The following is a 288,358-nucleotide window of genomic DNA, read 5'->3' as shown; positions in this document are numbered from 1 at the left end:
AATATTCAAACTGCTGCAGCAGAAGAGCTATGGTTTTGGAACTTTACTGCAGTGGTTCTCTAACGTCTTTCATTATGCTCTAGCCCACTTATGAGGCCTTTCACAAAAAGAAAAACATTGTCTTACATCACATTCCAGTGTCTAAAAAGGGTACATTCAGACAGTGGGTCACAATTCTGACCTCAGTCTTTTAGGGCATGGTTCTATGCCATCTATAAGAAAAACAAGTGCTCTTAAGCCAGTAGAGAGGCTCCCCTTTCAAGGACAGGGACATAGCACATTAGAATACAGAGTTAACAGTGAGGAAACACTGTAGTCATTCTGCAATCAGAAGACTTGATTCCTGCTTGGACAAAGGCTTTGTGTGTTACTGTGCTTGTGTGTGTGTGGCCACATTTCTGCATATGTGTGCATGTACTGTATGTCGGAGGAGCTGAATTGTTACACAGGCCTTACTTCTTCTGTCAAACAAAACCAGCCATGTCACCTGTGATACAAGTCAGTATTTGACATCCATCCATGTCTGAGGACGTCAGGAGATGACGTGGAAACCGGCCACTAGGGGCAAAAGTGAACATCTGTTACCTTCAAGTAGCTTTTGGTTTTGCTAGTGTTGTGGATGGGTATGGTGGATGGGCGTAAGAATTTGCCTCTGATTGCAAAGATTGAAAGTTTGAATTTTTATTTTAAGCCTATCCCAAACCTTCACCCTTACCTTAATAACCATTCGGAGTTAATGTCTAACCTTAACCATTCGGAGTTAATGTCTAACCTTAAGTATTTGGAGTTAATGCCTGAACTTAACCCTAACCTTATAAATTCAGAACAAATGTCTAATCTTAACCTTAAACACTTAAAAATGTTATGTTTGGAAAAACTAATTCTGACGTGAAACAGTGAGAGCTGGTAGAACTAAGCACTGCTCACACACCGATAACGCATGGCACACACAAAACATACAATGATAACGAAATTAGTGACTATACAGGGACCACCAAACTGCTTCTGCTCTACTTGGGCCACTGCACTCCAAGGCCCAGATTTCAAAAGTTATCTATCTGGATTTTGCCTACTGGATAGGATTACATGTATAGAAATAGAATGAATAGATTGGACAAATCATTGACTTAATGGGGACCCCATTTATACTAATTATATTTCTATGAATTGAATCCTATCTAATAGGGGAAATGCCCAAAGTGTGTGTGCAGCCAGGTCGCTCAAGATTCACTTCGAAATTGGACATCTGTCCCTGTCTTGAGGACATTGGGAGATGCCTTCAAAACACACCATTAGGGGCAACTTGAGCCATCAAGAAGGTTGAGTCTGTGTGTGTGTGTGTGTGTGTGTGTGTGTGTGTGTGTGTGTGTGTGTGTCTGTGTGTGCATGTGTGTGTGTGCATAAGTGTGTGCAAGTATGTGTGTGTCCGTGTCTGTCTGTGTGTGTGTCTCTGTGTGTGTGTCTGTGTGTTTGTGTGCTTGGGTATGATGTGATAGGTTGTGTTTGTATTTACAGTATGACAGTATTTGCAAGAATATAATGCATACTGTATGTATAGCGTGTGTATGTGGGTGTGTTTGTTTTGAGATCTAGCATGTGTGTGTGTGATGTATTGCTAGCGTGAGTGAGCCTGTGTCCTCGTTGCTTCCGTGACTTGCCAGGGAGTCCCCTGCTGTGCTACTGAGTGCCTCCCCTTCAGATGCATTAAAATATGATGTGTGTGAGTGTGTGTGAGTGTGTGTGTGTGTGAAAGAGAGACATTTCAAGTGCACATACAGTATATCGTGAGTTTATTTACACACACGTCTGCCAGTGCGCATGCGTGCCTCTGTGTCTGTGATCGTGTGTGTCTCAGGGCCATTAAAGTAAGATGAGAGCCATGAGGGAAAGGAGGAAGAGAGGATAGAGGGAGGGAGGAGGATTGTACTTGGTGGGTAATTGTCTCTTAAGTGCTGCACATGCCTTTACCCAAGAGTCTCTTCTCCACAGCTCTCATGGCCGTGGCAAACTCCAACCACTTATCCTCTCCACTGGCAGTCACTACAACACACACGTACAGACACACAGACACACACAAACATGCACACACACATGCGCACACAGACACATGCACACACGCACACACACACACACACACACACACACACACACACACACACACACACACACACACACACACACACACACACACACACACACACACACACACACACACACTCACACAAACAGACACACGCACACAAACAGACATACGCACACACAGACACACGCACACACAGACGCAGACACTGCTGAGACAGCCGCTGAGGGACTAGGGGAGATGCAGTGGGGCTGATAGAGAAGTCAGAGGAGGGCCATGGGAGGAGCACTTGAAGGACACTAGGGAACATTAAACTGACTGTTACTGTCTAAGCTACTAGACCTCTCCATTCATATTTATACTATCCGAACTAGGGCTGTGGCGGTCATAACATTTTGACAGCCGGTTATTGTCATGCAAATAACTGCAGGTCTCACGGTAATTGACCGTTGATGAACATAAACAGTTTTAGCATCTCCAGGCCTCCAGGCCTCCAGGCCTCCAGGTGTACAAGTCGCTGACGTGCGCCTTCGGAACATCTGCATTTTATATACAGTATCATAATAAATCCATTATTTCATTTAGGCAGGTCTAAAGAAACATTATGTTATGAAGAAAATGTATTTCAGTAGAAAATAATTTTAATAAGCCTACTGTATGTTATCTGTCAATGCGCTGTGCGATAGGCTGTAGGCTAGTTCAGTTAGTAGGCAAGACATGCTTATAAGTCCAGTGCCATTATTTTATATTATATGATTTTATAGTAAGAAGAATATTAAAATTGAACTTAGCTGAATAAAACGTGTGCATATGAAGTGGCTATGTTGAGCATAAAAGTGAACATTTGAAACAGGTCCTATATACTAGATTTAGAGTTACTTGGCAACTTTATTTGTTTAATAATACAAACTGTCACACTAGCCTTCGCTTAGGCTCCCCCTCCTGTCCAGCTCAGGTGTTTGGCATCGCCAGCCTTCTAGCTGCTGCCGAACCTGCTGCTGGCAAACACCCTTCACTCATCAACCCTGGACTTGTCTTGTCATCATTACACACACCTGGTTCATATCCCCACTCTATCACTGTATATATACTCCCTCGGTAATTTGTCTTTGTCGGTCATTGTAAATGTTGCTTGTTTTCTTGAGAGGATTCTCTCCTACTAATTCCTGAGTACTTTATTATTTTGCACATTGGGTTTCGTCCTGTTTTTATATATGGTGCTTTAATAAATTCAGTAGTTCTAAAACTGCAACTGCCTTCTGCCTACTCCTCTCTAGACTTGTGACAGAATGACCGACCCAAGAGAACAAGAAGCAGCAGGACATCCCGACCTCCGTGCTATAGGAACGAAGCTCCTCCACCACGACTCGTGCCTGGAGCAGCTTGGGACTGCCATGGACGAGGTGCTCCAGACCGTACGCCAGCTGCAGGCTACACCACCACCTTCCCAGCTGCCTGCGGTCGTTCCAGCCACCCCACCACCATCTACATCACCCGGTCCGATCAGCAACGTCCACCTGCCCCTCCCGGAGCGGTTTGACGGCACCCCAGCTCACTGTAAGGGGTTTCTCTTGCAGTGTGAACTCCACCTTGCCTGTCATGCCAGGATGGCCTCCGAGAAGGACAAGGTGGCCTTGGTGATCTCGGTGCTGACAGGCCGGGCTCTGGAGTAGGCGCACGCCTTCTGGGAGAGGGACGGTCCAAAAGTGCAGTCCTTTGAGCGCTTCACCCAACTCTTCCATGCCATTTTCGACCACCCTACAGAGGGCCGAGAGTGAGGTGAGTGTCTCCTCCATCTACGCCAGGGGTCCAGGACAGCATCTGAGTACGCACTGGATTTCCGGACGGTGGCTGCGTCCACTGGCTGGAACGACCAGGCCCTGATGACGGTTTACCGCAGCGGGCTACAGCCGGACATCCAGACTGAGCTGGCCTGACGCAATGAGGACCTCAAGCTGGACCAGCTTGGATAATCCTGGATAATCTCCTGCGTGCCTGTTGTCGCCAATCCTGGGGGTTCAGGTCTTTCCCAGGAACCTTCCCACAGAGGAACGTCAACGTCGCTGTCAACAGAGTCTCTGCTCCTACTGCGGGGAGTCGGACCATCCCTGGAACACCTGTCCCAGAAGGAGAACCAGGCGCGGAAGTGACAGGCCGAGGAGCGCTCCTGCACCTTCCCAGGTAGGCGTGGATGTGCCTTGCTCCTCTCTGACCACCCAGTCCATCCTCCTTCCTGTCACCTTCTAAGACTATCCTGGCCCCCCATTGAGTCCTGCCCTAGTGGACTCAGGTTCTGCAGGCAATTTCCTAGACCGGTCAGTGGCCTTATCATTATGCATTCCTCTAGTCCCTTTACAACCCCCATCCCAGTCAATGCCTTATGGCCTGACAAATGTACCCTCGGTGTTTCAATCCTCTATTAACGAGGTGTTTAGAGACATGTTGGGTCGCTGTGTAGTGGTGTACATAGACGACATCTTGGTGTACTCCACTACACTCGAGCAACATGTCTCTCATGTCAGGTCCGTTTTGGAGTGGCGGATAGGGCATGACCTGTACGCCAAAGCGGAGAAGTGCCTTTTCTTCCAGCAGGCAGTCTCTTTCCTGGGCTACCGGATATACACCGCGGGAGTGGAGATGAAAGAGCAGAGGTTCAGTGCAGTATGGTCGTGGCCTGTTCCATCCAACATCAAGGCGATGCCACGCTTCATAGGTTTGCCAACTATTTCAGGCGCTTCATTAGGGGTTTCAGCACAGTGGTGGCCCCTCTCACCTCCCTCCTGAAGGTTGGTCCTCGACAGCTGCGCTGGACTGAGAAGGCCAACGAAGCCTTCCGTGCGCTCAAGGAACGTTTTACGAACGCACCTGTTCTGGCCCATCCTGACCCGTCGCTGCCCTTCATCGTGGAGGTGGATGCCTCCAAGGTTTGAGTAGGGGCTGTTCTCTCCCAACGCACTGGATCGTCGCCTAAACTCCATGCGCCTTCTACTCACAGAAGCTGTCTCCCGCGGAGCGGAATTACGATGTGGGGGATCGTGAGTTGCTGGCCATCAAGAAGGCGCTGAAAACATGGCGGCACTGGCTGGAGGGTGCTCAACACCCATTCCTGGTTTGGATGGACCACCGGATCCTAGAGTATATTCGAGCAGTGAAGAGGCTAGGTGGGCCCTATTCTTCTCCACGTTTGACTTTACCCTCTCCTACTGGCCGGGATCTAAGAATGTCAAGGCCAATGCGTTGTCCCGGGTGCATGACACAGAGGATCGGATGGAGAAAGTGACACCTATTATTCCCCTGTCCCGCATTGTGGCTCCTGTCGTGTGGAATGTGGACGGGGACATCCGTCGATCCCTGGAACATGAGCCCTCACCTGCCCACTGTCCCGAGGGGCATACCTACGTGCTCTCTGATGTGCGGGACCGTCTCCTCGCCTAGGCACACACAACACCTGTGTCGGGGCACCTGGGTATAGCCTGTACAATCGACTGTCCCTCCGCCAAGTACTGGTGGCCCACCTTGGCCCAGGAAGTCCGGGTTTACGTCTCTTCCTGCTCCGCCTGCGCACAGAGCAAGACACCGAGACACCTCCCTATGGCAAACTCCACCCGCTGCTGGTTCTCTCTGCATGCTCAAGAAAGGAATGAAGGAGAGAGAGATGAAATGCATGGTGGTGATATTCTGTAGCTAATGGTAATGTGTCAGCTTGTTAATTATGAAAATATAAAAAAGGTCCTATTACTAGGCAATTCAAAATCAAATACAAATTCACAATAATTGTAGGCTAACTCTGTCAGCCATCCAATCAACCAACAACATGGCCTAGGCCTATACATTCTCTCTAAGTCTCATGGATAGAAAGTTTGGAGTGTAGCATCAGGTAACCCGTTCGTCTAGCATGCATAATAATACAGTCCACAATCAAAGGTGATTACTAGAATGTGTTTAATTTTGGAGAATATTTTAGTATTTTTTATTTCACCTTTATTTAACCAGGTAGACCAGTTGAGAACAAGTTCTCATTTACAACTGCGACCTGGCCAAGATGAAGCAAAGCAGTTCGACACATACAACAACACAGAGTTACACATGGAATAAACAAACATACAGTAAATAATACAGTAGAAAAAGTCTATATACAGTGTGTGCAAATGAGGTAGGATAAGGGAGGTAAGGCAATAAATAGGCCATGGTGGTGAAGTAATTACAATATAGCAAATGAAACACTGTAATGATAGATGTGCAGAAGATGCATGTGCAAGTAGAGATACTGGGGTGCAAAGGAGCAAGATAAATAAATAAATACAGAATGGGGATGAGGTAGTTGGATGGGCTATTTACAGATGGACTATGTACAGGTACAGTGATCTGTGAGCTGCTCTGAAAGCTGGTGCTTAAAGCTAGTGAGGGAGATATGAGTCTCCAGGTTCAGTCTTTTTTGCAGTTTGTTCAAGTCATTGGCAGCAGAGAACTGGAAAGAAAGACTGCCAAAGGAAAAATTGGCTTTGGGGTGACCAGTGAGATATACCTGCTGGAGCGCATGCTATGGGTGGGTGCTGCTATGGTGACCAGTGAGCTGAGATAAGGCGAGGCTTTACCTAGCAGATACTTGTAGATGACCTGGAGCCAGTGGGTTTGGCGCCGAGTATGAAGCGAGGGCCAGCCAACGAGAGCGTACAGGTCGCAGTGGAGGGTAGTATATGGGGCTTTGGTGACAAAACGGATGGCACTGTGATAGACTGCATCCAATTTGTTGAGTAGAGTGTTGGAGGCTATTTTGTAAATGACATCGCCTAAGTCAAGGATCGGTACGATAGTCAGTTTTACGAGGGTATGTTTGGCAGCATGAGTGAAGGATGCTTTGTTGTGAAATAGGAAGCCGATTCTAGATTTAATTTTGGATTGGAGATGCTTAATGTGAGGCTGGAAGGAGAGTTTACAGTCTAACCAGACACCTAGGTATTTGTAGTTTCTAATATGCTAGACCAATTATGTACCAAAGATATCTTAAATCAATGTTTTTTTCTTCTGCTGTGCCTAATATGCCGTAGGCTAATAGGGTATGTATTGTATAACAGCACAATCATTATTTTAATTCAGTTTTTTTTCAGGCTTGGGCTCATATATAGGCCATGCATATGGGTTTTCTGAATTAATCATCATGCACTGTCCATTTCATTGTGTTAGGCTTTGAAACAACATCCACAACGACCATGCTTTCCACTCACTTTCAACCTGTTGTTGAACTTCTTTCTTCAAACTGATTGATCACAATCAGGTGAGTTTAAAATCATGATACTGTTTTGATTATATGTGTTTGATGTAATTTTCAATGGGATTTGAACTGATGTTAGAGTGGTTAGCAGGTCAAAAGAACACTCAGTACCAGGTCATTAGCGACCTGCCGGTCGTTAGCGAGTTGGGTACTACCAACGGATGTTCAGACTGCATAAAAGGAGATTACCGTGGCTCAACAGTCACGTGGAATTTGACTGCGGTCATGACTCATGACTGCCGGCAGTGTGGCGGTAATACAGTCACCGCAACAGCCCCAGTCTGGACATTTTCAGTTCCACTCTACAGAAAATGTGTATTTACAATGTAAACCAACACATGCAAATCCCATGAAACAACTTTTCACATGAGTAAAAGGACCGATGTTGTTTAAGCATAAAGCTAAAATAGCGCTGATCAAGGACACATACAGCACCACTGAAGCGGACAGCGAAGTCATTGGAATTCTGAAGTACAGCACATTACAATGGACAGCGACCATTTAAAATGCAGTCAGCCAGTTACTTCCCTTGGGAAGAATACCTGGAAATATATCCAGGAAGTTTTAACCCGGAAGTGAGAAGCATGGAAGCCTGGACTGTGAACTCTGTTTGCTAGCCTGTGTGACGAAAAAGATTGTTATGTGACTGAGCAAAGTAGTCAAAGCATCTGTGAAGTTTTTCTGGGCCACATGAGAAAACACTCAAGGTCTCTCCCACTCCCTCTTTCTTTGTCCCTCTCTCTCCCACTCCCTCTTCCTTCGTCTCCCTCTCTCTCCCACTCCCTCTTCCTTCGTCTCCCTCTCTCTCCCACTCCCTCTTCCTGCGTCTCCCTCTCTCTCCCACTCCCTCTTCCTTTGTCCCTCTCTCTCCCACTCCCTCTTCCTTTGTCCCTCTCTCTCCCACTCCCTCTTCCTTTGTCCCTCTCTCTCCCACTCCCTCTTCCTTCGTCTCCCTCTCTCTCCCACTCCCTCTTCCTTCGTCTCCCTCTCTCTCCCACCCCCTCTTCCTTCGTCTCCCTCTCTCTCCCACTCCCTCTTCCTTCGTCTCCCTCTCTCTCCCACCCCCTCTTCCTTCGTCTCCCTCTCTCTCCCACCCCCTCTTCCTTCGTCTCCCTCTCTCTCCCACTCCCTCTTCCTTTGTCCCTCTCTCTCCCACTCCCTCTTCCTTCGTCTCCCTCTCTCTCCCACTCCCTCTTCCTTCGTCTCCCTCTCTCTCCCACCCCCTCTTCCTTCGTCTCCCTCTCTCTCCCACTCCCTCTTCCTTTGTCCCTCTCTCTCCCACTCCCTCTTCCTTTGTCCCTCTCTCTCCCACTCCCTCTTCCTTCGTCTCCCTCTCTCTCCCACTTCCTCTTCCTTCGTCTCCCTCTCTCTCCCACCCCCTCTTCCTTCGTCTCCCTCTCTCTCCCACTCCCACTTCCTTCGTCCCTCTCTCTCTCTCTCCTTTACCCTCCCTCTTCTATATACTCCCTCTTTTTCCTTCATCCTATGCACACACACATATCTAAGTGTTAAACAGTGGGAGAAGCGCTCTTTCATGAGCTGAAATAAAACATCCCAGAAATGTTTCATACGCACAAAAAGCTTATTTCTCTAAAATGTTGTGCACACATATGTTTACATCCCTGTTAGTGAGCATTTCTCCTTTGCCAAGATAATACATCCACCTGACATGTGTGGCGTATCCAGAAGCTGATTAAAAAGCATGACCATTACACAGGTGCACCTTGTGCTGGGAAAATATAAGGCATCTCTAAAATGTGTAGTTTTGTCACACAACACAATGCTACAGATGTCTCAAGTTTTGAGGGAGTGTGCAAATGGCATGCTGACTGCAGGATATGTCCACCAGAGATGTTGCCAGAGAATTGAATGTTCATTTCTCTACCATAAGCTGCCTCCAACGTTGTTTTAGAGAAATTGGCAGTATGTCCGACCAGCCTCATAACCTCAGACCATGTGTAACCACGTCAGCCCAGGACCTCCACATCCGGCTTCTTCACCTATGGGATGGTCTCAGAAGAGCCACCCGGACAGATGATGAAACTGTGGGTTTGCACAACAGAATAATTTCTGCACAGAAACCTTCTCAGGGAAGCTCATCTGCGTGCTTGTCATCCTCACTAGGGTCTTGACCTGACTGCAGTTCGGCGTCATAACCAACTTCAGTGGGCAAATGCTCACCTTCGATGGTCACTGGTATGCTGGACAAGTGTGCTCTTCACGGCTGAATCCCGGTTTCAAATGTACTGGGTAGATGGCAGGCAGCATGCATGACATGTTTGGGATGCTCTGGATCAAAGTGTCCAACAGCGTGTTCCAGTTCCCGCCAATATCCAGCAACTTCGCACAGCCATTGAAGAGGAGTGGGACAACATTCCAAATCAAATACAATTTTATTGGTCACATACACATGGTAAGCAGATGTTAATGCGAGTGTAGTGAAATGCTTGTGCTTCTAGTTCCAACAGTGCAGTACTATCTAACAAGTAATCTTAACAATTCCCCAGCAACTACCTAATGCACACAAATCTAACAAGTAATCTAACAATTCCCCAACAACTACCTAATACACTCAAATCTAAAGGGGTGAATGAGAATATGTACATATAAGTACATGGATGAGCGATGGCCGAACGGCATAGGCAAGGTGCAGTAGATGGTATAAAATACAGTATATACATGTGATATGAGTAATGTAAGATATGTAAACATTATTAAAGTGGCATTATTTAATGTGGCATTGTTTAAAGTGACGAGTGATCCATTTATTAAAGTGTCCAGTGATTGGGTCTCAATACAGTATGTGATATGAGTAATGTAAGATATGTAACATTATTAAAGTTGCATTATTTAAAGTGGCATTTTTTAAGTGACTAGTGATCCATTTATTAACCCCTGTGCGGCCTCGGGACGGACATCCAGCGAAAACTCCTATCGCCATTAGCATAACAAAATGTAATAATTTTTTTTTTTCATTTTTTTTTTCAAATTATATCGTTTCATAGATACACCTCTCCTGAATCGAACCACGTTGTCCGATTTCAAAAAGGCTTTACAGCAAAAGCAAAACATTAGATTATGTTAGAGGAGTATATCGTAAAAGTAGCCACATAGCCATTTTCCGACCAAACACATGCATCACAAATAACCAAAAAACAGCTAAATGCAGCACTAACCTTTGACAATCTTCATCAGATGACACACCTAGGACATCATGTTACAGAATATATTGTCTGTGATGTGTACCCTCAGGAACTTAAAACTTTCCACCTTCCACTGCTGTCCCTTCGATGTGGATAGGGGGGTGCTCCCTCACTGTTTCCTGAAGTCCACAATCATCTCCTTTGTTTTGTTGACGTTGAGTGAGAGGTTGTTTTCCTGACACCACACTCCGAGTGCCCTCACCTCCTCCCTGTAGGCTGTCTCGTCGTTGTTGGTGATCAAGTCCACTACTGTTGTGTCGTCTGCAAACTTGATGATTGAGTTGGAGGCGTGCATGGACACACAGCTGTGGGTGAACAGGGAGTACAGGAGAAGGCTGAGCACACACCCTTGTGGGGCCCCAGAGTTGAGGGTCAGTGAAGTGGAGATGTTGTTTCCTACCTTCACCACCTGGGGGTGGCCCGTCATAAAGTCCAGGACCCAGTTGCACAGGGAGGGGTTGAGACCCAGGGCCTCCAGCTTGATGATGAGCTTGAAGGGTACTATCGTGTTGAATGCTGAGCTGTAGTCAATGAACAGCGTTCTTACATAGGTATACTTTTTGTCCAGATGGGATAGGGCTGTGTGCAGTGTGATGGCGATTGCGTCATCTGTGGACCTGTTGGGGCAGTATGCAAACTGAAGTGTGTCTAGGGTGGCCGGTAAGGTGGTGGTGATATGATCCTTGACTAGCCTCTCAAAGCACTTCATGATGACAGAAGTGAGTGCTACGGGGCGGTAGTCATTTAGTTCAGTTATCTTTGTCTTCTTGGGTACAGGAAGAATGGTAGCCATCTTAAATCATGTGGAGACAACAGCTTGGGATAGGGAGCAATTAAATGTCTGTAAACACACCAGCCAGCTGGACGCGGCTAGGGATGCCGTCTGGGTCAGCAGCCTTGTGAGGGTTAACACGTTTAAATCATTTACTCACGTCAGCCACTGAGAAGGGGGGGGGGCGGAGTCTTTTTTAGCGATCCGCGACGGTGGCACTGTATTATCCTCAAAGCATGCAAAGAAGGTGTTTAGTTTGTCTGGAAGCGTGAACTGGGGTATCCGTGGCGTGGCTGTTTTTGTTTTTGTAGTCTATGATTTCCTGTAGAACATGTCACATACGTCTCGTGTCTGAGCCGTTGAATTGAGACTCCACCTTGTCCCTGTACCGGCATTTCACTTGTTTGATTGCCTTGCGGAGTGAATAACTACACTGTTTATATTCAGCCATATTGTCAGGCGGTGGGTGTAGCTGGTGCATGAAGTCAGGCGCAGGAGAGCAGAAATGAGTGAACAACGCACTTTACTTGAGAAATAGCACACAGTAAACATACCAATGTGCGAACAATAACGCTTGCCACAAAACACAGGTGAAAACATCACCCGGGAAAAAACTGCCAGAAACGTACCAACCTGAACAATAAACAATCACACACAAAGACATGGGGGAAACAGAGGGTTAAATACATGACCAGTAATTGGGAAATGAAAACCAGGTGTGTGGGAAACAAAGAAAAAACGAATGGAAAATGATAAGTGGATCGGCGATGGCTAGAAGACTGGCGACGTCGACCGCCGAGCGCCGCCCAAACAAGGAGACGAACCGACTTCAGCGGAAGTTGTGACACATATCTCCAGACCTCTTTCCATTATTAAATGCGGTGGATCGCGCTTTCAGGTTTACGCGAATTCTGCCATCCATCCATGGTTTCTGGTTAGGGTAGGTTTTAATGATCACAGTGCGAACGACGTCTCCAATGCACTTATTTATAAACGCACTCACCAAGTCAGCGTATATACTCTGTGACTGATCGGAACATAATCCTTGTCCGCGTGATCAAAACAATCTTGGAGCGTGGCTTCCGATTCGTCAGACCAGCGTTGAATGGTTCTCGTCACTGGTACATCCTCTTTGAGTTTCTGGCTATAAGCCGAGACAAGCAAGATGGCGTCGTGGTCGGATTTGCTGAAGGGAGGGCGGGGGAGGACTTTGTATGCATCTCGGAAGTTAGAGTAGCAGTGGTCGAGAGTATTAGCCCTACGTGTTGTGCAATCAATTTGCTAATAAAATGTAGGTAGCATTGTTCTCAAAATTGTTTTGTTATAATCCCCAGCTACAATAAATGCAGCCTCCGATATATAGTTTTCGGTTTACATAGAGTCGAGTGAAGTTCCTTGAGGGCCGTCTTGGTGTTCGCTTGAGGGAGGATGTTCACAGCTTGACTATAACTGATGAGAATTCTCTTGGTAGGTAAAATGGCCGACATTTGATTGTAAGGAATTCTAGGTTGGGTGAGCAGAAGGACTTGAGTTCCTGTATGTTGTTATGATTACACCAAGAGTTGTTAATCATAAAGCATACACCCCCGCCCTTCCTCTTCTTAGAGAGGTGTTTATCTCTGTCGGCTGAACCGATTCTGACAACATATCCTGAGAGAGCCATGTTTCCGTGAAACAGAGAATGTTACAATCTCTGATGTCTCTCTGGAAGGCAACCCTCGCTCGAATTTCATCTACCTTCTTATCAAGAGACTGGACATTGGTGAGTAGTGTACTCTGGAGCGGAGAGCGATGTGCCTGTTTTCGAAGCCTGACCAGAAGACCGCTGCCCCTTCTGCGTCGGCGTTGTTTTCGATCAGCTGCTGGGATTAGATCCATTGTCCTGGGTGGTGGTCCGAAGAGAGGATCTGCTTCGGGAAGTCGTATTCCTGGTCGGAATGTTGGTAAGTTGACGCTGCTCTTATATCCAATAGTTCTTCCCGGCTGTATATAATTAGACTTAAGATTTCCTGGGGTAACAATGTAAGAAATAATACATAAAAAAAAAATACTGCATAGTTTCCTAAGAACGCAAAGCAAGGTGACCATCTCTGTCGGCTCCATCTTACAACTTACAACTCCACAGGACACAATCAACAGCCTGATCAACTCTATGCGAAGGAGATGTGTCGCGTTGCATGAGGCAAATCGGGGTCACACAGATACTGACTGGTTTTCTGATCCACACCCCTACCTTTCTTTTAAGGTATCTGTCGTCAACAGATGCATATCTGTATTGCCAGTCATGTGAAATCCATAGATTAGGGCCCAATTAATGTATTTCCACTGACTGATTTCCTTATAGGAACTGTAACTCAGTAAAATATTTCAAATGGTTGCATATTTTTTTATATTTTTGTTCAGTACAGCAAAAGATATGAACAATACAAAACTAATTCCAATAATCTCTCAAACAATGACCATTTATCAATATTCTACAGCAATCTTTACATTATAGCTTTAGTCTCACTACTTCCATGCACAAAATTGTGCCTCTCATGTGAAGTCCCTAGTAATAACACGCTAATGCACACACATAAGCACACACGCGCACACACACACACACACACACACACACACACACACAACACACACACACACACACACACACACACACACACACACACACACACACACACACACACACACACACACACACACACACACACACAGTCTTTGACATGCGATGTGCATCAAACACAATCTCTTTCTCTCTTTATGTCTCTTTCTCTTTCTTTCTCTCTCTTTTTCTCCGATGACATCACTACTGGTTGTATCTAGATTTCACCCTTGATGGGGCAGAGTGTAGAGTCACAAATATGTGAGGAGGTGCCTTTACAAACTGTACCTTGCAGCAAGTTACCACACGAGTCCTCCCCTTCTCCGGTCACACACACAAACACACACCCACACAAAGCCGACCCCCTACAGTGGGCTCAGCAGGGGTTACACACGCTCCCTCAGACAGCACGAGACCCTTGCACGCCAGACAAGCAGCAAAGTTCTATACACTTAACACACACACAGCCCTGCACACTTGTCAGCAAAATTGCATACACACTCACCCTGCAAACCAGACAAAAGTTGTCCACCCTGCAGCCTTTTAGTTAATCAGTGAAATAGGGCATGTTTAAAGTGTATTGTCTCATCCTTAGCAAACATTTCTTTCCTTTGCACTTACATGTTACATGCTAAACCCTGTTTCATCTGAGCAGCATGGGTTATGCAATGACATGCAGACTACATGCTTCAGGGACACGCTACATGGAGAGGGCAAACATAACAAGGAAAGGTCTATGACAACACGCAACATGACTGTGTGTGTATGTGTGGGTGTTTGCGTGTCTGTGTCTGTGTCTGAGTTTCCGTGTCTCACAGTCAATAACGCCCATGCCACCCCGACAACACGACTCATTAATGATTCATGATTTAGCAGAAATCAGGTCCAACTCTGCACATGCAATCGCTTTTACTCTCCTTCAAACCTCTCTCCCTCATTCCATCTCTCCTTCCCTCCCAGACAGTAATAACAGCTTTAGACTTGACTACTTCCTTAGAATTCAATGACTGATAAGCTGCTCTGGTTTGCAGTCTGCAGTGATAAATGGCTACTGGAAATTTTTCCTCAACAATGCCGGAGAAAAGCTTGTGTTTATGATTTTTCAAAAACAAATTTATTTCTGACCTCTCGAAAATCCTCGGAAATCCTTTCAATTAGAGAATGGGGAAGTTCTCCCATTACTGGAAACTCCAGTCTAAGGCAAGTGCAGGCAGAGGCAGGGAGTGGGAGATAATTGGCCAATAAAAATGTAAATAGGGGAGCGGAGTAAACCAGCGTGTTGTGATGTGTGTGTGCGTGTGCGTTGGGGGATTGTTGGGCTAAGCCATTTTGACAGGTTTGTTGGTTGCTAATTGGATCCTAGCAGCCCCCTTTTTGCACTATTTCACTAATACTGTGCGCCCGTCATCTTACACCTAAGTCTAAATTGTATTACTTTTATTTCAATAAACAATTTTGACAGTAACTATTCTTTTTAAAGTCCTCATGTAGCAAGTGAAGTGTTTGTGTTGTTTACATGTACAATTTACAGTACATGGTAGTAGGTGACTCAGAGAGACAATATATAGTTGTCATACTTCTAATTGGCCTATTTCGCAGTGGTGCCGGCGCCAGCCCGCCTCGGACTCATCACCTAATTGGCTATCAAGTTGAAAAAAGTTAGGTGAATCAGGTCAGATTGTATGGAGAGTGAGTGAATCGTTCAATATGGATAAACAAAAGGCAAGACCAAATGGTGCACAAAAACACTGCAAAAAAGCATTATCTGATGTCTCAAATTACATAAGATAACCACATCAGCAAAGCTACTGCCTTGTCCTCGACAAACAATGCACCATCGCAGGGGGAAGCTAGTAGACCAACTCATGCAGCAGTTCGCACCAGCAGCCTCCCAGTTCTGACAGAGACCTCACCGCATGGGCCCGACAATGACAGTGGTCTTGTTTCTCCTCTTCTTTCTCCCCTCAAATATAGTAACAGTTCCTCTAGTGAGAGTGCTGACCGTCCTTCTCCTCCTCCTCATCTCCCAGAAAACCAAGATGATGACTGCCAGAGACCCAGCAGTACTCATGAGAGCGACCCCCCTTCTGTGAACACTACAAGTGATGAGACGGATAGCCCTGACAGCGTGGAATCTGAGTTCCAATGTGTAGTATAAACATAGATAGGCTAGTAGTCTAGACTGCTTTGTCTGTATAATGAAACAATCCCTAGTAAGATATTGTTTTGACGGTGGACTGATTACTTTACTTGGCATTAATAGCCTGATTTTATGCAGCACAGTCATTCTATCCAAGATGTGAGACAGCACGAGGACAGCTAAGGCAGACTATATTCTAAACAAATCTATTGGTTACTGATTAGTATGCTATTGCATCGAAAATGTATTTTACAATCTGCAATGTTTTAATTTTTAAACATAAAGAAAATGACAACCAAATAAATGACGACCAACTAAAAATAAACATTTATCAATTAATTAATGTTACGCTACTAAAATATAAATATCATACATTTGTCTAAACCAATCCAATCTGTTACTTGTATTTATTGCACCCATTACTGAAATGGTTTTTCCAGTTTAAATGCTTTAGGTAGTCTCATATCTTACTCTTTTCAACCCTGGCAGTCATTCTGAATGCAGGTTGCGGGTGAATACAAATTCCAATTTTTGAATATCCACATTCTGGCTGGATTCCAATAGGAATTACACATAATTTTGCAAGCCAACATAATATGACTTTCAGTTCTGATGTGTCCTGTAAACAATGAGTTTCAGACCACTGTATTAGAGTAAAACTAGACCCTCAAAATAAGAATGAAAGTTTTGGTTTCAAGTTTTATTAGTCATATGTACGGGATATGTATGGTATACATCATCCAATGAAAGGCTTACTTGCAGGTTCCTTCTCGATAATGCAACAACAATAATAAAATATAAGCATACGAACATAAAGTAAATGGCTCAGTAGAATATAATAAACATTTTGGCATAAGTATAATACAGGAAGGAACACTTTCTAGTCGAATATTTACACGTACACTACCGGTCAAAAGTTTTAGAACACCTACTCATTCAAGGTTTTTTCTTTATTTTTACTATTTTCTACATTGTAGAATAATAGTGAAGACATCAAAACTATGAATTAACAAATATGGAATCATGTAGTAAAAAAGTGTATTTGAGATTCTTTAAATAGCCACCCTTTGCCTTGATGACAGCTTTGCACACGCTTGGCATTCTCTCAACCAGCTTCACCTGGAATGCTTTTCCAACAGTCTTGAAGGAGGTCCCACATATGCTGAGCTGCTTTTCCTTCACTCTGCGGTCCGACTCATCCCAAACCATCTCAATTTGATTAAGGTCAAGGTGATTGTGGAGAACAGATCATCTGATGCAGCACTCCATCACTCTCCTTACACAGCCTGGAGGTGTGTTGGGTCAATGTCCTGTTGAAAAACAAATGATAGTCCCACTAAGTCCAAACCAGATGTGATGGCGTATCGCTGCTGTCACGACTCCCGCCGAAGTCGACCCCTCTCCTTGTTCGGGCGGCGTTCGGCGGTCGACGTCACCGGCTTACTAGTTGCCACCGATCGATGTTTCACTGTTCGTTTGGTTTTGTCTTTATTGTGTACACCTGTTTTGATTTTCCCTAATTATGTTCATTATTTAAACCTCTGCATTTCCTGTTTGTCTTGTCGGTGATTGTTTGTCTGTTTTGTGTAGTTGGAGGTGTTTTCTCCAAACTATGTATTTTGATGAGAAGATTGATGGATAATTTTAGTAAACACGTTTTGTTTACCTTTATCCCTGTGTCCTGCGCCTGACTCCTCCACTTATCTAAGAAAACCATTACAGAATCACCGACCAGCAATGGAGTCAGCAGGAGCAGCCAGTTCTCCTAGTCATATAGAGGAGCGTGTTCAGCAGCAGGCGAATATGATCCAGGATCTTATGACTGCCATGGATTGTGTGCTGCTGACCATGGAGAGAGTGGAGAGGAAAGGATGTTCCGTCGACCCAGCCGCACCACCGCCCGGCACATCTCTGGATCCTATCCAACCGTCGTCTGGATCAAGTGGGATTCGGCTCTCGCTCCCGGGAGCGTATGACGGAGCAGCTGCCGGGTGTCAGGGGTTCCTACTCCAGCTAGAGCTCTACCTGGCGGCTGTCCGGCCGCCGCCCTCGGGACGCGAGAGAGTGAGCGCCCTCATCTCCTGTTTGACTGGTAAAGCCCTAGAGTGGGCCAACGCCATCTGGGAGGTGGAAGACCCGACTCGGGAGAACTACGAGGATTTCTCCCGCCGCTTTCGGGCAGTATTTGATCATCCACCAGAAGGAAAAGCGGCGGGAGAGCGCTTGTTCCATCTAAAGCAGGAGATGAGGAGCGCTTGGGAGTTTGCACTGGATTTTAGAACTCTGGCGGCTGGTGCAGGATGGAATGAGCGGGCCCTGATCGATCACTACAGGTGTGGTTTGCGAGAGGACGTTCGTAGGGAGCTAGCCTGCAGGGACACCACCCTCCACCTGGACCAGCTGATGGACTTATCTATCCAGCTGGATAACCTGCTGGCCTCCCGTGGACGTCCGGATCGGGGTCCGTTGGTTCCATCCTCCAGTCCCTTAGACCCAACACCTATGGAGTTGGGCGGGGCTGGTACTAGGGAGACCGGAGGGTGAAACCATTCCATGCACCAGAGGTGACCACAGAGGACACACTGCTGGCCGGTGCTGGGGAGGTTTTCCAGGTAGTCGAGGTGGTAGGCGGAACACTGGTGGTTCATCTCAGGTGAGTAGGCACACGACTCACCCAGACCCCCCTGTTGCTCACATGTGGTTATCTATAAGCTTTCCGGGGTTTTCCCCGCATTCCCAGCATAAGGCGCTAGTAGATTCAGGCGCAGCTGGGAATTTTATAGATCGGTCTTTGGCCAATAGATTAGGGATTCCTATTGTTCCCGTTGATGTTCCCTTCCCTATACATGCCCTAGATAGTCGTCCTTTGGGGTCTGGGCTGATTAGGGAGGTCACAGTTCCCATTGCTATGGTGACGCAGGAGAGTCATGAAGAGAGTATTAGTCTCTTTCTGATTGATGCTCCTGCGTTTCCCGTTGCGTTGGGGCTTCCCTGGTTGGCTTCTCATGATCCTATTATTTCGTGGCAACAGAGGGTTCTCAAGGGATGGTCCTGTCAGTGTTCAGGAAGGTGTTTAGGTGTTTCCTTAGGTGCCACTATGGTGGAAAGTCCAAACCAGGTTTCCACCATGCACATTCCTCCCGAATATGCCGATTTGGCAATCGCCTTCTGTAAAAGGAAGGCGACTCAATTACCACCCCATCGACCGGGGGATTGTGCGATAAATCTCCTGGAGGGTGCTGCACTTCCCAGGAGTCACGTGTATCCTCTGTCACAGGAGGAGACGGCGGCTATGGAAACATATGTCGCTGAATCTCTGGGACAGGGATACATTCGGCCCTCCATTTCACCTGTCTCCTCGAGCTTCTTTTTTGTGAAGAAGAAGGATGGAGGTTTACGCCTGTGCATTGACAATCGAGGTTTGAACCAGATCACTGTGAAATACAGTTACCCGCTACCTCTGATCGCCAGTATGACAGAGTCATTGCTCGGGGCGCGCTTCTTCACAAAATTGGACCTCAGGAGCGCGTACAACCTGGTGCGTATCAGGGGAGGGGATGAGTGGAAGACGGCATTTAGCACTACATCTGGACACTATGAGTACCTCGTCATGCCGTATGGGTTAATGAATGCTCCATCCGTCTTCCAATCATTTGTGGATGAGATCTTCAGGGACCTGCACGGGCGGGGTGTAGTGGTGTATATAGATGATATTCTCATATACTCCACCACCCGCGCTGAGCATGTGTCTCTTGTGCGTACAGTGCTTGGTCGACTGTTGGAGCATGACCTTTACGTCAAGGCGGAGAAATGTCTGTTCTTTCAACAGTCCGTCTCCTTCCTTGGGTACCGTTTGTCCGCGTCAGGGGTAGAGATGGAGACTGACCGCATTTCAGCCGTGCGTAATTGGCCGACTCCAACCACGGTAAAGGAGGTGCAGCGGTTTTTAGGGTTTGCCAACTACTACCGGAGATTTATCCGGGGCTTTGGCCAGGTGGCGGCTCCCATTACCTCCTTACTGAAGGGGGGACCGGTGCGGTTGCGCTGGTCGGCTGAGGCGGACAGAGCTTTTGGTAACCTGAAGGCTCTGTTTACCACGGCTCCAGTGCTGGCGCATCCTGATCCCTCCTTAGCGTTCATAGTTGAGGTGGATGCATCCGAGGCTGGAATAGGGGCTGTGCTATCTCAGCGCTCGGGTAACCCACCAAAACTCCGCCCCTGTGCTTTCTTTTTGAAGAAGCTCAGCCCGGCGGAGCGAAACTATGACGTGGGGGATAGGGAGTTGTTAGCTGTTGTCGGGGCTCTGAAAGCGTGGAGACATTGGCTTGAGGGGGCTAGACACCCTTTCCTCATTTGGACTGACCACCGAAATCTGGAGTATATTCGGGCAGCGAGGAGACTGAACCCTCGCCAGGCTAGATGGCCATGTTTTTCACACGCTTTTCTTTCACTCTTTCCTATAAACCAGGTTCCCAGAACGTCAAGGCAGACGCACTGTCCCGGCTGTATGATACAGAGGAGCGGTCCACAGAGCCCACTCCCATAATTGCAGCCTCATGCCTGGTGGCACCGGTGGTATGGGAGGTGGACGCGGACATCGAACGGGCGTCACGTGCAGAACCCACTCCCTCCCAGTGTCCCGTTGGGCGCGTGTACGTGCCGTTTGATGTTCGCGATTGTTTGATCTGTTGGGCCCACACATCACCCTCCTCTGGTCATCCTGGTATAGGTCGGACGGTGCGCTGCCTTACGGGGAAGGACTGGTGGCCCACGTTAGCTAAGGACGTGAGGGTTTATGTCTCCTCCTGTTCGGTATGCGCACAGTGCAAGGCACCTAGACATCTGCCCAGAGGGAAATTACAACCCCTTCCTGTTCCGCAACGACCGTGGTCACACCTATCGGTGGATTTCATGACGGATCTTCCCCTGTCACGGGGTAACACCACGATCCTGGACGTTGTGGATCGGGTTTCTAAGTCCTGCCGTCTCCTTCCTTTGCCCGGTCTCCCTACGGCCCTACAGACTGCGGAGGCCCTATTCACCCATATATTCCGGCACTACGGGGTGCCTGAGGATATAGTCTCTGATCGGGGTCCCCAATTTACGTCTAGAGTCTGGAGGGCGTTTTTGGAACGCCTGGGGGTCTCGGTCAGTCTTACCTCAGGGTTCCACCCCGAGAGTAACGGGCAGGTGGAAAGAGTCAACCAAGAGGTGGGTAGGTTTCTGCGGTCCTATTGCCAGGACCGGCCGGGAGAGTGGGCATCATTTATCCCTTGGGCGGAGATGGCCCAGAATTCCCTACCCCACTCTTCCACTAACCTTACCCCTTTTCAGTGTGTGCTAGGGTATCAGCCGGTCCTGGCACCATGGCATCAGAGCCAGATCGAGGCTCCTGCGGTGGATGAATGGTTTCGGCACTCGGAGGAGACATTGAACGCTGCCCATGTACTTCTTCAACGAGCCATCAGGCGGCAAAAGGCGAGTGCCGACAGCCACCGCAGTGAGGCCCCGGTTTATGCACCGGGGGATCGGGTCTGGCTCTCGACCCGAAACCTGCCCCTTCACCTGCCCTGCCGGAAGCTGGGTCCGCGGTTTGTGGGGCCATTTAAAGTCCTGAGGAGATTGAACGAGGTTTGTTATAGGTTACAACTTCCCCCTGATTATCATATTAACCCCTCGTTCCATGTGTCTCTCCTCAGGCCGGTGGTGACTGGTCCGCTCCAGCAGTCGGAGGTACGGGAGGTTCCTCCGCCCCCTTTGGACATCGAGGGGGCCCCGGCATATGCCGTACGAGCCATTACTCCAGACGTCGGGCGAGGGGCCTTCAGTACCTCGTGGAGTGGGAGGGGTATGGCCCGGAGGAGCGAAGCTGGGTACCGGCGGAAGACATCCTGGATCCGTCGTTAATCCAGGATTTTCACCGCTTCCGTCCGGATAGCCCTGCTCCCCGTCCTCCGGGTCGTCCCCTAGGCCGGTGTCGGCGCGCTGCTGGAGCCGCGCGTCAGGGGGGGGTACTGTCACGACTCCCGCCGAAGTCGACCCCTCTCCTTGTTCGGGCGGCGTTCGGCGGTCGACGTCACCGGCTTACTAGTTGCCACCGATCGATGTTTCACTGTTCGTTTGCTTTTGTCTTTATTGTGTACACCTGTTTTGATTTTCCCTAATTATGTTCATTATTTAAACCTCTGCATTTCCTGTTTGTCTTGTCGGTGATTGTTTGTCTGTTTTGTGTAGTTGGAGGTGTTTTCTCCAAACTATGTATTTTGATGAGAAGATTGATGGATAATTTTAGTAAACATGTTTTGTTTACCTTTATCCCTGTGTCCTGCGCCTGACTCCTCCACTTATCTAAGAAAACCATTACAGCTGCAGAATGCTGTGGTAGCCATGCTGGTTAAGTGTGCCTTGAATTCTAAAAAAATCACAGACAGTGTCACCAGCAAAGCACCCCCACACCATAACACCTCCTTCTCCATGCTTTACGGTGGGAAATACACATGAACAGTTGATGTTGAGATGTGTCTGTTACTTGAAGTCTGTGAAGCATTTATTTGGGCTGCAATTTCTGAGGCTGGTAACTCTAATGAACTTGCACGCTGACCACACTGTCTTGTTTAGCATGCTTTGTACAAAATAATAAAATGCAGTACGACAGGATATTTCTTAATGTAGCTCTTTATTAGCTAGTTATAGCTGGCATGTTCACGTGTCTCATACCATGATCAACTGACCATTACCTCACCACCTGAGTGGTCTTAACCAATCATAGCGCAGTATGGTATGATGGTAAAATGCATCCAATTACAATTCAGTATGTTTACACATATGAATATTACATCCCCCTTCTTTTAAAACAAAAATAAAAATGTTTTACATATTCTAAGCGTTTCTTTTGAATACATGCTCTGTAGTTTGAACTCAAGGTAAGTAACCATTTATACTGCATACTGCACCAACTGAATCAACATGACAGACTCTGAAACAATGATTCAGCATACTGTTACTTTTAGAACAAGGGATTCTCAGCATCTCAGTTTTCACTGTAGCAATGACATCTTAACATTTCAAACAAATACAATACCAATGCATTTCAAGTCAACTTTTCAATAACAAGTTTACAGTCGGGAACTCTTTTAGGGCAGCGATCCGCCTACACCCTTTGACATTTCACAAGTCTACGACAGTTCTGGGCGTGACCTCTCTTCCTGACCTTGTGTGATATGGTGCTGAGCATGCTTCTGTGTCAGTCAAAAGTTCTTGTGGTGTTGCAGGTAAGTATGGTGTATGTTGTGTTGTGTGTGTGTTTAGTCTATCACGTTCTCTTTCAGAGGAACAGTTCATCTCGTCAGTGTATTGTTCTTTTGTGTTCAGTAGGTGACGATGATTGCAGCGGTACACCGCTCCTTCTGCGGTGCGGACGTGATATGAACGTTCAGTGTCAGCTGGCTGGATGACGACTGCTGGCTTCCAGAGGCCATGCTCCTGGATTCTAACTGACTCTCCGTCGATCAGTGGTGGCAGTGGTCTAGCTGACCTGTCGTAGTATAGCTTTTGTTGTTGTTGTCTCTGTGCACGGTTTTCATGCATTTCCTTGTAGCTGACGACCTCAGGTTGCAGCTGTTGGTTGGTGCTGGGAAGGATAGAGCAAAGTTTGTGGCTCATCAACAGCTGGGCTGGTGATTTGAAGTTGTCAACTGGAGTGCTGCGGTATACAAGGAGACTGAGGTAGGGGTCTCTCGTCTGCTTTTGCTTTGTCCATAAGTGATTTAGCAATCTGAACAGATTTTTCAGCAAGGCCATTACTTTGAGGGTAATGTGGGCTTGTGGTGACGTGTGAAATCCCATGCTTTTGTGAAGGATTCAAACTCATTTGATTTGTTACAAGGGCCATTGTCAGATATTAAAGTCTATACAATGCCATGCCTGGCAAAGATTGCTTTCAGCTTGTGTATCACAGCTGCAGATGTGGTGCTGTGAAGCTTGTCGAGTTTGAAGTATCTGCTGTAGTAGTCCACTGTTACGATGTAGTCCTCGTTGTTCTAGGTGAACAGATCGGTTGCCATGACCTGCCAGGGTCGGTCTGGGATACAGTGAGGTAACATTGGTTCTTTGGTGTTTGATGGGTGTCTTTCAAGACAGGTGGTGCATTTACCAACAATGTCCTCTATTTGTTTGCACATTCCGGGCCAAACAAAATGTCCCGTGCTCTCTGATCGCATTTTTCCATGCCCATGTGTCCAGCATGGATCTTTGTCAAAATCTCTTCTTTTGAGACTGGTAGGAATTATGATTTTCTCTCCTTTGAAAATGATTCCGTTGATCTGTGATAGTTCATCACGATGGTTCCAGAACTCTGAGATGCTCTGAGGGCATTTTCTCCTCTTCTCAAGCCATCCATCCTGTATGACTTTCCTCAGCTGTGTGAGTTGTGAGTCCTTTTCTGTTTCTGCTCGGATCTCCTTCAGTTTTTTTGTCACTAACTGGTAAGTTGCTGTACACAGTGTGCACTTGCATGTCCATGCCTTCACTAAGGCTGCTGTCCTTGTAGGTAAGAAACTTCCTGGAGAGTGTGTCTGCGACAGGGATGTCTTTGCCTGGACGGTGAGTGATTGTGAAGTCGTATTTTTTGTAGTTGAAGGATCATTCTCTGTAGCCTTAGTGGGGCTGCGGCTAGTGGCTAGTTTCCTCATGATTGACTCGAGGGGCTTGTGGTCGGATTCCACAATGACTTGTCGTCCATATACGTACTGATGGAAATGCTTACATCTGAACAGAATAGTGTAGAGCTCCTTTTCGATTTGAGCGTAGTTGATTTCACAGTCTGTGAGAGATTTGGAAGCGTAGCCGATGGGCTTTCCTTCTTGAAGTAGCACTGCACCTAGTCCATACTTCGAAGCGTCCACTTGGAGTCTGAGCTCTTTGTTGGGGTCGTAGTAGGCAAGGATTGGTCCTGGTTCTCTTGTGATCAAGTCTTTCACTCTCTGGAAAGCAATGTTGTGTTGCTTGTCCCAGAGAAACTCACTGGACTGCTTTAGCAGCTGATGCAGGGGTGCATTTGCATTGGAGAGGCTGGGTGCAAACTTGGCTAAGTAGTTGACCATGCCAAGCACTGTTTCCAGCTCTGCATGGTTATTTGGTGGCTCCATTTCTTTAATGGCTGAGATCTTCTGTGGATCTTGCTTGATTATATTTGCTGTGAGAAGATGTCCGAAGTAGCTGACCTCTGCAGCGCCGACTGTGCTCTTCTCAGGGTTGAGCTGGACTCCTCTCTCGCGGGACCTTTGCAGCACCGTGTGGAGGTTTCTGTTGTGTTCCTCTTTGGTTCGACCATAGACAAGGATGTCGTCCACAATTGCCACAACGCCGTCGAGGCCTTCGTACACTTCGTCAATCTTTCGCTTAAACTCGTCTTGGGCTGAGATAATCCCAAAAGTCAGGTGACAGAACCTGTAGCATCCAAATGGTGTGTTGAACGTTGTGAGCTTTGATTACTCTTTTGTGAGCTTGATAGCCCAGTAGCCTGATCTGGCGTCAATGACACTGAAGTAGTGTGCTCCCGCTAGCTTGTGTGTGATGCCATCTAGCTTAGGTAAAGGGTAATGGGGGTGTTTGATAGCCTTGTTCAAGTCTCTTGGATCTCCACCACCACTAACGAGTTTACCCAATCTGTTGGTTCTGTAACTTTGGTGATTATGTCAGATTGCTCCATGCTCTCTAACTCTTTCTTCAGATGGGCGTGGAGAGCAAGGGTAATCTTTCTCGGTGGGTAGACCACAGGGGTTGCGTCTTGGTCAAGGTGAATGGTGCATTCTTTTGGGAATAGTCCTATTCCTGTAAAAACATCAGCAAACTCCTCCATTACATTTTCTGTCTCTACTGGTGCTGTCACTGATAAAACTAGCTTGATGAGGTCCATGTCTAAACATGCTTTAAGACCTAGCACTGCAGGTGCTCGAGTTTCAACAAAGTAAAAGTCCAACATCATGTCAATTTCCTTGTATTTCCATTTGAAAGTGCACGTGCCTTTTACTGGGAGCTGTTCACCACCATAACCAGTCAGTCTGCACATGGTGGGCTGTAGCTCGCACTCAGATGTCAAGCTGCGGTACTTATTCAGAGGAATAATGTTTACTTGTGCACCAGTGTCTAGTTTGAACTTTAGCTCTGTGCCTTGTGTTCCTATCTCAATGTCAGCAAAGGCTTGCTCTGTCTCTGATATTTGATTTTCTGTGTCAATGAATCAATAAACAGTTCATCAACATTTTACTCTTTGACTAACATTTCATCTTCACTCACTGCATGTACTGTTTTTCCACGGTAAGCTCTGCACACTTTTGCAAAGTGATTCCATTTTCCACATTTAGTACACTGTTTGCCTTTAGCTGGGCAATTTCCCTGTTCGCCATGCACTTTGTATCCACAATATCCACATGTTTTGGGACGTTTTAAGTCTGTGTCGCTCTGTTTTGTAGTTATGTCTCTCTCCGTTCTGAAGCGCACTCTCTGGGCACTGGCACTGCTTGTTCACGTGATGCGCTCGTGCTGCCGCCCAAAATGTTTTTTATCTGAACCTGTGCTAGCTCGTGAGATCTGGCTATGTCGATAGCTTTGTCCAGCGTTAGTTCAGACCCAACATTCAACATTTTCTCTCTCACTCGCGGTGAGTGTATTCCAAAAGCATTACGGTCCCTGACCAACTCATCCTTATTTCCATAATCACAGTCTTTCACAAGCAGATGCAGCTCAGTCACAAACTGTTCAAATGATTCGCTAGCTCCATGTGCTAGCTCATGGAATTTGTACCTAGCGAAAATCCTATTGGTCTTCGGCACAACATATGCTTCAAAATGATCGTAGTATGTTTTCAGTACATTTGATTCAGCCTCGGTAAGTGTCCATGTGTTGTAAATGTCTCTCACTTTTTCACTGATCCAGAGGAGCAGATAGCTGCACTTTTCCTCTTCTCCTCTTTCCTTCAGAGGACCCGTGAACATTAGCTCCACATGTTGTTTGTCCTTACGCCATGCATCGGGTAAGTTTGTAGACTCCCAGTCCATCCGAGGTGATGGAACTCCAGCAACATCCATCTTTTAGTCCTTTTACTCTGACACCATGTCTTGATTTGCACGCTTTGTACAAAATAATAAAATGCAGTACAACAGGATATTTATTAATGTAGCCCTTTATTAGCTAGCTATAACTGGCATGTTCACGTGTCTCATAGCATGATCAACTGACCATGACCTCTCCACCTGGGTGGTCTTAACCAATCATAGCACAGTATGATACGACAGTAAAATGCATCCAATTACAATTCAGTATGTTTACACATATGAATATTACACACACCGCTCGCGTTGCAAAATAAATTTAAACATACATGTTATTCACTTATTGCACCCACACTGCTCGCCCGCGCCAACGAGCATCTGCGTTGCCAAGGGCTGAAATATAAGTCAGTTCTATTTGTGACGCTGATCGTGGTGCAAGTCCTGCCTCTCCCATCTCCTCATTGGTTTATAGAAGCAGATACCCACGTGGGTGATTGAAAGATGAGCTGAGTTCGGTCGGTCGTCGTGGTAGCTATGAGATGCCAATCGCAATATAAAGTCCAAAGAAGAAAAAGCCTGGAAGGAGGAGAGATGTCTAGAAATGATTCGGTTGACCATTTTATGTGTGGATTAATTGTCGGAGTAGAGGAGCTTATGCATTTCAGGTAAAATAACAACTCAACGTTTATTTCCCAGGACAAATTAGCTAGCAACAGCAAGCTATCTAAATTGGACAAATTAGCTTGCAACTGCAAGCTAGCTAGCTAAATTACCATAAATGTTTAATACTTTTCGACCTGTCCCCAAATTAATAGAATTGGTTCAGAGTTTGTTTCGATATTTTAACCTGCGTGTCGTGATTGCATTTGGTGTGGGGGGGGGGCAAAATTAATTTGCGCACGATGGCGCATGATAGCGCCATCGGTTTGGGTACAGTGTTATCCTCTGCAGCAGAGGTAACTCTGGGTCTTCCATTCCTGTGGCGGTCTTCATAAGAGCCAGTTTCAACACAGTGCTTGATGGTTTTTGAAACGGCACTTTAAGAAACTTTCATAGTTCTTGAAATGTTCCATATTGACTGACCTTCATGTCTTAAAGTAATGATGGACTGTCATTTCTCTTTGTATATTTGACCTGTAAAAATATATGGACTTGGTCTTTTACCAATAGGGCTAACTTCTGTATACCCCTCCTACCTTGTCACAACACAACTGATTGGCTCAAATGCATTAGAAGGAAAGAAATTCCACAAATTAACTTTTAACAAGGCACACCTGTCAATTGAAATGCATTCCAGGTGACTACCTCACAATCTGGTTGAGAGAATGCCAAGAGTGTGAAAAGCTGTCATGAAGGCAAAGGGTGGCTATTTGAAGAATCTCAAATATAAAATACAGTGGAGAAAAAAGGATTTGATCCCCTGCTGATTTTGTACGTTTGCCCACTGACAAAGAAATCAATTTATAACATTTTTGACATGCGTTTATCTGAATTTTTTGTTGTTATTCTGTCTCTCACTGTTCAAATAAACCTACCATTAAAATTATAGACTGATCATTTCTTTGTAAGTGGGGGATCAGCAGGGGATCAAATACTTTTTTCCCCCACTGTATATTCTGATTTGTTTAACACTTTTTTGGTTACAACATGATTACATATGTGTTACTTCATAGTTTTGATGTCTTCACTATTATTCTACAATGTAGAAAATAGTCAAAATAAATAAAAACCCTTGAATGAGTAGGTCTTCTAAAACCTTTTACCGGTAGTGTATATTTGGGAATGGGCAGTGTATAAACTAAGCAGTAAGTTAGAGTCTGGTAGCAGCAGTTGTGATGTGTGTGTGTGTGTGTGTGTGTGTGTGTGTGTGTGTGTGTGTGTGTGTGTGTGTGTGTGTGTGTGTGTGTGTGTGTGTGTGTTTTCTGTGTGTGTAATTGTGTGCATGTGTGCTAAAATGTGGCAAATCAGAGCAGGTGGTCAGTCCAGTTCAAGTGTACAGCAGTCTGATGATTTGCAGATAAAAACTGTCTCTAAGCCTGTTGGTATCAGCCCTCATGCTCCAATACTGTCTGCCTGATGGTAAGGGAGAGAACAGCTCATGGCTGGGGTGTGTGGGGTCTTTGATGATGCTGCATGCCTTCCTCAGGCACCGTTTTAAGTAGATGTCCTGGATGGGTAGGAGCACGGTCCCAGTGATGTACTGGGCCGTCTTCACCCCCCGCTGGAGGGCCTTGCAGCCGTGGCGGAGCAATTCTCATACCAGGCCATGATGCAACCAGTCAGGATGCTCTCAATGGTGCAGCGGTATTATTTGGAGAGTATTTCTACAGCCGCCTTAGGAGGTAGATATGCTGTTGCGTATGCTGTTGCGTACTCGAAATACAGGAAACTGCAAAAATAATGGAAACACTTGAGTAAATGAGGGATACAAAGTTTATTGAAAGCAGGTGCTTCCACACAGGTGAGGTTCCTGAGTTATTTAAGCAATTAACATACTATCATGCTTAGGGTCATGTATAAAAATGCTGGGCAGGCCATTATTTTGGTCCCAATAGGATGACAATGCCCCCATCGACAGGGCACGAATTGTCACTGAATGGTTTGATGAGCATGAAAACGATGTAAACCATACATATGGCATGGCCATCTCAGTCACCAGATCTCAACCCAATTATACCCTTATGGGAGATTTTAGAGAAGCGCCTGAGACAGCGTTTTCCACCACCATTAACAAAAAAACAAATTATGGAATTTATCATGGAAGAATGGTGTCGCATCCCTCCAATAGAGTTCCAGACACTTGTAGGTTCTATGCCAAGGTGCATTGAATCTTTTCTTGCTCATGGTGGCCCAACACACTATTAAGGCACTTGTTGGTGTTTCCTTTATTTTGGCAATTACCTGTATGTATTGTATAGTCTTAAAGACTTGAAAATATATTCACATATGATCTCACTTGGTGAAAGCCACAGGACTGAATATTTATAAATGCAACAACCCATCCCAGCAAAACAGGAACATTCCCAGAACATTAGCTAAGACTCCCATTAAGTTTTCTCTAACATTAGCATGATAACATCCCAACAACATTTAAATAAGGTTTTTGAAAACACATTTTTTTTATTCAGAAAATGTTTTCAATGAAATGTCCTTTGAATGTTCTCCTAACATTCACTAAAATGTTTTGCATAACATCTGTAACAACTACCACAGAATATTCCCCAAATATTCTCATTAGGTTTCCAGGTAATGATAAAACACAATGTACCAGTAATGTTTTTAGAACATTCTGCCGCAACGAAATGTGAGAGCAAAGTTCTGGGAATGTTCTTGCAACATCAGGTGAATGTTTTGTACAAACATTGCATAATCATCAGCACAACTGGACAGTTTTCGTGTTATGATAACATTTTCCGCAACCTAACAAATGTTCTGCAAACTTTCATTAAACCAGTTTTGGTTTGCTGGGATTTGTCTGTCACTTACAAATACAGCCATGTGTGGTAACTCTACAATTCACTCGAAAGGCAAGGCAACCTGGGAAATATACAAATAAGGCTTTACACTTAACAGTGTGTGTAACGGCTGTCTTCAGAAATGGACCAAGGCGCAGCAGGTATGTGGATACTCATAGTTTAATTAAAAAAAAGAGTAAAGCATCCACGGTGAAAAACAATTAACAAGACAGCAGCAACAGTTTTACAGGCTCTACAAACGCAGTGCAAAAACAACCACCCACAACCCCAAAGAAAAACACACACACCTATATAGGACTTCCAATCAAAGGCAACTCAACACACCTGCCTTCAATTGGAAGTCCCAATAAACAATACAAACATTCCCATACACAAAACTGCCACGTCCTGACCCCTAAGCTAAAACAATAGCTCCATCTGCTGGTCAGGACGTGACAGTACCCCCCCCCCCCTCAAGGTGCAGACCCCGGAATGCACCTACCAACAGAAAACACCAACCAAAACCCATAAACAGGGCAGGAGGACCACTCTGGCAGATCAGGGCAGGCGGGCACCTCTGGCAGAACCGGGCAGTCGGGCACCTCTGGCAGAACCGGGCAGTCTGGCCACCTCTGGCAGAACCGGGCAGTCTGGCCACCCTGGCAGAACCGGGCAGTCTGGCCACCCTGGCAGAACCGGGCAGTCTGGCCACCCTGGCAGAACCGGGCAGTCGGGCCACCCTGGCAGAACCGGGCAGTCGGGCCACTCTGGCAGAACCGGGCAGTCGGGCCACTCTGCGGGCGGCTCTGGCGGCTCCTGACTGGCGGGCGGCTCTGGCGACTCCTGACTGGCGGGCGGCTCTGGCGACTCCTGACTGGCGGGCGGCTCTGGCGACTCCTGACTGGCGGGCGGCTCTGGCGACTCCTGACTGGCGGGCGGCTCTGGCGACTCCTGACTGGCGGGCGGCTCTGGCGACTCCTGACTGGCGGGCAGCTCTGGCGACTGTTGACTGGCGGGCAGCTCTGGCGGGCACCTCTGGCAGAACCGGGCAGTCGGGCACCTCTGGCAGAACCGGGCAGTCTGGCCACCTCTGGCAGAACCGGGCAGTCTGGCCACCCTGGCAGAACCGGGCAGTCTGGCCACCCTGGCAGAACCGGGCAGTCTGGCCACCCTGGCAGAACCGGGCAGTCGGGCCACTCTGGCAGAACCGGGCAGTCGGGCCACTCTGCGGGCGGCTCTGGCGGCTCCTGACTGGCGGGCGGCTCTGGCGACTCCTGACTGGCGGGCGGCTCTGGCGACTCCTGACTGGCGGGCGGCTCTGGCGACTCCTGACTGGCGGGCGGCTCTGGCGACTCCTGACTGGCGGGCGGCTCTGGCGCCTCCTGACTGGCGGGCGGCTCTGGCGACTCCTGACTGGCGGGCGGCTCTGGCGACTCCTGACTGGCGGGCAGCTCTGGCGACTGTTGACTGGCGGGCAGCTCTGGCGACTTACGCCTGGCGAGGCTGGGCTGACGCACTAGACTCCTGATGCATGGGGCTGGTACTGGACATGCCAGCCTGGAGACACGCACCTCCATGCTAGTGCGTCTAGCGGGAAACACCGGACCGAAAGGGCGCACTGGCGGTCTTGAGTGCAGGGTTGGCTTCACCCCTTCCGGCTCGATGCTCACCTTGCCCTGGCACCTGCGGGGCGCTGGTACCGGGCGGACTGGGCTGTGCGTCCGTATAGGCGAGATGGTGCGTACCTCAGCATAACATGGCGCCCTCCACCTCATACGCACCTCCCTGTAGTCACAGGTAGCTGGCTTACGGCTCTTCCCTGGCCTGGCCAAGCTACCCGTGTGCCCCCCCCAAAAAAAATCTTGGGGCTGCCTTTCGGGTTCCCTTAGCTCCCTTAACTTGTCCTCCCAGAATTGTCTTTCGTCCTGCCAGGTCCATTCCTCCATTTTTTTCTCCCGTGGCTTCCTCTTCTGCTGCTTGGTCCTTTGGTGGGTGGTTCTGTAACGGCTGTCTTCAGAAATTGACCAAGGCGCAGCAGGTATGTGGATACTCATAGTTTAATTCAAAAAAAGAGTAAAGCATCCACGGTGAAAAACAATTAACAAGACAGCAGCAACAGTTTTACAGGCTCTACAAACGCAGTGCAAAAACAACCACCCACAACCCCAAAGAAAAACACACACACCTATATAGGACTTCCAATCAAAGGCAACTCAACACACCTGCCTTCAATTGGAAGTCCCAATCAACAATACAAACATTCCCATACACAAAACTGCCACGTCCTGAGGGGGGAAGAGAGGTAGGAAGATGGGTAGATCAATGGGACCGGAGTAGGGGGAGAAGGAAAGGAGCGGAAAGGAATGTGTTTGATAAAGTTGAAGTTGGAAGTTTACACACACCTTAGCCAAATACATTTAAACTCAGTTTTTCACAATTCCTGACATTTAATCCTAGTAAAAATTCCCTATTTTAGGTCAGTTAGGATCACCACTTTATTTTAAGAATGTGAAATGTCAGAATAATAGTAGAGAGAATGATTTATTTCAGCCTTTATTTCTTTTATTACATTCCCAGTGGGTCAGAAGTTTACATACACTCAATTAGTATTTGGTAGCATTGCCTTTAAATTGTTTAACTTGGGTCAAACGTTTTGGGTAGCCTTCCACAAGCTTCCCACAATAAGTTGGGTGAATTTTGACCCATTCCTCCTGACAGAGCTGGTGTAACTGAATCGGATTTGTAGGCCTCCTTGTTCGCACATGCTTTTTCAGTTCTGCCCACAATTTTTCTATAGGATTGAGGTCAGGGTTTTGTGATGGCCACTCCAATACCTTGACTTTGTGGTCCTTAAGCCATTTTGCCACAACTTTGGAAGTATGCTTGGGGTCATTGTCCATTTGGAAGACACATTTGCGATCAAGCTTTAACTTCCTGACTGAGGTCTTGAGATGTTGCTTCAATATATTCACATAATTTTCCTGCCTCATGATGCCATCTATTTTGTGAAGTGCACCAGTCTCTCCTGCAGCAATGCACCCCCACAACATGATCCTGCCACCCCCGTGCTTCACGGTTGGGATGGTGTTCTTCGGCTTGCAAGCCTCCCCCTTTTTCCTCCAAACATAACAACGGTCATCATGGCCAAACAGTTCTATTTTTGTTTCATCAGACCAGAGGACATTTCTCCAAAAAGTACGATTTTTGTCCCCATGTGCAGTTGCAAACCGTAGTCTGGCCTTTTTATGGCAGTTTTGGAGCAGTGGCTTCTTCCTTGCTGAGCGGCCTTTCAGGTTATGTCGATGTAGGACTCGTTTTACTGTGGAAATAGATCATTTTGAACCTGTTTCCTCCAGCATCTTCACAAGGTCCTTTGCTGTTGTTCTGGGATTGATTTGCACTTTTCACACCAAAGTACATTAATCTCTAGGTGTCACGACTTCTGCCGAAGTCGGTTCCTCTCCTTGTTCGGGCGATGTTTGGCGGTCGACGTCACTGGTCTTCTAGCCATCGCCGATCCATATTTCATTTTCCATCTGTTTTGTCTTGTCTTCCCACACACCTGGTTTTCATTCCCTCATTACGTGTTGTGTATTTAACCCTCTGTTCCACCCATGTCTTTGTGTGGTATTGTTTATTGTAAGTGCTTGTGCACATATTGACTGGTGCGCGATGGGTTTTGTTCCCATGTCTTGTTATTTTTATGCTGTTGGTTTTGATATTAAACTGCTCTGGCTATTACCTAGTTCTGCTCTTCTGCGTCTGACTTCCCTGCTACCGGTTACGCACCCCTTACACTAGGAGCCAGCACGCATCTCCTTCCTGAGCGGTATGACGGCTGCGTGGTCCCATGGTGTTTATACTCGCGTACAATTGTTTTTACAGATGAAAGCAGTACCTTCAGGGGTTTGGAAATTGCTCCCAAGGAGGAATCAGACTTGTGGAGGTCTTGGCTGATTTCTTTTGATTTTCCCATGATGTCAAGCAAAGAGGCACTGAGTTTGAAGGTAGGCTGACTTGCCAATGCTATAGTTTGTTAACAAGAAATTTGTGGAGTGGTTGAAAAATGAGTTTTAATGATTCCAACCTAAGTGTATGTAAACTTCCGACTTCAACTGTATTTCCAAAACGATTTCTGGTGCTATGGATGATATATTTATCAGAAAAGGTCAAGGAAGTGTCAGCTTACCCTAACCCCTAAGTAAGCTGTTGCACCATGGCAATTTTACTGAATGCATTGAATAGAACAAAAGGCAGAGAGGAATAATGATACATTCAGTTGGTGTGCTCTAAACAGCTCCGTCACTGGTTATATTTAGCCAACAAAACACCAGCAAGCACAGCGACAAACGGCTACAAACTGACCCCTGCCATCTGCCCCCCCCCCCCTCACACACACACACACACACACACACACACACACACACACACACACACACACACACACACACACACACACACACACACACACTCACACACACACACACCTATGTGTTCCCCATCCCCTTTACGTAACAGGGTTAGTTATGTTTCCACATGGTCTGCGTTTGTAAGACCGGTTGGACGTACAGCCAAATTCTCTAAAACAACATTGGAGGCGACTTTGGACGCTCCCTCAAATTGCACACTCCCTCAAACTAGAGACATCTGTGGCATTGTGCTGTGTGACAAAACCGTACATTTTAGAGAGGCATTTTATTGTCCCCAGCACAAGATACACCGGTGTACTGATCATGCTGTTTAATCAGCTTCTTGATATGCCACACCTGTCAAGTGGATGGACTATCATGGCAAAAGAGAAATGCTCACTAACAGGTATGTAAAGAAATTTGTGAACAAAATTGGAGAGAAATAAGCTTTTTGTGCATATAGAAAATGTATGCAATCTTTTCAGCTCATGAACTTTACATGTTGCATTTATATTTTTGTTCAGTATATATACACTATGTATACAAAAGTATGAGGACACTCATAGTGGATTTACGATTGTTAGTGGATTTGGCTATTTCAGCCACAACTGTTGATGAAAGGTCTATAAAATCGAGCACACTGCCATGCAATCTCCATAGACAAACATTGGCAGTAGAATGGCCTTACTGAAAACCTCAGTGACTTTAAACGTGGCACCATCATAGGATGCAATCTTTCCAACAAGTCAGTTTGTCAAGTTTCTGCCTTGCTAGAGCTTCCCCGGTCAACTGTAAGTGCTGTTATTGTGAAGTGGAAAAATCTAGGAGCAACAATGGCTCACCAGCAAAGTAGTGGACAACACAAGCTCACAGAATAAGGCCACCAATTTCTGAAGCGCGTAGCATAGAAAAATCGCCTGTCCTCGGCTGCATCACTCACTACTGAGTTCCAAACTGCCTCCGGAAGCAACGTCAGCCCAATAACTGTTCGCCGGGAGCTTCATGAAATTGGTTTTCATGGCCGAGCAGCCACACACAAGCCTAAGATCACCATGTGCAATGCCAAGCGTTGGCTGGAGTGGTGTAACGCTCGCCACCATTGGACTCTGGAGCAGGGGAAACGCGTTCTCTGGAGTGATGAATCACGCTTCAACATCTGGCAGTCCGATGGACTAATCTGGGTTTTGGCAGATGCCAGGAGAACACTACCTGCCAGAATGCATAGTGCCAACTGTAAAGTTTGGTGGAGGAGGAATAATGGTCTGGGGCTGCTTGTCATGGTTCAGGCTAGGCCCCTTAGTTTCAGGGACGGGAAATCTTAACGCTAAAGCATATAATTACATTCTAGGCGATTCTGTGCTTACAAGTTCATGGCAACAGTTTGGGGAAGGCCATTTCCTGTTTCAGCATGACAATCCCCCATGCATAAAGCGAGGTCCATACAGAAATAGTTTGCAGAGATCGGTGTGGTAGAACTTGACTGGCCTGCACAGAGCCCTGACCTCAACCCCATCGAACAGCTTTGGGTTGAATTGGAACGCTGACTGCGAGCCAGGCCTAATTGCCCAACATCAGTGGCCAACCTCACTAATGCTCCTGTGGCTGAAGTCCCCTCAGCAATGTTCCAACATCTAGTGGAAAGCCTTCCCAGAAGGGTGGATTCTGTTATAGCAGCAAAGGGGGGACCAAGTCCATATTAATGCCCATGATTTTGGAATGAGATGTTTGACGAGCAGGTGTCCACATACCTTTGGTCATGTAATGTATATGTGTAGGGTACCTGTTAAATATTTGGGTCTTACTGTGATGTGCTTTTGTATGTATGATTGCTGTGCAAGGCAGTTAGCCAGCATGTTCGAGATGTAATGGTCGCATTAGCCCCTGCTAATTCACAGTTTTTTCCATACTACAATCTACAGCCATCAACAATCTTCTGTCCGGCACATTTAATATGCTTCCTTGTGTCTATTGTCAGGAATAAACACCAAGAGGCTGCAACATGTGAGGGTGAAAGATGTGTTTTGCTGGTCGAATCACCCATTCGACCTTGAGAGCTGCTCACCACCAGTTGAGACTGATGCCTGTGAAATCAGCCAAGACCTCAGAATTTTTTAAAAATATTTACAAACAATAGTATGCAAGTATAAATACCAAGGAAACACGCAGCCGTCATACCGCTCAGGAAGGAGACGCCTTCTGTCTCCTAGAGATTAATGTACTTTGGTGCGAAAAGTGCAAATCAATCCCAGAACAACAGCAAAGGACCTTGTGAAAATGCTGGAGGAAACAGGTACAAAAGTATCTATATCCACAATAAAACTAGTCATATAAATATAACGACAACCTGAAAGGCCTCTCATCAAGGAAGAAGCCACTGCTCCAAAACCACCATAAAAAAGCCAGGCTACTGTTTGCAACTGCACATGGGGACAAAGATCGTACTTTTTGGAGAAATGTCCTCTGGTCTGATGAAACAAAAATAGAACTGTTTGGCAATAATGACCATCGTTATTTTTGGAGGAAAATGGAGGAGGCTTGCAAGCCGAAGAACACCATCCCAACCGTGAAGCACGGGAGTGGCAGCATCTTGCCCAAGCTACTTGCCCGAGCCTCTCCAGCTTCTCCTTCACCCAAATCCAGATCGCAGATGTTCTGGAAGAGCTGCTAAACCTGGACCCGTACAAATTGTCTGGGCTAGACAATCTGGACCCTCTCTTTCTAAAATGATCTGCCGCCATTGTTGCAACCCCTATTACTAGTCTGTTCAACCTCTCTTTCATTTCGTCCGAGATCCCTAAAGATTGGAAAGCTGCCGCGGTCATCCCCTTCTTCAAATGGGGTGACACTCTAGACTCAAACTGTTACAGACCTATATCCATCCTGCCCTGCATTTCTAAAGTCTTTGAAAGCCAAGTTAATAAACAGATCACTGACCATTTAGAATCCCACTGTACCATCTCCGCTGTGCAATCCGGTTTCCGAGCTGGTCATGGGTGCACCTCAGCCATGCTGAAGGTACTAAACAATATCATAACCGCCATCGATAAAAGACAGTACTGTGCAGCCGTCTTCATCGACCTGGCCAAGGCTTTCGACTCTGTCAATCACCGTATTCTTATTAGCAGACTCAATAGCCTTGGTTTTTCAAATGACTGCCTCGCCTGGTTCACCAACTACTTCGCAGATAGAGTTCAGTGTGTAAAATCGGAGGGCCTGTTGTCCGGACCTCTGGCAGTCTCTATGGGGGTACCACAGGGTTCAAATCTCGGGCCGACTCTTTTCTCTGTATATATCAACGATGTCGCTCTTGCTGCGGGTGATTCCCTGATCCACCTCTACGCAGATGACACCATTCTGTATTCATCTGGCTATTCTTTGGACACTGTGTTAACTAACCTCCAAACGAGCTTCAATGCCATACAACACTCCTTCCGTGGCCTCCAACTGCTCTTAAACGCTAGCAAAACCAAATGCATGCTTTTCAACCATTCGCTGCCCGCACCCGCCCGACTATCATCACTAGTTTGGACGGTTCTGACCTAGAATACGTGGACAACTACAAATACCTAGGTGTCTGGCTAGACTGTAAACTCTCCTCCAGACTCATATCAAACATCTCCAATCCAAAATCAAATCTAGAATCGGCTTTCTATTTCGCAACAAAGCCTCCTTCACTCACGCCACCAAACTTACCCTAGTAAAACTGACTACCCTACCAATCCTCGACTTCAGCGATGTCATCTACAAAATAGCTTCCAATACTCTACTCAGCAAATTGGATGCAGTCTATTACAGTGCCATCCATTTTGTTACCAAAGCGCCTTATACCACCCACCACTGCGACCTGTATGCTCTAGTCGGCTGACCCTCGCTACATATTCGTCGCCAGACCCACTGGCTCCAGGTCATCTACAAGTCTTTGCTAGGTAAAGCTCCGCCTTATCTCAGCTCACTGGTCACGATAACAACACCCACCCGTAGCACTCGCTCCAGCAGGTATATCTCACTTGTCATCCCCAAAGCCAACACCCCCTTTGGCCGCCTTTCCTTCCAGTTCTCTGCTGCCAGTGACTGGAACGAATTGCAAAAATCACTGAAGCTGGAGACTTACATTTCCCTCACTAACTTTAAACATCAGCTATCTGAGCAGCTAACTGATCGCTGCAGCTGTACATAGTCCATCTGTAAATAGCCCACCCAATCTATCTACCTCATCCCCATATTGTTTTTATTTACTTTTCTGCTCTTTTGCACACCAGTATCACTACTTACACACCATAATCTGCTCATCATCATCTGCTCATCTATCACTCCAGTGTTAATCTGCTAAATAGTAATTACTTTGCTACTATGGCCTATTTATTGCTGTACCTCCTCATGCCATTTGCACACACTGTATATAGACTTTCTCTTTTTTTATATTGTGTTGACTGTACGCTTGTTTATTCCATGTAACTCTGTGTTGTTGTTTCTGTCGCACTGCTTTGCTTTATCTTGGCCAGGTCGCAGTTGTAAATGAGAACTTGTTCTCAACTAGCCTACCTGGTTAAATAAAGGTGAAATCAATAAAAATAAAATAAATAAAGAATGTTGTGGGTGTGCATTGCTGCAGGAGGGACTGGTGCACTTCACAAAATAGATGGCATCATGAGGCAGGAAAATTATGTGGATTATGTGGACATCTCAAGACATCAGTCAGGAAGTTAAAGCTTGGTCGCAAATGTGTCTTCCAAATGGACAATGACCCCAAGCATACTTCCAAAGTTGTGGCAAAATGGCTTAAGGACAACAAAGTCAAGGTATTGGAGTGGCCATCACAAAGCCCTGACCTCAATCCTATAGACAAATTGTGGGCAGAACTGAAAAAGCATGTGCGAGCAAGGACACCAGCTCTGTCAGGAGGAATGGACCAAAATTCACCCAACTTATTGTGGGAAGCTTGTGGAAGGCTACCTGAAACGTTTGACCCAAGTTAAACAATTTAAAGGCAATGCTACCAAATACTAATTGAGTGTATGTAAACTTCTGACCCACTGGGAATGTGATGAAAGAAATAAAGGCTGAAATAAATCATTGTCTCTACTATTATTCTGACATTTCACATTCTTAAAATAAAGTGGTGATCCTAACTGACTTAAGACAGGGAATTTTTACTAGGATTAAATGTCAGGAACAGTGAAAAACTGAGTTTAAACATATTTGGCTAAGGTGTATGTAAACTTCCGACTTCATCTGTAGGTACTTACAATATGTATGAGTTCACTATGTACATTTCCTGATGTATGTACTGTATGTGTACGGTACCTGTTTGATATTGGGGGCTTCCAGTGATGTGCTTTTGTATTTATGATTGCTGTGAGTTAAGTGAGTTAGCTAGCATGTTCAAGCTGTAATGGTCGCATTAGCCTCTGCTAATACACAGTTGTTTCCATGCTACAGACCTATCTACAGCCATCAACAGACTTCTGTCCAGCACATCTATATGCTTCCTTGTGTCTATTGTCAGGAATAAACACCAATCAATTGGGATCACTGGCTGGACCTTCTTTATTTATTATACAACGCAAGAGAGTTACGAAGTACGATCACATCTGTTACACGATCACACATTCTTCCAATGTCCTCTTCCTCACTGCCCTGTATTGTCTATATGCAGTGTATTCCTCTGTCTGTGTACAGTCCTACTGCAGTCCTACTGTCCCGTCGCTGTCAACACCACTGAAACACAGAATGTGGAGCATGAGGAGGAGAGAGGAAAGATGGGAGAGCTGCTCAGGGTTTTAATAAGCTGCTGTGTTTCGGAGCTAAAGACGGATAGACAGACAGAGCATCACTCTGATTATATCTGACAGCACTCACACTGCTAGAAATTCCCTCACTGATATCAAACATAAGGACTCTATTTATAATGATTTTAAGGCTTTCGTCCTGGTAAATATGGAAATATACTATACTCTCTATGGTAGACAAAGGGGTACCTTTCTAGTTTGGTGCTATGGGATTAGGGCTGTGGCGGTCAAACATTTTTGTCAGCCGTTTATTGTCATGCAAAAGTTAGCATCTCCAGGCCTCCATATGTACAAGCTGCTGATGCATGCCTTTGGGACATCTACATTTTAACAAGTCTAATAAATCCTTGTAATTTACACCATCACAATAAATCCATTATTTAATGTAGGTAGGTCTAAAGAAACATTATGATATGAAGAAAATGTATTTCAGATTAACAGAATATGAGTTGGCCAATTATGTTATCCATAGGCTGTAGGCTTGTTCATTTAGCAGACAAGACATGCTTAAAAGTCCTGTGCCATTATTTTAAATTCTATGATTTTATAGTAAGATGAATATAATTGAACTGAACTGAATAACACAGAAATTATATTTTTTTCCAGAGCGAGTGTGCTGATGAAAACTATGTTCAGCGTAAAATTTAGAATTGGAAACAGGTCCTACAGGCTACGCTATATTTAGTTATTTGGCAACTTTATTAGTTAATGATACAAACCTTAGAATGTCTTAGAAATCAAAACATACAGTATATGGGCTGCAGGGTGTGACTATGGGCTACTGATGATTTGAAAAAGTTGCAAAAAAAGCTTGGGCTCTGTTCCTTGCCTCAGGCAGCACAGCTGTTCTCTCATCAAGTGATCATAGTATCACCCATTAGACTATTCTCAATGTAACAATGTCTTACTAATATGTTGAATTAGTTTTGGCCCATTATTAAATGGGTAGGAACAGGGGCAGGGGAAAAAAAGACATGTCATCCGCCTATGCACACGTATAGGGAATGGAAGCAGCTTTCCCACTTATTCCTTTTGGTAGGCTACTCTGGTTATTTCACTCCAGGCACCAACCACTGCTGGAGGATCATGAAGCCTCTCGCTGCGCAACGGGTGATATTCCGTCCCAACTTTGCATGTCATGGGCTTCAAAACCCTGTCTCGGCAGCTACCAAGTGCTTCATTTTGGAAACCATGTGAAATCTTTTCGGGAACATCAAAAGTAACATGTTTTCACAACAAAACATATTTAATTAAACTGTTGACAGCTCTTCTCTCTGCTTGAGAAAGTGAGGAGATGAGAAGATGGAAATGCACAGTGGCGAGATATTCTGTAGCTAAAGATAGCTTAATGTGTCATCCTATTAATTATGAAATTATAAACATTCCCTTTACTTTGCTATTCAAAATCAAATACAAATTCACAATAATTGTAGGATTACTCTGTCAGCCACTCTGCACAATGAATCAACCAATAACATAGCCTAGGCCTATACATTCTCTCTAAGACTCATGGATAGAACGTTTGGAGTGTAGCATCAGGTAACCCGTTCATCTATTATGCATAATAATACAGTCCACACTCAAAGGTGATTACTAGAATTTGTTGAATTTTGGAATACAGGCCAGTTCAATCAGTTTCTTTTAAAATGTTTTTCTGCAGTGCGTAATATGCGGTAGGATATGTATTGTATACGGAATGGCACAATCATTATTTAAATTCTGTTTTTTTTTCAGGCTTGGGCTCATATATAGGCCTATGCCTATGTATAAGCTTTAATATGTGTATGGTTGTTAAGAATGAATCATCACCTTAAAAAGCGCTGCCCATTTCATTGTGTTTGGCTCTGAAGCACTCAGTTTCAACCTGTTGTTGAACCTCTACCTTAAAATTGATCCATCACAGTGAGGTGAGTTTTAAAAGCACAATACTGTTTTGATAATAAAAGTTTGATGTGATTTTCGATTGCTTTGATGTCAGAGTGGTTAGAAGGACAATAGAGCCCTGAGTACCAGGCCATTAGCGAGTTGGATACTACCAAAGCATGCCCTGAATGCATAAGAGGAGATTACCCAGACTCAACGGTCACATGGAATGACTGATGACTGCCAGTGTTGTGGTAAAATGGTCACTGCAACAGCCACATATTGGATGGAGTACTAAGAATAGCCCTTGTGTTTCCTTAAGTAATATCTTTGTATGTCTCACATCATCCCTAAAAACAAATAGAAACAGTCAAAATACACTGACTGTGTGGTCTGAAAATGGCACATTTCTTGTTTCAAGCAACAATGATTTAAGCTTATTGATACAGTGAATACAGTAAGCATTATGTTCGAAAATCTAAATTTGGTGAGACTGAAATTGAGGTGAAATGAAGAAGAGGTATAGATGAGATGAAAAGAGGTTGAGTTGAGTTCTCCTCCAGGGTGAGATGAGTTCTCCTCCAGGGTGAGATGAGTTCATCCTCCAGGGTGAGATGAGTTCATCCACCAGGGTGAGATGAGTTCTCCTCCAGGGTGAGATGAGTTCATCCTCCAGGGTGAGATGAGTTCATCCTCCAGGGTGAGATGAGTTCTCCTCCAGGGTGAGATGAGTTCATCCTCCAGGGTGAGATGAGTTCTCCTCCAGGGTGAGATGAGTTCTCCTCCAGGGTGAGATGAGTTCATCCACCAGGGTGAGATGAGTTCATCCTCCAGGGTGAGATGAGTTCTCCTCCAGGGTGAGATGAGTTCATCCTCCAGGGTGAGATGAGTTCTCCTCCAGGGTGAGATGAGTTCATCCACCAGGGTGAGATGAGTTCTCCTCCAGGGTGAGATGAGTTCATCCTCCAGGGTGAGATGAGTTCTCCTCCAGGGTGAGATGAGTTCATCCTCCAGGGTGAGATGAGTTCATCCACCAGGGTGAGATGAGTTCATCCTCCAGGGTGAGATGAGTTCTCCTCCAGGGTGAGATGAGTTCATCCTCCAGGGTGAGATGAGTTCTCCTCCAGGGTGAGATGAGTTCATCCTCCAGGGGAGCTGTCTTCCTTGAGTTGTAGCCTGCATATCCCAACTCCCCCTGAGAGCCGGGTCATTATCAACGATAACCCTGGACCAATTAAGGTTAAGTGCCTCCCTCAAGGGCACATCAACAGATTTTTCACCTTGTCATCTCAGGGAATAGAATTAGCGACTTTTTGGGTACTGGCCCAATGCTCTAACTGCTAGGCTACCTGCCATCCTTGCTGTGTGTGTGTTTATATTTGTAAGTGTCTTCCCCTCCTGTATTAAGACGCTGCACGTAGGCACGAGGCACACTAAACATGATGAGGGGGAACCATTGTACCCCCCCCCCGTGTCCGTTTGCCTGGGGAAGGGTTTGGCAGGCTCACCATTGCCCGCATTTGGCCGTGACGCTCATCTCCTCCATCCCTCCCTCTCTCCATCCCTCCATCCTTCACTCAGTCTCCCTGTTCACAAGGCCAGCTGCATGCACACACACACACACACACACACACACACACACACACACACACACACACACACACACACAGACACACACACAGACACACACACACACACACACACACACACACACACACACACAAACACACACAGTCTTCTACAGCTAACCTTGTGGGGGCACACAATTCAGTCCCATTCCAAATTCTATTTTCCCTAACCTCTAACCCTAAAGCTAATCCTAACCCATACTCTTACCCTAACCCTAACCCAACCTTAACCCTAAATCCTAACCCCACATGAATAGTTAAGCACGACCACACACAAACACAGTTGGTGACCTTTTGATAGTGGGGGTTAAAACAGAGAGACTACATTGCTTTCACCAAGAGCAGTGTCCTCAAAAAACTGTGCTGTGATTGATGGGAAGACAGCCAAAACCCTTGATCCAGTCAGCCATTAGCTTCTGCAATCAGACAAGCTGCAGTTTGATGCCAAGTTTCTCTGCATCAGTAGGATCCATAGATGATAATTGTCCTTGATTCACACGCAGGCCCGTATGCGCTCGCACGCACATATCCTTCAGTAATAATGTCATTGCCAAGTGAAGCTTCCCTTTGTCAGAAGGATCAATATCTGATCATTGTCCTTGAATCTAACACTCCCACACTCACACACTCCCACCAGGACGTCTGACTCTCTGAATCAGAAATTCGCCGCAGGGAACATTTAGGATTTGGCTGTTTGGAGCAACAAAAAGCTTACACACACACACACACACACACACACACACACACACACACACACACACACACACACACACACACACACACACACACACACACACACACACACACACACACACACACACACACAAACGCACGCACGCACGCACACACACACACAGATGGACGCACATGCAAGGGTGCACACACACACACCTCTAATTATTGATGACCTTCAGTTGAGCATTCTCCTATATTCCACTGTCTCAATCTAAACAGTGTTGAAAGAAATACATTGAATTGTGATTTCCGTTAATATCAATAGGGAACCTTTTTCTAAAAGAAGAAAAGCTAGTGGAATATGTTCTATGTTGTGGAGTTGTCTTGATATCCAAGAACAGACACAAGACTGGGACATTTGTATGTAAAAAGGACAGAAAATATTATGATAATTAGTTACAAGTGTTTCTTAAAGGATTTGTAGAAGAGTACAAAAAAGAAAGAGGGGGGAGAGGTGGAGTTGAGAGAGTGAGTGAGTGAGGGAGGGAAAGAGGAGTAAGACAGCAAGCGAGGCAGAGAGGGAGTCAACAGAGTTGGGAGGGAGAGTAAAAGAGGAGAGATCGAGATGTAGAGAGTGAAAGAGCGAGAGAGAGGCAGAGGACAGTCGAAAGTGCATGCAGGAGTGAGAGAAAAAGAAAGAGAGCGGGAGCATCAGAGAGAGAGCGAGAGAACACGTTAGAGATTGAGAGAAAGAGTCTCTAAGGTAGGATAGGTAAAGGTGAGGTATCGTGAGAGTATTTGGTTAGTGGACCTTCAGAATCCTGCCCTCTAATTGGTTACTGAGAGTTGGAGTGACAGTCTGGTCCCTCCCCTGAGTGTGTATGTATGTGTGAGAGCAGACAGAGAGGCTGAGAGGCACAGAGGCAGTCTCTAACTCTATCCCAGCCCTCAGCCCCTCAGACACACTCTCTCTCACTCACTCACACACACACTCTCAGCGCTGGCTCGGGCTCCGCTTCAACACTGGGACACAGAGAGAGGCAGCAAGAGTCTGAGGGAGAGTAAGAGCGAGGGAGTGAGAGAGAGGAAGAGAGAGGGAGATCGGTAGTGTGTGAGTGTGTGTGTGTGTGTGAGTGTGTGTGTAAGCACAATGTCTTCAGACCCAGGGCTCATAGCACTGTTTCTATGGACTATATCACTACAGACACTGGGCACCGCCGGAAACAACAATAACGACAACAATGAAGGTAAGGCAGGAGTGTGAGTCTGTGTGTGTGTCTGTGTGCACTTGTATGTGTGTGAAGGTATGAAACTGACAGCAGGGGAATACACACTGGCACTCACACTTATATTCACGTGGACAGGTGTGAATTATTTGTGTCTCATGCCTTCAGCCAGCATTCATTTATCATGTGTGGAGCTCAGCTGAATTACGATGCACATATATACGTACATACGTACATACGTACATACGTACATACATACATACATACATACATACATACATACATACATACATACATACATACATACATACATACACCCATGCCATCAAACCCTATCTGAACTTCCTATCTGTTAGAATGTTTATCCTGGCAAGGTGATGTGAGTCATAGGCAAGACCTTACGGGGATGCTCTCTGTGTGTATGCTGATGTGAGCCTATGTGGGTGTTTGCGCACATGCTGAGATTTTCAAGTTGCTTGGATATGCATGAGCTAGTATATGAGTGTGTATCTGCATGAGAGAGATTGGATATGTGTCTCTCTGTCGCATGCCATCTAAATACAGTATTTCCTTAACAAAGTGTTATCTTGGAAAAAGCCTGTAAACCAGTCAGCGCTGGGCAGTAGGCCAGGGTTAGAAGATTACAGAGAAGTTGATTGATGTGTTCAGTGACAAAATGACACAGGGACAACATGCAGTGACAATAATCATGCCTCAAATCCACAGTAGTATTTCCCTATGAGTCCTCTGTAGAATAGACCATGCTGATGGTCAAATCCTGTGAGTGGGATCTTTCTTGGTGTTGTTTTTCAGACAGCCTTGTGTTCATGATACAACTGAGAGATGAATCACTGTGTTTCTGAGGGGCCCCTAGACAACAACAGATGCTAGGCAAAACAATACCATCCATAACCCTGTGAGAAATATTAGGGTTTGTTTATGTCCTTCTTCCTGTCCTCCGTCCTACGATCTCGTGACAGCATCCATTTGTTTTCACTTGTTAAGCTCGTGTCACTCATCCTCTGGGTTGTTTGTGTGCATGGGTGTGAGCGTGCCCGTTTGACCCAGTGTGTGTGTATGTCTGGGTGTGTGTGCGTGTTTGCGTGCGGTCGTCCGTGTGTGTGTGACATGATGGGTCTCTGTCCTTGTCATGGGTCCTGAGACTCAGAGCAGAGTCAGCCTTGGCGTGACTGTCACACCCACGAAAGAGTGATGGAAAGAGAGAGGAAAGGGAGGGGGAGAGATCTCATTATTTATCACAGAAAAGAGAGAAGTAAGCACACAGGACAGAGGGATGATGGGGAAAAGCGAGGATGGCAGTTTATCCTCAGTTTAGCACAGTGAAGAAAGGAGAGAGAGGGAGAGAGGAGTTCAGTGATAGGCTGTAACGAGGGTGAGACAACGGTTGAATGTTTCAGGGCCATCTTTTTCCTTCTCACTCTTTCCATTCATATCCCTCTCTAGAAGCTAGCAATGATTACAAAAACATAAGAGACAAATGTGTATACAGATGTAGGATCTTAATTTGGTCACCCTGTTGCGGGAGAACTTGAAACTTTGAAACTTGTATCGTATTTGTACTGTAATTTCCACTTTTAGATTTCAGACATTATTTTCCCTTACAAAAAAATATTTCAACCGTCATAAAACATTTCCATTAATTCTAATCCACATAATAATTCATATTTAAAATTAACATCCTACATCTGTAGTTCTACGTTCCTCCACTAAAATGAGACCATACAGTTTAGACTACTACAACTAATCGTTCCAGCTAGTTTCAAGTTCCTGCTTTCAGTTGGTGATGCAGCGTGTGTGATCTAGTCTGAAGTCTCACCACTGCTGATCACGCAACCCCCTGACCCACTCACGCTAGTGGCTGCTACAGTGCAAAGGCATGCTCGCTCACACACCAGCCAGGTCACTCAAGATCCACTTCGAAATCCAACATTTGTCCAGGTACCCAGGACATCGAGAGATGCCTTCAAAACTGGCCACTAGGGGCAACAGTGAGTGCTTTTACCATCAAGTAGGCTTGGGTTTTGCAAGGTTGTTGTGGACTGGGGTGACAGAGCAGAGTCAGCCTTGGTGTAAACTCCAAGGGTCAAGTGTTCAATCCCAGTGATAGGAGCTAGATTTTTTTTAACCCTATTGCAAACCTTAACTGGGACAAGAATTTGTATCCACACCAGCCCACATCACTGCGTGTGCCGCCAACTCACTCTCTCATCACATAGCCTACACCCTGACCTTACACACCCTATTCATACACAGGCAGTAGTGCTGACACATAACAGAGGCAGTACAGTACAGTGTTCCTCAACTATTTCTGTACCAGTGACTGGTGGGACATGGACACCACTGGAGATACAACTCACCACTATAATTGTGGCTCCACTTTTGTGGCAAACTGTGACAAACTTGTAACCGCACATTTGAGAAAATGGCCCGTGAATGTTTTGGTACACCTACTGGAGAGCTCTTCTTTGTCTACACCCATTCAGCATCGTTCACACCCTCTTAAGCCTTAGCCCCACCCATCTTTTTCAGGATTCACAGTGTAGTAAACAACCAAAGATTTGGTTGTAGTAGAAAGTAGCAGTAAAAATACCAAAAGTAGTAGTAGAAAGTAGCAGTAAAAATACACTTTAACAAGTTCTTTGCCTATATCCTAATCTTTCTTTGGTGCAGGTCATGTTGTTCTTCACATTACTGTCTCTGGTAAACACACACTATATCAGAGACAATCAATGTTTATTTGTCACATGCATAGGATACAGAAGGTGTAAACGGTACAGTGATATGGTTACTTGCATAGTGGATTCTTTTGTTTAGACATGTAGCTAGCTAGCTAAACAATGAACCATAATCCCAACTCCAACTTCTTCCGTGTCCTCCAGCAAGTAGTCCATCACAACTTTTTCCCATGGATCTTTGTCGATAGTGCTATTATCTTAAGGGCAGCAATGTTGAGAGCGGTAGCATGATATCTTTCAAAATAAGCTGCGATAGAAAGGATTGTCCACACATACTGAGCAGCTCATGTTCTCGAAAGAAGCATGCTACATGGCAGACGAATACGAACTCATCTCTTGGCTGAATGGTGGCTTTGCAGGCCCTGGCTGAAAAACATTAGCGCGTTTGGATAGTGGTCGGTCAGAGTACTATGAGACTGAGGCGCGTGCACGAGTCGACTCCATGTTTACTTTCTCTCTCTTTGAACGAAAACGACGTCTCCCGGTCAGAATATTATCGCTATTTTACGAGAAAAATCTCATGAAAAAATAATTTTAAACAGCGTTTGACATGCTTCGAAGTACGGTAATGGAATATATGGATTTTTTTTGTCACGATACGCGCCAGCGCGTCACAATTTGTTACCCTTCGGATAGTGTCTTGAACGCACGAACAAAACGCCGCTATTTGGATATAACTATGGATTATTTGGAACCAAACCAACATTTGTTGTTGAAGTAGAAGTCCTGAGACGCATTTCGTGACAAAAAAATTCTAAATGTTCTATTACCGTACTTCGAAGCATGTCAACCGCTGTTTAAAATCAATCTCGTAAAAAAGCGATAATATTCCGACCGGGAGTCGTTGTATACGTTCAAAGACGATAGAATAAAAACATGGTGTCGTCTCGTGCACGAGCATGAGTCCCATTGTCCGCTGATAGACCAAAAGCACAAATGTGTTTCAGCCTGGGGCTGCCTCGATATCATTCAGCTTTTTCCCGGGCTCTGAGAGCCTATGGGAGCCGTAGGAAGTGTCACGTTACAGCAAAGATCCTCAGTCTTCAATAAACAGAGACAAGAAGAACAAGATCTTGTCAGAGGGGGCACTTCCTGTAAGGAATCTTCTCAGGTTTTTGCCTGCCATATGAGTTCTGTTATACTCACAGACACCATTCAAACAGTTTTAGAAACTTTGGAGTGTTTTCTATCCAAAGCTAATAATTATATGCATATTCTAGTTTCTGGGCAGGAGTAATAATCAGATTAAATCGGGTACGTTTTTTATCCGGCCGTGAAAATACTGCCCCCTATCCATAACAGGTTAAGATTGTCTAGCTAGCTACATTTTCAGATATTACACATTTCTAATTTTGACAGAAAGGGGTTTCATTTCAAGTTAAAGTGTACTGTTAGCTAGCTAATGTTAGCTGGCTGGCTCGCTATCTCAGAGCCATTTGCTTGGCTAGTTATAGCCTAATGTGAGCTAGCTAACATTGAACCTGGTTGGTTAGCTACCTGCAGATTCATGCAGGGTAGTAACGTCATGAGTTGGAATTATGGTTCATTGTTTAGTTAGTTTGCTAGCTAGCTACATGTCTTAACAAAAGACTCCACTATGCAAGTATCCATTTCAATAGAATGTCACTGCAAAAACTGTTGATGGATGTACTAGCTTGTAAATTTGCTCTGGCTATCTACTCCGATTTCAGACCACAGATAAGATAGTCTAGCTAGCTACATTTTCAGATATTACACATTTCTAATTTTGACATAAAGTCTTTTAATTTCAAGTTAATGTGTACTGTTAGCTAACTAAAGTTTAAGAGGGTGTGAACAATGCTGAATGAAAAGAAGAGCTCTACAGTCAGTACCAAAACATTCAAGGCCATTTTCTCAAAGGTGAGGTTACAAGTTTATCAACTTTCAAAGCAGAATTACTTTCCCATTGTTCCTCAAATGCAGTGTATGATATACCATTTTGTAGCTCTGTGTCTCTGCTATTATCCAATGTACAAAAACACAATTTCAAATTTGCTACATAAGACAGATTTGAGCCGGTCACAAATTGCTTGTGAAACCATTCTGAACTTACATTGTAATTCTCACACATAGAATAGACCTAAAAATGTGTTCGATTTATGCTTGAAAGTTGTTTTGATTTGACTTCAAGAATTGTTCTTGATTATTTAAAAATTCTGGTTATCCATTTTCTCTCAAAGGGAGGAGAGTTTAAGAGTTTTGTCTCAAATATACTGTCTTTGAGATAGTGATCTTTGATCATATTTTATGTATATTTGACTGATTTGATAAAACTACATTTTAAGTTGCTATTGACCAATCCAATCAGATAAATAGATGATTGTATGTTCATTGAAATGTTAATTAATCTGTGATATACCTTCAGTTATGTGTTTTGCTTTTACAAAGAAAAATTGAGAATTCCTTTCTAGCTTGCTTGCAGAAAGGTGTTACCTAAGGACATTTGCATGTCTAAAGAAGAAGACAATGCTAAGGCACCAAAAAGGACACACCTGAAGTGATGCTGCTAGGACCATGAACTGCTGGTCTGAAGATTGTCTACAGTAACTACAGTGCTGGCCGTCCGGTTTTGTACACTTCTCTCTGATGTAGAATCAGATAAGAACAATCTCTGTGTTGGTCTTGCCAACCCCCATTGTCACACTTCTGAGAAGCAGAGGTTACATCATGTAGGTCTGATTTCTGATTGGAGATTAACTTTACATTAATACTATTGGTCAGCAATTCAGGTTTTGAATCCAAACAACTCAGATGCTTATAAAAGGGTCTACGGTTCATTGTTCTTTCTCTTATTTGTTCCTGAACTGCTGTGGTGAGATACTCTTTTTTTCATTCATTCTCTCTCTCTCTCCACCCAATGGACTATTACTGTAACTCAGCTATGATGTTCTTGCATATTGCTAAATAATCTTTATGGATAAATATTTGAATAGTCTAATTGCTTAGTCTTATCATGAGTCCCATGTGATGTATTTATAATATACACATATCAAAAATAACTGCCCGCTACAAAACCAGGACAGTGAATCCTTCTAATAAGTTTTGTTTTAATAAAATGTAATGAAAAACAAGCAATTTGTTTGTTGTTTCAACAATAAATACATGTAAAATGTAATCATATCACAAAATCGACAGGATAAAAAAAGATATGACACATTGCTGATGTAGCAGCCTTCATTATAGTAGGCCTAGGGTAAGTAAGGGTAGCCTATGATGGGCTTGGGTTTTAAAAATATGAAACAGAAAACAAACAATTTGTACAAGAAAATAACTTCTAAATATGAGGTTCCCCGGTATTCACCGAGGTTCAAATCTCTTGTTTCATGATGGGCATGAACACATGTAGCCTACATCATGGAGGGGGTTTTATGCACATCCAAAGCATGCCTAAAATAATGTAGGCCTTGCTACAATACATAGATAAAAAGGGAAAATCAACTCACTGTTTTGCTCCTCTCAAACTTGATCTTTTAATAAAGCTTGGGTGATTAAGATTTATTTCCAAGTGTTCTCACGAGCGAAACACTTTATCAACGACCTTGACTAGCCAACTTGATCACATTGGGCGAGAGGAGGGGGAGGCTATCCTTGGTTTTTAAACAAATAAAAAGAAATGGGAAAAAACATTATGTTTCATGTTTCTAAATACGAAGTATACAGGCACCAAAAGCACATCTTGTTCCATGTGCATATGGGCAGTGTGCGTCACGGCTGGATAGGCTGCATTTCCACCGTCCAAATTCATGCTATAACCAACTGCGTTACCGCTAAAACCAGCTTTTGGTTGGTCTTAAATATCCATACCAGCGCTGCCTGAAATTAACCCTTTGGATCATGTTTTTAAATACACGTCTCAAATATTTCAACCCCTCCTTCTGAGCGCAAGCCTGCTGATGTTAGAAAGGTAAATAATCAAAGCTGGCGTTAGGGCTGGAAAATGCCAGTGCGACAGTTTTTACATGACAAAATTGCAAACTTACGTGCGCTTGACACTAGCGCCACCTTAACGGCAGCTAAAGTGTTAATTACTATAACAGAGCTCCAGACTAACATATTCCTCTGGTGTCACTAACTTTTACTATTGGTGGCACCAGCACTGGCTTTGGTAGGACCCAAATCATGAGTAATCATATTATAAAGTCATTCAGAGTGCTTTAGTAAGAGTCGATTCACCTAAATAAATCTGTCTGCTTAAGCTAGAGATATACGTTTTTTTGTATGGGCTGCATCTCAATCCACCTGTCGGCCTTCTGCATCTGCAGTGGAAAGTGGCAGAGCTACAGCGCTGTTTGTCAGAGCAGGAGACATCCTGAAAATTGGTCTTCTCATGAAAATGTCTGTAGAATCAGAATGGTTTGGCCTACAAACTAATAAGGAAGCTCAGGAAATATTGTAGTTTTTTGGACGGATTTTAACCCCTAATGACTCTCTGGAAAAAGGAGACTCTCACGAATTTGATGGTGTTCTCCGTTTCGCTCTACAACTCCCACAAGTGTCACTCATCTGATGGTAACCCAGTACTGGCCCCAGAAAATGATGGAAGTATGGAAGTCATTTTGTGCCAGCTAAATAAAGGGGTTGGATATATGTCCAAAAATATTTATTGAGCTTTCTTACATCTCTTAGATATAGGACTTTAAAACCTTACTCCTTACGATTGTTTTTTCAACTGTCTGTTTTGCCATTTATGATTGTGTTATTCAATGCTTTTCTATGGGCTATAGTAGTCAAATGGAATATTTTATTTAAAAATTGTTTTTGATACCTACAGGGGTCCTACAATTCAAAATAAAATAGCTAAATTATCCATGGTTTGACCATCTTAAAACAATTCAATATGTTAGCTTAGTAGAAGTGCTTATTTCCTTTGAAATGGGATCAAATGAACAGCTTTGTATGAGTAAAATAACATGGCATGCTGGCTCCATCCTGACGGTGCAATGGATTAATTCCATGGATAAACAACAGAAGAACATGAGTTTGAATCTCACTGATGCCACAATAAAAAAAAAGTGTGTTTGCATGATTAATGCCAAAGCAACTGAATTTCCATGTGCTTGGAGTTCAAAACGGTTAACTTAAGCTAGCAGTGCTATTAAAAGTCTTATTGAAAACATGTTCTCAGGATGTTATTTATTTACTGTGTGTTTGTGTGTGTGTGTGTGTGCGTGCATCCATCAAGGTAAACGTAATGTTAAAAAAAAACTTTGCGGTTGGTACTACCCATGAGAGCTATAGGCCTTACAATAGCCTGTGTGCATTTCATGTGCTCGAAGCCATATCAAATAGCTTTGTTGTGAAATAGTTGCTATTGAACTGAATATTAAGTGTTGAGAAATAATAATTATACTTACAGTAAGACCCTCCTCTCCTTGGCAGGGACAAAGGGACATTTTGAAATGTTATATGATCAGAACGCATTTTGCTCTCAGGCACATTGGATCAACCCACGCAACAAAAAAATGTGTCCAGCCCATCTGGCATTTGCCAGAATTCCCAGATGGCCAATCCACCCCTGATTTGGAATGAATGCCTAAACTTAACCATGAACTTGTTTTTGTTTTAACCCTATCACAAACCGTAACGCTTAACTTAACCATTCAGATTGAATGCCTACATTTAACCAGTTCAACCAGTTAACCGGCGATAGCAGCGGTGCAACCTGGGGTGCAGCTGCAGCAGGAGTAGTTCCAAAACACCACAACATTTGTAGTTTGGAGCAACAGAAATTTGATGTTTGGAGAAACATAGACAAATTGGACAAACTGAGAGATCTTGTGCGCGCACTTTTCGCCGCCTCCTTATAATACAGTAGTTTGTACCAGGCTACAAGGAATTCCTAATTGCCAGGAATTCATTAATATTATTATTCATAGTCATGTAACTGTGTTCAATTACTTTCCAGTTCTTAATTAATGTTCAATTCAACAAATATCTGAAAAACAAATAAAACTGTCAATTGGAAATATTTAACTTGTTCTTTGAGATAAAATATTCAGATATATTATATAGAATGTATTATACATATGAAAATATAATTTATTCATCAAAAATATTTCCTGTTATGTAATACATTGTTCATTTAATTCTGATAACATTGTATTAACTAATTTAAAAATGCTGAATAGAATGTAAAGAATTATTCTGTCATGATAATGTTTATTTGTTATTTTATGCATCTCACTGTAATTCTGTTTAACTCCAAACACTTATAGTGTCAATTGTAATTGTGTGAAATATTATATAGATAACTATGCAAATCTTAATTTTGTATGCAATGTTGACAATGGATTTACTTATTTATTTGTTTCATAAACCACATATTGAATCATTAATGCGTACATACTGTACATACTGTCACGTCCTAACCAGTATAAGGGTTATTTGTTATTGTAGTTTGGTCAGGACGTGGCAGAGGGTATTTGTTTTATGTGGTTCGGTGTGGTGGTTTATTTAGTAGGGCGTTTAATTTATTATTTCCGGGTTTTTGGGTAATGTTCTATGTTTGTATTTCTATGTGGTCTCTGGTCTTTTGTATTTCTATGTCTGGTTTATTGGGGTTGGACTCTCAATTGGAGGCAGGTGTTTTCTCGTTGCCTCTGATTGGGAGTCCTATATATGGGTATGTGTTTGGTTGAGGGTTTGTGGGAGATTGTTTTGAGTGTGTAAGCCTGACAAGACTGTTTTGTTGTTCGTGAGTTCTTTGTTTGTTATTTTGGTGTTCTCTTGGTTGAAAATAAATACTAGATGAGCATCCACATTCCTGCTGCGTTTTGGTCCTCCATTCCAGACGACAACCGTTACAGAATCTCCCACCACAAATGGACCAAGCAGCGGAGTAAGGAGCAAGGGGAATTCGATATGGACTGGTGGGAGAAATGGACGTGGGAGCAGATTCTGGCCGGAGAGGGCCCATGGAGGAAGTCTAGTGAGGACTGCTACCGGGGAACACGACTAGCGTTTAACCTGTTATGGCTAGGGGGCAGTATTTTCACGGCCGGATAAAAAACGTACCCGATTTAATCTGATTATTACTCCTGCCCAGAAACTAGAATATGCATATAATTATTGGCTGTGGATAGAAAACACCCTAAAGTTTCTAAAACTGTTTGAATGGTGTCTGTGAGTTTAACAGAACTCATATGGCAGGCAAAAACCTGAGAAGATTCCAAACAGGAAGTACCCTCTCTGACCATTCCTTGAGCTTCTTGGCTCTGTTTAAAGAAAATTTAGGATCTTTGCTGTAACGTGACACTTCCTACGGCTCCCATAGGCTCTCAGAACCCGGGAAAAAGCTGAATGATGTAATTCCAGCCGCTGGCTGAAAAAATTTAGCGCGTTTGGATGGTGGTCGATCAGAGGGCCATAAGACTGAGGCTCGTGCACGAGGGGATCCCATGCTTTTACTTTCTCTCTATCTGTACTAAAAAACGATTTCCCGGTCAGAATATTATCGCTTTTTTACGAGAAAAATGGCATAAAAATTTATTTTAAACAGCGGTTGACATGCTTCGAAGTACGGTAATGGAATATTTAGAATTTTTTTGTCACGAAATGCGTCGTGCTCGTCACCCTTCTTTACCATTCGGATAGTGTCTTGAACGCACGAACAAAACAGAGGATATTTGAACATAACTATGGATTATTTTGAACCAAACCAACATTTGTTATTGAAGTAGAAGTCCTGGGAGTGCATTCTGACGAAGACAGCAAAGGTAATAACATTTTTCTTATAGTAAATCTGACTTTGGTCAGGGCTAAACTTGGTCGGTGTCTAAATGGCTAGCCCTGTGATGCCGGGCTATCTACTGAGAATATTGCAAAATGTGCTTTCACCGAAAAGCTATTTTAAAATCGGACATAGCGAGTGCATAGAGGAGTTCTGTATCTATAATTCTTAAAATAATTGTTATGCTTTTTGTGAACGTTTATCATGAGTAATTTAGTAAATTCACCGGAAGTTTGCGGGGGGTATGCTAGTTCTGAACATCACATGCTAATGTAAAAAGCTGGTTTTTGATATAAATATGAACTTGATTGAACAAAACATGCATGTATTGTATAACATAATGTCCTAGGGGTGTCATCTGATGAAGATCATCAAAGGTTAGTGCTGCATTTAGCTGTGGTTTGGATTTATGTGACATTATATGCTAACTTGAAAAATGGGTGTCTGATTATTTCTGGCTGGGTACTCTGCTGACATAATCTAATGTTTTGCTTTCGCTGTAAAGCCTTTTTGAAATCGGACAGTGTGGTTAGATAAAGGAGAGTCTTGTCTTTTAAAATGGTGTAAAATAGTCATATGTTTGAGAAATTTGAGTTTTTGTATTTTTGAGGAATTTGTAATTCGCGCCACGCCCATCATTGGCTATTGGAGCAGGTGTTTTTTTTGGGGGGCACATGGATAGTTTGGCTGGGTGAGGAGTGAGCCCCAGGCCAAATCCCCGTACCTTTTCTGGGCAACCAGTGAATGGACAGGTCCCGTGCTTCGGGGTAATGGGTACTGTGGCGAGGCCAAGTATTTTTAGGCCGGTACGCGCAATACCAGTGCCCCGTATTTGCCAGGGGGAAGTGGGCATCCAGCCAGTAAGAGCGATGCCAGTTCTGCGCTCGAGACCGCCAGTACGCCTCTACGGTCCAGTGCGTCAGCCCTGTCTGACTCGTCCTGTTCCCGCTCCCCGCACTAGCCCTGAGGTGCGTGTTCCCAGGCTGATACCTCCAGTACCAGCACCACGCATCAGGCTTCCAGTGCGTCAGCCCAGTCCAACTCGGCCTGTTACCGCTCCCCGCACTAGCCCTGAGGTGCGTGTTTCCAGGCTGATACCTCCAGTACCAGCACCACACATCGGGCTTCCAGTCCGACTCGGCCTGTTCCCGCTCCCCGCACTAGCCCTGAGGTGCGTGTCCCCAGACTGGCACATCCAGTACCAGTACCACTCATCAGGTTGCCAGTGCGTCAGCCCAGCCTCGGGAGTTCGGCAATAGTGTGCAGTCCAGAGTATCCGGCAACAGTGTGCAGTCCAGAGTATCCGGCAAACGGTGTGCAGTCCAGAGTATCCGGCAACGGTGTGCAGTCCAGAGTATCCGGCAACGGTGTGCAGTCCAGAGTATCCGGCAACGGTGTGCAGTCTAGAGTATCCGGCAACGGTGTGCAGTCTAGAGTATCCGGCAACGGTGTGCAGTCCGGAACCGAGGGAGACTGCCTGCGATCCGGAACCGAGGGGGTCTGCCTGCGACCCGGAACCGAGGGGGTCGGCCTGCGACCCGGAACCGGGTGAGTCTGCCTATGACCCGGAACCAAAGGAGTCTATCAGCAACCCGGAACTGCATTCTGGAGGACAGTAGGCCGGAGCCAGAACCACCTCCTGTATAGGTGGGTTGGGGAGGGGGGGTGTAGCACAAGTGCCTTCGGTGACGGCAGCCACCCTCCCTTCCCTCCTTTTAGTTTAGGGGGATTATTTTTTTTTTTTTCATTTATGAGGTGCATCCAGGGTCTGCACCTTTAGGGGGGGGGGGGTACTGTCACGTCCTGACCAGTATAAGGGTTATTTGTTATTGTAGTTTGGTCAGGACGTGGCAGAGGGTATTTGTTTTATGTGGTTCGGGGTGGTGGTTTATTTAGTAGGGCGTTTGATTTAATATTTCCGGGTTTTTGGGTAATGTTCTATGTTTGTATTTCTATGTGGTCTCTGGTCTTTTGTATTTCTATGTCTGGTTTATTGGGGTTGGACTCTCAATTGGAGGCAGGTGTTTTCTCTTTGCCTCTGATTGGGAGTCCTATGGGTATGTGTTTGGTTTAGTGTTTGTGGGATATTGTTTCTTGTTTTGCGTGTGTGAGCCTGACAAGACTGTTTTGTTGTTTGTGAGTTCTTTGTTTGTTATTTTGGTGTTCTCTTGGTTGAAAATAAATACAAGATGAGCATCCACATTCCTGCTGCGTTTTGGTCCTCCATTCCAGACGACAACCGTTACAAATACAAAGAGAGAACCATAAAACATGGTTTTGCAATTATCCAACAGATTAATATTGTTAACATTCATTCAGTAAAATATTTTCTGATTAAAATCTTAAAATGGCACCAAATCCTTATTTGGATAATTGTACATTGATCATTACAATACAGCAATTAAGGCCTCCGGTGTGGCACAGCTGTCCAAGGCACTGCATCGCAGTGCTAGAGGTGTCCCTACAGACCTGGGTTCGATCCTGGGCAGTATCACAACCGGCCTTGATTGGGAGTCCCATAGGGCGGCGCACAACTGTCCCAGTGTCATCCGGGTTAGGGGAGGGTTTGGCCAGGGGGGCTTTACTTGGCTCATCCTGCTCTAGCAACTCCTTGTGGCAGGCCAGGTTGACCTCGGTCGTCAGTTGAATGGTGTTTTCTCCGACACATTGGTGCGGTTGGCTTCCGGTTTAAGCAGGCGGGTGTTAAGAAGTGCAGTTTGGCAGATCATGTTTTGGAGGACGCATGACTCGACCTTCTCCTCCCGCTCCCATTGGGGAGTTGCAGCGATTTGACAAGATCAAAAAGTGGGTAATTTAAAAAAATTCAATTAATCTAAAGATATGTCCCACTGATAGCAGAGTTCTTTTTAAACACTTCTGTTGGATGTCCTGAAGGTTTTAACTGAGAATTGCTTGGAAAAATGTATTTCACTTCTTGCTGGGGTTTAGCTGAAGGGCAATTACAAATATTACAAGTACACTGGAAAACAGATAATCTTACAAATGAAAGTAATACGAATAAAATGTAGTTTAAAGCTCTCAGGGAAGGTGGTTAACACTCAGTCAAGCGTATACCTTTTTCTGATGAGGAGCACAACACACACACTAATCCCAAACCCACACACACTAACAGACACAAACACTCAGACTCCCAAGGACACCGTTATCTGAAGAAAACTGAAAGAATATCTAATGAGTCTCTCTCTCTCTCACACTCACACACACACACACACACACACACACACAGACACACACACACACAGTGATAGATGGCAATGAATTCGCAGAACATACAGAACAACTTATTCACACAGCATTTTTTGTAAATTCAGTATCCAAAGTCAGATATGTCCACAATCCCAGGCCGAGACTTGGCTGTACTGTACCCATGTTCGATTAGATTGGTCCCATGGTTTTTTATTTTTTTATTTCACCTTTATTTAACCAGGTAGGCCAGTTGAGAACAAGTTCTCATTTACATCTGCGACCTGGCCAAGATAAAGCAAAGCTGTGCGACAAAAAGAACAACACAGAGTTAGTTACACATAAACAAACGTACAGTCAATAACACAACAGAAAAAAACACAAAAGAAAAATCTATATACAGTATGTGCAAATGTAGTAACATTATGGAGGTAAGGCAATAAATAGGCCATAGTAGCGAAATAATGTGCAGATGATGATGTGCAAGGAGAGATACAGGGGTGCAAAAGAGCAAAAATAAATAACAATTTGGGAAATGAGGTAGTTGGGTGGGCTATTTACAGATGGGCTGTGTACATGTGCAATGATCGGTAAGCTGCTCTGACAGCTGATGCTTTGTCACGTCCTGACCATAGTAAGCTGTTATTTTCTATGGTAGAGTAGGTCAGGGCGTGACGGGGGGGGTTCTAGTTTAGTTTTTCTATGTTGTTATGTTCTAGTTTTGTATTTCTATGTTGGGTCGTTCTAGTTTTGTATTTCTATGTTTGGCTTTGTTTAGGGTGAACTCCAATTAGAGGCAGCTGGTCATCGTTGTCTCTAATTGGAGGTCATATTTAAGTTGGTGTTTGTCCCAACTGGGGTTGTGGGAGATTATCTTTGAGTCAGTATATGTTTCATCTCTGCGTCACGGTTTGTTGTTTTTGTCATTCAGTTTATTTATGTATTGCATAGTTTTACAGTGTAAATAAAATGTGGAACGACACACACGCTGCACTTTGGTTCGCTCTTCTCTACGACAAATGTGACATGCTTAAAGTTAGTGAGGGAGATATAAGTCTCCAGCTTCAGTGATTTTTGCAATTCGTTTCAGTCATTGGCAGCAGAGAACTGGAAGGAAAGGCGGCCAAATGAGGAGTTAGCTTTAGGGATGACCAGTGAAATATACCTGCTGGAGTGCGTGCTATGGGTGGGTGTTGCTATGGTGACCAGTGAGATAAGGCGGGGCTTTACCTAGCAAAGACTTATAGGTGACCTGGAGCCAGTGGGTTTGGCGACGAATATGTAGTGAGGGTCAGCCAATGAGAGCATACAGGTCGCAGTGGTGGGTAGTATATGGGGCTTTGGTGACAAAATGGATGGCACTACAAATTAGACTATTTTGTAAATTACATCGCCGAAGTCAAGGATCGGTATGGTAATCAGTTTTACGAGGGTATGTTTAGCAGCTTGGGTGAAGGAGGCTTTGTTTCGAAATAGGAAGCTGATTCTAGATTTAATTTTGGATTGGAGATGCTTAATGTGAGTCTGGAAGGAGAGTTTACATTTACATTTATATTTAAGTCATTTAGCAGACGCTCTTATCCAGAGCGACTTACAAATGACATAAGATATCCAGTGGAACAACCACTTTACAATAGTGCATCTAAATCTTTTAAGGGGGGGGGGGGGTTAGAAGGATTACTTTATCATATCCCAGGTGTTCCTTAAAGAGGTGGGGTTTCAGGTGTCTCCGGAAGGTGGTGATTGACTCCGCTGTCCTGGCGTCGTGAGGGAGCTTGTTCCACCATTGGGGTGCCAGAGCAGCGAACAGTTTTGACTGGGCTGAGCGGGAACTGCGCTTCCTCAGAGGTAGGGAGGCGAGCAGGCCAGAGGTGGATGAACGCAGTGCCCTTGTTTGGGTGTAGGGCCTGATCAGAGCCTGAAGGTACGGAGGTACCGTTCCCCTCACAGCTCCGTAGGCAAGCACCATGGTCTTGTAGCGGATGCGAGCTTCAACTGGAAGCCAGTGGAGAGAGCGGAGGAGCGGGGTGACGTGAGAGAACTTGGGAAGGTTGAACACCAGACGGGCTGCGGCGTTCTGGATGAGTTGTAGGGGTTTAATGGCACAGGCAGGGAGCCCAGCCAACAGCGAGTTGCAGTAATCCAGACGGGAGATCACAAGTGCCTGGATTAGGACCTGCGCCGCTTCCTGTGTGAGGCAGGGTTGTACTCTGCGAATGTTGTAGAGCATGAACCTACAGGATCGGGTCACCGCCTTGATGTTAGTGGAGAACGACAGGGTGTTGTCCAGGGTCACGCCAAGGTTCTTAGCACTCTGGGAGGAGGACACAAGGGAGTTGTCAACCATGATGGCGAGATCATGGAACGGGCAGTCCTTCCCCGGGAGGAAGAGCAGCTCCGTCTTGCCGAGGTTCAGCTTGAGGTGGTAATCCGTCATCCACACTGATATGTCTGCCAGACATGCAGAGATGCGATTCGCCACCTGGTTATCAGAAGGGGGAAAGGAGAAGATTAATTGTGTGTCGTCTGCATAGCAATGGTAGGAGAGACCATGTGAGGATATGACAGAGCCAAGTGACTTGGTGTATAGTGAGAATAGGAGAGGGCCTAGAACAGAGCCCTGGGGGACACCAGTGGTGAGAGCACGTGGTGCGGAGACAGATTCTCGCCACGCCACCTGGTAGGAGCGACCTGTCAGGTAGGACGCAATCCAAGCGTGGGCTGCGCCGGAGATGCCCAGCTCGGAGAGGGTGGAGAGGAGGATCTGATGGTTCACAGTATCAAAGGCAGCAGATAGGTCTAGAAGGATGAGAGCAGAGGAGAGAGAGTTAGCTTTAGCAGTGCGGAGAGCCTCCGTGACACAGAGAAGAGCAGTCTCAGTTGAATGCCCAGTCTTGAAACCTGACTGATTAGGATCAAGAAGTTCATTCTGAGAGAGATAGCAGGAGAGCTGGCCAAGGACGGCACGTTCAAGAGTTTTGGAGAGAAAAGAAAGAAGGGATACTGGTCTGTAGTTGTTGACATCGGAGGGATCGAGTGTAGGTTTTTTCAGAAGGGGTGCAACTCTCGCTCTCTTGAAGACGGAAGGGACGTAGCCAGCGGTCAAGGATGAGTTGATGAGCGAGGTGAGGTAGGGGAGAAGGTCTCCGGAAATGGTCCAGAACTGTGAGAGGTGAGCCATCCTCAGGAAAGGAACTTATCAAGGCGTCAAGCTCATTGATGAACTCTCCAAGGGAACCTGGAGGGCGATAAATGATAAGGATGTTAAGCTTGAAAGGGCTGGTAACTGTGACAGCATGGGATTCAAATGAGGAGATAGACAGATGGGTCAGGGGAGAAAGAGAGAATGTCCACTTGGGAGAGATGAGGATTCCAGTGCCACCACCCCGATGGCTCGATGCTCTAGGGGTATGCGAGAACACGTGGGCAGACGAGGAGAGAGCAGTAGGAGTAGCAGTGTTATCTGTGGTAATCCATGTTTCCGTCAGCGCCAGGAAGTCTAGGGACTGGAGGGTAGCATAGGCTGAGATGAACTCAGCCTTGTTGGCCGCAGACCGGCAGTTCCAGAGGCTGCCGGAGACCTGGAACTCCACGTGGGTCGTGCGCGCTGGGATTACCAGGTTAGAGTGGCAGCGGCCACGCGGTGTGAAGCGTTTGTATGGCCTGTGCTGAGGGGAGAGAACAGGGATAGACAGACACAGTCTAACCAGACACCTACGTATTTGTATTTGTCCACATATTCTAAGTCAGAACTGTCCAGAGTAGTGTTGCTAGTTGGACGGGCGGCTGCGAGCAGTGATCGGTTGAAAAGCATGCATTTAGTTTTACTAGCATTTAAGAGCAGTTGGAGGCCACGGAAGGAGTGTTGTATGGCATTGAAGCTCGTCTGGAGGTTTGCTAACACAGTGTCCAAAGAAGGGCCAGAAGAATACAGAATGGTGTCGTCTGCGTAGAGGTGGATCAGAGAATCACCAGCAGCAGGAGCGACTTTATTGACATATACAGAGAAAAGAGTCGGCCTGAGAATTGAACCCTATGGCACCCCCATAAAGACTGCCAGGGCTCCGGACAACAGGCCCTCCGATTTGACACCCTGAACTCTATCTGAGAAGTAGTTGGTGAACCAGGCGAGGCAGTCATTTCAGAAACCAAGGCTGTTGAGTCTGCCGATAAGAATGCGGTGATTGACAGAGTCGAAAGCCTTGGCCAGGTCGATGAAGACGGCTGCACAGTACTGTCTTTTATCGATGGTGGTTATGATATCGTTTAGTACCTTCAGCGTGGCTGAGGTGCACCCATGACCAGCTCGGAAACCAGATTGCATAGCGGAGAAGGTACGGTGGGATTCAAAATGGTCGGTGATCTGTTTATTAATTTGGCTTTCGAAGACTTTCGAAAGGCAGGGTAGGATGGATATAGGTCTCTAACAGTTTGGTTCTAGAGTGTCTCCCCCTTTGAAGAGGGGGATGACCGCGGCAGCTTTCCAATCTTTAGGGATCTCAGACGATACGAAAGAGAGGTTGAACAGGCTAGTAATAGGGGTTGCCACAATTTTAGAAAGAGAGGGTCCAGATTGTCTAGTCCAGCTGATTTGTAGCGGTCCAGATTTTGCAGCTCTTTCAGAACATCAGCTATCTCGATTTGGGTGAAGGAGAAGTGGGGGGGGGGGGGGCTTGGGCAAGTTGCTGCGGGGGGTGCAGAGCTGTTGGCTGGGATAGGGGTAGCCAGGTGGAAAGCAAGGCCAGCCGTCGAAAAAACGCTTTTTGAAATTCTCAATTATCGGGGATTTATCGGTGGTGACAGTGTTTCCTAGCCCCAGTGCAGTGGGCAGCTGGGAGGATGTGCTCTTATTCTTCAAAGATGTTACAGTGTCCCAAAACTTTTGGAATTAGTGCTACAAGATGCAAATGTCTGTTTGAAAAAGCTAGCCTTTGCTTTCTTAACCTCTCTAGGGGGTGTGGGACGGTAGCGTCCCACCTGGCCAACATTCGGTGAAATTGCAGAACGCCAAATTCAAATTAAATTAGTTTAAATATTTAACTTTCATGAAATCACAAGTGTAATACATCAAAATAAAGCTTAACTTGTTGTTAATCCAGCCACCATGTCAGATTTCAAAAAGGTTTTACGGCGAAAGCAAACCTTGCGATTATCTGAGGACAGCGCTCAGCACACAAAACATTACATACAGTTACCAGCCAAGTAGATTAGTCACGAAAGTCAGAAATAGCAATAAAATTAATTACTTACCTTTGATGATCTTCGTATGGTTGCACTCACAAGACTCCCAGTTGCACAATAAATGTCCGTTTTGTTCGATAAAGTCCTTCTTTATATCCAAAAACCTCCATTTTGTTGGCGCGTTTTGTTCAGTAATCCAAAGGCTCAAATACGGTCACAAGAGGCAGATGTAAATTCCAAATAGTATCCGTAAAGTTCGTGGAAACATGTCAAACAATGTTTATAATCAGTCCTAAGGTTGTTTTTAGCCTAAATAATCAATAATATTTCAACCGGACAATAGCGTCGTCAAAATAAAATAAAAACAAGAAAGGCGGTCGGTCATGCGCATGAAACAGTCTGGGGACATCCCACTATCCACTGACTCAAAGTTGTCATTCTCCCTCATTTTTCAGAATAAAAGCCTGAAACAATGTCTAAAGACTGTTCACAACTAGTGGAAGCCATAGAGAACGGAATCTGGGTCCTATCCCTTTAAATGGTGGATAGGCTTTCATAGGAAAAACAGCCATTTCAAAATAATGGCACTTCCTCGATGGATTTTCCTCAGGTTTTCGCCTGCCATTTCAGTTCTGTTATACTCACAGACATTATTTTAACAGTTTTAGAAACTGTGGATTGTTTTCTATCCAAATCAACGCATATGCATATCCTAGCTTCTGGGCCTGAGTAGCAGGCAGTTTATTTTGGGCACGCTTTTCATCCAGAGGTGAGAATAGTGCCCCCTACCCTAGTGAGGTTAACTGAATTTGTACAGTGAGGGAAAAAAGTATTTGATCCCCTGCTGATTTTGTACGTTTGCCCACTGACAAAGAAATGATCAGTCTATAATTTTAATGGTAGGTTTATTTGAATTGTGAGAGACAACAATAACAATAAAACAATCCAGAAAAACTGTTATAAATTGATTTGCATTTTAATGAGGGAAATAAGTATTTGACCCCTCTGCAAAACAGGGGATCAAATACTTTTTTCTCTCACTGTATATTGGTTCCTAACTTCCCTGAAAAGTTGCATATCGTGGGGGCTATTCGAAGCTAATGCAGAACGGCACAGGATGTTTCTGTGCTGGTCAAGGGCAGTCAAGTCTGGAGTGAAGCAAGGGCTATATATGTTCTTAGTTCTACATTTTTTGAATGGGGCATGCTTATTTAAGCATTTTAAAGAATGACCAGGCATCCTCTACTGATGGGATGAGGTCAATATCCTTCTAGGTTACCCAGGCCAGGTCGATTAGAAAGGTCTGCTTGCTGAAGTGTTTTAGGGAGCGTTTGACAGTGATGAGGGGTGGTCGTTTGACCGCAGACCCATTACGGACGCAGGCAATGAGGCAGTGATTGCTGAGATCCTGGTTGAAGACAGCAGAGGTGTATTTAGAGGGCAGGTTGGTCAGGATGATATCTATGAGGGTGCCCGTGTTTACGGATTTGGGGTTGTACATGGTGGATTCCTTGATAATTTGTGTGAGATTGAGGGCATCTAGCTTAGATTGTAGGATGGCCGGGGTGTTAAGTTTAGGTCACCTAACTGTACGAACTCTGAAGATAAATGGGGGGCAATCATTTCACATATGGAGTCCAGGGCACAACTGGGGGTTGAGGGGGGTCTATAGCAAATGGCAACAGTGAGAGACTTATTTCTGGAAAGGTGGATTTTTAGAAGTAGAAGCTTGAACTGTTTGGGCACTGACCTGAATAGCATGACAGAACTCTGCAGACTATCTCTGCAGTAGATTGCGACCCCTCCCCCTTTGGAAATTTCAGAATTTTTGGTGGCCTTCCTAAGCCAGGATTCAGACATGGCTAGGACGTCACAGTTGTCGGAGTGTGCTAAAGCAGTGAATAAAACAAACTTAGGGAGGAGGCTTCTGATGTTAACATGCATGAAACCAAGGCTTTTATGGTTACAGAAGTAAACAAATGATTGTGCCTGGGGAATAGGTGTGGTACTGGTGTCTACAGGGTTAACCTCTACATCACCAGAGGAACAGAGGAGGAGTACGATAAGGGTACGGCTAAAGGCTATAAGAACTGGTCGTCTAGTGCGTTGGGAACAGAGAATAAAGGGAGCATATTTCTGGGCATGGTAGAATAGATTCAGGGCATAATGTACAGACAAGGGTATGGTAGGATGTGAGTACAGTGGAGGTAAACCTAGGCGTTGAGTGACGATGAGAGAGGTTTTATCTCTGGTGAGACCAGCTAAGCCAGGTGAGGTCTCCACATGTGTGGGGGGTGGGACAAAAGAGCTATCTAAGGCAAGGTGAGCGGGACTGAGGGCTCTACAGTGAAATAAAACAATAAGGACTAGCTGAGACAGCAGTAGACAAGGCATATTGACATTAGAGAGAGGCATATTGACATTAGAGAGAGGCATAAAGCAGTCACTGGTGTTGATCGGAAGAGCTAAGACAACAATGGGTAAATGGCAATGAATGGGCAGAGCGGGTCAGTTAGGTACATACAGGACCTGAGTTCGAGGCTGGGGCCGACAGATAAATAAAATGAGGTACCGTGTTATTGAAACAGTCCAGGGGCATCAGCTGTGTAGCCGAGTGATCATAGGGTCCAAAAAACAGAAATAGGTGGGTCAGGGAGCCATTCAGTAGTCAGTACTACGCTAGGTGAGTGGGAGACACTGCGCTTAGAAAGCTATCGGTCACCAGACTCTTGCAACTGCCCACATAGACAACGCCAGAGGAAATGTGTTGGTATTTTATCGACATGTTACAGTGTTATTTGGCAGCTAATTTTAATTTGATCAGCTATTTTGACAGGTGATTGTTTGAATTCAGCAATATTGTTTTGTATGGTATTTGCCTGGTAGCAAACATATTGTCAAACGTTTACTTGTGGGAATGCTAATGAAGAGATCATCTGCAAATGGCCTAAGGGTGCACGTCAGGCACAGTGTGTTTCAGTGCACAATGATGGACTAAATGCTGTGTGCTGCATGGGTTTCTGAGCAGTCAGGCACTGTAATAAGTGTGTCCATCAAAGTCTGTAGGGTGTGTGTGTTAATGTTTTGACATCTGCTGACAGTTAACTTCTGTTAAAGCAGGCACAAAGAGTGAAACCCCTCCTTTGCCCTAAGAGAGGAAACAGTAGTAACACCTCTATAGGATTGTAGAATGTCCCTCTTTATTTTTGCATTAGCGAGAGACAGAGGAATGAGAGAAAAATAGAGATAGACAGAAAAAGGATGACGTAGGACAAGTAAAGGTTTTTGGAGGGGAGGAGAGAGGAGAGAATAAATGGAAGATGGATTCCACTACTACATGAGTGTAGAATCTTCATGCATCTATCTCTTCTGCATCTCTGCATCTCTCTCATCCTTTGAAATCAGTCTCTGGCCAATTCCTAACTTGAGATCCCAATTTTCTTGCAAATCTCCCATCGGCATAATTTCATGATTTACCAATGTCTAGGTGTATCACGGTTTGAATTTAAATGTGGTCCGGACAGGACGGAATGGGATATAATGGGACATGTGAAACTCGACATCAGATGAAAATGTCTGTCATGTCAGTCTTTGAGGTGTGCCTGCCTTGACAAAGTTGACTCCAACATGAGAAAAAAGAAAACACATTGCTGCAATGCAAAATTAACTTTTGATAAAATGTCTTCCCTAGTCTCTGACAATAAACCAAAACGTGAACTGGTGTCCCTAGTCTCGCTTTCTCTCTCACTCGATCTCTGGTCCCTATTTGAAGCACACTAATAGCTTTCCCTCCAGCTAGCTTCCCCTCCAGCCTGGTAAACAGCAGGACATGAAAAGCCCAACATAGAGAATGGGCCATACACCGAATGAGGCACTGAGTAGGATTACTACAGTATACTCCTCTACTGCAGGGAAGAGCTAACGAGAGATACATAATTTAAATGAGACAGAGATGCAATGTATAATGTGATGGATATCTGGCGAAGTTATGGTTTCAGCGTTCTACAGAGTTCAGAGCCACGAAATGGGAGTGCCGAAAGGTCTATTGTGACATACAGTTCGTCCACGACTGAAACAGCCAATGAAACTAGATGAATAAATATGTAATAATCAGCTGCCAGACTATCATGGCTATGCGGCTGTGGACTATTGTTGAAAGCTTTACAAGGAAGTTAACCAGTGGATAGTCTGGGAAAGTTGTATTCTGAGAGATGCACACTAAATGTGTAATGAACTTCAGACTTGTGAGTGAGAGATACTGATGTCCACAGTGGCGACCCGTCATTCAGGGTAGATGGGGCGAACATGGTCTCTTTTTTGCTTTATTGACTAAAGCAGCTCCAAAATGCAGGTGTTTCATTCTAGCTCAGTGCTTTCTGTGGTGGTGGGGCAGCCAGCAGAAAATACAGAGCATAGGGGTTGGTAATGTTCTCTATTTGCGCCGGGATTGTCTCAGTGTTCTGTCACTTGTGGGGACACTACGTTACCACAAAATCCACAGGGAGAGCTAGAAAGTTCAAGCCCCTTGGGAGCTGCCATAGATTTACATTAGAAGTGCCCATCCAAGATGGCTGAAGGTCATTGGCCACAGATAAAATGACGTTAAATCTTCTGTAGCTTTGATTCTGTAGCTTTGATTGGGCGGGAGGTAGCCTAGTGGTTAGAGTGTTGGACTAGTAACCGTAAAGGTTGCAAGATCAAATCCCTGAGCTGACAAGGTAAAAATCGGTTGTTCTGCCCCTGAACAAGGCAGCTGTTCCTAGGCCATCATTGAAAATAAGAATTTGTTCTTAATTCTTAACTGAGTTGCCTAGTTAAATAAAGGTTAAAAATATATATTAAAAAAATTGTACTGATCATGTCAACATCATACTATCAAAATCTTAGCTAGCCTCTTACATCTAGACGTTCCGCTAGCGGAACACCTGCTCCAATATCCAATGATGGGCGTGGCGCGAAATACAAATTCCTCGAAAATCCGAAAACTTCAATTTTTCAAACATATGACTATTTTACACCATTTTAAAGACAAGACTCTCCTTTATCTAACCACACTGTCCAATTTCAAAAAGGCTTTACAGCGAAAGCAAAACATTAGATTATGTCAGGAGAGTACCCAGCCAGAAATAATCAGACACCCATTTTTCAAGCTAGCATATAATGTCACAAAAAACAAAACCACAGCTAAATGCAGCACTAACCTTTGATGATCTTCATCAGATGACACCCCTAGGACATTATGTTATACAATACATGCATGTTTTGTTCAATCAAGTTCAAATTTATATCAAAAACCAGCTTTTTACATTAGCATGTGACGTTCAGAACTAGCATTCTCACCGAACACTTGCGGTGAATTTACTAAATTACTCACGATAAACGTTCACAAAAAAACATAACAATTATTTAAAGAATTATAGATACAGAACTCCTTTATGCAATCGCGGTGTCCGATTTTAAAATAGCTTTTCGGTGAAAGCACATTTTGCAATATTCTGAGTAGATAGCCCGGCAATCATGGCTAGCTATTTTGACACCCACCAAGTTTGGTACTCACCAAACTCAGATTTACTATAAGAAAAATTGGATTACCTTTGCTGTTCTTCGTCAGAATGCACTCCCAGGACTTCTACTTCAATAACAAATGTTGGTTTGGTTCCAAATAATCCATAGTTATATCCAAATAGCGGCGTTTTGTTGTGCGTTCAAGACACTATCCGAAGGGTAAAGAAGGGTGACGCGCCCGGCGCATTTCGTGACAAAAAATGTCAAAATATTCCATTACCGTACTTCGAAGCATGTCAAACGCTGTTTAAAATCAATTTTTATGCGATTTTTCTCGTAAAAAAAACGATAATATTCCGACCGGGAAACCCTGTTTTCGTTCAAAGACTGAAAATAAAAACATGGAGTCGTCTCGTGCACGCGCGCCCCAGTCTCATTGTTCTCAGATCGACCACTTACCAAATGCCCTACTGTTTTTCAGCCATGGCCTGCAAAGTCATCATTCAACGTTCTGGCGCCTTCTGAGAGCCTATGGGAGCGTTAGAAAATGTCACGTTATGCCAGAGATCCCCTGTTTTGGATAGAGATGATCAAGAAGGCCAAGAAATAGTCAGAGAGGGCGCTTCCTGTTTGGAACCTTCTCAGATTTTGGCCTGCCAAATGAGTTCTGTTATACACACAGACACCATTCAAACAGTTTTAGAAACGTTGGAGTGTTTTCTATCCAAAGCTAATAATTATATGCATATTCTAGTTTCTGGGCAGGAGTAATAATCAGATTAAATCGGGTACGTTTTTTATCCGGCCGTGAAAATACTGCCCCCTATCCATAACAAGCTAGACAAGCAGTCGTCATCATGAATCAATTCGACAATCTACTGGCAAATCCTTTTCAATCCTTGTCATATGAAGAGAAATGATAGATAAAACGTATTGGTGCTCATCGGCCTTTGGGCATGAACATTACACAACAAGTTGGAAATCGCAAATTCAACAATGAGTAGTTTGGAAGGAATCAGTGGCTAACCTCAAGCACGGCAAAGCAATAACTAGCCTGCTATTCGGTGGAGAGAGTGTGTGGTCCAAGTCTGGGTTTAAGGGTCTCTTTTCCAAGCTTAAAAGGATAAAAAATTCACATGCAACACCATGGGCCAGAAAAGGTTGTATACATTGGCCATGCTGTCAATCCAGCATGACTGTCACGACTTCCGCCGAAGTCATGTCCTCTCCTTGTTCGGGCGGCACTCGGCGGTCGGCGGTGCCGGTCTTCTAGCCATCATCGATCCACTTTTCATTTTCCATGTGTTTTACCTTGTTTTTCCTCACACCTGGTTTCTATTCCCTCAATTACTTGTTGTGTATTTAACCTGTTAGGGCTAGGGGGCAGTATTTACACGGCCGGATAAAAAACGTACCCGATTTAATCTGGTTACTACTCCTGCCCAGTAACTAGAATATGCATATAATTATTGGCTTTGGATAGAAAACACCCTAAAGTTTCTAAAACTGTTTGAATGGTGTCTGTGAGTATAACAGAACTCATATGGCAGGCAAAAACCTGAGAAGATTTCATGCAGGAAGTGGCCTGTCTGTTTATTGAAGAGTGAGGATCTTAGCTGTAACGTGACACTTCCTACGGCTCCCATAGGCTCTCAGAGCCCGGGAAAAAGCTGAACGATATCAAGGCAGCCCCAGGCTGAAACACATTATCGCCTTTGCCAAGTGGCCAATCAGAGGACAAAGGAATTAGGCGTGTGCCCGAGTCGACCCCGTGCTGTATTTTCTTTCAGCTGTTTACCTAATTGCAGATTCCCGGTCGGAATATTATCGCTTTTTTACGAGAAAAATGGCATAAAAATTGATTTTAAACAGCGGTTGACATGCTTCGAAGTACGGTAATGAAATATTTAGAAATCTTTTGTCACGAAATGCGCCGTGCGCGTGACCCTTATTTACCATTCTGATAGTGTCTTGAACGCACGAACAAAACGCCGCTGTTGGAACATAACTATGGATTATTTTGGACCAAACCAACATTTGTTATTGAAGTAGAAGTCCTGGGAGTGCATTCTGACGAAGAACAGGAAAGGTAATCAAACTTTTCTAATAGTAAATCGGAGTTTGGTGAAGGCTAAACTTGCTGGGTGTCTAAATAGCTAGCCCTGTGATGCCGGACTATCTACTTAGAATATTGCAAAATGTGCTTTCACCTAAAAGCTATTTTAAAATCGGACATATCGAGTGCATAGAGGAGTTCTGTATCTATAATTCTTTAAAAAATTGTTATGCTTTTTGTGAACGTTTATCATGAGTAATTTAGTAAATTGTTAGTAAATTCTCCGGAAGTTTGCGGGGGGTATGCTAGTTCTGAACGTCACATGCTAATGTAAAAAGCTGGTTTTTGATATAAATATGAACTTGATTGAACAAAACATGCATGTATTGTATAACATAATGTCCTAGGTGTGTCATCTGATGAAGATCATCAAAGGTTAGTGCTGCATTTAGCTGTCTTCTGGATTTTTGTGACATTATATGCTAGCTTGAAAAATGGGTGTCTGATTATTTCTGGCTGGGTACTCTGCTGACATAATCTAATGTTTTGCTTTTGTTGTAAAGCCTTTTTGAAATCGGACAGTGTGGTTAGATTAACGAGAGTCTTGTCTTTAAATAGCTGTAAAATAGTCATATGTTTGAGAAATTGAAGTAATAGCATTTCTAAGGTATTTGAAAATCGCGCCACAGGATTCAACTGGCTGTTACGTAGGTGGGACGATTTGGTGCCACCTGCCCTAGAGAGGTTAACCCTCTGTTCCCCCCCATGTCTTTGTGTGGGATTGTTTATTGTAAGTGCTTGTGCATGTGTTGACTGGTACGCGACGGGTTTGGTACCCATGTCTTGTTATTTTTATGCCGTTGGTTTTGCTATTAAACTGCTCCGGCTATTACCTAGTTCTGCTCTCCTGCGTCTGACTTCCCTGCCACCGGTTACGCACCCCTTACAATGACTTCTGCCGTGTTCAAAACAACTGGAAACTCGGACCTGGGAAACTCAGAGTTCAGGACACAAAAAAATGAGCTACAACTGGGAAAATACATTTTTAACGGTCATCCAACTTGGCATTCCAAGTCAGGAACTCTGGATTCTTTATAGAGCTCTGACCTGAAGTTCACTGATGCCATGATTCAAACTTGTTTTTTTATGAGTTCCCAGTTGTCTTGAAAGCGCCACCTTCCTTTTCAAGTGAGCACAGTACAAGGTGAGTCCAAAAATGTTTTGTATGCTGTTGCATAAATTATGTAAATTATGTAACATAACTTCTGACTTGGTGGTGTACAATACGGACCGACGCTGGAGTCGAGAAGCAGGTACAGGGAGTCAAACATTTAATGAGGAACAGACAAGGAACAAGACAGGAACAGCGTCAGCACATGGGTAACAAAACGACATATGAACGTTAATGCGGAAGCTGGGAACAGAGCTGGGGGACAGACAGATATAGGGAAGGAAATAATGATGGTGGCAAGAGTGTGTAATGTTGGGGAGCCCGGCGTCCTCAAGCGCCAGGGGGGAAGAACGGAAGCAGGCGAGATAGGTGCACATGTAGTCTATAGCCTGATTTAGACAAATGGACTATTGTAAGAGGTTTCATTGTCTGCTTATATGCCCCTTTATTTATCCTACGGTTCTGACTTGGTGTACAGGGAGAATACTGTAAGAACGGTCCATGTTCCAAATTCTGTCGCTATACATTTCAAAAGTGCTGAACAAATAGTTATATTGACTACGTCCATCACCGCCTGGTATGGAAACTACTCGGCATCCGACCATAAGGCGCTACAGAGGGTAGTACGTATGGCCCAATACATCACTGTGGCCAAGCTTCCTGTCATCCAGGACCTGTCAGAGGAAGGTCCTACAAATTGTCAAGTCATAGATCGTTCTCTCTGCTACCGCACGGCAAGCGTACCGGAGCACTAAGTGTAGGTCCAAAGGGCTCCTTAACAGCTTCTACCCCCAAGCCATAAGAATGCAGAACAATTTCTCAATTGGCTATTTACATTGACACCCCCCACTGGAGAGCTCTTTGCCTACACCCATCTCTTTAAGGATTCACATGTGAGGCCATGAACTAAACAACCAAAGATTTCAAGACTAAAGGCTGGTTTATACTACGGGTGTGCTCTTAAATTTAATCTGGACTGCCAGAGTGTGCTCAGAATGTGCTCTGGGAATTCGTAAAATCAGAGTGTTTTCAGATTGTCCATTGGTAAATTCAGAGTGTTTCGCTCTCGGGGGATTCAGAGCATACACTGGACGCTCTGGCCGAGAAGTAGGGTTGATCTGAGCGCTCTGACCTAACAACAGCAGTCAAGCACCCAAGCTAACTGGCTAACGTTGGCTAGCTTGCTAGCTACTTCCAGACACAAATGAGAGAACAGCTCACTCTGACCATTTTACTTGCCCTAGCAGAGCTGTTTAAGCTGTTTTCATGTTATCCAGAGTGTTGGTGACTGCAACTGTGCTGCTGGCAACAATTTAATTACACTTTTTTGCCAACCTTTACTGACACCAGCCATATTCAACAGGTGTTGAGTGTTCGCAAATTCGTCAGTTATTCTGCGCTCTGGCACACTCAGATGAGAGTGCACTGAAATCACAGTAGAAAGTTAGAGCGAATTTATCAGCTACTGTACGTCTACCGACAGTTGTCGCAGTGACATCATGAACATTCTATTGAAATACTTACTTGCATAGTGGAGTCTTTTGTTTAGACATGTAGTTAGTTAGCTAAACAATGAGCCATATTCCCACCTCATAACGTTACTACCCTGCATAGATCTGCAGGTAGCTAACCAACCAGGTTCAATGTTATCTAGCTAACATTAGGCTATAGCTAGCAATGCAAATGTCTCTGAGTTACGAATAATATTACTACAGAGATCATACACATAACATTAGCTAGTGAGACAGCCAGCTAATGTTAGCTAGCATAATTTAACTTGAAATTAAAATGACTTTCTGACAAAATTAGAAACGTGTAATATCTGAAAATGCAGCTAGCTAGACTATCTTACACATCTTATACATGTATGGACACTTCTCCCTCTCTGTCACAGATGCCATGTTTGCCCTTAGTTTGAAGATGTAATCTGGAGACAGGTGTTTTGTACAACAGCCTTCTGTGTGTTCTCTTTATACTCTGTCTGCATATTTGCAATCAAAATCAAATCTCCTTAGCTATCATACTCTAATTCCACTGATGTCAAAACTCGGTCCTCCAAAAAGTGGAGAGCGACACTTCTGCAGTTCTACTACGTGATATCTTAAAAAAAATCAGTGTTAGAAAGGATTACCTACACATACTAACCAGCTCATATTTTAGACAGTGCTACATGGCAGACCAATCCAAACTCATCTCTCGGCATGTCCAGCCCACTCATTATCTCAGTCAATCATGGCTAGCGGGAAGGTTGCTGACTAATTAGGCTCGTAATTTAATAATATTTTTTACTTTACCTTTATTTAACTAGGCAAGTTAGTTAAGAACAAATTCTTATTTTCAATGACGGCCTAGGAACAGTGGGTTAACTGCCTTATTCAGGGGCAGAATGACAGATGGTATACAAGTTTGTTATTAAGGTACATGAAAGTTCACATGTTCCAGAAGGCATTTCTGCCAAAAAATGCATTTTGATTAAAAAAAAAGTTTACGTTCAAATGGCTCTCTTGTGACGTAGTGACATGCGACACGCCTAGTTTCCTGAAACGAGTCACAATTTCCACACCGCTGCTAGGCCAATTACAAATATCAGGACTGTAAGAAAAGAAAGACATGCATATTCTGATACTGTTTATAGCATGTGGGGTATCATACACTATGCTGGGTCTCTTTCTTTATTCATTATGTTGTTCCAGTGACGAGGCAGGCAGTATATTACTGAAATCCCACCTATCAGACGTCATTCGTAATGCATCAATTTGTCAATTAAGTCTCTCTCTTGGAAAACTATCAGAGTCAATATGAAACACTATTGAATAATATATATAATTGAAATAGAACCGCAATGATCAGGAGACTATATTGGCTAACACAGTCTATAAAGGATGAGTCTATAAAGAGTTTGATCTTAAGTTGCATTGGGAGTGATGGTATTAAAACAAACTATATGCAATAGCTCTGAATGAATTTTTTCTTCTATATTTAGAATCACTCGTTATTGATGAAGCACTTTGGGCTGTGCGCTTTGAACAGGGATGGCGGCAACTGAATACTGACAATTCGAAATGCCAGAGATTCAAGTCAAGGTTCGGGACAGCACAATTCGGAGCATGGTGCTTCTTCAACACAAACGTGTGTGTCAACATTTTACTGAGGAGTTGCTTCTGTCTGGCCACTCTACCATAAAAGCCTGATTGGTGGAGTGCTGCAAAGATGGTTGTCCATTTGGAAGGTACTCCCATCTCCACAGAGGAACTCTAGAGCTCTGTCAGAGTGACCATCGTGTTCTTGATCACCTCCCTGACCAAGGCCCTTCTCCCCCAATTGCTCAGTTTGGCCGGGCAGCCAGCTCTAGGAAGAGTCTTGGTGGTTCCAAACTTCTTACATTTAAAACTGATGGAGGCCACTGTGTTTTTGGGGACCTTAAATTCTGCAGAAATGTTTTGGTACCCTTCCCCAGATCTGTGCCTCGACATAATCCTGTCTCGGAGCACTACAGACAAGTCCTTCGACCTCATGGCTTGGTTTTTGCTCTGACATGTACTGTCAACTGTGGGACCTTATATAGACAGGTGTGTGCCTTTCCAAATCATGTCCAATCATTTGAATTTACCACAAATGGACTCCAAACAAGTTGTAGAAACATCTTAAGGATGATCAATGGAAACAGGATGCACCTGAGCTCAATTTCAAGTCTCATAGCAAAGGGTATGTATACTTATGTAAATAAGGTACATATGATTTAGGTTTTAATATATTTGCAAAGATAAAAAAAAAAATCTGTTTTCACATTGTCATTATGTATATTGATGAGGATTTTTTTAATTTAATGAATTTTAGAATAAGGCTGTAACGTAAGAAAATGTGGAAAAAGGGAAGGGTTCTGAATAGTTTCCGTATGCACTGTAAAGCGGAATATGGACAAAACAATGCATTGGTCTTCACAAGTGACCTTGAATATTATTATGAACCCCTCCCCCCTACTCCAAAGTGAGTAGGTGACATTTAGTTTCAAAACAAGCAGTACTCAGACCTTGCCTAAATAACCTTAAAGCTCCAATGCAGTCTTTTTAATGTTATTTTTTATGTCTAATAAATCACTGTGAGTGTTATTTTTTTTAAATGTAACTCCAGAATATATTGTTAATAACTTATTTCCCTTAGCCTCCTTGGGCCACTGAAATGCTCAGTCCGACTGTGAGAGAGTGGGGATGCACGTTTGAATATATTTACATAAAGCCCTGATTGGCTGATGGAATCGTCTAGAGCCCACCACCTTACCCCTTCAAAAAACAAAAAAACAAAGGCACATATTCAACCTGTCAGTTGCAGCTGTAACGTTCGACGTCAGGTAATGAGGAAGCAGACCAAAGCGCAGCTGGGAGCGAACACATGTTTATTCAACACACTGGAATAAACAAGTACACCAAAACAAGAAAAGATGCCGATACGTTAACTGCTCGGACAAAGAGACAACACCCCACAAAAAGCGTGGGGAAAACAGCAACTTAAATGTGATCCCAATCAGAGACAATTAGCGACAGCTGTCTCTGATTGGGAATCGACAGAACCCAACCTAGAAATAACCCACCTAGAGCCAACACAAGGCTAAAACGTAAACATATAACAAACCAAGGAAAAATACCCAACATGACACACCCTGACCCAAAATACCCGAGTTCACCTGGTCAGGGCGTGACAGCAGCTGGACTCTGAAAGTAACAAATTCCACAGGTGTGTAGACTACTTTGTTTTGTCATCACAACAAAAGGCATACATCACAGATCTTATTTTGCTATGTCATTGTTGTACTGTTTTCAATAGGTCAGCAGAAGATGCAGGACCGAAACATTCTGTTTGCATGGAGGACCATCCTGGCTTATACCCTGTCTGCCATCTATTCATTGCAAAATGCTGATGTGAGATGCAGAGGCCCATGGTATAACCCCAGTATCATCAAAGTCTATTTCATAATTTTGCAAAATAGACTTTGTGATGATATTGGAGGTTATGATTAATAAAAAAATGTCTAATGAGTAAACACTCTAGAATTACACATTTTGGAATGTTTTCTGTCATTGAAAGTAAAGAAATCAGACTGCAATGAAAGGTTGTTGTCATTCTTCGTAAATGCTCGTCAGTTCTTTACATAACATAATAAACTGATCGTAAACAAGGTTATAATGAAAGTCAAAATCAAGGCATGTAAGAATCTTTTCAAATTATTGTTTTACAACTTAAGCTCTTGAAGGTATAACTCACAGTAAATAGTACTTACTTGCTTACAAAATATGGGACACCTGTTTAATTGACTGATGGTACTTAAAATGTTTTATTTGGAATTATCAGACACTTTCTTATCTGGAGAGTAAATAAAACACATAATATTATCTGGACCCCAAAAAATTACAGAAAACATTGAGTCACATATGATAAGGAAATACATACACAAGTAATTGAATAGGAATAAAACAATGACTTTATTGAAAGAGTAAGCTCAGGGGAATACATTGATTCATTCAAACCTGAAAACAAAGTCCAACTTACATCACTATCATAATCATAAAATCATACACAACCACTTTCCCTCCCATTCAGGTGCCACACAAGAAAACAACGTCATATTCTCCTTTCTGTCTTTCCTCTAACAAAGCCAACAATTTCTAGAGTAGTCCTCAAATACATTGAAGTTTCACTCTTTCTGTTCTGACAATCAGCCAAATGTTAGCTTGGTATTCGATCTGTTTGTGCTCTATGGTTAACTCCTATGTATAGCCAACTGCTATGGTAACATGGCATGACAATTATCATACATTAGGATTTAGGGTGACAGAATAAACAGATCTGGGACCAGGCCAGAGCATTTATACACCCTGCACCACCAGCTTGTAAAGCAGCCACCTCTACCAGCATTAACCTAGGAGGGTTAGGGGGGAACCAGTTCAGCTGCTTCTCTGTCAGTCAATGTTCACCTGTCTGTCCTGTGTGTGTGTCTCATACTCTTCGTCCTCATCAAAATCATCTTCCTCCAAGAAGTCAATGACCTCATGGTCCTCTTCATCCTGCAGGCCTTCCTCAGCAATGACCCAATCATAAATGGAAAGGAATTGTGTAACTACAAGTTATCAACCTGTTTGCAAGGTGGCAAAGTTAAATGTTATAATCCTAAGGTTTTCACTCTAACATTTGAGGAAACATAACATCATTTCATATCTGATTGTCCATATCTAATAATATGATCATGTGTATGCTTGTAGCAAAGTCAAACCAACTAGACCTCTAGCCTGAGCTTTCACAAGTCATCTTTGAAGCCTCGTAGATTGATACATTGCACTCATTGTGTTTATAAAGCCCTCCTGCATAAACTTCCGCTGTACCTTACTTCATTGTTACCATATAGACGCACGAGATACCAGACCCGGTGTCAGGGATGGCTAACTCTGGAGATCCCTTCAATCTCCACTGAGTTGGGGAGATCTGCTTTTAGATTTTTTGCACCTTATGTGTGGCATGATCTCCAAATCACTTTAAAATTGGAGGAAATGTTGACTGCAGGGCATTTCAAACGACTGTTAGGGGACCTTTTTTACTGAAGAATGTGTCTGTTTTTTATGATTGTGTTTTGCTTTTCATGTGTCGTTTTGTATAATAACGTGTATTTGGATGTGTACTTTAATGTGTATATTGTATTTTCAAGTGTATGCTGTGCTAAACAGGGCTCATCTAGAAAAGAGACCTTGGTCTCCAAATTGTCTGGCTGTCAAAATAAAGGTTAAATAAAATAAAAATCACAAGGGTTATACATCCATTCTTTCATTCAACAGCCAGAAGGCTTACTATTTTATAGGAATCATATCACAGATAATCATAAGCTAGCTAATAATAATAATATACCCTCTCTCTTTCTTCTCACTGGCAGGCAAGTAGCTATTAATCCAATCACAAGCCAGTTCATTTTAGTTCTAATACCTAATGACGAATAGACTTCAAATTATAAATTTAAGCATTCTATTATGTACAGTCATAAAAAAAAACAGCATAAAAAAGACAGGACACTAGCAAAATCAAGTAGGCTACCTTGGTCGCAGCTTGAACAACAGTCAACAGGCTAGTTAGCTAGCTACCATTAGTTAGCTCACAGACTTTGGTAGCTAGCAATCTTGCTAATATTATTGGTAGCTAGCAATCTAGCTAACATTATCTGAGGAGACACTATAGTGGCCTGGAAATATGTCATGGCTAAAGTAAGCAAGTAATTAGTAGGTAACAACTTTGGCATCATTATCATGTATTCAAATTTACTTTAGAGAGATGGCAATTGCAATAGCTAGAAAAGTTTGTAAAAAAATAGCTAGCAATGTTTATGTTCGCTAGCTAGCTACATTCCAGTCCTGTCACTCAATTTTAGCCAGCTAGCTAAAGTTATTGTCACGCCTGCACCTGCTCTCCCTTTCTGGCACTCGAGGGCGCCAGGTGGTCTATCATTACGCACACCGGTCACCATCATTAAGCGCATCTGTGCAATATTAGAATCACCTGGATTCCATTACTTTGTTGATTGCCCCTCTATATCTGTCTGCTCCTGAGTTTGTTCTCTGTGTCAGCATTGATGTCATTATGTTTTCCCTTGTCCATACGCTGTCCTTGTGTCACATGATGCTGGAGAGACGAAGCAGGTACTGGGAGTAAAACATTTAATAAAGACGGACATGGAACGAGACAGAAACAGCGTCAGCAAACTAATACTAAAGACAAAAACAATACAATGCAGCAGCGGGAAACAGAGCTGGGGAATTGACAAATATAGGGGAGGAAATTAACTGGTGATAAGTGAGTCCAGGTGAGTCCAATAATGCTGATGAACGTGATGAGGGAACGCAGGTGTGCGGGATGGATGGCAGGAGTGAGTGATGCAAGGCAACCTGGCGCCCTCAAGCGCCAGGGGGAGGGAAGAGCGGGAGTAGACGTGACAGTACCCCCCCCCCCCCCCCCGCCCCCCTCGGGGCGCCACCCGGCCTCCCACCTGGGCAAACCGGCCGAGACATGGGCGCTGGGCAAGCCGGGTTGGGGCGTGGAAGCCCGACGAACCGGCAGGAGCGTGAGAGCCTGGCGAGCCGGCTGAGGCATGGGATCCTGACAATCCGGCTGAGGCAAGACACCTGTCGATCTCGCTACAGAGAGGGAGCCCAATGATCCGGTGGAGAGTGACGTAGGATGGGAAGCCGCCAAACCATCCGAGGCAAGGAAACCTCTCGAGCCAGCCAGGGCGTGGAAGCCCCCAGTTCCATCGGCGGCGGAATCCACCCTGACTTCACCAACAAAACAAAAAACTCCTGATCGGGCTGAGGCCCGACGTGGGATGGGCTCCATCCGAGCCAACCGGGGAAAGGAAACCTCTCGAGCCAGATAGGGTGTGGAAGCCCGACGAGCTGGCTAGGCACCCCTGGTTCCATCGGTGGCGACCCAGAGCTGATGCCACCATACCAACCGGAATGCCAGTACTCCCCGATGCTTCGTATGTTGGCTGCTGCATTCTGTCACATGACATGACGCTGGAGAGACGAAGCAGGTACGGGGATTAAAACATTTAATAAAGACGGATATGGAAAGAGACAGGAAAGCGTCAGCAAACTAATACTAAAGACAAAAACAATACAATGCAGCACTAGTGAACAGAGCTGGGGAACTGACAAATATAGGGGAGGAAATGAACAGGTGATAAGTGAGTCCAATAACGCTGATGCGCGTGACGAGGGAAGGCAGGTGTGCGTGATGGATGGCAGGAGTGAGTGATGCAGGGCAACCTGGCGCCCTCAAGCGCCAGGGGGGAGGGAAGAGTGGGAGCAGACGTGACGCCTTGTTTGTTTCTTGTATGTTATTCATTAAATGTTCACTCCCTGTACTTGCTTCTCATCTCCTAGCATCGGTCCTTACAGTTATACTCCATCTAAAGTCAATCTGGCGACATCACAATGATGACAAAAGGTTTTCCTAGTAATGATTTGCCTCATTTAGAAATGTCATTGTTTTTACAAGTCACTATAATGCACTTTAGACTAAATCTTCATCAGCACATTGCTCAGAGAATGCTATGAGTAGTAGAATGTTCATTCGGGTGTCACGACTTCCGCCGAAGTTGGTCCCTCTCCTTGTTCGGGCGGCGTTCGGCGGTCGAAGTCGCCGACCTTCTGATCCTCTTTTCATTTTCCTTTGGTTTTGTCTTGTCTTGTATCACACCTGGTTCCAATCCCATTCATTACATGTTGTGTATTTAACCCTCTGTTCCCCCTTATTGTCCATTGTCCTTGTCGGTGATTGCTTGTTTGTAAGCGTTGTGCAAGATATGTTCTTGTGTGCAATGTGTTTTGTACCCACTTATTTTATTTTGTATATTTTGGTTTTTGGAGTTTTGAGCACTTACTAAACTGCTCCGTTTTATTCCAAGTTCATTCTCCTGCGCCTGACTTCCCTGTCACCAGCATGCACCCTTACATCGGGCATCATTCCTCAAGAAAACTTTCAAAACAATATTGTGATGCCTGAATGAAACCAATGAATAGCATGTCCTTTACTTACAATAGAAAAAAATATACTTCCTGTAGACATTTATTTAATGAATGGTTGCTGCTGCTGTCGCTTTCAAGATCCATACGGCACAACCTTGATGGAGCTGTTGGGAAATCCACTTGTGCGCCTAGCCTGATTTGCAGTGCAGTCCGATGCGAAGTGTGCTGTGCAAATGCAGTGGTTCGGACTGATCTTCTCTGGAGGTTCGGACTGAACTTCCCTGACACTTCATTATGAAAATTAAATCAAAGCCAAATTTAGATTGTGATTGTTTGGATGGAAGACAGTGCAAAGACAGCCATACTGCTAAATCTATCTTGCTTTTGGGGCACCAGCACCACGACAAGGAGGATATATGCAAATAAACGATGAACGTTCATTGGTCTTTTATAATCAGATCGCCTTGAGATGTTATGGGGCGGGCCAAAAACTCCATCCCACCTGAACAGGCTGGGAATCCCATTATTATTTTTCAAACAGCTCTTACACAAAAAGAGCATCATCATAATTTTCACAATTTCAGAGTGTTATTTAAACCTCATAGTGTGGAAATGTCTTTTTTTTTTACTGGAAAATTACGCTTTTTAGCTGTGCTGGACCGTTAACATTTGGAATACATAGGACAGCAGATTTATAGTACGACTGCAAGCGATTGCATTGCATGTAACAGATTTGTGTGCAGTTTATTTAAACGAGTTAAGTCATTACTGCCTTTTCACGAACATGGCACATGAAGCATAAAATATATATTGACATAGAGAGGGCATGAACTTCTCCCTCCAACAGTATTATCTATGTTGTATTTTTAATGCAGGTCGCCTGTCTCCCGGTTCCCTTATTAAGAGATCAGCCTTGTTAGCAGCATGTCAGCTTGAGTATATGAGCCAACTGATCGATACAGCCCTCCCAGTCCCCCAGAGCAATAGCCTCAGCCTGATTCTGACACGTCAAGGCTGGAGGATTCTTTATGGGGACTGATGGATGACTGAGATTGGACTGTGGAGTGAGAGCATCTCTCTGTCTCATAGCACCACAATAAGAATAAGTGGAAAATAGCCAGAGAAAGACAGAGAAAGAAAGAGTTAGAGGGAGAGAGAGTGTTATAAACGAGATGGTGAGAAAGAAAGTAAGAATAAGAATAGGAGAACATGACATATATAGAGAAATGGATAGAAATTTGCGCCAATAGAGGGTATCTGTGCTTCTAGCCCCTAGGCAACTTTGCAGCATTTCGTTTTTTTATTAGGCCAACAAAAAAAATGGTGTTATTATATGTAGCCGGGAATAACTTTTTGTTATCAGAGTGGTGGTAACTCACCAGCATTACGACCAGGAATACGACTTTCCCGAATCAGATCCTTTGTTCGTAACCCTCAAGGCAATTGAACTGATTCCAGAGGCTGATCCAAAACATCGCCCGCAGAGAAGAGGTACTTGGAGTGGACTTCTAGTCTGACCCAGGAGATGTGCACACCACCCACCGCTTCCGAGTATATTACTCGCTAATGTTCAGTCTCTGGATATTAAAGTTGACGAGCTGAGGGCGAGGATTTCCTTCCAGAGAGAAATCAGGGATTGTAACATACTCTGTTTCACGGAAACATGGCTCTCGCGGGATAGACTGTCTGAGTCCGTACAGCCAGCTGGATTCTCAGTTCATCTCGCAGACAGGAATAAATATCTCTCAGAGAAGAAGAAGGGCAAGGGTGTTTTTTTTCATGATTATCTACTCTTGGTGTGATTGTGATAACATACAGATCTCAAGTCATTTTGTGCACCCGACCTAGAATACCTCACAATCAAATTCTCTTCGGTTCTAGTCACAGTCGTGTATATTCCCCCTCAAGCCGATACCACGACGTCCCTCAAAGAACTTCACTGGACTTTATGCAAACTGGAAACCATATATCCTGAGGCGGTATTTATTGTAGCTGGGGATTTTAACATAGCAAATTTGAGGAAAATGCTACCCAAGTTCGATAAACACACTGACTGTCGTACTACTAAAACACTCAACCAATGTTACTCCAACTTCCGGGATGCCTACAAGGCCCTCCCCCACCCTCCCTTCAGCAAATCTGACCACGAATCCATTTTGCTCCTCCGTTCCTATAGGCAGAAACTCAAACAGGAAGTACCCGTGCTAAGGACTATTCAAAGCTGTTCTGAAATCCGAATCCACGCTTCAAGATTGTTTTGTTCACGCGGACTGGGATATGTTCCGGGTAGCCTCCGATAATAACATCAGCGAATACACTGATACGGTGACTGCGTTTATCAGGAAGTGTATAGGAGATGTTGTACCCACTGGGATTATTAAAACCTACCCTAACCAGAAACCGTGGATAGATGGCAGCATTCTCTCAAAACTGAAAGCGCAAACCACTGCATTGAACCATGGCAAGGTGACTGGGAATATGGCCGAATACAAAGAGTGTAGTTATTCCCTCCGTAAGGCAATCAAACAGGAAAAACATCAGTATAGAGACAAAATGGAGTCGCAATTCAACGACTCAGACACGAGAGATATGTGGCAAGGTATGCAGACAATCACAGAATTTTTGCAGACGACACAACAGTAGTAATCTTGATTAACAACAATGATGAGACAGACTACAGGGAGGAGGTGAGGTCTCTGGGAGTATGGTGCCAGGAAATTAACCTTTCACTCAACGTCAACAACACAGGAGCTGATCGTGGACCTCAGGAAACAGCAGAGGGAGAACCCCCCTACCCACATTGACGGGACAAGAGTGGAGAAGGTGGAAAGCTTCAAGTTCCTCGATGTACACATCACTGACAAACTGAAATGGTCCACCCACACAGACAGTGTGGTGAAGGCACAACAGCACCTCTTCAACCTCAGCAGGCTGAAGAAATTTGTCTTGGCACCTAAAACCCTCACAAACTTCTACAGATGCACAATTGAGATTATCCTGTCGGGCTGTATCACCACCTGGTATGGCAACTGCACCACCCTCAACCGCAGGGCTCTCCAGAGGGTGGTGCGGTCTGCCCAACGCATCACCGGGGGAAAACTACCTGCCCTCCAGGACACCAAGAGTAGCCGATGTCACAGGAAGGCCAAAAAGATCATTAAGGACAACAACTACCCGAGCCACTGCCTGTTCAAACCGCTATCATCCAGAAGGCGAGGTCAGTACAGGTGCATCAAAGCTGGGACCGAGAGAGTAAACAGCCATCACTAGCACATTAGAGGCTGTTGCCTATAGACAGACTTGAAATCACTGGCCACTTTAATAATAGAACACTAGTCTCCCTGGCTTAATGAGTTACAGTCTTGCCTCGTTGGGGCAGAAGTCCATATAAGGCCCGGGTTGGAGCCAACGGACTGCCAGATATCTCCCCTCAATCACCACTCCCCTCACCTTTCCCTGTCGGCTGCCACCATATTTTGCATTACTCATCTCATCTGTTTATACTGTTTCTATTCTACTGTATCTTAGGCTATGCCGCTCTGACACTGGTCGTCCATATATTTATAGATTCTTAATTCCATTCCTTTACTTAGATTTGTGAATATTGTGTGTATTGTTGTGAAATTGTTACATTTTACTTGTTAGATATTACTGCACTGTTGGAGCTAGAAACACAAGAGTTTTGCTACACCTGCAATTACATCTGCTGAACACGTGCATGTTACCCTCTACAATTTGATTTGATTTGATTTGAAAGGGTGAGACGGTTTAAATGAGAGAGAGGGAGAGAAAGGTGAAAAGAGCGGATGGAGGAGTGAGAGAGAGAGACACACAAGTTCCATTCTGTCAGTGTCTTTATTAACAGCGCACGGCAGCGTTCGCCTGATAAGTCTTGACTCCCTCAATTCAGCCCAATTTATTACGGGATTTAAATGTTCATTAAGTTTAATAGAAGCCTAGCGCAGGTCTAATACCCTCTGATAAATATCTGCAAACCTGGCTACCTTATCCAATTGCTGCGATGACAGAGACGTATGACAGTAATAAGGTCAAACAGGACAGCCGTAACCCATCTCAAACTTTCTGTTTGTTTGTTGAGAGCTTTGTCCACTTATTAAGTGCTTGAATATTCCAACAAGCAATATGTGTACTTGTTGCAACAAGCAATATGTGAAGTCGAAGCATGTGTATTGAATAGGTTTAGAGATGCTCTCTCTCTCTCTCTCTCTCTCTGGCTCGTAAGCTTACTACTCAGATATGATGTAGTGATCCACAAACCCAGTGTGATCCAGTGTGATAGATTCCTCACTGGGACTGTTTCCATGAGGAACTAATGCATTTTATACCAGTAATCTGTCCATAAATCACCAGGCCAACATAATTAAGACACAGATAGAGGGAGGGGAGAGGAAGGGAGGGGAGCACACACCTCTCCTCTAACAAACACAATACTATCTCTGCACAGTGATATTAATGCCTGGCACACACAACCATTACTCTTAATGTACCCGAAGCATTTATAATGCATAACCTATAGAGAGAGAGAGAGAGAGAGAGAGAGAGAGAGAGAGAGAGAGAGAGAGAGAGATGAATAAATTAAATGGAGGGAATTCGGGGAAAAGGGTTCAATTTCACACTATAAAGTCTATTTCACACTCTTGCATCAGAGCTCGGCCCCTAAGTTACCTAGTGGGCCGGAACCCCAGAGGAAATACTTACTGACGCTCCAGTCATTTGTTACAAAAGAGGACGGTCCCTCCCTCGCTCCACTCATCTATTAGAGGAGGAGAAGATCTAGGATCTGTCTGAAAGCGGAATGAACCGAACTACAGAAGCTTATAAACGGCACTCTCCATTTAACTCTCTGAGACTGAGAAACTCAAAGAGAAACTCAGCAGAGCCATTACACTCCCTTACCCCTCGTACTTTCTTTGCTAGTGGTTGAAGTGAAGTGGTGCGATGCTGATCAGTATGGAGAACCAGCACCTCTAAAAAAATGTTTTTAATACCTTACTTTCTTTTATTATATTATTTTAATTCAGTTTCTATCTTTTACACAGAATGCAGTACATAACCTTTTCCACATTTTGTTACATTATAACCTTATTCTAAATTGGATTAAATTAAACAAATTTGCTCATCAATCTAAACACAACACCCCAAAAAACAGTTTTTTAGACATTTTCGCAAATGTATTAAATATAAAACACAGAAGCATCTTATTCACATAAGTACTCAGACCCTTTGCTATGAGACTCAGGTACATCCTGTTTCCATTGATCTTCCTTGACATGTTTCTACAACTTGATTGGAGTCCACTTGTGGTAAATTCAATTTATTGGACTTGATTTGGAAAGGCACACACCTGTCTATATAAGGTCCCACAGTTGAAAGTGCATGTCAGAGCAAAAACCTAGCCATGAGGTTGAAGAAATTGTCTGTACAACTCTGAGACATGATTTTGTCGAGGCACAGATCACAGAGTTCCTCTGTGGAGCTGGGAGAACCTTCCAGTTGGACAACCATCTCTGCAGCACATTATGGTAGCGTGGCCAGACGGAAGCCACTCCTCAGTAAAAGGCACATGACAGCTGGCTTGGAGTTTGCCAAAAGGCAGCTAAAGGACTCTCAGACCATGAGAGACAAAATTATCTTGGCCTGAATGCCAAGCGTCACGTCTGGAGGAAACCAGGCACCGCTCAACACTGGCCAATACCATCCCTATGGTTAAACATGGTGGTGGCAGCATCATGCTGTCGGGATGGTTTTCAGCAAGAGGGAATGGTTAGGATCGAGGGAAAAATGAAAGGAGCAAATTACAGAGAGATCCGTGATGAAAACCTGCTCCAGAGCGCTCAGGACCTCAGACTGGGGCAAAGGTTCACCTTCCAACAGGACAATGATCTTAAGCACACAGCCAAGACAACGCAGGAGTGGCTTCGGGACAAGTCTCTGAATGTCCTTGAGTGGCTCAACCAGAGCCTGGACTTGAACCGGATTGAACATCTCTGGAGAGACCAAAAAATAGCTGTGCAGCGACCTGACAGAGCTTGAGAGGATCTGTAGAGAAAAATGGGAGAAACTCCCCAAATACAGTGTCAAGCTTGTAGCATCATACCCAAGAAGACTTGAGGCTGTAATCGCTGCCAAAGGTGCTTCAACAAAGTACTGAGTAAAGGGTCTGAATACTTACAGTGGCAAGAAATATATGTGAACCCTTTTGGAATTACCTGGATTACTGCATAAATTAAAAAGTGTGTGTAGATTGATGAAAAAACAAACAATTTAATAAATTTTAGAATAAGGCTGTAACTTAACAAAATATGGAAAAAGTCAAGGGGTCTGAACACTTTCCGAATGCACTGTATATAAGCATAAAAAATGCACAAAACAAACCCTTCTTTCAGATCAAATAGAAAACAGCTCAAAGCTTTCCCTTTTTAGCATTCACCACAGTACTTATTCTTGACGCAATATTGGTCAACTGTTTTACACTGTTTACATCTCCTCCTCCTAACAACCAAACAGCACAATAGCTCTGCATGCTTGGACAGATAATATTAATTGACCAGCATTGTATGACAACAAAACAGAGAAATACATTCTGAATTCAACTTTAAGTTCAAAACTCTTTTGTGTCTGACGAAAAACAAATGCATTAATCTGACATCATGTCAAAACAGACAGGATAAGACTTTATCCTCGGATACACTGCCATGCGTTGTTTATTCCTCCGATTTTAATCAGTCCTCCTAATAATGGATTGTATCTCTGTGTGTCATGGTGTCAGCACACGGACAGCTGGTGGCGGTGTGTCACATGCATGGGCTCAGTCAGGCATGCTATAGCAGGACTTAATACTGCACGGATGCACACACACACACACACACACACACACACACACACACAATGATACAGGTCTTTAAGGGGAACAGAAATAGGCCTATAATGCATGGCACTATAGACACAGGCTGAAAGCAATTATTAAGCCTCATCAGTAGACAGGAGCAGAGTGTGTTAGATAATATCTCTGGGCAGGTCGACACGATTAAAGGTCTTTGTTTGACATTTGATTAATTGAACTGATTAAAGGTTTCTATGTGAAATAGAGACATTAAAGTAGACCTTCCCAGGTCTGAACTAACCTGACAGCAGAGCCACAGGCTGAAAGTGAAAGAGAGAGAGAAAATAAATAAGAGATAATTAGTTGACTTATTGATGAGGAGAGTAGACTGTGGAGAGGAGCTGAGATACAGTACATCGTTTAAAGGAGAGTCAGGGTTGTATTGATGAAAGATCGCTGGGTAAATTCAATCACTTTTTTGACAGCATCCCTTTTGATTTATGCAAATCTTTCCATACATGTTTGTGGTCAGAAGTGGTCAGAAAGGGACTTTTTGTACCTGAATGCCAAAACATTCAGTAGATAAAGGTGCTCAAAGTTGACACATTTTGCAGACCCCAGCATACTGTGAGAAATCCATGTCTTCATCACTGAAAAAGATAAACAATTGAGTTGGATATCATTTAAAAGCATCCTTTTTTTTTTACATTGAACATCAATTACCTAAAAACGAGTAAACAATTTTTTTTTTACATTCGCATATGTTGTAGCTTAGACCCTACTTTAGATCATCTGAGGTTTTTGTGTTGTACCTGCCATTTGTTGAGACACAACATGCTCTTGAATACAGGGTGGGTGTATTTGAAGGTAGAAATTTCAATTGTATTCCCATTTTAGTACAATTAACAGCCAAAACATGGCAACCGCCCTGTATTCAAGAGCGTCTTGTATCTCAACCAATGGCGGCCACAACACAAAAACATCAGATAATGTAAAATAAGATCTAAGCTACAACATATGCAAATATTGAAATCTGTACTAACACGTTTTTAGACAGTTGGCGTTAAACCCGTAAGAGTCTAAGCCCCCAAACTTTGCACACTCTTGGCATTCTCTCAACCAGATTCACTTAGAATGATTTCCAACAGTCTTGAAGGAGATCCCACATATGCTGAGCACTTGTTAGCTGCTTTTCCTTCACTCAGCGGTCCAACTCATCCCAAACCATCTCAATTGGGTTGAGGCCCGGGTGATTGTGGAGGCCAGGTCACCTGAAACAGCACTCCATCACTCTCCTTCTTGGTCAAATAACCGTTACACAGCCTGGAGGTGTGTTGAGACATTGTCCTGTTGAAAAACAAATGATAGTCCCACTAAGCGCAAACCAGATGGGATGGCGTATCACTGCAGAATTATGTGGTAGCCATGCTGATTAAGTGTGTCTTGAATTCTAAATAAATCGCGGTGTCACCAGCAAAGCACACCCACACCATCACACCTCCTCCTCCATGCTTCACGGTGGGAACCTCACATGCAGAGATCATCTGTTCACCTACTCTGCATCTCACAAAGACACGGCAGTTGGAACCAAAAATCACAAATGTGGACTCATCAGAACAAATGACAGATTTCCACCGGTCTAATTTCCATTGCTCGTGTTTCTTGGCCCAAGTAAGTCTATTCTTATTATTGGTGTACTTTAGTAGTGGTTTCCTTGCAGCAATTCGACCATGGAGACCTGATGTACACAGTCTCCCCTGATCAGTTGATATTGAGATGTGTCTGTTACTTGAACTCTGTGAAGCATTTATTTGGGCAAAAATGTCTGAGGCTGGTAACTCTAAGGAACTTATCCTCTGCAGCAGAGGTAGCTCTGGGTCTTTCTTTCCTTTAGCGGTCCTCTTGAGAGCTAGTTTCATCATAGCACTTGATGGTTTTTGCGACTGCACTTGAAGGAACTTTCAAAGTTCTTGAAATGTTCTGGATTGACTGACCTTCATGTCTTAAAGTAATGATGGACTGTCATTTTTCTTTGCTTATTTGAGCTGTTCTTGCCATAATATTGACTTGGTTTTTTACCAAATAGGGCTGTCTTCCTTATATCATCCCTACGTTGTCACAACACAACTGATTAACTGTAATGCATTAAGAAGGAAAGAAATTCCACAAATTGACTTTTAAGACGGCACACCTGTTAATTGAAATGCATTCCAGGTGACTACCTCATGAAGCTGGTTGAGAGAATGCCATGAGTGTGCAAAGCTGTAATGAAGGCAAAGGATGGCTACTTTGAAGAATCTAAAATATATTTGGATTTGTTTAACACATTTTTGTTTACTGCAGGATTCCATATGTGTTATTTCATAGATTTGATGTCTTCGCTATGATTCTACAGTGTAGAAAATAGTAAAAAATAAAGAAAAACCCTTGAATGAGTAGGTGTGTCCAAACTTTTGGTACTGTACGTGTTCGTGACAGTCTGACCTTCATATTAGTGTGTAGCCCAAACTTTTCGGAAGCTGCAGACAGAAGTTGACAGATCGGCTGTACCGACTTCAAACGAGTCCCAAGACGCTTGTGGGGGGTCGTAGAACAAAACGGAAAACACGTCAAAACAGGGGAAGACGTCGTGTTTTTGAGAGTCTCATCTTTGTAATAGTTTGTTGGCCAAACCGTTCGGATGCTACAGATGATCTTCGGGATGTCTCATGGTCTGACAAACACTCTCTGGCTCTGTCACCTTTCACAGCAGATGCACTAGTGTGACATGGCAGATGTGGTGGATTGAGACGCATCTAGCATAAACTGACAGATGTTTATGGGATTCATTATGCTAATTCGATTTTAGGCTAACCCCCTAGAGTCTATTGGCGCACTGGAGTTGCTTACCAAGACGCCATTGAATGTTCCTGAGTGGCTTAGTTACAGTTTTGATTTAAATTGGCTTGAAAATCTATGACAAGACTTGAAGATGATTGCCTAGCAATAATCAACAACCAACTTGACAGAACTTTAAGAATTTGTAAAATAATAATGTGCAAATATTGTACAATCTAGGTGTGCAAAGTTCTTACAGACTTACTCAGGAAGACTCACAGCTGTAATCATTACAAAGGTGATTCTAACATGTATTGACTCAGGGGTGTGAATACTGATGGAAATGAGATATTTCTGTATTTCATTTTCAATACATTTATAAAAACATGTTTTCACTTTGTCATTATGGAGCATTGTGTGTACATGGGTGAGAAAACAAATGCATTTAATCCATTTTGGACAGGTTATGGTCAATAAAATCAAAGGCTACACTGAAATCTAACAGTACAGCTTTCACAATTTTCTTCTTGTTCATTTCTTTCAACCAATCGCCAGTCATTTGTGTCAGTGCAGTTCTGCCCTTCTGTATAAGGTCTGTTGTTAATTTGTTTACAGAAAAATAGCATTGTATTTGGTCAAACAAACAGCTTGCTAAGAGCTGGCAACAAGCTGATAGGTCGGCTGCTAGAATCAGTAAAGGCCTCTTTGCCATTCCTGGGTAGCGGACGGACTTTGGCTTCCCTCCAGGCCTGAGAACAAACACTTTCCTCTAGGCTCAGATTAAAGATATGACAGATAGGAGTGGCTGTAGAGTCAGCTACCATCCTCAGTAGCTTTCATCTAAGTTTTCAAAGCCATAACTCCCCTATCTTAAATTAATACATTTGTCTGTTCTTGGTTAGCTTCTGTAGCTAGCTACACTCCTGCAGAACACTTCTAAAACTTTCCCTTTTACCAACCAGCAGCCTCCTAATGTCTGTACATACCTGTATTATGCCAACTTGTATTATGTCAACCTGTATTATGTCTACAATATGTGCTGTCTATTTGGTGTGGTTTACTCCCCCTACTCTCTTCTACCCTCTCTCTCTCTCTCTCTCTTTCTCTCTTGCTTGTCTTTTTCTTTCTTCCCCATTTTCTCCTTTCCTCTCACATTTCCTCTTTCTCAATCACTACCTGGTCTATAAATAGTGTTGCATACCTCTCATCCTCGCCTCCACATCTCTGGAGGTGTTCCCTAAGGGCCCAGGCCTCAATGGCAGTATGCCCAACTATACGCTGCTCTCTGGGGACAGAGGGGGCCTAGCTCCCCTGTAGCATCCCCCATCCTCTATCCTGCAGCAAAGCTAATGCCATGCAGCCAGGGAAAGGGAGAAACACCCATAACAGAAGCTCAGTCTTTATCTGCTATAAAATATGCTTACCACTGCTAAAACAGTAGCAGATAGAAGGGCCATATAGAGTTGCATCTGAAATAATATTTGAGTGTTTGTTTGCTTACTCACAGTGAGAGGTGAAAACATGTGTGGTTCTGGTATCCATGTGCCTGTCATCAGCATCCTTGATGCAGCAGTCAGGTCAATAGCAGGTGAAATATTACAAGAAGACCAAAGACTAGTTTGTTGCGAGTCTACAAAATATAATAACATGCAGAATGATATTCACAGTTTACACAGCTTCCGGGACCTGTTTGAATTCACAGATTTTAGCACATTTTTTAATGCAGGGCTGTGAGGTAGGCTTTAGGGCTGGGGTTGTTCATTCTGTTTACAGCTTCACGCCTCTAGGGAATTGTTCTCTCACTCATGACAGAGAGGAGGAGGAGATGAAATGTTAGGGATGAAAACGACAGTTTGGGGGACGTCTAAATCAGAGGGGTAAAAAGTCTCCCCACAGACTCTCCCTCTGTTTCTGCGGCTGTTCTAAGCTAGCGTTCTTATTCCTGAGGAGACAATGCTCCAAGGACAAACATTTATACTAGGAGAGAGGGGGAGGGTGAAGAGGAGGAAGAGTTGGGGGATGACGAGATACGGAAATGGAGAGATGGGGTGAGGAGTGAGAGATAATGGGGATGGAAAAGTAGAGGAGATGATGGGGGATGGACAGGTAGAGGAGTGAGAGGTGGGGTAGATGGATACATTGTGGAGATGGGGAGGTGAAGTAGAGTAAGAGTCACCTGAAAGGCAGGGGTGTGATGTGGAGTTCTCATAATTGGAGAGTGGGGAATTCGATTTGGACTACAGTACAATCATAACACTTTACAAAATAAGAGGACAAAAAACAGTTCACATTGCTAACCGTAGCTCTGTGTTTGAAGTGGATGGTAGGATTCCTGTCTCTCATGTTGTAAGGAAGCTTTTATCCTTTTATCCTATCTGGTAGGAGCTCAGCTGATGATAAGTGGAGAGCGAAACTTGTTAGATAGGAGGGGGGTGTTGATGAAGTCATTATGGAGATATTGGTAACGCTTTACAATAAGGTTCCATTTGTAAAGTGTTTATAAAAGGGTTATAATTACGTTATTAACGGTTATTTAAAAATTTGTGAATGCATTATAAACCATGAAAAAACAGTTATATTGCATTGGTCAAAATAGTGCAATAAATGGTCAATGCTTGCCAAATAGTGAGCCAATACTTACCTCCAGCTATTAACCATTTATATATGCACTTACAAGGGCTTATAAGATTAATCCTTATGTATCATCAATAAACCTTAATTTCAATGGGTGCACAGTTGAACAATAGTTATTTTCTCACTTTTGGGTGTGAAGCATTGGTGCTCTGTCCAAGAAAAAGAAAAGGTTGGTTTTTATGATCTTGACCCACCTTTAAAACCTTGATTCCCTGGCCAAATTTACATCCTGGACATTATTCAATCATATCATTCCTAACATATTACTACCCCTTACCAGAATATCAACACACTTACCACTTCTCTGTGATAATCCATGTATGGTGAACGCTCTGGTGTGAAATGGTAACTATAATACCTTTGGTTGGTGAAACAATGGAGGAGGTATCCTCTCACAACGTTGAATGTTTTGGTCTTCATAACCACCAATTATCGACTGAACATGTTTAACAGAAGTGTTGAATCTTCTCTCATTTATGCAGTGATGAGTATCAAACTACTGCCTATATGTATATCTAAGCTCTGAGTGAACTCTCAAATCATCTGTAAATGTATAACTGTTAAAAGTATACCTTATTTTAAAGTGACAGACTTATGCGCATTTATAACTATGTTAACAAAGTGTATAACTACTAAAATGATATCTTATTTTCAAGTGGGAATCCACTGACTATTAACAGATGGTTTACCCGCATTTATAACTGCTGAAAAATCCCTTTAAATAAAGTACAAACCTACTGATCATTTATTGATGAGTAACCAGCATGTATAAATTCTGAAAAGATAGTGGAAACTTACTGTCCATTAATTAATGTGGTACAAAATGTATAACAGCATATCATCTCCTCATAAACATGCAATACATAGTAAGACCAACATTTAATTTAATAATAGGATACATTGGGAGAAAAAATCAATATCAATGACTCAAATCTGTTGCCTATCATTGCTAGTAGCCTAGCTGTATCAGATTAACATGGGTTGTCTTTTTCTCCCCTTTTTAATAGTCAAAATAGAAATTGATAACATATTAAAGGTCATAAACAGTCAAAATCATGTTTTTAATGAAATTGGAAGATATTTGGATGAAACCAGATCAAAGTACGATGATCAAAGTATGAAAAATGACTGTTGCTTCTACATTGATAAAGGTTTATCATAAAGTTACTGGTCCCCTCCCCCATGTCAAACACTTGGATTCGGGAGATGTAATTATTAAGGGGATAGTGTGACATCACCCTAACTCTGAATTTTTTACATAGTAACATGATATTCTCTTACCTAATTTAATTAAGTACCGCCTTGTAACCAACATCAGAGAAGGCGTGTTTGCAGAGGGACGGGATTTATATAGGTAGATAGCTACTCTACTGGTTCCAAAATGTGACTGCATGGTGTCAGTAAATATAATAAAAAGTTTGCACTATTAATCTATGGCAAAGATACTTATATGTTTCCCTTTCTTCTGTGTCTGGTGTTGGGTAGTTATTGGGTAGCTAGGTCTTCAGACAGCATCGAACGTAATGGGGGGAAGGGTCGTTCAAAACTCTGACGCAGTTGTCATGTCAACACATCCGTCAGTGCTGCTGTGAACCGCATCATAAGAGACATGCCAAACGCGAGATGCATAAAGAAAATTGAAATCATTGATGCAATTTCAATGTTGTTTGAGTTGCTTTGTGTATCACCATATTTTTTTAAGATGATTTTACTGCAACACTGCATCCACGTTTCTTGACATATGTCACGTCCTGGCCAGTATAAGGGTTAATTAGTATTGTAGTTTGGTCAGGACGTGACAGAGGGTATTTGTTTTATGTGGTTCAGGGTGGTGTGTTTGGTTAAAGGGTGTTTGATTTAGTATTTCCGGGGTTTTGGTTTATAGTCTATGTTTATGTATTTCTATGTCTAGTCTGGTGAGTGTGTTTCTATGTTGTGTTGATTGGGGTTGGGACTCTCAGTTGAAGGAAGGTGTTGTCTATCTGCCTTTGATTGAGAGTCCCATATATTAGGGTGTGTTTGTGGTTGTTATTTGTGGGTGATTGTTCTGTGTTGAGCTTTGCTTGGCCAGACTGTTTGTAGTTGTTCGTTCGTTCGTTTCTTTGTTATTTTTGTATGTTCATTTTTTAAGTTAATAAATTCTCAAGATGAGCATACACGTACCTGCTGCGTATTGGTCCTCCTTCACCGACGACAACCGTGACAACATAGGTGTTTCAAAGAGCTGTCAGTCAAGGCAAGCTCATGAATACAAGCTCCCCGCCCATTCAGCCTGTCTTTTCAATCTTCCTGATACTTAGCCATGAGAGAACAAGTATTTTCCTAAAAAATGTTGCATTTCTGTCCCAAGAAAATTATGGGTCATATTTTTGTTACTCAAAATACAATTTTACATGGAAATCAGAATGACTGTTTGGGACCTTAAAAAAATATATATTTCACCTTTATTTAGCCAGGTAGGCTAGTTGAGAACAAGTTCTCATTTGCAACTGCGACCTGGCCAAGATAAAGCATAGCAATTCGACACATACAACAACACAGTGTTAGACATGGAATAAACAAAAACATACAGTCAATAATACATTAGAAAAAAAGAAAACAAAAAAGTCTATATACAGTGAGTGCAAATGAGGTAAGATAAGGCAGTAAAGGCAATAAATAGGCCATGGTGGTGAAGTAATTACAATATAGCAATTAAACACTGGAATGGTAGATGTGCAGAAGATGAATGTGCAAGTAGAGATACTGGGGTGAAAAGGAGCAAGATAAATAAATAAATACAGTATGGGGATGAGGTAGATAGATGGGCTGTTTACAGATGGGCTATGTACAGGTGCAGTGATCTGTGAGCTGCTCTGACAGCTGGTGCTTAAAGCTAGTGAGGGAGATATGAGTCTCCAGCTTCAGTGATTTTTGCAATTCGTTCCAGTCATTGGCAGCAGAGAACTGGAAGGAAATGCGACCAAAGGAGGAATTGGCTTTGGGGGCGACCAGTGAGATATACCTGCAGGAGCGCGTGCTACGAGTGGGTGCTGCTATGGTGACCAGTGAGCTGAGACAATGTGGGGCTCACTGGTCACCATAGCAGCACCCACTCGTAGCACGCGCTCCTGCAGGTATATCTCACTGGTCGCCCCCAAAGCCAATACCTAGCAGAGACGTGTAGATAACCTGTAGCCAGTGGGTTTGGCGACGAGTATGAAGCGATGGCCAACCAACGAGAGCGTACAGGTCGCAGTGGTGGGTAGTGTATGGGGCTTTGGTGACAAAACGGATGGCACTGTGATAGACTGCATCCAATTTGTTGAGTAGAGTGTTGTAGGCTATTTTATAGATGACATCGCCGAAGTCGAGGATCGGTAGGATGGTCAGTTTTACGAGGGTATGTTTGGCAGCATGAGTGAAGGATGCTTTGTTGCGATATAGGAAGCCGATTCTAGATTTAATTTTGGATTGGAGATGCTTAATGTGAGTCTGGAAGGAGAGTTTATAGTCTAACCAGACACCTAGGTATTTGTAGTTTTCCAAGTATCCTAAGTCAGAGCCGTCCAGAGTAGTGATGCTGGACGGGAGGGCGGGTGCGGGCAGTGATCTATTGAATAGCATGCATTTAGTTTTACTTGCATTTAAGAGCAGTTGGAGGCCACGGAAGGAGAGTTGTATGGCATTGACGCTCGTCTGGAGGTTAGTTAACAGTGTCCAAAGAGGGGCCAGAAGTATACAGAATGGTGTCGTCTGCGTAGAGGTGGATCAGAGAAACACCAGCAACAAGAGCGACATCATTGATGTATACACAGAAGAGAGTCGGCCCGAGAATTGAACCCTGTGGCACCCACATAGAGACTGCCAGAGGTCGGGACAACAGGCCCGACCTCTGAACTCCATCAGAGAAGTAGTTGGTAAACCAGGCGAGAGCAATTCAAGTCCACCTATAGGCCTACCGCTGGCCAATCAGATAGCTCAGATCACCATGTATGCACAGTTTCCTCACGCCATAGACGGTGAAAAGACGCCTTGAACGCACAACAAAGTTGATCATGTAAGATTTCAAAACTTGTAAAACCATGATTGGAGAGGGACTCAACGAATACAGCAAAGAGCTGCTGTTTGTAAGAGTAAGTTCATGTTTAGGTTGTTATTCAGCACTGTCAACACCTTGTTCAACACTTTATAAGCCATAAATTGCGTTTTCTCCCTAATTCCACTAACGCTACAACCAGCATTGTAGCTGCAGTGAATGAGTATTACAACATGTTTCGATAAGCTTGCTTTGTTATTATTAGGTGCTTGTATCTTTTTTAATATCGAGGAATATTTCACTTTCTCTGGTCATAGGATTAACAACATGAATTGATGCACGAGGTAGAAATAATGCAGTGCAACTTGAGTTTCGCCATCAGCTGGAAGACTGTGTCCCCCTTTCAAATCAAATCAAATCAAATTGTATTTGTCACATGCACCAAATACAACACGTGTAGACCTTGCAGTGAAATGCTTACTTACAAGCCCTTAACCAACAATGCAGTTTTAAGAAAATAAATTAAAAAGAGATGAGAATAATTAAAGAGCAGCAGTAAATAACAATAGAGGGGCTATATACAGGGGGTATCGGTACAGAGTCAATATGCGGGGGCACCGGTGTGTGGGGCACCGGTTTTCTCAGCGGATTTGAGGGAGAGAGGAGGGATGGTGAGATGAGAGGCAACCTCACTGCTGCCCCCTCCATCCCCTCAGACTGTCCATGAGATGCAGGCCATCAGTCCAGTAATAATATATATATATATATATATATATATATACAATCACTCATCTGTGCAAATTATCTATTACCAGTGTGATCATATGCCTACAATTTTGAAATATTATATAAAAAAATGGTCTGAGAAGAACAACATTGGGAGGAGGGTCACGTGACCAATGGGTGTTATGGTCACTAGTCACCAGAGCTCTGCAAACCCAATACCTATTTTTCATATTTTATTACATTATTTAGATAATGAACTCTTAAAGAATTATCCCAAGACTGACTAACAATGCCAACTACCCAAGGAGGTAAGAAAAATGCCACTTCTCTTACTTCTTCGCCTTCAATTAAGAGTCAGAAGACAGCCCTCAGCACTGAAACTGAGGCCTTCATAGCTGGTGCAATTTCTGAGTTGTTAGCCAAGCAACAGAACTCTCTCAAGGCTATGCTACAATGGGTGTTAGCTGTGGCGGTGGAACCACTCAACAAAAAACATCAAGAGATTGTAGCGGCTGTTGAAGCTCTAACTCAAGATGGCTTAAATGGAGGACTGTTCACATCACTCAAATGTACGATTCATTTCTTTAAAAGAAGCAGACGAGACTGATGATCCCATCGAATTCCTAAAGAGAATGATCTCTAAATGGATCCCATCCATTTCTCACAAGGTTGAGATAGAAGGAGCCCATCACATCTACTCGGGACTTAGGACTGGTAATGCTTCAGACAGACCGAGGACATGGATCTTCAAGGTCCTCCGGTACAACGACTGCCAAGCCATTCTACCAGGAGCCAGAGCAACAGAGCTCATTTGTCTATCCAGCAACGCTCTGGGCCACACAGAGGGGAGAGCGCCTGTCATTCACCACAGCACAAGACGCCGAGGAGTTAGTGGCATCACTGGGAGCGGACAATCACGAGCACCATAGTGAACACCACACAGGGCCACGTCTCTCTCGGTTCCGGACTGTGGGCCGTCTCTCTACGGGGCACTGTCGCCGGAAGCTCTGGACGGGGCACTGTCGCCGGAAGCTCTGGACGGGGCACTGTTGCCGGAAGCTCTGGACGAGGCAATGTTGCCGGACGCTCTGGACGAGGCACTGTTGCCGGACACTCTGGACGAGGCACTGTTGCCGGACACTCTGGACGAGGCACTGTTCCCGGACACTCTGGACGAGGTACTGTTGCCGGAAGCTTTGGACGGGGACTGTGCACTGAAGGCCTGATGCATGGGGCTGGCTTAGGAAGCGCCAGACTAGGGACACACACCACAGGGCTAGTGCGAGGAGCAGGAGCAGGACGAGCTGGACTGGGCTGACGCACTGGAGGCCTGGTGCGTGGGGCTGGTAGTGGAGGTACCAGACTGGAGACACGCACCCCAAGGCTAGTGCGAGGAGAGGGAACAGGACGTACTAGACTGGGCTGACGCACTGAAGGCCTGGTGCGTGGGGCTGGCTTTGGAGGCGCCAGACTGAAGACACGCACCTCAGGGCTAGTGCGGGGAGCGGGAACAGGATACACTGGACCGTAGAGGCGCACTGGCGATCTCGAGCGCAGGACTGGCACCGCCCGTACTGGCTGGGTGCTCACTTCCCCCCCGGCAAATGCAGGATGCTGGCACCGAGCACACCGGCCTGTGGATACTCGGCCTCGCCGCCGTGCGCATCACCCCATAGCACGGGGCCTGACCAGTACCACGCTACCTCCGGTAAGCACGGGGAGTTGGCTTAGGGCTCAACCCTGGCCCTGCCACACTACCCGTGTGCCCCCCCAAAAAAATTATTGGGGCTGCCTCTCACGCTTCCATGCCAGCCGTGTTCCAGTATAACAGTCCCGGTCCTCTCCAGCCTTCCTCCATGGTCCCTCTCCGGCTAGAATCTCCTCCCAAGTCCACGACTCCAGATAACTCCTCTCCCGCTCCTTACCCCGCTGCTTGGTCCGTTGGTGGTGGGAAGTTCTGTAACGGCTGTCGTATGGAGTAGACCAAAACGCAGCGGGTTGTGTGCTCATATTTACTTTTATTGAACACTTACAAAAACAAAACAAGAAAATGAACGAACGACAAACAGTCTTGCAGGCTACACACAGCAATGCAAAAACAACTTCCAAGTGAAAAAAGGGCTACCTAAGGATGACTCCCAATCAGCAACAACGATGTACAGCTGTTCCTGATTGAGAGCCATACCAGGCCAACAAAGAAATACACAACCTAGAAAATCATAGAAATACAAAACCAGAACAATACCCCAAAACCCCTACAACACAAAATAAACACACCCCGCTTACATAATAACATACCCAATAAACCCCGAAACACTCTAAACAAACGCCCCCTGCCACGTCCTGACCAAACTATAATAACAAATAACCCCTTTACTGGTCAGGACGTGACAGTCTGGTGGTAGCTGGCTAGCTAACTTGTCTCATGTTGCTATGACAACAACTGCATAGCTAGAGAAGTCAACTATTTATTTTATTTATTTTTATTTCACCTTTATTTAACCAGGTAGGCAAGTTGAGAACAAGTTCTCATTTACAATTGCGACCTGGCCAAGATAAAGCAAAGCAGTTCGACAACATACAACAACACAGAGTTACACATGGAGTAAACAACATACAGTCAATAATACAGTAGAAAAAAATAAGACTATATACAATGTGAGCAAATGATGTGAGATAAGGGAGGTAAAGGCAAAAAAATGCCATGGTGGCAAAGTAAATAAAGTATAGCAAGAAAAACACTGGAATGGTAGATTTGTAGTTTGAAGAAAGTTCAAAGTTCAAATATAAATAATATGGTGCAAAGGAGCAAAATAAATAAAATAAATAAATACAGTAGGGGAAGAGGTAGTAGTTTGGGCTAAATTATAGATGGGCTATGTACAGGTGCAGTGATCTGTGAGCTGCTCTGACAGCTGGTGCTTAAAGCTAGTGAGAGAGATAAGTGTTTCCAGTTTCAGAGATTTTTGTAGTTCGTTCCAGTCGTTGGCAGCAGAGAACTGGAAGGAGAGACGACCAAAGGAGGAGTTGGCTTTAGGGGTGACCAGAGAGATATACCTGCTGGAGCGTGTGCTACAGGTGGGTGCTGCTATGGTGACCAGTGAGCGGAGATAAGGGGGGACTTTACCTAGCAGGGTCTTGTAGATGACCTGGAGCCAATGTGTTTGGCGACGATTATGAAGTGAAGGCCAGCCAACGAGAGCATACAGGTCGCAGTGGTGGGTTGTATATGGGGCTTTGGTGACAAAACGGATGGCACTGTGATAGACTGCATCCAGCTTGTTGAGTAGGGTATTGGAGGCTATTTTGTAAATGACATCGCCGAAGTCGAGGATTGGTAGGATGGTCAGTTTTACGAGGGTATGTTTGGCAGCATGAGTGAAGGATGCTTTGTTGCGAAATAGGAAGCCAATTCTAGATTTCACTTTGGATTGGAGATGATTGATATGAGTCTGGAAGGAGAGTTTACAGTCTAACCAGACACCTAGGTATTTGTAGTTGTCCACAAATTCTAAGTTAGAACCGTCCAGAGAAGTTATGCTGGATGGGCGGGCAGGTGCAGGCAGCGATCGGTTGAAGAGCATGCATTTAGTTTTACTTGTGTTTAGGAGCAGTTGGAGACCACGGAAGGAGAGTTGAATGGCATTGAAGCTCGTCTGGAGGGTTGTTATCACAGTGTCCAAAGAAGGGCCAGAAGTATACAGAATGGTGTCGTCTGCGTAGAGGTGGATCAGAGATTCACCAGCAGCAAGAGCGACATCATTTATGTATACAGAGAAAAGAGTTGGCCCAAGAATTGAACCCTGTGGTACCCCCATAGAGACTGCCAGAGGTCCAGACAGTAGGCCCTCCGATTTGACACACTGAACTCTGTCAGAGAAGTAGTTGGTGAACCAGGCGACGCAATCGTTTGAGAAACCAAGGCTACTAAGTCTGCCGATGAGGATGTGGTGATTAACAGAGTCAAAAGCTTTGGCCAGGTTAATGAATACGGCAGCACAGTATTGTTTCTTATCGATGGCGGTTACGATGTCGTTTAGGACCTTGAGCGTGGCTGAGGTGCACCCATGACCAGCTCTGAAACCAGATTGCATAGCGGAGAGGGTGCGGTGGGATTCGAAATAGTCGGTAATCTGTTTGTTGACTTGGCTTTCAAAGACCTTAGAAAGGCAGGGTAGGATGGATATAGGTCTGTAGCAATTTGGGTCAAGAGTGTCACCTCCTTTGAAGAGAGGGATGACAGCAGCTGCTTTCCAATCTATGGGAATCTCAGACGACACGAAAGAGAGGTTGAACAGGCTAGTAATAGGGGTTGCAATAATTTCGGCAGATAATTTTAGAAAGAAAGGGTCCAGATTGTCAAGCCCAGCTGATTTGTAGGGGTCCAGATTTTGCAGCTCTTTCAGAACATCAGCTGAATGGATTTGGGAGAAGGAAAATGGGGGAGACTTGGGCGAGTAGCTGTGGGGGGTGCAGTGCTGTTGAATGCAGTAGGGGTAGTTAGGTGGAAAGCATGGCCAGCCGTAGAAAAATGCTTATTGAAATTCTCAATTATAGTGGGCTTATCGGTGGTGACAGAGTTTCCTATCCTCAGTGCAGTGGGCAGTTGGGAGGAGGTGTTCTTATTCTCCATGGACTTTACAATGTCCCAGAACTTTTTAGAGTTGGAGTTGCACGAAGCAAATTTTTGTTTGAAAAAGCTAGCCTTGGCGTTTCTAACTGCCTGTGTGTATTGGTTTCTAACTTCCCTAAAAAGTTGCATATCGCGGGGGCAGTTTGATGCTAATGCAGAACGCCACAGGATATTTTTGTGTTGGTTAAGGGCAGTCAGGTCTGGGGAGAACCAAGGGCTATATCTGTTCCTGGTTCTAAATTTCTTGAAAGGGGCATGCTTATTTAAGATGGAGAGGAAGGCATTTAAAAAAAATAACCAGGCATCCTCTACTGACGGGATGAGGTCAATATCCTTCCAGGATACCAGGGCCAGGTCGATTAGAAAGGCTTGCTCGTTGAAATGTTTCAGGGAGCGCTTGACAGTGATGAGTGGAGGTCGTTTGACCGCTGACCCATTACGGGTGCAGGCAATGAGGCAGTGATCGCTGAGATCTTGGTTGAAAACAGCAGAGGTGTAATTAGAGGGCACATTGGTTAGGATGATATCTATGAGGGTGCCAGTGTTTGCGGCTTTGGGGTTGTACCTGGTGGGTTCATTAATAATTTGTGTGAGATTGAGGGCATCAAGCTTGGATTGTAGAATGGCTGGGGTGTTAAGCATGTCCCAGTTTAGGTCGCCTAGTAGCACGAGCTCTGAAGATAGATGGGGGGCAATCAGTTCACATATGGTGTCCAGAGCACAGCTAGGGGCCGAGGGGGGTCTATAGCAGGCGGCAACGGTGAGAGACTTGTTTTTGGAGAGGTGGATTTTTAAAAGTAGAAGTTCAAATTGTTTGGGTACAGACCTGGATAGCAGGACAGAACTCTGCAGGCTATCTCTGCAGTAGATTGCAACACCGCCCCCTTTGGTCGTTCTATCTTGTCTGAAAACGTTGTAGTTAGGGATGAAGATTTCACAGTTTTTGGTGGACTTCCTAAGCCAAGATTCAGACACAGCTAGGTCATCCGGGTTGGCAGAGTGTGCTAAAGCAGTGAATAAAACAAACTTAGGGAGGAGGCTTCTAATGTTAACATGCATGAAACCAAGGCTATTACGGTTACAGAAGTCATCAAAAGAGAGCGCCTGGGGAGTAGGAGTGGAGCCAGGCACTGCAGGGCCTGGATTCACCTCTACATCCTCAGAGGAGCAGAGAAGAATAAGTATGAGGGTACGGCTAAAAGCTATAAGAATTGGTCGTCTGTGACGTCCAGAATAGAGAGAAAAAGGAGCAGGTTTCTGGGGGCGATAAAATAGCTTCAAGGTATAATGTGCAGACAAAGGTATGGTGGGATGTGAGTACAGAGGAGTTAAACCTAGGCATTTAGTGATTATGAGAGAGATATTGTCTCTAGAAACATCATTGAAACCAGAAGATGTCATAGCATGTGTATTACGATCACCACTGAATTATTTTGCAAGATAATTCTCCATGTTTGTGCTACATTTAGGCTTAATAATTCAGTCAATTGAGCATTTCTTGCCATTCTCATATCTCCATTGTGCCAGGTAATGCAAGATATTCAGGAAATAGAGTAAGAGATGAAGGGGTGATGGGAGGGTTTTAGTGATAGCTGCGTTCAGTCACGGTTATAACATTGAGTGGAGAGGGAGGACTGTTGTGTCCTAACTTGTCAGGGAGTGGAGGGATTCTTTATTTCAATTGTTGTGATACATTTTGCAGGGTTATTGGGGTGGAATGAAAATCTGAAGGGTTTTGTAATTTTATATATACTTTTATCCAACAATGGATATGTTTTCTGTTTTTTATGGAATATCTGGTTTAAAATGATTTAGTTGGCAGCTGAATAGTCATTTTATAACTATCATAAGTTACCCCCCCCCCTTTTATCCATCAAACTGGTATTCACATCACCACAGATGGATCATGGCTAATTTAGTGATCATTTCCTCTAATCTGAGGGGTTCTAATGAGCCAAATAAGTTAATTAAATGTCTTGATTTATTACATAGGAATAAAGTTGACATTGCTCTATTGCAAGAGACACATATTTTAGAGGGTGATGTCTGGAGACTTCAGAACAAATACTACAAACTGGCAGCTGCTTCCGGCTTCATATCTAAATCTAAAGGGGTGCTTATTCTACATAAATGCAATCTACCCCATCCCAATTGAAAAAAGTGGAAATGATAAACAGGGCAGATTTACTTACATATGTTCCACTCTGTATGGAAGGAAAACGTCATTTGTATCTATTTAGGCTCCTAATTCATATGACAAAGATTTTCTCCCTACTGTAAACAGAAGCCTGCTCAATTTATCGGATTATACACTTGTTATTGGAACTGACATGAATGCCATTATTGATTCTAAGCTAGGTGGATGTGGACCTTCTCATAGCTCATCACAAGTGAATGCTTCCAATGCACTTAAACAATTTCTTAAAGATCTCCATTTTAATGACTGTTGGAGAAGTTATAATCCCACAACTAAGGACTATACATGCTTTTCTGCTAGATTGAAACTTTCTAGAGAATTGACTACGTTTTAACATCTACTGATATTACAGATAACATGGAATTTATAAAAACATTACCAGCCATTCTATCTGATCATAATCCCATTCTTTGTAAATTTGAAATCTTCCCAATGAAAAAGCGTGCACTGAGAGGATTAATTATACTTTACTGCACAACTCTGACTTCATCTTTCAGTTTAGATCCAATTTAAAATATTTTTAAGAAATACATTCTTATTCAGTGGAGGACTCGACTATGGTATGGTTAGCTGTAAAAGGTTTCAGAAGAGGAAACACTACACATTTTTCCTCTAATTTACAGAAATGAAGACTCCAGAAAATCAGTGAAACAGAAAATCATTGTAAAATTCTGGAAGACTCCTTTAAAAACAACTATTCAACGGAGAAAGAAATTGAATGAAAAACAATTAGACTGAAACTTAATGACCTGTTGCAAAGTAGAGCAGAATTCATTATGCAGAGGGTGTGACAAAAATACTATTTTCAAGGGAGTAGGCCTAGCAATTTACTGGCGCTGCAGCTTAAACATGCTGAAACAAGATCATCAATACAGCTGATCAGATCCCCTACTAAAGGACGGATATCTGATCGGCAGTATCTGGAGAACCTTACGTTGCCCAAACTCTCAAGAAGAAACAGTTTTATTAGAGTAACCTGTCACTTTATCTGAACTGAAAGCTGCTCTTTTAAATATGAAGAAAGATAAAGCGCCTGTTATTGATGGAATACCTCCTGAACTCATTCTCAACTTTTCGGATGAGCTTGGACCAGTTATTCTTAAATCGCTTAACATTTCTATAGAAAAAGGACAATTCCACAGAGACATCAATACAGCTATTATATTCCTTATCCCTAAGAAAGGAAGTACCTCACAAATTTTGATAACTGTTGGCCAATCAGTTTAATCCAAACCTAAATGAAGCTGTATGCCAAAGTTCTAGCCATGCGCCTACATGAAGTTATTAACACGCTCATACATCCTGACCAAACATGTTTTTTTAAGGGTCGTCAGGCAGCCATCAGGCATTAATGTGGTTGCTGAGGCTTACAATCTGGGTACCCCGTGGGCTGTGTTATCATTAGATGCAGAGAAAGCCTTTGACCGCTTAGAGTGGGAAAATGTATGACTTGTTCTTGAACATTATGGTTTTGGGGCTAGATTGATACTTATGATCCGCACCGTGTACAATTGAAGTCGGAAGTTTACATACACCTTAGCCAAATACATTTCACTCAGTTTTTCAAAATTCCTGACATTTAATTCTAGTAAAAATTCCCTGTCTTAGGTCAGTTAGGATCACCACTTTATTTCAAGAATGTGAAAAGTCAGAATAATAGTAGAGAGAAGGATTTATTTCAGCCTTTATTTCTGTCATCACATTCCCAGTGGGTCAGAAATGTACATACACTCAATTAGTATTTGGTAGCATTGCCTTTTAAATGTTTAACTTGGGTCAAACATTTCGGGTAGCCTTCCACAAGCTTCTCACAATAAGTTGGGTGAATTTTGGCCTATTCCTCCTGACAGAGCTGTTGTAACTGAGTCAGATTTGTAGGCCTCCTTGCTCACACGCGCTTTTTCAGTTCTGCCCACAAATGTTCTATAGGATTGAGATCAGGGCTTTGTGATGGCCACTCCAATACCTTGACTTTGCTGTCCTTAAGCCATTTTGCCACAACTTTGGAAATATGCTTGGGATCATTGTCCATTTGGAAGACCCATTTGCGACCAAGCTTTAACTTCCTGACTGATGTCTTGAGATGTTGCTTCATTATATCCGCATAATTGTCCTTCCTCATGATGCCATCTATATTGTGAAGTGCACCAGTCCCTCCTGCAGCAAAGCACCCTCACAACATGATGCTGGCACCCCCGTGCTTCACGTTTGGGATGGTGTTCTTCGGCTTGCAAGCCTCGCCCAAGCCTCCAAACATAAAGATGGTCATTATGGCCAAACAGTTCTATTTTTTTTCATCAAACCATAGGACCTTTTCTCCAAAAAGTACAATCTTTGTCCCAATGTGCAGTTGCAAACCGTAGTCTGGCTTCTTTATGGCGGTTTTGGAGCAGTGGCTTCTTCCTTGCTGAGCGGCCTTTAAGGTTATGTCGATGTAGGACTCTGGTTTTACTGTGGATATAGATACTTTTGTACCTGTTTCCTCCAGCATTTTCACAAGGTCCTTTGCTATTGTTCTGCACTTTTTGCACCAAAGTACGTTCATCTCTAGGAGAGAGAAATTGTCTCCTTCCTGAGCGGTATGATGGCTGCGTGGTCCCATGGTGTTTATACTTGCAAACTATTGTTTACGCAGATGAGTGTGGTACCTTCAGACGTTTGGAAATTGCTCCCAAGGATGAACCAGACTTGTGGAGGTCTACAATGTCTTTTCTGAGGTCTTGGCTGGTTTCTTTTGATTTTCCAATGGTGTCAAGCAAAAAGGCACTGCTTTAGAAGGTAGACCTTGAAATATTCTGCTCAAAAAAATAAAGGGAACACTTAAACAACACATCCTAGATCTGAATGAAAGAAATAATCTTATTAAATACTTTTTTCTTTACATAGTTGAATGTGTTGACAACAAAATCACACAAAAATAATCAATGGAAATCCAATTTATCAAACCATGGAGGTCTGGATTTGGAGTCACACTCAAAATTAAAGTGGAAAACCACACTACAGGCTGATCCAACTTTGATGTAATGTCCTTAAAACAAGTCAAAATTAGGCTCAGTAGTGTGTGTGGCCTCCACGTGCCTGTATGACCTCCCTACAACGCCTGGGCATGCTCCTGATGAGGTGGCGGATGGTCTCCTGAGGGATCTCCTCCCAGACCTGGACTAAAGCATCCGCCAACTCCTGGACAGTCTGTGGTGCAATGTGGCGTTGGTGGATGGAGCGAGACATGATGTCCCAGATGTGCTCAATTGGATTCAGGTCTGGGGAACGGGCGGGCCAGTCCATAGCATCAATGCCTTCCTCTTGCAGGAACTGCTGACACACTCCAGCCACATGAGGTCTAGCATTGTCTTGCATTAGGAGGAACCCAGGGCCAACCGCACCAGCATATGGTCTCACAAGGGGTCTGAGGATCTCATCTTGGTACCTAATGGCAGTCAGGCTACCTCTGGCGAGCACATGGAGGGCTGTGCGGCCCCCCAAAGAAATGCCACCCCACACCATGACTGACCCACCGCCAAACCGGTCATGCTGGAGGATGTTGCAGGCAGCAGAACGTTCTCCACGGCGTCTCCAGACTCTGTCACGTCTGTCACGTGCTCAGTGTGAACCTGCTTTCATCTGTGAAGAGCACAGGGCGCCAGTGGCGAATTTGCCAATCTTGGTGTTCTCTGGCAAATGCCAAACATCCTGCACGGTGTTGGGCTGTAAGCACAACCCCCACCTGTGGACGTCGGGCCCTCATACCACCCTCATGGAGTCTGTTTCTGACCGTTTGAGCAGACACATGCACATTTGTGGCCTGCTGGAGGTCATTTTGCAGGGCTCTGGCAGTGCTTCTCCTGCTCCTCCTTGCACAAAGGCGGAGGTAGCACTCCTGCTGCTGGGTTGTTGCCCTCCTACGGCCTCCTCCATGTCTCCTGATGTACTGGCCTGTCTCCTGGTAGCGCCACGAAGCTCTGGACACTACGCTGACAGACACAGCAAACCTTCTTGCCACAGCTCGCATTGATTTGCCATCCTGGATGAGCTGCACTACCTGAGCCACTCCGTCTCATGCTACCACTAGAGTGAAAGCACCGCCAGCATTCAAAAGTGACCAAAACATCAGCCAGGAAGCATAGGAACTGAGAAGTGGTCTGTGGTCCCCACCTGCAGAACCACTCCTTTATTGGGGGTGTCTTGCTAATTGCCTATAATTTCCACCTGTTGTCTATTCCATTTGCACAACAGCATGTGAAATGTATTGTCAATCAGTGTTGCTTCCTAAGTGGACAGTTTGATTTCACAGAAGTGTGATTGACTTGGAGTTACATGGTGTTGTTTAAGTGTTCCCTTTATTTTTTTGAGCAGTGTATATACCCCTCCCCCGATAACAGTTTGCCACTGGATAGAATGATCACGGTCCTGTACTGTACACTCACCAGCCAGTTTATTAGGTACACCACCCCGTTCACAAAAATGGGTCATGATTTGCTATATAACACAAGCAGACAGGCATCAAGGCATTCAGTTACTGTTTGATTAAATGTTAGAATTGGCAAAACAAGTGACCTAAGCAACTTTGAGCATGGTATGATCGTCGGTGCCAGGCACGCCAGATCCAGAAACTCAGAATCGTCCTCCTGAGCTTTTCACACATGACAGTGTCTAGGTTTCCTGAGAATGGTGCTACAAACAAAAAACATCCAGTCAGCGGCAGTCCTGTGGGTGAACAAAGCTTGTTGATGAGACAGATCGAAGGAGAATGACAAGAATCGTGCAAGCTAAGAAGCGGGCCTCAAATAGACAATTAACAGCGCAGCACAACAGTGCAGGACGGCATCTTGGAACACACAATTTGGCAATCCTTGTTACAGACAGGCTATACGACCACACCAGGTTCCACTCCTATAAGCTAAAAACAAGAAGAAATGGCTTCAGTGGACACATGATCACCAACAATGGACAATTGAGGAGTGGAAAAATATTGCCTGTTCCAACAAATCCCGGCTCCTGTTGCGTCATGCTGATGGCAGAGTCAGGATTTGGCATAAGCAACCTGAGTCCATGGACCCATCCTGCCTGGTGTCAACGTTTCACACTGGTGGTAGTGATGTACCGCCGTTCAATCTGCAGAAACTGCGTGATGCCAGTGCATTAGCATGGACCAATATCCCTGTGGAACGTGTCCGACTTCATGCCCCGAGAATCCATGCCCCGAAGAATACAGGTTCTTCTGGAGGAAAAGGGGGGTCCAACCCGGTACTATATAGGTGTACCTAATAAACTGGACTGTGAGTGTTTATCTTTGTAATCAGTGATTTTTAAGGCGGCAACACCAACGACATAAAACTGAGCGACACACATTATACTAGTAAAAAAAGGGATTTTAATTTCCTTCTTTGTTTTTATTGATCTATACAATATATTAAATACTTCTGCTCACTGTCTAGCATTCAAAATAATAGATAGATATCTCAAAATTCCCAAAACATATCACTACACCTCAACACATGACCAGTGGGACATGCCAATTTACTAGCCCCCAGTAGTTTCTATAATGCATACAAATAGATGTTCTACAGTATAAAGGACTTACATATATGTTCTTATTAAATAACAAATAAACAGAACATTTACTATGGTGCCAAAGTAAAGGGAAAGCGTTTATCACCACAATTCACGAATTACACTGTTTATTTGTGGTTATACAAACAATAAATAGCCCATAAGGTGATGGTTGAGAAATTGTGTATTTCTGAGAGGAAAAATTGACTTTCAAAAGTAAAAAAAAACAAACAATGATGTTCTGTTGGAAACCTGACCCTATGAGGGAAATTTGATTTTGAACACTTGCTCTCTCAGGTTATTTTTCCTTCATGTTTACTTCTCCTGTTTGATTTTAAACTTGTTGTTGTGCTGGAGACTGCGTTGCAGGCATTAAAGCTAACTTCCTCTCCTTCTGCCCAGCCCATAATTCACCTGTTTTTCCTGAGACGCACGCCTCGGCAAGGCCTGCCGTGACCAGTGCTGTTAGAGAGGGAGAGAGAGAACGAGAAAGAGAGAATGAGAGAGGGAGAGGGAGAAAATGGAGAGAGAGAAATTAAAGAGACAGACGTGGGCCATAGTTCTGTGACAGGGGCTGTTTCAGGCAGTGACCGGTTGGTATTCGCCTGCTGATTTGATAGATGCTCCTTTCCTGCAGTGTGTAGCCTGAGTACCACACACACACACACACACACACACACACACACACACACACACACACACACACACACACTCATTGTGTGTTGGGGCGAGGGAAAGTAATGGCGGAAAGAATTTGACCACTACCCTGGGAAATATGTTTCATGTCCCTAACAAGCCAAAAGAACTTCAAAAGCTTCATAGACAGCTTTTTCATCAAGCACTTGCACTTAAAAAGAAGACTTACAGAGAGAGAGTAAAATAAAGAGAGAGAGAGAGAGAGAGAGAGAGAGAGAGATGAGGGTTTCTTTTTGTGGGTTTCTGTTATGAACAGAGAGCAGTGAAAGATGAACAAACAACATTTCAAGCTGAGAGCCCTTTAGGAGAAGCACTCTGGCCCCTCAAGCAAAATATTTAACTCTCTCATTGCTGGCACTACTGGAGTGGGTGTACTTGGAAAACAGCAATATCATTATATACTGTTATACTATTACTATCTTTCTCTGCCAGTCTGTCAGTTTCAACTATGACGACTTTGAGCAGTCATTTAGGTTTATTGTGGGTTCTTGAATGGCTCAGGAGTCAGAGTTTTGAGGCTCATACTCTGAGAAATTAAGGACACGTGCTTCTGCTGGTGTTGCTGGTCTGATTGTGTGGGAATGACGCTTTGCTCTGGCTGCAGATAGTTGTTTCTGTCCTGCTCAAAGTTGTCTACTGCTGTGAGGGGTTTGGAGTGCCAGGTGGATCAGAAGGAAGTGATGTCTGTGAGTTGGCTGGTTTGTGATTATAGATTTTCGAAGAGTGATAGTTGACTATCTTGTTCTGAGGCTGAGGCCATCCCAATGACTGGCTTGCTTTCTGGATTCTGATTATTATATATTGGTTGAGTGAGCTGTTCTTGGAGATGGTGCTCCCCAGATATATGAAGTGGTCGACATTCTGGAGCTCAGATCTACTGAGGTGGGTGCTGGGGCCACTGGGTTGGACAGGGGTGATAGTTGACTGAGGACTATGCTCCTGTGGCCCCCTGTACTATAACCATATTGAAACTGCACCACAACTGCTACTGTCACAATTAGTGCAAGCGGTAACCTATCCACTCTTATTTACTCTCTCCAGGGTAGTGATAGGTAAACAGTCTGCAGACCTGGCATTGAGTTAGGCTGTGCTCCGGGGCATGTCTGGGTGTCTGCACCAGTCAAGGGCTAGCTAATTCATATTACTATCTGGTCTCTATCTAATCACTCTGTGAATACCTGTCTCTTTCTCTCTTTCTCTCTGTCTCTCGTTCTCTCTCCCCCATCTCTTTCTCTCATATATCAGAGAAGCAGACGTGAACAACAACATGCTAATTACTGTCTCACTGCCCACTTCTTCCACATTATCTACAGTATGTCACAATAAAGAGACATCTACAGCACTGATGGTTGTGTATAAGTCCTATTCCAGACAGGCAGAGCAAATTAAATAAATGACTTGTACCATCCTCAAAAACAGGGGACTTTTTTATTTGAGAGGAAATTAAATGAATACCTTTGGGACACCTCTTATGTCTTCAAAGGCTTTGGCGTGATATGATGTATCAAAGTCTGCCAGAGAAACTTGTCTTGTTTTTTGTCCTTTATTCACAATGGCATAGCGGTATTCCCCCAGTGCCTGGCAGAATGACTAAATCCAGTCACATTGGGCTGATATTTTCATTATGTCACTTAAGCTAACACTTAAAGGTGCGTAATAGTGACATCAATTTGTGACCTTGGATTGAAAGAGGGGCTGAACGCATCATCAGCGCAAAATGGTGGGAGATAGGCACCATGGGGGAGGGAGAGGGAGAGGGAGAGAAAGATGACAGAGGGAGATGTGGGGAGGGGTGACAGTGCCATCTGTTTCAGTGTTCTGACCCACTGCCCTCCTCAGCACCAGCACACCCAAATTAGGACCTCCACCATGCCAACTATTTACAATACGAGAGAGAGCAGGAGCGAGAGAGCGAGAAAGAGAGTGAGAGAGAGAGAGAGAGAAGGGTGTGAACAGTCCTGAAAAGCTCATTTTAATGTGTGGAACATCAGCTGGTGTGACTGGGAACCCTGGGGCAGACATCAATTCCTCTTGATAAGTTTGTGAGAAGTGAAGGAAACTGGTAAACAAACAAACACACACAAACACAGAAAGAAAGAGAGAGAGAAGGAGAGAGAGAGAAATGGAGAAAAAGCACGAGAGAGAGAGAGATGGAGAGAAAGCAAGAGAGAGCAAGAGAGATAGAAGGAGATGGAGGGAGATTTCATTTTAGTCATTTAGCAGATGCTCCTTATCCAGAGCGACTCACAGTAGTGAATGCATACATTTCATTTCATACATTTTTGTTTCTGTGCTGGCCCCCCGTGGGAATCGAACCCACAACCCTGGCGTTGCAAACACCATGCGTTGCAAACACCATGCTCTACCAACTGAGCTACAGGGAAGGCTGGAGATAGAGGGAGGTAGAGAGTGGTGTAGCTATGCAGACCTCCCTGAGTATGAGGTGGAGGTTTGGGCTCCCAGGGCTCGGAGGGTAAACTGGGTCAAGGCGACATAACTGCGGTGATGCCCTGTCCAGGATGCTGTGACAACGGCCCCGTCCTCAGGCATCCCACCTCATCTGTCACACAGGTGTGTGTATCTCTGTATAGTGACAGCCTTTCCCTCAATGCCAGTAAGTCCAAGGACCTGATCGTGGACTACAGGAAACAGGGGGGAGAGCACGTTTCCATCCACATCAACGCGGCTGTAGTGGAGCGGGTCCAGAGCTTTGTTCCTTGGCGTCCACATCACTGAGAACTTAACATGTTCCACACACACCTGCACAGTCGTGAAGAGGGTACGACAGCACCTCTTCCTCTTCTGGGGCCGAGCTCCCTGCCACTTGGACCTTTATATCAGACGGTGTCAGAGGAAGGCCTGAAAAATTGCCAAATACTCCAGCCACCCTAGCCATAGACTGTTCACTCTGCGACAGTCCTGCAAACAGTACCAGAGAACCAGAGAATCGGCAATCGGACTAACAGGCTCCTAGACAGCTTCTACCCCCAAGCCATAAGACTACTAAATATTTAATCAAGTGGTTACCCTGTCTATTCTGAATTGACTCTATGCACACTCACAAGACTATATATACACTCACTCACACACACTACCCTGGCTCTGTCACACAAACACACACACATACACATGCACACAAACACTACATACTGAACACACACACAAACACAACAAACAAACACACACACACACACACACACACACTTTCACAGTCATCATATACTGTTAGTCTGTTCTTTATTTTACTCCTATTATTATCTATCCTAATGCCTAGTCACTTTACCCTGCCAGTACATACTATATTGTCCTCAAACACCTTGCACCCCTGCACAGTGATACGGTACAGGTATTGGTACTCCCTGTATATAGCTTCATTCTTGTGTACTTTACTCCTCTTGTGTTACAGTGATTAGAGCGTTGGGCCAGTAACCGAAAGGTTCTAGTTCACATTTCCATTTCACAACACAGGTGACACATTTTGTACGTGTGAAACTAAAATGCAAATATGAAAAGTACAAATATAAACATTTGACCTTTTTGCTATTTTTTTTCTCATTTTTAACTCTGAATCATTAGGAAAGACTCGTAAGTAAGCATTTCTTAGTAAAGTCTACACCTGTTGTATTCGACGCATGTGTCAAATAACATTTGATTTGATTTGGTGTCACAGCCCAGTACAGTTTGAGCTGCGCAACATGAAGCAGTGTGACACAGAAATAGAAAACCTTCCCAAACAAACTCACATACACCACCACATTTCTCAGGGTCACCTTGGAGCCTCCTTTAACAACCCTTAGCATTATGTGGCTGTCAATAAACGTGGGTAGAGCCCAGGGGATGGCTGGCTGTCTGGGCCCGCATGTTGTCTCCATGCTGGATGGAGGGCTGAGGTTGGGGTTGGAGTGGAGAAGTGTGAGTTTTGGATGGGAGTGTTTGTGTGCTAATCAACTTTATTGATCACCCAGTGAGAAACTTCAGCACTAAGGTGATTAGCAAGCCTAATACAGTCAGACCCAGTAGCCACACAAATTCTAGCACAGACACACAGACTGTTGCCAATGTTCTGGTAATATTGTGCTGCTGTCCATGCACTCTGTTCATTATAGTGTGTGTGACTGTGAGTACTACACACATTTCATTGACGTTTATCCTCACAGATGTTCTTTCTGTTTCACAGTGAATCTACTAGACACCTCCTCGATATCAGGAGACTGGGGCTGGCTAACATACCCATCACATGGGGTAAGATTTATTTTGTGTGGGTGCGTGTGCACGTGTGTGTGTGTGTGCACGTGTGTGTGTGTGTGTGTGTGTGTGTGTGTGTGTGTGTGTGTGTGTGTGTGTGTGTGTGTGTGTGTGTGTGTGTGCATGTTTGCACTTATGTTTGTGTGTGTGTGTAATCCATCTGAAGACAGAGGCAGAGATACAGTGGAGTGGTAAAGTGCATTAACTAGAACTTGTTGAAAGTGCCAGTAAAGGCCCCGTTATTCTCCTATCAGCTTCCTTTCCCACTATCCCATGTCAGTCTGACACATTGTTTGATCTAGCAAAGCGGAGAGGGAAGATGTAGAGGGAGAGAGAAGGACGAGAACAAGGGGAAAAAAGGGGAGACAAGTGTAAAGCGTTTTAAGACGCAGTGAAAAGTGTGAAGAAATCCATTTATATTGTTATTGTTAAGAGCCAGAGGGGAGAGCGAGAGGAGAGAGGAAGGTAGAGGACGGGGACGAGGGGGGAATGGTGTGGAGGTAGAGGAAAGAAGAGACCAATAGAACTGGGGGAGGGAGGAAAAAGAGACTCTCGCAGTAGAGGGAGGAGAAGTGGAAGATGGAGGAGATGAAAGAGAGTAAGGGGATGACAGGGGAGGACAGAGCTACCCTCTGTTTCCTCCTCAGTAAATGTGCATATTGTAACAGCAGGGGATGATGCATGGGGTATTGAATTAGCCACTCTCAGAGTGATCAGAGCATAGAGCTGTCACTGTCCTGCCACACACACACATACACACACACACACACACACACACACACACACACACACACACACACATCCATGTGTGTTAGAACTGTCACTTTATTTTCCATGCTCCTGTCAGAGATGTCATCATGGTGATTTACCCAACATGCCTTCCTCCCCTGCTGGGACACAATTACCCAATCAACCAATCAGCTCATTGTCTGGTGATGTGATTGTTAAGACACAGACATGAATGAATAGACTCCTCCGGGTGCAGAGTTTGGCAAACACTTTGAGATGTCAGTTTGAAGTTGGCATAAAAGTTTGAAGACGACTACCTGACATATAGGGAGTTCTAATCCGCATCACATATGTTATAGAATTCTCATACGTTCTTGTAGGTAAAAATGCCCTTCATCTAAAGTCTAAGCCTTTAGTGGGAGGTATACCTGGAGGTATACAGTTTATTGGGAAAGTTTTCAGACCCCTTGACTTTGTTCACATTACAGGCTTATTTTTAAATAGATTAAATTGTTTTTTTCACCCCCTCAATCAATCTATACACAATACCCCATAATGACAAAGCAAAAAATGTTTTTATTTTTATTTTGCAAAAAAAATGAAATATGACATTTACATAAGTATTCAGTACTCAGAACTTTGTTGAAGCACCTTTGGCAGCGATTACAGCCTCGAGGCTTCTTGGCTATGACACTAGAAGATCGGAATGCCTGTATTTGGGGAGTTTCTCCCATTCTTCTCTGCAGATCCTCTCAAACTCTGTCAGGTTGGATGGGGAGAGTCGCTGCACAGCTATTTTCAGTTCTCTCCAGAGATGTTCAATTAGGTTCAAGTCCAAGCTCTGGATGGGCAACTCAAGGACATTAATAGACTTGTCCCAAAGTCACTCCTGCATGTCTTGGCAGTGTGCTTAAGGTCGTTGTCATGTCGGAAGGTGAAGCTTCACCCCAGTCTGAGGTCCTGAGCACTCTGGAGCAGGTTTTTTAATCAAGGATCCATTTGCTATAAGACTCAAAATTGAGCTCAGGGGCATCCTGTTAACATTTATCACCCTTGAGATGTTTCTAAAAATGTATTGGAGTCAATTGATTTGACAAGATTTGGAAAGGCACACACCTGTATATAAGGTCCCACAGTTAACAGTGCATGTCAGAGCAAAACCCAAGCCATGAAGTCGAAGGAATTGTCCGTAGAGCCCCGAGACAGGATTGTGTCAAGCCATTGAAGGTCCCAAAGAACACAGTGGCCTCCATCAAGAAGTTTGGATTCACCAAGACTCTCCCTAGAGCTGGCCAAACTGAGCAATTGGGGGAGAAAGGCCTTGGTCAAGGAGGTGTCCAAAAACCTGATGGTCACTCTAACAGAGCTCCAGAGTTACTCTGTGGAGATGGGGGAACTTTCCAGAAAGACAACCATCTTTACAGCACTCCATCAAGCAGGCCTTTATGGTAGAGTGGCCAGACGGAAGCCACTTCTCAGTAAAAGGCACATGACAGCCCCTTGGAGTTTGCCAAAAGGTACTTAAAGGACTCTCAGACCATGAAAACAAGATTTACATCTGGAGGAAACCTGGCACCATCCCTACGGTGGAGCATGATGGTGGCAGCATCATGCTGTGTGGATGTTTTTCAGTGGCAGGAACTGGGAGACTAGTCAGGGCCGAGGGAAAGATGAACAGAGCAATGTACAGAGAGATCCTTGATGAAAACCTGCTCCAGAGCGCTCAGGACCTCAGACAAGGGGGCGAAGGTTCACCTTCCAACAGGACAACGACCCTGCCAAGTCAACGCAGGAGTGGCTTCGGGATTGAATGTCCTTAAGTCTCTGAATGTCCTTGAGTGGCCCAGCCAGAGCCCGGTCAAGAAACCGATCGAACACCTCTGGAAAGACATGAAAATAGCTGTGCAGCGACGATCCCCATCCAACCTGACAGAGCTTGAGAGGACCTGCAGAGAACAATGGGAGAATCTCCCCAAATACAAGTACCAAGCTTGTAGCGTCATACCCAAGAAGACTTGAGGCTGTAATCGCTGCCAAAGGTGCTTCAACAAAGTACTGAGTAAAGGGTCTGAATACTTACAGTGGCAAGAAATATATGTGAACCCTTTTGGAATTACCTGGATTACTGCATAAATTAGTCATCAAATTTGATCTGATCTTCATCTAAGTCACAACAATTGACAAACATAGTGTGCTTAAATTAATAACACACAAATTATTTTCTTTTTCTTTTCTATATTTAATACATCATTTAAACATTCACAGTGTAGGTTGGAAAAATTATTTGAACCCCTAGGCTAATGACTTCTCCAAAAGCTAATTGGAGTCAGGAGTCAGCTAACCTGGAGTCCAATCAATGAGATGAGATTGGAGATGTTGGTTAGAGCTGCCTTGAGGACTACATGCAATATGTCTTGCATGTAATGGACATAAAAAAGGGACTGGTCTTGCGATTATATTTAGGTTGTTTTCTCTTTTTTTCCAACAATGTAATCCAGTGAAGTGAGCAGGCTGGGCTGACATGCTTATAGCCTTGATAGGACTTTGAAATACGAGTCTGCATGTATAAGATTTGCTGTTATTATTTCTATTAACCTCTTACATCTAGGGGGCAGTAATTTCACGGCTGGATAAAAAACGTACCCGATTTAATCTGATTATTAGTCCTGCCCAGAAACTGGAATATGCATATAATTATTAGCTTTGGAGAGAAAACACTCCAAAGTTTCTGAAACTGTTTGAATGGTGTCTGTGAGTATAACAGAACTCCTATGGCAGGCAAAAACCTGAGATGCTTCTGTTCAGGAAGTACCCTGTCTGAACATTTCTTGCCCTTCTTGATTATCTCTATCGTTTACAAAGGATCTCTGCTCTTACGTGACACTTCTCACGTCAACAATGGAGTCTCACAGCCCGGGAAAAACAGGAATGATGTAATTCAAAGCCCTGGCTGAAGCACACGAGAGCAAAAGCTGAGTGGTCAGTCAATGGACTAAGCCTTAGGCGCGTGACACGCCCCGCCCCCGGCTTTCGGTTTTTTCCTCAGTTTACAGACAGGCAGATTCCCGGTCGGAATATTATCGCTTCTCTACGAGATAAATTGCATAAATATTGGTTTTAAACAGCGGTTGACATGCTTCGAAGTACGGTAATGGAATATTTAGAAATTTTTTGTCATATTTTGCGTCATGCTCGTGGCCGAGATTTAGCGTTGGGATAGTGTCTAGAACGCACGAACAAAACGTCGCTGTTTGGATATAACGATGGATTATTTGGGACCAAACCTACATTTGTTATTGAAGTAGAAGTCCTGGCAGTGTATTCTGATGAAGAACAAGCAAGGTAAGAACATTTTTCTTATAGGAAATGTGATTTTGGTGAAGGCTAAACTTGCAGGGTGTCTAAATAGCTAGCCCTGTAACGCCGGGCTATGTACTTACATTATTGCAAAATGTGCTTCATCCGAAAAGCTATTTTAAAATCGGACATATCGAGTGCATAGAGGAGTTCTGTATCTATAATTCTTAAAATAATTGTTATGCTTTTTGTGAACGTTTATCGTGAGTAATTTAGTAAAATCACCGGAAGTGTTCGGTGGGAATGCTAGTTCTGAACGTCACATGCTAATGTAAAAAGCTGGTTTTTGATATAAATATGAACTTGATTGAACAGACATGCATGTATTGTATAACACAATGTCCTAGGTGTGTCATCTGATGAAGATCATCAAAGGTTAGTGCTGCATTTAGATATGGTTTGGGTTTATGTGACATGATATGCTAGCTTGAAAAATGGCTGTGTGATTATTCCTGGCTGGGTACTCTGCTGACATAATCGAATGTTTTGCTTTCGCTGTAAAGCCTTTTTGAAATCGGACAGTTTGGTTAGATAAAGGAGAGTCTTGTCTTTAAATAGCTGTAAAATAGTCATATGTTTGAAAAGTGTAAGTTTTCGGATTTAGAGGAGTTTGAATTTCGCGCCCCGCCCATCATTGGATATTGGAGCAGACGTTCCGCTAGCGGAACGTGTAGATGTAAGAGGTTTAATATGATCTATTGTTACTATTCATATTCTTTCTGACTGTTTTCCATGTTATTTGGTTAGTTCTCTTGGGCATCCTCATAGATAATTATGTTATCATGGGACTGCCCATATTTCCCTCTGGCCAATGCCAATTGGCGGCCAAGTGTTTGCCTTAGGACGCAAAGGTGCGTCATGAGTCAGGGAGATGGTCTGATGGTCTTAGTGACAACAGACCTAGATATAGAGGGAGGTTTTAGTGGGTGGGATATTAGGACAATTGGAGGATTACAAAGTTGCAGCTACAGTATGCTTAACAGTGCAAATTATTTTGGTACAGCTATACGGACACTTAATCATCATGGTGCTTTTTAATGATAAGTTTACAAACATTGGTTGTGGTAAGTATAATTGAAACTTGGGTATCATTATGGTAAGTGGGGAAATAAGTATAGCAAGTTATAATTGTAATGGCTTAGCAGATCATCAAAAAAGAAGATCAATTTTTACATGGCTAAAAGAGAAAGAATATAATATCTATTGTTTACAGGAAACTCATTCTACAAATATAGGTAAGTTTGGGTGGAAAAAGGACTGGGAGGGAGAAATATATTTTTGTCATGGTCAAAGAAACTCAAAAGGGGTGATTATACTAATTAATACAAATTTTGATCCGATTGTGCAATCTGTGCAAAACAGATCCGCAAGGAAGATGGATTATTTTAAATATGCTATTGGACCAAAAACAGATCTGGCTAATTCATCTATATGGGCCAAATAATGATGACCTACACTTTTTTGAGAATATATATATATATATTGAGCTCACAAGCAACAAAATAATCTATTATGGTGAGAGATTATAGTACGGTTTTGAGTACCTCAATGGATCGTAAAGGAAATCTTTCTACAAACTATCACCCTCAAACACTTAAGGAGATTACAAAGATCATGGATACATTAGAACTAGTGGATATATGGAGGTTGAAAAACCCTGACCTAGTGAGATATACATGGAGGAGGCTTAATCAAGCTAGTCGTCTTGATTACTTCCTAGTCTTGTTCTTGCTGGCATCAAAAGTAAAAAAAAGTATTAATAGGAGACAGAATGCAATCGGTCCACCATCTAATTGGCCTCCATATAACTCTTACAGATTTCCATGTGGACGGGGATATTGGAAATTTGATCAAAGCCTATTGGATGACAATTTGTTCTTAACTAGACAAAATAATTCATAACTGACTTTTTTTGTTCAACATAGGTACAGCAGATCCCATTATTGTATGGGACACTTTCAAATTTACTTTTAGAGTCCATTCAATACAATACTCATCATTAAAACAAAATCAGTTTAGGTCACAAGAGATTAGACTAATAAAGGAAATAGAGGAAGTAACAGCGCAGGTAGATGGTAATGGAAACTGTACTATAGAGGCACAAAATAGGTTAGAGGAAAAACAAAAAGAAATGGAGGTACTTATTCAAGAACGATTAAGTGTATTGTATTACAAAAATGAAGCAAATTGGATGGAAAATGGGGAAAAATGCACAAAATGTTTCTTGAATTTTCAACACAGAAATTCTACCAAAAATAATTTACAGAAACTTGTTACAAATGATGGAGTCATCCATAATTCACCAAATTATATTTTGAAAGAGGAAGCAAAATATTTTAAGCATATGTTTTCTTTTCAGTCTCCTCCATTTCCACTGAATGATGTTAACTGTAAGGATTTATTTCCTAATAATCAAAATAATAGTGTAGAATTAACAAATTTACCAACTTACAGAAGAGGAACATTTTGAGGCAATACCATATTTTTAGTCTGGAAAAACACCAGGGCTTGACAGTATACCAATAGAGTGATATCAGACCTTTTTTGATGTACTCAAAGATCCATTACTAGCATGTTTTAATTACTCTTACACAAATGGTAGACTTTCAGGTACCCAACACGAAGGTCTGATTTCATTACTACTAAAACAGGACCCAGGTGGTAAGTATAAAGATCCAGTCCATTTAAAAAACTGGAGGCCTCTAACACTTAAGTGTTGTGATGCAGAAATCCTGGCAAAATGCATAGCATATGGAATAAAAAAGGTTACAACAGATATTGTTCATCCTGATCAGACAGGTTATTTACTTGGACGATATATTGGAGATAATATACGACAATTACTTGAAACAATTGAACATTATAAAACATTGAAGATACCAGGTCTGGTATCGTCAATTGTTTCATAATGTTCAATTGCTTCAAAAAATTGTCATATGTTATCTCCAATATATTGTCCATGTAAAAAACCTTCATAGCAGATTTTGAAAAGGCGTTTGATAATGTACGATTAAAATTTATATATAAATGCCTGGAATACTTTAATTTTGGTGAATCTCTTATATGTACAGCAACCCAAGATGTAAAATAGTAAACGATTGTTACTTCTCAGAAAGTATTGAGCTTTTAAGAGGAGTAAAACAAGGCTGTCCATTGTTTCCATATCCATTTATTATGGCCATTGAAATGCTAACTATTAAAATTAGATCCAACAAGAACATCAAATGGTTAGAAATCCAGGGGATAAAAACAAAAGTGTCAATGTATGCTGATGACTTTAGTTTTTTCTTAAGTCTGCAATCTGGATCCCTGCACAGTCTCATTGAAGATCTTGATCACTTTCCAGCCTCTCTGGATTAAAACCTAATTATGATAAGTGTACCATATTACATATTGGATCATTAAAAAATACAGTGTTTACACTACCTTGTAGTTTACCAATAAAATGGGCGGATGTTGAAGTAGACATACTTGGTATTCACATCTCAAAAAATAGAAATGAACTTACCTCAATTAATTTCACTAGAAAGTTAGCAAAAATAGATAAGATTTTGCAACCATGGAGAGGTAAATACTTGTCTATTTATGGACAAAATTACATTGATTAACTCTTTGGTCCTATCACAGTTTACTTACTTACTAATGACATTGCCTACTCCAGATGATTTGTTTTTAAAATCTTACGAGCAAAAAATATTTCATTTTATTTGGAATGCTAAGCCAGACAAAATTAAACATGCCTATTTATATAATGAATATGAGTTTGGGGGGCTAAAATGATTAAATATTAAAGCTTTTAACCTCTCACTAAAAGCTTCACTCATACATAAGTTATACTTAAACCCAAAATGGTTCTCCAGTAGATTATTAAGAAAAGCTTTTGTTCAAAAATTGCTTTTTTGCCTTCATACAGATTACAACTTCTCATTTACGACTAAATTACATTTTGTTTAAAGTATTGCCCTTTCTTAAACAAGCCATACAAGTTGGTTAATTTCAGTTTTATCCTCCAGAAAAGATAGAACAAATGTTATAGTTAAACTCAAATATATTGATTAATATAAAACATTATTTGTGGAATTGAAAAAAACAACATGTTTTATGTTTATTAATGATATTATGAATAGAAGTGGAGGAGTTATGTCACATATGCAGTTATCATTGAGCATGTTGCTCTACCAAGGAGAGGAGGTAACATTGAGATCCTACTACTACAAAGAGAGGCTTACTGGATATCCTCTCTAAAAACATTGACCACTAGTGGTCTGAATATTGACTTTGATCTCAGGCCCTTCTTATGAACACATTTTGTAAATGTAAAAAATATTCTTACAGCTTATTAGCGTACACCCAATATGTTCCCCCTGTTGATGATGTTCATTATATACTAAGGTTGAACCAATATTACATGTAACAAAAATGAAATACGAAATTATGTGAAATTGAATGAAACAATAATGTATGTTGACGCTAATATGATGTACAATATTCCATTATGTTTCTATATGATAACAATAGCTTAATATATTTAACATGCCATATACTATTTTTGAACAGTTTCACAAATTAATTTTAATTAACTGAATCATTATGACACACCCCTCACTACTATCATTGGTTACACTAATTGCACTGTGTGCCTATATAACCTGCTTCAAGTTTTCATGACATTACCCTGAGGAAGGCACAGTGATGCTGAAACGTTTGTAAATACCCATTAAATTGCTGGGAGATTGTACATGGAGTGTGCAACTTTCTTTATTTTGATAGTTTATAGTTTATTCGCCGTTAGTCAGCACCTCCACACAAACTATTATTCTGGGTGTACGCCAGCTCATGTTTTTTTTTATCTTCATATGCAGTTATCGAAAATACATTGGAAAATCTGCTCAATCCAAACTTACAACCAACTGATTGCAGCACTACCACAAAAATGGAGGAGGCAAGTAGAAAAGGGAGAAGGTAGGGATCTTGTTTTCCTGACATATATTAAAGATACAAATTGTCTGAAAGAAACTGGCATAAATAGAAAAATATACCAGGTTCATCTAAGGACAAAAATGTCCACAGCTGCGCCATACAAGCTGCAAAATAAATGGGATGACATTTTCGATGTACCAGATCCATTGCACATGGTTTATGAACTGGTACAAAAACTACACTTGACTCAACACTTAGAGTTTTTCCATTTAAATTATTATATCACATTCTTGCCACCAACAGAATGCTATATACGGTTGAAGTCGGAAGTTTACATACACCTTAGCCAAATACATTTCATTCCTGACATTTAATCTTAGTAAAAATTCCCTTGATTAGGTCAGTTGGGATCACCACTTAATTTTAAGAATGTGAAATGTCAGACTAATAGTAGAGGGATTTATTTCTGCTTTTATTTCTTTCATCACATTCCCAGTTGGTCAGAAGTTGACATACACTCAATTAGTATTTGGTAGCATTGCCTTCAGGTTTGTAGGCCTCCTTGCTCGCACACGCTTTTTCAGTTCTGCCCAGCATCTTCACAAGGTCCTTTGCTGTTGTTCTGGGATTTATTTGCACTTTCTGCACCAAAGTACATTCATTTCTAGGAGACAGAACGCGTCTCCTTCCTGAGTGGTATGACGGCTGCGTGGTCCCATGGTGTTTATACTTGCGTACTATTGTTTGTACAGATGAACGTGGTACCTTCATGCGTTTGGACATTTCTCCCAAGGATGAACCAGACTTGTGGATGTTTACAATTGTTTTATGAGGTCTTGGCTGATTTATTTTTATTTTCACATGATGTCAAGCAAAGAAGCACTGAGTTTGAAGGTAGGCCTTGAAATACATCCACAGGTACACCTCCAATTGACTCAAATGATGTCAATTAGCCATTAGTCTTTAGCTTTTAAAGCATGACTTCATTTCTGGAATTTTCAAAGCTGTTTAAAGGCACAGTCAACTAAGTGGATGTAAACGTCTGACCCACTGGAATTGTGATACAGTGAAATAATCTGTCTTTAAACAATTGTTGGAAAAATTACTTGTGTCATGCACAAAGTAGACGTCCTAACCGACTTGCCAAAACTATAGTTTGTTAACAAGACATTTGTGGAGTGATTGAAAAATGAGTTTTAAGGACTCCAACCTAAGTGTATGTAAGCTTCCAACTTCAACTGTATATGGGGCATACAACAATCTCAGCTCTGTGGATTTTGCTGCGAAGAGACAGAATCAATAGATCGCTTATTCTGGTATTGCCCCTATGTAGCTTGTTTCTCATCACAGGTTCAGGAATGGTTAAAAATCACAACATGCACTTAAAATTAACCTTACAAATAGCAGTGTTTGGCGATCTGGAAAGCCATAGCCAATTAATAAATAATACAATAATACTCGTAGGAAAGGTTTTCATTTTTAGCTCACAATCTGTGGATACTATATGATTAGAAAGATTAGAAACTTTGTAAAACATCACAGCACAATTGAAAAATATATGGCACAACCAAACAAGGGTGGTCTATGGTGATAGGTGGGATGGGCTGAGAGTGACTGAGGGTTGGGCTTAAAGAGTTTGTTTGGTTATGTATTGTTATATTTAAAAGTACCATGTATATGTAAAATGTATAAGTAAAATGTATGTCTATGTAGCAAAAAAGCTGTGAAAAGATATTTGTCCTCCAAAGAGTGTTTACATTTTTTTTATACATTTTTTTTTTTAAATTATGACAGCAAGAGCACAGCGCAGAATGCTTAATGAGGTTAAGAAGAATCCTAGAGTGTCAGCTAAAGACTTGCAGAAATCTCTGGAACATGCTAACATCACTGTTGACGAGTCTACGATACGTAAAACACTAAACAAGAATGGTGTTCATGGGAGGACACCATGAAACATTGCTGCACGTCTGAAGTTTGCAAAAGTGCACCAGGATGTTCCACAGCGCCACTGGCAAAATATTCTATGGACAGATGAAACAACAATTGAGTTGTTTGGAAGGAACACACAGCACACCAACATCAAACCTTATCCCAGCTGTAAAGTATGGTGGAGGGAGCATCATGGTTTGGGGCTGCTTTGCTGCCTCAGGTCCTCAATATCCAGGCCCTATCATTGATGGAAAAATACATTCCCAATTCATCAAGACATTTTGCAGGAGAATGTTAGGCTATCTGTCCACCAATTGAAGCTCAACAGAAGTTGGGTGATGGAACAGGACAACGACCCATAACACAGAAGTAAATCAACAACAGAATGGCTTCAACAGAAGAAAATATGCCTTCTGGAGTGGCCCAGTCAGAGTCCTGACCTCAACCTGATTGAGATGCTGTGGCATGACCTCAAGCAAGCAGTTCACACCAGACATCCCAAGAATATTGCTGAACTGAAATAGTTCTGTAAAGAGGAATGGTCCAAAATTCCCCCTGACCGTTGTGCAGGTCTGATTCGCAACTACAGAAAACATTTGGTTGAGGTTATTGCTGCCAAAAGAGGGTCAACCAGTTATTAAATCCAGGGGTTCACATACTTTATCCACCCTGCACTGTGAATGTTTACACGGTGTGTTCAATAAAGACATGAAAACATATCATTTTGTGTGTTATTAGTTTAAGCACACTGTATTTGTCTGTTGTGACCTAGATGAAGATCAGATCAAATTTTATGACCAGTTTATGCAGAACTCCAGGTATTTCCAAAGGGTTCACATACTTTTTCTTGCCACTGTATGTAAATGTGATATTTCAGTTTGTTTGTTTTGATCAATTCCTCCATTCTTCCATTAATTAGTTTAAACTAGTATTGGGTTACCTTCATACAGGGCTCATACATCAAAATGAAAGAACACCATCATATTCGTGAGAGATTCATCTTGCCGTAGTGTGGTCATATTAGCCAAACCATTCTGACGTTACAGACAATTTTGTGAAAAGTCAGATTTTCAGGATGTCTCATGGTCTGACAAAGATCGCTGTAGCTCGGCCACCTTCCACCGCAGATGTGGAAGGCCGACATAGGCAGATGTGGTGGATATAGACGCAGCCCATGCAAAATTCATATCTCTAGCTTAAACTGAGGGATTTTTATGGGGACATTTAAATTACGTTACTTACTCTTTTGCCCTTAAAAGCTATTCAGTTTTAGAAGGCTCTCAGTCAGGACCATAGCAATGGTTAACAGAGGCCTCTCTACCACACTTATCTGCACTCAAGACTTTAGAAAAGGTCTGGGTAATACAAAAAGTGGAGGTATAATCAAAATGTACTGGATCATTTGCAGTGATAGATTTGACCGATGTGAGGATTTAGGTTGGCATTCCTCTCTTGGTATTCCTTGAATTTTCTGTGTATGTGTGACGGTGTGCACATCCCTGTAGTGACACGTTTATTGTGAGGCCTCTCACAGTGTGTGTATGTGGAAAAGAGTCATATAAATATTAGAGGCAAACTGCCAGGATGGAGGGACAGAAAGAGAAGACTAGGCAGAAAATGTATAGTATGGGAATGTATGTGTGTGCGCACGTGGTGTGTGTTGGCAGTAGTGGTTAGCAGCCAGGTCAGTCTAGATCCACTTCAAAATCCTGAATCTGTCCAGGTACACAGGACGTCGGGAGATGCCTTGAAAACTAGCCACTAGCGGCAACAGTGAGCGCCATTACCGTCAAGTAGGCTTGGGTTTTACTAGGGCATGTGTACGGGGGTGGCAGATGGGCTTAAGCCGCGAGGGCCTGCTCCGAGGGTCAAGTGTTCAATCCCAGTCTTTTATTTTTTACCCTATCCCAAACCTTAACCCTTAACCATTCTGAATTAATGCCTAAATGTCACTGTGGAGTTGTTTTTGTTTTAACCCTATCCCAAACCTTAAGTTAAGTAATAACTAATTAATGCCTAAATTTAACCAGCCTCGAGGTGCCGGCAACAGCAGCAGAGCAACCCAGGGTGTCCAAAACACCTAGAAATGTGATGTTTGGATGAACTTCGAAATTTGACATTTGGAGAAACATGGACAAAAGTCATAATCTAAAGTCAAATTGGTGAAACCGTGAGATCTTGTTGCGGTGAGTGGCTGAGCTCTGGTAGCAGTGCCCTTGTGGAGGAAAGGCGCTCCTCTATGGGGTCTGTGATAAACGGGTGTCATGACAGTTTCTGTCACGAGAAGCAGACTGATAGGCCCCTACACATACACTCACACTCACACACACACACACAGTCTCACATACAGACAACACTATGGTCATTTTGCCACTCTGACAGTTTGCAGTGTATGAAATGTGCCACCCCAGCAACACCAGTTTTATATAATGTCTTTACTTTGCTTCAGAAACCCTCTGATGAAGAGAGTGAAAGACATATAGACAGAGTGCCCAGCAAACCAAAATATTTTCTGCGAAGGTTCTCAGAACATTTGTTAGTTCGTGGCAAATATTCGCATAACACAAAAAAATTATTATAGAATGTTTGTATAAAATATTCATCTGATGTTACAAGAACATTCCTAGAACACATTTCATTTGTTAATTTCTTCCTGCTGCTCATCAAGTGTGAAATCCTGGACAGGCCTAGCGAGAGCGAGAATTCATTCCGATGTGTGTGTGGGCATCAGCTAGAGATGAAGGGAAGGAAAGGGGGAGTATGGAGAGAGAGAGGAAGAGGGGATGGAGAAGATAGTTAGGTTTCTTGTGAATGTTCCAAAGCTTATGGCTGACTGTGTCCAGGAAATAATATAGAATATGTATAGAACAGGCAAAGTGTGAACACTGTCTTACACTTCTGCAGAGAGAGGAAGGGATTGGTTGATGTTCAGTATAGGCTACATACCTGTGGAAAGAGGATAGCCATAGATATTCTCAGAATGGAGATATCAAGAAAATTGCAAAGACTGGGCATAATATCTATTGACAAGAGAGAGGTGTTGAAATAGATTTTATCTGGACTGACCGATGAGACATGAAATAGACTGCTAATTAGCCCTGTGTGTGGTGTGTGTGTGTGTATAACAGATTAAGAGGTCTTTATTAGCACCCCTAGCTCTTCCCACTGTCTGCGGCTCGTTTATATGACATGACGGATCACGTCTCCCCATCAGGGGGCCTCCTTCCTTCCAATTTAGTCAGGCAGCACTGAGGACGCCCGTGGGCAGCTCTTTGAGCCCCATAGAGCTGCAAAACTCTCTCTCTCACACACACACACACACACACACACACACACACACACACACACACACACACACACACACATACAGATGTCAGGAGCCATCAGACAGAGTAGAAAGACTTTCATTATCCTGCAGTCCGCCCCTTGTTGGCCATGACAGGTTCATCCACCAGTAGCCCCGAGATGTGATCGATACTGCTGACAGGAACGTGCGTGTGTGTGTGTTTGTTTTTGTGTGTGAAGGGAGGGGGGGGGGGTCGGGGTGATAAAGCAGACAGTAGAAACCATGATTTGGATGAGATAATGATGAAACCAAGTGTCAAAAACCCACCCACAACCCCTGTCATCATCACACACGCTGTCAGACACACATACAGATTGTCACCCATAACGTTGTGTGATATATAGGACAGTACAGATGGATCCTGTCGGAAAAACAGCTCTTACACACAGTCTCAGCACAGGCTAGATTCCAGAGAGAGATAGAGATGGAGAGTGAGAGGGATAGAGACCTGAGAGAGAAAGGACATGGCAAAATGAAGGGAAGACATGAGCGAAAAGCTTGTATAACTTTAACATAGCTTCCTGAATATGGTTAATACCTGTGTACTAACGTAAACTGTGTTTTTATTGAATCATCATGCCTGTTTTATAAACCATATTTACTCCATAGAGCAAGACACAGGGTTGGACCATGAGAGCTTCAAGGCATAGATTAGTTGATCCATATCTATAGAATGTGCATGCACACACACACACACACACGCACGCGCACGCACGCACACACACACAGACACACGGTTGAAATTGGATCTCAGAATAGACACCAATTACACCTTATAACCCATTGATACCAGACCTGTGCAATTAGCACTCATATTCCTGAAAGGTTATCGCTGTCACCACACTCACCCACATAGACACACAAACGCAGACACACTGTTGGGCATCCAGATTATCAAGAGTTGCTGGGTTCATATTCTGATTGTATGGTGACTGGGTAATGGGTGATATTTCCACCATTATTATAAAAAATAAAAATAAAAATTTGGGGGGGTAGATCAGCTTTAATATGGCTTCCATCAACGTAATTGTCTGCATCCTTTCCAATCCCCCATTAATTGTTTTGTAAATATACACTGCACTCGGAAAGTATTCAGACCCCTTGACTTTTTCCACATTTTGTTACTTTACAGTCTTATTCTAAACGGATGAAATTGTTTGTTTTCCTCATTAATCTACACACAACACCCCATAATCACTGTCAGGCGGTGGATGTAGCTGGTGCATGAAGTCAGGCGCAGGAGAGCAGAGATGAGTGAACAACGCACTTTACTAGAGAAAATAGCACAAAGTAACAAAACCAATGTGCGAACAATAATGGTTGCCATCCAACACGGGTGAACACAGCACCCGGAACCAACCAGCCAGAAACGTACCAACCCTAACAATAAACAATCACACACAAAGACATGGGGGAAACAGAGGGCTAAATACATGACCAGTAATTGGGAAATGAAAACCAGGTGTGTGGGAAACATAGACAAAACCAATGGAAAATGAAAAGTGGATCGGCGATGGCTAGAAGACCGTCGACCGCCGAGCGCCGCCCGAACAAGGAGAGGAACCAAACAGATTTTTATAATTTTTTGCAAATGTATAAATTAGAAAAAACTGAAATCACATTTACATAAGTATTCAGATCCTTTGCTATGAGACTCAAAATATAGCTGAGGTGCATCCTGTTTCCATTTATCATCCTTGAGATGTTTCTACAACTTGATTGGAGTCCACATGTGGTAAATTCAATTGATTGGACATGATTTGGAAAGGCACACACCTGTCTATATAAGGTCCCACAGTTGACAGGGCTTGTCATAGGTAAAACCTAGCCATGAGGTTGAAGGAATTGTCCGTAGAGCTCAAAGATAGGATTGTGTCGCGGCACAGATCTGGGGAAGGGTACTAAAAAATATCTGCAGCATTGAAGGTGTCGTGGAATATTCTAATCAAGTGAGCGTCCATTTCTTTAACCTGTTTAGGATAGGGTGCAGTATTTTCACAGCCGGATAAAAAACGTACCCGATTTAATCTGGTTATTACTCCTGCCCAGAAACTAGAATATGCATATAATTGTTTGATTAGGATAGAAAACACCCTGAAGTTTCTAAAACGATTTGAATGGTGTCTGTGAGTATAACAGAACTCATATGGCAGGCCAAAACCTGAGAAGATTGCATACAGGAAGTGCCCTCTCTGACCATTTCTTGGCCTTCTATAGCCTCTTTATGGAAAATAGAGGATCTCTGCTGTAACGTGACATTTTCTAAGGCTCCCATAAGCTCTCAGAAGGCGCCAGAACGGGGAATGATGACTCTGCAGTCCCTGGCTGAAAAACAGTAGCGCATTTGGATAGTGGTCGATCTGAGAACAATGAAACGGGCGCGCGAGTGCAAGTGAAGAGTCCATTTTACATGTTCAGTCTTTGAATGAAAACGACGTCTCCCGGTCGAAATATTATCGCTATTTTACGAGAAAAATCGCATACAAATTGATTTTAAACAGCGTTTGACATGCTTCGAAGTACGGTAATGGAATATTTTGACATTTTTTGTCACGATACGCGCCGGCGCATCACCCTTCGCATAGTGTCTTGAACGCAAGAACAAAACGCCGCTATTTGGATATAACTATGGATTATTTGGAACCAAAACAACATTGGGTGTAAACTAGAAGTCCTGGGAGTGCATTCTGACGAAGAACAGCAAAGGTAATCCAATTTTTCTTATAGTAAATCTGAGTTTGGTGAGTGCCAATCTTGGTGGGTGTCAAAATAGCTAGCCATGATGGCCGGGATATCTACTCAGAATATTGCAAAATGTGTTTTCACCGAAAAGCTATTTTAACATCGGACACCGCGATTGCATAAAGGAGTTCTGTATCTGTAATTCTTAAAATAATTGTTATGTTTTTTGTGAACGTTTATGAGTGAGTAATTTAGTAAATTCACCGTAAGTTTCGGTTGGTATGCTAGTTCTGAACGTCACATGCTAATGTAAAAAGCTGTTTTTTTATATAAATATGAATTTGATTGAACAAAACATGCATGTATTGTATAACATAATGTCCTAGGAGTGTCATCTGATGAAGATCATCAAAGGTTAGTGCTGCATTTAGCTGTGGTTTTGGTTTTTGTGACATTATGTGCTAGCTTGAAAAATGGGTGTGATTATTTCTGGCTGGGTACTCTCCTGACATAATCTAATGTTTTTCTTTCGTTGTAAAGTATTTTTGAAATCGGACAATGTGGTTAGATAAAGGAGAGTCTTGTCTTTAAAATGGTGTAAAATAGTCATATGTTTGAAAAATTGACGTTTTTGCATTTTTGAGGTATTTGTAATTCGCACCACGCCCTATCATTGGATATTGGAGCGGTGTTCCGCTAGCGGAACATCTAGATGTAAGTTAAACAATCATCTTTATTCAATATCGATTAATTATTGCAATAATGAAGCTGTCGACCCCACACTCTTGAGTGTGTTGCCGAGAGCTTAACCTTTACAGACAATGCAGAGTTCTTAGATAGCTGACACTAAAAATGCTTAGTCATGGTTGGTACAACCCCTCCCATTGCTTATTGGGGGGCACCACAAGACATCCTGGGTTCATCCTGTGGTCATCAGGTAGCCTAGTGGTTAGAGCGTTGGGCCAGTAACCGAAAAGTTGCTGGATTGAATCCCTGAGCTGACAAGGTAAAATCTTCCGTTCTGCCACTGAACAAGGCAGGTAACCCAATGTTCCCTGCTAGGCCGTCATTGTTAATAAGAATTTGTTCTTAACTGACTTGCCTACTTAAATAAAGGTTACATTTAAACAATAAATAAAAACAATCTGCACCTGGTGCTGTTTCCCAGATGCAAGAATGATTATACACAATAAGGGTTTTGTTCTATTCCTCCAGGCTCTTGGTTACACCCACCACATCTTGTCTATGGAATGCCAGCTGTAGGTTTTTATCACCAAGTCATGAATCAATTGTCAGCTCAAGCCATCTCAAGTAAAACCATATTAGGGTGTAGACCATAAAAACACAGCATTAGTTGAACAGAAATGTTGTTAAGTATATAATTGTTAAATGTAAAAAAAAATCTTATGTAATTTTTCTCTCACAAAAGTCCTCAAGAACACAGTGGTCTCCATCACTCTTAAATTGACTCTTCCTAGAGCTGGCCGCCCGGCCAAACTGAGCAATTGGGGGAGAAGGGCCTTGGTCAGGGAGGTGACCAAGAACCCAATGGTCACTCTGACAAAGCTCTAGAGTTCCTCTGTGGAAATGGGAGAGCCTTTCAGAAGGACAACCATCACTGCAGTACTCCACCAATCAGGCCTTTATGGTAGAGTGGCCAGACGGAAGCCACTCCTCAGTAAAAGGCACAAGACAGCCCGCTTGGAGTTAGCCAGAAGGCACCTAAAGGACTCTCAGACCATGAGAAACAAGATTCTCTGGTCTGATGAAACCAAGAATGAACTCTTTGGTCTGAATGCCAAGCGTCACGTCTGAAGGAAAACTGGCACCATCCCACCGGTGAAGCATGGTGGTGGCAGCATCATGCTGTGGGGATATTTTCAGCAGCACGGACTGGGAGACTAGTCAGGATCGAGGTAAAGATGAACGGAGCAAAGTATATCCTTGATGAAAACCTGCTCAGGACCTCAGACTGGGGCAACGGTTCACCTTCCAACAGGACAAGGACCCTAAGCACACAGCCAAGACAACCCAGGAGTGGCTTTGGGACAAGTCTCTGACTGTCTTTCAGTGGCCCAGCCAGATCCCGGACTTAAACCTGATCTAACATCTCTGGAGAGACCTGAAAATAGCTGTGCAGCAACGCTCCCCATCGAACCTGACAGAGCTTGAGAGGATCTGCAGAGAAAAATGGGAGAAACTACCCAAATATAGGTGTGCCAAGCTTGTAGCGTCATACCCAAGAAGACTTGAGGTGCTAAAACAAAGTACTGAGTGAAGGGTCTGCAAAAAGCAAACATTTCTAAAAATCATTTTTTGCTTTGTCATTATGGGGTATTGTGTGTAGATTGAGGGGGGGAAACAATTTAATACATTTTAGAATAAGGCTGTAACGTAAGAAAATGTGAAAAAAGTCAAGGCGTCTAATATTTTCCAAATGCCCAGTATAGCAAAACACCAGTCTCAACGTCAACAGTGAAGAGGCGACTCCGGGATGCTGGCCTTATAGGCAGAGTTCCTCTGTCCAGTGTGTGTTATTTTGCCCATCTTAATCTTTTCTTTTTATTGGCCAGTCTGAGATATGGCTTTTCTTTGCAACTCTGCCTAGAAGGCCAGCATCCCAGAGTCGCCTCCTCATTGTTGACGTTGAGACTGGTGTTTTGCGGGTACTATTTAATGAAGCTGCCAGTTGAGGACTTGTGAGGCGGCTGTTTCTCAAACTAGACAATCCAATGTACTTGTCCTCCTGCTCAGTTGTGCACCGGGTCCTCCAACTCCTCTTTCTATTCTGGTTAGAGCCAGTTTGCGCTGTTCTGTGAAGGGAGTAGTACACCTTGTTGTACGAGATCTTCAGTTTTTTTGCCAATTTCTTGCATGGAATAGCCTTCATTTCTCAGAGCAAGAATAGACTGGCGAGTTTCAGAAGAAAGTTCTTTGTTTCTGGCCATTTTGAGCCTGTATTCGAACCCACAAATGCTGATGCTCCAGATACTGAACTAGTCTAAAGATAGCCAGTTTTATTGCTTCTTTAATCAGGACAACAGTTTTCAGCTGTGCTCACATAATTGCAAAAGGATTTTCTAATGATCAATTATCCTTTTAAAATTATAAACTTGGATTAGCTAACATAACGTGCCATTGGAACACAGGAGTGATGGTTGCTGATAATGGGCCTCTGTACGCCTTTGTAGATATTCCATAAAAAATCAGCCGTTTCCAGCTACAATAGTCATTTACAACATTAACAATGTCTGCACTGTATTTATGATCGATTTGATGTTATTTTAATGGGAAAAAATGTGTTTTTCTTTCAAAAACAAGGACATTTCTAAGTGACCCCAAACTTTTGAACGGCAGTGTACATTTTAAAGGAAAAACCTATTTTACAATAGTTATCTTTTATTTATTTTTACTCCTATCCTTCATCTACCCTCAACTCCTCCCATCTATTTCTGATGTCCATCCAGTTTAATTTCTGTTTGCCATATATTTTGAACTGTGCTGTTTCACAAAAGTGCTGAACCTATATACATTTTACGGACACAGTATATTTTACATTAGTTATTTTGTTATTAATCCCACCCTTCAGCTCCATACAACCCCTCCCATCTATCTCTTAACACCATCCACATTGGATTACTATTTCCCATATATTTTTCAACTGTGCTGTGATGTTTCACAAAAGTTCTGACCCTTTCTGTTCTCATAGTTTCTACAGATTGTAATTTAAAGGTGAACATTTTTGCTTAAAGTATTATTATATTATTGATCTATTTGACTTTGACTTTTTTAATCACCCGGTAGTGCTATCTGCATTTTGCTCCAGGTAAATGCAATTATTCAGTCAATCCTTGACCTGCGAAAAAACAAAACAAAAACAAGCTACATACGGACCGTAACAAAACAAATGATCAAATTTCATAATAAAATCTGCAAAATATTTCCACCAATATTAATATGCAGGACTTTTACTTCATATAGATACCATCACTGCAAATTCCACAGCACAGCATGCCCTAGTCCCAATCAGTTTACCACTTTCTTTCTTTCTTGCTACCTCCCTCTTCTCTCACTTTCTCTCTCTATCAGTATGTCTGTCTCTCTGTCTATCTATCCTACTCTTTTTCTCTTTCTCTGTTCAAACTGACTCAAAGGGTTCTTCCATGCCATATACTAATCTGAAATGAAATCTCTCTAAGAGCAGAGAGTATTTTTCTCTGTGGTTTCTTTCCTCTATTATGGAATGGATGAGTTTCTGCATGCTGTGGGAGCTTTGATGGGACTGAGCAGGATTGTGTTAGGGTTGGTCTTTGGGTGACATGGGTACTAAATCTGACTCTACGCTGTCAACAATCTCATGTTGTTTTTATGATAACTTACTGGCAGCCAGTTACCTGCAAGCTACTTTAAACAAAGGTACAGTATGTTATCGTAAATTCCAAAGAAACGTTATTTTAACAGTACATTACTGTAAATTGTCTTTGGAAATTGTTTATATGGAATTCATGGTAACATACTATATATACCAATTTTACAGTAACTTACAGGTAACTAACTGGCTGCCAATAAATTATGTTAAAAACAACAGGATTCTTTTGCAGTGTACTCCTGCCTCATCCGGTATGAGGGGAGAGGGGTGTTATAGACAGCCTGGAATTGTTGTGTGATACTTATGCATCATATTCACTCGCTTTCTGACAGTGTATGTAGGTGCTCATTGTCCTTCTGACAATCTGTTATGCTCTCTGTCTCTCTCTGTCTCTCTCTGTCTCTCTCTGTCTCTCTCTGTCTCTCTCTGTCTCCCATTCTTCTTGGTGCATACTATGTATCTCTACCAGTACTGGTGGTCTGTTAGGTAGAGGATGTATTAGATCTCATCAGGGCTTTGTATTGCCTTGGTTACCCCTCATCTCTTTTTCTCAGCCACTTAGACACCACAAGCCCAGCTCTTTGTACTTAAAGGGATTCTTTCACTTGAATGGAAGTGTTAAATGACTTGGAAATTGAATAAAACGGTAACACTTTACTTGACACCCAGTGTCAAAACACGTTGTGACAGGGTCATAAACATGTCATAATATGTCATAACAGCTGACATAACACTGTCATGACCCATAAATGTACAACTCTTGTGGCATATACTGTGTTATTTTATGGCTGGTTAGGACACCTACATAAGAGTTTCAAAACCCACATTTATTCAAATTAGTTTTTTCCCTGTCAAGAACTTTCCTTTCGTTTATAATTCCTGTGTTGTTGTTGTAATTAATTATTTACAGTCATGTTTTATGACCATCCTGTGTCACTTTACTTGGACTAAGAAAATCCACTTTATGACACTTAAGAAGGATTATGACCATCATAATCATAACAGCCAGATAGGCCTGTCACGTACATGCCCTTATGTCAGTCATCAGTCACAAAGAGGGTGTCTTGTCCTGCTCCTGAAATCTGCTCCTGCACTCATCCCAGTTATCAGCAACAGAGCATTGGGGTAGGTGCATGTCTGACATCAATGTATGCGCAAAAGCAATGATAATTTAATATGGCGAATTAAAAACAAAACATAAACATACTGTTGACACGTAGGCTATGGTGTAATGGAATGGTTTGCCTTGTGTGGTAGGTTTTGTGGGTTTTTAATGTCTTATGTAGGTGTCATAACCAGCCATAAAATAATGCAATATATGTCACAACAGGTCAAAATATGTGTCATGACAGTGTCATGACCATATTATAACAAAATATGAAAAGTTATGTCAGCTGTTATGACATGTTATGATTATGACAAATACAACAAAGGCATGAAAGAATACATTCCAAGACAGGGAAAGAGGAAGGATGAATCAGAGACATTTATGATTATGAATCAGATGTGTAATAATTCCTACAAAAGATCCTCTGTGGTTCTGTCTGGTTATACAGTTGAAGTCAAAAGTTCACATACACTTAGGTTGGAGTCATTAAAACTCGTTTTTCAACCACTCCACAAATTTCTTGTTAACAAACTATAATTTTGTCAAGTCGGTTAGGACATCTACTTTGTGCATGACACAAGTAACTTTTCCAACAATTGTTTACAGACAGATTATTTCACTTATAATTCACTGTATCACAATTCCAGTGGGTCAGAAGTTTACATACGCTAAGTTGACTGTGTCTTTAAACAGCTTGGAAAATTCCATAAAATTATGTCAAGGCTTTAGAAGCTTCCGATAGGCTAATTAACATCATTTGAGTCAATTGGAGGTGTACCTGTGGATGTATTTCAAGGCCTACCTTCAAACTCAGTGCCTCTTTGCTTGACATCGTGAGAAAATCTAAAAAAATAAGGTACCACAGTCATCTGTACAAACAATAGTACGCAAGTATAAACACCATGGGACCACGCAGAAGTCATACCGCTCAGGAAGGAGATGCGTTCTGTCTCCTAGAGATGAACGTACTTTGGTGCAAAAAGTGCAAATCAATCCCAGAACAACGGCAAAGGACCTTGTGAAGATGCTGGAGGAAACAGGTACAAAAGTATCTATATCCACAGTAAAACGAGTCCTATATCGACATAACCTGAAAGGCAGCTCAGCAAAGAAGAAACCACTGCTCCAAAACTGCCATAAAGCCAGACTACTGTTTGCAACTGCACATGGGGACAAGATCGTACTTTTTGGAGAAATGTCCTCTGGTCTGATGAAACAAAAATAGAACTGTTTGGTCATAATGACCATCGTTATGTTTGGAGGAAAAAGGTGGAGGCTTGCATGCCGAAGAACACCATCCCAACCGTGAAGCACGGGGTGCCAGCATCATGTTGTGAGGGTGCTTTGCTGCGGGAGGGTCTGGTGCACTTCACAAAATAGATGGCATATATATATATTGAAGCAACATCTCAAGACATCAGTCAGAAAGTTAAAGCTTGGTCGCAAATGGGTCTTCCAAATGGACAATGACCCCATTAATACTTCCAAAGTTGTGGCAAAATGACTTAAGGACAGCAAAGTCAAGGTATTGGAGTTGCCATCACAAAGCCCTGAGTTGCCTCAATCCTATAGAACATTTGTGGCCAGAACTGAAAAAGTGTGTGCGAGCAAGGAGGCCTACAAACCTGACTCAGTTACACCAGCTCTGTCATGAGGAATGGGTCAAAATTCACCCAACTTATTATGGGAAGCTTGTGGAAGGCTACCCGAAACGTTTGACCCAAATTAAACAATTGAAAGTCAATGCTGCCAAATAGTAATTGAGTGTATGCAAACTTCTGACCAACTGGGAATGTGATTAAATAAATAAAAGCTGAAATAATATAATAATAAATAAAATTCTCTCTACTATTATTCTGACATTTCACATTCTTAAAATAAAGTGGTGATCCTAACTGACCTAAGACAGGGAATCTTTACTAAAATTAAATGTCAGGAATTGTGAAAAGCTGGGTTTAAATGTATTTGGTTAAGGTGTATGTAAACTTCCGACTTCAACTGTATATGTATATCTGTGGCCTCGTTCATCTTTAATAAAACACAAGCAGCAGTTGGTGAGTAATACCACTTTAGGCTAAGAGGTAATATTGTATATGTCTGATGTGGTGTAATAAAATACTACTTTAGTGACCTGACAGTTTCTGCTACCACTATTGTGTGTGTGTGTGTGTGTGTGTGTGTGTGTGTGTGTGTGTGTGTGTGTGTGTGTGTGTGCGATGCGTGAGTTTGAGTGTGAGCATGTGTATGTTGTCTGTGAATTCCACATCTGATGAATCCTGATTGGAGATTGTCTGGGTTGGCAGGCAGGAAACAGTTGTGCAATGTACAGCCCAATGAATTCCTCTCTTGCTCTCTTGCTCTCTTGCTCTCTTGCTCTCTTGCTCTCTCTCTCTCTCTCACTCTCTCACTCTCTCACTCTCTCACTCTCTCTCTCACTCACACACAGCCACATATCTCTGTGGCCGTTTATATGTGTTGTCGGGGCGATAGAGTCATATCATCTCCATGTCACCCAGGCAAACAAAGAAACACTCCTTGGATCCCTCAGTAGAGCTGACAGCAGCCAGTCAATCACTTTAACCTTTTATCCTACTGTCACAACACATTGAAATGCCATCTCATATACCATACGGATCATAATCTATTCAAATCAGCAGCTCTCACGTCTCACAAATGTGCCAAGGAACCGCATCAGGTGTGCCTGATTCATTATGTGAACATTTCCTCTCTAACAGGAGTATTACTGGAGCGAAAATGTTAGTTTCCCATTAAAGATGAGAGTGGGAAAGAATATGTTGATGGGAAGGTGGGATAATGAGAGAGGCTAATTAATTCAGGGCTTCATGAGTTCAAGGACAATTTCAATTTAGCAGATAAAGATGAGAGGATGAGCGGTTGACACGGGTGAGACGTCCAAGATCTTAATTACTTCACTGTTTCTATCTCAGGGGGAGGTGGGGATGGGGAGGGGTGAGGAGAGGAGAGCTGGTGGGTCTCTTTGTCTTCTTAGCTGGGGCCAAGTTCAGTTGGCTCCGGCCAAAAGTTCTTCCCAGGTCATCTCTTTCCATTTCAATAACCCAGACACTCACATAATGCATTTAGCTCAGGAGGAACCCACTAAGCCCCAAGGATGGATACATACAGGTACACACACACACACACACACACATACACACATACAAACACACACACCTACACACAGACACACACACATGCACGCATGCACACAGACAAAGTCACACACACACACACACACACACACACACACACACACACACACACACACACAGGCATCCACGCAAGCACACAATCGCTCTCTTTTGCTCTTTCTCTCTCCCTCTCTCTTTTATTCCCTACACTACACTGCTCAGTGAAAATAATCATTTTTGATAACCATTGAGGAATTCTATCAAATAGGGTAAAAGCTGCCTCAGCAACCTTATTGCCAATTACTCTATTTGACCTGAGTTCTACATCAGTAGAATCACTTGAAAGTTGTGGAGTTTTGATACATTTAAATGTGGACTAGGAATAGTACTTTTGTCTAGCACTGAGTGTGTAACTGTGTTTGTTTGCGGTTACGTGTGAGCCCACTATTCCTGGTCACGGCTGGATGGGGGGGGGGGTCATATAAAGGTAATCTATAGAAGTAAAGACTGCTTCCTCAAAGAAGAAGTTTAAGTGTAGCCATTGCTTGTATTCCCTCTAGACAGCTGGGCTAATCACAGCGCACTCATAAAGTTCTCAGCATTACAACAAGACAGCAGTAACACAAACACACCACTTAAACAGTACTGAAGAGAGATTGATGCAATGCTTCAGATATACAATGAAACACACTGCTTTTAGAAGAAACACAGACTGGCATACAGCAAGTCATGGGAATCGAGTCACTTAGAACAGATTTTCAACTGATATAGTATATGCCTGTCGTATAGAGGTCTGTCTCCAGACACTTGTACACTTGGCAGAATGAATGAAGTCTTTATGCCTGACACATTGAGGGAGTGTGTAACCATACTAAGAGACTAATTAAAGCAGTATTCTGTTGTAAAAGGGGTTATGATCATGTGTATCAGTGGTTATTAATGGGTGTTGTGAATGTAAGAATGCTGTTACTGTAGCAGATCTGTATGACTAACCCTATGATGTTACTTAGCCTGTACTGTTTTCTGTAATTAGACAAAAAACATTCTGTGAGAGCAGTTAAGGAACATGTGACACCAAATGTATTTTGGAAACCTTGGATAATCATTCACCACCTTTTGTTTGCGTAGAACCGTCTCTTTCCCCCTTACTGACTAACTTTATTCCCTTAACCCTTTCCTCCATTCAATTTTCTCTCTCTCTTTTCCCCTTATCCTCCTCCCTCTATCTCTCCATCTCTTGCAGTGGGATGCTATAAATGAGATGGATGAGTATTTCAGTCCCATCCACACGTACCAGGTGTGTAATGTGATGAGTCCCAGTCAGAACAACTGGCTGAGGACAGGCTGGATCCCTCGTGACGGAGCCAGGAGGATCTACATTGAGGTCAAGTTCACCCTCCGGGACTGTAACAGCATGCCTGGAGTCCTGGGAACCTGCAAGGTACAAGGGATAGGAGAGAGTGGTTGGGAATGTGGGACGAGGGAGGACGGGAGGGAGAAAGAGAGATGAAGATAAGTACGTGGTTTGCTTCAAAGATCAACACAGACTATTGACAGCTCTGTCTTTGTTCATTTCTTTGTGTGTGTTATGATGAGCAGGAGACATTTAACCTGTACTACTATGAGTCTGACCGAGCTGTAGGCACGACCATCAGAGAGACCCAGTTCACCAAGATCGATACCATCGCTGCTGATGAGAGCTTTACTGGAGTGGACTTGGGAGTCAGGAGACTCAAACTCAACACAGAAGTATGCTAACTTATTTGAATATGCCTTTCATGTTTTGAGTGAGCAGTGTTCCAGCGATGTGCTTGGTGCTGAAATGAGTGTCTTTCACAGTGCAACACCAGACTTTGCTCCCAATCCACATTTACTGAAACGTTTTGAGATAGATTAGTGTGATGTAATGTCCATTGTCTCCTCCCAGGTGCGAGGTGTGGGTCCCCTCACTAGACGAGGCTTCTACCTGGCCTTCCAGGACATCGGGGCGTGCATCGCCCTGACCTCGGTCAGGGTGTACTACAAGCGCTGCTCAGGCGTGGGCCGCAACCTGGCGGTGTTCACTGACGTGGTGACTGGCGCTGACTCCTCCTCCCTGGTGGAGGTCAGGGGTCAGTGTGTTGACCACGCCGAAGAGAGAGACACGCCCAAGATGTACTGCAGCGCTGAGGGGGAGTGGCTGGTGCCCATCGGGAGGTGTATATGCAGCGCAGGGTTTGAGGAGCACAGGGAGTCCTGCATCGGTGAGTCACACTCTGAATTAGGGACATATTTGGCTCTCTTGTTTTACATTATGTTACTGTCCTGCAGTTTTTATTTAATCTTACTTTACTTTACCTTATCTGTGTGTTTATGGTGAATGTTCAGCCTTGGACATTTTCTGTGTGGTTCAAGTTCTTTCAAACCCATAATCACTAGTCCAGCTATGGTTAGGTTGAATCGCTCATAGTCCTGAATAACCTTTCAATTTTTAAGATGATAAGCTGTGGTGAGTCATGAAAGATACCTCAAGTATTTTTTTTCATTCCTTGTCTTGCTTATATTTTTGTTTTGTTTATTTTCTCTGATGGACTGACTTCATTTAGGGACCTGTGCATATTTTAGGTTGCCAGGGTTATGGTAATTAAAAACGATTAATCACAGGCGCTGGATAATTAAACGCTAAAAGCGTTCTGTCGGCATAATGTGCCAAACGAACGAGGCACGGAACACTGGTTCACCTGTCTTGTTTCACACACACACACACACACACACACACACACACACACACACACACACACGTCTCCACTCATCTACGTACCTGTTTACAGTACCTGTTTACTGCCTGAAGGAAACACACTCACCTGCGAAGAAGGCATTGACGGCTAGTGGCAAACACACACACAGAGTTTTGTTATGTTTTAGATGCTTATCTCATGAATCTCTCCATTTGTCTGTAGTCAAGACATCATCCTAGTGCTTTGTAGTAGCAGTAGTGGCTGTAGTAGAGAGCTGATGTGTGTGTGTGTGTGTGTGTGTGTGTGTGTGTGTGTGTGTGTGTGTGTGTGTGTGTGTGTGTGTGTGTGTGGGACTCGTCTCTCTGTGACCAAACTGTGTCACTGTGCTAATTCACCTCTCTCCAGTCACGCACATCCCAGGACACGACACGAGTCGTTGCCATGCAGACAACCCTGAGCACGAGAGAGAGAACCCGAGAGAGAGAATGATAAAGAGAGAGATTGGTTAAGTGGATAAGCAGTATGTATGCAAGAGAAAATGAATGTGTGTGTGTTTAAGTAGTTCTTCCCTAACAAAGGCTCACTAGAGCCCCTGGGTTTCACTGTAAGCGTGAGATCATCTATCTGAATGATTGCATGATGTAGCATTAAAAGTGTCACAGAAAGGAAAGGGGGGAAATAAAAAAGGGTGAAGAGAAAGATAGAGGAGAGGAGAGAAAAATCCCTCTCTTTGATATAGGAAGCTGGTCCACAGCTCTCTTGTCACGGTTAAAGTGACATTCGAAATAGCGCATGTCACTACTGTGTGTGTGTGTGTTTGTGTGTAAGCCCACCCCAGGGCTTTTGACTGCCGGGGAGAATAGAGTAAAATGGCCCATACAGAGAGATAGAGATACGGCGAGAGCGACCGAGGACACACTGATATGGGCACACACACTTAGGCTGGTTGACTTGAGTGAATGTGATCAGGCTATCTGACCTCGTTACTGTCAGGGCTTTCGGAAGGATCGGACCAATACGCAGCATGATCGTAGTTCCACATCTTTATTTCAATCGTGAAACTAATGCTATAAACAATAAACTTGGAATACAAAATAAGAAAGCCGTGACGCAGAGCAGGCATACACTACTCACAAAATTAATCACCCACAAAACACCAGTGAGACAAACATCAACTTAAATATGGCCTCCAATTAGAGACAACGACAACCGGTTGCCTCTAATTGGAGGTCATGCCAAACAAAACTAATCCAGAAATACAAAACTAGAAACTAAACATAGAAATACAAAAACAGACAAACACCCCCTGTCACGCCCTGACCTACTCTACCATAGAAAATAACAACTTACTATGGTCAGGACGTGACAGTTACATAGAAAGAGGTGGGGACACACACACACACACACACACATAGACAAGCAGAGAGAGAGACAGCGAGACAACGAGAGAGCGAGAGAGAGAGACAGCGAGAGAGAGAGAGACAGCGAGAGAGAGAGAGACAGCAAGAGAGAGAGACAGCGAGAGAGCGAGACACCGAGAGAGAGAGACACAGAAAGAGAAAAAGCGAAAGAGACTGACAGACTAAGACACAGAGACACAGAAAGAGAAAAAGTGAGAGAGACTGAGAGACTGAGACACAGAAAGAGAAAAGGTGAGAGAGACTGAGAGACAGCAACACAGAGAGAGAGTAAGAGAAAAAGCGAGAGAGACTGAGAGACAGAGACAGATCCCTCTCTTTGATATAGGAGGTCGGTCGACAGCTCTCTTGTCACGGTTAAAGTGACATTCGAAATAGCGCATGTCACTACTGTGTGTGTGTGTGTTTGCGTGTGTAAGCCCACCCCAGGGCTTTTGACTGCCGGGGAGAATAGAGTAAAATGGCCCATTCAGAGAGATAGAGATACGGCGAGAGCGACCGAGGACACACTGATATGGTCACACACACTTAGCCTGATCACATTCACTCAAGTCAACCAGCCTATCTGACCTTGTTACATAGAAAGAGGTGGGGACATACACACACACACACATAGACAAGCAGAGAGAGAGACAGCGAGAGAGAGAGAGAGAGACGGCGAGAGAGAGAGAGACGGCGAGAGAGAGAGAGACGGCGAGAGAGAGAGACGGCGAGAGAGAGAGACGGCGAGAGAGAGAAACGGCGAGAGAGACGGCGAGAGAGAGAGAGACGGCGAGAGAGAGAGAGACGGCGAGAGAGAGAGATGGCGAGAGAGAGAGACGGCGAGAGAGAGAGAGCGAGACAACTAGAGAGACACAGAGACACAGAGAGCGAAAAAGTGAGAGAGACTGAGAGACAGCAACACAGAGAGAGAGTGAGAGACTGAGAGAGTAAGAGAAAAAGAGGCAGAGACAGCCAGAGAGACAGAGACAGCCAGAGAGACAGAGACAGCCAGAGAGGCAGCAAGAGAGAAAGCCAGAGAGACAGCCAGAGACAGACAGCGAGACAGAGACAGAGAGACTGAGACAGCGAGAGAGAGACAGCGAGAGAGAGAGAGACAGACAGCCAGAGAGACAGAAACAGCGAGAGAGACAGCGAGAGAGACAGCGAGAGAGACAGAGAGCACGACAGACAGCGAGAGACAGTGAGAGAGAGCATGACAGAGACAGCGAGAGAGACAGCGAGACAGAAACAGCGACAGAGACAGCGAGAGAGAGACAGAGACAGCGAGAGAGAGACAGAGAGACAGAGAGAGAGACAGCGAGACAGAAACAGCGAGAGAGACAGAGAGAGAGACAGAGACAGCAAGAGAGAGACAGAGAGACAGAGACAGCAAGAGAGAGACAGAGAGACAGCGAAAGAGAGACAGCGAGAGAGACAGCGAGAGAGACAGCGAGAGAGACAGCGAGACAGCGAGACAGAAACAGCGAGAGAGACAGCGAGAGAGAGACAGAGACAGCGAGAGAGAGACAGAGAGACAACGAGAGAGACAGAGAGAGAGACAGCGAGACAGAAACAGCGAGAGAGACAGAAACAGAGACAGCGAGAGAGAGACAGAGACAGCGAGAGAGAGCCAGAGAGACTGCGAGAGAGCCAGAGAGACAGCGAGAGAGCCAGAGATACAGCGAGACAGAGAGACAGAGAGACAGAGACAGCGAGAGAGACAGAGAGACAGCGAGAGAGACAGAGAGACAGGGAGTGAGACTGAGACAGCGAGAGAGAGACAGAGAGACAGAAAGCGAGAGCGAGACAGGCAGCCAGAGAGACAGAGACAGCGAGACAGGGAGAGAGAGAGAGACAGAAACAGCGAGAGAGACAGCGAGAGAGACAGCGAGAGAGACAGAGAGCGCGACAGAGAGCGCGACAGACAGCGAGAGACAGCGAGAGACAGCGAGAGAGAGCGTGACAGAGACAGCGAGAGAGACAGAGACAGAGACAGCGAGAGAGAGACAGAGACAGCAAGAGAGAGCCAGAGAGACAGCGAGAGAGAGACAGAGAGACAGCGAGAGAGCCAGAGAGACAGCGAGAGAGAGAGAGAGAGAGACAGAGAGACAGAAAGCGAGAGAGAGACAGCGACAGAGACAGCGACAGAGAGAGACAGAGAGAGCGCGACAGAGAGACAGAGAGAGTGCGACAGAGAGACAGAGAGAGAGCAACAATGGTATGATAATTTCAAAGACAAACAAACATATTTTAAGTGAGTATAATTGGTGAGGTCTTTTTTTTTTTTTTTAAATACCGGTTCCTCTTTAAATGACGTTCAGCTTATAAAGCTTTATAAAGCACTTCATTATGCCTTCATCAACACTACGTGAATGTTTTACAAAGCATCTATAACAGTATGTCATGCTTTATAAAGGGTTCATACATTTGGAATAACTGTGTGACACAATTACAAATGTCAAATGTGACATAACCCACTATGATGAATATGATATAAACATGTGCTTTATAAAGGATGACATGTTGTGCTGAAGGACGGCATATGCTCTAAAGTGATGTCATGTAAGTCACATTACACCTAATCTCAGACGCGTCCGCCCAAATGCGCAAAATGTCTGGTGGAACAATACATCAAACTTGGACTTCATTGGTTAGGTTTAAAATCTAATTTTAACTTAAGAAGATAAATTATGGAAATGGCCAGGGTTAAGCAATAATTAGGACTTTTTGACTGTGTTAAGTAGTGATGATGAGAAATACTTTACTCACTAAGGTCACTCCTATAGAATTCTATGGACACGCCCACTAAGGCCAACTTTGAATGGCTGATATCCCAGGCTTATATGTGCTGTGTGAGCAATAGCCTGGGGACAATGTTACAACAAAAAACACTTACCTTAATAACCTATTTGAGACACCTTCGGTCATTCATAACAGGTATATTTTCTGGGTGATTAAATATTGACTGGCTTTCATCAAGCTGCTCACTCAAGAAAAAGCTTCAAACTGCAACATGGTTCAGGTTATCAGTCAACCTACCAGGGTAGTTACAAACAGCACAGGAATGAAATCATCAACATGTATTGATCACGTCTTTACTAATGCTGCAGAAATTTGCTTGAAGGCAGTATCCAGATCCATCGGATGTAGTGATCACAATATAGTAGCCATATCTAGGAAAACCAACATTCCAAAAGCTGGGCCTAATATAGTGTATAAGAGGTAATTCAATAAGTTTTGTAGTGATTCCTATGTTGTAGATGTAAAGAATATTTATTGGTCTGTGGCATGTAATAAGGAGCAACCAGACACTGCACTTTCAAATCAAATCAAATGTTATTGATCACATACACATATTTAGCAGATGTTATTGTGGGTGTAACGAAGTGTTCCTATCTCCAACAGAGCAGTAATATCAAAAAATTCACAACAATACACACAAATCTCAAATTAAATGAATGGAATTAAGAAATATATAAATATTAGGAAAAGCAATGTCGGAGTGGCATTGACTAAAATACAGTATAATAGAATACAGTATATACATATGCGATGAGTAAAGCAGTATGTAAACATTATTAAAGTGACTAGTGTTCCATTATTAATGTCACGTCCTGGCCAGTATAAGGGTTAATTTTCATTGTAGTTTGGTCAGGACGTGGCAGAGGGTATTTGTTTTATGTGGTTCGGGGTGGTGTTTTGGTAAAAGGGCGTTTGATTTAGTATTTCCGGGTTTTTGGTTTATGGTCTATGTTTATGTATTTCTATGTGTAGTCTAGTGAGTGTGTTTCTATGGTTGGTTAATTGGGGATGGGATTCTCAATTGAAGGCAGGTGTTTTCCCTTTGCCTTTGATTGAGAGTCCCATATATTAGGGTGTGTTTGTCATTTGTGGGAGATTGTTCTTTGTCTAGCATGTATGAGCCTGAGAAGACTGTCAGAATATCGTGAGTTTGTTTTGTTGTTTTTGGTATTCATTTTGAGTTAATAAATGTTCAAGATGAGCCAACACAGTCCTGCTGCATATTGGTCCTTCTTTTCCGATGATGATTTTGCCATATCGTCTGACGACGACGAAACCCCTGACAGAATCTCCCACCAAACCAGGACCAAGCAGCAGAGGAAGGAGCAGAGGGATTTTGAATTCAGCAAAAGGGAGAAATGGACATGGGAGCAAGTTATGGCCGGAGAGGGCCCATGGAAAAAAACTGGTAAGGACCGGGAACGTTACCGAGGAACACGACTGGCGTTGAAGCACGAGAGGCACCCCCAATATTTTTTTTTGGGGGGGGCACACGGGTAGTTTGGCTAGGCCAAGGAAGAGCCAGAAGCCAGCTACCCGTGGTTATATGGAGGAGCGTATGAGGTGGAGGGCGCCATGTTTCGCTGAGGTGCACACTCTCACCCATACGCACACACAGTCCGGTGCGCATTATTCCAGCCCCTCGCAGGTGCCGTGCTAGAGTGGGCATCCAGCCTGGTAGGAGGATGCCTGCGCAGCGCATCTGGTCGCCGGTACACCTCCTAGGACCAGGCTACCCAACTCCCGCTCTACGCACGGCAACCATCAGGCCCCTGCACAGCCCAGTCCGCCCTGTACGAGCACCCCGCTCGTACAGGGCTACTAGTTCCATCCAGCCAGGACGGGTTGTGCAGGAGGTAAGATCAAGACCGCCTGTGCGCCTCCATAGCCCGGTGTTTCCAGTCCCTGTCTCTCGTGCGGACCCGGAAGTGCGTCAGCCCAGTCCGACTCGTCCTGTTCCCGCTCCCCACACTAGCCTGGAGGTGCGTGTTCCCAGTCTGGTACGTCCAGTACCAGCACCACGCACCAGGCTTCAAGTGCGTCATCCCAGTCCGACGTCGCTAGAGCTGCCCATCAGTCAAGAGTCGCCAGAGCCGCCCGTCAGTCAAGAGTCGCCAGAGCCGCCCGTCAGTCAAGAGTCGCCAGAGCCGCCCGTCAGTCAAGAGTCGCCAGAGCCGCCCGTCAGTCAAGAGTCGCAAGAGCCGCCCGTCAGTCAAGAGTAGCCAGAGCCGCCCATCAGTCAAGAGTCGCCAGAGCCGCCCGTCAGTCAAGAGTCGCCAGAGCCGCCCGTCAGTCAAGAGCCGCCCGTCAGTCAAGAGTCGCCAGAGCCATCCGTCAGTCAAGAGTCGCCAGAGCCGCCAGACTGCCCGGAGATGCCAGAGCCGCCAGACTGCCCGGAGATGCCAGAGCGGCCAGACTGCCCGGAGATGCCAGAGCGGCCAGACTGCCCGGAGATGCCAGAGCGGCCAGACTGCCCGGAGCGGCCAGACTGCCCGGAGCTGCCAGAGCGGCCAGACTGCCGGAGCTGCCAGAGCGGCCAGACTGCCCGGAGCTGCCAGAGCGGCCAGACTGCCCGGAGCTGCCAGAGTGGCCCATCGGCCCAGAGTCTGCCGATTACGAAGAACCAAGGGAGTCGAGCAGCAACCCTGAACTGAGTAAGCCTGACAATCCAGAACTTAAAATGATTAACTGTTCAATTAATGAGTCTGTATACAGGGTGGAGAGGAGGTCTGCCCAGGATCCAGAGCAAGGGGAGTCTGCCTACGGTCCGAGGCTGATCGGGATCGGCACTCTGGAGGACAATAGGCCGGAGCCTGAACCACCACCTGCATAGGTGGGTTGGGGAGGGGGGGTGTAGCACAAGTGCCGTCGGTGACGGCAGCCACCCTCCCTTCCCTCCCTTTAGTTTAGGGGGATTTTTGTTGTTGTTTGGGGTTTTTGTTTTTCTTAAGGTGCTCCCGGGGTTAGCACCTTTAGGGGGGGGGTTACTGTCACGTCCTGGCCAGTATAAGGGTTAATTTTCATTGTAGTTTGGTCAGGACGTGGCAGAGGGTATTTGTTTTATGTGGTTCGGGGTGGTGTTTTGGTAAAAGGGCGTTTGATTTAGTATTTCCGGGTTTTTGGTTTATGGTCTATGTTTATGTATTTCTATGTGTAGTCTAGTGAGTGTGTTTCTATGGTTGGTTAATTGGGGTTGGGATTCTCAATTGAAGGCAGGTGTTTTGCCTTTGATTGAGAGTCCCATATATTAGGGCGTGTTTGTGTTTGTCATTTGTGGGAGATTGTTCTTTGTCTAGCATGTATGAGCCTGAGAAGACTGTCAGAATATCGTGAGTTTGTTTTGTTGTTTTTGGTACTCATTTTGAGTTAATAAATGTTCAAGATGAGCCAACACAGTCCTGCTGCATATTGGTCCTTCTTTTCCGACGATGATTTCGCCATATCGTCTGACGACGACGAAACCCCTGACAATTAAAGCGGCTAGGGATTCCATGTCTATGTACAGTGGCTTGCGAAAGTGTTCACTCCCCTTGGCATTTTTCCTATTTTGTTGCCTTACAACCTGGAATTAAAATTGATTTCTTTGGGAGTATGTATAATTTCATTTACACCACATGCAAAAAAAAATATGTTTGTGGAACAAACAAGAAATAAGTGAAAACTGAAACGTGAGTGTGCATAACTATTCACCCCCCCAAAGTCAATACTTTGTACAGCACATTTTGCAGCAAGTACAGCTGCAAGTCTCTTGGGGTATGTCTCTATAAGCTTGGCACATCTTGCCACTGGGATTTTAGCCCATTCTTCAAGGCAAAACTGCAACAGCTCCTTCAAGTTGGATGGGTTCCACTGGTGTACAGCAATCTTTAAGTCATACCACAGATTCTCAATTGGATTGAGGTCTGGGCTTTGACTAGGCCATTCCAAGACATATAAATGTTTCGCCTTAAACCATTCAAGTGTTGCTTTAGCAGTATGCTTAGGGTCATTGTCCTGCTGGAAGATGAACCTCTGTCCCAGTCTCAAATCTCTGGAAGACTGAAACTGGTTTCCCTCAAGAATTTCCCTGTATTTAGCACCATCCATCATTCCTTCAATTCTGACCAGTTTCCAAGTCCCTGCCGATGAAAAACATCCCCACAGCGTGATGGTGTTCTCAGGGTGATGAGAGGTGTTGGGTTTGCCAACAAGCTCAATTTTAGTCTCATCTGACCAGAATACCCTCTTCCATATGTTTGGGGTGTCTCCCACATGCCTTTTGGTGAACACGAAACATGTTTGCTTATTTTTGTCTTTAAGCAATTGCTTTTTTCTGTCCACTCTTCCGTAAAGCCCAGCTCTGTGGAGTGTACGGCTTAAAGGGGTCCTATGGACAGATACTCCAATCTCCGCTGTGGAGCTTTGCAACTCCTTCAGGGTTATCTTTGGTCTCTTTGTTGCCTCTCTGATTAATGCCCTCCTTGCCTGGTCCATGCATTTTGGTGGGTGGTCCTCTCTTGGCAGGTTTGTTGTGGCGTCATATTCTTTACATTTTTTAATAATGGATTTAATGGTGCTCCATGGGATGCTCAAAGTTTCAGATATTGTTTTATAACCCAACCCTGATCTGTCCTTCTCCGCAACTTTGTCCCTGACCTGTTTGGAGAGCTCCTTGGTCTTCATAGTGCCGTTTGCTAGTGGTGCCCCTTGCTCAGTGGTGTTGCAGACTCTGGGGCCTTTCAGAACAGGTGTATATATACTGAGATCATGTGACAGATCATGTTACACTTAGATTGCACACAGGTGGACTTTATTTATCTAATTATGTGACTTCTGAAGGTAATTGGTTGCACCAGATCTTATTTAGAGGCTTCATAGCAAAGTGGGTAAATACATATGCACGCACCACTTTTACATTTTCTCTCTTTTTTCTTTTTTTTTTAAACAAGTAATTTTTTCCACTTCACGAATTTGGCTATTTTGTGTATATCCACTACATGAAATCCAAACAAAAATCTATTTAAATTACAGGTTGTAATGTAACAAAATAGGAAAAACGGCAAGGGGAGTGAATACTTATGAAAGGCACTGTATATAGGGCAGCAGCCACTAAGGTGCAGGGCTGAGTAACCTGATGGTAGCCAGCTAGTGATGGCTATTTAACAGTCTGATGGCCTTGAGACAGAAGCTGTTTTTCAGTCTCTCGGTCCCAGCTTTGACGCATCTGTACTGACCTCGCTTTCTGGATGATAACGGGGTGAACAGACCGTGGCTCGGGTGGTTGATGACCTTGAGGATCTTTTTGGCCTTCCTGTTACATCGGGTGCTTTAGGTGTCCTGAAGGGCAGGCAGTGTGGGCCAGACGGATTGCCAAGGCGTGTACTCAGAGCATGTGTGGACCAACTGGTGTCTTCACTGACATTTTCAAACTTTCCCTGACCGAGTCTGTATTACCCACATGTTTCAAGCAGACCACCATAGTCCCTGTGCACAAGAATGCAAATGTAACCTGCCTAAATGACTACTGCCGCGTAGCACTCCCGTTGGTAGCAATGAGGTGCTTTGAAAGGCTGGTCATGGCTCACATCACCACCATCATTCCTGAAACCCTAGACCCACTCCAATTCGCAAACCATCCCAACAGATCCACAGATGACACAATCTCGATCGCACTCCACACTGCCCTTTCCCACCTGGACAAAAGGAAGACCTATGAGAGAATGCTATTTATTGACTACAGTTCAAAGTTCAACACCATAGTGCCCACTAAGCTTATCACTAAGCTAAGGACCCTGGGACTAAACACTTCCCTCTGCAACTGGATCCTGGACTTCCTGACAGGCCGCCCCCAGGTGGTAAGGGTAGGCAACAACACATCTGCCATGCTGATCCTCAACACCAGAGCCACTCAGGGGTGTGTGCTTAGTATCCCTCCTGTACTCCCTGTTCACCCACGACGTCGTGGTCAAGGACTACTCCAACTCCAACATTAAGTTTGCTAACGACACAACAGTGGTAGGCCTGATCACCGACAACGATGAGACAGCTTATAGGGAGGTCAATAACCTCTCCCTCAATGTGATCAAGACCATGGAGATGATCGTGGACTACCGGAAAAGGAGAGCCGAACAGGCCCCCATTAACATTGAGGGTGCTGTAGTGGAGCGTGTTGAGAGTTTCAAGTTCCTTGGCGTCCACATCACCAACAAACTATCATGGTCCAAACACACCAAGACAGTCGTGAAGAGGGCACGACAACACCTTTTCCCCCTCAGGAGACTGAAAAGATTTGGCATTGGTCCCCAGATCCTCAAAGTTCTACAGCTGCACCATCGAGAGCATCCTGACCGGTTGCATCACTGCCTGGTATGACAACTGATCGGCATCCGACCGTAAGGTGCTACAGAGGGTAGTGCACACTCTACCTCCAAGTTATAAGACTGCTGAACAATTAATTAAAGGGCCACCTGGACTATTTACATTGACCCCCCCCCATTTGTTTTCACGCTGCTTCTACTCGCTGTTTATTATCTATGCATTGTCACTTTACCCCAACCTACATGTACAAACTACCTTGACTAACCTATACCCCCTCAAATTGACTCCTGTATATAGCCTCGTTATTGTTATGTAATTTTATTTTTTACTTTTTATTTTTTACTTTAGTTTATTTAGTCAATATTTTCTTAACTCTATTTCATGAACTGCATTGTTGGATAAGGGCTTGTAAGTAAGCATTTCATGGTAAAGTCTACACTTGTTGTATTCGGCGCTTGTGACAAATAAAATGGTATTTTATTTGATTGAAGTAGCTACAGTACGTAATCTAACTCAACACTTTACTACAAACTAATTTAAATTACAATAAATAAAGATTACTTGGCTTGTTTTTTTCAATCCAGTGGAAGCACAAGTGGTGCATTTGATTTAAATATATCTAGTCCTACCTCAGGCCAACAGCCTGAAAGGACGGGACACCAGCACACTTTCTATACTGCCTCAGTATAAGACAGCTTCTGCACTACTCTAACCCTGGAAACCTCTGGGCATCCATACAATTAACACATATCACTACTTTCCCCAATGCTATACATTCCTTTGTCTCATACCCTTCTGCACACTTCTCACAGCTAGGAGCCTCCCTCCTACACACTGCTGCCACATGCCCATAAGCTTGACACCTGTAACAATGTAATTTATTCAGCACAAAAGCTTGTATGGTAAAACGTATATATCCTAACATCACTTTGTCGGGCAAAGACTGAACATCAAAACTCAAAAGAACAGACGACTCTATTGTTTCACCACTCACGCCACCCTGTCTACATCGCACCAAACGACGAGCATCACACCAAACAACGAGCATCACAAACACTGGGAATCTTCCCCTTCAGTTGGTCAACTTTTACATTTACCGCCACCCCAGTAACCACTCCTTTTAGTTAAGCCCTTTTCTTGAGAGCAAAACAATTCACATCTCTTGTCCCCATTCGCTTTAACATGGAGCACCTGCTCACTTTGACCATCAGAAACACAAACAATTATCACCAGACCACTTCTGGTTACCTTCACCGATTCCACAGCACCCAACTCTGTTTTCACCCACCCTGAAACGACAAATGGATCAGACAAAGGCAAGGGTCCACTTTTTCCAAAAATTTCACTCCATCCGTCACAGACTCATCTTTATCCTGACCCTCGGTGCAAGCCTTGGGCTCAGAACTTCACCACACCTACCCCCGACGATTCTATTTCTCCTCCTGTCTTCGATCTGGCGTCCAGCTCCTTCTGCTTACACTTTCTACCATTCTTCTTTAACAAACCATCTCCCTTTTTCCCAATATTTTTAACCGATTCAAGCTCTCCCGCTTCCTCTCTCTCTTTGACCTCCTCGTTAAATGTTATGATGAAGCCTGTTGAATGTTATTAATTACCCTAATGCCTGATGTGTTTTTATTTGTTTCTATATTTACTGCAGTTTGGTTAATAAAATCCAGATGATTCTAAATATATCTATTGTCCTTGTTACATGGTTGCATACAATGAAATGCAATGTTTTGGGGTAAATCTCGGAGGGATTTTGATAGTAAACTAAACTAGTTTATATGGAAACCGATGTGTCTCTTCAACCCTGTTACAGTATTCAACCCTGTCACCCTAGTCTCAACCCCGTCACAGTATTCAACCCTGTCACCCTAGTCTCAACCCCGTCACAGTATTCAACCCTGTCACCCTAGTCTCAACCCCGTCACAGTATTCAACCCTGTCACCCTAGTCTCAACCCCGTCACAGTATTCAACCCTGTCACCCTAGTCTCAACCCCGTCACATGACAATATTTGTTAAATAAAATGGCAAAGGTTAATAAATATGAATTGAATGTTTTCTGAGCTCAGTCTGAAATGTTAAGGACAATCCCAAGAACATTAGATTTATGTCAAAATTCTGAATTAAAAGCATTTTTTTATTTAAATGATGAGCCCGCTGACGTGTCTATTTCAGGGTTTAATATAGCAACATGATGAGATTTTACAAACATTTTATATTTATAATAATTGAATTAGTTTGGGGGGGGACATGTGCATTAGGTAAATGTTGATTTTATACCAAACATCTTTTATAATCATATTCAGACAGCTTCCATATTGTTTGTGACGGGGTTGAAGATAAATGGTGTCCAAATCAGACATAAACTGACAATTTATAAAAGCGTTTTAATGCCTGAGGTGGGAAAATATGTTTTCTTGAAGGTTTAATATGTACTTAGTGTTGTGGGGCGTTCAGAAAATGCATTTATTCTAGTAAAAAAAAGTTTTTTTACATTTTTTATATTACAGCAGCCCAAGAATGATCCATATATGAAAAATGATTGCCTAAACAGTAACAATGATTCATATTTGTTCATATTTAAGTGTCACGTCCTGACCCTTGTAAGAAGTCATTTGCCATACTAGAGTGGTCAGGGCGTGACAGGAGGTTGTTTTGGGTGGTTTTGGGTTTTCTGTTTATATGTGGGGGTTTTCTAGATTTCTATTTCTATGTTTTGTTTTCTATGTTTTGGCCGGGTATGGTTTCCAATCAGAGGCAGGTGTCTTTCATTGTCTCTGATTGGAAGCCATACTTAGACAGCCTGTTTTTCCTTTGGGTTTTGTGGGTAGTTGTTTTCCGTTTTGTCAGTGTGTACCTTACGGAACTGTTGTCGGTCGTTTTATTGTTTTGGTTCAAGTGTCTTCATTAAAAGTTTAAAAATGAGCACTATACACGCTGCGCCTTGGTCTACTCATTTCGACGCCAGTGACATTAAGTGACATTTGCATTACATGTGGGTTTTAAAACATGTCCCAAGGTCAAATAAATCTCTCCAATGGAAATCACTGTATATGGAATACATATTGGCTTAGAGCAAGACCTATTCTGGGTGAAACAGTAAAAGTATTGTCAGGAATACTCAGTAGGGTCTATAAAATGTATATGATATGGTGTTATTTCATGCGGCTCTGATTAATACGGAGCATTGCTGCCCTTTTACACCACCCATTCCATTGGACTCCGAATCACGTCACATATGGCTTAATGCACTACAGAAAACAACATGCTCACTGAATTAAAGGGCAACTACAGTTAAAAATCGAAGTTTATTTGATTTTTCTCAGACCTCAAAAGTCATCCCCTGATGTGGTTTAAGCACTGTTGTGAAAAACAGAAAATCAAATGTTTTTTATTAAAAAGGTGTGATTTTTTTGTTGTTGAAAAAAACTGAAGTAGGCAAACAATAAAAACGGATTTTCAAAGGCCCTACCAAAGTTGTTTGGTTGCTTTTTACTCTTTAGAGTGTATGCATCCTGCAGCACAGCATTTTGGGGGATGTTGAGGTCAGGTCCAATATTCATTATTCACCCAAGAGGGAAAGAGATTGGGCCATCCTAGAAATGTTTTATTGATATATAATATAAACAATTTAGCAGAAACTTTTATCCAAAGCAACTTACAGTCATGCATGAATACATTATTCCATATGGGTGGTCCCATGAATCGAACCCAATATCCTGGAGTTGCAATGCTCTACCAAGATGCATGACAGGGTTAAATGCTTTGTGAAGCCTCAATTTAATATGATTTATAAGTTCATATTTGACATAGTGGGTTGTCATATTTGACATTGGTGGTTATGTCACACAGTTATGCCACATTTATGAACCCTTTATAAAGCATTACATACTGTTATAGATGATTTGTAACACATTTATGTAGTCTTTATGAAGGCTTTATGAAGCCGTCCAGTACCTACCATTGTGCCAATGAGTTGTCATAATGCTGCATCAAATGTACATGATCTTAGGGGCATTGGCAAACACAATGTAAGTCATTTAATTTATGTACCCCTAATTGCACCGAATACATCTGTTTATCTTACAGATTTTGTAAGTATTAATCATGAGCCTTTAAACCAGAGTTACACTGTTAGCACTGAGGTGGTGTGCAATAGTAGGAAGACCACTTTATGCAGCTCACCCTGTACTATCAGCTCCAACGTAAATAACATGAGTAAGTCTACCTCTGATACGCTTCCCAGTAAAGCATTAAAAACAATCAAGCAACCCAGAAAAGTGATAAAATACTACATATTAACATATGTAGCCTAAGAAACAAGGTCCATGAGGTCAATAACTTGCTTGTAACAGATGACATTCATATTCTGAATGTCTCTGAAACTCACTTAGATAATACCTTTGATGATACAGTGGTAGCAATACATGGTTATAACATCATCTACCGAAAAGACAGAAATGCCAACGGAGGCGGTGTTGAGATCTATATTCAAAACCACATTCCAGTAAAGCTTAGAGACAATCTAATGTCAAATACTGTTGAAGTAATATGGCTACAGGTTCATCAGCCTCACCTAAAGCCCATTCTTGTGGGAAGCTGCTATAGACTACCAAGTGCTAACGGTCAGTATCTGGACAATATGTGTGAAATGCTTGACAATGTATGTGATATCAACAGAGAAGTATATTTTCTGGGTGATTTAAATATTGACTGGCTGTCATCAAGCTGCCCACTCAGTAAAAGAATTCACACTGTAACCAGTGCCTGCAACCTGGATCAGGTTGTCAGTCAACCTACCAGGGTAGTTACAAACAGCACAGGAATTAAATAATCATCATGTATTGATCACGTCTTTACTAATGCTGCAGAAATTTGCTCTGAAGCAGTATCCAAATCCATAGGATGTTGTGATCACAATATTATAGCCATATCTAGGAAAACCAAAGTTCCAAAGGCTGGGACTAATATAGTGTATAAGAGGTCATACAATAAGTTTTGTAGTGATTCATATGTTGATGATGTGAAGAATATTTGCTGTTCTGTGGTGTGTAATGAAGAGCAACCAGACGCTGCAAATTACACATTTATGAAACGACTTATTCCAGTTACTAATAAGCATGCACCCATTAAGAAAATGACTGTAAAAACTGTTAAATCCCATTGGATTGATGAGGAATTGAAAAATTGTAGGTTTGAGAGGGATGAGACAAAAGGTATGGCAATTAAGTCTGGCAGCCCAAATGATTGGCAAACATACTGCAAATTAAGAAATCATGTGACTAAACTAAATAAAAATAAACTACACTATGAAACAAAGGTAAATTATATAAAGAATGATAGTAAAAAGCTTTGGGGCACCTTAAATTACATTTTGGGGAAAAAGGTAAACTCGGCTCCTTCATTGATTGAATCAGATGGCTCATTCATCACAAAGTCCACTGATATTGCAACTAATTTAATGACTTTTTCATTGGCAAGATAAGCAAACTTAGGGATGACATGCCAGCAACAAACGCTGACACTACACATCCAAGTATATTGGACCAAATTATGAAAGACAAGAATTGTACTTTTGAATACCGTAAAGTCAGTGTGGAAGAAAAATATTGTTGTCTATCAACAATGACAAGCCATCGGGGTCTGACAATCTGGATGGAACATTTCTGAGGGTAATAGCAGACGATATTGCCACTCCTATTTGCCACATCTTCAATTTAAGCCTACTAGAGAGCGTGTGCCCTCAGGCCTGGAGAGAAGCTAAAGTCATTCCGCTACCCAAGAATAGTAAAGCCCCCTTTACTGGCTCAAATAGCCGACCAATCAGCTTGTTACCAACCCTTAGTAAACTTCTGGAAAAAATGGTATTTGACCATATACAATGCTATTTCACAGTAAACAAATTGACAACAGAATTTCAGCATGCTTATGGGAAGGACACTCAACAAGCACAGCACTTACACAAATGACTGATTGGCTGAGAGAAATTGATGATAAACGATTGTGGGGGCTGTCTTGTTCGACTTCAGTGCAGCTTTTGACATTATCGATCATAGTCTGCTGCTGGAAAAACGTATGTGTTATGGCTTTACACGCCCTTGTCACGTTCTGACCAGTATAAGGGGTTATTTGTTATTTTAGTTTGGTCAGGACGTGGCAGGGGGTGTTTGTTTCATGTGGTTTGGGCTAGGTATTTAGGTAGAGGGGTATTTGTTTTATATGGTTCGAGGTGTGTGTGTACTAAGAGGGGTGTTGTATTTATGTGTTCCGGGGTTTTTGGTTTATGTTCTTGTTTTGTATTCTAGGTTGTCTATGTTGTGTATTTCTTTGTTGGCCTGGTGTGGCTCTCAATCAGGAACAGCTGTACATCGTTGTTTCTGATTGAGAGTCATACTTAAGGAGCTTGTTTTTCACCTGTCCCTTTGTGGGTAGTTATCTTTGCACTGCTGTTAGTTTAGCCAGCAAAACTGTCATTCTGTCGCTTCTTTGTTTTTCTTGTTTTTTTTCCGTGTTCACGTTTAAATAAAATAATGATGAGCACGCTGCGCTTTGGTCTCTACATTACGACTACCGTGACAGCCCTGCTACAATGTGGATAAAGTGTTACTTGTCTAACAGAACACTGAGGGTGTTCTTTAATGGAAGCCTCTCAAATATAATCCAGTTAGAATCAGGAATTCCACAGGGGAGCTGTTTATGCCCCTTGCTTTTTTTCAAATTTTACTAATGACATGCCACTGACTTTGAGTAAAGCCAGAGTGTCTATGTGTGCGATGACTCAACACTATACACGTCAGCTACTACAACAACTGAAATGACTGCAACACTCAACAAAGAGCTGCAGTGAGTTTCAGAGAGGGTGGCAAGGAATAAGTTATCCCTAAATATTTCTGAAACTAAACACATTGTATTTGGAACAAAACACTCACTAAACCCTAAACCTCAACTAAATCTTGTAATAAATCATGTGGAAATTGATCAAGTTGAGATGACTAAACTGCTTGGAGTAACCCAAGATTGTAAACTGTCATGGTCAAAACATATTGATGCAGTAGTAGCTAACATGGGGAGAAGTCTGTCTATAATAAAGCAATGCTCTGCCTTCTTAACACTATCAACAAGGCAGGTCCTACAGGCCCTAGTTTTGTCGCACCTTGACTACTATTCAGTCATGTGATCAGGTGCCACAAAAAAGGACTTGGGAAAATTGCAATTGGCTCAAAACAAGGCAGCATGGCTGCCCTTGGATGTACACAGAGAGCTAATATTAATAATATGCATGTCAATCTCTCCTGGCTGAAAGTGGAGGAGAGAAATGTAAAAAACAGTGTCGTGACGTTGTATTAGTTAATGTGACGACTGTTGCTCATCGAATGATTAACGGTTTATAATTACGTGATTAAATGAATTAAGCAATGAATCAAGCAATTATTAACTCATTAACCTGGGGCACCATGGGAACATTGTTTTGATTGAGTTTCTATTTCCCAAATTAACTCAAAGGATATCAGAATATCGATTACAACAGTCGCTAAATTAATCAATTTCCTCTACAGTCTCATAATCTGAAAGTCGTATAATCCGGGAATCTGCACGGACCCGGGCTTTACCACTGAATTTACCACACCAATCTTAGTTGATTATTTATTTACTAGCAAGCTAAAATGATGATAAAAATGCACATACACAAAACACAGTCTAGCTATCGATTAGGACTTAGTATAACGGGCCAACACACTATGGCGCTTGTTACCCAAAATGGGGATTTTAAAGAGAGAGAAAGAAAGGAAGTACACGAGAGAAATATACATTTGGGTTCATTTGTCAGCCATGCTTATTTAAAATTAGCCTTGCCCCGAACTGCCGCTCTTATGGGTCAGAATATAATGATGTAATTACGTGTTGTAGTTCTCAGGTGGGAAGCTCCGCGTGGGTCGTTTAGGCTTCTAAATGACGCAGTTCTCCGGCGCAACTCTCTGGTTGTCCTCACGATGTCAGTGTCCTTGGCTAAGTGGTCTGATCCTCACCCTTGATCGGAAAGGGGTCTTCTGAGGACAGACAGCTCTGTAGCTCAGAGCTCACAGCTTCGGCTCGAATGGTGTCGATACCACGATTCAATCGAGAGTGGAGGCTGGGTGGTTCGGCTTGAATTCACCCGCTTAGACACAGCTACTCGTCCGTAGCTCGTGTAGAAAAATATTTCTTTGTCTTCAACCTTGTGTTTCGTTTTGGGGTTCGTCGACTTTGTTAGACCTTGGCTGCAGCTTGGGGTCAATAGTCTACCAAGTTAATTCTTCACTCTCCTGTCTTATACCCTCGGGTCAGAAGTGGGTGTAACAGCCTTTAGGGCGATTCTCTGGGCGGACCAAGTACAGGGGGCAAGGCTTAGATTTGGCTAAAAATCCGATTTTAGACACTAACTTCACATTTCATCTTTATCAAAACATTCTGTTTGATTTGGATATTTTCCAAACAGCGTACAATGTATAAACATCAGGCATATACTGGGAAAACTCTTAAAGGTACAATGTTTTCATAATAACGTCATCTCTTAACCTTTAAAGACCAATACAAAAGTTACATACATTTTAATATTCCACTTTTTGTCATAACCACCATTGTGGCTGACGGAAACCATTGTTCCAAAGTCCCTTTATTGCATGTTTAAGGTTCTGAGGCCAGTTCTCCATTGTTAGGACAAAGGAATGTCTCTGTATTATGGGCATGAGGTGTCATAAAACCCCCACATCTTCAGACCCCTAGATCTCTCCTCCTCTGTTGGGGGTTTTGGGAGATAATCTGTAGGGTGGTGGTCTCCTGTACCCTGACCTGATCAGGACAGTCATGACAGTCCCCCTCTGGTAGGTTCAACTTGGAATGATTCTGCATGTTGCAACCCACCATAAGAATGACCATCGGATGTCCTGGTCTGTGGATCATCAGAGCAGCCCCCCCCCTTTAGTGGTTCCCCCTGGTAGGCTTTCCGCAAGCTGTGGATCACCACCAGAATGGATCAAGGAGGTCTGGCAGTGGCTCTGTGTTCCGGCCCGTCGTCCGGTTATCCCGGTTAGTGGACCTAGGCAGTAACTTGGCAGACGTTAATAACGCACAACACTCAGGCAATACATCATTACATTTCCTCCCCAAAGGAGCGGTGTCTTGGCTCTAAGGCTTCCTAAGTGTCAAAGGTAATGAAACGAAAAATTGGAATAAAAACATAAAAGTATACAAAATATGTCTACCACACCTTAATCATCTAATATGGACTATGTTCTATATATGTCCAAGGCCTTGGCTAAATAGCTCTATCATGGCATTGTCTCTAATGTCATGTCTAGGTTGATCCTACTTGCAGGTGGGTAGTTAAGGCACTTGGAAAAACTTGGCCCCTGAAGGCCAAGCTTACATTAGGGACATTACTGGGCTGACCTAGCGAGTTCGGGAGAGGAGGCTGGGACTGGGCCCTGTAAGAGGGTTTCCGGATCCATTGCCACCTTTCCAAAAATCGGGATCGCTTCCGTCCCACGGGTGATCCTAGTATAAGACCTCATTAGGTCTTCCATTGCACGTGTGCGCCTGTGTACGTAGTAGGTGCACACGCCAAGGGAAATGAGACCAAGGATGATAGTAACAGTCAGGATACTGTCCGGCACCGTCCAAGAGCGGGCGACAGACCAATCTTTTGGTCTGTAGTCAGTCGGGTCGACTAACAGTGCCTCATCCAGTACGCTAAGATCGACAGTCATGGGTCCCTCGTACTGGATTTGGTATTGAATGGCTTGTGGTAACTCAAGGGAACGTTTAGCAAAAGCGTCCGGCATTTCAATCTCTGTGTCTATCCGGTCGTCGGGAAGGTGGTATAGAGCGAGGTCGTCTACGTGAATAATCGCCCCCTCTGGTACCGTAACAAAAACAGTCTGGTTGGGGAGGTTTAATTGGGTGATGGAGTCATGGCGTTCGTAAGTCATAGTGGCGGACGCGAACGGTGTGTTGACCAACCATCGGTTCCCTACCACCTCCACTTGTGTGGTGGTGGCCCCATCCCTGGCTGTTAGTTTGGCTCTACAGCGTTCTTCGCTGGTGATAGCTTTAATACCACAAAGACGCTCAGTGTTATCCCTGACGAATGGTTTGCTAGGACAAAGGTAGTGGACATCTTTGGTTAGAGTACACATTAGCAGGTTAGGGGTGAGATAGAAATCTGGGTTGTTTTCCTGGTAAGCTACAACTGGGGGCGTGGCAATCTTTACGTGGGTACTGTCGCGCCAAAATCCTACATTGAGAACCGTTTTCAATCTATAGATATTCTCCAGTTCAACAACCGGCAGCGTCAGTAGAAAACCCACTTCATTACGATCAACATCAACGTGTATTGGGATGGCCGACCCCAGACTATAGGCCAAATGTGATTGTAACGGCCTTAGTGTGGTTGAAGTAGCTGAGGTCAATATGTCGTGCACCATTGAGAGGGGCACTAGATATGAGGGGATTCTATTCATGGCCAAGTGGTCCATAGAAGAGCTAACTTCACTGAGAAAATCCTCCAGTAACAATCGAACCAATTGGACATGGGCATAGTCATGGTTCATGACCTCTGCTAGCTTTCCTACAGACAGGATAGTTTTGTTCAGGAGAGTAGCGTGTGTGTTGACCACCAGAATAGTGTCCTGGAGAGACTTTCCCACATGTTGCAACCTAAGGGCCTGTGCCTTCATCTGCTGCTGGATAAGTGGCATCTCTTCAGTAATCTCCCTAACATTCCTCTTGACTGTGGCTAGACTGACTGCGTTGACGGCAGTGGTACCTAGGGCAAATAGTGACCCTACGGCTGCCCCTATCGATAGTAGCGCCCCGACGAATCGTTTTTCTCGCCTGGGCTCAGCTAGTTCTGACTGGGTTACTGTGAACTTTTGGAGTTGGGCCAACATATGGGCAGTGTCTAGCTGGGCGTGCTTAATTGCCTGGCTGGTCCAGTCAGCCCCGGCCCAACTCAAATGCGCCGCAGGTGGAATGTGTTGGCGGTACACATTCTCTGCATCTAGGCGGACATATACCCTCTGCGTGTGTACTCTGCAGTTAGTTATGAGGAGTCCTGGATCGTCGCGGAGAACTATTCCCGTAGGGGGTCCGTTCATGATTACGTCTGCTGGGTTGGTTTTGACCAGGGCGCAGAGTGTCAGGATCATCCAAAGGAACTCCATCCTACAGAAACGCATAATCAGAGATTGTTGGAGTATTTCAGTTATTTGTATTCGTAAACAAAAATTGTTTTGACAACTATTTTTCTGTTTTTCTTATTTTTAATCAGTACAGCGCAGGACGATATCACTAGTGACAACAGATGTATATCTGGTAGCTGGGAAGAGAATAAAAGATATTAGGTGCAACGTACTGGTCTCCTGGAAGGGATCAGCTGAGGGTACTTAAGAATTTTCTTAGTACCTCTGGGTTTTTGCTAGGGTTTTTATCTATTCGGTGCTGGCAAGCACCCCTTCTATTCCCATGGGGGGAGTGTACAACTTGATTTGGTTCCGGTGGACCCACTTTAATGTGGCGTTTTGTTGACCTTTGCTGATTTTGATCTGGTAAGCTACAGGTGATAGCTTCACCACAATCTCGTGTGGGGCAGGAACTTTGTTGCAACGCCCGCGGGTTTGGTGTATATGTAGTACCACACCTTATCTCCGACCTCAAACACCTGGTGTGAGGCTTTTTTGTCGTAATAGGTCTTGTCACCTTCTGCACTTCTTTCCAATTGTCCTTGAGCGTACGCAAAGGTAGTCTGGAGATGGTTCCGCAAGTCGGTCACGTATTGATGAGCCGTGTAGGTGGTGGCTGCGTCGACATCTCCCGGTTGGTACAGGAGATGCAGTGGAAGGGTCATTTGCCGGCCCGTCATCATCTCAAAGGGTGTCATTCCCGTAGACCTGTTGCGTGTGGCTCTGATTGCCATCAGTACCAATGGGAGTTTGAGGTCCCAATCTTTGTGGTTGGCTGCCACATATTTCCTTAAGATTCTGACAATTGATTGGTTGCTCCTTTCTACCCCCCCCGAGCTCCTAGGGTGGTACGCGATGTGGAGTTTAGCTTTGACTCCCAGGAGCTTCCACAGTTCGGTCATTACAGCTGCCGAAAAGTGGGTTCCTCTGTCGCTGTCCACGGTTTCTCCTGGCAGGCCGAAACGACTGAAAACGTGGTTTAGCAAAAGAACGGCAGTGGTTTCCGCTGTGTCATTAGTCGCCGGCAGGCCCTCCACCCACTTTGTGAATGCGCAAGTCACTGTGAGGAGGTACTTGTTGCCTCTGGCAGACCTGGCAACTGGGCCGACCCAGTCGATCTGGATCGAGCTCCAGGGGTAAGACACACCCTTGCGTTGCAGCGGTGCTCTGTGAAGTGGCTTGGTGGGTTGAAACTGGCAGCAAACTAGACACCCCCTCACGTATCGTGCCACGTCTTGTTCCATGTGAGGCCAGTGGGCCACCTGTCGCAATGTTTCACATGTAGCCTTGACCCCCCTATGGCCTCCACATGGCTCGTCGTGGGCATGAGCTATCATTATCCCCCTCTGTGTTTTAGGAACCACCCACCTTCGAGCGGTGTCGGTTTCTGAAACATACACCAATAGGTCATCTACAAGTGTGAGGTGCTGTTTAGTTGCGTACAGCGAACGCAAGTCGTGTGAACCTGCCAAAGCCAGTTCGGACACTGGGTGGTTGACAGGATCCGACAGGAATGCCATCAAAGTGGCGAGGGACTCACTCATCTTGGTGTTGCATTGCTACCAGGTCGCCATTCATGAATGAATGCGTTAGCAACACATTATGTTTGTGCGACGACGTTTTCCGTGGTGCTACATGGCTACGCGTTACCGCAGATACCATAGCTTCCTCAGTGGGTTTTTCGTCTCGAGCAGCAAACACCCAAGGGGTGCCGTGAATTGCACCAGATTTCGCCATGCTGTCAGCATGGTCGTTGCCAAGTTTGTCACGACCAGGTGATTTGGAGTGTCCCTTGACTTTCTTCCAATACACCTGTATGTCGTGTTTGGTGATGAGGTCATCACAAGCTAGAATGAGCTCTTTGTTTTTCACCTCTTTACCACTTGAAGTAGTCATGTGCTTTTGTTTCCAAAACGGCAAGTGGCATAAGAAGGTGAGTCTCGCGTAGTTTGAGTCGGTGCAGATCGCCAGTTCTGCCAATTCGTGTTTCACCGCTGTTTGCAGGGTGATCAGCACGCCAGCCACTTCTGCAAACTGGCTGGTCTTGTTGCCAAGCTGAAATTGAAGTGGTTTGCACGGAATGTCGTTGTGCCATACCAATCCCACCCCAGCTTGCAAGTGGTCTAGATGGCGGTAAGAACAGCCATCTACAAATGCCATCGGCATGTCGAGACACACGTTCTCTTCGAAATAGTGATGGTTCGAAGGCAATGGCGGAGCGATGTCGCGCGGGGGTGGTCCGGAGTCGGTTTCATCGTCACTACAGTGTTGACACACCGCCAAAGCACTGCCCAAAGGCAGGTTCTTTGCTTTTGCGTAGTTGATTACTACATCATGGCTCTGCAGCGTCATGAGCCAAGCCGCTATCCTGCTGTTGTGTACAGCACCCTCACGGATTCGTTGGCTTTTCAGAAAAGTCACAGGCTGGTGACATGTTTCTATGATCACCTTTTGTCCGCCGACATAACTGGTGAAGTGTTTGATCGCCCAGACTGTCGACAGCAGCGCTTTTTCGCAGTCTGAGTATTTGTGTTCGGCGGGGTTGAGTGTTTTGCTCGCGTAAGCAACCACACGTTTGTCTTGGTCGTATTTTTGGTACAACCCAGCGCTAAGGCAGTGCTCTGAGAAACCGACTTCCAAAAAGAATGTCTTGTCTTTGTTGGGGTATACCAGGCAGGGTGCCTCGCAAAGCATGTTTTTCAAGGAAGCCACCGCTTCGTTGTGAGTGACATCCCAAACGAATGGGGTGTCTTTCTGAAGAAGGTGAGTCAACGGTTTTGACAAGTCGGCGTAGTTTTCGATGAATTGACGGGAGTAATTACATACTCCCAAGAAGCTGCGCACCTCGTGAAGGTTTGTAGGTGTTTTGATGTTGCGGACTGCTTGGATTCGGTTAGACTGTGGCAGGATGCCCTCGGCACCCACCAGAAGCCCAACGTAGTTTACCTTGGTCCTGCACCATTGCCCTTTCATGATGGCCAACTTAGCCCCTGCAGTCCCGAGTTGGGTGAGAACGTGGTCCATTTCATTGAGGTGATGTGACCAAGTCTCACTTCTCATGAGAACGTCGTCCACGTAAATTATCGTCCCCCTAGAGGCTGCGTCTGGCATCGCCTTGTGCAGGAAGATGTTGAACTCTGAGGGGGAGTTCGCATACCCGAATGGGCAACGATTGAACGTGAAGAGCTTGTTCGAGAAAGAGAAAGCCAACTTGTGTTGGTCACGCGGGTCGACTGTCATGGTCCAGAAACCATTTGCCACGTCGACTGTGGAGAAGTACTTGGCGTTTGCCACCTTTGGCAACTCTTGGTCGAGCTGTGTCATTGGCCAACGAGACAACGGAACCAGTTTGTTGAGTTGTCTATAGTCAATGGTAAGACGCCATTTACCCGTTGGTTTCAGAACGGGCCACACGGGAGCACTGTACGTACTGTTACATTCCCTGATTATCCGTTTAGCTAATAAGGAATCGATAATCTCTTGTACTGCTGCGTATGCTGCGAGCGGGATTTTGTATTGTCTAACGAACGTAGGAGTTGCTCCGGGTGGCGTAGGAATACGCACCACATGGATACTCGTAACCCCGCAATCCAGCGAGTCTGTCGACCAGATCTCACTGTGTTTGTTAAACAATTCTCTCAACTGATGGCGTTCAGTGTCATTGACAAGTGCATCAGCCTCCGACAGTAGTTGTATTACCTGTGCATGGAAACCAGGATATGGTTCGGCGAAATTGTACAGGTCTTCATCGGGTGGTGACGGCATGTCACTTTTGGAAGAGTCATCAGTTGTTACCTCACAAGAGTGTACTTCGCATGCAGGAGGAGACGCAATATCATCCTCCGTGACGATGGAGTATATTAACTGGTTGCTGTCAGGATCGACATCCAGCCGGAATGCCGATGTGTCGTCCAGTGGCAATACGGGAGTTAGTGCTATTGCTTTTGACTGACAAGTAAACAGCGTACCTCCCTCGCCATCTAGGTCTAGGGAGGACGGAAGAGGCCCAATCACAGGAACAACTAGTTCAAAATCATGGAAGGCGTAATCGATCAATGTTCCTAGCTGAGTGTGCCGAGGAATGGAAATATCCGCTTGAGTCAGATTTTGTACCAGGAGGTAAGTGGATCTAGCGGTTAGTTCCAACAGTGGGTTACCATTGATAGTTAGCCCCAAGTCGAATAGTTTTGGAGAGGGTTGGAAGAACGCAGTGGTGCCTTCCATCCGGTATCCGGGCGCCAGGTTCAGTCTTACAGAAACCTCAGTGGTTCTTGCCGGTATCAACATGGCGGACTCAGTTATCGTCTTGCAAGCTTCAGGAATAGTCCGCCCGGAAGCCATTCGCACCGGGTCGAAAGACAAGGCATGTTGGTTTGGCTGCGCCAAAGACCAAAGAACTTGGTGTATGGTATCAAGTTTAACACCCAATCTTACCAAAATGTCCGCTCCCAAATAGACTGTATGTGGGAGGTCCGCGACAACCAGTAGGTAGTGGGATAATTCCTTGGTTCCAATGCGGATCGATAGCGCACACACCCCTATTGCGGTGAGTGTTGTCTGGGGAGTCGTTCCCAGTGGAAATCTAAACGTTTTCGGCACAAGGGGATGGCAGTTAGCCGTTTTCGAAATTTCGTTGAACATTTCCAAACTGATTGCTGATTTTTCTGACCAGGTGGCCAGCCTGGTATCCTCAGCCATAGTGCCGTTTAGGCACACGCCCCCTATCAGAGGAGGGCGGTAAGTGTCGGCTGGTGAATCACCCAAGCCGCACAAGAAAACCACATGTTCGGTTAAGTTCCGAGTCGAACTCACATTGTCCTTTGCCACAAATGGCGGGCTCATGGCCAAGTTCACAGGGTTTGCGTCAGATGCTGACGTCGGACCCACGTCGTTGCACAATGTAAGGCAGGTAGCCTTGGAAGAATGCGGCGAAGTCAACGGAGTAGGCATAGGTATTTGTGACCAGATTTGATTGGTTTTCCAATCCATTAGTGGTACCAAACGGTCAATTAAATCACTCCCAATCAGCATTCGTTCGATTTCGATGCTAGTCACATACACGGGGTGTATCAGTGACACGCTTTCGAAGTTGAGTTTAAGTAGGAGACGTTTGGTTAGGGGCGAGGTAGCTTGAGTGAAACCTCGAAGATTCGTATCGCAATGTTCCGTTTTCAACCAACGTTTTGTTGGGTCCACTGCCCTTTTTAGTTCATCCAGCAAGGTTTCGGATATGAGGGAAATTGTTGAACCCGAATCTATCAGAGCGTGACAGGTCACACAGTCCTCCAGGACTGTTCTAAGGTATGGCCTGTTCGAGTTGGTTTTTCTCGTCATATCCCCAACAAAATGGAGTGGGTTGGGAGAACGGAGCGGTTTGTAATCTGCGTCGATTTCCAAGACAGATAAGTTACCTACATGACCCAGTGGGTCCTCTATCGGAATGGTAGAGGAATCATCTGTTGCAAAGCTGCTTATCTCGTGCATCTCCACCTCCGTGTCCAAGTCTGTAGACAAAACCTGCGGGCTTGTGTCTAGAACGGGCGGTACCTGGACAGGGATTCGAGTGGGGGCGGGGGTAATGGAAATGTTTGCGTCCTCTTGAATTGCATGAATTTCGGCGGACTCGGTTTCCAACGATTTTACGCCTAGTCCTGAGGATTTATCCTTGTCCTCTTTCTCAAATTTCTTACGATGCAGTACATCTTTTATCAGAGCTTCTATATCATTTCGGTTAGCGTTTAAATCATTGTTGAACACTTTGTTGCCCTTGTTACGCTTGTTACCCTTGTGTCCTGACCCTTTGTGAGAGTTAGGCGGAGGGGCGTGTCGGCTAGGTTGATCTCTACGGGACCTGTTAGATTGGGGACGTTCATCGTAGCTATTGTTACGGCGGTGGTTGTCGGGGTGGTGGTTACTTGGTAGCCACCCCCTTTGATCGTCCTCTTTTACAGCATATGTCCCTGATGCAGCCCCTTCTAATTCGAGTGATGGTTCCCGCCTAAGCTCGAAAGTCGAGGTGTCCGGGCTCTTAGCCCGGCTTGCTTTTGATGCTTCAAAAGCGGTGCTTGCCAGCTCTCGGAGCGTCGAGATTGGCAACCCGACGTGGGCAGTAGGGCCCAAGTAGTTAATGAAGTTGGGAGACATGTTTGACAGAAAAAGTTGTTTGAACGGCAATAGGTCTTCCATTCCTGTTTCAGTGAGCATGCCAAAGTAAGCTGAACGAAGCCGGTGATAGTAGGCTTGTGGGTGTTCATTTCGAGCTTGTCTGATATTGTTAGCCAACGAACTATCGTGTTTGCGAGTCGCAGAACCACTGAATTCTATTTTCAAAACCGTGGCAAGTTTAGCATAGTCGTTCTGCACGTGTTGCTCTTGTAGACGGATGAACCTTGTCACGTGTCTGTTGGACGTTCGCTTCAAAAGATAGAGCCTGTCTGCATTCGTAGCGTTTGGGTAGCCATCCAAGGCGTCCTCTATGTCGGCTAAGAATGTCTCAGTGTCGTTTGGCTTTCCCGGAACGGGGTCGAAGAGGCGGAAGTTTTTGACGATTTTGTCAAGGCGATCCCCGCCAAGTGCGCGGGGAGCATCTGCACTCTCCCGTGGAGAATTGTCGGCCGAGAGGCCAAGAGGAAAAGTCAAGCTGTGGTTGTGTTGGCGAGGAGGCCCCAATTCACTGTGGGCCGAATGGCCAAGAGAAAGAGGCTGAAATCTCCTGTCATCTACATTCCCTCGTTCTCTTAGCTCCGGATGTGAGCTAGGTTGCTTGGTTTGGTTGTCCCGCGATAGTGCGTGACTGTTCTGGAGTTCCTCCAGATGATACCTAAGGGTGGTGTTATGCTGCATCGCAGAGTCCACCTGGGAGTTGAGGGTGTTTATTTTCGACACGTAGGTGTCGCCCTTTTTTCGCTCGGCCTCATACTTATCTGTCATGGTTTGCAGGGAGAAGTCGCGAGTGTGGAGTGAGAGATCCAGTGATGCGATGTCCTCCTTTTGTTTAGAGGTCACATTTTCCAACTTTCTCACCTGGTCTTTCTCATCCTTCATTAAATCAGCGACTTCAATGAGTTCTGCTGTTTTGTCCTCCAACTTGGTCATTGTGTTCATTAACTGATCGTCTTTGGTCTGCAGCTTTTGGAATAGAGCATTATTGCTTTGAGTGGTTTCATTCACAACCGTTTGTAGGGCATCAATTTGCTCGCCCCGTTTTCTAACTAGCTCTTCCGATTCATCTAGTTTCGCGTGGACTTCATCGTATTTAGTTTTGGCTAAACCGAGTTGTTCTTTTAGAATACGGACTTGGTCAAGAGTTTGTTCGCGTTCTTTGTTATAAGTGTTAGACAGATCTTCCAATTTATCTGTTCTCACACACAGTTCCTCAGCTAGCAGTAGCTTATCTTTTTCGGCTTTCGATGCCAGCTCCCTGGTTCTCTCCACCTGTACCTTGAACTCCCCAGCTTCCTGCTCGTGCCTCTGCTGGGCACTGAGGTACTGGTGCACTGTCCATCTCTGCTGGTGGGCATAGTTGAGGGCTAAACTGGAGAGAACCTTCACAAGGCCTCCGCCTGATGGTCTATTTTGAAGAGCGTCTGTCGCAATGTCTGCATTTTTCTCGCTTATGACATTGAAATCTAACATTTTCAGCCCCTCGGCATAGTTAGGATTTGCATCGTTGCTGAGGTCCGCGATCAATCTTTCCGTGGGTGAAGGTCCACTGATTAGAGGGGAAATGGGTGGAAACCCATCTGATGGATTGCTCATTATTATGATTGTCAGTTATTTCAATTTACGTAATGTTTGGGGTTTTTAGTTGGAGGCTGCAAACACGATTTAACTCAGTTTGTAAACGTCAATGAATCATCAAGACTGGGTCAGTAATGTGAGTTGGTTATTACTGAACTTGCCAAAACAGGTTTAATTGATTAAATCGATTTTAATGATAAATCTAACCTGTATCGGCTATTTGGGAATTTTAATTTTAATTCACCTGAAAGAGTTGCTATCTCTAAGTTAACGTTGAAAAGTTTAACTATGTCTCATGGGTTAGTACACATTAGTTTGCGTATTATTCCAATAACCAACCTGGACGGTAGTGTAGCAATTTAATGTATATTAAATTGAACGAGACAATGATATCCACTCAGTTGAGACTGGTTAGATATCGTACAGCATAACCTGAATTATTTAAAAATAATTACTGGTGATTCTTCACCACCGGAGGTCACTGTTAACACAAGCTAAAATCGACAGGGTACCAGTGAAAATAGAATTTTACAAAACTGTTAAAAAGTCTACCTAAACACCATTAAGCTGGTAAAACAGCTTTAATCTATTAATCAATTTGAATGATTAGTCAACCCCGTATAGGCTAAAGGAATTAGCTTTAATTAACCTGAAGTAATTGCTATATCTAAGTTAACATTGAAAAGTTTTACTATGTCTCATTGGTTAGAACACATTAGTTTGCGTATTATTCCAATAACCAACCTGAACGGTAGTGTAGCAATTTAATGTATATTAAATTGAACGAGACAATGATATCCAATCAGTTGAGACTGGTTAGATATCGTACAGCATAACCTGAATTATTTAAAAATAATTACTGGTGATTCTTCACCACCGGAGGTCACTGTTAACACAAGCTAAAATCGACAGGGTACCAGTGAAAATAGAATTTTACAATACTGTTAAAAAGTCTACCTAAACACCATTAAGCTGGTAAAACAGCTTTAATCTATTAATCAACCCCGTATAGCTAAAGGAATTAGCTTTAATTAACCTGAAGTAATTGCTATATCTAAGTTAACATTGAAAAGTTTAACTATGTCTCATTGGTTAGAACACATTAGTTTGCGTATTATTCCAATAACCAACCTGGACGGTAGTGTAGCAATTTAATGTATATTAAATTGAACGAGACAATGATATCCAATCAGTTGAGACCGGTTAGATATCGTACAGCATAACCTGAATTATTTAAAAATAATTACTGGTGATTCTTCACCACCGGAGGTCACTGTTAACACAAGCTAAAATCGACAGGGTATCAGTGAAAATAGAATTTTACAAAACTGTTAAAAAGTCTACCTAAACACCATTAAGCTGGTAAAACAGCTTTAATCTATTAATCAATTTGAATGATTAGTCAACCCCGTATAGGCTAAAGGAATTAGCTTTAATTAACCTGAAATAGTTGCTATATCTAAGTTAACGTGGAACAGTTTAACCATGTCTCATTGGTTATGGCACATTCGTGTGTGTATTATTCCCATAACCAACCTGGAGAGGTAGTGTATCAATTTAATGTATGTATAAAATTGAACAAGACAATGATATCTAATCAGTTAAGACTGGTTTGATATCCTACAGCGTAACCTGACTTATTTCACGAAAAATGACTGGCGATTCTTCGCCAGAGGTTACGGATAGCCCAAGCTGAGAACACACAGGATTCCCGTCTAACGCGGGAATTCACTATGAACAAAGAGGAAAACAAAAATGGCTGCTCCCCTTTGTTAGCTTAGCATCTGGCGCAATGCTTAGCTTTCCTTGCGCGGGGTTTCCCCCTCGCCGCACAAGGGATGTTCCCTCCAACAAGGGAACGGGTTTACTTGGTGACGTCTCACGTTCAACCCTTAACCTCTCCCCGTTACCCAACGCGAGAGGTAGAGAGATAATAACTTCGCTTCGGTCAAACGAATATATCTACTCTAATTTCCGTAATGGCTGGCTCATATGTCCTCTGCTCTAGGAATTACTTATGACCGAGTCAGATCACTCCTGAAAGCGATCGACAGAAATAACACTACGTTAGGCCCAACTAGTATTATTTCTCAGAATGCCTGCATCGGCTGGTACATATGCCCTAGCTCGTAGCATTCAGTAGACCCCCTTCACACTGGCTTTGGTCAGATATACAACAGGGGTCGTTCTCTCCCGACCAGTATCTGGGTCAAATGGAACGACACACACACACTTCTCTCCCGCACTAGTCCTGCCTATAGCTATTAATGGAATGTATATATATTGCTACACAATTGATATGGAATAACACAACAGTGCGGCCTAGTCCTATCTTAGATGCCTCACACGGGGCACCATATGTCGTGACGTTGTATTAGTTAATGTGACGACTGTTGCTCATCGAATGATTAACGGTTTATAATTACGTGATTAAATGAATTAAGCAATGAATCAAGCAATTATTAACTCATTAACCTGGGGCACCATGGGAACATTGTTTTGATTGAGTTTCTATTTCCCAAATTAACTCAAAGGATATCAGAATATCGATTACAACAGTCGCTAAATTAATCAATTTCCTCTACAGTCTCATAATCTGAAAGTCGTATAATCCGGGAATCTGCACGGACCCGGGCTTTACCACTGAATTTACCACACCAATCTTAGTTGATTATTTATTTACTAGCAAGCTAAAATGATGATAAAAATGCACATACACAAAACACAGTCTAGCTATCGATTAGGACTTAGTATAACGGGCCAACACACTATGGCGCTTGTTACCCAAAATGGGGATTTTAAAGAGAGAGAAAGAAAGGAAGTACACGAGAGAAATATACATTTGGGTTCATTTGTCAGCCATGCTTATTTAAAATTAGCCTTGCCCCGAACTGCCGCTCTTATGGGTCAGAATATAATGATGTAATTACGTGTTGTAGTTCTCAGGTGGGAAGCTCCGCGTGGGTCGTTTAGGCTTCTAAATGACGAAGTTCTCCGGCGCAACTCTCTGGTTGTCCTCACGATGTCAGTGTCCTTCTTGGCTAAGTGGTCTGATCCTCACCCTTGATCGGAAAGGGGTCTTCTGAGGACAGACAGCTCTGTAGCTCAGAGCTCACAGCTTCGGCTCGAATGGTGTCGATACCACGATTCAATGGAGAGTGGAGGCTGGGTGGTTCGGCTTGAATTCACCCGCTTAGACACAGCTACTCGTCCGTAGCTCGTGTAGAAAAATATTTCTTTGTCTTCAACCTTGTGTTTCGTTTTGGGGTTCGTCGACTTTGTTAGACCTTGGCTGCAGCTTGGGGTCAATAGTCTACCAAGTTAATTCTTCACTCTCCTGTCTTATACCCTCGGGTCAGAAGTGGGTGTAACAGCCTTTAGGGCGATTCTCTGGGCGGACCAAGTACAGGGGGCAAGGCTTAGATTTGGCTAAAAATCCGATTTTAGACACTAACTTCACATTTCATCTTTATCAAAACATTCTGTTTGATTTGGATATTTTCCAAACAGCGTACAATGTATAAACATCAGGCATATACTGGGAAAACTCTTAAAGGTACAATGTTTTCATAATAACGTCATCTCTTAACCTTTAAAGACCAATACAAAAGTTACATACATTTTAATATTCCACTTTTTGTCATAACCACCATTGTGGCTGACGGAAACCATTGTTCCAAAGTTCCTTTATTGCATGTTTAAGGTTCTGAGGCCAGTTCTCCATTGTTAGGACAAAGGAATTTCTCTGTATTATGGGCATGAGGTGTCATAAAACCCCCACATCTTCAGACCCCTAGATCTCTCCTCCTCTGTTGGGGGTTTGGGAGATAATCTGTAGGGTGGTGGTCTCCTGTACCCTGACCTGATCAGGACAGTCATGACAGTCCCCCTCTGGTAGGTTCAACTTGGAATGATTCTGCATGTTGCAACCCACCATAAGAATGACCATCGGATGTCCTGGTCTGTGGATCATCAGAGCAGCCCCCCCCCCTTTAGTGGTTCCCCCCTGGTAGGCTTTCCGCAAGCTGTGGATCACCACCAGAATGGATCAAGGAGGTGTGGCAGTGGCTCTGTGTTCCGGCCCGTCGTCCGGTTATCCCGGTTAGTGGACCTAGGCAGTAACTTGGCAGACGTTAATAACGCACAACACTCAGGCAATACATCATTACATTTCCTCCCCAAAGGAGCGGTGTCTTGGCTCTAAGGCTTCCTAAGTGTCAAAGGTAATGAAACGAAAAATTGGAATAAAAACATAAAAGTATACAAAATATGTCTACCACACCTTAATCATCTAATATGGACTATGTTCTATATATGTCCAAGGCCTTGGCTAAATAGCTCTATCATGGCATTGTCTCTAATGTCATGTCTAGGTTGATCCTACTTGCAGGTGGGTAGTTAAGGCACTTGGAAAAACTTGGCCCCTGAAGGCCAAGCTTACATTAGGGACATTACTGGGCTGACCTAGCGAGTTCGGGAGAGGAGGCTGGGACTGGGCCCTGTAAGAGGGTTTCCGGATCCATTGCCACCTTTCCAAAAATCGGGATCGCTTCCGTCCCACGGGTGATCCTAGTATAAGACATCATTAGGTCTTCCATTGCACGTGTGCGCCTGTGTACGTAGTAGGTGCACACGCCAAGGGAAATGAGGCCAAGGATCATGGTAACAGTCCGGATACTGTCCGGCACCGTCCAAGAGCGGGCGACAGACCAATCTTTTGGTCTGTCGTCAGTCGGGTCGACTAACAGTGCCTCATCCAGTACGCTAAGATCGACAGTCATGGGTCCCTCGTACTGGATTTGGTATTGAATGGCTTGTGGTAACTCAAGGGAACGTTTAGCAAAAGCGTCCGGCATTTCAATCTCTGTGTCTATCCGGTCGTCGGGAAGGTGGTATAGAGCGAGGTCGTCTACGTGAATAATCGCCCCCTCTGGTACCGTAACAAAAACAGTCTGGTTGGGGAGGTTCAATTGGGTGATGGAGTCATGGCGTTCGTAAGTCATAGTGGCGGACGCGAACGGTGTGTTGACCAACCATCGGTTCCCTACCACCTCCACTTGTGTGGTGGTGGCCCCATCCCTGGCTGTTAGTTTGGCTCTACAGCGTTCTTCGCTGGTGATAGCTTTAATACCACAAAGACGCTCAGTGTTATCCCTGACGAATGGTTTGCTAGGACAAAGGTAGTGGACATCTTTGGTTAGAGTACACATTAGCAGGTTAGGGGTGAGATAGAAATCTGGGTTGTTTTCCTGGTAAGCTACAACTGGGGGCGTGGCAATCTTTACGTGGGTACTGTCGCGCCAAAATCCTACATTGAGAACCGTTTTCAATCTATAGATATTCTCCAGTTCAACAACCGGCAGCGTCAGTAGAAAACCCACTTCATTACGATCAACATCAACGTGTATTGGGATGGCCGACCCCAGACTATAGGCCAAATGTGATTGTAACGGCCTTAGTGTGGTTGAAGTAGCTGAGGTCAATATGTCGTGCACCATTGAGAGGGGCACTAGATATGAGGGGATTCTATTCATGGCCAAGTGGTCCATAGAAGAGCTAACTTCACGGAGAAAATCCTCCAGTAACAATCGAACCAATTGGACATGGGCATAGTCATGGTTCATGACCTCTGCTAGCTTTCCTACAGACAGGATAGTTTTGTTCAGGAGAGTAGCGTGTGTGTTGACCACCAGAATAGTGTCCTGGAGAGACTTTCCCACATGTTGCAACCTAAGGGCCTGTGCCTTCATCTGCTGCTGGATAAGTGGCATCTCTTCAGTAATCTCCCTAACATTCCTCTTGACTGTGGCTAGACTGACTGCGTTGACGGCAGTGGTACCTAGGGCAAATAGTGACCCTACGGCTGCCCCTATCGATAGTAGCGCCCCGACGAATCGTTTTTCTCGCCTGGGCTCAGCTAGTTCTGACTGGGTTACTGTGAACTTTTGGAGTTGGGCCAACATATGGGCAGTGTCTAGCTGGGCGTGCTTAATTGCCTGGCTGGTCCAGTCAGCCCCGGCCCAACTCAAATGCGCCGCAGGTGGAATGTGTTGGCGGTACACATTCTCTGCATCTAGGCGGACATATACCCTCTGCGTGTGTACTCTGCAGTTAGTTATGAGGAGTCCTGGATCGTCGCGGAGAACGATTCCCGTAGGGGGTTCGTTCGTGATTACGTCTGCTGGGTTGGTTTTGACCAGGGCGCAGAGTGTCAGGATCATCCAAAGGAACTCCATCCTACAGAAACGCATATCAGAGATTGTTGGATTATTTCAGTTATTTGTATTCGTAAACAAAAATTGTTTTGACAACTATTTTTCTGTTTTTCTTATTTTTAATCAGTACAGCGCAGGACGATATCACTAGTGACAAAAGATGTATATCTGGTAGCTGGGAAGAGGATAAAAGATATTAGGTGCAACGTACTGGTCTCCTGGAAGGGATCAGCTGAGGGTACTTAAGAATTTTCTTAGTACCTCTGGGTTTTTGCTAGGGTTTTTATCTATTCGGTGCTGGCTAGCACCCCTTCTATTCCCATGGGGGGAGTGTACAACTTGATTTGGTTCCGGTGGACCCACTTTAATGTGGCTTTTTGTCGACCTTTGCTGATTTTGATCTGGTAAGCTACAGGTGATAGCTTCACCACAATCTCGTGTGGCCCCGTCCAGTGGGGCAGGAACTTTGTTGCAACGCCCGCGGGTTTGGTGTATATGTAGTACCACACCTTATCTCCGACCTCGAACACCTGGTGTGAGGCTTTTTTGTCGTAATAGGTCTTGTCACCTTCTGCACTTCTTTCCAATTGTCCTTGAGCGTACGCAAAGGTAGTCTGGAGATGGTTCCGCAAGTCGGTCACGTATTGGTGAGCCGTGTAGGCGGTGGCTGCGGCGACATCTCCCGGTTGGTACAGGAGATGCAGAGGAAGGGTAATTTGCCGGCCCGTCATCATCTCAAAGGGTGTCATTCCCGTAGACTTGTTGCGTGTGGCTCTGATTGCCATCAGTACCAATGGGAGTTTGAGGTCCCAATCTTTGTGGTTGGCTGCCACATATTTCCTCAAGATTCTGACAATTGATTGTTTGCTCTGGTCTACCCCCCCCCGAGCTCCTAGGGTGGTACGCGATGTGGAGTTTAGCTTTGACTCCCAGGAGCTTCCACAGTTCGGTCATTACAGCTGCCGAAAAGTGGGTTCCTCTGTCGCTGTCCACGGTTTCTCCTGGCAGGCCGAAACGACTGAAAACGTGGTTTAGCAAAAGAACGTCAGTGGTTTCCGCTGTGTCATTGGTCGCCGGCAGGCACTCCACCCACTTTGTGAATGCGCAAGTCACTGTGAGGAGGTACTTGTTGCCTCTGGCAGACCTGGCAACTGGGCCGACCCAGTCGATCTGGATCGAGCTCCAGGGGTAAGACACACCCTTGCGTTGCAGCGGTGCTCTGTGAAGTGGCTTGGTGGGTTGAAACTGGCAGCAAACTAGACACCCCCTCACGTATCGTGCCACGTCTTGTTCCATGTGAGGCCAGTGGGCCACCTGTCGCAATGTTTCACATGTAGCCTTGACCCCCCTATGGCCTCCACATGGCTCGTCGTGGACATGAGCTATCATTATCCCCCTCTGTGTTTTAGGAACCACCCACCTTCGAGCGGTGTCGGTTTCTGAAACATACACCAATAGGTCATCTACAAGTGTGAGGTGCTGTTTAGTTGCGTACAGCGAACGCAAGTCGTGTGAACCTGCCAAAGCCAGTTCGGACACTGGGTGGTTGACAGGATCCGACAGGAATGCCATCAAAGTGGCGAGGGACTCATCTTGGTGTTGCATTGCTACCAGGTCGCCATTCATGAATGAATGCGTTAGCAACACATTATGTTTGTGCGACGACGTTTTCCGTGGTGCTACATGGTTACGCGTTACCGCAGACACCATAGCTTCCTCAGTGGGTTTTTCGTCTCGAGCAGCAAACACCCAAGGGGTGCCGTGAATTGCACCAGATTTCGCCATGCTGTCAGCATGGTCGTTGCCAAGTTTGTCACGACCAGGTGATTTGGAGTGTCCCTTGACTTTCTTCCAATACACCTGTATGTTGTGTTTGGTGATGAGATCATCACAAGCTAGAATGAGCTCTTTGTTTTTCACCTCTTTACCACTTGAAGTAGTCATGTGCTTTTGTTTCCAAAACGGCAAGTGGCATAAGAAGGTGAGTCTCGCGTAGTTTGAGTCGGTGCAGATTGCCAGTTCTGCCAATCCGTGTTTCACCGCTGTTTGCAGGGTGATCAGCACACCAGCCACTTCTGCAAACTGGCTGGTCTTGTTGCCAAGCTGAAATTGAAGTGGTTTGCACGGAATGTCGTTGTGCCATACCACTCCCACCCCAGCTTGCAAGTGGTCTAGATGGCGGTAAGAACAGCCATCTACAAATGCCATCGGCATGTCGAGACACACGTTCTCTTCGAAATAGTGATGGTTCGAAGGCAATGGCGGAGCGATGTCACGCGGGGGTGGTCCGGAGTCGGTTTCATCGTCACCACAGTGTTGACACACCGCCAAAGCACTGCCCAAAGGCTGGTTCTTTGCTTTTGCGTAGTTGATTACTACATCATGGCTCTGCAGCGTCATGAGCCAAGCCGCTATCCTGCTGTTGTGTACAGCACCCTCACGGATTCGTTGGCTTTTCAGAAAAGTCACAGGCTGGTGACATGTTTCTATGATCACCTTTTGTCCGCCGACATAACTGGTGAAGTGTTTGATCGCCCAGACTGTCGACAGCAGCGCTTTTTCGCAGTCTGAGTATTTGTGTTCGGCGGGGTTGAGTGTTTTGCTCGCGTAAGCAACCACACGTTTGTCTTGGTCGTATTTTTGGTACAACCCAGCGCTAAGGCAGTGCTCTGAGAAACCGACTTCCAAAAAGAATGTCTTGTCTTTGTTGGGGTATACCAGGCAGGGTGCCTCGCAAAGCAGGTTTTTCAAGGAAGCCACCGCTTCGTTGTGAGTGACATCCCAAACAAATGGGGTGTCTTTCTGAAGAAGGTGAGTCAACGGTTTTGACAAGTCGGCGTAGTTTTCGATGAATTGACGGGAGTAATTACATACTCCCAAGAAGCTGCGCACCTCGTGAAGGTTTGTAGGTGTTTTGATGTTGCGGACTGCTTGGATTCGGTTAGACTGTGGCAGGATGCCCTCGGCACCCACCAGAAGCCCAACGTAGTTTACCTTGGTCCTGCACCATTGTCCTTTCATGATGGCCAACTTAGCCCCTGCAGTCCCGAGTTGGGTGAGAACGTGGTCCATTTCATTGAGGTGATGTGACCAAGTCTCACTTCTCATGAGAACGTCGTCCACGTAAATTATCGTCCCCCTAGAGGCTGCGTCTGGCATCGCCTTGTGCAGGAAGATGTTGAACTCTGAGGGCGAGTTCGCATACCCGAATGGGCAACGATTGAACGTGAAGAGCTTGTTCGAGAAAGAGAAAGCCAACTTGTGTTGGTCACGCGGGTCGACTGTCATGGTCCAGAAACCATTTGCCACGTCGACGGTGGAGAAGTACTTGGCGTTTGCCACCTTTGGCAACTCTTGGTCGAGCTGTGTCATTGGCCAACGAGACAACGGAACCAGTTTGTTGAGTTGTCTATAGTCAATGGTAAGACGCCATTTACCCGTTGGTTTCAGAACGGGCCACACGGGAGCGCTGTACGTACTGTTACATTCCCTGATTATCCGTTTAGCTAATAAGGAATCGATAATCTCTTGTACTGCTGCGTATGCTGCGAGCGGGATTTTGTATTGTCTAACGAACGTAGGAGTTGCTCCGGGTGGCGTAGGAATACGCACCACATGGATACTCGTAACCCCGCAATCCAGCGAGTCTGTCGACCAGATCTCACTGTGTTTGTTAAACAATTCTCTCAACTGATGGCGTTCATTGTCATTGACAAGAGCATCAGCCTCCGATAGTAGTTGTATTACCTGTGCATGGAAACCAGGATATGGTTCGGCGAAATTGTACAGGTCTTCATCGGGTGGTGACGGCATGTCACTTTTGGAAGAGTCATCAGTTGTTACCTCACAAGAGTGTACTTCGCATGCAGGAGGAGACGCAATATCATCCTCCGTGACGATGGAGTATATTAACTGGTTGCTGTCAGGATCGACATCCAGCCGGAATGCCGATGTGTCGTCCAGTGGCAATACGGGAGTTAGTGCTATTGCTTTTGACTGATAAGTAAACAGCGTACCTCCCTCGCCATCTAGGTCTAGGGAGGACGGAAGAGGCCCAATCACAGGAACAACTAGTTCAAAATCATGGAAGGCGTAATCGATCAATGTTCCTAGCTGAGTGTGCCGAGGAATGGAAATATCCGCTTGAGTCAGATTTTGTACCAGGAGGTAAGTGGATCTAGCGGTTAGTTCCAACAGTGGGTTACCATTGATAGTTAGCCCCAAGTCGAATAGTTTTGGAGAGGGTTGGAAGAACGCAGTGGTGCCTTCCATCCGGTATCCGGGCGCCAGGTTCAGTCTTACAGAAACCTCTGTGGTTCTTGCCGGTATCAACATGGCGGACTCAGTTATCGTCTTGCAAGCTTCAGGAATAGTCTGCCCGGAAGCCATTCGCACCGGGTCGAAAGACAAGGCATGTTGGTTTGGCTGCGCCAAAGACCAAAGAACTTGGTGTATGGTATCAAGTTTAACACCCAATCTTACCAAAATGTCCGCTCCCACATAGACTGTATGTGGGAGGTCCGCGACAACCAGTAGGTAGTGGGATAATTCCTTGGTTCCAATGCGGATCGATAGCGCACACACCCCTATTGCGGTGAGTGTTGTCTGGGGAGTCGTTCCCAGTGGAAATCTAAACGTTTCCGGCACAAGGGGATGGCAGTTAGCCGTTTTCGAAATTTCGTTGAACATTTCCAAACTGATTGCGGATTTTTCTGACCAGGAGGCCAGCCTGGTATCCTCAGCCCTAGTGCCGTTTAGGCACACGCCCCCTATCAGAGGAGGGCGGTAAGTGTCGGCTGGTGAATCACCCAAGCCGCACAAGAAAACCACATGTTCGGTTAAGTTCCGAGTCGAACTCACATTGTCCTTTGCCACAAATGGCGGGCTCATGGCCAAGTTCACAGGGTTTGCGTCAGATGCTGACGTCGGACCCACGTCGTTGCAGAATGTATGGCAGGTAGCCTTGGGAGAATGCGGCGAAGTCCACAGAGTTGGCATAGGTATTTGTGACCAGATTTGATTTGTTTTCCAATCCATTAGTGGTACCAAACGGTCAATTAAATCACTCCCAATCAGCATTTGTTCGATTTCGATGCTAGTCACATACACGGGGTGTATCAGTGACACGCTTTCGAAGTTGAGTTTAAGTAGGAGACGTTTGGTTAGGGGCGAGGTAGCTTGAGTGAAACCTCGAAGATTCGTATCGCAATGTTCCGTTTTCAACCAACGTTTTGTTGGGTCCACTGCCCTTTTTAGTTCATCCAGCAAGGTTTCGGATATGAGGGAAATTGTTGAACCCGAATCTATCAGAGCGTGACAGGTCACACAGTCCTCCAGGACTGTTCTAAGGTATGGCCTGTTCGAGTTGGTTTTTCTCGTCATATCCCCAACAAAATGGAGTGGGTTGGGAGAACGGAGCGGTTTGTAATCTGCGTCGATTTCCAAGACAGATAAGTTACCTACGTGACCCAGTGGGTCCTCTATCGGAATGGTAGAGGAATCATCTGTTGCAAAGCTGCTTATCTCGTGCATCTCCACCTCCGTGTCCAAGTCTGTAGACAAAACCTGCGGGCTTGTGTCTAGAACGGGCGGTACCTGGACAGGGATTCGAGTGGGGGCGGGGGTAATGGAAATGTTTGCGTCCTCTTGAATTGCATGAATTTCGGCGGACTCGGTTTCCAACGATTTTACGCCTAGTCATGAGGATTTATCCTTGTCCTCTTTCTCAAATTTCTTACGATGCAGTACATCTTTTATCAGAGCTTCTATATCATTTCGGTTAGCGTTTAAATCATTGTTGAACACTTTGTTGCCCTTGTTACGCTTATTACCCTTGTGTCCTGACCCTTTGTGAGAGTTAGGCGGAGGGGCATGTCGGCTAGGTTGATCTCTACGGGACCTGTTAGATTGGGGACGTTCATCGTAGCTATTGTTACGGCGGTGGTTGTCGGGGTGGTGGTTACTTGGTAGCCACCCCCTTTGATCGTCCTCTTTTACAGCATATGTCCCTGATGCAGCCCCTTCTAATTCGAGTGATGGTTCCCGCCTAAGCTCGAAAGTCGAGGTGTCCGGGCTCTTAGCCCGGCTTGCTTTTGATGCTTCAAAAGCGGTGCTTGCCAGCTCTCGGAGCGTCGAGATTGGCAACCCGACGTGGGCAGTAGGGCCCAAGTAGTTAATGAAGTTGGGAGACATGTTTGACAGAAAAAGTTGTTTGAACGGCAATAGGTCTTCCATTCCTGTTTCAGTGAGCATGCCAAAGTAAGCTGAACGAAGCCGGTGATAGTAGGCTTGTGGGTGTTCATTTCGAGCTTGTCTGATATTGTTAGCCAACAAACTATCGTGTTTGCGAGTCGCAGAACCACTGAATTCTATTTTCAAAACCGTGGCAAGTTTAGCATAGTCGTTTTGCACGTGTTGCTCTTGTAGACGGATGAACCTTGTCACGTGTCTGTTGGACGTTCGCTTCAAAAGATAGAGCCTGTCTGCATTCGTAGCGTTTGGGTAGCCATCCAAGGCGTCCTCTATGTCTGCTAAGAATGTCTCAGTGTCGTTTGGCTTTCCCGGAACGGGGTCGAAGAAGCGGAAGTTTTTGACGATTTTGTCAAGGCGATCCCCGCCAAGTGCGCGGGGAGCATCTGCACTCTCCCGTGGAGAATTGTGGGCCGAGAGGCCAAGAGGAAAAGTCAAGCTGTGGTTGTGTTGGCGAGGAGGCCCCAATTCACTGTGGGCCGAATGGCCAAGAGAAAGAGGCTGAAATCTCCTGTCATCTACATTCCCTCGTTCTCTTAGCTCCGGATGTGAGCTAGGTTGCTTGGTTTGGTTGTCCCGCGATAGCGCGTGACTGTTCTGGAGTTCCTCCAGATGATACCTAAGGGTGGTGTTATGCTGCATCGCAGAGTCCACCTGGGAGTTGAGGGTGTTTATTTTCGACACGTAGGTGTCGCCCTTTTTTCGCTCGGCCTCATACTTGTCTGTCATGGTTTGCAGGGAGAGGTCGCAAGTGTGGAGTGAGAGATCCAGTGATGCGATGTCCTCCTTTTGTTTAGAGGTCACATTTTCCAACTTTCTCACCTGGTCTTTCTCATCCTTCATTAAATCAGCGACTTCAATGAGTTCTGCTGTTTTGTCCTCCAACTTGGTCATTGTGTTCATTAACTGATCGTCTTTGGTCTGCAGCTTTTGGAATAGAGCATTATTGCTTTGAGTGGTTTCATTCACAACCGTTTGTAGGGCATCAATTTGCTCTCCCCGTTTTCTAACTAGCTCTTCCGATTCATCTAGTTTCGCGTGGACTTCATCGTATTTAGTTTTGGCTAAACCGAGTTGTTCTTTTAGAATACGGACTTGGTCAAGAGATTGTTCGCGTTCTTTGTTATAAGTGTTAGACAGATCTTCCAATTTATCTGTTCTCACACACAGTTCCTCAGCTAGCAGTAGCTTATCTTTTTCGGCTTTCGATGCCAGCTCCCTGGTTCTCTCCACCTGTACCTTGAACTCCCCAGCTTCCTGCTCGTGCCTCTGCTGGGCACTGAGGTACTGGTGCACTGTCCATCTCTGCTGGTGGGCATAGTTGAGGGCTAAACTGGAGAGAACCTTCACAAGGCCTCCGCCTGATGGTCTATTTTGAAGAGCGTCTGTCGCAATGTCTGCATTTTTCTCGCTTATGGCATTGAAATCTAACATTTTCAGCCCCTCGGCATAGTTAGGATTTGCATCGTTGCTGAGGTCCGCGATCAATCTTTCCGTGGGTGAAGGTCCACTGATTAGAGGGGAAATGGGTGGAAACCCATCTGATGGATTGCTCATTATTATGATTGTCAGTTATTTCAATTTACGTAATGTTTGGGGTTTTTAGTTGGAGGCTGCAAACACGATTTAACTCAGTTTGTAAACGTCAATGAATCATCAAGACTGGGTCAGTAATGTGAGTTGGTTATTACTGAACTTGCCAAAACAGGTTTAATTGATTAAATCGATTTTAATGATAAATCTAACCTGTATCGGCTATTTGGGAATTTTAATTTTAATTCACCTGAAAGAGTTGCTATCTCTAAGTTAACGTTGAAAAGTTTAACTATGTCTCATTGGTTAGTACACATTAGTTTGCGTATTATTCCAATAACCAACCTGGACGGTAGTGTAGCAATTTAATGTGTATTAAATTGAACGAGACAATGATATCCAATCAGTTGAGACTGGTTAGATATCGTACAGCATAACCTGAATTATTTAAAAATAATTACTGGTGATTCTTCACCACCGGAGGTCACTGTTAACACAAGCTAAAATCGACAGGGTACCAGTGAAAATAGAATTTTACAATACTGTTAAAAAGTCTACCTAAACACCATTAAGCTGGTAAAACAGCTTTAATCTATTAATCAATTTGAATGATTAGTCAACCCCGTATAGCTAAAGGAATTAGCTTTAATTAACCTGAAGTAATTGCTATATCTAAGTTAACATTGAAAAGTTTAACTATGTCTCATTGGTTAGAACACATTAGTTTGCGTATTATTCCAATAACCAACCTGGACGGTAGTGTAGCAATTTAATGTATATTAAATTGAACGAGACAATGATATCCAATCAGTTGAGACCGGTTAGATATCGTACAGCATAACCTGAATTATTTAAAAATAATTACTGGTGATTCTTCACCACCGGAGGTCACTGTTAACACAAGCTAAAATCGACAGGGTATCAGTGAAAATAGAATTTTACAAAACTGTTAAAAAGTCTACCTAAACACCATTAAGCTGGTAAAACAGCTTTAATCTATTAATCAATTTGAATGATTAGTCAACCCCGTATAGGCTAAAGGAATTAGCTTTAATTAACCTGAAATAGTTGCTATATCTAAGTTAACGTGGAACAGTTTAACCATGTCTCATTGGTTATGGCACATTCGTGTGTGTATTATTCCCATAACCAACCTGGAGAGGTAGTGTATCAATTTAATGTATGTATAAAATTGAACAAGACAATGATATCTAATCAGTTAAGACTGGTTTGATATCCTACAGCGTAACCTGACTTATTTCACGAAAAATGACTGGCGATTCTTCGCCAGAGGTTACGGATAGCCCAAGCTGAGAACACACAGGATTCCCGTCTAACGCGGGAATTCACTATGAACAAAGAGGAAAACAAAAATGGCTGCTCCCCTTTGTTAGCTTAGCATCTGGCGCAATGCTTAGCTTTCCTTGCGCGGGGTTTCCCCCTCGCCGCACAAGGGATGTTCCCTCCAACAAGGGAACGGGTTTACTTGGTGACGTCTCACGTTCAACCCTTAACCTCTCCCCGTTACCCAACGCGAGAGGTAGAGAGATAATAACTTCGCTTCGGTCAAACGAATATATCTACTCTAATTTCCGTAATGGCTGGCTCATATGTCCTCTGCTCTAGGAATTACTTATGACCGAGTCAGATCACTCCTGAAAGCGATCGACAGAAATAACACTACGTTAGGCCCAACTAGTATTATTTCTCAGAATGCCTGCATCGGCTGGTACATATGCCCTAGCTCGTAGCATTCAGTAGACCCCCTTCACACTGGCTTTGGTCAGATATACAACAGGGGTCGTTCTCTCCCGACCAGTATCTGGGTCAAATGGAACGACACACACACACTTCTCTCCCGCACTAGTCCTGCCTATAGCTATTAATGGAATGTATATATATTGCTACACAATTGATATGGAATAACACAACAGTGCGGCCTAGTCCTATCTTAGATGCCTCACACGGGGCACCATATGTCGTGACGTTGTATTAGTTAATGTGACGACTGTTGCTCATCGAATGATTAACGGTTTATAATTACGTGATTAAATGAATTAAGCAATGAATCAAGCAATTATTAACTCATTAACCTGGGGCACCATGGGAACATTGTTTTGATTGAGTTTCTATTTCCCAAATTAACTCAAAGGATATCAGAATATCGATTACAACAGTCGCTAAATTAATCAATTTCCTCTACAGTCTCATAATCTGAAAGTCGTATAATCCGGGAATCTGCACGGACCCGGGCTTTACCACTGAATTTACCACACCAATCTTAGTTGATTATTTATTTACTAGCAAGCTAAAATGATGATAAAAATGCACATACACAAAACACAGTCTAGCTATCGATTAGGACTTAGTATAACGGGCCAACACACTATGGCGCTTGTTACCCAAAATGGGGATTTTAAAGAGAGAGAAAGAAAGGAAGTACACGAGAGAAATATACATTTGGGTTCATTTGTCAGCCATGCTTATTTAAAATTAGCCTTGCCCCGAACTGCCGCTCTTATGGGTCAGAATATAATGATGTAATTACGTGTTGTAGTTCTCAGGTGGGAAGCTCCGCGTGGGTCGTTTAGGCTTCTAAATGACGCAGTTCTCCGGCGCAACTCTCTGGTTGTCCTCACGATGTCAGTGTCCTTGGCTAAGTGGTCTGATCCTCACCCTTGATCGGAAAGGGGTCTTCTGAGGACAGACAGCTCTGTAGCTCAGAGCTCACAGCTTCGGCTCGAATGGTGTCGATACCACGATTCAATGGAGAGTGGAGGCTGGGTGGTTCGGCTTGAATTCACCCGCTTAGACACAGCTACTCGTCCGTAGCTCGTGTAGAAAAATATTTCTTTGTTTTCAACCTTGTGTTTCGTTTTGGGGTTCGTCGACTTTGTTAGACCTTGGCTGCAGCTTGGGGTCAATAGTCTACCATGTTAATTCTTCACTCTCCTGTCTTATACCCTCGGGTCAGAAGTGGGTGTAACAGCCTTTAGGGCGATTCTCTGGGCGGACCAAGTACAGGGGGCAAGGCTTAGATTTGGCTAAAAATCCGATTTTAGACACTAACTTCACATTTCATCTTTATCAAAACATTCTGTTTGATTTGGATATTTTCCAAACAGCGTACAATGTATAAACATCAGGCATATACTGGGAAAACTCTTAAAGGTACAATGTTTTCATAATAACGTCATCTCTTAACCTTTAAAAACAAATACAAAAGTTACATACATTTTAATATTCCACTTTTCGTCATAACCACCATTGTGGCTGACGGAAACCATTGTTCCAAAGTCCCTTTATTGCATGTTTAAGGTTCTGAGGCCAGTTCTCCATTGTTAGGACAAAGGAATTTCTCTGTATTATGGGCATGAGGTGTCATAAAACCCCCACATCTTCAGACCCCTAGATCTCTCCTCCTCTGTTGGGGGTTTTGGGAGATAATCTGTAGGGTGGTGGTCTCCTGTACCCTGACCTGATCAGGACAGTCATGACAACAGATAAACACCTTATGGAACAGCGGGGACTGTGAAGCAACACAAACATTGGCACAGACACATGCATACACACACACACGATAACATATGCGATATACAAACACATGGATTTAGTACTGTAGATATGTGGTAGTGGTGGAGTAGGGGCCTGAGGGCACGCAGTGTGTTGTGAAATCTGTGAACGTATTGTAATGTTTTTAAAATTGTATAAACTGCCTTTTATAAACTGCCTAAACTGCATTGGCAGCAGCTAATGGGGATCCATAATAAATATACATATAAATAAGCTTCAAGTCATTTTAAGCGGGACCATTTTGGTCAGTTATGCCGTTATTTTTGGTTACCCTTGATTTTATTCAGGTACTAGACTGTGTCAAATATGTCTTGAATAAACTATGCTTTCCAAGGGACCAAAAAATATCAGAGTGAAATATTTTGTTTTTCATATTTACATAAATTGTCAGGCAATTCCGACAGTTCCTCTATGAGAATCCCCAAAGCTGTCTGTTTTTGAATTGCATTTTCCCAGCTGTGTGTCTGTGTGCGTGTGTGCGTGCATGAGTGTTTCACAGCGGCTGGCAGCTCTTGTAATTTGTCACTTTTCTCTCTTAGACAACAATTACTGGCTCTTCCAGACACTGAGGGATTGTGGGTTTGTTTGGGGCCTCTTTGACTCTCCGGTAAGCGCACATTCATCCCTGTCACTCAGAGAGAAAGAGAGAGAGAGAGAGGGTAGAGAGATGGAAGGGGTAGAGAGATGGAGGGGGTAGAGAGGGAGAGATCGAAGGAGTGGTAGAAAGAAAAGGGAAATAGAAAGGAGAGAAAGAGGGAGACTTTTCCACGTAATGTGATCATTATCTGTCAATGGCCGCTGTAGAAAATATCACAGAGAGGCGCAGCGAGTCAACAACGAATATTTAATACGCATTTATTATTTATTAAATTCATCACACAAAGACGATCCTGGAAGGGGCCTTTTATACTGCCTGTCCTTTCATTGGCCTGTCAACACCTCCCCCCTTCCTCTGTCTCTCTCTTTCTCTCTTTCTCTCACACACACAAATGCCCCAACGCACACACACATTCGGAAAGTATTCAGACCCCTTGACTCATTCCACATTTTGTTACATTTCAGCTTTTTCCTAAAATGGATTAAATAGATTTTTTTCCTCATCAATCTACCCCATAATGACAAAGCAAAAACAGGTTTTTAGAAATGTTTGCAAATGCATTTAAATTTAAACTGAAATAACACATTTACATAATATCAGACCTCAGGATAAGACCCAGATGCAGAGGAGTCTTGTTCTGAGCACAGACAGTGCAGGCGGCGACGAATGCTGAGAAATCAGGGACCATGGTGGGCCACCAAAAGGGTTGCTGCACAAAGACCAGGGTCCGACAGGAGCCAGGGTGGCAGGCAAGCCTGGAGGAATGAGCCCATTCCAGGACCGGAAAGCGGGCAGCCCCCAAGCTCATCCTTAACCTCCTCCGATAATCCATGCAGGAATGTGTCGAACAGGGATTCCGGGTTCCAGGCTCTCGCGGCAGCCAACGTGCGGAAATAAACCGCATAGTCCGCCACACTGCGGGAGTGAAGCTGGAATAACTTCTGGGCAGTCGCACTCCCTGACAACGGAGAATCTAAGACCTTTTTTACTTCAGCCACGAACTCCTCCAGGCCGAAACACACGGCAGATTGTTGTTCCCACAACGCCGAAGCCCCGGCGAGAGCCCTCCTGGACATTAGCGTTATGAGCTTCAAGTGGTCCGAGGGGACGGAAGAGGGCTGCAGCTCGAAGATGAGGGAACATTGTGAAAGAAACGCCTGACAGGTTCCTGACCCTCCAGCGGAGTGTTCTAGAGGAGGTAAGCGGGGTTCTCGGGAAGCCATTGTGGTCTGGAGAGATGCACTACTGACAGCAGTGTTACTGAGGGGCTGTGAGTTTACTGTCGTGGCAGGCTGCCTTACAGATAATCCACGGACTTGCTCCAGCAATGCATTCAGGGCACGGTCATGGGGTTCTTCCAAGGTCTGGAATCCTTCCATAACACCTTGAAGTAACTCCTCGTGTCTCCCAATGGTGGCTCCTTGGGAGGAGACGGCGTTGCGTTGCTGGTCCGAGTCTACTGGGTCAGTCATGGCCAGTTCGTACAATCAGACCTCAGGATAAGACCCAGATACAGACAGTTTGAAATAATCAGTAATCCAAGGCATAATCTGTAATCTAAGGCAGTGTCAAGAGGTACAGAACGACAGGCAGGCTCAGGGTCAGGGCAGGCAGAATGGTAAAAAACGGGAGAACTAGAAAACAGGAACTAACGAGAAACAGGAGCACGGGGAAAAATACTGGTAGGCTTGAACGAGACAATACGAACTGGCATTAGACAAACAGAAAACACAGGTATAAATGCACAGGGGATAATGGGGAAAATGGGTGACACCTGGGGGGTGGAGACAAGCACAAAACAGGTGAATCAGATCAGGGTGTGACACATAAGTATTCAGACCCTTTACTCAGTACTTTGTTGAAGCACCTTTGGCAGTGATTACAGCCTCTAACATTTTGGTATGACGCTACAAGCTTGGCACACCTGTATTTGCAGAGTTTCTGCTATTCTTCCTTGCAGATCCTCTCAAGCTCTGTCAGTTTGGATGGGGAGTGTCATTGCACAGCTATTTTCAGGTCTATCTATGTTCAATCGGGTTCAAGTCCAGGCTCTGGCTGGGCCACTCAAGGACATTCAGAGACTTGTCAAGACAATGCAGGAGTGGCTTCAGGTCGTTGTCCTGTTTGAAGGTGAACCTTCACCCCAGTCTGATGTCCTGAGCACTCTGGAGCAGGTTTTCATCTATGATCTCTCTGTGCTTTGCTCCATTCATCTTTCCCTAGATCCTGACTAGTCTCCCATTCCTCCCCACAGCATGATGCTGCCACCACTATGCTTCACCGTAGGGATGGTGCCAGGTTTCCTCCAGACGTGACACTTGACATTCAGGCCAAAGAGTTCAATCTTGGTTTCATTAGACCAGATAATCTTTTTTCTCATGGTCTGGGAGTCCTTTAGGTGCCTTTTGGCAAACTCCAAGCAGGCTGTTGTGCCTTTTACTGAGGAGTGGCTTCCGCCTGGCCTGATTGGTGGAGTGCTGCAGAGATGGTTGTCCTTCTGGATGGTTCTCTCATCTCCACAGAGGAACTCTGGAGCTCTGTCAGAGTGACCATTGGGTTCATGGTCACCTCCCTGAACAATGCCCTTTTCCCCTAATTGATCAGTTTGGCCGGGTGGCCAGCTCTAGGAGTCTTGGTGGTTCCAAACTTCTTCCATTTAAGAATGATGGAGACCACTGTGTTCTTGGGAACTGACAGTGCTTCTTGGGATCTTCAATTGTGAGTGATTGTTTGTTGTATTGTGGTCCGTATTTGTGGGCTTGGTAATTCTCTTGTATTTTGATGACTTTGAGTAAAGTTAATTTTATTTACTCATCTCTGCTGTCCTGCGCCTGACTCCTCTGCACCAGCTACACATAGATCCTTACAAGGAAAAACTCCCTAGAAAGACAGAAACCTAGGAAAAAGAGGAACCAGGCTCTGAGGTGTGGCCAGTCCTCTTCTGGCTGTGCCAGGTGGAGATTGTAAGAGTACCACATCATTCTTCAAGATGCTCACTTGAGTGTATCATATAGTTATAATCACTGTCTAAAATAATTGGAGGGGGAATGCAGAGTTGAGATGATAAGAGCCTTAAGAAATTGAATATGAACTCGTCGTGTCCTAATGTGATCGTGTAAACATCTCGTGATCAACAGCAGTGTTTCTGTTGTGAGATGAACGACACAAGGCCACTAGAAAACTCCCACACACACAGTGATACCCTCAGGGTAGGAAAACACATTGACATTTTAGTCATTTAGCAGATGCTCTTATCCAGAGCGACTTACAGTTAGTGCATTCATCTTAAGATTGCTAGGTGGGACAACCCCATCACAGTCATAGTAAGTACATTTTCCCTCAATAAAGTAGCTATCAAGAGAAGTCAGAGCTAGTAAGGGGGAAAAGAGTCAAGTGTGAGTTTTAGTTCACAAAAGGCATTTTTTTATTTTGGGGGGGGGGGTCGGGGTGAGCAGGGGGTGTGAAGGGGGGTTGCTGTGGGTTTATTTAAGATACTCTTTGAAGAGGTAGGGTTTCCGATGTTTTCGGAGAGTGGGCAGGGACTGATGTCCTAGCTTCAGGGGGAAACTGGTTCCACCATTGGGGTGCCAGGACAGAGAAGAGCTTGTACTGGGCTGAGCGGGAGCTGCACTCCCCTAGAGGTAGGAGGGCCAAGAGACCAGAGGTGGCAAAACGGAGTGCTCGGGTTTGTAACGCACAGGAGATGAGAAGCAGGTACAGGGAGTGATCCATTTAATATAGACGGACATGCAACGGAACAGGAACAGCGTCTGGACATAAACACGACACGATAAACAGTGCTACTACAGGGAACAACAAAGAGGAGCAGACATATATGCAGGGGCAATCAATAAAGTGAGGGAGTCCAGGTGAGTCCAATGAGCACAGCTGCGCCTAATGATGGTAACAGGTGAGTATGATGACAGGTAGCCTGGCGCCCCCTCGAGCGCCAGGGAGGGGGAGCGGAAGCAGGAGTGACAGGGTTGGGGTGTAGGGTTTGAGCATAGCCTGAAGGTAGGGATACACACACATACAAACAGTATGATCTCATTTTCTCAAGTGGCTGTCAACATCTCCACCTTAATGTGAACTCCCATGAAGGAAATTATTATTTCATCAATTCATTGTCATTGTTTAATCATAAACTGATCAAATATCATTAGTTTGGTTGGAACTGTTCAACTCTCAACACTAAACTCACTCACGCAAAAACACAGTCAAGCAAACACTCACGTTCTCTCTCACACACATATATACACACACTCACACACACACACACACTGACTTACACACACAATCATAGACATGCCAATAACAATTTGTGCTGTGCCCCATTGGCCGGTTTGGGTTGTGCAAAACAATAACAAAACATAAAACAGCAACAACAACAATCACTATCGTAACTGATAACCGCAGCAGCTGCTGGCAGCGAGAGGAGAGAAGAGGGCATTGGGAGGGTACTTGTGTGTGTGTTGTGGTGGGGAATGTTGTTATTTTGCCAGGACTAATTAGCCGTCTTTGTTTGTTGGTCTGGTCCTGACGCTTTCTTCTGGCCAACATAATAAACTGGGATTAGAGTAGAGGAGAGGAGAGGCCATTATTAAAAGCCTTCTCTCACTTCTGGGCCATTGTAACATAGGCAGTGTAAGTGAGGTGGGGGGGAGGAGGAGAGAGGGGAAAGGGAGAGAGAGCAGCGAATAGAATGAATCATATCTGGACCAGACGAGGCAGCATCGTGTCACTCAAACTTTCCCCCAATCTCCACTCTGATTGGTCAGACGGATATCTCCACAGCAGGAAAGGACAGCTACAATACACATCACGGCACAAAGCAAGAGATTTTTCTCAGAGTGCTGACACACACACACACACACACACACACACACACACACACACACACACACACACACACAAAGCCCCGGCATTATCTGACAATGAAATCCATGTTATTTATGTTTAATACTCTGTCAGTCTGGGTCTGATATACAGTATCAATATTGGTGTGTTTGTCTGTATGGATTCAATATATATTGTTTTAAAGGATGGACACACACACACACACACACACACACACACACACACACAGGTAGTAAAAAAGTGGCTAGTAGTGGGTGAATTATTAATGGAGTGTGTGCCACCTCTGGCCTACACAACACTGTCCACCCATGACCACGTACAAGCCTGAGCTCAACAACTACAGTGTAAAGACATGAATACAAGACAGGAGATCACTGATACACTGAGGCACTGCCAGCCAGCCTGGGTCTGGGGGGAGTTAGAGGACTTTATTAAATTATTTCCTGCTCTGACTTTACCATTTTGAGTTAAACTGATGGGAGCACAGGAGCTGTCTCCTCTTTCAGACCTCTGCCTGCTGAAATGGCCTGCGTGAGTGTGTGCTGAAATATCATCACAGAAATGGAGGGTGACATTTTGACAACCACTGTCACTATATCACTTTGAATATTCCCTGTAGCCATTTTCAAAACAAGGTTGGGTTGCAACAGGTACACATTGCCCTCCATGGACAATGAAAGAAGTATTGAGTTGAGTTAATTATTGCCGTTCAATGACATGTTTTGAAATACATGGTTGTGCTGTACTGCACGTACTCCTGTAGCAGCTAGATGGTCTTTGCCATTCGGCCATCAGATTTGCCACCAATGCTCCTTATAGGCAAATCACTGCACTCTATACTCCTCTGTAAACTGGTCATCTCTGTATACCCGTCACAAGACCCACTGGTTGATGCTTATTTATAAATCCCTCTTAGGCCTCACTCCGCCCTATCTGAGATACTAACTGCAGCCCTCATCCTCCACATACAACACCTGTTCTACCAGTCACATTCTGTTAAAGGTCCCCAAAGCACACACATCCCTGGGTTGCTCCTCTTTTCAGTTCGCTGCAGCTAGCGACTGGAACGAGCTGCAACAAACACTCAAACTGGACAGTTTTATCTCCATCTCTTCATTCAAAGACTCAATCATGGACACTCTTACTGACAGTTGTGGCTGCTTCGCGTGATGTATTGTTGTCTTTACCTTCTTGCCCCTTGTGCTGTTGCCTGTGCCCAATAATGTTTGTACCATGTTTTGTGCTACTACCACGTTGTGCTGCTTCCATGTTGTATTGCTACCATGTTGTTGTCATGTTGTGTTGCTACCATGCTGTGTTGTCATGTGTTGCTGCTATGCTATGTTGTTGTCTTAGGTCTCTCTTGATGTAGTGTTGTGTTGTCTCTCTCGTCATGATGTGTGTTTAGTTCTATATATATATATATATATATATGGTAACGAGGGGTAACGAGCAATTGTTATTTAACCTTTAGTTAAATAAAGGTTAAATAAAAAATTTAAATAAAATACTTGGAGTTATACAGTCATTTTTGAGCTGTCAAAATTATCTAAGGGGAGTAGTTGTGTCAAATAAATAGATACTATAGCTAGATAATGTGATACAGCATGCATTTCTCTTTGAATGTCTAGTTAGACTGGACTGCTCTGGACTCAGACCAGAGATATCTATAAACTATGCCAGCGCTTTTAGAGACTGTCGAATTAATATTAATTAATAAATATAACTTGTTATGCTCAGTAGAGGCAGCTGTGACAGGTACAGGCTTCTTGTACCATCTCTCACAGCCCACTTTGTACTTTTGAATTATATAAATAAAAACACTTGCTTAATTTCCTCTCTGATACTACACAGTGAATCATGAAACAGACTCAAAAGTGGAGACAAGGCTCCTCTTTCACTTTCTCTCTCCCTCCCTCTCCTATTTGCCTGCTGTGTGCTTTACACACATTCGTCAACTCTTTCTCCCTACATTTCTTTGAAGGTCTCCTTTTTTGTGTGGTATTTTCCTCTCTCTCTCTCCGTCTCACCCTTTCTTTCTGACTGTCCTCAGCTCTTACTCTTTCTTTGTATCACTCTCGCTCCTCTAACCTCTTTTCCCTTTTTCTCTTTCTTCCTCTCCTTTTGACCCCCCTCTCCCCTCTGTCTCCACGCTCTGTTCCATCAGACACGGTTAGATGGTGACAGCCATTCAATTGGATAATTAACACCAGTTTAATGCTCATTACCCACAATGCATTTGTCTCGTTTGATTTGTAATTATGAGGCGTTTTCAAAGGATAACATGTTTAGATCTGTGTAGCGCTCTCTTTGTGGTGGCTTTATCAGTGCCATTGATTTAAACCTATAGGGAAAGCAGGAGTTATATGAAGGTCTAGTATCATAAATTACTGTACTCTACTTGCCTGTGTATCAGATTATGTCTGTTCATTTCCTTGAAATAGAAATAGAATACAATCTATTGTATTTGCACATCTTCCTTTTGGAGGTTTGCGTTGTCATTTAGACAAAATTATTTCTCTCTTTCCTTTTTTTCTAAGCTGTTTGTTTAAATATGTTCCTGACTGTTTGTTGTACTTAGGTCATTTAATTAGCTGGTAAAGTGACTATAAAGACATATTACGGTCAAATTCCAGCCTCTGGGATAAAAAAAAAAAAGTTCTACTTGGACAACTTCAGATGTGTCATTTGTCTCCAGAGGAATGCAAAGCACTTGGTGAAATGAAGTCATGCTCTGGTGTCAGAGTACTGCTGCCCCGATCTCTTCTAACACTGTTTTAATAGTGTTGGTTTTGTTTTGTTTTCCATCCTTAATGCAATTTCACCACCTGAAATGTAATTTCACCACAGGTAACTGTCAAAATAAAGGAAACACCCAGAAAAAAGTGTTTAATAGGGTGTTGGGACACCAAGAGCTGCCAGAACAGCTTCAATGCACCTTGGCATAGATTCTACAAATGTCTGCAACTCTATTGGAGGGATGCGACACCATTCTACCACGAGAAATTCTATTATTTGTTGTTTTGTTAATGGTGGTGGAAAACAGTTACATAATTTAATTATATCTGGTCTAAGGTCTAACGTTTATATCCAATGATAAACCATTGAATTAATTAGCCTACTGTCTAATATCAGGACAAAGTTAGTGTGAATGTTTTACATTTTAATAAGGAGATTTAGTTCAATTTAGACACACAGTTTACTTTTTATCCAGAATACCTTCAGAATTCTCTTGTGCTGTCTCTAGTTACATTCATATTTTAATGAAATGGTCACAGCTTCTTTTTCCTTTACTGACCCCTGTTGAGAAAAAACAATCCCATCCACCCATTCTCTATCACTCCTCAACAACCCATCCCTCCATCCACCACTCTGTCCACAGTCTTCCAGCTCTGAACTCATGTACATAGACAGAGTCAGTCAATCAAAGACGTATCTAAATTGAAAGCAGAACATCTCATTTGAGACAACGACTGTGTTTCAAATGACTCAATCTATTCCATATAGTGCAATACAGTACTTACGGCAAGAGCCATAGAGGGTGTAGTGTATCACGCTAAAGCCTCAAGCATTGGGTCAGATTAGTAACTCAGATAGTGGGACACAACCTTGTCTAGGAGTTTGGAGAGATTCATACCAGACTAACCCTAACCTATTTCCACTTGACTTTACTGACAAAGTTATCCATCACTCCTACCTGAACGACAGTTCTACCTGCTTATTATTGACCATTGTTTTGTCCCTGTAGAGAACTATACAAGTGTGTGTGCATGTGCCTGTGCCTGGCTAGATTTCTTTGAGTTTGGCCACACTAGCTTTTTACTAACTCAATGCTGTCTATACCTATGTATGTCAGTATAGTCCAGGTCATATGTGCCACATTTTAGATGCCGTTAATTTTTTCATAAAGGCATGAAACTTGGTACACTTGTACCGTTTGGAGTCCTGAACATTTTCAGAAAGGAAGCCATTGCAAAAACGCCTCCTGGTGGCTGTGGTGGACATTTTTCTATTCCTGATGTTTTGATGATCAAAGATTACAATGGTGCCATGTACAACATCATAAACTATTCAGGTTATTATATAAAGGTGGACCGCCATGGTAGCCATTGAAGGAAATGTCTTTCTGTGGCATAGAGAGCCATACAGTGGTCTGCTACTGTCTTCTTGCCCCTGGTTGTGAAAGTGGGTACTGTGTGTAAATTCACAGAACACAGGAAGGGCATTTGATTTCTCTGGACCCAGGGACTTGATTTAATTTGCCGGTATGTACCTCAAGTGCTTGCTGGTCCCAAATGCCACCCACCACTCCTCAAATTATATCTCAGAAGGGAACATTCTCAGTTTCGAGCAATTCACAATTCTCCTTTGTGATTGCACTAGCAGTCAATAAAACAGAAATCAAACTCATTTTGCATCACATCAAAATCAATAACTACAAATTTATTTAGTGATTTTCACAACAACAATTGTCAGAAAGTGCTTTACATTAACCCGGCCTAAACCACCAAAGAGCAATCAGCAGCTGCACAATGTGGCAAGATAAAGAAAAGATGGAAGGAGCCTTCTTTAGCTGTACAGAGAAGATGGTTGGAGTGCAAGCTGTGACACACTGTCAATTTTGGCAAGAAGGTACAGTATATCTGACAACCAGACATTTAGACAAGACAAGTCATAATAAGTTAATGACATGGATGACCAACAAGGTCATAGTAGATCAGAGTGTACAAGACCCTAGTCTGAGAGTTGTCCACATATGCGTACATAGATCTAATATTCTATACACTGCGTGCACAATTATTAGGCAAGTGAGTATTCTGATTTTATCATTGTTTCTATTCACATTTTCGAACTCCAAACCATATAAACTTGAATGCTTATTGGATTTAATCCTTTTCAGGTGATATGTATTTGTGTAATGAGGGAGGGTGTGGCGAAAGTGAATAACACCTTTTATCAAGGTGCGCATAATTATTAGGCAGCCTCATTACTTCAGGTAAAATGGGCCAAAAAAGAAATTTAACTGACACTGAAAAGCCAAAAATGTAAAATGCCTTTCAGACGGATGCGACACTCATTAAATAGCTAAACTATTGAGGTGTGACCACCGGACATTCAAACGTTTTGTTGCGAATAGTCAACTGGGGTGCAAAAAACGCATGGGGAAGAAAAGGCACAAATTAACTGCAAAAGACTTGAGAAAAATTAAACAGTCAAACTACCAGGAACCCATTATCCTCCAGTGCCAACATATTCCAGAACTGCAACCTACCTGGAGTGTTCAGAAGTACAAGGTGTCAAGTGCTCAGAGACATGGCCAAGGTCAAGAAGACTGAAACAAGACCACCACTGAATAAGATTCACAAGTTGAAGCGTCAAGATTGGGCAAAGAAATACCTGAAGACAGATTTTTCAAAGGTTTTATGGACAGATGAAATGAAAGTGACTCTTGATGGACCAAATGGATGGGCCCGTGGCTGGATCAGTAATGGACACAGGGCACCACTTTGAGTCAGGTGCCAGCAAGGTGAAGGAGGGGTACTGGTATGGGCTGCTATCATTGAGGATGAGGTAGTTGGACCTTTTCGGGTTGAAGATGGACAGAAACTCAACTCTCAAACCTACTGCCAGTTTCTGGAAGATTCTTTCGTCAAACAGTGGTACAGGAAGAAGTCCTCAGCATTCTAGAAGGCCATGATCTTTATGCAGGACAATGCTCCATCACATGCATCCAAGTACTCCACTGCTTGGCTAGCCAGCAAGGGCCTCAAAGATGCCTGAATAATGACCTGGCCCCATTCCTCACCTGACTTAAATCCTATTGAGAACTTGTGGGCCCTTCTCAAACGTGAGATTTACAGTGATGGAAGACAATACACCTTTTTGAACAGCATTTGGGAGGCTGTGGTTGCTGCTTCAGTGAAAATTGATTGTGAACAGATCAAGAAACTGACAGACTCCATGGATGGAAGGCTCATGGCAGTTATTGAAAATAAGGGTGGCTATATTGGTCAATGAATATAAGGCCAAAAATGTTATATAATTGTCATTTTGTGTTACTTATCTGTTACACTTACTCTAAAAATTGAGAATAAACAAGTGAGTTGAGAGAAATGATTTTAGTAATTTAGTTGCCTAGTAATTCTGCACACTAATAGTTGCCTAATAATTGTGCACACTTATATATTTCCCTGAAAAATACAAAACTCATACAATTTGCCTAACAATTGTGCACGCAGTGTATACTTATTCAATCCACGTCATCCCAAAATGAGTCTATATGTGGGCATTCTGAGAATGTGGCCAAAACATCAGTCAACTTCTCTTGATGTGTTGTGTGACATTTTTGCAAACGGTTTTCTTGTATTGCTCACTGTTATGTATTTTGTTCAGCCAGAAGATGCAGCATATTCTCCTGGGACATCCACTGCTGAAAGACTTAATCCATCTCATGTCGTTCTTGACAACACGCCAGTAATCCAAACCATACAATAGAACCGATTTGACATTGCTGTTATGTAGGTGGATATTTGTTTTGAGGCTGCTCTGTTCAGACCTCCAGATGGGATGCGTTGGGCAAATGCACAATGTGAGGTTTTTGGCTAAGTTTAGAGATCTTCCAGCTGGGAGAACAGGCTCCACTGAAAACCTCTGGGTTTATATGATGTGGTTTTGGTCATGATGCTGTCAATGGTAATAAGGAAGAGGATCTGAGAGATGAAGGAACACTGTCTCACTCCAGACTGCACAGTGAACCACTCAGACTTGCGCAATCTGTGTGCACAACCAATAAACTTTGATTTGATATGATTTGATTTCATAATGACGTTGCATTCGAAGTGGTCTAAAATTTTCCCTATGATTATAACAATCTTGAATAGTATACCTTGAATAGTATATAGATCTTCCAGAAAGTGTCACCACTACCAAATGCCTTGAAGTCTATGAAGTGAGAATGGGGAAGTCGGTGGACCATACATCCTTGTACAAATCAGAATCATGCTTCCTCCTGCCTTAGCTTGGTGTCAATCAAATCAAATTTATTTATATAGCCCTTTGTACATCAGCTGAAATCTCAAAGTGCTGTACAGAAACCCAGCCTAAAACCCCAAACAGCAAGCAATGCATGTGAAAGAAGCACGGTGGCTAGGAAAAACTCCCTAGAAAGGCCAAACCCTGGAAGAAACCTAGAGAGGAACCAGGCTATGAGGGGTGGCCAGTCCTCTTCTGGCTGTGCCATGTGGATATTATAACAGAACATGGTCAAGATGTCAAAATGTTCATAAATGACCAGCATGGTCAAATAATAATAATCATAGTAGTTGTCGAGGGTGCAACAAGCACGTCCGGTGAACAGGTCAGGGTTCCATAGCCGCAGGCAGAACAGTTGAAACTGGAGCAGCAGCATGGCCAGGTGGACTGGGGACAGCAAGGAGTCATCATGCCAGGTAGTCCTGAGGCATGGTCCTAGGGCTCAGGTCCTCCGAGAGAAAGAAAGAAAGAAAGAGAGAAAGAGAGAATTAGAGAGAGCATATTTAAATTCACACAGGACACCGGATAAGACAAGAGAAATACTCCAGATGTAACAGACTGACCCTAGCCCCCCGACACATAAACTACTGCAGCATAAATACTGGAGGCTGAGACAGGAGGGATCAGAAGACACTGTGGCCCCATCCGATGATACCCCCGGACAGGGCCAAACAGGCAGGATATAACCCCACCCACTTTGCCAAAGCACAGCCCCCACACCACTAGAGGGATGTCTACAACCACCAACTTACCGTCCTAAGACAAGGCCGAGTATAGCCCACAAAGATCTCCGCCATGGCACAACCCAAGGGGGGGTGCCAACCCAGACAGGAAGACCACGTCAGTGACTCAACCCACTCAAGTGACGCACCCCTCCCATGGACAGCATGGAAGAACACCAGTAAGCCAGTGACTCAGCCCCTGTAATAGGGTTAGAGGCAGAGAATCCCAGTGGAAAGAGGGGAACCGGCAAGGCAGAGACAGCAAGGGCGGTTCGTTGCTCCAGCCTTTCCGTTCACCTTCACACTCCTGGGCCAGACTATACTTAATCATAGGACCTACTGAAGAGATAAGTCTTCAGTAAAGACTTAAAGGTTGAGACTGAGTCTGCGTCTCTCACATGGGTAGGCAGACCATTACATAAAAATGGAGCTCTATAGGAGAAAGCCCTACCTCCAGCCGTTTGCTTAGAAATTCTAGGGACAATTAGGAGGCCTGCGTCTTGTGACCGTAGCGTACGTGTAGGTATGTACGGCAGGACCAAATCGGAAAGATAGGTAGGAGCAAGCCCATGTAATGCTTTGTAGGTTAGCAGTAAAACCTTGAAATCAGCCCTTGCCTTAACAGAAAGCCAGTGTAGGGAGGCTAGCACTGGAGTAATATGATAAAAAAAACATTTTTTTTCAATGGCTGATGCCATACATTTTAGGTGATGCAGAATCAAAAGTAGTTGATGGCATTACCCCCAAACCGAGCTTCACTTTCCAGAATAAAAAATAAAAAAATATTATATTGTGTACATTGTCAGACACAGCGATTGAATTGTATTTCTTCTTACCCACATTCACCAATATATCATAATCTGAACTGTTCCTTGTGTTGTACTTGCCGTTATTGTAATCCTTTACCATTAAAACATAGCTGTAGACGTCACCTTTTCTGTGTTATGTTTGGTTCAGCAGATGTGAAGGAAAATGCATTGTCCTGCTACTGTACAGTATATGGTGGGAAAGAAAACTGGCCGCCACAGCCGCCAGGAGGCGTTTTTGAGGTTGTACCTGGCGACATTGTAATCCTTGACCATTAAAAAACATAGGGGTTGACAACCTTTTATGCGTTATCATGTTTGGTTCAGCAGATATGAAGGAAAATATACATTGCTATATGGTGGGAAATAAAAATGGTCGCCACAACCGCCAAGAGTAGTTTTTACGATGGCTCCCTTTCTGAAAGTGTACAGGACCCATAACTGTACAAGTTTCATGCTTTTATGAATAAGTTAACAGAATTTTCAAACATCACCTGGACTAGTAAGAAAATAGCAATATGTAACCAATACGTTCCCCTCAGTCTCCTCACGTGTGTAGGAATGATTTGCTTTTCCAACTCCTCTTTCTATACCGTGTTGTTTATTTACCCACTTATTCTGAGAATAAATCAAGGTCAGCACACACAGCCAACACATAGCCACTAAGATTCATTGTAATGCAAATACTCCTGCATCTCTAACACTAGGCTGACAGACACTGACATGCCAAACAATACACAATACAAAACACACACAAACACGCTGTCTCTGGTCTCTCCATTCTCGTTCTCCCGCTCTTCTCTCCCTCATTTCCTCTCTCTATTCAGTGTGTCAGACCAGAGTGAATCAGGATTGAACGATCATCCATCAGGGGTTATCTTAGGCACTGCATCTCAGTGCAAGAGGCATCACTACAGTCCCTGGTTTGAATCCAGGCTGTCTCACATCCGGCCGTGATTGGGAGTCCCATAGGGCGGCCCACAATTGGCCCAGCGTTGTCCCGGTTTGGCCGGGGTAGGCCGTCAATGTAAATAAGATTTTGTTATTAACTGACTTGCCTAGTTAAATGAAGGTGAAATACAAAATGAAAATCTCTACACCAGCCCTCCTTTCAATTCTCCCATATCTGTGTGTGTGTGGGTGTTACTAAGTTTATAGTTTTACTGCTTTCATTATCTGTGTGTGTGTGTGTGTGTGTGTGTGTGTGTGTGTGTGTGTGTGTGTGTGTGTGTGTGTGTGTGTGTGTGTGTGTGTGTGTGTTCTTGAGTGCATGTGGTGTGTGACATGTGTATAGTATTATCGTTATTTCGAACTGTGTGTGAATGCGTGCATGCTCCTGGTAAATCTGTCAGAGACTTCAAAGCGCTAGCCGCCTCCCTCCTTGATGAGGGAGCTATTCCGATGTTTATCATGACCAGCTTTTCAACTCAGGAGCCTCACAAAAAACATCAAGGGATGGAGGGATTAACGGGATAAAAAGGAAGAGAGAAAACAGTGTGGGAATAATATTACAAATAGAAATAGTTTCCGGTTCCCTGGGGGACACTGACGTGAGAGAGAGGTGCCGTATCAGCCCCGTCTGTTAATCTGTTTGTGATCCAAACTGTCTGTCTGTGTCTGTGTGTTCCAGATGGTACATTCAGCATCAGTATGCTACAGCACTCTTACTGTCAGGGTTCATTGTTAATGTAGCCCTTTCCTGCAATCAAATTACCTAGTGGCCTCATGGGTGGAATGTTATTAATATTTTTCAGAATTTCAGAATTAATAAACGTTAAAAAAATGTACGCCTAAAATCCGGTGTTTCTATGTCAAACAGTTTTGTTATATTTCAGTCTTCTGTGATGTATACAACGTTTAATATTGGGATGCACACTCAAAATGTAATACATCTAAACTCTATATCTGACATGGTACAGGAGGTGTGAGGTGTATACTTTTGTTTCAAAGTACATTTGTTTAAGACTACCAAGGAGCACTCTCTGTCACCCTGATTTTTTATTTTTTATTTTTTTATTAAACCTTTATTTAACTTGGCAAGCCAGTTAAGAACAAATTGTTATTTACAATGACGGCCTACCAAAAGGCAAAAGGCCTCCTGCGGGGACGGATGCTGGGATATATCAGATAGGGGGGAGTGAGGCCTAAGAGGGTTTTATAAATAAGCATCAATTTTTTTAACACACTGCAGTAAAATTAAGAGGTATTGAGAGACTTTAGTAAACTACGGAAAGACATAAAGAAATATAATCAACAACATTGAGTGCTGTACAATACAGTAATACAATGTAGTAACACACACGTTTTTTTGTGATCCATATTCTGTATTTTTTTTAAATAATGGTCTAAATGAGGTTATAGGATGTTCATCCTTCTGGCAGATCGCTCGAGATTGACTTCGAAATTGGAAGTCTGCCCATGTCGTGAGGACGTCGGGAAATGCCTTTAAAGCAGCCCACTAGGGTCAACAGCGAGCACTATTACCATCAAGTGGACAGGGGTGGTGGATGGGCTTAATCCCATGACTCCGGATCTGAAGTGATAGACACAAATGTTTTATTTCTTTGTTTTAACCCTATCCCAAACCTTAACTCTTACCTTAGATATTTGGAATGAATGCCTAAATGTATCCCATTACACTTGTACCCATATACGGGTTGAAAATAGCAGATTTGGGCAGTGATAAGCTCCTAAATTGGAATGCAGTGGCTGTACAGTAACATGCTATAAATTATGTCAGGCTCTGCGCTTCACAATGCTGTATGGGTTTTGACTGACGAAGTTGCCCCCATCCCTCATGCTATTTGGGCATCTTTTGGTAATGTTTTCTTGTCAAGTGAGGGAAATGCTATAAATTAAGAAGATTCTGTGTATTTTTAAAGATGAGACGTTGAGGAGTATAATAAATACAGTTTTGATGTCATACAAGCAAGCCAAACACCCGTGAGTCCAAATGTGCACTTTACATTTCCATATCATAAAACCATGTCATATACAGTTTCAATATTTATGATCACTATGTTTGATGTACAGTTACAAGATGACATGATGTCATACCCTGGGTTGTTCTGAACAGAATGATCCTATGTTTGTCTATTGCAGGTATTCCCAAACTGGGGTACACGCAATGCCGTCGGGGGTACGCCGAATAAAAATGTGAATAACATACATTTTACTTTTTTTTAACATTTTTTTTAACATTTTTAAATATTTTAAAATGTTTTATTCTTCACATTTTCAAACAGACCATTTATATTTTCCAACAGGGCTATACATTTGGGTGAGGTTTTTTTCTCGCCTGAGTAGCATCGTTTCACTGCCAAACATAAAATTAAGCCATCTAGTGTTCAGCAAAATAACAACACAATGTCAAATACAGGTAGCCTAGTCAAATAATTAACATCCAATCACATTAACCGTTACTCTCTCGCGGGAATTCCACTAACGGTCCGTAAGTAGCCAAACATAGATGCTGCTCATGTTGGTATATGTACTGATGAAGCAAAAGCCATGACAGGGAGACATAGTGGAGTGGTAACGCGTGTGCAAGCAGTTGCTCCCGATGCCACTTGGGTACACTGCAGCATCCACCGAGAGGCTCTTGCTGGCAAGGGAATGCCTGACAGCTTGAAAGACGTTTTGGACACCACAGTGAAAATGGTTAACTTTGTTAAAGCAAGGCCCCTGAACTCTCATGTATTTTCTGCACTATGCAATGATATGGGCAGCAACCACATAAAGCTTTTACAACAAACAGAAGTGCGCTGGTTATCAAGGGGCAAACTATTGACATATTTTTTTCTTTACTGACTATAATCTTAACCTATCTGGGTGATGTTTTTTCTCTCAGAATGATCTGAATCTAGGATTACAGAACTCTCCACAACTATATTCCATACGGGGGACAGAATTGAGGCTATGATTTAAAAGTTTGAGCTCTTCTCAGTCTGCATTAACAAGGACAACACACAGGTCTTTCCATCATTGTATGATTTTTTGTGTGTGCAAATGAACTCAAGCTTACGGACAATGTCAAATGTGATATAGCAAAGCACCTGAGTGAGTTGGGTGTGCAATTATGCAGGTACTTTCCCGAAACAGATTACACAAACAAAAGGATTCGTTATCCCTTTCATGCTTTGCCTCCAGTCCACTTACCAATATCTGAAAAAGAGAGCCTCGTCAAAAATGCAGCAAGCGGTTCTGTAAAAATTGAATTTAATCAGAAACCACTGCCAGATTTCTGGATTGGGCTGCGCTCAGAGTATCCTGCCTTGGCAAATCGGCTGTTAGGACACTGATGCCCTTTGCAAGCAGTTGAAGTCGGAAGTTTACATACACCTTAGCCAAATACATTTAAACTCAGTTTTTCACAATTCCTGACTTTTAATCCTAGTAAAAATACCCTGTCTTAGGTCAGTTAGGATCACCACTTTATTTTAAGAATGTGAAATGTCAGAATAATAGTAGAGAGAATGATTTATTTCAGCTTTTATTTCTTTCCTCACATTCCCAGTGTGTCAGAACTTTACATACACTCAATTAGTATTTGGTAGCGTTGCATTTAAATTGTTTAACTTGGGTCAAACGTTTTGGGTAGCCTTCCACAAGCTTCCCACAATAAGTTGGGTGAATTTTGGCCCATTCCTCCCAACAGAGCTGCTGTAACTGAGTCAGGTTTGTAGGCCTCCTTGCTCGCACACGCTTTTTCAGTTCTGCCCACACATTTTCTATAGGATTGAGGTCAGGGCTTTGTGATGGCCACTCCAATACCTTGACTTTGTTGTCTTTAAGCCATTTTGCCGCAACTTTGGAAGTATGCTTCGGGTCATTGTCCATTTGGAAGACCCATTTGCGACCAAGATTTAACTTCCTGACTGATGTCTTGAGAAGTTGCTTCAATATATCCACATAATTTTACTTCCTCATGAAGCTATCTATTTTGTGAAGTGTACCAGTCCCTCCTGCAGCAAAGCACCCCCACAACATGATGCTACCACCCCGTGCTTCACGGTTGGGATGGTATTCTTCAGCTTGCAAGCATCCCCCTTTTTCCTCCAAGTATAACGATGGTCATTATGGCCAAACAGTTCTATTTTTGTTTCATCAGACCAGAGGACATTTCTCCAAAAGGTACGATCTTTGTCCCCATGTGCAGTTGCAAACTGTGGTCTGGCTTTTTTATGGTGGTTTTGGAGCAGTGGCTTCTTCTTTGCTGAGCGGCCTTTCAGGTTATGTCGATATAGGACTCGTTTAACTGTGGATATAAAATACTTTTGTACCTGTTTCCTCCAGCATCTTCACAAGGTCCTTTGCTGTTGTTCTGGGATTGATTTGCACTTTTCACACCAAAGTATGTTCATCTCTAGGAGACAGAACGCGTCTCCTTCCTGAGCGGTATGACGGCTGTGTGGTCCCATGGTGTTTATACTTGCGTACTATTATTTGTACAAATGAACGTGGTACCTTCAGGCATTTGGAAATTGCTCCCAAGGATGAACCAGACTTGTGGAGGTCTACAATTTATTTTCTGAGGTCTTGGCTGATTTCTTTTGATTTTCCCATAATGTCAAGCTTAGAGGCATTGAGTTTGAAGGTAGGCCTTGAAATACATCCACAGGTACACCTCCAATTGACTCAAATTATGCCAATTAGCCTATCAGAAGCTTCTAAAGCCATGACATAATTTTCTGGAATTTTCCAAGCTGTTTAAAGGCACATTCAACTTAGTGTATGTAAACGTCTGACCCACTGGAATTGTGATACAGTGAATTTTAAGTGAAATAATCTGTCTGTAAACAATTGTTGGAAAAATTACTTGTGTTATGCACCAAGTAGATGTCCTAACCAACCTGCCAAAACTATAGTTTGTTAACAAGAAATTTGTGGAGTGGTTGAAAAACTAGTTTTAATGACTCCAACCTAAGTGTATGTAAACTTCCGACTTCAACTGTATTTGAGAGTGGATTCTCGGCCCTGACTAACATGAAAATTAAATACAGGCACAGACTGTAATCCATGAAAATTAAATACAGGCACATTGTAATCCAAGATGGCGTAGCAGTTCAGACGTCCTGTCGTGTCCCGTGTATATATATATATATTTACATATTTTTTTCTTCACTTATCTTTTTACATTTTTTTTATTCTAAATACTCAACCTCAAAGCACTCTCCTGCAACCCGCCTCATCAATTTAAAAAAAAAAAGAAAGTATTATTTACCTCATCTGAATTCCACGACAGAAGCTAGCCAGAGGTTAGCCATTTTCACTGGCTAACGTTGAAGTTCAGCTAGCTACGGTTAGCTGTCCTCAGCTATCCATTAGCTCGAAAAGCTATCGCCAGTTTTTGTACAGCGCGACTCAGACCAGAGCATATCGGACCTATTCTCTCTCCTTTCCTCGATTTCTACCGCAGGCTCTGGACATTTACACCTGGATCTTGCAGCTAACTAGCTGCTACCTGAGTGACTATTGGCAACGTCGGTCTCGGAATTAACACACACTATTACGGAGCTAGCTAGCTAACCAGCTGAAGAATTCCGTCAGCCACTCGTGGGCTACTCCTGAGCTAGCCAGCTGAAGTGTCTCCTGGGCTACAACTCACCTATCCTGACCCGTTTTACTGCCGATGCGGAGCCCCATTGGGTCTTCACGACTGGATCACCGACGTTATCTGCCCGAGGGAGTTGTCCAACTGGCCCCTCCGTCGCGACGTAACCTGATCGCCCATCTGCGGCCAGCTAATCGTTAGCTGTCTTTTCGGCTGCGATCTGAATGTAACATGCACATAAAGTCAACAGTGTAGTGTCCTCATCTTTGGTCTAATAATGTTTCCACTATTTCGAAACTGTTCCATTTCAATTGCTATCATGCTTATGCATATGCATTTCATATGCATTTCTTCTGTATAGGCCAATTCCAACGAGTGTAAAGGGTTAATGTTTTAACACTATCCAAAACCTTAACCTTTCATTTCTAAATGTAACATTTGGAGCAACTTTACATTTGAGGTTGGGGAAATGTAAGGATGCTGAGCAGGAGGAGTCAACCCAGGGTGTGAAAAACACCAAGAAATCTGACGTTTGGAGCAACTTTGAAATTTGGAGAAATGTGGAAAAACATCAAAATCGGAAGTCAAATTGGTAAAACCATGAGATCTTGTTGCATCCTTAACAGAGCAGAGACATGTTGGTAAGCTTTTTTATTTTTTACTGAGGAGGCACGATGAAACCATGGTGTTGCCACATATTTCCATTTCCCCTGCCACATAACCCACATTTATCAGTGGAGCCTGTATAATTGAAAGTTAATATGTAGCATGTGTGCTGAATAAGGTTGAAATGTGGTCTACATTTAGATTTTTCCTACGGGAGTATGAACAGTGCACTGACTCTTTGGCACAAATGTTTGTGTAAAAGTCTAACTTTCTTCTCCCTCCTCTCCAGTCAGTGAGTCTATGCAGGGTTCCAATTACATGTTGACTGTTGGAGTTTCCCAAGAAATAATGGGGTGGACCAAAGAATAATATTTTCCAATATTATTATGTGTATTCATATACATTTTTGTCTCTCCCTTTCTTTCCACTCTCTCCCTTCCCTTCTCAATTAAAATTTTTAAATTCAATTTAAGAGCTTTATTGGCATGGGAAACGTATGTTTACATTGCCAAAGCAAGTGAAATAGATAATAAACAAAAGTCAAATAAACAATTAAAAATTAACAGTGAGCATTACACTTACAAAAATGTAATATTATAGTGTTGTAATGATGTGCAAATAGTCTCTCTCTCCCTCTCTCCCTTTCTTTCTCTCTCTCCCCTTTGCTCTCTCCTTCTCTCTCTCCCCCCTCCTCTCTTCCCCCTTCTCTCTCCAACCCTCTCTTTCCCATGCAGCGTGTGAAGTGGGTTTCTATAAGCCAATGGCAGGTGATGGGTTGTGTGGGAGGTGTCCTCTACAAAGCCACTCAGAGACCAGAGCTGCCCTCTACTGCCCCTGTGACTCCAGCCACTACAGGGCCCCTACAGACCCCCCTGCCGCACCCTGCACAAGTACATAACTCACAAATGCACACAGTCATGCGCACACACACAGATGAAAATAAACATCTGAAAGAGAAAATAGAAGCACATTCCACTGGTTCAGGTGGTAGTCACGAGGAAAAACATGAAAATATACCCAATTTTCTCTCTCTTCTCCCTTCAAATTTTTCTCCTCCATCTCTTTTTCTCTCTCTCCTCTCCTTAGGCCCCCCAACAGCTCCAGTAAACATGATATCGTCGGTTAACGGTACGTCAGTAAATCTGGAGTGGGGTCGACCGATGGACTCGGGGGGTCGCAGTGACCTGCTGTACAGCGTGCTCTGTCAGAAGTGCTCTGGGGAGGGGGGGCAGTGTGAGGACTGTACAGCAGGGATGGGGTCAACCAGTGGGGGAGAGGGGATGGGAGGAGGGGGTGGAGGGACAGTGGACCGCTCTGGAGTGGTCCCGGTGCGGTTTGTTCCACGGCAGAGCTCGCTGACCGAACCCTGGGTGACCGTTCTAAACCTGGTTGCCCACGCCAACTATACCTTCCGTATCCTAGCGATGAATGCGGTGACTCACCTAAGCAATGAGCCGGTGCCCTTCATATCTGTCAACATCACCACGAACCAGGCAGGTAGGGGACACCTGTATCGACTTAAAACATATAAATGTATGCATGTAGGTTGTTTTACCTGTGGATCAAACACATACAGTTTACACATTAAAAATAACATCTCAACAGCTAGGCTGCATGATACATACAGTGCATTCAGAAAGTATTCAGACCGCTTGCCTTTTTCAACATTTTGTTATGTTACAGCCTAATTCTAAATGGATTAAACAAAACATTTTCCTCATCTACTTGCAACCAATAACCGATAATGGCAAAGACAAAAATGTATTACAAATAAAAAACAGAAATACCTTATTTACATAAGTATTCCAACCCTTTGCTATGAGACTTGAAACAGGTGCATCCTGTTTTCATTGACCATTCTTGAGATGTTTCTACAACTTGATTGGAGTCCACCTGTGGTAAATTCAATTGTTTGGACATGACGTGGAAAGGTACACACCTGTCTATATAAGGTCCCACAGTTGACAGTCCATGTTAGAGCAAAAACCAAGCCATGAGGTCGAAGGAATTGTCAGTAGAGCTCCGAGACAGGATTGTGTCGAGGCACAGATCTGGGGAAGGGTACCAAAAAATGTCTGCAGCATTGAAGGTCCCCAAGAACACAGTGGCCTCCATCATTCTTAAATGGAAGAAGTCTTCCGAGAGCTGGCAATTGGGGGAAAAGGGCCTTGGTCAGGGAGGTGACCAAGAACCCGATGGTCACTCTCCTTCTGGGAGAACCTTTCAGAAGGACAACCATCTCTGCAGCACTCCACCAATCAGGCCTTTATGGTAGTGGTCAGACGGAAGCAACTCCTCAGTAAAAGGCACATTACAGCCTGCTTGGAGTTTGCCAAAAGGCACCTAAAGGATTCTCAGACGATGAGAAACAAGATTCTCTGGTCTGATGAAACCAAGATTGAACTCTTTGATCTGAATGCCAAGCGTCACATCTAGAGGAAACCTGGCACCATCCCTACGGTGAAGCATGGTGGTGGCAGCATCATGTTGTGGGGATGGTTTTCAGCGGCAGGGACTGGGAGACTAGTCAGGGTCGAGGGAAAGATGAACGAAGCAAGGAATAGAGAGATCCTTGATGAAAACCTGCTCCAGACTGGGGCAAAGGTTCACCTTCCAACAGGACAATGACCCTAAGTACACAGCAAAGACAATGCAGGAGTGGCTTCTGGACAAGTCTCTGAATGTCCTTGAGTGCCCCAGCCAGAGCTTGGACTTGAACCCGATCGAACATCTCTGGAGAGACCTGAAAATAGCTGTGCAGCGACGCTCCCCATCCAACCTGACAGAACTTGAAAGGATCTGCTGGGAAGAATGGGAGAAACTCCCCAAATACAGGTGTGCCAAGCTTGTAGCGTCATACCCAAGAAGACTTGAGGCTGTAAAGTTGCTTCAACAAAGTACTGAGTAAAGGGTCTGAAGACTTATGTAAATTTAATATTTCAGTTTTAATGTTTAATAAATTTGCCAAAATGTATAAAAAACTGTTTTTGCTTTGTCATTATGGGGTATTGTGTGTAGATTGGTAAGGGGGGGGGGCAATGTATTCCATTTTAGAATAAGGCTGTAATGTAACAAAATGTCTAAAAAGTCAAGTGGTCTGAATACTTTCTAAATGCACCATGTTTTGACATATATTGACGTTTTGTAGTTGTGCTCCATGGAACATTGATGTATGTATGTTCTGTTTTCTATTAAAAAAAAATAGTTTCTGTACTTCCTGTTCCTGCTTTCTGTTCAGCCCCTTCCCAGGTGATCGCCATTCGCCAGGAGAACGCCAGTCAGAACAGCGTCACTCTGCAGTGGCACGAGCCTGACCAGCCCAATGGAGTCATACTAGAGTATGACATCAAATACTATGAGAAGGTAGAGTAGATACATACATACATACAAACATATCTACTGTATGTACTGTACATACAGTAGATACATACAGTAGATACATATATGCGTGTATGTGTCTCTCTGTCTGTGTTTATGCATGCTGATGTATGCTGATTGATTCGTGAAAGTGACAGCCTAGCAGCAAAGACAAGTTAATTGCTTTGTGGTTCTGCATGCTCTGACTCACAGCTAATGAGGTAAGAAAGATCTGAGCAACACACACACAGACCAGGATCCCCACAGTGGGGGAGGTCACTGGAGACTTGAGGTTGTGTGTATAGAGTGAATAGTGTCAGACACACACACACACACGTCTGGATAGTACAGACAGATTAGTGTGGCTGCTGTGTTGTTATCGTAATCTGTGCAAATCCCTGGGGTTACTACTGGATAAATCTGCAATATAAACACTGCTTGTACAGACTGTCTTTATCACAGCTCTCCTCCACCAGGATAAGGAGCAGCAAAGTTATTCCACCCTGAAGGCCAAGGGGACCACGGCCAGGGTGTCTGGCCTGAAGCCTGGTACCAGGTACATTTTTCAGGTCCGGGCCAGAACCTCGGCAGGCTGCGGACGCTTCAGCCAGAATGTGGAGATCCAGACCGGGAAAGCAAGTAAGAGAATGAGTGGAGCACTATTTTCATTTGTAGAATCTCTCACTAGGTTTAGAAGGTTTAGAAGTGCTTTGTATTCTATTGGTGTCTATTGGTGCCAACCTATCTGCAGTGTTATTACAGACTTTACTGGTATATTTACTGTAGTGTTTTTGCAGACTACTGTAGTATGCTATAGTATTTACTATAGTGCTTTAGAAAAAACACTGCTGTGAATACTACAGTAAAGTCTTCAAAAACACTACAATAAATACTAACGTATATTCCACAAAAACAATACTATAGTATACTACGGTCATGTCTGCAAAACACTATAATGAGTACTATAGCATACTACAGTTATGTACACAAAAACACTACAGTGAACACTACGGTATACTACAGTAATGGCTTCATACACACTCTGTGAACACTACAGTAATGTCTGCAAAAACACTACAGTGAATACTATAGTATATAAATATAGTAATACTGCAGTATTTATACCATAATATATTATTGTATATTTTCATGAGGGACAGAATGGTGCTGGGTTAAAGAGCCATGAATGTCAGTGGGACCAGGAAGCCTTCAGACAATCCTGTAATGCTATAGATCTGTGCTATGTGTGAGGGTCACCCCTGTCAGGAAAGCTGCTGCTGCGGGCCTAAGCCTCAAAGAGCACTGAACACACACACACACACACACACACACACACACACACACACACACACACACACACACACACACACACACACACACACACTCACACAAACTGGTTGTGTTGTTGTGTGTGTCCAGTTCCTCTGCGCTACGACACTATGACTATCATCTGGATCTGTATGGCGTTGGTCTCTGGCCTGGTCACCTTCCTGGCCATCGTCATCTGCAGGAAACGGCAAGGCAACCCTTTCTTACACTACACCACTACCCGTGATGTGGATGAGTCCTCTCTGACTCTACGTCACTCATATACGTATGTGGGATATTTTTTACTCTACCTTAACAAGGGTTCAAGTAAATTATACCACTGTCTCCATAGGATTCATTTATTTTATAATCAACATTCATATTAGTATTTTATTTTGTATCCTTAATCTGTCTCTGATGTCGTATACCCATATGCATTGAAATCCATAGGATGACCTCTAATCCCCTATTGAGGACCAGCTCAGTTGGTAGGGCATGGCTCTTGCCATTCCAAGATAGTGGGTTTGATTCCTGGGACCACCCATCCGTAAATAACGTATGCAAGCATGACTGTAAGGTGCATTTGATAAAAGCGTCTGATAAATGGATATTTTTTTTTACCCCCATAGGCTCCAGTGCTACAGTAACTGTCTATTTTCAATCCAACAGTCCCACAATCCCACAGCACAGGAAACCAAGGAGATAGTCTCTCTAACTTTGTTAATGCTTTTAAATAGCCCAGAGTAGTTCTCACTCTAGATTATGGCATGTGTTAGTTAGCAGTGGAAAGTCAGGTCATCTCCCAGAGTTTCTGCATGGGTAATGTTCAGACCCAGCTGAGTTTTGTACTTCTAAACAGACAGTTTAATTATTATGGCTGTTCATGTTAGTTAAATAACAATGCTAATGTTTTCACTTATCCCTCTCCTTCTCTCTTTTGATGTCTATAATTTACATCTTCCATAAATAATTTGTGGATTTAATTATTTCCAACTTCAACGCATGTTAGCATTTTCAAGCGGAGTCTGAAAGATAGAATGAGAGGAAAACCGTGAGAAGTATCCCCGTGTGACTCTAAACTATTCTAAACTACTGTTTGATATACAGACACTGTGGCTATAGCAAGGCCTTCCAGGACTCTGATGAGGAGAAGATGCACTACCAGAATGGCCATGGTATGTTTGTATTATTACATTTTCATCCTCAGTGTACACAGTTCACTTCCTGTTTGATTCAGATTTATTGAGGTACAAAATCTCAGTACTGCAGTCTCTCTCTCCCTCCTCTCCCTCTCTCTCTCTCTCCTAGCCTCCCTTTTCTCTCTCTGTATCTCCCCCTCTCTCTCTCTCTCTCTCTCTCTCTCTCTCTTTCCCTCTCTGTGTCTCTCTCCCCCTCTCTCTCTTTCTCCCTCTCCCTCTTCCCTCTCTTTCCTGTGACAGTCTCATGTAGCATATTGTTTCCATCCAGTGGTTTGTGACCAGATGCTAATGTTGTCTATTTTAGTGTCATTCCCCGACATGCGATTCTACATCGACCCACACACCTATGAGGACCCCTGCCAGGCCGTCCACGAGTTTGCCCGAGAAATTGAAGCTTCCAGGATCAGAATAGAGAAAATCATTGGGTCAGGTAAACTGAAAATCATTGGCTGAAGAAAAGGCTGCGGTGTGCAGCGGAGAGGAATGGCACAGTGGAATCAGAGCGTTGCATGGGGCTGTCAATCAAACACCGAGACACACAGGGAATAATAACATCACACTGGCACAGCAGGACATGGTAACACACAGGCGTCATAATCATGGCTGTTAACAGTGACCTTTAGGGTTGTAGTTGTTGATAAGACACATTAGACAGAAAGGGAAAGGGGAAGGAATGTAATGATGTGTTCTGTGACTTTTCAAAGCATAAAGCAGGAGATGAGATTAGGAAACGATTTATTTTTGTTCGAATGAATCTATCACTCAATTAATAGATTAGTTTATATTGTGGTCGTCCTGGAGGAGTACACCTAAACGTGTGTGTGTGTGTGTGCAGGTGAGTTTGGGGAGGTGTGTTACGGGCGGATGCGTCTCCCAGGGAAGAGAGACATTCCGGTGGCTTTGAAGACACTGAAGGCAGGATACAGTGACAAGCAGAGGAGGGACTTCCTGGCTGAGGCATCAATCATGGCCCAGTTTGACCACCCTAACGTCATTCACCTGGAGGGAGTGGTCACATGCAGTAAGATTCCATTTGATTTGATTCAACTCCATTTTCAGTTTGATGCAATTCAATGTCTTTACTACGTATGAATTCAATTCAAGAAGGAAGTACATACGCCCATAGAAATAAGAATTAATAGAATGGGCTTGGAAGCTCTAACACTGGGTACACTCGCAATGGCTGACTGGTATTGTGATGCAATAATTTCCATGGTATTTTGGAATGTTCTATCAACTGATGCTGGATTGCCATGGTAATGTAGAATGTTCATTCAAATAATGGTAAGGCTCCTGCAATGGAATGTATTTTTGTAATGTCAGTTATCACAGCACAGATTGAAGGGTACACTTCCTGCTTTTACTTCCTGGCATGGATACACTCAAAATGGCTGCCAGTCCAACCATTATGCCATCATTGACTTGAATGGAGAAGCCCTTTCTATTCATTCTTATTTCTATGCATATGCCGACCTGATGTAAGTTACTCCTGTATAGTTACTGTGGAATAACTCTTCCTCTCTCCCTTCCTCCCTTACTACCTTACACCCTCCCTCCCTTATTCCCTTATCCCCCATTCTCCCTTACCCTCCCTCCCTCCCTCACTTACTCCCCCTCCCTCCATAACCCCCTTACTCCCTTACCCCCCTCCATCCCTTACCCCCATCCACATCCCTTACCTTCCCTTACCCCCCGCCATCCCTTACTCCCTTACCCCCCTCCATCCCTTACCTTCCCTTACCCCCCTCATTCCCTTGTTCACCCTCCCTCTCTCTCTCTCTCTCTCTCTCTCTCCCTCCCTCCCTCCCTCCCTTACAATTTTACCCTCCCCCCTCCTTACTCCCTTCCCTCCCTCCCCCCTCCTTACTCCCTTCCCTCCCCCCTCCCTCCTTACTCCCTTCCCTCCCTCCCTTACTATTTACCCCCCCAGGTAAACCAGTCATGATCATCACTGAGTACATGGAGAATGGATCTCTGGACTCTTTCCTGAGGGTTTGTTGCTTTTATAAGGATTTCATCTATTTTTCCCATACCCTCTCACTCTCCCTCTCTCCCACTCTCACTCTCTCTCTTTCTTTCTCTTGTAGAGAAATCGTTTTTGAAGCACTTGACATCTGAAATCTCAATCAATATGCCTCTAACTAACACTACAATCTCTCTCAATCTCAATCCCCGTTCTTCTCCTCCTCTCAGAGACATGATGGTCAGTTCACTATAATCCAGTTGGTGGGCGTGATGCGTGGCATCGCGGCGGGTATGACCTACCTGGCAGACCTAGGCTACATCCACCGCGACCTGGCAGCTCGTAACATCCTGGTCAACAGCAACATGGTGTGTAAGGTGTCTGACTTCGGCCTGTCCAGAGTCCTGGAGGACGATCCTGATGCAGCATACACCACCAGCGTGAGTTCACACTTTAATGTTAGATAAATTCTAAAACTCTTATATATACTAGATTATAATACTGTTGTAGCCCGAGTTCTCTAGTTCTGGTTCTGTTTTCTATTCCGTGGTGATGCCAGTGGTTGTTCTAGTTCTGGTTCTAGTGCGTTTCTGTTCCCTTCAGGGTGGTAAGATTCCAATCCGCTGGACAGCGCCAGAGGCCATCGCCTACAGGAAGTTCTCCTCTTCCAGTGATGTGTGGAGCTATGGCGTGGTCATGTGGGAGGTCATGTCATATGGGGAGAGGCCATACTGGAACCTCACCAACAGAGATGTGAGTGGATTGGAGAGGACACACACACACACACATACAGTACATGCAAACCACACATACACCCATAAGAAAACATGTGTGTAATGATACCTGCATATCTCTCTCTCTTTGTGTGTGTGTGTGTGTGTGTGTGTGTGTGTGTGTGTATAGGTGATAAAGTCAGTAGAGGAGGGCTACAGGCTACCTGCTCCTATGGGCTGTTCAGGTGCTCTACACACTCTCATGCTGGACTGCTGGCAAAAGGACCGCAACGAGAGGCCCCGGTTCTGCCAGATTGTTACAGTTTTAGACAAGCTGATCCGGAACCCGGAGAACCTCAAGTCCATGGACACGCTGTGCAGGTGAACATGCTGCTAGGCAACCATCGCCGGGGCAACCATCGCTTGGGCAATACATTGTCTGGACAACGCACTGCAAATCCACTCTCAACTTATCTGTCAAACATGAGCTGTGGGATAAAGTTACACCCCAAAGTTTCCCTCAAACTTCCCCGGCTGACACGAGGGAGACAGGTTGCCTTAAGAGAGCAAGGAACGGCCTTGTTCGTTTTCCAATAAGCTCATCTCTGATAGACATGCGCTCTGTTAAATAAGAGCCTGGCTGTGATATTGACATTGATAGTCCGGGAATCAGAGAGCATCAGAGTGAAGAGCGGCTCGAGTTAGAGTTGGACCTGTGTTAAATTGCTTCTTTCAGATCCATGGTCCCATAGAGTTACTGGTGCATGTCGGGGAGATGGAGGGATGAGGAGAAGAGGAGGAGAGGGGGAGGAGGGGGTGTTAAGGATTTCTCTCCGTATTAATCTAGCCAAACCAGCCATCCTGCAATCAGAGCAGCCACCCCTTCTCTATCATTTTAACAGCTATTGATTTTCTGCCTTAGCTGCTAGTGCATTTCAACACCTTTTTTCCTCTCCACCTCTTTTTTTCCACATCTCTCCCTTTCTTCATGTCTCCCCTCTCCCTTCTGTCTGTGTGTTTGTCCTATCTCCTTTTCTTCCTCTTTTCTCTCTTTCTCACTCTTTCTCTCTCTGTCCCTTCTCTCTCTCTCTCTCTCTCTCTCTCTCTCTCTGTCTCTCAGGTTAGGCACACCTCCTATTATGGACAGAAGTATCCCAGACTTCAGCAGCTGTAGGTCTGTGGATGAGTGGCTGGACACCATCAAGATGGGCCGATACAAGGACCATTTTGCTGCAGGAGGCTACCTGACCCTAGGCCACGTCATAGGCATGAACCAAGGGTGAGAGGCAAGGCCATAGCATCATTCTCCAATCACATCATCCACATGTCATTGATGCTTAAGAGTAATTTAGGCTGTCTGATGAGTGTGTTCATGTGTGACTCTGTCCCATCTCTGTGTGTCCTACAGGGATATCCACAGGCTGGGGGTGACACTGATGGGCCACCAGAAGAAGATCATGACCAGTGTACAGCTGATGCGTGTCCAGGTGCTCAACAGAAGTGTGCCCTCGGTGCACGTATAACTTCAGCCTCAAGGCTTCTCCAGCCAGCCGATTTTCAAATCTAGCCCCAGGCTTCTGAGGCCTCGTTGGAACTCATGGGAATTGATCTATGACTATCAGAGAAACTACAATGTCCGGGTGACATTTTGGTTAACTTTTCAAGACCTCTTCTTTGAGAGATTGAAACTTCAAGAGTACGGATGAAGGGACTTGAGTACCATAGCCTTTGTTTTTCCTATTCAGATATGTTTCATGTCTTGTTTGTAAAAATGTATGGACTGCCTTAATCTCCACAAATGATTTAAATGTTGTTGTATACAAAGAGAGATTCTATTCATATTAATGTATCAGTTAAGTATACGTTACAATGGATCTGAGTGATAGCCTAGCATACAGTAAGAAAGAGACTGGCAAGGGCTGGAGCACTGAGCTGTGTCCCCCAGCACACAGCTTCTCCTATGGTTTCCCTGAGAACCGGCCCCAGGCCCCTGTCCACTTACATGGCACAAGAAGACCCTGGACCTGAACCTGACAGTGGACAAACAGCAACAACCTAGTCGACTCACCAGAAATTCCAAGTCTCCTCCACTAAGAAGGAGGCCAGCTCCAATTTGGCTATGAAAGACTGTACGGAGTCACAATCTCACACAGTAAACTTTTGAAGGACCCTAGGAGAGAAGCACTGTGTTCTCTCTCTGGGACAGCTGCGTAGCGCACAACTACTGTAGAACAGATGTATGGATGATGACTCATTGTGATTATAGTGTTTTGACTCTGTGGTGGTAAGGACAAAACAAGGAATAGGGAAAGTGCTGAATGTGGAATGTTTTTATCTAAATACTCTGAAAACAATATTATTGACGATCCTAGTTCCACTGTGCAATCAAGAGAATGGTTTTCTAATGCACCTATGTTTGATTTCCTGAATAAGTGGTCTATGTCTCTTTTTATTAGAGAAGAAGCTCATTATATTCCCTGATTATGCATTGTATAACTATGGTGACATTTCAATAATGTTTCCAGATTTTTCTCCTGAGACACTTTTTAAAAAAAACACTGGACTTCAATAGAAAATCCATATTTTATGAAGGTATGTTTTATTAGATCTATCAATTGACAAACAGCCTTCAGTTTTCTATACCAGTACATACCTATGGTCACTACAACTGTTTTCTATACCAGTACATACCTATGGTCACTACAACTGTTTTCTATACCAGTACATACCTACGGTCACTACAACAGGATTTACTAACCTCTGTCTGAAATTAGGGGCTCTATTCAATCAGTATCGCTGAATCGTTACAGATTGCTCAATAGATATTTTAAGGAAATTTCCGATTAAGCCGAAATATGCAGCGTTTAACGTGAATGCTGTCTCCACTAACGCAGGAACATTGCCTTTAAATTTCAATCACGCTGTAACGCTGAACTTCCGCAATACGAATTGAATAGAGCCCTAGGTCTATTTGCTCTCAAACAAAATTCAAAAGACAAAAGCTTTTTGCAAAGATTGATGGATCATCCTTGTTTGTCATGTTGAATCATATAATACAAATAGTGACTGAAAAAGCAATACCCCTCTGTATGCACGGCTCAGTGCTGAGTCCACTGCCATGATTCACCTGTGAATAAATAAAATGGGTTTAACACAACTGACCTGTCTCGCCTGGGATGTTGCAGAATGTTTCACATTCCAATTCGGAACACAACACAGTGACTAATGTAGGAATGAATAGAAATTGAACAAAACAGGGTTAGGGTTACAGTAATGGATAGGGTTAGGGTCTATGTGTGTGGACATGAAGCTTGGGTTAGGGTTGTGGTTAGGGTCTATCCAGGATGTGGGCATGTAGTTTGGGTTAAGGTTAGGGTTAGGGTTATGATAATAGCTACGGTTTGATCTGGAGTGTGGCCTTGAAGCTATACATTCCATCCCTGGATTTAGGTATGTTTTAAACCATTTCACCAGAAGTTCATTGAAGCTGGGGTTAAGGTTAGGGTTAGTGTTCGGGTTGATCCATGGTGTGGCCTTGGAGCTACACATTCCATCCCTGGATTGAGGTAAGTTTTAATACATTTCACTTGAAGTTCACCGAGGCTAGGGTTAAGGTTAGGGTAAAAAAAAAAGATATTTGATGAAAAATTGTATTTGGCCTTGCTGCTATTAGCCGATACAAACACATTGAATAACATATTCACTACATGGAACAACAGATAGTCCCAAAAAACAAATCTAAAGGAAGTTTGTTCTGAAGTGTCTGTCCTAGTATATCTGAGAGATATAAGAAAGATCAGGATATATATATATATGTATACAAACATATTTAATCCCTTATGTTTGGCACTAAACAGTCTCCACACATACTTCCATGATTTTTTTCCACTGGTACCGGGGGATCTTCAGACGAGACGTGAGGCCTGTGGGCGTCCTAGAGCAAAACAACCGACATGTACAGTACGTCTTCGTGAGACACTTACCTTTCCACAAACTGTTCAGATGCTACAGACAGAAGTTAGAAGATCGGCAGTACTGACTTCAGACAGGTCACAAGACACTTGTGGGGGGTCATAGATCAAAAGAGATCTTATCTTTCCATAGAGGGATCATAATATTTTTCCTAGGCCAAACCGTTCAGGGGGGTACTTTACACCACTGTGTGCTTGTAATAGTTTGTAGGCCAGACCGTTAAGCCAGATCAGAGGCAGTAGGGATGACTAGTTATATTGATAGGTGCGTGAATTGGACCATATTGCTGCCCTGCCTGAGCATTCTAAATGTAACTTGTACTTTTGGGTGTCAGGAAAAATGTATGGGAGTAAAAACAACATATTTTCTTTAGGAATGTAGTGGAGTAAAAGTAAAAGTTATAAAAAAATATGAATTTATTATTATTTATTTTTTTCACCTTGATTTAACCAGGTAAACTAGTTGAGAACAAGTTCTCATTTATAACTGTGACCTGGCCAAGATAAAGCAAAGCAGTGCGACACAAACAACAACACATAGTTACACATAGAATAAACAAGCGTACAGTCAATAACACAATATAAAAAAAGGAAAGTCTATATTAGGTGTGTGCAAATGGCACGAGGAGGTAAGGCAATAAATACGCCATAGCAGCGAAGTAATTACAATTTAGCAAATTAACACTGTGGTGAGAGATGAGCAGATGGTGATGTGTAAGTAGAAATACTGGTGTGCAAAAGAGCAGAAAAGTAAATAAAAACAATATGGGGATGAGGTAGGTAGAATGGGTGGGCTATTTACAGATGGGCTATGCACAGCTGCAGCAATCGGTTAGCTGCTCAGTTAGCTGATGTTTAAAGTTAGTGAGGGAAATATAAGTCTCCAGCTTCAGCGATTTTTGCAATTTGTCCCAGTCATTGGCACCAGAGAACTGGAAGGAAAGGCAGCCAAAGGAGGTGTTGGCTTTGGGGATGACTGGTGAGATATACCTGCTGGAGCGCGTGCTACAGGTGGGTGTTATTATCGTGACCAGTGAGCTGAGGTAAGGCGGAGCTTTACCTAGCAGAGACATATAGATGACCTGGAGCCAGTGGGTCTGGCGACGAATATGTAGCGAGGGCCAGCCGACTAGAGCATACAGGTTGTGGTGGATGAATCAGAATTAGTTGAGTAACATAGATAATTAAGATGTTTTATTAGTATAATATGCTTATGTGAGATACTTGTCATTAGAAAGTGTCCTTTTCACTTGCACCTTTCCCTTCGCTGGGGCTCAGTCACTTGGGGCCCAGAGAGGGGAGAGGTCCGACTTGTTTTTTACATGTATCTGTTGCTATGCAGAATATCAGCAAGAGAGGAGGACTGAATGAAACAGTCTTCATATGTGAATGTCTACCTATTCTTAAACCATGTGAAGGGATGGCATGATTAATGGGGAACCAATTATTTTTCTCCACAATGTCTGTGCGCAAGTCACTCCCCTCAGTGAGCTTGTCCAGGAGTGGGAACAAGAGGTGTCTTACTGAGGATGGGCCTCTATGAGATAGCACTGACAGAGGAGATTTATGATGTATTTTGATGAGAACACCTAAAAAGCATTCCAGAGGACATGAGCTAATAGTTCTGTTTTATACCGTACCAGGGAGGGACGGTTCTAGGGAGACCAGACACCGGTCTATATAATGAACACGGTTGAGATACCAGTTGCTGTCTTCTGTGTTTTATAGATATCTTTTCATACAAAACTTAACCTTGTGACCCATTCTATGTATCTGTGGTTCATCATGTACGTTGAGAGGGGTGGACCTTGAGTATAAAAGCTCTTTGTATTGAAGGTGTAGTCACCTTTTCAATGGCATCATTGAAGGTCAAGTGCTTTTGCAAAAGTATCTTAAGTATTAAAGATGTAGTTTAACTCAGACTGGTGTGTTTGTAACTCTCCTCATTTGGTAATGCAGAAATTAGCCACCACAAGGTTGCAGTGGTGGGTGGTATTAGGGGCTTTGGTGACAAAACGGATGGCACTGTGATAGACTGCATCCAGTTTGCTGAGTAGAGTATTGGAAGCTATTTTTAAATGACATCGCTGAAGTCGAGGATCGGTAGGATAGTCAGTTTTACGAGGGTATGTTTGGCGGTGAGTGAAGGAGGCTTTGTTGCGAAATAGGAAGCCGATTCTAGATTTAATTTTGGATTGGAGATGTTTAATATGAGTCTGTAAGGAGAGTTTACAGTCTAGCCAGTGTCGTGGACGAATCAAAATTAGTTGGGTAACATAGATAATTAAGATGTTTGATTATTATAATATGCTTATTTGAGGTACTTGTCATTAGAAAGTGTCCATTGGACTCTGGTGTCTTTTCAGTTACACATTTCCCTTTTCTGGGGCTCAGACACTGTGGGCTCAGAGAGGGGAAGAGGTCAGACTTGTCTTTTACTTGTCTCTGTTGCTCTGCAGAATATCAGCAAGAGAGGAGGACAGAATTAAATATTGTCTTCATATGTGAATGTCTCTTTACCTATGCTTAAACCATGTGAAGGGATGGCGTGATTACTGGGGAACCAATGACTTGTCTCCACAATGTCTGTGAGCAAGTCACACCCTCCTTTTCCTTATTGTGGGGAGGTTTATGGCAGTGTCTGGGACCATGGTCTCTTAGATCTCACACTTATCCTGTGATAATATATGGCCTAGAGGCTCAATCCCCCCAGTGAGCCTGTCCAGGAGTGGGGTCAAGAGGGGGTTTGCTTGAGATGGGAGTATCTAGAGTTGACAATTGATATATGCCATTGGATGAAATAGTTCTGTTCAATACCGTACCAGGGAGGGACAGTTCTAAGGAGACCAGATACAGGGCTATACAATGAACCCTGTTGACATAGCAGTTACTGTCTGATGTGTTTTATGGATATCTGTCATACAAAACGTAACCTTTGTGAACTGTTACTAAGTATCTGCGGTTTGTCAATGTACGTTGAAGGGGCTGTATCATTGCTATAAAAGATCCCTGAGCCATTCTGTAAGCACCTCATTAAATGATTCATTCGAGAGAATGCATTGGTGGGGTCAAGAACTTTTGCAAAAGTATCTTAAGTATTAAAGATGTAGTTTAACTCGGACTGGTGTGTTTGTAACTCCTCATTTGGTAATGCAGAAATTAGCCACCACACCAGACACCTAGGTATTTGTAGTTGTCCATATATTCTAAGTCAGAACCGTCCAGAGTAGTGATGCTAGTTGGGTGGGCGGATGCGGGCAGCAAACGGTTGAAAAGCATGCATTTGGTTTTACTAACGTTTAAGAGCAGTTGGAGGCCACGGAAGGAATAGTAAAGTAAAGTACAGATACCCCCCAAAAAGTATTTTTACTTAAGTACTTTACACCACTGTGTGCTTGTAATAGTTTGTATGCCAAACCTTTCGGACGCTACAGACGATTTTGTGAGAAGACTGATTTTCGGGATGTCTCATGGTCTGATATGATATGAATTGTGGACAAGAAGCTAGGGTTAGCCTGTCTGGGCCAGTGGGACGCTTGCGTCCCACCCTAATCAACAGCCAATGGAATCGCGTCGCACGAAATGCAAAACCTCATAAATGCTATAACTTCAATTTCTCAAACATATGACTATTTTACACCGTTTTATAGATACACCTCTCCTGAATCGAACCACGTTGTCCGATTTCAAAAAGGCTTTACAGCAAAAGCAAAACATTAGATTATGTTAGGAGAGAACCCAGCCAGAAATAATTACACAGCCATTTTCAAAGCAACTAGATGCATCGCAAATACCCAAAACACAGCTAAATGCAGCACTAACCTTTGACAATCTTCATCAGATGACAATCCTAGGACATCATGTTACACAATACATGCATTTTTTTGTTCGATAAAGTTCATATTTATATATAAAAACAGCATTTTACATCGCCGCGTGACATTCAGAAAATCTTTTCCCTCAAATGCTTCCGGTGAATCAGCGCTACAATTTACAAAATTACTATTCGAAAACATTGTTAAAATGTAATATTGTCATTCAAAGACTTATAGATTAACATGTCTTGAATGCCACCGCTTTGCCAGATTTAAAAATAACTTTACTGGGAAATCACACTTTCCAATAAACACGTGGTATGCCCAGCAAAATAGGCTAGGCTATACATGTTGGAGCCATCTTGGAACAATCAACCATCAAAAATACTATTGTAAATAAAACCTTACCTTTGATTATCTTTATCAGAAAGCACTTCCAGGAATCCCAGGTCCATAACAAATGTAGTTTTGTTCGAAAAAGTTAATCATTTATGTCCCAATTGTTAGCGCGCTCCGAAGGCTACTGAAAATGTACCGTGGTGAGTCGGACTTGTCGTCACGAACGTACAATTTTTTTTTATTTAAGTTCGTTCAAACGCCAAACGTTGTATAACATAAATCTTTAGGGCCTTTTTCAACCAGAGCTTCAATAATATTCCATGGGGACGTTTGCATTGTCTTTCAAAACGTTTCGAAAGGGGAGGGTAGCCATGGGCGGCCGCGTCATAATGGTAAATGGCCCTCCACCTGTGACCACTTTCCACAGCCTCTCTTTCAGTCAGTTTTGATAGTAGGAGACTCAAACCACTTTGTAAAGACTGGGGACATCTAGTGGAAGCCTTAGGAAGTGCTAAATGATTCATAAGCCCCTGTGTGTTTCAATGGCAAATGTTTGAAGTGATATCCACACATCAGATTTCAGTTTCCTGTCAGGGTTTGTCTCAGGGTTTTGACTGCCATATGAGTTCTGTTATACTCACAGACACCATTCAAACAGTTTTAGAAACTTTAGGGTGTTTTCTATCCAAATCAAACAATTATATGCATATTCTAGTTACTGGGCAGGAGTAGTAACCAGATTAAATCGGGTACGTTTTTTATCCGGCCGTGCAAATACTGCCCCCTATCCCCAACAGGTTTTAACAAAAAGATCACTGTTGAATCTTGGTCAGGGTGTCTGAGTAATTGGCCTCTCATTCACCTTTAAGAGAGCTAGAGCTAATCCTCTCCTCGGTGAAAGTGAAACGAGACAGAAAGAACACTATTAATCTCATTATGGCCATGTGCTTTGTTACCATGGAATCCCACACCGAATTATCAGTTGCTGACCCATCCCCATGACGACACTGTACCCCTCCTACTCATGATAACTGTGAGTGTTCTAGACTGTCCCCTGGTTGACTTGTCGCTGGGCGACACAGAGTGGGTCATGATGAGTCATGACAGGAGTGTGTTTGCTGTTTGTTATCGCTAATACCCAGGTCCTCATTGCAAAAGAAACCGCCAACATTAGAGATTCATTATAATCCTTAAGCATTTAATGTAAAACTCCCCATCAAAAATACACTTTCATTAAAATGCTTGAGCATTCAATGTAAATTTCATCTCCGCTATATAATGAAGTCTTTTGAACAACCTTGGAACAATGCAACACTAAATTTAAATTGTTGTGTATCCTAATGTGCTGCTGTCAATGCATCACATCCAATAAATAATTAAGTTTGCCCTTGACACAGAGCCAGAAGGGACTGTCCAATACTGTGTATTGTTTCCTGGTTGTTTCAGACATTTTTGTCAAGGTATGTGTCTGTGGCAGCAGGGTGTGATTGTGGGTTGGCTGTTGTGTTAATTGGACACAGTAGCCTCGTCTGACATCTGAAGAAAGAGATGGGTTTATTGAGAGCGTTCAAGCAGTACATGATAGAGCGCTGGGAGCCATAGGGTTGTATAAGGTCAGGGTGTGAATCTCCTACCAGTTTAATAACTCACACAAACTTAGCTCCTACTGATGCCTCCATCTCTCTGTCTTATTCTGAAAATAGGAATCATATATATTCTATTTTTACACTAGCTAACTGACTTCAAGAGACTTTGCTGGCTGCATCAGTGTCACTGTTAAAATACTAGAGACGCATATGCTAGATTGAACTGTAATTACCACATTGAGAATGGGATTAATACACTAGCAGGGCAGAGGAAAGATATAAGAAGAACCCACATACTGTTAAAGCCTTCCGCCATTTATAAAAGGTGCAGCAAAATACTTATGTGCTAGCTCCCTCAACAATTTGACTGTTCGTGTGTATAGGAGTTCTGAGAGTGTGTGTGCTTGCAGTGGTAGAAAAAGTATTCAATTATCATACTTGAGTAAAAGTAAAGATACATTAATAGAAAATCACTCCCTTGCAAGTCACCCAGTAAAATACTACTTGAGAAAAAGTCTAAAAGTATCTGGTTTTAAATCTCTTTAAGTACAGTTGTGGAGTATAAGTATAAACTAAAGGTAAATACTATACAACAAATGTCTGATATTAAAGCTGCAATATGTTACTTTTTGGGCAATTTAACCAAATTCACAGAGAAATGAGAGTTATAGATCTGTAATTCTCAATGAAAGCAAGTCTAAGAAGCGGTCGATCTGTTCTATGTGAGCTATTTCTATGCTTCCCGTTCTTACTTTCGGTTTTGTACACCAGCTTCAAACAGCTGAAAATACAATATTTTTGGATATGGAAAATATATTTTGCAGCGGTTTAGATGGTACAATGATTCTCTACACTATACTTACTGGTTTTGTCACATAAACTGAAATTAGGCAAACTATTTGAATTTTAGCAACCAGGAAATGCATAGTGCGTCTTTAAGCAAACCAGATTGCACAATTATCCTTTATTTTTGTATTGATTTACGGACAGACAGGGGCACACTCCAACACTCAGACATAATTTACAAATGCAGTATTTGTGTTTAGTGAGTCCGCCAAATCAGAGGTAGTAGGAATGACAACGCGTTATATTGATAGGCGCGTGAATTGGACCACAATGCTCTCCTGTCTAAGCATTTTAAATGTAACTAGTACTTTTAGGTGTCACGGAAGTTGTATGGGAGTAAAAAGTACATGTAGTGCATTCGGAAAGTATTCGGACCCCTCGACTTTTCCACATTTAGTTATGTTACAGCCTTTTCTAAAATTGATTCAATGATTGTTTTTCCTCATAAATCTACACAAAATGCCCCATAATGACAAAGTGAAAACAGGTTCTTAGAAATGTTTGCAAATGTATTAAAAAGGAAAAACAGAAATACCTTCTTTACATAAGTATTCAGACCCTTTGCTATGAGATTCAAAATTTTGCTCTGGTGCATCCTGTTTTCATTGATTATCCTTGAGATGTTTCTACAACTTCATTGGAGTCCACCTGTGGTAAATTCAATTGATTGGACATGATTTGGAAAGGCACACACCTGTCTATATAAGGTCCCACAGTTGACAGTGCATGTCAGAGCAAAAACCAAGCCATGAGGTCGAAAGAATTGTCCGTAGTGCTCCGAAACAGGATTGTGTCAAGGCACAGATCTGGGAAGGGTACCAAAATATTTCAGCAGCATTGAAGGTCCCCAAGAACACAGTGGCCTCCATCATTCTTAAATGTAAGAAGTTTAGAACCACCAATACTCTTCCTAGAGCTGGCCGCCCAGCCAAACTGAGCAATAGGGGGAGAAGGGCCTAGGTCAGGGAGATGATCAAGAACCCGATGGTCACTCTGACAGAGCTCCAGAGTTCCTCTGTGGAGATGGGAGAGCTTTCCAGAAGGACAACCATCTCTGCAGCACTTCACCAATCAAGTCTTATGGTAGAGTGGTCAGACAGAAGCCACTCCTCAGTAAAAGGCACACGACAGCCTGCTTGGAGTTTGCCAAAAGACACCTAAAGGACTCTCAGACCACGAGAAACTATCAGGTATCAAGGTAAGACCCAAGTGCAGACGGTGTGAAGTAACAATGTTTATTGTAACAACAGGGGCAGCCAAACGACAGTTCAAGGCAGGCAGGGGTCGATAATCCAGAGTAGGAGCAAAGGTACAGGACAGCAGGCAGGCTCAGGGTCAGGGACAGGCAGAGAGGTCAGGGGGGCAGGTACAGGATCAGGACAGGCAAGGGTCAAAAACCAGGAGGACGAGAAAAAGAGAAGCTGGGAAAAGACAGGAGCTGACAGGACAAACACTGGTAAGCTTGACAAACAAGATGAACTCGCACAGACAGACAGAAAACACAAGTATAAATACCCAGAGGATAAGTGGGGAAGATGGGTGACACCGGAAGGGGGTGGAGACAAACACAAAGACAGATGAAACAAGATTCTCTGGTGTGATGAAACCAAGATTGAACTCTTTGGCCTGAATGCCCAGCTTCACATCTGGAGAAACGTGGCACTATCCCTACGGTGAAGCATGGTAGTGGCAGCATCATGATGTGGGGCTGTGTTTCTGCGGCAGGGACTGGGAGACTAGTCAGGATCGAGGGGAAAGATGAACGCAGCAAAGTACAGCATTGCTCCCCTGTAGCATCCCCCATCCTCCATCCTACAGCAAAGCTAATGCCATGCAGCCGGGGAAATGGAGAAACACTCAGAACAACAGCTCAGTCTTTATCTGCTATAAAAGATGCTTACCACTGCTAAAACAGTAGCTGATATAAGGGGCACATAGAGTTGCATCTGAGATAATATTTGAGTGTTTCTTTGCTTACTCACAATGAGAGGTGAAAAAAAATGTGTGGTTCTGGTGTCCAGGTGCCCTCTGACAATTAACTAAGATCAGTTTTGCAGATTTCCAGGCATAATGGTTAAGGTTAGTGATATGGGAAGGTACACTGATCCTAGATCTGTGTCCCCTAACAGGACTAACAGGAAAACAGATAAATCAAACATGGTTGATATGCACTATTATACACAAACCATATTATGCATTCATGACCTCATGCTATTGTTGGGTAAATATTGCATGTATTATGCATGAGGTACACATAGCCTGACAGTGTAAATATAAATATATAAATCAACATTTAAATATAAATGTGAACACATTAACTTTAGTATGTACACAGTGCTGAGTTGTTTGGATTTTCTGACAGTGTCCAAGGTAAAGTATGTAGATGAGGTGATATCAGGGTTGTAGTACAGTATCAGTCAATACCATATAGAAGATCAAAGAGAAGGGGGATTGAAAGGAGACTTTGTACTGTCAATGTTAGAGCTGCAAGGACTTTTTCAAGACAAACCCCATTCTTTTTAGCCCCACGTTCCATAAACAAAGACGTTCTATCACTCATCCTCTCTGTAAGAGCCTATACTGTAAACACGGTCTCGCCAGCTAGGATATAAGCTGTAGGCTACTATATCTATCTAGTACAGGATGTTTGCCATGAAATGAATAGTAATTGCTCTCTAAATGTTTACTCTATGATAAGTGACCAAATGCTAACCCATTGGCCATGTCCAATCTTTCTAATATTTGTGCAGAACAAATCACATGAACTCATTCAGATTACCATTAAGCTTATTATGACACTACATTGTTTTCTCAGTTGGTCAAATGCCACTGATAATTTGCTCACGTCGGTGCTGTCATTTCTAGCAGTGGGCATTGAGTCTAAATGGGCAAATTGCTACGGTATTCTATTTTACTCTGTTCTATTCTAGCCGTAGCCTTCTGTATTCATGCGTATTAGAGAGAAATGGTATTAACCTTCTTGACCGGGAAAAAAACGATATAAAAAAAATATGTATGAGGCTTTAGGCCAGAAGCACTATCAGTAAGACTTTACGATTACTTTCTATAATGCTCTGAATTGCTGTGAATTGCGCATAAGCTTAGACAAGAGCATTGCACAAGACAATTTCCTCTTTTGATTTACTTACTTACTTATTCATCTATTTATATAAGTATTTGTGCTGAATGAACTCCCTGGAGAGGAATCCTGATTTCCAAGTCCCTTATCAAACATATTAAACAATTATGAATTATTAAAATGGCAATAAGCAGGACCGTTTCCCTCTCTCCTTAATGGCCTCATTCAAAGCAAATTAAATTAAAGGACGAAGCATCTACTAAATGTATGATTGCTTTGATAGCATAATGTGTTGTTTTTGTCACAGCAGACCATAGACAAGACAAACTATTCTTCACAGACACTAAAGAAGATAGATTATCTGGTCAAAAGCGGCATTGTTTCAAATAAACTATTAATATAACTTTGGAGTGTGACTGAACATTTCATAATTCATGTCCCAGTTGCTAAGGTTTTAGAAGAGACGTCACATTAAAACGTTGACAGGGTAATGATGTGCTTTCAAACACGTCACTGAACCGGCCAAGGTGCTAAAACATCAAAGACATCATTCATATCAGTGTTAACACAGACACTAGCAGAAAATCAATTGTGTGTGTGTGAGTGTGTGTGTGCCTTCCTGCCTGCCTGCATGCAAGTGCGTGTGCCTACAGTATGTACATGCATGCACTTTAGTATGTGTAAATCAATGACTTAAAGAAGATTCAGCAATATGTCTGTCTGAGTGTACCCATTTCCCTGACCCTCTCCCGTGTGGACCTTCCTCCCTAAGCATGCAGTCAAACATCATGATTTAATAACAACACTGTCTGTTATTCAGGATTAATTTCCATAAAAGTAACTGCTGCGTGGATGTGAGCAGCCACCTCTCCCCTCATGCCCGCTGTATGCACTCAGCCTGTGTTCAGTGTGTGTGTTTGTGTGTGCCCGCTGTGTGCACCCAACTTTCCATTCTGGGGGGGAAATTATCGCTTTGATGTTCCCCCGCGCTGCCTGCTACCGGTGCCCCTATAAGCTAGCACTAGGCTGACGCAAGATATGCTACCCTACACTCAGCATAGTTCAGAGCCACACGGGGCTGACGCAAGCTAACGCTACATAACACAAGCTAGCGTTGCTCTACTTACAGTGATCACACCCCGGGGATATGAGCGCACAGAACAAAACACACTCTTTATTTAAGGAGATAAGAGTCTAAAATTAACATGATGATAATGATGATGATAAACCAGGCTTCCAACAGTATAGCCAAGGGGGAATGTTGAATCAGAGAGAGAGGGGGAGGAGAAACGGAGAGGAGGGATTGGAGGTAAGAGAGGAGTGGGAATGAGAGGGGGATGCAGAAGAGGAGGAAGATGGTTGTAAAGAGGTGATGGGAAGAGAAGGACAGGGAGAGGGGTGGGACAATTGGGCTAGTAGGAGAAGCAGGATGGAAAGTGGTGGATGAGAAGGGGAGATAGAAAGAGAAAGCTCCTGTTTGTGGATTATTGCGTTCAACACACACACACACACACACACACACACACACACACACACACACACACACACACACACACACACACACACACATCCTGACCTCAGATTCAACTTCACGGGGCTTAATCAGAAACCTGATTCTCTTTCAGCAGTGTGGGCGTCGCCATAACAGTCTCAGAGAGAGACGGGTGAGAAGGGGGCGGTAGATGCTTTTTGGGCTAATGTTCTACCTTCCCTCCGTTCTAATCTCTTCTCTTCTCCTCTCCTCTCCTCCCCTCCTCTCCTCTCCTCTATTCTCCCATCTACTCCTCTCTTCTCTCATCCTCTTCTTTCCTTTCTTCTCCTATCCCATTCACTCCTCTGTTCTCCTCCGTTCCTCTCCTCTCCCATCCTCTTCCCTCATCTCCTCTCCCATCATCCCCTCTTCTCTCCTCCTGAAACTTTAGGCACATGCTCGTAACTCAGCCTTTCACATACATCATGTTTTAATGTAAATTAGAGATTTGCAAATCACGTGCAGATTTAGAGTTAGGATTTGTCCCCTACACATTAGGTAGGGACTGTTCATGTGCACAGAATAGTGTCACTAAGCTACAATTAGAGATGAAGGAAGGAGGGGACAGGAGCTTAAATAGAAACAGGCCATGGTGCTGCAGTATGGTAGATAAAGCGTCTTGTGTAGGTGGCTGTTGACAAGAAGCAGCAAACCTCTGACTTCCACCTCCGTGACTTGAAGAACACGTCAAGGAGCATAAAGAAGAAGCGTGACAAAATTCCTGTCTGGCTCTAAGTCACCGAGCTATTAATGAGTAGGGGGAAAAACACAACTTCTTTATCTCTCTACCAACCCCTTTACATGAAAACTGGTACATTTGGGCAGACACTCTTTAATGAAAGAAAAGGAAAGGAGAGCAACCAACAACAACAAAAAACTCCACCTGGAAGAATCAGATCTTTTTCCTCAGAATGTCAGAGAAAGTGCTGTGTGTGTGAATGCGTGTTTATGTTAATGGAATGTCCCAGTTTAACTGTAGATCTTGTCAATGGTTAGTGTTCCCAGCATGCAATAGCTCCCCTGTTGCTATATTAAGAGATAAGGAGAGAGAGCTACCCCTGTCACATACTACCCCTGAATGAGCAGGGGTAGGACAATATAAATAAAACGCTTAAGAATTTACTCACACGTGTTTGAAAGCATATCTGCTTTTATGAGAGCGAAACGAGAGAGAGCAGGGGATGTTAAAGTGAGTTGTCACTGATTCACTCCCTATGTCAAGAACTCTATAAATGCAGGAGTGGTGAAGTCAGGCGCAGGAGACCAAGGTACGTGAAAACACGTTTAATAGACACCAGTCCAAAATTGCCAAACACAAGGCAAGGAACAAGGAATCCAACAATTGGCAAAAACACGCAAACCGAGTCGGGACACAGCCCAGGAAACCGTATGCAAAATGAATGAAAGGCAGCGAAAAACCAATCCCCAACCCTACGATAGTAGACACAAATAATCCCGCACAACCCTAAACCTAAAAAGACAGACTAAATACCCCCATTAACGAACTAACTCAAAACAGGTGCTAACACAAAACAGACATCACCAAATGAAAATGAAAAGGAGATCAGTGCCAGCTAGTAGGCCGGCGACGACGACTGCCGAGTGCCGCCCGAAAGGGGAGGTGCCACCTTCCGTAGACGTTGTGACACCCTATTTCTTTTTACCAAACTATAATTCTACCCTTGCTACCAGTGGCGATTTTCTTTTTTACCAGCATGTAAATCTTAGTGGGGAAAACTCAATTTTTTGTTGTTGATGCATGCAAGCAAAGCCACAACACAACACTAATCAATACACTAATTGCACTATAACGGTGACAAACGGTGCCCACAAACTGTTAGGGCCTACATAAAGCTGTTCCAACAGCAGTGTCCCAACAAGCAGTCCCAACACCTTACCACTGCTACACCTGGCTATCAGAGGAGCCTTGTCTGGCAACGAAACATACCTGATATGGCTGACTTGCTTAACCAAATGTGATTTCTAGTGACAATTGAGATGTACAAACTATGGCATGAGGGGACGATGAGCGGATAAGAGGATTTCAATTAAGACATTAATGAGCGAGCTAGGATGGACATAGTCAATATAACTATTTCTTCAGGATTTTTTTTATGTACAGCGACAGAATTCACTTTCTTAGCTACAGTATACATATCTCCCTGGTATATTACATAATTTATGAAGCAGCATACAATACATTTTTGGACTCACCTTGTTGTGCTGTGCTTACTTGAACACGAAGGTGGCGCGGTTGCAAATTTTGTCATCAAAAGTTGTCATCAAAGTCTGGCATTCTCTGGATTTATGGTGCTTTCAAGACAACTGGGGACTCAATAAAAAACAAGGTTGAATCATGACGTCAGTGATCTTCAGGTCGGAGCTCTAGAAAGAGGCCTGAGCTCCCAACTTGGAATTCCGAGTTGGATGACCGTTCAAAATGTATTTTCTCATTTTTTTCTGAGTTCCCAGTTGTCTTGAACTTACTGAGTTCTGAGATTCCCAGTTCCGAGTTTCCTGTTTTTTTGAACTCGCCAGAAGTCATGCTGGATTGACAGCATGGCCAATCTATTAAACCTTTTCTGGCCCATGCTGTTGAATGTTTATCCTTTTAAGCTTGGAAAAGAGACCCTTAAACCCAGACTTGGACCACACACCCACTCCACTGAATAGCCGGCTAGTGATTGCTTTGCAATGCTTGCAGTTAGCCACTGATTCCTTCCAAACCACTCATTGTTGAATTTACAATTTTCAACTTGTTGTGTAATGTTTATGTCCAATGGCCGATGATCACCGATACGTTAATCTGTTATTTCTCTTCGTATGACAAGGTTTGAAAAGGATTTGCCACTAGATTGTCGACAGAATTCATGACGATGACTGCTTGTCTAGCTAGCTAAGATTTTGAAAGTATGATGTTGACATCAGTCCGATCAAAGATACAGTAGCTATAACGTGATTTGACGTAATTTTATCTGTGGCCAATGACCGTGAGCCTTCTTGGATGGGGACTTCTAATATAACTCTATGGCAGCACACATGGAGCTTGAATTTCCGAGCTCTCCCTGTAGATTTAGCAGTGACGTAGTGTCCCCATGAGTGACAGAACACTGAGCCAATCACGGCACAACTAGAGAACATTACTAACCCCTACGCTCCGTATTTTCCGCTGGCTGCCCCTTTTGTTGTCAACAATCTACACAAAATACTCTGTAATGTCAAAGTGGATGGAAAATTGTAACATTTAAAAAAATATATGTGGTAAAAAAACACTAATATACTGTATCTTAATTAGATAAGTATTCAACCACCTGAGTCAAAACATGTTAGAATCACCTTTGGCAGAAATTACAGCTGTGAGTCTATCTGGGTAAGTCTCTAAGAGCTTTGCACACCTAGACTGTACAATACTTGCCCATTATTCTTTAAAAAATTCTTCAAGCTCTGTCAAGTTGGTTGATTATCATTGTTAGACAGCCATTTTCAAGTCTTGCCATAGATTTTCAAACCTGTTTCAGTCAAAGCTGTAACTAGGCCACTAATGAACATTCAATGTCCTCTTGGTAAGCAACTCCAGTGCATATTTGACCTTATGTTTTAGGCTACTTTGCTGTGGAAAGGTGCATTTTTCTCCCAGTCTATGTTGGAAATCAGACTGAACCAGGCTTTCCTCTAGGATTTTGCCTTTGCTTAGCTCTATTCCATTTATGGAATATTTTTCCTTCTTTTCACTTTCATTTATGTTAGTTTTGTGATTTAGTGGGCTAAGTCAAGGTCACACAGAGTGTTTCTTGGTAGTCTGACACAAATCTACTTTGAAACGAAAGTATAAACCTCACACACATGGTTACGGGTGTAAAAAAAGGAAAACACTGTTCCAAACCTTCCAACTAGAGTGCCAATTGACTCTCAAACGTCATGTGGCTCATCCCTTCCTCTATTAATGAGAATGTCTGTTTGGTGGACTTTTTTATTCGCTGTATAAGTCTATCTGGTAGATGTTATAAAGGCTGTCTGTCTGGTAGATGTTATAAAGGCTATCTGTCTGGCAGATGCAATACAAGTCTGTCTGTCTGTCTGGTAGATGTTATGAAGGCTGTCTGTCTGGTAGATGCAATACAAGTCTGTCTGTCTGCCTGGTAGATGCTTTACAAGTCTGTCTGTCTGGTAGATTCTATACAAGTCTGTCTGTCTGGTAGATGTTATGAAGGCTGTCTGTCTGGCAGATGCAATACAAGTCTGTCTATCTGGTAAATGTTATACAAGTCTGTCTGTCTGGTAGATGCTATACAAGTCTGTCCGTCTGGTAGATTCTATACAAATCTGTCTGTCTGTCTGGTAGACATCATGTCTCGCTCCATCCACCAACGCCACGTTGCACCACAGACTGTCCAGGAGTTGGCGGATGCTTTAGTCCAGGTCTGGGAGGAGATCCCTCAGGAGACCATCTGCCACCTCATCAGGAGCATGCCCAGGCGTTGTAGGGAGGTCATACAGGCACGTGGAGGCCACACACACTACTGAGCCTCATTTTGACTCGTTTTAAGGACATTACATCAAAGTTGGATCAGCCTATAGTGTGGTTTTCCACTTTAATTTTGAGTGTGACTCCAAATCCAGACCTCCATGGGTTGATAAATTGGATTTCCATTGATAATTTTTGTGTGATTTTGTTGTCAGCACATTCAACTATGTAAAGATACAAGTATTTAATAAGAGTATTTCATTCATTCAGATCTAGGATGTGTTATTTTAGTGTTCCCTTTATTTTTTTGAGCAGTGTATTTGCTAAACACTAACTTTTCAGGGGCTGATAGGCTGTCAAAGGTTCAGTCGTATCAAACTACTACACAATTAAACGTACTATGCTGTGCATCCGCCTTACAGATCCTTCTCGATGAGTCCCGAAGCCAGGATCCCAGCCACCACATTCAGCAATGTGTGTGTATGTGTGTGTATGTGTGTGTGGCCTCACATTTTAGCCTTGGGGGTCTCCAGGGTATTGGGTTGGAGAGCGCTGCACGCATACCCAGACCCAGCCTCACACACTCTCACGGAACACTTTACCTGACTGCTAGTACCACATAGACACAATGACCCAGCATCACACTTTAAGAACAGTACCAGTCTCGCGACTACTCCCTCTTCATATTTTTCCTCCTTCTCCTCCTCTCCTTCCATCCTGTCATCCTCCACTCTCATGTTGAAAATGCGACTATCGCAATTAAAAATAAATGGATCCTTGTGTGTGTGTGTGTGTGTGTGTGTGTGTGTGTGTGTGTGTGTGTGTGTGTGTGTGTGTGTGTGTGTGTGTGTGTGTGTGTGTGTGTGTGTGTGTGTGTGTGTGTGTGTGTGTGTGTGTGTGTGTGTGTGTGTGCGTGCATGCATGTGTGTGTGTTTGGGTTCTGGTCGTGTCTGGCGTGATTGGCTGGTGTATCATTCCGTGACTGGGCCCTGCATCAGACCAGCAGAGAGCGAGGGGTGAGAGGGAGAGAGAGGGGGGAGAGAGCAGGGAGAACGGGTGAGGCAGGGGTAGTGCACTCATGAATGAAACATAGAGGGTAATGAAACGGGTAGCTTAACACTCAGACTCACACACACACACTATCAGACTCAGCCCAAACACAAACACATGCAAATATACTGACAGAATTCTCACAGCAGAATCAAATGGACGATGGTAGAGAATAGAAATATCAACAAAGTACTAGGATTGCCACACCTCCCCTATTAGAATATACAGTGCATAATGTCTGCCAATGACAACCATTAAAGTGTCAAGGAGTGCATACTGTGTAGGTCATAGGGCCATGGGCAGTGGTGCAGAGGTGACATAGCAGGTTATAGCAGGTTGTAGTCTAATGCTAATTAGGTCCGTTTATTGGGTAAATAAGCTAACACTAATTGGCGGTCAGGTACATTTCAGGAAATCTCAACCACTGGCATCTGTTGCACACATACACACAACCTCTCTCTCTTTCTCTCAAAACAAAATCAACCACACACACACACACACACACACCCTCTCTCTCTCTCTTTCTCTCAAAAAAATCAACCACACAAGCACACAAACACACACAATTGGATACACCCCCCCTCCACACACACACACACACACACACACACACACACACACACACACACACACACACACACACACACACACACACACACACACACAGAGACACACACACACACACACAGTCTGTAGACAACAGTAATGTCTCTCTAGTATGTCTCACATTGTTTCATGACAAGGATTCTGCTGCATAAATGAAGGGGCCACATTACTGGGAGTGTTATCATGATTTTAACAGTACTGCATTTAGGTAAATGTTCAACTTGCCATGTTGTGTTGGCATCACAAACACAGTTATAACGTTCACCCATCTTTGAGTGTGTGTGTGTTTGTGTGTCTGTGTGTGTGTATGTGTGTGTGTGTGGGCATGCATCCACATGTGGCATGTCTGTCTATAAAGAGTGTCACTCCTATCATCCTCCCTACTACGGACTAGACGCTGACCGGGAGGGAAACATGCAGACAGATGTTCGAAGGGGAAAATCATCAAGCACAGAGAAGCCCAGCAGGATAAAAAGACACAATAGCTTTCGCTTTTCTCCTGGCTGCTAAGAGCAGGATTAGGGCTTCTTACCACAGAACAATGGGCAGACTGTTGTGCTGATAACGAGGTGTTAATCAGCAATGCTTTCTCCCTCTCTTTCTCCTTCCCCTTCCGGCACTGGAGGCTCAAATCTGCTCTGTACCCCTCTTAACTCCTAAATAGGAGAATGGATGATGGATTTGGTCCCTTTATTGAATGTCCTAACTGTCAAAACAAAATGCATTAGCGGTAATCAGGAATTCAGCACCAATGAAGTGGACAGCGACACAATTCGGTTCAGCACAAGTTCAGGTCCTGGACAGTGTGGACAGTGACCGTCTCACAAGACTCGACACGGAGTACATTGCAGCTAAAATGTAACTCTTCCAGGGTGCCAGTCTGTCTCTGAAACTGAATTGTCATATGATTTAATCCGGAGACCAGCTATGCTCAGTAACATCAATGACGTGGCAGAGAGAAATAGAAACCAGCAGGGCTGCGGCTGTCCGGGAGTGGGGTTGGTCTATGGGACGTTTTCACATTTGTTTTGATATCCTGGAACTTTAAAGATCAACTCACTCTGTCTACCACTCACCCCCATGCCCATCCCCATCACCATGCCCATCACCATCGCCATCACCATGCCCATCACCATGCCCATCACCATCACCATGCCCATCACCATGCCCATCACCATGCCCATCACCATGCCTATCCCCATGCCCATCCCCATGCCCATGCCCATCACCATCGCCATCACCATGCCCATCACCATGCCCATCACCATCACCATCACCATCACCATGCCCATCACCATGCCCATCACCATGCCCATCACCATGCCTATCCCCATGCCCATCCCCATGCCCATGCCCATCACCATGCCCATCACCATCCCCATCACCATGCCCATCACCATGTCCATCACCATCCCCATCACCATGCCCATCACCATGCCCATAACCATGCCCATGACCATGCCCATGCCCATCACCATGCCCATCACCATCCCCATCACCATGCCCATCACCATGCCCATCACCATGTCCATCACCATCCCCATCACCATGCCCATGCCCATGCCCATCACCATCCCCATCACCATGCCCATCACCATCCCCATCACCATGCCCATCACCATGTCCATCACCATCCCCATCACCATGCCCATCACCATGCCCATAACCATGCCCATCACCATGCCCATAACCATGCCCATGACCATCACCATGCCCATCACCATGTCCATCACCATCCCCATCACCATGCCCATAACCATGCCCATGACCATGCCCATGCCCATCACCATCCCCATCACCATGCCCATCCCCATCCCCATCACCATGCCCATCACCATGTCCATCACCATCCCCATCACCATCCCCATGCCCATGACCATGACCATGCCCATCACCATGCCCATCACCATGCCCATCACCATGCCCATCAACATGCCTATCCCCATGCCCATCACCATGCCCATCCCCATGCCCATCCCCATGCCTATCCCCATGCCTATCCCCATGCCTATCACCATGCCTATCCCCATGCCTATCCCCATGCCCATCACCATGCCCATCACCATGCCCATCACCATGCCTATCCCCATGCCCATCCCCATGCCCAGTCGTTTGAGCATAGATGACAGCAACTCGTTTTGGAAGTCTATACCCGAGAGACACATTTAAAGGTCCCACCACTTCAGTTGAAAGGCTTCTAAAATGCCTCTTCTCCCCAATAGTTGCGGCTCAAGTAAGTCATTATTTTGAGATGGACTGACCCCAGCTGCCTTGGAAACGTCTCCAGGCAGCTTGTTAGCGCTTTGTAACGATGTACGCTGAGAGTTGGGAAGCAAGTTCAGGGAGTGAATACATTTAATAAATAAATGAACAAAACAAGAAACACGAACAGGGAAACCGAAATGAAACAGCAACAATGACAACTGGGGAAGGAACCTAAGGGAGTGACATATAAAGGGCAGGTAATCAAGGAGGTGATGGAGTCCAGGGGAGTGTCATTATGCGCATAACATTGGTGACAGGTGTGTGCCATAAGGAGCAGCCTGGTGACCTAGAGGCCGGAGAGGGAGCACACGTGACAGTACCCCCTCCCCGACGCATGGCTCCAGCCGCAGGACGCCGACCAAGATGACGTTCCCGGGGATCAGGAGTGGATCAGACGATTCGGCTGAGGTGTGGGAGCATGACGACCTAGAGCGCCGGAAAGCATACATGACAGTATCCCCTCCCCGGCGCGTTCAGCTCCAGCCGCAGGACACCAACCAAAGAGACGATCCCGGGGATCTGGAGCGGACCGGTCGCCTCCGCTGAGCGCAGAAACCTGACAAACCGGCTGAGGCGTGAGAGCCTGATGAGCCGGCTGAGACCTCCCCGGTTGCCTCGGTCGAGGCACGGGAACCTGTTCATCAGCTGAGGCACGGGAGCCTATCGAGCCCGCTGAGGCATCAAATCAAATCAAATTTATTTATAAAGCCCTTCTTACTTCAGCTGATGTCACAAAGTGCTGTACAGAAACCCAGCCTAAAACCCCAAACAGCAAGCAATGCAGGTGTAGAAGCACGCTGGCTAGGAAAAACTCACTAGAAAGGCCAGAACCTAGGAAGAAACCTAGAGAGGAACCAGGCTATGAGGGCTGGCCAGTCCTCTTCTGGCTGTGCCGGAAGAGATTTTGTCTGTCAAAACAAAATGTAATAGCGGTAATCAGGAATTCAGCACCACTGAAGTGGACAGCGACACAATTCGGTTCAGCACAAGTTCAGGACCTGGACAGTGTGGACAGTGACCGTCTCACAAGACAACACGGAGTACACTGCAACTAAAATATAACTCTTCATTGTATCTACAGTCACAACATGTCTGTATCATGACTTTCTTGTGATAGATGTCTGTATAATTGTTTCAGCAGCAGTATGTAATGTGTTCCGGATGTGTGTGTTATGTCTGTTTATGGTAATTAGGTGAAGTCCAGTATAACAGCAGACCAAGCTGCTCTCATCTCCTCCTTCTATCTTCATGCCTCACTGGTCTAACACTGTCTGGAGCACGTCAAGTGTATGTATGTATGTATGTATGTATGTATGTATGTGTGTGTGTGTGTGTGTGTGTGTGTGCTGAGGGGGCTAGGTAGGTAGGTGTGATAACCAACACTCAGAAATGATAGTTTAGCCCTGGAGAGGACTTGACACGCAATATCTCCCTCCTCAGAGTGACAGACACACACACAACCACACACACAGCTGACATGATGAGGGGTAAGCAACCACCACCAAGGGCTTTGAGAGACGCCAGAGAAGGAGACAGATCTGTGTGTGTGTGAGGGTGGAGGGTGGAGATGAAAACAGAATATGGCCAAGATGTTCAAATGTTCATAGATGACCATCAGGGTCAAATAATAAAAATCACAGTGGTTGTCGAGGGTGCAACAAGTCAGCACCTCAGGAATAAATGTCAATTGGCTTTTCAAAGCCGATCATTGAGAGTATCTCTACCGCTCCTGCTGTCTCTAGAGAGTTGAAAACAGCAGGTCTGGGACAGGTAGCACGTCCGGTGAACAGGTCAGGGTTCCGTAGCCGCAGGCAGAACAGTTGAAACTGGAGCAGCAGCACGGCCAGGTGGACTGGGGACAGCAAGGAGTCATCATGCCAGGCAGTCCTGAGGCATGGTCCTAGGGCTCAGGTCCCCCCGAGAGAGAGAGAGAAAGAAAGAAAGAAAGAAAGAAAGAAAGAAAGAAAGAAAGAAAGAAAGAAAGAGAGAATTAGAGAGAGCATACTTAAATTCACACAGGACACCGGATAACACAGGAGAAATACTCCAGACATAACAGACTAACCCTAGCCCCCGACACATAAACTACTGCAGCATAAATATTGGAGGCTGAGACAGGAGGGGTCGGGAGACACTGTGGCCCCGTCCGACAATACCCCCGGACAGAGCCAAACAGGCAGGATATAACCCCACCCACCTTGCCAAAGCACAGCCCCCACACCACTAGAGGGATATCTTCAACGACCAACTTACCATCCTGAGACAAGGCCGAGTACAGCCCACAAAGATCTCCGCCACGGCACAACCCAACGGGGGGCGCCAACCCAGACAGGAAGATCACATCAGTGACTCAACCCACTCAAGCGACGCAGCCCTCCTAGGGATGACATGGAAGAGCACCAGTAAGCCAGTGACTCAGCCCCTGTAATAGTGCTAGAGGCAGAGAATCCCAGTGGAGAAAGGGGAACCGGCCAGGCAGAGACAGCAAGGGCAGTTTGTTGCTCCAGTGCCTGTCCGTTCACCTTCACACTCCTGGGCCAGACTACACTCAATTATAGGACCTACTGAAGAGATGAGTTGTCAATAAAGACTTAAAGGTTGAGACCGAGTCTGTGTCTCTCACATGGATACGCAGACCATTCCATAAAAATTAGAACTCTATAGAAGAAAGCCCTGCCTCCAGCTGTTTGCTTAGAAATTCTAGGAACAGTAAGGAGGCCTGCGTCTTGTGACCATAGCGTACGTGTAGGTATGTACGGCAGGACCAAATCGGAAAGATGGGTAGGAGCAAGCCCATGTAATGCTTTGTAGGTTAGCAGTAAAACCTTGAGATCAGCCCTTGCCTTAACAGGAAGCCAATGTAGAGAGGCTAGCACTGGAGTAATATGATCAAATGTTTTGGTTCTAGTCAAGATTCTAGCAGCCGTGTTTAGCACTAACTGAAGTTTGTTTAGTGCTTTATCCGGGTAGCCAGAAAGTAGAGCATTGCAGTAGTCTAACCTAGAAGTGACAAAAGCATGGATACATTTTTCTGCATCATTTTTGGACAGAAAGTTTCAGATTTTTGCAATGTTACATAGATGGAAAAAAAGCTGTCCTTGAAACAGTCTTGATATGTTCGTCAAAAGAGAGATCAGGGTCCAGAGTAACGCCGAGGTCCTTCACCGTTTTATTTAAGACGACTGTACAGCTATCAAGATTAATTGTCAGATTCAACAGAAGATCTCTTTGTTTCTTGGGACCTAGAACAACCATCTCTATTTTGTCTGAGTTTAAAAGTAGAACATTTGCCACCATCCACTACCTTATGTGTGAAACACAGGCTTCCAGGGAGTGCAATTTTGGGGCTTCACCATGTTTCATCAAAATGTACAGCTGTGTGTCATCCGCATAGCAGTGAAAGTTAACACTATATTTCCGAATGACATCCCCACGAGGTAGAATATATAGTGAAAACAATAGTGGTCCTTATGTAGAGCCTTGAGGAACACCGAAATTTACAGTTGATCTGTCAGAGGACAAACCATCCACAAAGACAAACTGATATCTTTCCAACAGAAAAGATCTAAACCAGGCCAGAACTTGCCCATTTAGACCAATTTGGGTTTCCAATCTCTCCAAAGAATGTGGTGATCGATGGTATCAAAAGCAGCACTAAGGTTTAGGAGCACGAGGACAGATGCAGAGCCTCAGTCTGACACCTTCACAAGTGCAGTCTCAGTGCTATGATGGGGTCTAAAACCAGACCGAAGCGCTTTGAATACATTATTTGTCTTCAGGAAGACAGTGAGTTGCTGCGCAACAGCTTTTTCCCAAATTTTTGAGAGGAATGGGATCTTCGATATAGGCTGATAGTTTTTTATATTTTCTGGGTCAAGATTTGGCTTTTTCAAGAGAGGCTTTATTACTGCCACTTTTAGTGAGTTTGGTACACATCCGGTGGATAGAGAGCCGTTTATTATGTTCAACATAGGAGGGTCAAGCACAGGAAGCAGGTATTTCAGTAGTTTAGTTGGAATAGGGTCCAGTATGCAGCTTGAAGGTTTAGTGGCCATGATTATTTTCATCAATGTGTCAAGAGATATAGTACTAAAAAACTTGAGTGTCTCCCTTGATCCTCTGTCCTGGCAGAGTTGTGCAGACTCAGGACAACTGAGCTTTGGAGGAATACGCAAATTTAAAGAGGAGTCTGTAATTTGCTTTCTAATGATCATGATATTTTCCTCAAAGAAGTTCATGAATTTATCACTGCTGAAGTGAAAGCTATCCTCTCTTGGGGAATGCTGCTTTTTAGTTAGCTTTGAGACAGTATCAAAAATAAATTTGGGATTGTTCTTATTTTCCTCAATTAAGTTGGAAAAATAAGATGATCGAGCAGCAGTGAGGGCTCTTCGATACTGCACGGTATTGTCTTTCCAAGCTAGTCGGAAGACTTCCAGTTTGGTGTAGCGCCATTTCCGTTCCAATTTTCTGGAAGTTTGGGAGCCTATCGAGGCATGTCAATCCCGCTGCGGTATGGAAACCCGTCGGGCCAACTGAGGCAGGGGAACCCGACAAACCGGCTGAGGCATCCCAGGTTACTCCGGTTCGGACACCCGGACCCGACATCACATCCAACAGCAAAATGACGACTGGGGAAGAAACCAAAGGGAGTGACATATAAAGGGTAGGTAATCAAGGAGGTGATGGAGTCCAGGTGAGTGTCATTATGTGCGTAACGCTGGTGACAGGTGTGCGCCATAATGATCAGCCTGGTGACCTAGAGGCTGGAGAGGGAGCACACGTGACACACTTAGTCAGGCTTTGAGTGTGTAACATTACAGATGATGAGAATCCTCTCCGCTGGCTCATTCTGAGGGACAATTTCAACAACACTAAAATATGGTGCTAGATTATAAAATAGCATTCTCTATATTTGTTAGGAAATATCTGCCTACTCCAAAACCAATTATTCTGTGATGTCAGTGTATTGATGATTTATGCAGGTTGAGAATGTACAATAACAGCATGGATATAAGGTTGAGTCACATGATGTTGTATCTTATGTTATTTCAAGAAAATAGATCTAACAGAAACTACACAGGACAGTGAGACAGGGAGATACCCTCAAATACACCCATGCATGACACACACACACTTTGTGACAGAACAGACCAATAGACATCCACCCAGACCCCAGGGCTAGGTGCAGGCCATAGACATCCACCCAGACCCCAGGGCTAGGTGCAGGCCATAGACATCCACCCAGACCCCAGGGCTAGGTGCAGGCCATAGACATCCACCCAGACCCCAGGTTCTGTAAGGTGCAGGCCAGCCAGTGTGGGTGAATACCAGTGTGAGTGAATACCAGTGTGAGTGAATACCAGTGTGAGTGAATACCAGTGTAAGTGAATACCAGTGTGAGTGAATACCAGTGTGAGTGAATACCAGTGTGAGTGAATACTAGTGTGAGTGAATACCAGTGTCAGTGAATACCAGTGTCAGTGAATACCAGTGTGAGTGAATACCAGTGTGAGTGAATACCAGTGTGAGTGAATACCAGTGTAAGTGAATACCAGTGTGAGTGAATACCAGTGTGAGTGAATACTAGTCCTGTGACTGTATGTTATGAATGGGGAACATTATGAACTCCTTACAGGCCATAAGATGACAGGCCAATCTGCATCACAGAAGAATCAGAGAGAGGAGCAGAAACTCTGGTGTTGTCACACACACAGCCCTCAGCTAGTGTCTCCCAACGGTAAAACAAATAGGTTTTTACTTCAGATTTTTACTGGGTCTGTTTTTTGTCAGACCACATCCTGAGGCAAAGGATAAAAAAATAGCTTTTCTATAAAAACTACGCACAGACCCGCACATGCACACACACACACCCACACACACAAATACAAATACACACCCACACATACTACACACACTGGTATTATCCTTTAACTTTTCTAATGCGTAATCGGAATGAATTTGCATACATTCTACTTTCTAAATGTAAGCACTGCACTTTTTAATTGTAGGAAACCTTGAGTCTGAGTTAATCTGTGTGAGGAGACGTGTTTAGCGGAAGGGAGAGCACCTTTGCCGAACGCAGCCCATAGGCAGCTGTCCAACAGATGTGGACACACACATACACACACAGACACACAGCTACTGCAGACCCATTGGGACAGTACATTCCTTTTGGTATTTCCGTGACACAGGCGATCATAATTAAACTCATTACCGTAAGGCAAACAGACGCCCTGGCGCCTCTGATACACACAGAGAAACAGGATGACACTCCATGGGTTTACCGGGAGTTCATCACATCCTCAAACCCCCTCAGCTACAGAGGCTTCCTGATGATAGTCACTACATGATAGCCATATCGTCGAGAGAGGAGAGGACAAAAGAAGAGCTGGATGGTCACCTTGGCCAGAGGCTTCGATTAAGAACACCATTAGTAATAATACATAACAATCTGCTCCATAACCCCTCCTGCCCAGGCTCACAGTTGCCAAGGGCACGGATTACCATAGAAACCAATTTGGAGGGAGCAGGGCACCAAAACAGCAATTTCAGACTGGAGGGAAATGAGACCGCAGGTCATTATTCTGCCTGACATTTGTCTGGATGGGCTAAAACAGGAAGTGGTCCCCCAGGTCACTCCTGTGGTATTAGACTGATATATGTAGATATGCATCTCAAGGAAATATTAGAGCATCACAGGCCTGGATTTAACAATAAGTTCCAATTATTGATGGTCTGATCTGTAATTACAACAGTCAACGGGTGGTGCCCAAACAGTCCTGGATGACTGAGGGGCAGTGTACATCTCTGCAAAACCAAAGAAGATTTTTTTGTCACATTGTGACATTTCAGGTCAAATGTGCTTGTAGATATTTTCTGCCTCACGAGAGAACCAATGGGTTGCAACTTTAACTATGCTACGGTTATTTACAAAACTGTAGACATTAGTGATTGGCAAGTCCACAGCATTGTCACTGGACCCAAAAACAAGTAACAAGGCTGTAGACAAGACAGCTTATTATCCCCAATCACCTGGTGCTTCTACATAGAAATATAGGTTTGATCCTAAAGGCAGGTACATTGATTTCTCTTAAAACACAACTTAAAAGATATCGTTTTGTATGCTATTTCAAAGTATGTTGTACAGCAGCATTATCAATCCCTCTTATGTAGTGGTCACGCATTCCCTGGCCCGGTAAAGAGGACCAACCTGCACCAAGTTGAAAAAGTAACAATTACATAAAAAATAGAGAACCCGCTCTCTCGTTCACTCCATTCTCCTCTAAGTTAAAGCACAGAGATCAATCATCTGCTGTGAAGTGGAGAGGGCACCTTGAAAACCCGGTATTTATTTGTTTGAAACATTCCCTCTCTTTCTTGTCCTCTTGCTAGCCACGGGGGATCCGGCCATTGAATTTTACTTCAATGCTTTGGCCTTTAACCCATGGGGGACGTGGCGTCCCTCTCACTGCCGTTCCCAGTCAGGTGCAACTGGGGGAAACTGCCAGCACTCTCACCCACACTGAGTCATTTACATATTTTTAATCCAACTTCTGGGAAAACTGGTTGAGCTGAACTATTGATTGGCTGAATTCTCTCCATGCCCAGAATTAGTTGAACTCTTGTAATATTGTATGTGTGCAAAAGTTCAGCTGTGTTTAGGGCGAGCTAGGGCAACTATCTGGCTGTCAAATAACATGACAAGTTCTCTCCATTTCTTGTGCACGAGAATGTGTTGTGTGAGAGATATCAAGGGCTCTGTACTGTTTGCAGACGGACTGCTTTGCCTCCCATGGTGACACTGTCAAACAATGCAGTTTGTCAGCAGAACGCCAGTCTCTCTGTGCATTAAAACGTGCCTTAGGACAGATAACTTCAGATTACTGAGATACTGGCTTTTAATTGTATTGTCCCATATTTACTGGGCAAAATACACTGCTGTGTACAGGTATTTTAAGCAAGCATCATGTATACCATGAATCATGTTATTATCTGGATAGCTGGAGCTACAGTAAATAAACAGACCCAGCTAAAATATCACTGTAATTGAAATCCCTCCCTCTGGTTCTCTCCTTCTCTGCTCCATCCTGCTTCCTGTGAATGACATAAACTCAGGCCAGAATGTGGCAGATGGGTGCAACCCAGGTGTCGTGGAAACCATTGGTAACTAGGCTACAGCCTCCCCTGACTGTCCTTAGCAACATCAGAAAGTAAAAGTGGATCATAAGTTTCCATCTGCACCGCCAGTGGCATCTTAACCAGAGCACTAATCTGTTTGACATTCAGGATTTTAATAGGAGTCATGGTGGCATCAGAACTTCCAAGACCCTGACATTCTAGCGAGAATGCAAATTAGAATGTTATTGTTGTGTAATGTTTCGTGAAAACATGGAGGAGAGCCGAACTAATATCCCTTTTAGACATATGGAATGTGGAACCTTGAAAGCGCCTCAGCTACGGCATGTTTGTTTGTCTGAAAGGGTACATTACGGATTTTTAAATGCCGCCACGAAACCGTCTCTGGAGATAGTTTAGAAGCGCCACTGAACAGGCATTTAAATTGTCTGTGAAGGAATACCGCTTCTGAAGCAGGGCTAACGTCCATCACTAGGCAACCAGAAATGTCAATCAAAATATATCGAGCTGCCTATGCGCAGACCACTCACTCCTAAGAAAAACACATCAACCCGACCATAAAAAACTGCAGAAAAACAATACAAAAATACATAAACCAGCAACGTTTATTATTATCATGGAAACAATACCGAACACTCTATGCCGGAGCAGAATTCTACTGTTTGGAAAGGTACAGACGCTGCTGATGTGGCACTTTGTTTATTGTCTGAAAGGTTATCAATTGTCGCTAATCAACCCATTACTGTTGTGGCTTCCTATGTTTGAAAAGGGTACAATAATAAGGTTTCTGGGCCAATGTGGTCTACAATCAGTTGCTACAGTAGCTTAATTATTAGTTACTGTGTAGTTCTGTAGATATTATGTTGAATAATAAACTACATTCATTAATTTGACTCCATTATTATGTGAATAAATGCAACAGGCCCTGTGCATCTCTGGAGGATCTAGCAAGATAGCGAATTCTTTCATTACTCCTGATGACTATAATGAACATTTCTATTTGCACTTTATGCAATTATTAAGAGGCTAGAAACTGTACAAATAGCTAATCATGGCAACTAATGGTCTAGCATTAATTTATTGAGTCAAGTAGATCAGGGATGTCAAGGTGGAGCCCAAACATATGTTATTTGTAGTTTAAATAACAACTACAAATACACCTACTAAATTATGAACTTATAGTCAATCAAATAATCACTCTGTAAAATGAGGAATGCATTCACTCAATTCAACTAATAGGATTTATTAGTCACAAAATAATTAACACTCAGGTAATTACAGTGTACTACATTCAAGCTTGGACTCACCCCCAACCTGAATTAAAACGTCTTTGCACTTTTATAGTGAAAACAAAAGGCAGGAACAACACACCAACATTCTAATCAACTCAATTTGAATGTTATGACCAAACACCAGTAATGTTCCTGATAGCCAATGTCATGACGTGGCCCTCTTTGGGTATAGTGTGCCTTCCCTCTCTCTCTCTCTCCTACACCCAGGCTGCTGTTATCTCAGGTCGTAAATTCCTGGAGGAAATTCTTCCTCATGGCCAGACAGTATAGAGAGATAGTGAGTTTTCATAGAGAGAACAAAGGAATTTCTTCCACAGCATAGAACTTGAGGACTGAACAATGTACATGTTTTGGAGAAGGTGTACACGGTCGGGGAAGAATCCAGCTACGACCGGTCCATTTCGTTTAATGTTTGTGAAACTCACTACAATACAGAGACATTACCATAACCCTGTTTATACGGGACGACACCAGTCAACCCAACATACAATTTCAATCATCCTGTCACTTTAAAATATGTCAACCAGAAAACATATAATGCTATAAGACATATCAACATTTCACAGCTCTTTATGAGCTCTTGAAACAAACACAACAATTTAATTCACATTTTCTTTTTTTATTTGACCTTTATTTAACTAGGCAAGTCAGTTAAGAACAAATTATTATTTTCATTGACAGATTTTTAACTTGTCAGCAGGGGGAGTCAATCTTGCAACCTTTCTGTTACTAGTCCAATCCATTTAATCGACTCCAAGTTTTCATCTGTGTTCACACCTCCAACTGTGTCTGTGCTCCCAGGGTTCTGTGGGAATGTCCTGGAGTTTTCCACAGCAAAGGTTTGTTTGACCCATATGCCAACAGATGGTCAGCCATCCAAACAATGTAATACATCGCAAGACGCATCTTCATCACTGGCCTTCATCATCATTCACATTTGTTCAGTCATTTTTTCGACTAAAGTTCCATGTAATTACAGTATTCTATGTCAGCCTTTTTTCCAAAGTGGGTCGCGACGTGTCAGAGTAAATGTATAATTATTTTATTAATTGCTGGAATTGATTTGGCAAAGTGCATCTGTGCTCTCTGTTCAGTGCGGTCTCTGCTCACTTTTTTCTGCAATTTTATTGAAGATCACTCTGCGACACACACGATGCAGCGCTGTCAGCCACTGACTTGTCATTCCCACTCGCCATCACTCACCGATGTCATCATATGGACTCATGCTAGCCACAAGTTCTGACTGATTTCAATTGTCATGAAACGCAAATACAGCGATGTATGAAAGAGAGAGAAACTCAAACTTTGAGAAATAACGAGGAGCGCCCACAATGTGTTTTGTGCTGGGAAGTGCGACAGTGGAAAAGTAAGTCAGCTAGCAAGGCATTGTTGTCATTTTATAACAGGTGATGATAAGCAGAAATAAGTGAGTACTATCTCTCATAGTAGTAGATGTGAGTTTCACTTTCAAACTATCCCCTGGTATTGTACACAGCTAATAGTTAACATTAGCCAAAGCTAAAAGCTAGCTACAGTAGCTAGTAACAGTAACAGTACAGATGAAGATGAAAAATTATCAGGCCCACTGTACATCTTACTGTAGAAATGATTGTTGAAAACTAGTCTAGGTTGGAACTGTTGCTGTTAAAATACAATAATTTTTATTCTTAACTGGAATGAACTGATTGAAGCCAGATGCTTTTTCAGGCAAACAAACACACAGTTCTGGGTTGCTCATCTACAGCAGGAACCGGTCTCCTGCCTGACTGAGAAAGCAGTAGATGTTCAGATCCAGTTTGACACCACATACCTATGTTAGTCAGGGTTCTCAACTCTGACATAATTAAAAAACAAGTACAGAAACAGTCTCAATGCTGAGCATGACCTCATTGTTGCACTGAGCCCAGAATAGACATGCTTGTTGAAATCTTCAACCAGCCACACACCTCTCATTAGGACTGTGTGTGTGTGTGTGTGTGTGTGTGTGTGTGTGTGTGTGTGTGTGTGTGTGTGTGTGTGTGTGTGTGTGTGTGTGTGTGTGTGTGTGCGTGCATTTTCTGGTCTACATCTGTGTGATGTGATCAATCAGTTTATTCCAGTTCAGAATAAAAAAAGAAGTATTGAATTTTAACAGCAACAGTTCCAACCTAGACTTTTATCAACAATAATTTCTAGAGTAAGATGTACAGTATATTTCACGACTCAGGATATGACCCAGATGCAGACACAGGAGGCGGATAGTACAGTTCTCAGATGATTTATTGTAAACATGGAGCAGGCAAAGGGCAGGTCGAGGACAGACAGGGGTTCATGATCAGGTCAGAGTCAGGCAGGTACAAGACGGCAGGCAGGCTCGGGGTCAGGGCAGGCAGAGGTTCGTAATCAGTTCAGAGTCAGGCAGGTACAAGACGGCAGGCAGGCTCGGGGTCAGGGCAGGCAGAGGTTCGTAAACAGGTCAGAGTCAGGCAGGTACAGGACGGCAAGTAGGCTTGGGGTCAGGGCAACAGAAAAGTCAGTACCTGGAAAACTAGGAAACAGAACTTGAGAAACAGGAAAGCACGCTGGTAAGACCTGACAAGACAAGACGAACTGGCAACAGACAAACAGAGAACACAGGTATAAATACACACGGGATAAAGGGGAAGATGGGCGACACCTGGATGGGGGTGGAGACAAGCACAAAGACAGGTGAAACAAATCAGGGTGTGTCACAGTAGGCCTGATCATTTTTCATCTGTACTGTTACTTAGGGTTGCACTATCAAAAAGCCTGTGTGTAGTCTGTTATTCATCTGTGTGATGTGATCAATCAGTTTATTCCAATTCAGAATGATAATTATTTATTGTATTTTAACAGCAACAGTTCCAACCTAGACATATATGTAAGAGTGTTTTTAATGGGGGAAAATAAACATGAATAGATATTTATATGGATATTTAATTTCATTGTTATTTGTTTTTGTCTATGTTGCATTTGTTTTAGGAATAAGGGCAATGAAATGTACCAATATTTACATATAGTTGCATATTTTCTTAAGCTTGGGTCCCAGGAAAACACAACATTTCTAATTTGGGTCCCAGGCTGAAAAAGTTTAAGAACCCCTGTTCTATGTAACTACATGGACTAGAAATGACTAGAGTGTGTGCCTTTGTGATCTCCTAAAATAGCATATAACCAGCCCAATTGTTTTGTCCATTGTAGTGGTGTGAATACTTTGGCCTGTTTCGACATTGGGTGAAATATAATAACGTTAAACAACATGAGCAGTATCCAAAGGGTTATCCTAAACAATGCCATGGCCAGTTGATGCGTCTCTTACAGCTTGACTGCTGCCCTCATTTGCTCTCCTGTCCTTTCTGATTGTCTGCAGACAAAAGCGACCCAGTGTAGACATGGTTAGACATGGGTGTGTGTTATTTCAGTGTGACACACAGACACCTGCTAGCGTCCTTCTGGAGAACCCCCCTGGTCTGGCTCAACCATAACCTGGCTCTGGCCCATCCGGCTGCTAAAGACATTTACTTAGCAGGAAAATCACACTGGGCTAAGGCTACTGCCTGCCTTACCCTGTGACTAGTCACATCTGTAAATTATAGTACAGCACCGGTCCACAAAATCATCTACGGGTCAGCATAAATTCTGGAAATGTGCTATTAAACTCTTTTGTCTCCATCCCCTCCAGGTGTTGCTTATTTTCCCCAGTGCATTTATCCCTGTGTTTCCTGTCTCTCTGTGCCAGATCGTCTTGTATGTTTCCAAGTCAACCAGCGTTTTTCCTGTTCTCCTGCTTTTTGCATTTCTCCTTTTTCTAGTCCTCCCAGTTTTGACCCTTGCCTGTTTCTGGACTTTGTACCCGCCTGCCTGACCATTCTGCCTGCCTTGACCACAAGCCTGTCTGCCACTCTGTACCTTCTGGACTCTGATCTGGTTTTGACCTTTTGCCTGTCCATGACCATTCTCTTACCTACTCCTTTGGATGAATAAACATTGTAAGACTCCAACCATCTGCCTCATGTGTCTGCATCTGGGTCTCACCTTGTGTCCTGATACATACACCCTAACTGAATAAATATGATATGATTAGAGCTTATTGGAAATAATTAGAGATAGTTAGAGATGAGTGATCTCCTCAGACATGGCCACGACTGAGCAGCAGAAGATCTCAGGTCAGGTGGATGGAACTGAAACTGCACGTAGCTTAATCACCCAAACACTCTCATCACTAACATACGGCCATGAGTGGCCTAATGGACTGAGTAACTGGCTTCTCTCTCCCAAATCCCCTTCCCTCTCACTCCCCTCTCTCTCCACTCAAAATTCATCTGCCTGTTGGAGTGGGTCAGGACATGGGCAGAACAGACAATTTAAGCACTTGAAATCACACACCCTCACATACACATACACACACACACACACACACACACACACACACACACACACACACACACACACACACACACACACACACAAAATGGAAGCACTAATCATCACAGCAGGTTGGCTGCTCAGAGCCAGGTAGAGAGTGCCATGTCCGTCTATCAGAGGAGATGAGAGGGTGGACAGCATCAGTCTGGACATGAGAGGAAGTGACACGGTCATGACACAGCCCGCCCTTTCCCATCAAACCCCGCTAAACCCAATCAGGACTTGAAGTGTCAGTCACCTCTCACCTAAACACCTTTCACCCCATCTGCCCTGAGAACACCACTTCTTTCTCATGTGTTTAAACTGCTTGGGGGAAATTAATAAAGGGAAAAGTGAAAACATAAAAGGTTGTGTGTGTGTGTGTGTGTGTGTGTGTGTGTGTGTGTGTGTGTGTGTGTGTGTGTGTGTGTGTGTGTGTGTATGTCTGTGTGTGTGTGTGTGTCTGTGTGTGTGTGCATCCGGGAGTGCATGTGTGAGAGAGTTTGACAGGAGGCCCTGTGGCATGCTGCTCCAAGGCTCTGACCTGATCAAAGCACAGTCTGTCAGTCTGCAGGTACACAAACACACAACACTGCACCCTGAGAACATACACACACACACACACACACACACACACACACACACACACACACACATATTCACATCCAACATCCAGCACTGCATTCTGACAACAGAGGGAGAGGAGGAGGAGGGAAGACAGAGAGATACAGAGATCAGTCAGACAGTTGCTGTCTGACTATGAACAGGGGTTATGTGGAGGGCATAGGGCCATGTGGAGCACTCCACTTCCCTTTTAGGACAAAAGGAGAGGTTCTAGTCTGTTTCACAGTGGAAGTGCCAGTTAAGCAAATCAGGCCAGTGTAAACATCACACTAAATCAGAGTAATGACACTGACACACTCTAAGGTCTAACCTGTCCCTGTTTCATTAACAACATTTTCATGCATGAGTTCCAAATATCTCTAAGCGTCGTCCTAGCGTGAGTTTTTTTATGTGAATGATGTCAGAATGCACTCACTGTTCCAAAATGTGATTGTTACGCAACAGGACAGTTAACCCTCGCTGCCCGCAAACCAAGTCATGCTGCCTGCTAATTATCTATAGGCTATGTTTCAATTAGTCAATTTTAGAGTTGTATTTTCTAACAACAGTTTGAATTGAGGTGTGTTCCGCCTTCTCATTAATTCACATAAGAAGTAACCCATTTCACTGCTGCGGACAATTTATGTTGATACTTTACTGAGCCGGACAAACTTCTCTCTTCAACAAGAGCCCAAGCACTTCTCCAGTGTTTCCCCTGATCAAGTATGCAGACATTTGTACATCTCTAGTCAGAACAGGCCTTGAAATAACTGTTTCCCCGTGACATATTTTCTGGCTGGCGCCCGCGTTGCCTTCATTGTTGTTTTCCTTACAAATAATAACTTTGGACATGTGTGCGTTCCTATCAAAGTAAGTGCCTTATTTTCTATATATAGTGTGGTCGTTTCTACTGTAGCATTCCATATGTATGTATGGAATTTACTTTTTTATTCATGTTTTTAAGTACTGATCACAAATCATGCATTCCAATTCTTGTCACAACGTCCACAGAAGGTGGCGCCTCTCCTCGGTCGGGCGGTGCTCGGCGGTCGTCGTCGCCGGCCTACTAGCTGCCACCGATCTATGTTTCAGTGTCTGTTAGTTATGTCTGTTTTTTGATTGCACCTGTTTCGTGTTTGTCATTAGTGGGGGGTATTTAGTTTGTCTGTGTTTAGTTAGGATTCATGCGGGATTGTTCATTGTTACATGTGGTAGTGGTTGTGTTGTTTATACGTAGTTGGTTTATTACTTATTGTCTAGGCATTAGGGTTGCCGGGCTGCGCCCCGTCTGTCTTTTCGAGCGGAGCTTCCTCTAGTCTTTTGACTGTTGTGCTCCCAGCCTTATATGGATTTTGCCCTTGGATTTATTAAATCACGTTTGTTCCAACGGACCTCAGTCTCCTGCGCTTGACTCATCCTTAAACTGTTCTATCCGCCCGTGACAATTCTTGCATAGATTGTAATGGACACATCATGTGTGTCACGTCTACTCCTGCTCCTCCTCTCTGGCGCTCATTGTCGCCAGGTTACTCATTATTACGCAGACCTGTCACCATCGTTACGAGCAGCTGCGCCTCATGAGACTCACCTGGACTCCATCATCTTCCTGATTGCGCCCCCTATATCTGTCACTCCCTTTGGTTCTTTCCCCAGGTGTTATTGACTGTTTCTGTTTATAGGTTTCATGTCTGTACACTACTCGTGTTTCTTGTTTTGTTCCATGTTTGTTTATCTATTAAATTCACTCCCTGAACTTGCTTCCCGATTATTAGCGTACACGTTACAGAATAACGTCTCACCAAAGGGAAGCAAGATGGATTTTTTAAAATATTTTTTACTGGTGACGTCAGTTCCAAGGGCGGCTGCCGAAGCAACCAGGGATGCCTCAGTTAGCTCATCAGGCTTCCATGCCTCAGCTGGCTCATCAGGCTTCCATGCCTCAGCTGGCTCATCAGGCTTCCATGCCTCAGCTGGCTCGACAGGTTCTCAAGCCTCTGTTGGCTCGTCAGGATCCCGTGCCTCAGCCGGCTCGTCGGGATCCCATGCCTCAAATGATAAATTGGGAATGTATTTTTCCGTCAATGATAGCAAGCAGTCCAGGCCTTGAGGCAGCAAAGCAGCCCCAAACCATGATGCTCCCTCTACCATACTTTACAGTTGGGATGAGGTTTTGATGTTGGTGTGCTGTGCCTTTTTTTCTCCACACATAGTGTTGTGTGTTCCTTCCAAACAACTCAACTTTAGTTTCATCTGTCCACAGAATATTTTACCGGTAGCACTGTGGAACATCGTGCCCTTTTGCAAACTTCAGACGTGCAGCAAGGTTTTTTTGGACAGCAGTGGCTTCTTCCATGGTGTCCTCCCATGAACACCATTCTTGTTTAGTGTTTTACGTATCGTAGACTCGTCAACAGAGATGTTAACATGATCCAGAGGATTTCTGTAAGTCTTCAGCTGACACTCTAGGATTCTTAACCTCATTGAGCATTCTGCGCTGTGCTCTTGCAGTCATCTTCACAGGACGGCCACTCCTAGGGAGAGTAGCAACAGTGCTGAACTTTCACCATTTACAGACAATTTGTCTTACCATGGACTGATGAATGTCAAGGCTTTTAGGAGATACTTTTGTAACCCTTCCAGCTTTATGCAAGTCAACAATTCTTAATCTTAGGTCTTCTGAGATCTCTTTTGTTTGAGGCATGGTTCACATCAGGCAATGCTTCTTGTGAATAGCACACTCAAATTGTGTGAATGTTTTTTATAAGGCAAGGCAGCTCTAACCAACGTCTCCAATCTTCTTCTCATTGATTGGACTCCAGGTTAGCTGACTCCTGACTCCAATTAGCTTTTGGAGAAGTCATTAGCCTAGGAGTTCATATACTTTTTCCAACCTACACTGTGAATGTTTAAATTATGTATTCAATATAGACAAGAAAAATACAATAATTTGTGTGTTATTAGTTTAAGCACACTATGTTTGTCTATTGTTGTGATCTGAAGATCAGATCTGTCACGCCCTGACCAGGGGAACTCTGCTATTTTGGTCAGGGTGTGGTATTTCTATGGTTTATTTTCTATGTTTTGTTATAGCCTTTCTTTGTGGTTTATTTCTATGTTGGGCTCGGGGGTGATTTCCAATCAGACAGCTGTCGCTAGTTATGTCTGATTGGGAATCATATTTAAGTTCCTTTCCCCCCACGATGTTTGTGGGTTGTTGTCTCTTTGTTTTGAGCACGTAACGTATCGACATTTTTTCTTGATTTTGTGTACATGTTTATTCTAGTGTGTTCAATAAACATGTGTTCGCTCCCAGCTGCGTTTTGGTCCGCTTCCTCGTCACCAGGCGACGATCGTTACAGAACAACCCACCGAACCAGGACCAAGCAGCGGGAGGATAAGGAGCGCGAGAGATGGGCTCGCGAGGGGAAGGAGTTCTGGACCTGGGAGGAGATCATGTCGGGGAAAGGACCCTGGCGGAAGGATTCCCAGGTCGAGGAGGTGATGCCAGCCGGTGGAAGGAGTCGCAGGCGGCGGTCGAGGAGGCCCGGAAGACACCCCCAAGAATTTTTTTGGGGGGGGCTAATGGGGTGGTCCGGAAGGGCAGAGGAAGAGCCCAGACCACTGCTCTCGTGGGGGATAACGGCGAAGGAGGAGGCAGAGATGTGGCAGGTCCTGGAGGACCTGCGTAGGGACAGCGTGGAGGAAGAGCCTTGGGTGGCAGAGGTGCGCACGGTATCGCCAGTGCGCCTGCACAGCCCAGTGTGCTCTGTGCCAGCGCCCCACATTTGCCGGGCTAGGGGGAGTGTTCAGCGAGGACGTGTTGTGCCGGCTCAGCGCTCCTGGCCTCCGGTGCCCCTTCTCGGTCCGATGTATCCTGCGCCGAGGACGCGCACTGTGTCTCCGGTAAGGCTGCACAGCCCAGTGCGTTCTGTGCCAGCGCTCCACACTTGCCAGGCTAAGGTGGGCGTTGAGCCAGAACGGGTGATGTCAGCTGTGCACTCCAGACCTCCAGTGCGCCTCCTCGGTCCAGGATATCCGGCGCCGCTTATGCGCACTGTGTCGCCGGTGTGCGGTCACGGTCCAGCACGTCCTGTGCCAGCACCTCGCCCTTGCCGGGCGAATGTGGTGCGTGTCCACAGTCCAGTCCGGCCCGTCCCTGCTCCCCGCACCAGGCCAGTGGTGCGTGTCCCCAGTCCTGTCCGGCCCATTCCTACTCCCCGCACCAAGCCAGTGGTGCGTGTCCCCAGTCCAGTCCGGCCCGTCCCTGCTCCCCGCACCAAGCCAGTGGTGCGTGTCCCCAGTCCAGTCCGGCCCGTCCCTGCTCCCCGCACCATGTTAGTGGTGCGTGTCCCCAGTCCTGTCCGGCCCATTCCTGCTCCCCGCACCAGGTTAGTGGTGCGTGTCCACAGTCCTGTCCGGCCCGTCCCTGCTCCCCGCACCAGGTTGGTGGTGCGTGTCCCCAGGCCAGTCCGGCCCGTCCCTGCTCCCCGCACCAGGTTGGTGGTGCGTGTCCCCGGTCCTGTCCGGCCCGTCCCTGTTCCCCGCACCAGGCCCACGGCGCGTGTCCACAGTCCGGCACGGCCTGTGTCCGGTCCACCGGTGACCAGTCCTGTTCCGGTCGGCGGCTCCGCTCCGGAGCCTGAGCATGCCGCTCCACCGTGGTCCAGTCCGGGCCAGAGGGGTAGGGCTAGGGTGGAGGCAGGGGGAGAAACACGCCCGGGGCCAGAGCCTCCACCGAGGGTGAGGCGCCCACCCGGGTCCCCCCCCTAATAGACTTTAGGTTGGTGCGCCGGGAGTACGCACCGTTGGAGGGGGGGTACTGTCACACCCTGACCAGGGGAACTCTGCTATTTTGGTCAGGGTGTGGTATTTCTATGGTTTATTTTCTATGTTTTGTTATAGCCTTTCTTTGTGGTTTATTTCTATGTTGGGCTCGGGGGTGATTTCCAATCAGACAGCTGTCGCTAGTTATGTCTGATTGGGAATCACATTTAAGTTCCTTTCCCCCCACGATGTTTGTGGGTTGTTGTCTCTTTGTTTTGAGCACGTAATGTATCGACATTTTTTCTTGATTTTGTGTACATGTTTATTCCAGTGTGTTCAATAAACATGTGTTCGCTCCCAGCTGCGTTTTGGTCCGCTTCCTCGTCACCAGGCGACGATCGTTACAAGATCAAATTTGCTGACCAATTTATGCAGGAATGAAGGTAATTCCAAAGGGTTCACATACTTTTTCATGCCACTGTATGTGTAGCGCCATGTTTGTTGACATCATACAATGCATTCTGGTTGTCACGTAAGCATCTGTCAGACCAAAGATGTTATAACAAAACGAGGTGAAGGGATGCTTCACTCGACTGACTTATGGTGCTTTCAAAACAGCTGGGAATTAGGGAAAAAAAATCTCTCCAAATCTGGCAACCCTGATTAGCTTCGTGCTACGGTTAGGTTAGGCAATAAGCTTGTATTTGGGGTGATGATCTGTGAGGTGATAACATTTTATTTGCTTATTGATTCGTCAAACTGTAAACGACTTGTCAAGTCATGTGCTCCAGTTTTTGTATACACTGTAACAAGTGCATCGAAGATTTGTAAATGGCATTCTGGGATTAGGGAGTTTTCGCTTGTCAAACATAAACAAGCATGGCTGCCATCTTACAGAAAATTGCTGCTGTTAGCTGAGCTGACACGCATCTCTTTTCTAAACAATATCATATTTCTTCCCGGTGCTCACCAGAGATGTGGTACATTGTAAACAAGTCTAGTTGTCAGGTCAATAACTTATGTTTTGTTTTTTATCAGCGAAATTTTTTATTTTGATTGATTAATGGAATGAGTTTGGCTGTGGATGTGGATGTGTTCCGTGTGATGCTTGGATGATGAAGTTCGAATTTATTGTTTACAATAAAAGGTGAAATTGAGAAATCAAGTTGTGAAAACCTTTATTTCCCATCAGTACAAAACATTGTTTAGATGCTTTACTGAGATCAATACTGTTGATGCATGTCATACGTTCTGTTGTAACTGTTCCAATCACATATTTGCGATGGTACGCTGCAGGGACCACTCATCAATGATCACAAATACACTATATACATAAAATTATGTCGACACCCCTTAAAATTAGTGGATTTGGCTATTTCAGCCACACCCGTTGCTGACAGGTGTATAAAATCTAGCACACAGGCATGCAATCTCCATAGACAAACATTGGCAGTAGAATGGCCTTACTGAAGAGCTCAGTGACTTTCGACGTGGCGCCATCATAGGATGCCACCTTTCCAACAAGTCAGTTCATCAAATTTCTGCTCTGGTAGAGCTGCCCGATCAACTGTACGTGCTGTTATTGTGAAGTGGAAACATCTAGGAGCAACACCGGCTTAGCCGTGAGGTGGTAGGCCACACAAGCTCACAGAACGAGATTACAGAGTGTTGAAGCGCGTAGTGCATACAAATCGTCTGTCCTCAGTTGCAACACTCACTACTGAGTTTCAAACTGCTTCTGGAAGCAACGTCAGCACAATAACTGTTCGTTGGGAGCTTCATAAAATTGGTTTTCATGGCCAAGCAGCTGCACACAAGCCTAAGATGACCATGCACAATACCAAGCGTCGGCTGGAGTGATGTAAAGCTTGCCGCCATTGGACTCTGGAGCAGTGGAAACGCGTTCTCTGGAGTGATGAATCACGCTTCACCATCTGGCAGTCCGACAGACGAATCTGGGTTTGGCAGATGCCAGGAAAACGCTACCTGCCCTAATGCAGGTAGTGCTTCCAATTTTGTGGCAACAGTTTCGGGTCCTTTCCTGTATCAGCATGAAAATGCCCTATGCACAAAGCAAGGATCATAAAGAAATGGTTTGTCAAAATCGGTGTGGAAGAACTTGACTGGCCTGCACAGAGCCCTGACCTTAACCCCATCGAACACCTTTGGGATGAATTGGAACGCCGACTGTGAGCCAGGCCTAATTGCCCAACATCAGTGCCCAACCTCACTAATGCTCTTGTGGCTGAATGGAAGCAAGTCCCCGCAGCAATGTTCCAACATCTAGTGGAAAGCCTTCCCAGAAGAGTGGAGGCTGTTATAGCAGCAAAGGGGGAACCAACTCCATATTAATGCCCATGATTTTGTAATGAGATGTTCAACGAGCAGGTGTCCACATAATTTTGGTTATGTAGTGTATGTGATTGTACGCATCAAAGAGTTAATAATTTATACACATGCCAGAACTATCCAGATCTCCAGAATCATCACTATGGGTTAGGTCAGGTGACCACTTCCCCTCTCCCTTACAGAGCCTGGCCACATTAAACAGACTTATGGTTTGGAAAGTACATTTGTGCACTGTACCTCCATTTAGTATGATATGTTACATAACAGTAAGTAAGAAGGTTGGTGTATACCGCGACCTTCTAGCAATCCAAAAGTTGCACGTTCGAGTCGTCTGAAGCATTTCAGCTAACCCTTCCCCTAACCCTTTTCCTAACCTTAACCTAATTCTCCAAACCTGCTATGTAAATTCCACTAACCTTTGTCATTACCACAAATGCTAACGACCCAACAACAAGCCTGGTCTCAGAATAACATTTATAATACTATACGTCCTCCAAGATACATTACTTATAAATTCTCACATAAGTTTTACTGGAAGTCAGCTCCATCAAAGTTCTAAAAGACCTCACAAACATCTCATTTGATTGTCATTTTGGCCATGGTATGTCTTTAATGTCATGTACAGCAAAAATTGAAAAAAGGGTCCGATCCTTAAGAGGTTTTAATGTCATGTACAGCGATGTCTATGTGTTTCTACTCAGAGACTCATATCTATCTAGCGTTTGATTCAGTGAAAGGGTAAAAAGGCTAAGCAGATGAAACAACGCATGATGTCTTCCAGACGTGTTTCAAAATGCTGTGTCCCTCTAAAAGTTTAGGAGCCAGGGCGAGAACCATAAAGAACATCAATTGACTGGGAAAATGAGAAAGTTGGTCACTGTCGCTCCTGTCGGAATAAACTATTAAGATATCTAATATGATATTTAAAGCTGTAGGGCATGCTGATAAGCTTCTCTCCCTTGCTCATCCTTGCACGTTAATTCGTTTCTGGGCTGGTTTTGTTTTATCCATTTAAGGCTTTGAAGGAAAAGAAAGACACCTGCATCAATCATAATTATTTTACTGATGCTAAAATTAGCGGGAGAGAGGAAGAACACGGTCTCCTTCACACAGCGAGAGAGAGAGAGTGGAGAGAGAGGGAAGACAGATAAAGGAAGAGCGAGAGATGGAAGGTGAGAGTGAGAAAGACAAAGGGTGGATGAGAGAGAGAGGGGGAAGGTGAGAGAAAGAAGAGGGAGGTGAATCGATAAATATCATTCCAGCTGATTGGACCAAATTAGAGACATAGAGAGGCATTCTAGGAGAAGCTGAGTGGAATTCAGTTGGCCAGGTTGTCAGAGCCAATTAGATGGCTGTATTATTGCAATAGAAAAAACACATAGATTACATTAAGTGTGCTGTGCTTGTGCTGTGCTTATTGAGTGTGTGTTTGTGTATTTGTGTTGGAAATAATGTTAGACCTGCCTTTAGGAAGATGAGGACAGGTAGGTACAGTATCTTTGCTGAGGGTCATTGTCCTTGACACTGACACTATGTATTTCTGTCTATGAGACCCTTATATAGAGATTGGACCAGGACACACCCACTCACATACACACAATAAACACTCCAACGCCATAAACGTATAAACCTTAAAGCATACACCATTGCTGTATTAGAGAATACACCTGCCCGTAAGTTATTGACCCACGTTATTTTAAAAATAAATAGTTTTGAAGTTATAGTTTCTCCCTTGGAAGGAGAAGATTATCATAGAAATACCAGGATTGTTGTGGAGGTTACACCAAAGTTTATACCAGTTATAAAATCTCTATTTCATGGTTACTCCATAGAGAACGATTACTTTATACCACCCATACATTACATGGTATTCAGTTATCATTTACTTATCACCCCGCTTTAAATAAACTTATGCGACTATACACATAAATGGTTATTTTGCATAAATTTATCTGTATTCACATTACACGTAGAGCCTAATTCAAATATTAAAAAAGGAAGAAAAATACATTTAAAAATTATAATAATTTTGAGATATGGCAGACTGGAGCTCGGAGTTTTCTGAGGGGCCGGTCACAATGTGTCACGTCCTGACCAGTAAAAGGGGTTATTTGTCATTGTAGTTTGGTCAGGGCGTGGCAGGGGGGTGTTTGTTTTGTGTGGTTCGGTGTTTTTGGTTTATGTTCTATATTTTCTATTTCTATGTGTTTATCTAGCTTTTCTATTTTTATGTTAGTTTTGGCAATGACCTCCAATTAGAGGCAGCTGGTTGTTGTTGTCTCTAATTGGAAGCCATATTTAGTTGTGTTTGTTTTCACTTGTGTTTGTGAGTGGTTGTTTCTAGTATAGTCTGTGCACCTTACTGGACTGTTTTCGTCGTTTGTTTTGTTTCAGTGGTTTTCCTTTAATAAAATAAGAAGATGAGCACTTTACCCTCTGCGTTTTGGTCCACTCTTTACGACGCCTATGACACAATGAAACCCACCACCCCTCTACAGTTTTTAATTGGGAAATTCCCCACTATGGAAAAACACTTAACCTGGGTTTTCATGAAAAGGCATGATTGGACTAAGGACGCCACTGAATATAGATGGCCTACGGACGGGTCGTTTAATAAAACCAAATATCAACATGTGCAGGACATTGTGAAAAGAAGACAGGAAAATAAGACCAAGAAAAAATTATAGTTATAAAGGGAAAAAAATCCACCCTGTTTTCTGTGACTGCTTTGTCGATGTTAAAAACTGAGGGTAACCTATTCTGGACTCAACAGCAAGCTACTTGTTTGAAAAAGGAATTTACAAAGATTAAAGACCCTGCCTCCATCAAGACAGAGAAGTTTCCTCTGGAATGCAGCACTCCACGATGTGCTCCACCACCCCCTCCCTACTGCGGAGATAGGTTTAAAGGAATTTATCCCCTACTCTCAAATGAACTAGTAGCTCCAGGCGATAACTCTCCCCCACCACCAGGTAGAATGTATCAAGAACTAGGAAAAATATGGAATGATGCCAAGACAAAATCAACACCTCTCTACCCTAGAGTTACCACGGCAAAGAACCAAATGGCAGCTCAAGAAAAGAAGGTGAGAGAAATGGATAAAGTTGTTGAGGTTAGCAGACAAGGTCGTAAGGATGAAGATAAAAAGAAAATTCTAAGTGGTAATCACACAGTGAATGAAGAGAACAGAAGAGAGGAAGAAGAACTGATACGACTGGGAATGGAACATGAAGACAAAATGAAAACTGAACAAGACAGGAGACAGTGGAAAGAAAGGAGGAGAGAGGAGGAAGAATGTGAACTATTGAGAAAATAATAATTTGATGCTGATAATGAAGAGAAGGACTCTCAAGACACAGCCAGGTGAAGATGACCGCCCCGTGGGTACTTACCCTCTGGTGATAAAGACCTAACCATGGAGTTTTGGGGACTTGGACACAGCAGCGAAACAATTGCCCCACATCACTGCAGAGCCTGGAAAAAGATGAAGACTGAAGAAACAGCAAGGAAGACTGGACTTGACACACATCTCAAGAAGGCTCAGCTGGCCCAGCTGGACAAAGGGAAGGGAAGACCAGCAATCTAATGGTGGCTGTAACCCCAGCTGCTCTGCAGCAGCAGCCTCCTCCACCACCTGCTCCACAGTTTACCCAAGCACCTGCTACTCAGTTCCCTCCTCAGCTATACGAGAACCCACAACCATACCTACCACCACTGAGACAACCGCTGGTGTGCTGGTACTGCGGTGTGGCAGGCCATATGAGAAACATGTGCCCTCACCAACCGCAGCAGCAGCAACCTTGGCAGCAGAGTGGAAGAGGTCAATGGTGAGGGAACGCTGGCATAGGGAACTTCCAAGGTGGTAGAGGTGGAAGACCAGCCTACACTGGACAGCCTCAACCTTTTTTTCCCCAGACTCAACCAACGAATGGTCGACAATATGGATGGCCCCAACAGCCTCCTGCGACAAACCAGGCGTTGTTCCCACCGCAGAATAATCAACAATAGGGATGCCCTGACCCCCTTCTCCAGTGTCACCAGTACATATTTCTGGCTGGTACCAAAGAACCAATCATTACTCTGTAGATCAACAATCAAGTGGTACCATTTTTAATAGACACTGGAGCTCACACCTCCTGCATTGGATCTACAGGCCAACACCTTGGCTTGGGGCTCACATCTAAGTCAGTGAGGACGATGGGAGTCGCTGGGATATCTCAAAAGCTGTACTGGACTGAAGTTACAACAATTGACTGGGGGAAGGTAATACTATTAAGGCTCCCTTTCTGAACTCTCCGGCCACTCCCGTTAGCCTACTGGGTAGAGGCATTTTCAAGTCCAACGTGATTCTAAGGCCTGACCTTTATGATGAACCTCTTGAGCTCCCATGATGTTACTCTCTTTGTTGATGGCTCTGCCGTTATTGAAAGGGAGACTGGTAGGAAACATGCAGGGTTTGGTATAGTCTCACTGGATAGGTCATTGTTGATTGAACAGCCCTTGTCTGAACATTACTCAGCACAACAAGCTGAGCTTCTAGCACTCACTGAAGCATATAAATTAGGTAGTGGTTTGAAGGTTAACATTTATTCTGACTCTGCATACGCCATTGGCGTTTGCCTGTCTTGGATAGGGGTTTGGAAAGGTAGGGACTTTGTTAACGCGTCTGGGACCCCTATTAAAAACCGTATACTGATTAAAGCCCTGCTTGAAGCCATGTTGCTTCCAGCCCAGTTGGCTATTCTTAAGGTCCGAGCCCACACAGGCAACACTGACAGCATTAGTTTCGGTAATGCAGCTGCTGATGCTGCTGCTAAGAATGCTGCTTCTCGCTGCCATACTTACACTGTTATTCTTGCTACCCTCTACACATCTGAAATTACTGATTTGGACCAACACCAGGCTTCTGATGCACTGAATCACCCCTTGTGGGAGTCTAGAGGTTGCTCTAGGGGCCCTGATGGCCTGTGGAGGCAGTCCCTCTTTGGCAAACCAGTTCTGCCTCTACCTCTCGTCTCTTCTGTGTTTCGCCTAACCCACGGGGTGGGCTATGCGCCAAGGGGGAGATGATAAGACTAATATCTGACACCTGGTTTTGTCCAAATCTGATTGAAATTTGCAAAACACATGTGTATAAATGTACTACATGCATGCAATGCAACATTGGTAAGGGTACCCCCCTGAAACCAGGGGAACTTCCAGCGCCGGCTGGCCCGTTCACCCATTTAGCTATGGATTTCATAGACATAGCTGAACGAAAGGAAAGAAAGAGATACTGCCTGGTAATAATTGACCGCTTTACCAGGTGGGTTGAAGCATTTCCATCCATGCGCTGTGATGCTAAAACGGTAGCAAAACTTCTGGTAAGGGAAATTATCCCTAGATTTGCTATTCCGGAAGTTCTCTCCTCAGACAATGGCACCCATCTCACAGGAGATGTGGTTGCACAGGTGGCTGCCCAATTGGGGATAGATCAGAAGTTTGTTTGTATCTACCACCCACAAAGTAATGGGATTACTGAGAGGGCTAACCAAACCATAAAAGGGGGGCTTGCCAAAGCATGCCACTCCACAGGGAAGTCGTGGGTAGAGTGTCTCCCCTTAGTCCTGATGAAAATGCACAATAGTATAAATCGCGGAACAGGGCTTAGCCCACATGAGCTCTTAACTGGCCGTCCAATGAACGTTCCTTTACACAGACCAATGACTCCAAAACTGACTGACCTGACTGCACTGGATGATGATTTGGGTAAATATATGAAGGAACTAACCCATGCTGTTTGGTCTTTGTATTCCCAATACAGGAAGGCCCAGGAAGTTCCAGAACAGGGTGACCCAGACAGCCTACCTGTTGACGTTGGAGAATGGATCAAGCTGAAGGTCCACAAAAGGAAGTGGAACCACCCAGATGGATGGGTCCGTACCAGGTCATCGCAGCAACACCCACAGCAGTGAAGGTCCAGGAGCATCATCTGAATTTTTCTACCTTTAAAAGGTCCAGGAGCGTCATCTGAATTTCTCTACCTTTAAAATTTTAGGTCAACAAAATATTCAAAAGCAATAGCACCACCTATCGCACTGCCAGAAGACGTCCCAACCATCATAACAGATAAGAATGCACACCCAGACCCAAATGTTGTTACACATGACCACTATGGTCACATTGTTAAAAACACAACTTGGGGCAAACCTTTAAGGTACATGTTTTTGGTGCTTCTTATTCTGCACCAGCAGTCTCTGCTCAGAGGAATAGAGATCCAGGGGAACCAATTGAAAACCAGTAATCAATGGGTAAACATGGTCCAAAATCTGAGTAGATGAGCCACGCCTAGTGGTTTGTATGTAGTTGTTTTAAAAAACCTTCAGAGTCAGAGTGAGTTGTTTGGATCAATTGTCATAGGTGATTGGATTAATAACATCACCTACTCCATGCAGGCCAATATGAATTTGACTATTGCTGGTTTTGCCCTTCTTTCTAGTGATGTTCAGAATCTTAAAGCTGTTACAGCCAGGCATAGCCTGGCATTAGACTACATCCTGGCTAAGGAGGGTGGATATTGCAGGGCTCTAAATACTTTTTCCCCCACTGACTGTGTTATGCTTCTCCCGGACTCCTCTGATAATATGACAAAGATTGTCAAGGAATTGACTCAGTTGGCTGACACCTACACCCCTACAGGAGATGACTCCTGGTTCCTGTTTGGGTGGTTGAAAGATATACTAGGACATTTTGGATTTAAGTTGTTTTCCATTTTAGTCCCATTATTGCCCCCGTGCTTGTTCTGCTGATTTGCATTTATGCATTCTGTCCAGCTGGCAAATGCGTACTTCATAAGGCTATGCCAGGCATTTTTATGCTTCATGTTCCTCATCCCCCAGACCCTTAATTCTATCCTCAATCTCCTGAGGATTGCTTGCAATCTAAGACAACTTTTATGGATGATTCTTATAATTACTATGCTTGAGTTGCTTTGCTTTTGTTGAGGCCTGGTGGCCTCAAAGGGGGTAATGAAGAGGGTTAAACCAAGGCCTCATACCTTTTAGAGGGTTAATCAATTGTGTTATGATAAACTGTAGGAGACCTCTGTGTGTATGTTAAAACCTGTTTTGAGTGTTGTGCCCTTCAGACACTATCAGAAGGCGGAAAACTACAGTACTTTCATACTCCTCCTGTCTGGGCCCCACCGTGGTTATCTGGTTTTCTGAGAACACAAGGCTACCGCAGGCCTGATGAAAACAGCCACCTGTCAGAAGATGCTGAGACTCGTTCACCTTGTTATGACCCTATACTTGTGATGAAAGGTCAAGTTTTGGTCAAACCAACTTCTGAACTTTTAATTGCTGATAAGATAACCAGGTTGCTGCTGTCAGGGGGAGGTTAGATTTATTAAAATGTTGTTGCCAGGGAAACTCATGCAAGGAGGACTGCGAGAGGCTATTTGAGTTACAGGATGTCTTAGACATTTTGCAGAACCTGGGGAGAGCTATTATGTCTGTACCAACTTCTGCCTACAAATGTATTACTAAAGGAGTATTTTAATACTTAAACAAAGAGTCTGTGTTTCCTTTCAATTATTAATGTATGTTTGATAATTATATAGACCTGATCATTTGTTGAAGAAATTGACCAACAGTACCCTGTCCTGTGGCTCCACTTACCCCAAACCCAGGGTAAGTTGTGCCAAGATGCCACTTTTTTTCGACAAGCTATGTTTTCAAAACTGCAATGTTTACATGTATGCTGATTATTTCCAGGGATACACAACATCCTGAAATATATGTAGATATCTTTGTTAGAGATAATACTACATTTCCCTTGATGGAGTGATGCTGAATGTAAAAAATGTATCAACTTACCCCACTCTCCCCTCTTGCTGTGAACCCACTTGAGTATTGGCAGTGTCACTTCCCGCTCAAGTGAATCATACAATCTATTAGTGTATTACACTGACTTTCAGACATAGGAAATTTGTACTAAGGAGTGTAGAGCTGGGTTTTCTGACCAGCTATATGTGGAGCATAGACAAACACTGCTTTCTACAGGGCATCAGAATAACTCAGTGTGCCACGTAAATAGAGAGATGCATTTTAATTCAGTGGTAATCAATCAGAACATCTCTACACTGTCTGCCTGTGTCTTTCTCTCTGATGTGTTTCAATATACTATTTTCTGTTTTATCTTATCATCGCTTTAACATAAATATTATCTCAGAACCTTTGAACATTCTTAAATGGAAGAGAATGTCTTAAGGTGAAACACATTTTCCATCAGCAGCGTATCTTTATTTGAGGATAAGCCGAAAGTCATCACCTTTAGCAGTGGGGGGTGGAGAGAGGGAACAGAACTGAGTGGAACGGATGGGGTGGAAATACAGTGGAAGTCACAGTGTTGTGAAGGGAATGCATAGTTAATGTTTCTAGAATCGCAACTTTAACCTTTACATAGCAGGACTCCTGGGACAACCATACACCTAGAACACCTCACATTTTGGTTACTCAGTGTATTCAATGAAAGTAGGGAATTCAACCACCAGTCACAATAAAATGTTCCTTAATAAAGCAGCTATCAGTGAAACGAGTGCTAGTAAGTGTGAATGTTAGTGAAACAATAAGGTGTTTTTGTTTTAAAAGTTAGTCACTCTGCAGGCCAGAAGGACAGGCTTGTGTGGCTCTCTGGCACCCTCTTGCTGTGTGGAAGTGAGTATTGCAGGCCTGCACAAATACACATGCACACACAAATGTGCATACATACAGAAGCACATGCATGCACACACATGCACGCATGCACACACACACTGGGATGACCTAAAGTGCTTTCAGAAAGTATTGACTTGTTCCACATTTTGTTGTGTTACAGCCAGAATTCAAAATGGATCAAATAGATTTTTTTCTCTCACCCATCTGCACACAATACCCCATAATGACAGAGTGAAAACATGTTAATAGCCAATGTATTGATACAGAATACAGAAATATCTAATTTACATAAGTTTTCACACCCATGAGTCAATTCATGTTAGAATCACATTTGGCAGCGATTACAGCTGTGAGTCTCTAAGAGCTTTGCACACATGAATTGTACAATATTTACACGTTTTTCTTTGAAAATTCTTAAACTTTGTCAAGTTGGTTGTTGATCATTACTAGAAAGCCATTTTCAAGTCTTGCCATAGATTTTCAAGCCAATTTAACCTCTTACATCTAGACGTTCCGCTAGCGGAACACCTGCTCCAATATCCAATGATGGGCGTGGCGCGAAATACAAAGTCCTCGAAAATCCGAAAACTTCAATTTTTCAAACATATGACTATTTTACACCATTTTAAAGACAAGACTCTCCTTTATCTAACCACCTGTCCGATTTCAAAAAGGCTTTACAGCGAAAGCAAAACATTAGATTATGTCAGCAGAGTACCCAGCCAGAAATAATCAGACACCCATTTTTCAAGCTAGCATATAATGTCACAAAAAACAAAACCACAGCTAAATGCAGCACTAACCTTTGATGATCTTCATCAGATGACACTCCTAGGACATTATGTTATACAATACATGCATGTTTTGTTCAATCAAGTTCATATTTATATCAAAAAACAGCTTTTTACAATAGCATGTGATGTTCAGAACTAGCATTCCCACCGAACACTTCCGGTGAATTTACTAAATTACTCACGATAAACGTTCACAAAAAACATAACAATTATTTTAAGAATTATAGATACAGAACTCCTTTATGCAATCGCGGTGTCAGATTTTAAAATAGCTTTTCGGTGAAAGCACATTTTGCAATATTCTGAGTAGATAGCTCGCCATCACGGGCTAGCTATTTTGACACCCACCAAGTTTGGTACTCACCAAACTCAGATTTACTATAAGAAAAATTGGATTACCTTTGCTGTTCTTCGTCAGAATGCACTCCCAGGACTTCTACTTCAATAACAAATGTTGGTTTGGTTCCAAATAATCCATAGTTATATCCAAATAGTGGCATTTTGTTGTGCGTTCAAGACACTATCTGAAGGGTAACGAAGGGTGACGCGCCCGGCGCGTTTCGTGACAAAAAATTTCTAAATATTCCATTACCGTACTTCGAAGCATGTCAAACGCTGTTTAAAATCAATTTGTATGCAATTTTTCTCATAAAAAAGCGATAATATTCCGACCGGGAGTTGTTGTTTTCGTTCAAAGACTGAAAATGAAAACATGGAGTCGTCTCGTGCACGCGCGCCCCAGTGTCAATGTTCTCAGATCGACCACTTACCAAATGCGCTGCTGTTTTTCAGCCATGGCCTGCAAAGTCATCATTCAACGTTCTGGCGCCTTCTGAGAGCCTATGGGAGCGTTAGAAAATGTCAAGTTACAGCAGAGATCCCCTGTTTTGGATAGAGATAACAAAGAAGGCCAAGAAATGGTCAGAGAGGGCGCTTCCTGTTTGGAATCTTCTCAGGTTTTGGCCTGCCAAATGAGTTCTGTTATACTCACAGACACCATTCAAACAGTTTTAGAGACTTTGGAGTGTTTTCCATCCAAAGCTAATAATTATATGCATATTCTAGTTTCTGGGCAGGAGTAATAATCAGATTAAATCGGGTATGTTTTTTATCCGGCCGTGAAAATACTGCCCCCATCCATAAAAAGTTAAGCCAAAACTGTAATGTCATCTTGGTTAGCAACTTTGGCTTTGTGTTTTAGATTATTGTCCTGCTGAAGGTGAATTTGTCTCCTAGTGTCTGTTAGAAAGCAGACTGAACCAGGTTTTCCTCTAGGATTTTGTCTGTGCTTAGCTCTATTCCATTGATTTTTATCATTAAAAACCTCCCTAGTCCTTGCCGATGACAAGCACACCCATAACATGATCCAGCAACCACAATGCTTGAAAATATGAAGAGGGGTAGTCAGTGATGTGTTGTGTTGGATTTGCCCCAAACATAATGCTCTGTATTCAGGACACAAAGTTAATTTCTTTGCCAAATTTGCTGTGCCTTATTGCAAACAGGACGCATGTTTTGAAATATTTTGATTCTGTACAGACTTCCTTTTTTTCACTCTGTCATTTAGGTTAGTACTGTTGAGTAACTACAATGTTGTTGATCCATCCTCAGGTTTCTCCTATCACAGCCTTTAAAGAATCTAACTTCAAGAATATATGCTTCAAGAGCTTAGCTCAACTGTCTTACCCTATCAGAACCCAAAATATAAGTTTGTAAACATTGTAATTGCAAACAAACACAAGCTTCAAAACAATAAAATGTTAAAATGATCATTTTCATCTGTTTGGTCAGTCCTTAGCATCCATTGCTCTGTCTATGAATTTGAGAGTGGTTAAGTTTTCTCCAGTCCCATCCCTCAGCAGTTCACCAAAAAAGTGTCAGGGTAGACACTTTGTTGTTTGAATCCCAAATTGAAATCATTAAGCATACATTTTAGTCAGACTAGGCTTAATCTGTATTGGGTAAACCGACCTTCAATGATTTCTTGACGTTACAGAGAGCGTAGTTGTCCTTAACCTGTTATAAGCTATGATAGGCACCGGGGTGCGCAGTACCTCACAGAGAAACATCAGTGCCATTGGCAATACACTATGTACACAAACGTATGTGGACACCTCTTCAAATTAGTGGATTCGGCTATTTCAGCTACACCCTTTGCTGACAGGTGTATACAATTAAACAAACAGCCATGCAATCTCCATAGACAGACATTGGCAGTAGAATGGCCTTAATGAAGCACTTAATGAAGTGACTTTCAACATGGCCATGGATGGCGTATTGCTACAGAATGCTACGGTAGCCATGCTGGTTAAGTGTGTCTTGAATTCTAAAAATGAATCACAGATTGTGTCACCAGCAAAGCACCATCACACCTCCTCCTCCATGATTCATGGTGGGAACCACACATGCAAAGATCATCTGTTCACCTACTCTGCGTCTCACAAGACACGTCGGTTTGAACCAAAAATCTCAAATTTGGACTCATCAGACCAAAGGACAGATTTCCACCGGTCTAATGTCCATTGCTCGTGTTTCTTGACCAAAGCAAGTCGACCATGAAGGTCTGATTCAAGCAGTCTCCTCTGAACAGTTGATGTTGAGATGTGGGCTACAATCTGAGGTGCAGTTAACTCTAATGAACTCATCCTCTGCGGAAGAGGTAACTCTGGGTCTTCCTTTCCTGTGGCAGTCCTCATCAGGGCCAGTTCAATCATTGCGCTTGATGGTTTTTGAAACTGCACATGAAGAAACTTTCAAAGTTCTTGAAATGTTCCGTATTGACTGACCATGTCTTAAAGTAATGATGGACTGTCGTTTCTCTTTGCTTATTTGAGCTGTTCTTGCCATAATATGGACTTGGTCTTTAACCAAATAGGGCTATCTTCTGTATACCACCCCTACCTTGTCACAACACAACTGATTGGCTCAAACGCATTAAGGAGGATAACAATTCCACAAATGTACTTTTGACAAGGCACACCTGCTAATTGAAAGGCATTCCAGGTGACTACCTCATGAAGCTGGTTGAGAGAATGCCAAGAGTGTGTAAATCTGTCATCAAGGCAAAGAGTGGCTACTTTGAAGAATCTCAAATGTGCCATTTCATAGTTTTGTGTCTTCACTATTATTCTACAATGTATAAAATAGTAAACAAAATTAAGAAAAACCCTTGAATGAGTAGGTGTGTCCAAACTTTTGACTGGTGTGTGTATGTTTGGTGTGATGCTAAGGACCAGTTCTCTTCAGTGGTTCTGAGCTCACAGTACTGGGGGCTGTAGGGTGAGTGTCTCCATGAAAGCATGGTGGAGCTGTTTTGTTTATCCTTTATTTAATTAGGCAAGTCAGTTAAGAACAAATTCTTATTTACAATGATGGCCTACCCAGGCCAAACCCGGACGACGCTGGGCGCCGCCCTAAGAGACTCCCAATCCCTCCCAATCAGTTTACGGATGTGATGCAGCCTGGATTTGAACCAGTTACTGTAGTGACACCTCTTGCACTAGGATGCCGTTTCTTAGACCACTGTGCCACTCAGGAGACTGAGTGGACCTGTGATGTCAGCATAACCTACGTGGAAGAGCTGCCAGGTGAGACCACGCCCACTTCCACCAGCTTTCCTTCTAACCCAGTTTCAAATGAAAAAAACAAATAAAACAGCATTGGGACTACCTTTCTAGTAATTATACTTCTATGATTCAACCATTAATATTGTTTTAACTTTATTTATGCAACAGACCTTAATAATGACAAAATATTTAACAAATTACTACATGTCCATGCAAATGTGCCTAGTTTGTCCATTTGCAATGTTGGCAGCTAGCTAGCCAGATAGTGTAGCTAGCTAGAATGGATAGTTTGCAAGTTTACATTTTTAAACCTTCATGGGGGTGGCTAACATGAAATGTAATATTTATACGTTTTCATTAAGTTATTTGCAAGCTTCCATGCTGTATTTTATTGTGGTTGCATGCAGTCAGTCATACTGAATTAATGCACTAGTTAGTGCCAATGTTTTTTTCTGAAAACTTTATGCAACAGGTGAAATTAGACTACTGTTCACTATCTGTTACTTAAGTTTCTGAAAACTGTCTTACTTTACCCCAAATCCACTGCTAATTTGACTAGGTATGTAGGACTTACAATAATAGCCAAGTACTAGAGAGTTTTATGCAACAGGTGAAATTAGACTACTGTCCACTGTCTGTTACTTGAGTCTAAGTCTAGGACTATGCTAATGCAACTGGCCCAAGATCATTTGTGGAACTGATTAGCGCAATCTATACAGTGCTTCCATTACAAAGATATGTGACTCTGTAGACCAGAAGCACAGACTGGTGTGGCTCTCTGGGGACTCTCGCTGTGTGGAAGTGAGTATTTCAGGCCAACACACATATACACACACGTGCACACACACAAACATGCACGCATACACACAAACAGCACAGGGCTCGCTGAAGAACGTTGGCAATACTGAGTGGAATATCCTGGCCATACAAATATAATGAAACAAATGCACGAACAAACTCGCATGACCTACGTTAGGTTGTTTACTCAGCTTGTGGTTGTAGTAATTCTCGTTTGCTGGCTGCCTATCTATATTGAAATCATACTATGGTTGAAACACATTTCAACAAATTATAGTGCTGGTTTGAATCTTGCTGTTTATATGTTTATCTTCTGTTGACCAATTCTATGTAGTCTCCCTGTCATGCAAGTGCATTACCTCTTCTGCCATAAAGCTTGTGACCTCTTGAACCTCTTGGTTTTTATCAGTGTATCAATGTTTGAATGTATCCCACAGGTCTGTTTGGAATAGGGGAGCTGCTGTGGTACGGTGTGGAGACTTTCACCAGATACAAAGAAGAGGTGTGTAACATAACATATATTATGAAATCAAGTCAAATCAAAATGAATTTGTCACATGTGACATTACAGTGAAATGCTTACTTACAAGCCCTTAACCAACAATGCAGTTTTAAGAAAAATATAAAAAATAACAAATAATAAAAGAGCAACAATAAAATAACAGTAATGAGGCTATAAACAGGGGGTACGGGTACAGAGTCAATGTGTGGGGCCACAGGTTAGTCGAGGTAACTGAGGTAATATGTACATGTAGGTAGAGGTAAAATGACTATGCGTAGATAATAAACAGAGAGTAGCAGCAGCGTAAAAATAGGAGTCCTATGGCTTGTGGGTAGAAGCTATTAAGAAGCCTTTTGGATCTAGACTTGGTGCTCCGGTACCGCTTACCATGAGAGAACAGTCTATTCCTCTGACACCACCTGGTATAGAGGTCCTGGATGGCCAGAAGATTGGCCCCAGTGATGCACTGGGCTGTACGCACTACCCTCTGTAGTGCCTGGCGGTCGGAGGCAGAACAGTTGCCATACCAGGAGGTGATGCAACCAGTCAGGATGCTCTCGATGGTGCAGCTGTTTAACTTTTTGAGGATCTGAGGACCCATGCCAAATCTTTTCAGTCTCTTGAGAGGGAGTAGGCATTGTAGTGCCCTCTTCACTTCTGTCTTGGTGTGTTTGGACCATGATAGTTCGTTGGTGATGTGGACACCAAGGAACTTGAAACTCTCAACATGCTCCACTACTGCCCCGTCGATGAGAACCTTTTCCTGTAGTCCACGATTATCTCCTTTTTTATTTTAATTTTTTTATTTCACCTTTATTTAACCAGGTAGGCTAGTTGAGAACAAGTTCTCATTTGCAACTGCGACCTGGCCAAGATAAAGCGTAGCAATTCGACACATACAACAACACAGAGTAACACATGGAATAAACAAAATATACAGTCAACAATACAGTAGAACAAAAGAAAACAAAAAGTCTATATACAGTGAGGGCAAATGAGGTAAGTTAAGGCAATAAATAGGCCATGGTGGCGATGTAATTACAGTATAGCAATTAAACACTGGAATGGTAGATGTGCAGAAGATGAATGTGCAAGTAGAGATACTGTGGTGCAAAGGAGCAAGATACATAAATTAATACAGTATGGGGATGAGGTAGGTAGATAGATGGGCTGTTTACAGATGGGCTATGTACAGGTGCAGTGATCTGTGAGCTGCTCTGACAGCTGGTGCTTAAAGTTAATGAGGGAGATATGAGTCTCCAGCTTCAGAGATTTTTGCAGTTCGTTCCAGTCATTGGCAGCAGAGAACTGGAAGGAAAGGCGGCCAAAAGACGAATTGGCTTTGGGGGTAACCAGTGAGATATACCTGCTGGAGCGCATGCTACGAGTGGGTGCTGCTATGGTGACCAGTGAGCTGAGACAAGGTGGGGCTTTACGTAGCAGAGACTTGTAGAAAACCTGTAGCCAGTGGGTTTGGCGACGAGTATGAAGCGAGGGCCAACCAACGAGAGCGTACAGGTCGCAATGGTGGGTAGTGTATGGGGCTTAGGTGACAAAACGGATGGCACTGTGATAGACTGCATCCAGTTTATTGAGTAGAGTGTTGGAGGCTATTTTATAGATGACATCACCGAAGTCTAGGATCGGTAGGATGGTCAGTTTTACGAGGGTGTGTTAGGCAGCATGAGTGAAGGATGCTTTGTTGTGATATAGGAAGCCGATTCTAGATTTAATTTTGGATTGGAGATGCTTAATGTGAGTCTGGAAGGAGAGTTTACAGTCTAACCAGACACCCAGGTATTTGTAATTGTCCACGTATTCTAAGTCAGAGCCGTCCAGAGTAGTGATGCTGGACGGGCGAGCTGGTGCGGGCAGTGATCGATTGAATGGCATGCATTTAGTTTTACCTGCGTTTAAGACCAGTTGGAGACCACGGAAGGAGAGTTGTATGGCATTGAAGCTCGTCTGGAGGTTAGTTAACACAGTGTCCAAAGAGGGGCCAGAAGTATACAGAATGGTGTCGTCTGCGTAGAGGTGGATCAGAGAATCACCAGCAGCAAGAGCAACATCATTGATGTATACAGAGAAGAGAGTCGGCCCGAGAATTGAACCCTGTGGCACACCCATAGAGACTCCCAGAGGTCCGGACAACAGGCCCTCCGATTTGACACACTGAACTCTATCAGAGAAGTAGTTGGTAAACCAGGCGAGGCAATCATTTGAGAAACCAAGGCTGTCGAGTCTGCCAATAAGAATGTGGTGATTGACAGAGTCGAAAGCCTTGGCCAGGTCGATGAATACGGCTGCTGTCACAAAATACTTTGTGCTGTTGGAAGGAGGACCAAGGCGCAGCGGAAGTGTGGATACTCATATTTTAATTAACAAAAAAAAGAGTAAAGCATTCACAGGAAACAAAAACCACGACAGCAACAGTTTGCAGGCTTGAAAACACAGTGCAAAACAACCACCCACAACCCCAAAGAAAAACACACACACCTATATAGGACTTCCAATCAAAGGCAACTATACACACCTGCCTTCAATTGGAAGTCCCAATCATCCACAAACATCCACAACACAAACATGCCACGTCCTGACCCCAAAACTAAAACACTAGCTCCATCTGCTGGTCAGGACGTGACAGCTGCACAGTAATGTCTCTTATCGATGGCGGTTATGAAGTCGTTTAGGACCTTGAGCGTGGCTGAGGTGCACCCATGACCAGCTCTGAAACCAGATTGCATAGCGGAGAAGGTACGGTGGGATTCGAAATGGTCGGTAATCTGTTTGTTAACTTGGCTTTCGAAGACCTTAGAAAGACAGGGTAGGATGGATATAGTTCTGTAGCAGTTTGCATTTACATTTACATTTAAGTCATTTAGCAGAGCGACTTACAAATTGGTGCATTCACCTTATGATATCCAGTGGAACAACCACTTTACAATAGTGCATCTAAATCTTTTAAGGGGGGGGGTTAGAAGGATTACTTTATCCTATCCCAGGTATTCCTTAAAGAGGTGGGGTTTCAGGTGTCTCCGGAAGGTGGTGATTGACTCCGCTGTCCTGGCGTCGTGAGGGAGCTTGTTCCACCATTGGGGTGCCAGAGCAGCGAACAGTTTTGACTGGGCTGAGCGGGAACTGTGCTTCCTCAGAGGTAGGGAGGCGAGCAGGCCAGAGGTGGATGAACGCAGTGCCCTTGTTTGGGTGTAGGGCCTGATCAGAACCTGAAGGTACGGAGGTGCCGTTCCCCTCACAGCTCCGTAGGCAAGCACCATGGTCTTGTAGCGGATGCGAGCTTCAACTGGAAGCCAGTGGAGAGAGCGGAGGAGCGGGGGTGACATGAGAGAACTTGGGAAGGTTGAACACCAGACGGGCTGCGGCGTTCTGGATGAGTTGTAGGGGTTTAATGGCACAGGCAGGGAGCCCAGCCAACAGCGAGTTGCAGTAATCCAGACGGGAGATGACAAGTGCCTGGATTAGGACCTGCGCCGCTTCCTGCGTGAGGCAGGGTCGTACTCTGCGAATGTTGTAGAGCATGAACCTACAGGATCGGGTCACCGCCTTGATGTTAGTGGAGAACGACAGGGTGTTGTCCAGGGTCACGCCAAGGTTCTTAGCACTCTGGGAGGAGGACACAAGGGAGTTGTCAACCGTGATGGCGAGATCATGGAACGGGCAGTCCTTCCCCGGGAGGAAGAGCAGCTCCGTCTTGCCGAGGTTCAGCTTGAGGTGGTGATCCGTCATCCACACTGATATGTCTGCCAGACATGCAGAGATGTGATTCGCCACCTCAGAAGGGGGAAAGGAGAAGATTAATTGTGTGTCGTCTGCATAGCATTGATAGGAGAGACCATGTGAGGATATGACAGAGCCAAGTAACTTGGTGTATAGCGAGAATAGGAGAGGGCCTAGAACAGAGCCCTGGGGGACACCAGTGGTGAGAGCACGTGGTGCGGAGACAGATTCTTGCCACGCCACCTGGTAGGAGCGACCTGTCAGGTAGGACGCAATCCAAGCGTGGGCCGCGCCGGAGATGCCCAACTCGGAGAGGGTGGAGAGGAGGATCTGATGGTTCACAGTATCAAAGGCAGCAGATAGGTCTAGAAGGATGAGAGCAGAGGAGAGAGAGTTAGCTTTAGCAGTGCGGAGAGCCTCCGTGACACAGAGAAGAGCAGTCTCAGTTGAATGCCCAGTCTTGAAACCTGACTGATTAGGATCAAGAAGGTAATTCTGAGAGAGATAGCAGGAGAGCTGGCCAAGGACGGCACGTTCAAGAGTTTTGGAGAGAAAAGAAAGAAGGGATACTGGTCTGTAGTTGTTGACATCGGAGGGATCGAGTGTAGGTTTTTTCAGAAGGGGTGCAACTCTCGCTCTCTTGAAGACGGAAGGGGCGTAGCCAGCGGTCAAGGATGAGTTGATGAGCGAGGTGAGGTAAGGGAGAAGGTCTCCGGAAATGGTCTGGAGAAGACAGGAGGGGATAGGGTCAAGCGGGCAGGTTGTTGAGCGGCCGGCCGTCACAAGACGCAAGATTTCATCTGGAGAGAGAGGGGAGAAAGAGGTCAAAGCACAGGGTAGGTCAGTGTGAGCAGGACCAGCGGTGTCGTTTGACTTAGCAAACGAGGATCGGATGTCGTCAACCTTCTTTTCAAAATGGTTGACGAAGTCATCCGCAGAGAGGGAGGAGGGAGGGGGAGTGGGAGGAGGATTCAGGAGGGAGGAGAAGGTGGCAAAGAGCTTCCTAGGGTTAGAGGCAGATGCTTGGAATTTAGAGTGGTAGAAAGTGGCTTTAGCAGCAGAGACAGAAGAGGAAAATGTAGAGAGGAGGGAGTGAAAGGATGCCAGGTCCGCAGGGAGGCGAGTTTTCCTCCATTTCCGCTCGGCTGCCCGGAGCCCTGTTCTTTGGGTCTAGAGTGTCACCCCCTTTGAACAGGATGTGTTTGTGCTGGTCAAGGGCAGACAGGTCTGGAGTGAACCAAGGACTATATCTATTCCTAGTTCTACATTTTTTGAGTGGAGCATGCTTATTTAAGATGGTGAGGATGGTGTCATTCCAGGATACCCCGGCCAGGTCGATTAGAAAGGCCTGCTCGCAGTGTTTTAGGGAGCGTTTGACAGTGATGAGGGGTGGTCGTTTGGTCGCAGACCCATTACGGATGCAGGCAATGATCACTGAGATCTTGATTGAAAACAGCAGAGGTGTATTTGGAGGGCGAGTTAGTTAGGATGACATCTATGAGGGTGCCCGTGTTTACGGATTTGGGGTTGTACCTGGTAGGTTCATTGATAATTTGTGTGAGATTGAGGGCATCAAGCTTAGATTGTAGGATGGCCCGGGGTGTTAAGCATGTCCCAGTTTAGGTCACCTAGTATCACGAGCTCAAAAGATAGATGGGGGGCAATCAATTCACATATGGTATCGAGGGCACAGCTGAGGGCAGAGGGAGGTCTATAGCAAGCGGCAAAAGTGAGAGACTTGTTTCTGGAAAGGTGAATTTTTAGAAGTAGAAGCTCGAATTGTTTGGGTACAGACTTGGATAATAATACAGAACTCTGCAGGCTATCTTTGCAGTAGATTGCAACACCGTCCCCTTTGGCAGTTCTATCTTGGCGGAAAATGTTATAGTTAGCGATGGAGATTTCAGGGTTTTTGGTGGTTTTCCTAAGCCAGGATTCAGACACGGCTAAGACATCCGGGTTGGCAGAGTGAAAAAATGAGAGCACCTGGGGAGTGGGAGTGGAGCTATGCACTGCGGGACCTGGATTAACCTCCACATCACCAGAGGAACAGAGGAAAAGTAGGATAAGGGTACGGCTAAAGACTATACGAACTGGCCGTCTAGCACATTTGGAACAGAGAGTAAAAGGAGCAGGTTTCTGGGCACGATAGCATAGATTCAAAGCATAGTGTACAGACAAAGGTAATGTAGGATGTGAGTACATTGGAGGTAAACCTAGGCATTGAGTAATGATGAGAGAGATATAGTCTCTAGAGACGTTTAAACCAGGTGATGTCATCGCATATGTAGGAGATGGAACAACATGGTTTGTTAAGGCATATTGAGCAGGCCTAGAGGCTCTTCAGTGAAATAAGATAGTAATCACTAACCAGGACAGTAATGGACGAGGCATATTGATATTAGAGAGTGGCATGCGTAGCCAAGTGAACATATGGGTCCAGTGATTGGTTGGGCTGA

General features: G+C 43.9%; 1 protein-coding gene across 3 annotated transcripts; it reads left to right on the top strand.

Annotated features, from left to right (window-relative positions):
- Nucleotides 1-45,750: 45,750 nt before the first annotated feature.
- Nucleotides 45,751-225,861, top strand: LOC115150642 (ephrin type-A receptor 8-like). 3 transcript variants are annotated; one of them, XM_029694133.1, is made up of 19 exons: nucleotides 45,751-46,183; nucleotides 117,581-117,645; nucleotides 144,481-144,678; nucleotides 144,837-144,986; nucleotides 145,165-145,480; nucleotides 214,899-215,054; nucleotides 215,251-215,661; nucleotides 217,403-217,527; nucleotides 217,998-218,160; nucleotides 218,941-219,037; nucleotides 219,937-220,004; nucleotides 220,333-220,458; nucleotides 220,864-221,049; nucleotides 221,959-222,020; nucleotides 222,222-222,431; nucleotides 222,595-222,744; nucleotides 222,895-223,085; nucleotides 223,825-223,983; nucleotides 224,113-225,861. In XM_029694133.1, the coding sequence occupies exons 1-19, from the start codon at nucleotides 46,087-46,089 to the stop codon at nucleotides 224,225-224,227; spliced, it is 3,045 nt and encodes a 1,014-aa protein (XP_029549993.1). In that variant the 5' UTR covers nucleotides 45,751-46,086; the 3' UTR covers nucleotides 224,228-225,861. The 3 variants fall into 3 exon arrangements, with proteins under 3 accessions (XP_029549993.1, XP_029549992.1, XP_029549994.1); XM_029694132.1 differs by having other exon boundaries at nucleotides 218,941-219,115; XM_029694134.1 differs by lacking the exons at nucleotides 221,959-222,020; nucleotides 222,222-222,431; nucleotides 222,595-222,744; ... (1 more) ...; nucleotides 223,825-223,983; nucleotides 224,113-225,861 and having other exon boundaries at nucleotides 218,941-219,115; nucleotides 220,333-220,453; nucleotides 220,864-220,948.
- Nucleotides 225,862-288,358: the final 62,497 nt, after the last annotated feature.

This window comes from Salmo trutta, chromosome 16 (assembly GCF_901001165.1).
Source record: "Salmo trutta chromosome 16, fSalTru1.1, whole genome shotgun sequence".
Lineage (NCBI taxonomy): Eukaryota > Metazoa > Chordata > Actinopteri > Salmoniformes > Salmonidae > Salmo > Salmo trutta.
The sequence above is the reverse complement of the archived record's forward strand: the minus strand, read 5'-3'. Positions and strand labels throughout refer to the sequence as shown.

What these genes read in the sequence shown, in the direction of transcription:
- LOC115150642 (XM_029694132.1), top strand. Translation starts at nt 46,087, where the DNA reads ATGTCTTCAGACCCAGGGCTCATAGCACTGTTTCTATGGACTATATCA. An exon ending in ACATCAAATACTATGAGAAG is followed by an intron (nt 217,528 to 217,997) that starts GTAGAGTAGATA and finishes CTCCTCCACCAG; the next exon opens with GATAAGGAGCAGCAAAGTTA. An exon ending in TCCATGGACACGCTGTGCAG is followed by an intron (nt 223,086 to 223,824) that starts GTGAACATGCTG and finishes TCTGTCTCTCAG; the next exon opens with GTTAGGCACACCTCCTATTA.